Source organism: Perna viridis, chromosome 8 (assembly GCF_037379345.1).
Source record: "Perna viridis isolate PV_CMFRI_1.1 ecotype Kerala chromosome 8, ASM3737934v1, whole genome shotgun sequence".
Classification (NCBI taxonomy): Eukaryota; Metazoa; Mollusca; class Bivalvia; order Mytilida; family Mytilidae; genus Perna; species Perna viridis.
The window spans coordinates 27,152,432-27,396,224 of NC_142452.1; the positions used below are offsets into that span (position 1 = coordinate 27,152,432).

The window sequence follows — 243,793 nt, forward strand, 5'->3', positions numbered from 1 at the left end:
GACAAGGATGACGAATGTCAATTACACAGTTCCCTTTGAATTCTGTAAGCGCCTGAGCATATGGGGCGTTCATCTCAAAGCCCATTTCCTTTTCTTGGAACCATTTTATTACACAGATTTTCTGATAAAGCCTAATACAACGTGGGTTGAAATTACCCCCAAAAGTATCCCCTTACCAACAAAAAATGTAATGCTCAGCTACCCTTTTATCTCCCATTCATCAATCTATTTGTTGCTAAAATATAAACTGAAGTAATGTTGCTTTTTTGTTGTTGTTTTGTTGTTGATTTTTTTTGTTGGCAAAAGGGGGGGGGTCTCCTTTTTCACCCCATTTTTTTAATTTTGTTTTTTAATTCTTCGAACGTCTGTTTACTACTGTGATGCAAATAGATTTGTTTGTTTGTTGGTGTTTAGCGCACGAGCAGCAATATTTCAGCTATATTCAGGCGATGAACATGAAGTGGATGATAAAATGAACATGAAATGATGATGAAATAAAAAATGGGATGGGACACAAGGACAATGGGGTCGACAAATTTTGATTGCCACTGGAAATAGGGAGAGATGGGTAAAGTCGGGCAATTTTACCTCTTGTGGCCTATGGTTCCTACTCTGGGAGATTCCCACAATAGGGTTTATTGAGTATGGAGTGTTCATATCACAACTCATACGTTATGCCAGATCTTGTCGAAACTACGCAGACTTTTTGTATCGCGCTAGAAGTCTAACAAATAGGCTTCTGGAACAGGGTTATGTTGTTACAAGATTGAAGGCATTACTACAGAAGTTTTAACTCGTGGATCGTTATGATGTATCCATCAGCACCCAGAAAACTGATTTATTCAGCGGGTCATAGTTTACCTTTCCTCGTTTGTCTACCCCGGACTTGACTTTTTATGAGCAACTCGGCGGGTGTTTCTAGAAAAGCAGAAGACGCTTACCCTACCGGTGCACCTGGTCCATGCTCCCAGTTTTAAGTGGAGTCCGAGTTGCTCATTTCCTTTTGTTACTTTGTATGTATGATTTCAGTTACTTTATGTTCTTTGTTGTGTGTGTCTGTTTTCCATGTCTGGTCTTTGTCCCTGGATTACATTCGTTTGATTACCGCTATGACCTTGGTTCCCTTGATTACTCATTGACGTGCGAGGAACTTGGCATCTTTCCCAACACGGTGCCCGACTATGGTTTGCAGTCAAATTTTCCGTATTATAGCCTGGCAACCCATTATGCAACACGCCAAGGGTACCCCATTCCACCGCCTGGGGCACACATCCCAGTTGCTCTGTGGGCAGAGCGCCCTAGCCCCAGGCTAAGGTTCTGAGCACTATTTAGCCGCCTTTTACGACAAGCTTAGCGCTGCTGCAGGCCTATTCATTTGACACACGGACCTGCACGGGCAAATAGATTCCTGGGTCCATCAGTCAAAAGTTACAAAAAACCAACGTGTGAAAACAAACACTTTTACTATAATCGTCCATAAAACCATCCACAATACGTCAAACAGTTAGAAAACGTTACAAAACATCACAACACATGAGCTTAGAATTATTTCCATTGCCATGCGTTTTCTCCAACCCCTTTGACGACATCACATCATCAGGAATTCCAAAATACGGGAAACAACGCCAATGACGTGGGCATATATATATGGAGTATAATAGCATAAGGGAAAGATCCAGATTTACAACACTACTCCCCTTTTTAAAAACATTTCGTCCTCGAAATAAATATTTCTTCAAAAGTCATAATAAGATACCAATCACAACAACAGGATCACAGTTACATATAAGTATGCAATATTCTACTCGAAGGATGATATAAACAAATCGTTACAGGTTAAATTATTGCAAATATTTGATTATAAAGCTTTGACATATCATTTTTTCTTATCAAAAAATATTTGCACCAACACTCTCGTCTGCATTCACATCAGGATAGCGAGTATTGCTTATTAGTGTACTTGTATTTTTAGTTTTTGTAACCCTGGAATCCATGATCGTGGGTCCAACACAAAGTGAATTGTCCAAAGCAGTTTCCTTTGGAGTAATTTCTCACTTTCCGCTTTATTCTTTCAACCTATCAATTCATGATATGTTTGTTTTCTGTCTTCGCTGTCTTTCGGGACATTCTCTTCTTGTGTGTCATTTGATTTTACAAAATGAACATTTCATATCACGTCCGAGAGACTGCACTTTATCTCTTGTCAATTTACTTTTTTATCCAGATGACTTAGTATTTGAATCTGTTACGAACTCCTTTTTTTCGTATTGTTCACTTGTATATTGCAAAAAATGATTTTCAATTTCCCGTAAAAAGTCGCATAACTATGTCTCAAATTTGGTAAAAAAGAATTATCAAAAAATGTTAAAAGTATTACACCTACCCCTAGATAACTGGTCTGAGTATCAAACATCTTACCGACACTTAAAAAACTCATTTTTAGTCATTCATAATTAAGATAATGAATGGTGTATCAAACCTAACTGCTCAATTTAGGTTCTTTATGGGGTTATAATTACTTTGAAAAATCTTGAATTTGTAAATGTAGCAACAAAATAATCAAACAAAGAAAATTGATGACTTGTTTCAGCCATCTCTTTAATAGGTCTTATCTTTTTTCTAGTCTTGTCGACAACGGCATATGTATCATTGCTAAAGTTGACATTTTGCTTTTCGACGACGGCATATTATCATGCATCATCACCTTGTGCAAAGACAGGTCTTAAAGCAGACAACTCACTGTTTTGGTCATGGTGATACATTAATCCATTTGGTGTTTCTGAATACTCTTTTTTTTTAGTTTTGTCAATGTTGTTTTGGGCCAGGCTGCGAAACCTTTACTTCCTCTGTTATGTAACCACCTTCTACAGTGCTTGTGTTCAATGTTGATTGTGAATTCGTTCCTCCTTTACACAATGCCACTACGTTTAAGTATATATCGCTATTGTTTTCTTCTACTTGATAAGCTATTCGGTTCCCATTAACACCACATGATTCATGTCGATTGTTGCCTAATTGTTGCACACCGTCTCCGTCGTTCGATTCATTCAACGTATTACGTTGTAATGCATATTCCTCGGTGTCGGATGAAGGTTTATCTTGTGCACTGTTTGAATTTGATTTCTTCTGTCTCCTAAACATGCAATAAAAGGTAATTTAACTAAGCCTTCTTCAACTTCTCACTTTTTTTTTTCACAATTACTAAAAGCAAATCATGATTCTCCTATAGCATGCTAGTTCTCATTGGCTGTGAGAGTCTACATGGCCCTACTGATCAACGTGATAAGTAAATGCTTTTCAGGTATCTTTATACCTGCCATTTAGGAAAATAATTGTCACGAAAATACTCCGATTTCTTTTTTAGTATAAGCTTATCTTTGTACCCTACCGAATCGAAAAGTCATGATGTTTCTGATACTATTGTTTGACAGACTAAGCCATCTTCAGACATCAAATAGGAATATACTATACTCGGCGTCACATAAATAACATACTGTTAAAATTTGAATCAAAACATTTTCTACGACTTCTGACACCTACCGTCGTTTAAATTGTCTTAAATACATATAGGTATCATTACGTAGCCCAATGTCTCCGTTCTTATCATGAAAGTCACTATAGAACTTTCGGCTGTTAATATATGCAATATATGTACACCCTCACCAAATATATGGCTTAAATTGACATATTTTATGTATTAATGCTAAAGTAAAAAGTTGGTTCATTTAGTATTTACAGTTTCATGCTGTCATATTTGATACTTCTAGGGTTCTGTTGATTTATTTGTGTCAATGTTAGTATTTATCAAAAATTGCCATACAAAGATTTTTTATTTTTCCATTTAGACTCAAATAAATTCGAGTCTAAAAGTTTTTGCATGACAAAAAGATGTAAAATATCTTACCATTCAATAGATAATTTACTTTGTTTTGTTTACATCATGGAACTAAGAAAAGACATTTTTTGTAGAAAATTCCCCGACAAATAACAAATATTACTTTAATCCCTAGAAAACGTGTATAAGAGTAATCAAGGGAACCCAGATGCTAGCGGAAATCCAACGAATGTAATTCAGGGACAAAGACGACACCTGGAAAACAGATATGAACCAAAATGCCCATTCATGGAAAACCAACACTATAAATCTCATATTATTGGCATTACTAATATTAAGTAGCAGATTTTATAAAAATCAGACTGAAGATGATTCATGCATGTGAAAAAACCTAACAAATTCAGTTTTATTTTTTGTGCAGAGACCGTAATTTTGCAATTTGCAAAAGGTATCGTTCTTGATTTGGTTGGTTTTAGTGGGAAGTTAAAGTGTAGTTTTCTAATATACAGAAAGTATTATTGCCAAAGGAAAATATAGCATATGTAGATCAAAAAAGCATCATATGATATATGGATTTTTCTACACCATGAATCACCTTACCATAGACAGTGTCTGAATTTTATATTAACTGATACTTAAAACTGGTGTATCCAACTCATCTGCTCTATTCCGATGCTTATTTTTTATCGTTTTGGTATATCAGTTATTATGTTGTTGTAAAAAGGAGAATATTGCACAAATGGGTTAGATCAGTATTGTTGTTATAAATGCCAACATTGTGAGATTTACAATGTTGGTACGTTCTGAATGAGCGTTTTGCTGAATACTGAGATCTGTTTTCTAGAGACAAGGAGTAATATTTTTTTATTTTCAAGGAACATTTTTGTAAGAGAATTAGCTTTTCTGAGCTTCAAGATGTAAGCAAACTGAATTATCTATCGGATGGTACGTTCGCATGATCGTCTGTTTCTAGTTCCAAAATCTGCAACTCCTCTAAAATTGAGACGCTTTCATCGTGCATATAATGCAAAGAGTCGAATTTTATAGGACTATAAATGGGAAACTCTAAAATCCCATTTTGATCAATTCCCCATTGAAACTAGTGTTTTCATATGGTAAATATGTCAATTTCAGTCATTTTGCTATTTGGTAATGATACATATGTTGCATATGACTGTAAGTGTTACTGCAACTGCTGTGGTACTGCCTTAGAAATTAGGCTACGTGATGAATATTATATATTTGAATATACTTTAACTCGAAAAATTAAAAAAAACAAAACTAAAAGAAATTGCTTTTAGTCACAACGAGGTATTCAAAAAAAAAAAAATACAAAAATGCTTCAGTTTATTTTTTGCGAAAAACGTATTCGTAAATGGTAGGCCCAAGGGTACCTGAAAATCTTAATTGAGTTGATGAGTGAGAGGGTGTTCGGGAATGATCTCAGCCCACATACTTTGAATGTTTTGAATGTTGTGGAAACGCTTTCCTATATTCGATACTGCGATCATTTGCCGATATGCGATTTTTGAGTAAAAATGTATAATGTCATACATCTTTGAATTAAGAGAAAATATTTTTTCTCTTTTAGCAATTCAGTCTCAGTAATACATTTTTCATTTTGGTCACGCGTACTTTCCTTTTTATCAGTTCGGTCTTTTTGTTATGGTTTGGTTACAGGTAAGTTTTAACTGGTTAGCTTTGTCTTATTAGATTAAAAAAATAGAACTATAAATTGTGAATTCATAATCTTAAAAGATTGAATAGTAGACTATGTTTCTACAAATAGAATCTTAAATCATACAAATATTCAACAGATTTATCTATCACATTGATGGAAATCTTAGGTTTGTTTTTTCAAAACAGTAAATATAAGCTCGAATAAGATTTTTTATACAAAGAGTAGTTCGTATCTAAACTTAACATTGTCTAAACCGCTTATGTTATGTATTTGTTGGCTTGTCAACTAATAAACGGAAGAAACACAAACACAAATACAAGGTTATCTTACATTTGCGAAATAATAATTGGTATTCGTCTTTGGTCCGAATAAACAATAATAATTACATTTACGTATAATACTTGGTTGTTTGAGTGAGAGGAAGATAAAATTATGACAGTAGAAAATTTATAATAATGTACATCATAATTCACAAAAATTTGCAGTATCTCAAATTACAAGACTTTGGAATCGATTAACTGCTTGCCATAACCACTTAGACTTTTTTGTACCACAATAGACCTTTTACAATTAGGCTTCCGGAACAGGGTTAACTTACTACAAGATTGAAGTCATCACTACAGAAGCTTAACATGTCGTCAGCATGTAACACGTGATTCGTTACGGTGTATCCATCTGCTCCATGAGAATCGATTAGTTCACAGTGACATAAATTTCCATTCATCGTCTACACCGTATTTAAATTTGTAATTCACACCCGGAGGGAGCGGTATTCTTGGATTGTAAGATGTAAGATTTTAAAGGTAATTTTTTTCTGAATACCTTGTATATTAAATCATACGTACTATCATAATAGCTATAGATAGGAAGCACTTTGTTTTCCTTTTTTGCAGTTAAGTAAATTTAAAGATAAGCAAAATAATTTCACTATGAGATATAATTAAGCTTTTGAATATGTTCATTCCTTGAATCATGACAAAAGCATTCAATTGTATTTGACCAAACTTGTTATAAATTTTGCTCTAGTTTATGAAGATATCAGTCATATGATAATGTCAAATGTTCAATTCTGTTCTCAACTTGTCTACAATGTAGACTATACAATAAACACCACTTTGCCATGGTATTTTGTGTATGATAAAAACTACTTAGTCAATACAAACCTAAATATATTTTGAAGCAATATCGTGTATCAGCTGAACTATTTTCTTTGATAAGTTTCATTTCAATATCTTTTGTTACATCAATAGGCATAGAACCATTGTTTTGGCGCCTTTTGTTCTGTAGGATTTTGACTAAAGACTACTTTGCTTCCACAACTGCTTTTGGATAGGAGACGGATAAAGGATATCTGTAAAAGTCATTTTTGACGCATCAGGGAATAAAGCTTTTGCAACACAAGTGCAGCTTATTACATCATATTCTAATACTATAATCCATCTAACACAATAACAGTCATTCCAGTGATAAATTCTGGTTCTGAGCAGATATTGATGCCTGTTTGGTAATGAGTATTATTAGCCATTATTTAAAGATATCAATTTTATCAAGGTGAAATAAAAAGCTACATATCATCAAGTCAAATGTTTCCTTTCAATGATTGTTTATGCATATTAAACATCTGCAAGGCTGGGTTTGCAATTTTTAGAAAGGGGCACGGAACACCTAATATGTATAGAGCAATAAAGTAATTCTTCATAAATAAAGGTTAAATGTATGTAATGATAATGAAACAAAGTAACGGTGCTTAAATGCGAGTTAACTGCCCAGTGCAGCCCATTGAATGTTTAAGTACATGCACATAATAATTGCTGATTAATTTCTACATATACAATGTTTAGATGTTCAACATGAAGTGTAGGCAATTATATTATATTTACAACCACATTTAAGTTTGAATAGTAGTAATTATTAATTTAAAATGTTAACAAAACCGATAAAAAAACACTGCGGCACGAAATTATGTGTTGACTAATCAGAAACATTCGTTATTTTTAACATTGTACATGTACTATTTTACGATATACGATAAACGCTACATGATTTACATAATACGATGAACGATACACGATAAATAGGTAAGTTTTCATGATCCTAGTACTGTACTGTATTATGTTTGAAAGAATCTCATAATTAAAACTAAGCAGATGCTGTCGGTAATCGTGTCACTTTCTGATGGAGTTTTACATTTAACGGTAATACATGTGTACTTTTACTTCAATGAAATTAAAACAAATTAGCAAAAGTTGTGAATATACATTTTGTGTTGATATGATTCAATATGAACGACACTACTCGTGCTTACCTCTTCTTGACTTTTGCCTAATCGACACGCATTTGTGCAATCGGGAAGTTACATAAACTCTAGTGGTTTGCACGAACCATTTGTTTCAATAACTGTGTATCTAAGGTACACAAGAATGTACTACGTTTACTAAATTATACACTTAGTATTTTTTTTATGTTCGTGTGTGAATAGTTAACAAAATATTTTCCGAATTAAGATGATGCAACGCTTGAGTCTTTAAGCAATCATAATTTCGGGGATTTGATACATCGCATCTACCCAAAGAACTTGAGATAAAGGATACTACCGACACTGTGAAGTCAGCCTCATATCTTGACCTACACTTAGAAATCGATGGTAAAGGAACACTATTGACCAAACTTTACGACAAACGTCATGACTTTTTCAGAATTGTCAACTTTCCTTTCATCTGTAGCAATATCCCTTCGGCTCCTGCGTATGGGGTGTTCATATCACTCATACGTTATGCCAGAGCTTGCCGAAACTACGCAGACCTTTTGTATCGCACTAGAACTCTAACAAATAGGCTTCTGGATCAGCGTTATGTAGCTACAAGATTGAAGTCATCAATACAGAAGTTTTATGGTCGTTATCATGAACTCGTGGATCGTTATGGTGTATCCATCAGCACCATGAAAACTGATTTATTCAACGGGTCAAAGTTTTCCTTTCCTCGATTGTCTACCCCGGACTTAACTTTTATCAGCAACTCGGCGGTTGTTTCTAGAAAAGCAAAGGACGCTTACCCTACCGGTGCACCTGGTCCATGCTCCCAGTTTTTAGTGGAGTCCGAGTTGCTCATTTACTTTTGTTACTTTGTATGTATGATTGTAGTTACTTTATGTTCTTTGTTGTGTATGTCTGTTTTCCATGTCTGGTCTTTGTCCATGGATTACATTCTTTTGATTACCGCTATGACCTTGGTTCCCTTGATTACTCTCTGAGAATAATATTCCGGGCCAGTAGTATTTTCCAAGGTGCTTAAGAAACACTCCGGAAAGATATAATCTATTTTTAATCATTCTGCTCGTCTACCACGGAATTGACATTGTATGACCACTATTTCTACATCGAAATAAAGTAATTGCACTGAATTAGTGTAGGAATGTTATTGAATATGTTCAAAAAGCTCGTTGTATGAATTAGTGGGCAGTATAAACAACGCAGTATGTTCCACTGCTGTCATAATAATGGTAGTCTATATGTAGACAGGATAAACATATATTAGTATCTTATACTAGTTTACATAGTGGTAAAATATTATGTTACATATATACATCATAGAAATACAATAAAACAATGATATCATAGGTTTTTATATATAATATCAAGATTGACATCAATAACTTCATGTGGAAAAATATTCTTCTAAATAAGTTTTTTTTTTTTTCTAAATGACTTATTTTAATTGATATTACTGAAGCTGTATTACATTAAAGTTTAAAATTTGTTTAAGATTTAAGATTTGAAAGTAAATAATAACATTACTAATTCTTACTTATGTATAACCAACTTAATTGACTCGTTAGTAAATTTGAAGCGTGCATGCAATTACGTTATGCATTTCCTTGTTCTATATAAACTAGGCCCCATCAGTTTTTAAATGATGTTGCAATAAGCATTCATTCAGGTAAACTGCATTGCATTTTTGACTATCCTTATTATGAGCGTTTTCATTTGATTTACCACAGAATAGCATGAACTTAATAAAAGCTATAACTTTGTTCTCATGGTCAACTATCACTTCTTCAAGTATTTCAAAGACAAAGCAACACTGACTATTTCATATTCCTTTACTTCACCTATTGCATCAAAACTTTTCAATTATAAAAGACTATTGCAGAACCTCGAGATTGAGGACTTTAAGGCTAAACCTACTAAACCTGACTGTTCTCTCCATTCAAATATGATGTCACGGTCACGTTATTACGGGAAATTTAAGCATCATCATCGAAAACGAATCTCGCAATAAGCTCCTTCCTGAAGGTCCCAAGTACCGTAAACCACGCTCCATATATTGGAATTAAACTTTTAAGTTCTCATGGATGCCGTGGAGGAACTGCGCAAGAACATAGATAAAACGAGAGCAAGAATCATTGATTCTCTGTCAGAGTGGGTAAGGACTGTGAGGTGTTAAACTTTGAAAAGTTTGAAAGTTTTAAGTAGGTCAATTTGTATCAATGCTACGTCAGTTTTCAAAGACCCTGATGTAGCAAAAATAGTGTCCACTATACATAACAAATACGTTCTCGTACATGTACCAGCAGACAAAGCCCAGAACAACATTATTTTTGTCTGCAAAACTTTCACATCCAATGTTTTTTATCAAATGTAGACGTTAAAACAATAGCAGTAATACGACTTATACTGCGCTCCCTCTGTCGATCTTATCTTGTTTTTATTCTCAAAACTACTAACTCCCCCATAATATTCTCCCATCCTATAACCAAACCTAAATCTAGTAATAACATTCCATATGATGTAAACATGTAGTGTCAGCTTAACTAATTTGTGACGGCTATAAAAGTACTTAATGAATGTATTCAATTTCTGATTAGTTTATACGCTATAACCTAATTTGGGTCCGTTTACGCTGAATAAAGCGCGAAGCGGATTATGTTCTAGCGAAAACGGAACCAAATTAGGTTATAGCGTACAAACTAATCAGAAATTGAATACATTCATTATATTTTAATTAAAAATTTTAAAAAAATGATATATACACCCCCTTTATTAACACTGAGTAAACATCAACATTAATTTTCACGCCGTGTAGTAATTCTAGTAAACAAATTGGCCGCCATTTAAAAATCAGCGGCAAGACGCTGTTATTTCATCACTGGGAAATGTTCAGTTTTTTTCCAAAATCGAAGACACAGTTATTAAAGCCGGAATTTGACAAAAACCCGGCGGACATAACGTTTGTTAATAATTTATTATCACAAAAACGTTTCATGGTTACAATGTGACTGAAAACGTTGTTTTGGATGTTGACAAACAAAAAGTAGTTCCGTAAAAGGTGGACGTGGCATAAATAGCAAGTTAGTTTATACAATTGAAATAATGTTGATTTTTGTCAACAAACCAATCAAATGACAGGATTCTCATCAAATAAAATATGTATCTTTAATCTAATAGTTTGATAGTATAAAAACGAAAAACTACTGATGGTCAGTGCCATACATCTATGCACTTGTGTTTATAATTGCATTATACTGTTGGAAAGTTAATTTGGTTTGTGATATTTATTAGAACTAATGATACTGAAAACAGTACTTTCTAAAAATTTCAAAACTAATACATAACATTCTTTTCCCCATTCTCCGTTAAAATCACGACTCAAAAACTTTATACATCGTTGTTTTTCAAAAAAAAAAAAAAAAAGACGGTACACCTAGATACAAATATATAATTCTTGATAGAGATTCATTATACTTTGTAAAAATAATTCACAATTATCTTCAAAATATACGAACGAAAATGTGTTCAAAATGCTCGAATTTTGAATTGATATCATATTTGGCCAGTGTGGTGGACGCGTTTTTAAACAAACGGTTGGCATTCTAATGGGCACACATTGTGTTCTTCTACTTCTACGTGGATTTCATACACGCATATTTCCATCATCGTTATTCGATGAGTATGGTCCGTCTTTATTTACGTGTACTATGAACAAATTATGTTTACAAAAAAGAAAAAAAAATACAAAAAAAACAAAAAAAAAAAAAAACAAATTGAAACTCGACAGCATTAAAATACTTAGTTTGCTAGGTAAAATTCATTCATTTGAATTGTCAATTTGTTTGATACATACTTACCATTTACAAACTTTAATTTACGAGAAAAAGATGATTTTGATTTTCCAAATATTTTAATTTTATTTTTTAATTTTCCATTCCTAGACGGCAATATTCCTGAAGCATTTTCCTATGGTATTTACATTCAATAAATGGTCCATTTTTCTAAGGCACGTATCGAAATGATTGTTATGAACGCAACAGTCAACACATATACACAAACAAGCTTTTGTACCAGTGTATCGATATCACAAATTCCTACAATAACCATTTACGAAGTTTGTTCACCGTTACGAAACATTGACAAAAAATAAAAACACTTGAAGGTTCCTAATCAAACATGGTTTTGCTCACTCTGTTTTCTTTACGGAAATATAGTCTATGAAGCAAATTCTTTAAAACAAAATACAATGGATTGATCAGTTGCCATGAATAGATGCATCCATAAGGATGTCATTTTCAGATTATTGTCTATTCTTTGAACCTTGTTTCCATAAAGATATTCAACCACTAAATGCATCCTAACGTAAATACTTAGTCACTATTTTTTTAAGTACTGTACTACCATCAAAGTTCGCTTATTTAGTACTTGACGCAAATGCTAATGGTCTTACATTATGCATATATAAGGCGTCGCTAAAGCTCCGTCAATCATATAGTTATAATTACGACAATGTGAAAATGATTTTAATCTTAGAAATACGCATATGTACTTATAAATAATTTCTTCTATTTGATATACCATAACATGATGATTTACAGAAAACAAAGATTGAAGTATACTAATATATGTTTTACGATTACGATCCGAATATGGTACACTGCGTACACTTATATCACTGGTATGTGATGCTATTAAAACGAAAACAATAAAGCAATCCGTCATTCATTTCGATTGTTCAGAAATCATCTAGGATGCCGGAGTTTGTCATTCTGAATTTTGCTATCATGTTTTTGTTTTGTTTTGTTTTTGTTTTATTTTGTTTTGTTTTGTTTCTTTTTTTATGGCGCTGATACGCGATGGTGTGTAACCGTTATGCGCGGAAGTGCGTTGTTTTGTTGTGTAGTGCCCTGATTGATATAAGCAAAATGGCAGAAGTGCGTCGTGATCTCATTCGATGTTGCCACGACATTTTACGTGCAATAGCGCCCGTTAATGAAAAAAAATACTTGGATTGACTTTTTCCGCATAACGAGTCTTCGGTAACTGTTTAAGTATTTCTTAGTTTGAGCTAATTTAATAAAAGTTCCGGAGAAAACTAACATAGAAAATCATGAAAGTAGAATATAGAAAGTTCAACAAGAATGCTGATATGTATCTATACAAATGTCATGAATATTTTCGTGGTACTTTAGGCGTCATGAAGTTTGAAAATATGTTGAAAACAAAGTACAATTAGAATGAGTGTTTCGAAGCTATCTTTCAGTTAACCTGTGATCTTATTGGCTCATCAAGTGTTTTAAATGCTTGGACCTTAGTTTTATACACAGCATTGAAGCTAAATCAAATGTTACTAATAAAATATACTGTTTTTACTTTACAGCTTCAGTTCATTTAAAAAAAAAACCTTTAAAGTGGCTTGTGTATTCAGATTGTACATACAATTGATCTGATTGAGGAATGTTTTTAGTTTCTGAAATGGTTATACGAGAAACTCAAGTTTCTGATAGTTTAAAAAAACAAATTAGGAAAATTCTTTGCTTTTTTTAATGAATGATAGTCCAAATATTGATTATCAAGATTTTATTTTGATAGAGATTATATGTATAGCTGAGAATAGACCAATCACCGTTTATGACGTCATAGTAGCAAGCCAGTTTCTAAAACAATAATCTGGTATGCTTAAAGAGAAGAAAACAACCGGAAAGTTTGTCACGAATCAAATTAGCTTACATTACAATATAGTTTTTCAAAATAGTTTAAAGCTTAAATGATCATGTAATTATACATTGTGTTCATGTTAATCAAGAAACGTTACAAGTATTTTACTTATCATTTAGTATAGTGTTGCATCTATAAACAAACAAAAAGTACATCTATTTCAAGCTAATGCAGTATCAACATTCAAAAGATACGTTATGGTACTCGAGGTTATATTCGAACCTAGGTAACTAAACTAAAGAAAAGGAGACTACAGGTCGAGCTGCATTCTTCATTAATATTTGCTGTGTGTATTTCTTTGTAGTTGTCAGGCTTATATATAACATAACTTCTGAGATGTTTGTTTAAAAAGCCGTGCCATATGACAATATGCATTATTTATTTGAATGGTATGCCCGATACATATTTCAAGGTCACATAACCTACTATGCGAGTGACTATATTACGGTTATCCAGTGCATAATTCAGTTATGTAAGTTGAATGATGAAATAGAAATTAAACTCTCCTTACTGCGATGTACAAAGTTCATCGAGGGTATCAAAATGTCAAAGACAATTAGACTAGTACATTTGTCTCGATATTACTTATAGTCCGTATATAATCGTTCGTTCTTTGCTGACGAATAATCAAGGGAACTAAGGTTATAGCGGTAATCAAAAGGATGTAATCCAGGGATAAAGACCAGACATGGAAAACAGACATACACAACAAAGAACATGAAGTAACACAAATCATACATACAAAATAACAAAAGCAAATGAGAAACTCGAACTCCACTAAAAACTGGGAGCATGGACCAGGTGCTAATAAAGGGTGACACGCAGAAAAACATGCCGTCTCATACAACATTTTCATTAGTACAGTTTGCAAAGTCTACAGGTACTGAACATATGTGTAATATGCAGTACATGTAGTTTATACGCTAGTACCAGAGAGCTATCTACACCGTACTGTAGGTAAACTGTTTTCATATAAAAGGGTCAACTCGTCCTTTGAATAATGACTTAGTGTGATGTTCATAATTTAATGATAGTCAGTGATAGTTATAAAGATACTTTATTGTAAGTCGGTATAAAAGTCTAATGAGTGAATATGGCGATAAAATATTGTTAAGTAACAAATAATTTAATCAAACTGTTTTCAAAATTTAAAGTAAGGATTTATATATATACTCATTTTTTATAGTATTGATTCATACTTTCTTTCTCATTTTGACCTTTTGTTATCGATATTTTACCATGGTATTTTGATAGCAATATTAAGCACTGTATTTTAGATATGTTCTTATTTTTTAACATAAAGAGTATTCTATTACTATCACTTTCACTTTCGTTTTATATCGGTTTCCTGTGTTATGACTTTCCTGTTTCTGAATGGACCTTGGTTCCATTGTGCACCATGGTTTTAGTCGATCATAATTTAGTCATTGTTGTATGACACCTCACTATTAAAGTAATAATTTTGTTTTTTATGATTATGTTTAAATGAGGCATAATTTTCATTTGTGGAAGATATTTTTTGTGATATTAGACTATTTTTTTTTTCAGATAACTCTTTGAGTTTATTTTTTCCACTTCATTTTGATACTTTTTGGATGGTACTATAGTCCATAGGCTGGGAGGGTCCACCGTTCACCTCCTCATCAACTTTGTTGTAATTTTTAGATACCTCTACCCATTGAATCAATTTTACGCCAAAGAGTAATTTCCGATTCTTTTTCAGCATAAGCCCATATATGTACCCCACTAGGTCAAAAAGCCTAGATTTTTGTGACTCACTTGTTTGACCGTCTAAGCCTTCCTGGGATAGCATACGTAGACAAACTAAAATAATGTAGATATCATCATGTTGCTAAATGTCTCAGTTTTATAATGGTGGCAAGAAAAATGCAGTACCACTTAGGATTTGTGGGTAAAATGAAAACTATTTACCACTACTCCTCCGAAAAATTGTTTAAATTGAAATATTTTTTTAATGTCAAAACCCCAAGTGTATTTATGCTTAGGTACAAAAAATGGTTTATGTAGTATTTTCTGTTTACTTTTGTCACAATGTATACCTCTGGGGTTTTCTGATGATTTTTGGCGATTTTCGTGGTAAGAATTTATCCCCCCCCCCCAAAAAAAAAAATGCAAAACATGGGATTTTTCCAATTTTTCAAACAAAAGTCACATTAATTCGACTCTACAAGTTATTGTTCAGCTAAAACGTCTAAAATCTGGTATTATACGATAGATAATTTGTTATTGTACATAAATTAACCGCGAAAAAAAAACAATGTTTAATAAGTCTCATTCACAGCATACTGACAGTATAGAACTCATGTTTTGGGCATTCATAATTTAGATAATGATATACCAAACATCTCTGATCAATTCAGGCGATTAAATTTTCCTTTTGGGGTGAAAATTACTATAAAATTGTTTCATCAATAAGAACATTTAAGTGCTTGAATTGATCAGATATGTTGAGTACATAATTATCTTAATTCTGAATGCCTAAAATATTAGTTTAATGGTGTCGATATGCTGTGAATGAGAATTCTGTTTAATATTTAAACCAGTTTTTAGGGGTAGGGTGACTTCAATTTTGTTTAAAAATTCTTTCTTGAAAATTTGTTTTTCGTGGTTCATTTATGTAGAAAACTAAATTATCTATCGAATGATACCAAATTTGAAAAGTTTTAGTTGAGCAATAACTAGTAGAGTAAAATGTATGTGACTTTAATCGAACAGAAAATTCGAAAATCCCATATTTTCGCTATTTTGATAAAATACCAAATAAGTTATTTTTTACCAGAGCATAACTACGTCAGGGGTTTTGACATAGACAAATATGTCAATTAAAGCGATTTGTCGACGGGGTAGGGGTACAGTTTTTCAGTTTACCCAAAAATCCTAAGTGTATAATTGTATAGCTTACAATGGGCAATGTTATGATAGATACATATGTCAAAAGACTTAGAACATGTTTTTTGTATAAAAAGTAGCCAAAAATATAAACTTCTTCCGTTTAAATTTTGGCGACAAAAAGAATAGTAAATGGGAGGTGTAAGAGTCTCTGAAAATCATATTTTGGTTGATGAGTTGGGATGCACTGGGGTTATCTCAGCCCAAATTCTACTATTTTTCTTTTTCGTCTTTTGGATGTTAATAGTTTTGTTAATTTTAAAGTATATCGTGATTTTCCTATGTGAACGTATTATCTTTTCGTCATGTATATACCACGCAACTGTGTTGTGACCGTAAACCATGAATTTTGTTAAAATTAATAACTGACTTTTTAATGTTTTGAATTTGTTTTGTTCCAAAAAGATTTCTAAGTATAAATCAATTTACCACTGAGTTTAGGAAGAAATAAAATCAATTTTTAAGTTAGTTTTAAGTTATAGGAAGTATGACAGGAATGAAAGTAAAGTTCGTTCTGATTGTGTGTAGACTAGTACTATACCTGTAGAATCATTTTGTTCAATTCAAGAATTTCTATATTTTCTTATATTTGGGGAATTTACGGAAAAAATCGACATGTACACGGGAGTCAATACATTTTAGCAAAGTACAAAAAAACGAAGTGCCGCGTAGTGCACTGGTTATTCTATTTCCGCCTTGCTATTTTGTTAACAATCACAGCTTCAGCGTGAATAAAATTGCACTTCACCGTAGTACTACCGACTTCCCTATGCGGTTCCGAGTTCTACATATATATATGTAGTCGAGGGCTGATACCGTTGAGGGCTGGTGCCAAGGCGACATAAAAAATATCACGCAATAACATATTTATCATACATTAAATGCTTTGAATACAAGTTCACGATAATGAACCATTGAGTGAACGAAATATGTAAAAATTATTAAAAATCAAACAAACAAAATCTCAAACACAGGAATGGAACTTTCATTGATGGATTTAAGTATCTACTTCGATAATTGTGGTTTTTAGTACTTCTTATATACAAATAATGTATATATGGTTGGTATATTTGCATTTATCAACAACTGGGTCGATGCCGCGGCTAATGGATCAAAGGCGTACGAGTGTATTCACCAACCAAGTCATCAGACTTGTCTAACCCCGAGTTATATCAGATATCATTGGTCATGTTAATAAACAATTGCAGTATAACACATACACAAAACACTGTATGGCACATGGTAAAACTTATCGGTAATGGATTTGGCTTCTTTTAAAGGTAGTTTTGGATTCGACTACTTATTAATATTTCATATGTGATTGTATTTACAAGCATGGGTGACGAAATCAAAATACAGAATGTTTCAACTTTGAATACCAAAACAAAAAGCTGAAAGCAATGTTGCATTGAATTCGATAATCGCAGTGTTTATTTTTAATCCGTAGTACGTTTATATGTTGATGATCAACATCCAATACATACCTGGTAAACCTGATACGTTGGCATAATCTGTGCAAGCATTTGAATTTACAGAATGTGTCTCTAAACAAAAATTGCCATATTATACTGATTACTGCATCTATTTAATAATATTTCGAATGGATTTGAAGTCAATAAGCTAAAACGTGAGGGAAACATTTTATAAAATGTTTCAAAGAAAGGTTCACTACAGATACAAACACATCATTAAGGCCAAAAGTCTTTAAACAAGTCCCCTTAAACCAGGAAGCGATTTGGTTTGGTGATAATGTACAAAAAAGGACAATTTTCCTTTGTTTCATTATATGCATATACCAATGTTTCATTGTTAACTGGATTAAATATAATAAAAAGCTATATTTAAACATTTTACATTTGATCCTTTTCTCTTTGATTTTGTTAATCGATTGAAAATATTGTGATTGCTATATAAGCTAAATAACTCAAAAGCCCCATTACATTTGGAAACATTTTGCTTCCAGATTCTATATTTCAATGAAATTTGAAACCTTGATACTTATAAAATTGTTATTAAAATATTGCGCCGTCTAAATAACATGTAGTTTCAAAACAATAATTTCACCTTAAGTCCCTTATAATCATTTGATTGATACATTGTGAAGAACACTCGCACCCACCAGACTCTTCCTTAACTTCGTTTCTAGATGAACTAGTATAGTATACGCTTTTTGGCAATATCTACATACTTGATTAAAAAGGAATTCTTAATTTTTACTGGTTTTTCTGATCGGAATTTCGATTTAAAATCATACGTTTTGTACCTGATTTAAACCTGATTACAACATTTGACACATAAGATTATTAAACTCGAATGACTGTAAACATAAGTGGACAATTTTTACTGCAAAGTTAATCTATAAAATAGTTTTGGATACGGTGAAGAAATTTAGTGACATTAAAGTAAATAAAAATGTACACCGCTAGATCATCCTGTTGTTATATATTTCCATGATTTATCATACATGTGTTGGTATATAAAAATACTACCAGTTATCATAATATGAATCATTATAAAAAACGACCGACAATATGCATTTTATTTCTTTTTTAGAAACACTTACAGACCACATACATTCTTAATTAGTAGTACAGTAGATGCAATTTTCAATTATGTTTAAGATGGTACATGAAATCGACAGAAATGTTTGATATCTCAAAAAATAAAGATCTGTATTCGAAAGCGAAAATATAGAAATGCATGTAACAGTGAACTACCTTTACTTGAGGCTTGGAGCCAAGAGAAAAGGCAAAGCTGTGTCGAGCATTTTCACCCGATCGATTCGAAGTCTTATATCAATTTTATTTTTGTTTATCAAGCCAGTGTATTGCAACATAATTATGAACAAAATGACGTGACTTTTATCGAAGTAGATAGCATCCTGACAATTTAAAAACAAAATAATGTTTGTGATGCCACAAGAGAAAGTTACCATCAATCAGTGACCGTATACCTCTTGTAAATTTACGGTCAATGAATTTCGACTACTCAAATAGAGCGGTTGCAATATAAAGTAACTTATGCGAGAACATATTACCAATCAATATAGACAAATTATTAGCTCAATGCAATTTGAGTTATTTTTTATTTAGATCTCACCTGATGCCACGGTGAAGATGAAAGCTACCACTGTACACGTTGAAAAGGCGGCTTTAACTTTGGTGATAGACATCTCTCTTCAAATCAAAGCAGTACAGTCAAACCCTGTCATCAAAATTGTCATTCCAATTTCTGATTTACAAGCAAATTGGACATTTGTGTCGATTTTTGATTGATTATCTACTATGTCATTCATTCGAAGAAACGATACTGAAACTGAATTGCATTATATGATTGCCATTGTTCCTTATTGATCAAGGTGTGTCTTTCGATGGAAGTTGCGACGGCGCATATTATTAACGACGAGGGGAGATAAATCTCTAAACTTGTCCGTTATGATTGCAAAATATGACTAAAGATAACTGTTCAGACAGTCAATTCGTTATCAACATACTGTTCATAATGTTTAGTTTTGTCCATTCCTGTTTACTTTACAGACATGCGTGTTAATTAGTTTTTTTTTAATGATTTGACCATTTTACAAATTTGCTTAATTATTAGGAATTAAACAAACTAAGAAATACCCGAAATCATTTTGCTTTTCCTTACCAGTGCAATTCAGTATGCTGTATATACAATCTGTAACCCGGTTAGATGAAAAATATGTCAATGGTAACCATACCTTTCTGAAAACTTCTGTTAAATCATAAAATCCGAAGTCGGTCAATTGAAACTCCTTTGACGAAAGTCATGGGACGATTAAAGCTCTATCGCTGTGGCAAGCAATGTTTTATCAAATACGCACGTATAATAAGATATTACACAATTTGTAAGTGTCAGGCAAATATATGTTCTATGAATAGTTTTCCGATACCTATTGAATTCCGTTGTTCCTTCTTAATCATGACTACTTTACTCAAATGCAAATGTTCTCGTCAAGACACAATATAGTGAACAATGAAATACATGTATCTTGCTGTCTACTTGTAAAATCACTTCCTAGTCAAACATGCATTTTTTTAAGGGAAAAATTAAATCTTTCGATAACTTATAAAATTTACTATTGTAAGCACCTGAGGCCAATGTCAATCTTAATATTGTAACACGAGCGTGCTTTAGCGGTCCCGTTCGGTTGATAATCCTTTTGATTTACTCTCTCATTTGTCAGGATCATAATGATAAGCAAATACTCAATAACAAGGAAAACAACTTTTTTCCAGTCCAAAAGTGTCCATAGCACAATATGCGGGATTATCTGTAGGCATTTATTACAAGTACATGAAAACAAAGCATTTGATTATCAGTGTCTGTGGTTGAGGATAACTGCCTTGAATTATAACGTTCAACCCATATTTCTTATTATAACTTAATTTACATTATCTATATACCTGATATTAACCTTTTAAGGTACACTTTTAAGGTGCACTTGTTTGGTACGTTCAACATGCAACTCTGTCTATATCACGTTCTCAATATTTGGTAAACGCATTTGGTTTGGCAGCTTCTGAGAGTTATCCGCGATTTCAATGAGATTGTCTGTATTTATATTGATCGAATGGTTGTCGTTTCCAAGGTAATAAAGAGGTCTTTACAAATTCCTTTGGATTTTGTTCATGTACTTCCCGACTTCCTTTATAAAGACTGGTTCCAGCATGACCATTTACCTGATGGTGTGGTCCCAGGATACCTTAAATGTTGCCCTTACCGGCTGGGATAATAGACTGATGTGATGTAGTGTCAGAAAGGATGGTTCTAAAGGTATATCAAGGTATATTTAGGGCGGCTCTTGGAACTCAATCTGGTCATTATCCGATTCAATAGATGATTTTTCTTCTTGCTTGTTTCCTCTCCTCAATAGGAACTTCATGGTCTCTTTGGTGTTTTGCCCAATCTTTTAACCACTGATAATGTGATTTTTTTCATGTTTTGGGCTTTTGTTGCCTAGTCAGTAAGTTGTCTGGCTTTGACAGCTATTGGACTGCACTTTGGTGTCACTCTGGTGACTATTCGGCGGAAGTCCTCTGGGTAAATTGAAAACCAGTAAGCATTTGATGCAGTTGAAAATTTTGGATCTTGCTGCTTTTCTATGCTCACAGCTGTCAAAGAGGGTCTGCAGTTCTGCCACAACACTTGTTACTCCCGTAGTGGTAGTAATTCAATGTGGATCCTGAGAATCAGTTCAAGATTATTATCCGAATGTAATAGCATTAAAACCTATGATTTTTCAACACTGTATACCTCTATTCCCCATACTCAGTTAAAAACCTTATACATGTTTTTCTCATACTTTTTAAAAAACAATTCCAAATCATCTCCCAAATATACATAGGAAGATGTTTACAAAATGCTGGAATTTTTAATCGACAACATATTTGTCCAGTGTGGTGGACGTGTTTTTCAACAAACGGCCGGCATTCCAATGGGAATAAATTGTGCTCCTTTACTTGCTGACCTATTCCTTCACTCTTATGAGTCTTACTTTATAGCCGATCTGATCCGAAAGAAATAATATCGTAGTTGCTCATTTACTTTTGTTACTTTGTATGTATGATTTAGTTACTTTATGTTCTTTGTTGTGTATGTCTGTTTCCCATGTCTGGTCTTTGTCCCTAGAATACATTCCCTTGATTACAGCTATAACCTTGGTTCCCTTGACTACTCTTTTACTTACTTTATGTTATTTGTTGTGTATATCTGTTTTCCATGTCTGGTCTTTGTCCCTGGATTACATTCTTTTGATTACCGCTATAACCTTGGTTCCGTTGATTGCTCTTTCCTATTTGTAGCCTTCTAGGTGGAATTCGGATTGGCGCTGCATTTCTTTTATCAATTATGTGTATTACTTTATTCGTTCTTCCAATATCTTAAGGTGATTTGGGGAAAGTGTTCAGTTATTTCACAAGAATATGCTCCCAAAATTTGCTTTTCTTGAGGGTCAAGATAAATGCTACTTCCAGTGTATATATCATCTGAGTGTTCTGTAAGTCAGTGTCAGTCGTAGGAGTAAGCTGTAAAGTAGTGTGTACAGCAGCACATTACTCTACTGGTAGTTTCTGTTCTGTAACTGTAGGTTCACAGCTTCCAAGTACAGTAATTGGATGCAAGGTGATGTCAGCATTGCTATAGCTAAGCATTTATGTAAAGTATATGTATAGTTCCATGTGTTTTTAGATCTATGCCATTCACTCTCTGGAGCCTATCTTCTCCACTCCCATGTTTGTTTTAATGCAATTGAAATCGGGAAGCTACTTGTATATGTATTGACATTCTGGTCGGGACTGTTTGTGTGTTCTGCAATTTGATTTGGTTTGATACCCAAGTGTATCTCATACATACATACATACAGGAAGATAAAAGTCAGTAGAGCCTCTATCAATGATGAAATCAACTGATATGTCATTAATAAAGCCACTAGTATACTAACCGTTGTCCCATTTATTAAAGGGGTTGTCAATTTGACATATTCTCTCAACTATTTTCCTTAGGCATGTTTGATTCCGTCATGCCTAGCCCGATGAGCAGACAGACGGTTTCCCTTCTCCCAATAACCTTGGTTAAGAACGGTAACTTCCTTTGTTATTTCTTTGAGGCTTATAAACGTAGGCACTTCCTTGTGCTCTGATCGGCTCAAGTTGTCTTCCATTCATAGGACAGTTCCTGTAAATTTGGTTCGGGGAATTATATGTAAAGCAGTTTCCTTTGCTGGTCTGAGAACATATCTCAAGCTTCTCAATCTTGTTAAGCAGGTGCTGTATAAGAGAATCACTGAATGGGTTGTTAGGCAATCTTGTTATGTTACTGTTTGCGTCAATTAAAGTTTTGACTGCACATATAACTTGTCTCACATTCATTTTCATCCTATCACCTGACTCTTCTAAAGAGCCACATTCCGTTCGATGAGATCAACAGCTTCTGATGCGTTTCTACACTCTTTGTCAATGCATCTACACTTGATCTCAAGTAAAATGTTCTTGTATAGTTGATTAAGAGCCAAAACATCTTCTACTCTTGTGTCAAAGTTACTGTAGGCTATATGTTTCTTGTCTCAAATATGGGTAGCCTTTTATTCTAAAGCTGGGTATTACCGAATATCTGTTACATATTTCTGACTAGTAACGAACAGCATCTTTGTGCAGCAGCAGTTAGGCTTATAAAATAAGTCCTTGCAGGGCCTCTCAGACTAGCAGCGAGAAGTAAAACTTTCTCTGTTTCGGACAACCTACGTAGTTTTCTAGTTTAAAATTTTCTTGAATTTGTACATGATATGATACTAACTGTAGTACAACTTCTGTCGATTTTGAAGGAAAATTAACAGTGCAGCAGATTTTAAACAATAAAGACAAAAAATTGATATTTTCAGAACTCTAGAACATTGACTAATCTGAAGCATGTCTGGTATTTTAGGATAATGTTTACGAATTATTTAAATGAACAACAACTGAATATTCAGTCAACTTCACTTCAATATTATTGATATATTAAACTAAACATGACACTTTTCTCCTTCTATGAATGAAAGAAACTAGTAACAAACAATTTGCATCTATTTGCCTCTTTATAAACCTCTAATTTGCAAGACATTCATAATTAAATTCTCGCACAAAACTGATATCATATGAAATTTGTATGTAATTCTAAAAATAAGAGTTTCAGAAAAGTTCACATGCATTTTTTAAATGATTAAGTGATATTGAGGTAAGGCAATGAAATTATATCTTTCTCAATCAAATAAACGGCATAAATCATATAAATATTCAATAAGGTTTAGGCCACCAAATATCAAATTATGATTACCTATATTGAAGAAAGAGCAACTTATGTTGCAAAATAATGTCCCAAAAAAAATCATTTTCTGCATGAAGGGACATAATTGTGAAATGCTGGATTGAGTCGTTTACTCAATACAGCTACAAAATGAAAACAGAAATATTTAATAATATGATGAATAACAGGGAAAAAGTTTTATCAACTCAAACTTTAAGGAGTTAAAGAACTAGCAAGGTTATTGGTGTGCATTACTGTCTCGGATATGCAAAGACAAGACTAAAGTAAAAGGAAAAGGCAACCTTTTGTATAACCCTAAATTAATAGGTCATTTGTTTTCTTTTTGGTTAGTTTTTTGTATTTTTTCTTTCCCTAAACAATACAAAAACAATAATGAGAAAAAAATAAATAAAAACAATGTCTTGCTCTTTATCTTACTACAATATCATATCATATCATGTATATAGCGAGAATATATACGATGTCTATGTTAAACAGACAAAACCCCACAGGGATGGGAACGTCAGCCAAAGACCAATCATGGAGTAACAACTTTTGGCAGGAGCAAAATTGCGACGGGGTGAAAGTACTTAAGTGGATCACAAACCTGTCCCTTTAGAATCTGACCATTGTAGATACATATAACTTTAGTAAACACAAATTAATCCAGACCAGTGCAAACATTCAAACGTTATGTCCCCATTGTATATAAAATAAATTCAAGTTCTACCAAGACATGGTTCATGGTACATGATAATATCATGGACGGAGCGTCAATCATCCTATTTATATAGTGTGTAAGACCAGAACTATGAAAGGCAAAATATTCTGAAGGAAGTCGAAATCACTCGACGTTGCGCAAGTGCGGAAGCACTGTTTTGTATTTTAATACGTCGATAAATACGCTTTCATAATTAGTATTTATTTAGTGTGTGAAGAAATTTAGTAAGGCAGTCTCACACATGTTCACATTCTCCTCGGCGAATGAGATTTCGTTCGTAGCAACATGTGGTGGATGGAAGTAAAGACTAGAAAAGACCAGCGAGGTAGGGAAAATTGCACGTTTAAATGTCTTTTTTTTGTCTTTATTTCTTTCCACCCTATAGCTCGCAACATGGTGGTTCGCCGTAAACAAAGCATGAGATCCGTCCATCGTAGGCATATCCTTAAGTCATATTAGGGTTCACAAAGGAAAATGAAAATTCTTTTTCATATAACCTAGCTGGTGTCCGGCCAGTTTTGCTAAGAGAACTGTACCAACAGTGTGCATTCTAGAAGCCAAGTTGTTAAACATCCTACGCGAAACAAAAAGTCGATGTAGTTATGGCGAACTCTGGCGAAACGTACAAGTTGTGATATGAACATCCAATCGCAGGTACCGAAGTGATGTTGCCACAGATAAAAGGAAAGTTGACAATACGGAATGAAAAGTCATTGCGTTTGTCGTATAATTTGGTCAATAGTTTCCCTTAAAAATCGATCTCTAAGTGTATGTCAAGATATGAGATTGACCACAGTGTTTGTAGTATCCTACATCTTCAGTTCTTTAGGGTAGATGCGATATATCAAATCCTCGAAACTAGGATTGTTTAAAGATAACACTTCATCTACATATCGGAAACTGAGATTAAAGGATCTAGCTAAACGATGTACCAACCATAAAGTCACATTCAAAAGAGTGAAGGAATAGGTAAGCGAGTTGGAGAGCACAATTGGTTCCCATTGGAATGCCGACTGTTTGTTGGAAAACACATCCAACTCTCTGAAAGTTGTCAATACAAAATCCCACTATTTTAAAAATATTTTCTCCGGTATATATTAAAGTTACGAGTATCATCAACCTGTACATCTCAAAAATAAAAGTACAACATTAATTGTTCGCCTATTCTAATGATATCATCTTTTTTTTACGTATGCTTTGCAAACACTTGTCTTTTTAATGAATGAAACTCTGCTCATTGAAAATTGATTGATATTAAAGTAGTTTGAAATCAGAAAGATAAATAAATAGTTTTAATCTCGAATAGAACATTATTGTATGTTTATAGTAAAAAAAGAGCGTATTTGAACATGAACATGGTTGTAATATACATAATGTTGGGCGGATTATACAATTTAGAAATGCTAACTACTAGATATATGCACTAGCTTATTAATACTTAGCTCGAAGTGACACAATGCATTTGTGTATTTCTCTCGACCAATTTTGATTTGTTTTAAGTATGTTTTGAGGTTAGTTATAATTCAAATAACGGAACATAGCCACTACTGACATATTGGAAAGTAAATAAGTAATAAAAATCAGTTTTTTTTTCACAATATGAAGACAACAATTACATGTTCTTAACTACAGTGCGTTAATTGTATGGTCTGCCATAATTACTTAAAATTCAGATATTTTTATTCATGTACGATATTATATTATTGCCAAATGAAAATATAGCATATGTAGACCACAAAAGCATTATCTGATCCATGGGTTTTTTTTCTACACCATGAATCACCTTACCATAGACAGTGTCTGAATTTTATATTAACTGATACTTAAAACTGATGTATCCAACACATCAGTTCTATTCAGATGCTCAGTTTTATCGTTTTGGTGCAACAGTTATTATGTTGTTGTGAAATAGAAAATATAGCACAGATGGGTTAGATCAGTGTTGTTATTATAAATGCCAACATTATGCGATTTACAATGTTGATACGTTCTGAATGAGCATTTTTTCTTAATACTGAGATCTGTTTTCTAGGGGCAAGGGTAATATTTTTATTTTGAAGGAGAATTAGCTTTTCAAAGCTTCTTGATGTAACCGAATTGAATTATATTTCGGATGGTACGTTCGCCTGACCGTCTACTCCTAGTTCCAAAATCTGCAACTCCCCTAGAATAATAGAATTTGAGACACTTTCATCGTGCATATAACGTAAAGGGTCGAATTTTATAGGACTTTAAATGGGAAACTCTAAAATCCCATTTTAATCGATTCCCCATTAAATCTAGTGCTTTCACATGGGAAAATATGTCAATTTAAGCCATTTTGCCATTTGGTAAGGATACATATGTTGCATATGACCGTAAGTGTTACCGCAACTGCTGTGGTACTATCTAAAAGCTTAGACATTGGGCTACGTGATGAATTCTATATATTTAAATTTACTTTAACTCGGACAATCCCCCCCAAAAAATAATAATAGAAATTGCTTTTTGTCACACCGCTCCCCTAACAAACAAGAAACAAAAACAAACAAAAACAAAAAAAAAAAACAAAAAAACAAAAAAAGCAAAAATGCTTCAGTTTATTATGCGAAAAACGTATTCGTAAATGGTAGGCCCAATGGTACCTGAAAATGATAATTGAGTTGATGAGTGAGAGGGTGTTCGGGGATGATCTCAGCCCACATACTAATCATTTTGAATGTTGTGGAAACGTTTCCCTATATTCGAGATTGCGATTATTTGCCGATATTCGATTTTTGAGTAATAATGTATGTCATACATCTTTAAAGTGAGAGAAAATAATTGGTTTTTTTTCTCTTATAGCAATTCAGTCTCAGTAATACATATTTCATTTTTGTTACGCGTACTTTCCTTGTTATCAGTTCGGTCTTTTTGTTATGACTCTTCACTGTATCATCCTTTTTTAAAGTATTCATTTGGCTATAGTATTTGCGGTATTTTAGTAATTCTTAATTTTGATTAATTAAATGCTCCATGAAAAATAAATAATTCGTACCTTGATCTTATAATTAGATGAAGTTGAAACAATTACAAGAAGTATAAAGCCACCAATCCCACGACCAATAGCATATTTTATCGAATCTGAAGTTCAAAAAAATGTTATACAATATATAATGATGGAACATCGAAACATGGCTATGAAATGTAGTTGAGTTCCTTTAATTGAATTTAATCTGCCATTAGTAATCATTTTACTTTGATATATTTCTTGTCCATGCGAGTATACATAAAAAGCAAATTTCAGTACTTGCTATATAAGGAATATACTATTACATATTGCTTTTTCATACTGCACTGATAGTACATGTATCAAAACAAAATAATACCTTGTTTACCATTCCACATTCTGTTTATATTTTCTGATGTTGTCTCCCTACGTTCGGTTTGGTTACAGGTAAGTTGTAACTAGTTAGCGTTGTCTTATTAGATGAAAAAAATACAACTATATATTGTATGTGCTTGTGAATTAATAAATCTTGAAAGATAGAATAGTAGACTATTCTTCTACAAATAGAATCATAAATCATACAAATATTCAACAGAATTTATCTATCACATTCATGGATAGCCCCGTGCAAGTCCGAGTGTTAAAAGAACAGGCCTACAGCAGCGCTAAGCTTGTCGTATAAGGCGACTGAATAGTGCTCAGAAACCCAGCCGGGGGCTAGGCGCTCTGCCAACAGAGCAACTGGGATGTGTGTCCCAGGTGGTGGAATGGGGTACCCCTGGCGTGTTACATGCTGGGGTTGTCAGGCTATAATACGGAAAACCTGACCGCAAACCATAGTGGTGCACCGTGTTGGGAAAGACGCCACGTTCCTCGCACGTTTAAGAACCCTGCTGTGGTATTCGATAGGAGTAGGAACCTTTGCGCTCCGCCACAGGAGGCTAAATTGCCCGGTCTTACCCATCCCCCCTTTTTCCAGTGGCAATAAAAATTTGTCGACCCTATTATCCTTGTAACCCATCCTTTTTTTTTTCATTTCATTTTCATTTTATCATCCATTTCACGTTCATTATCTGAATATAGCTGAAATATTGCTGCTTGGACGTTAAACCCCAACAAACAAATACACAGAGTAGTACATTTCTTAACATTGTCTAAACCGCTTATATTATATATTTGTTGGCTTGTCAACTAATGAACGGAAGAAACGCAAACACAAATACAAAGTTATTTTACATATGCGAAATAAGAATTGGTATTCTTCGTTAGTCCGAATAAACAATAATAATTACATTTACAAATAATGTCAGCAGAAAATTTATCATAATGACTTGCATCATAATTCACAAAATTTTTCAGTATCTCAAATTGGAATCGATTAACTGCTTGTCGTAACCACTTAGACATGTTTGTACCACAAAAGACCTTTTACAATTAGGCGTCCGGAACAGGGTTAACTTACTACAAGATAGAAGTCAATACTACAGAAGCTTAACATGTCGTCAGCATGTAACTCGTGATTCCTTGCGGTGTATCCATCTGCTCTATGAGAATCGATTAGTTCACAGTGACATAAATTTCCATTCATCGTCTAGCCCGGATTTAAATGTGTAATTCTTACCCGGAGGAAGCGGTATCCTTGGATTGTAAGATGTAAGATTTTAAAAGTAAAATTTGTCTGAATACCTCGTATATTAAATCATACGTACCATCATAATAGCTATAGATAGGAAGCACTTTGTTTTCCTTTTTTTCAGTTAAGTAAATTTAAAGATAAGCAAAATAATTTCACTATGAGATATAATTAAGCTTTTGAATGTGTTCATTCCTTGAATCATGACAAAAGCATTCAATTGTATTTGACCAAACTTGTTTTATATTTTTGTCTAGTTTATGAAGATATCAGTCATCTGATAATGTCAAGTGATCAGTTTTGTTATCAACTTGTCTCAATGTAGACTATACAATGAACACCACTTTGCCATGGTATTTTTTTTCGTATGGTACAAACCTAAAAAGATTTTGAAGCAATATCGTGTATCAGCTGAACTATTTTCTTTGATAAGTTTAATTTCAATATCTTTTGTTACATCAATAGGCATGGAACCATTGTTTTGGCACCTTTTGGTTTGTTGTTCAGTAGAATTTTGACTAAAGACTACTTTGCTTCCACAAGTGCTTTTTATAGGAGACGGATAAAGGATATCTGTAAAAGTCATTCTTGACGCTTCAGGGAATAAAGCTTTTGCAACACAAGTACAAATCCATCTAACACAATAACAGTCAATCCAGTGATAAATCCTGGTTCTGAGCAGATATTGATGCCTGTTTGGTAATGAGTATTATTAGCCATTTCTTAAAGATATCAATTTTATCAAGGTGAAATAAACAGCTACAAATCATCAAGTCAAATGTTTCTTTTTAATGATTGTTTATGCATATTAAACATCTGCTGGGTTTGCAATTTTTAGAAGGGGCACGGAACACCTAATGTGTATAGAGCAATAAAATAATTCTTTATAATTTGCCCAACAATATGAAAGTCGATGTTGGTACATGTTTTACGAACGATTTTTGTTGGTTTGTTTTTGTTTGTTTTTGTTTTTGTTTTTGTTTTTTTTTTACCCATGCTTTTGTGTTAAGTAGGGTGCACGCCCCATGAGCTCCAACGTAATACATTCTGTTTAATCTGCAAATTTATGACTAAACTTTTGTCAAAATATTAATAAGTCCATTTCATAAGGTATATTCGAAATATGCATATAAAATCTGGAAGAAAACTTGTGTGTAAACATAACACTTACTTGGTAAATTCGTATTGTTAGCTTCATCTTCACACTCTGTATTGCCGACACCGGCTGATATATCAACTGAGAATGATGCCCCACTATACAGTCAGAAAATCATTATATCATTGTGTTATTGACTAATAAGATATTTGGGGTTGTTTTGAGCTAAAGAGGTGTTGACGATATTTTTAGCACCACTCGGTTGAAAGTAATTTCTTGTTTTCTGTTCTATAGTAGAATTATTTTCAATTGTCATCACAGACAATCAACAAAAAGACAGTTCAACAGTAGTATCATCTGCACCAAATGTAACTCATTAGTATAAATAAGAATTTTCATCAATGGTTCGAATTTTCATAAATGGTTTATATGCAACTTACCTGCAAACAAGTTAGTAAAAGAACTAAGACCGTGAGGGTTTTTACATCTGTACTGTTGAAAACCATACTCTCTTATATATTAGTTAATTATTATAAAGGACTATAAACGTCACCGAAAATATCTTAGCATTTAATTTTTGAATGGTTCAATCATTTTCGCACTCAGTACTAATAAGCATAAAATTATAAAATCTAACAATAGAAGTAATACAGAATTATGTATACCGTTGTTTATATATTATTGACTCCCGTTAAGCATGGCGGGAAAAAGCCATTTCTTTTTACGTTTAAAATATTTGGACAATTTTACCATAAAACAACTGTCAGTGTGTATGGTATTAGTGTCGCCTTAGACGATTACCTTGAGGACAAACTTCCGCTTCGCCAAATGTCACGATCGAAATGAACAAACATGAAATTTTAACTGAATTAAATCATATATTTTATGTGTTTTATTTGCATGTTTTATCTTCTAATTAATAAAATATTGTACTTCTTACAGTCAATACAGTTATACATCAATTATGATTTTGCGTTCAAACTTTAACAATATTTTTAGATGCGAACTATAAACTGAAAAAAAAACCAATTGCTTTGTTTATGATATGAAACAAGCAAATACCCTTTTCGATATTACAGGTTAACTTTCTGTCAGACTGAAATCTGGCTCTCGGTGTCAAAAATTAACTTCTAATTGATTACCGTTATACGGACTTCCTTCTCTCTGGGTACCTTTAAAAACAATCATAATATGCGTGTTCACAGTTGCGCACTTAAAACGAACAAAGTCAATTGAACCAAAATTGATCTTTGTTTTACCTATAAGAATTCCAATGATTTAAAGTGTGAAAAATTGGTGGTAATTTCTACCTAGCTTTTATCATTACCCTTTATTTGAAAAACATGATTTCTCTTTAGCCAATTGTGTAAAACTCAACCAAAATGATCATGTTTTTACCTATTAAGGTATTTTGAAACCAATTAAACCGGTACATAATTAATGGTAAATGAAAATGTTCTTTTCTATTGATATATTTTTGCATATATATAATGCTGAATTTTTCCTCAGTGGTTTTTTTTATGTACACAAATGTTGAAAATGTACAAATCTTTCATAATTCTGAAACAAGCCATTGTCAGTTTTATTCTTGTTTTCATTTAGTGATTTTACTTGAATTTAAAATAACAACAGTTTGCAAATAGGAATGTCTTTAATATGTTTGATTAAAAAGAAAACACAAACAAAAATAAAACAAACATATCTCTTACCTAGATGTAGCTAGGGCGTTATACTTCCATATTAGCGTATGTTCTATAAGGAAATTACAAAAATACTACAATTTCCTTTTAACTATTTTAACATTTGCATTTATGGTAAATTGGTCATTCATTAACGAGTAATCAAGGTAACCAAGGTTATAGCGATAATCAAAAGAATGTAATCCAGGGACAAAGACCAGACATGGAAAACAGACATACACAAGAAAGAACATGAAGTAACTAAAATCATACATACAAAGTAACAAAAGCAAATGAGCAACTCGGACTCCACTAAAAACTGGGAGCATGGACCAGGTGCACCGGTAGGTTAAGCGTCCTCTGTTCTTTTTTTTAAAAACCCGCCGAGTTGCTGATAAAAAGTCAAGTCCGAGGTAGACAAACGAGGAAAAGAAAACTAAGACCCGTTGAATAAATCAGTTTTCATGGTGCTGATGGATACACCATAACGATCCATGAGTTCATGATGACGACCATAAAACTTCTGTAGTGATGACTTCAATCTTGTAGCAACATAACCCTGTTCCAGAAGCCTATTTGTTAGAGTTCTAGCGCGATACAAAAAGTCTGCGTAGTTTCGGCAAAATCTGGCATAACGTATGAGTTGTGATATGAACACTCCATACGCAGGAGCCGAAGGGATGTCGCCACAGATGAAAGAAAAGTCGACAATTCTGAATGAAAAGTCATCATGTTTGTCGTAAAGTTTGGTCAATAGTTTTCCTTTACCATCGATTTATAAGTGTAGGTTGATAAAGGCTGTGAGGCTTTCAATTTTGAAACGCGTGAAATTTAATACACCCGATGTAGCAAATACATTGTCTACTATACATGACAAAAATGTTTGCCGAACCAGCAGAAAAAGCCCAAAATAAGATTGTTTTCGTCTGCAAAACAAAATGCAATGCTTATTTTCAGGGGTAGACGTAAAAAAAATAGCAATAATAAGACCTAAACTGCTACCACATTCTGCAAAGAAATTGTGGAAAACCATAAATCTATCTTGTGTTGTATCTAAAAAATTGCTACTTGTTTGACGATATGAATATTTTGAATTTCGATCAGACTTAGTCTTGAAATTATGACAAGAATTACATGGGTTACAAATCACTGAAACATTATAATTTTGTATTTTTCTAAAGATATGTTTTTATTTTTTGTTTGTTTGTTTTTGTTTGTTTGTTTGTTTTGTTTGTTTGTTTGTTTTTGTTTTGTTTTTGTTTTGTTTTGTTTTTGTTTTGTTTTGTTTGTTTTGTTTTGTTTTGTTGTTGTTGTTGTTGTTTTTTTGTTTTGTTTTGTTTTTTTTTTTGGGGGGGGGTATTTGATTTTTAGTCTATTGCATCTATTGCATCTTAATTCCGAATTCATATATAGTATCCTATAATGAATTTTGAATTTTACGGTCATCTTTTGTAGAAAGCCGTTAACCGAAAGAACTTTACCAGTTTTGTTACTTTCCTGAACTCCATTTTCCCAATACAGGTGAAACATGTGTTACATGGTCTGTTTGTAACAAGTAAAATTCTACTACTACATGTCTACCGACAAAATATATAAGAATTCTATAGAAAGTAAATGTGCATTTTTAGCTCCATAATTAAAAGGTATTACGTGTAAAGTATTCAGCGAACCGAGATTTCGGTTATGAATGCAATGAGGAGATTGCAAACTTTCATTTATAATTTATGTAAAACTAAGGGGAAAGATCGTCTAAATTTATTTACATGGCTATGAGAAAACCAAAAGTTTATACAATTTTAAGTATGATACTTCAATAAATCAGCAAATGTTGTGTTAATGTTCAAAACTATCCATTTAAGACTAACTTTAATGTTCACTGTAAAAAAAAAACTAGCTTATGACATTTCAGTTTGAAATCAACGTCCGATAATGTAGAATTTATTTATGCATGAGGAACAAAAGTTATTCTTACCATTTCTGATGCAATATTGTACGTGAACAAACAATTATTTGACTTATTATGTTGTGAATTATACAGTGAGATGAACGTTTCATGCAGACGACAATTTTAACGTGTTTGAACAGACTTCCTTATTCCTTCGGGAAACCTACTTGTTAGCTCAGATTGTCGATGCCAATACTTGTACCTGATCCAGAATATTTAGATCTACATTGTTTGTTCACAAATAAGTTAGAATGTATTCTATGTCGATCTCTGCATGTAAACTAAAATGAATCCGTCTTTTAAAGACTCTATGTACATGTAGCACTTTTTCTTACCAATTCTTAATACTAAAGTAGATTATTATGCTTAGCCAACTTTACGAGTTAATTTGTGCTAGCTATGACATTAAGCTGTAATATTTTATTTTAAAGGAACTACATTTAAATTGTTCCCATTTCATGTACTTAGAGTGCAATCTGCGTGTTGGTATTTGAAATTACAATTGCTTAGTCTTCTTGATGATAGCGTGAACATCATTTTTACTACCATCATGGCTGTGTTTGTCAACCACAGTATTTTCACTCCCGTCAGTTCCAGGAGCGATCATATGATCAATGGACACTGTATCACAACCATCGTTTAGGTGTTGTAATGATGAACCCGTGTTGTTGACTTGAGAATATGAAGATCTAGAGGACCGGTCTAAAGAGGCTAAAGATTGAACACTTTCATCCAAATTGATATCAACACAATTTGATCCTGTTACCGTCAATACTTTTGAGTTCTTATAAGCCTTTTATACTTCTTCTATGTTTGTATTACAACAGTTTTTCTCTGGCCGAGCAGCTACTTTACAAGTGGTTATATCTGGGTTGTTCGGGTCGGAAGTGCACTTCTCAAAACTTTCCGTTGAAATATATAAGGTGTTGTATTGTAGGTCATAATCATCATTGTCATTTTGGTTTTCAGCCGTGTTTTCTGGTAATGATGGTTTTTCCAGTAGTCTACTAAGTAAACAACATTTTTCAGTAAACTGGGTAACTGCATCCATACAATTAATTAACTTGATAATGCTTTCTCTACATTTTTACTTGTTTAAGGAATTAACCGTTCTTAATGGTATTGCTGCAATAGTTTTGATTCTACGAATTAAGCAAGATAAAGGGGAAACGTTTTTTGAACTCTTTGGTTTTTATTCTTAACCGAATAATGATAATGCATGTACCTGTAGTACTAAACGTAAGAATGCTTATCATTACGTTTTGGGTCGATGATTATACTTGCCTAATATATCTTACTATAGATATGCCAACCAATAATGCCATTAAAATCCCAACAGCAGCTCCTCCCACTGCTAAGTATAAAGTTTTGGATGATTCTGCAATTATAAATATGAAACTACAATGATAAATAATGCAATAGCAACCATTCCGTGTAATGCTTATGGTATAGCCTTTCGGTGACGGATGTCGCTTCCTATTTTGATTAATTTCACGACAATCGTGATGACTTAGTTAATTAATAATACTTAATTCATTCAGAATTGTCAACCCTTCTGTCATCTGTGACAACATCCTTTCAGCACCTGTGTATGGTTTTCATATCACAACTCAAACGATACGCAAGAGCTTGCCGTAACTACGCAGACTTTTTGTGTCGCACTTGCCTTCTTACAATTATGCTTCTGGATTCTAGAAGAGGAATATGTTGCTACAAGATTGAAGTCATCACTACAGAAGTTTCATATGTCATCATGATCATGAACTCGTGGATAGTAACGGTGTACTGCACCATGAAAACTTATTTGTTCAACGTAACATGGTTTTCCTTTTATCTTTCGTCTACCCCAGACATGACTTTTTAAGAGCAACTCGACGGGTGTTCCTAAAAAAACAGAGGACGCTTACCATACTGGTGCATCTGGTCCATGCACCCAGTTTTTAGTGGAGTTCGAGTTGCTCATTTGCTTTTGTTACTTTGTATGTGTTATTTCAGCTACTTTATGTTTGTTTGTTTTCCATGTGTGGTCTTTGCCCACTAGAATTTTGGTTCCCTTGATTACTCCTTCATTGATGAAGAGTGATAAGAGTGATATCTACACTTAATATTACATGATTGTTATCACAATATTTTATTTTTTTTCATCGTTATTTATCATTATTGAAACTGTTAGTATTATAATTACTATAATTTATATGATTGGTAGTAGTAATATAATCGAAGCAATTGTTTAGGTTTCGTTAAGTTTGTCACACTTTGCTCTAGCAATTCATATGTATGATTTCAATTTGATTGAGTTTTGTTACAACTCCTTGAAGAAATGTGATTATACATGTATTATACAGACGAAAGAGATGACCACAATAACACTTCTGTAGTGATGACTACAATCTTGTAGCGACATAACCCTGTCCCTGAAGCCTTATTGTAAGATGTCCAGCGCGATACAACACGTCTGCATTAGCAGTGGTAAACTGACAGCATAATGTGATATGAGAACTCCATATGCAGGTGTTGAATGAATGTTGCCACACATGAAAGGAAATTTGAGAGTAGGGAATGAAAAGTAATCGAGTTTGTCGTATAATTTGGTCAAAATTTCTATTTACAAAAATGTACCTTCGATCTCTAACTGCAGGTCAAGATATGAGGCTGACTGCACAGTGTCTATATTATCCTTTATCTCACGTTCGTTGGGTTAAATGCGATATATCGAATCTCAGAAACTAGAATTGTGTAACGACAATACGTCATCTATATAGCGGAAAATGAGATTGAAGGATCTAGCTAAACGATGTACCTTCCTTTTGATTAGCGTAAAATATCCGCCTGATAAGAGTTCGGGAATAGGTCAGCGTTTAATTTGTGCCCATTGGAACGCCGACCGTTTGTTGAGAAGTGCCACCATCACACTGAACAAATATGCCGTCGGTCAAAAATTCAAACATTTTGAAAACATCTTCTCCGGAATATTTGGAAGATGATTTGGACTGAGTATCTTAGTTTTGGAAGAGGTTTGGTTGAACATTTTGTAGATTTAGCTATGTAGCGTTGTTAATACGGATGTTGAGTTTAGGAATCCAGTACATAGACGGTAGATCACAACCATTGTCTTTGGTAGAGCGACTATAAAACAATAGCACAGATTTATAGTTTGACCGAGTTAACAGAACCACCAAGGCCTTTTTGAGTAATTGGTTAAAATGTTGCACCTGATTCAACATCATTTTCTGTTGAATGGTCTATTAAATAAGAGCGGGCCTATGCAATATGGTCAGGTACAGCAGGAATGTAATCATCGACACATATATTAGTTTTTCTAACAATAATCTGTTGAAAGGCTAATCAAGGGAACGAAGATTATTGTGGTAATCAAAAGAATGTAACCCAGGGAAAAAGACCCGACATGGAAAACAGATATACACAACAAAGTACATAAAGTAACTATAATCATATATATACAAAGTAACAAAAGCAAATAAGCAACTCGGACACCGGGGTAGACGAAAGGGGAAATCAAAACTATGACACGTTGAACAAGTCAGTTTTCATGGTGCAGATGGATACACCATAACGATCCACGAGTTAATGTGATGACGACCATAAAACTTCGGAAGTGAAGACTTCAATCTTGTAGCAACATAACCTGTTCCAGAAGCCTATTTGTTAGAATTATAACGCGATATAAAAAGTAGTTTCGGCAAGATCTGGCATAACGTATGAGTTGTGATATGAACACTCAAAACGCAGGTGCTGAAGGGATGTTGCCACAGATGAAAGATTAGTCATCACGTTTGTCGTAAAGTTTGGTCAATAGTTATTCTTTACCATCGATTTCTAAGTGTAGGTCAAGATATGAGGCTGACTTCACAGTGTCTGTAGTATCCTTTATCTCAAGTTCGTTGGGGTAGATGCGATGTATCAAATCCCCAAAATTAGGACTGTTTAAAGATAATACGTCATCTATATCGCGAAAATTGGAATTAAAGGATACAGCTAAACTATATTTTTCTTTCGGATCAGATCAGCTATAACGTCAGCCTTATAAGAGTGAAAGGAAAAGGTCATTCGAATGCCGACCGTTTGCTGAAAAACGAGTCCACCACACTAGACAAATATGTTGTTGATTAAAAATTCCAGCATTTTGTACACATTTTCTTCTGTATATTTGGAAGATGATTTGGAATTATTTCTTACAAATGAGGAACCTCTATCAAGAACTGTATACTGGTATCTAGGTGTACCATCTTTTTTTGGAAAAACAACGATGTATAATGTTTTAAGTGAGGGGAATAGAGGCATACAGTGTTGAAAATCATAGGTTTTAATGCTATTATATTATGATCATAGTCATGAACTGATTGATTCCAAAAGATCTTTCGATTTTTTTAGGATCCACATTGAATTATTTCCACTACGGTAGTAACAAGTGTTGTAGTAGGGCTGCAGACCCTCTTTGAAAGTTGTGAGTATGGAATTTGAACGTTTTGAAAGAGTTTTGGTGGCACATTTTGCAGATCCAGCTATGTAACGTTGTTTGTATGAGTTCTTGTGGAGTTAAGGAGTCCAGTACATAGATGGTCAATCACAATCATCGTCTGTGGTAGAGAGACCAAAAGAGACAATTTATGCTTTTCCACAATCTCTTCTTTAGAGAATGCGGTAGCAGTATAGGTCTTATCACTGCTATTATTTTCTACGTCTACCTCTGATAATAAACATTGGGTGTCAGAGAAGACTACATTGATGCAATGGAATATAACATACCTTTATTCGAATCTTGTGCTTTATCTGTAATATGAAGGCTGGTGTTTGTAGTAATAGTAGAAAATTGAAACATGCTTGTTGTATTGTATGTTGTCTGGTTTCGAAGGTCAGTGCTAGACATCGCTGACGCACTGTTAGTTGTCGAATTGGATATCGGTTGAAGATCAGTTGTAAGAAATGAGTTCCCGTCAATTTTATGACGAAAACATTTCAAATATAGCAAGTGTCCTCCACCTATCCATGGTCAATATAATCAACTTGTTTTAAATGCAAAAAAAAAAGGAAAAGGTAATACAGCTTTATAGTACTTGTTTGTAAAAGCTTTATAACACCAATTGTGAACAATATATTGATTGTTGAAAACGATTGCAGTATAAAACATAGGAAGATGTGGAGTATAAATTCACCTTAGAGTATTCTCTAGCGTTATATATATTTAAAGTTACGATTGCTTTATTGTTGGGTTGTTTAGCTCAACAAATGTTATCAAATTACTGAAGAGCAGTGTGTAGACAGATATTTGTTTTCAAATGCACGCCTAAAGTAGGTCATACCTAATATTTCTAGTAGGTAGATTTTTGTCAAAGTTTTCCCTGAATAAAATACTTCAGAATGCTAATGTAAAAAAAAAAATAGATCACACACTTAATTTTTAGATAATTGAGCATCATTTAAGGCAATATTTTACTACAATTTATATGAATTCTGTAGGATTTTTTTTTTCTCAATATTTTACAACCTTCTAAAAACACGTGTTCAGAATTTGTTTTAACTTCACATAAAGTACACTTAACAGACATTGTTTCATGTTTCAAACCCCCAAAATGAGGGCCCCTGAACTCTTTTCCTAAGAATATTAAAAAAAACTCAAATACCCAATACATTTCAAAAGAAATTTTCCCGCCAATCATCTCCTTTGAAAGAATTTTTCCGCCAATTCTTCCCCTGGAAAATTTTTTTAGAATAATAATTTGTCCATGCTATTGTTTTATGTCACAAAATCATTTAAAATAATCTGAACATATTATTTTTATCAATTTTAAAACTATAAGTTTAAATAAAATGTATACTTTGGTATGATCTTGCAAGGTAACCGAAATAAATGCTCCGTGTAAAAAGTGTTATCTACCTTAATCATCTAATATACAAACCTGAAAATAGTTTAAAGCAATATCTCGTATCTGCTTCTTTCACATTTTTTAGTAACATGATGTTAACATTTGTAGAAACACTGGTATTGATTGGAAGAAAACCACCTATTTGACATGACTGTTTTCTTGATTCGTATAAGGGTTGACTAAACATAATACTGCTTCCACAATTGTTTATGTTCTGTATCGGTGAGGTGATGAATCCACTATCTTGATAGGTAAGTTTTCTTTCTTTTTCATTGATAGAAAAGACTGTACACGTACAGTTTTGCACTTTAGACAATGTGTGTGCATAATATCCATCCAATACCAGTGGGTTTCCTTGGACTGTTATATCCTTACAAAAGGTCACAACTGTTTAGAAAACAATCACATGATGATTATATGACAAAAGATTAGGCGTTTTTAAAATGATGTCCATAATTTGAGTTTCAGACTCCACCAACGTCGATAGTTAAATAAAAGACATGCTACTGAGACGACAAACGATAACGCAAAACAAAAATCCTTATATGCGTCCTGATACTATACTATAGCCACCATTCAAAGTTTTTATTTGAGTATGAAATCAAAAGAAATCATTGGTAAAGCGATTTAAAGTAGAAATCTCTCAGTCTAAGGATAAAGAAACCCCTTTTTTTGGAAAGGAAAACACAAACGAATACCATCCATATTATATCACAAGCTAGAGACCTTCTCTTTGTGTCTTAAATGAATTATCTAAATAACTATTTGACATGCGCGAATCAGTTTTACTGTAAATTTCGAATGGTCAAAATCCTGTGTCATCGTATACTTACATCTACTTATTTCATTTTAATTCGGCCACGATTCTGTTACCAAACGACCAGTGTTTATAAACGATCTGACCATGAACCTTGTTAACTGCCAACATGCAGGTAAATGTTGCTACTAACTGTTTGTTTAATTTCGTTTTTAAAGGAAATTACACATTTCATTTGTCAAAAGATAATTAGGGGCAATTACCTTCGAGTAAAACGTTGAGACAGTAGTGCCCGCTATGTTGTTTTCCATAAAGTTCGATTTGTTTGATAGTTTTGTTTGTTTCTTTTTCCTTTTTTATTTTTCGTTTTTTGTTTTTCTTTAATTTGTGCATATGTAGTCAGATGTACTTTTGAAAGTGTTCTGAATTATCATAGATCGTTCTGTTGTTACCATGTGTTAGATAAATACATGTAGCGTAATCAGCAGATGAATATACTGAAACAAAGGTAATGAGTCTGTAAACAATTATTTGAATGAGAGAGTAGAATTCGTTATTATATCTTTTGTTTATAATCTACAAATAATTATAACATATACAATTATCTATAATATGTCTTGGTATAAATGGATTGTTTTCAAAATTAATTGAACAGATAGAAGCTTATATCAAAAATTGAAAATTATCATAAACAATTTACGAACCTGGAAGAGATTTGCTCGCTGCACCATCAGAACAAAGAGTACATTCAGCAACGAATAATCCTAAAAACCGAATACGTAAACATGAAAATGTCATTATCAAGTGATTCACGTGTATACAATGAAAATGTCATTATCAAGTGATTCACGTGTATACAATGAAAATGTCATTATCACGTGATTCACGTGTATACAATTTTGATTTTGATTACGTTTGAAAATTATCCGTACATGGTATGAACGCGAACAACAGAAAAGAAAGACGATCTACATAACAAATGTAATAAACCGAATACGATAAATTTCATATAGAACTAAAGGTAAGGAAAACAATACCAAATTACTCAAACTCAAACATATAAACTCCTTCAAAAATAACGGGATTGACATCGGAAGTTTAGGCATGTCCTGTCTCATCTTGCGAATAAGTATAATCCAGTAATAGTCTAACAAAGATAATACAGCTCCTTGACACGAGTTATAAAGGGAACTCATGGCTATCAGACACATGAAGGTATTTTTCTGAAACGTTATCTTCGATAATACATTTTTATTTGTTTGGATAGCGAAACTGATAAATCTTTTCGAAACGGACAAATCTATCTTTTTATTACTTCTGCGACATTTCTTTTTTCAGGGAATACTTTTAGGGATATCAAAATCAATGTTACCTCTTAGCCTGACACCGTTTGGCGTACTCGCTAATAAGAATATTAAGTTCCCTAATAGTATGTGACAAAAATGCGATCAGGTATCGATTTAAGCATACAAATAAATAATGTATGCAAAATTATGTTAAAATTAAAAAAAAATCATTTTTTTTCTTGTTTATAAAAAAGTAAGAGAAAATACTATAGTCATAGTTTCCTATGACATATAAACCAAATAAATACCTTACACACCAGGCAATATTATGTAAATGACTCATACTTTCAAAGACAATATGTAATAATAATGACAAACAACGGATGATCAAATTTTGAAGAGTGTTGTTGTTTCGAAACATTTTCTTTATTAACCAATTAAATACAATTTTAATAGAATGAATATGATGGCATAAAATAGGCTAGTGATTATATAGTGCCATAAAAATCGTGTCATTCAAATGCGCACCTATGGATATGTAAAAATGAAAACAAAACAAAAAAAACTCACTATGGATTTTCTGAAGTTTTATATCGTGCTTGCAATCAATTCCACTTTCGTTAAAAAGTCAAAGAACCAAATATTTTATTTCATCGATTTGAAGTCTTCATAACATGTTCCATTGAACACTTGTGAATCTGACCTTTAATTAATAGGAGGATTGTGTGGAGGCCATGTAAAATTGGCGATCATATTAAATAATCAAAACCATCCAATACAGCTGTCGTGGGTGGCTCTGTTCTAAGGTTTGTAAAGCTATTTTTAGTCGTTTTTCTTTATTTCAGGGTAAACATAAATAATTTACAAAGTTCAACCAACATTGCGGTTGCTGTCGTTACTATTCTAACACATAACATATCGATCCACTTTTGCAAAACATCATAGAACATATAAAACTGGACCTGTCGACCATTTTTTTTAAATTCCAGACCAGCTAGGTTTCTTAAATTTTGCAGTGCCCTGTATTCGAACTAAGTGTTCATACTTTCCCGTGTAAATCTTCAGAGTAATGCCAACTTTCGAAAACGTTTCATTAAAATCCTCCGTTCGTTTCCGAGAAAACATGTGAGCACCTTCACTGATAAGAGTATTACTTGCACAGATGAAACAATGAAGAACTATATGTCCCGACACTTTGTTTTCGGGGACTTGATTAAACGGACGGGGCCAATCACTGAATCTTACACTGGTCATATGTATTGGAAATAGATCGAAAAATTAAATTAGATTGGCTAATATGTTCAGCGCTTTATTTGAATACATATCCTTACAAACAAAAATAGAAAACCTCCCTTACCCCATGTTAATGTTTAGTCAATGGAATTGCACTTAAATATAGACATACAAATAACACTAAATCACACATAATAAATGTGAAGTTCCACAAGGACAATAAATGCAATGAACCATTCGATTCGCTGGAATTGGAAAGTCTTTTAATCATTTTTTTTTTCATTTTTTTTGTTTTGTTTCGTTTTGTTTTTGTTTTTGTTTTTGTTTTTTTTGAAAAAAATATCAAGTAATTTCTATAACTGAAATGTTGCAGGAATACAATGACCAATATCATAATTCAATATGTGAAGAAATCTGAATTCAAAAATAGCTATACTCGACGTCACATATAGCACATTTTCGAATTGAAGCTCTACTTTTTAAACCGTCGGGACTTACCGCTAGATATGTCACTCTTTTATTTAATCAGAAGATAGTTCGCATATATGCATGATGTGTTAGTACCAACGAGTCGCTTATTGGCTTAAATCGTGCGTAAAAAAATCCTTACGGGAAAATCCGCCATGTTGGTTTCTACGGGACGATTTGTTTACAAACGAAGTTCGTAAGTTCCCGTCGAACTCCGGTGACAATCGTCTGCTTGATCAATTTCTCAGTATTGTACGTTGTTCGCATAAAATAAATCGGAGATATCCGAACTAACCCCGAAAGGCATTCTGGGTTCTTCGTTTTTTGGACAAGCCATTTAAACGTAAACAACATCTCCTAGCAACCCGATCACTGTAAACATGGCCGACTTTTGACAATGTAAATATTGGGACCGAGAATTAAAATCGCACCAGAATTTAACGATTCAATGTATAGGGAGAATCCGTTTGGCTAAACGAATGAGCAAGTCAATTAAGACAATTTAGACGACGGTAGATGTAAAAAATGTCGTAGAAAATATTTTTATTCAAATTTTAACAGTATTTTATTATGTGACGCCGAGTATAATTATCATTATCTTGTATTTTTTGTAAATAACGGAAAAAGAAACAAGACATTATGCGGTAATGTGGTATCAGAGTAATATGTTATAATACCGACATTTTTTGTCGTATTAATCACCATCCGATGAAAGGTTGTAATCTATGACAGATTACATTAGTCAGTACATATACTATAGTCGAACATCATTTTACTAGAGTGAGATACACAATATCATAAACAATTACACTCACGTAATTCACATGCCTGAATCAACGTGAAGCATAACATACTTAAATAGTACTTGATTCGTCCATTAAAAACAAAAATCATAAATTTGGAATTCGAAATTGTCAGTATTGACATACTTATGATTCAAAAACGAACTGAAATGGGTAAACACCGTGCTAAAAGTTTAGGTACAAAGATATAACGTTCACAACATGTATATAAGGTTATAAAGAGTTAGAGAACTTTACCTACAGAAAACGGGCAATCTGGACAACGAAACCTTTGAGCATGAACTAAGGCACCTCACTCTATCGAACCGCTGAACGGTCCACATAAGAATCATGCCATGTGCAATACACTATTTGGAATGTAATCCATCTCGACTGATGTAAGCCAAGTAATGAGGTTTGTTCTATAATTGTGTTTAGATATTTCCTTGAACTTGATATAACATAGCAACAAATCATGAAAAAAAATAAAAATGTGTTTAAATTTTACTTGAAAATTTCAAAGGAAATGAAATGTATATCCGTAAAATTTCAACGTTTTCTCACAATGGTTGGATGATTTATAATTGTAATTGAAAAATTACCATAGTGCTCATTTGACATAGGTCCTTAAATTTGCTCCGATACAGTAATGTCAAAGGGGCTGCATCATTGCAGATACCAAGCGTAAAGGTCAGTAGGTAGTTAATCAAGGAAGACGACTTTTACTCACGACATCTTTCATAATCTGTGAGATAGAAACTTATATCGGTCAATCAAATTGTGATGTCTATGGTGATAATATCACCAAACGCTGAAAATGCTGAATATACTATATTAAAAATGTGTATCCGACAATATCCGCGCTATATAGAAAAAGTCTGTGTACAAATCACAGGTTCGGTAGTAACGTTTCAACTGTGAAATAAATAGTCTTAATCTTAAAAAATGTTGGTATTTTAAAACTAAGAAAGGGAAGTAAAACTAACAATTGGGAAGTCAAAATCAAGTCAATTTTAAACGTTCCGTATTATCTTTTTACAAATGAGGCAGACAAAGGTATATCAGTTGTCGCATCTTACCTTCAAGACGACATTTTCAAATATAACCATTTCGTAACAAGAACAGCTTTAATTTAATTGAATTTTGTCTTTTTGAACCGCTTCAGTTCTTTAATGTACACAATTTATGCTACTGTTTTCCGATTCCAAACCTTAAAGCTGCATTATCTGCCATTTTCGTAAATTATTGTTTCTGTAGAGATATATTTCAACTTGGAACTATTTCTACTAAATTGTACTTTTCCTGTATAATTGCATTTGAAAAGAAATGTAAACAAGACACGTGCTCACCTGTGTATCCGTTATTGTTATTTGTTTTACCAAGGTTAAAGTATTTTTAACCCAAGTGGTTGTCCTGTCGGCAATCTTCGGAAGTAATGGCGAAAAATAATTAGATCAGACCTATCGATATTCTCTGATTAAAAACAGGTTGTATTCACAATATTGTGTACGTATTTATTTGCTTCAATTGCATTACTACAAACTTATTTCATTGAATCAGCAAAATTCAGTAGAATCAAAACTGAACAAATTTGGCAGATAATGCAGCTTTAATTACTTTCTGACAAAATGATGCTTTTGATTGTGATTGAACTATTTTTTTCGTTGTTATTTTTTCTTGTTTTGTTTTGTATCGTTTTTTGTTTTTTGTGTTTTGTTTTGTTTTGTTTTTTTGTTTTGTTTTTGTTTGTTTGTTTGTTTGTTTGTTTTTGTTTGTTTGTTTGTTGTTGTTTTTGTTTGTTTGTTTGTTTGTTGTTGTTTTTTTGTTTTGTGTTTTTTGTTTTGTTTTGTTTTTTTTTTTTTTTTTTGGTGGGGGGGTTGTTAATATTTAAGCAAGCTTTTATTATCTATATATATTAATGTATACTGTATCTCTAGCATCTCTAGTTTGTATGACTTCGTCTTTGTTTTTGAATAGTATGATTTAATGGTTTTTGTGTATATCGATCATTGATATTGTTTTAAAATTTATGTTGATATATGATAATAAAGAGAAAGATTAAAATGTAGTATATGTGTCATAAAATGCTCTCTGTTTTCATTTTGGCTCTTGTTATCTGTTCTTGTTTTACAGGTGTTTAATACCAGTATCATTTATTTACCATCCAATTTTTAAATTTGAAATTTGAAACAAAAGCCCACAAGCATACAAGATACGGATATCTTTTAAGCGTGTCGAGTCTACAGAAATCTTAGAAAGTATCGTTATCGGACTTGTTCTGAATACGTTTTCAACAACTAAGTAACTGCCACCTTTGATTCACAATACATTCCGGTCGAAAATAAATGCAACAAATAACATTTTGGAATTAATGACGATTAATTGTTAATTAAAGCTATCACGTTGTAATGATTCTTTATTCATTAATGTAGAGTGCATATCACATTTATGCTAATTATAACTTTTATTTCTGCACATGGTGTCTGACTTACTAGTACGTGGGCTGGGACAACCCATTGCACCACCCCCTCCCAATCTATCAACCAAAATATTTTTTTGTACCCTTATACCTCCCATTTACGAATCATTTTGTCATTTTGTAGCCCCCAAAATTATGGAAGCATTTTTATATTAATGGCTACCCTTTATACCTCGTTGAAACAAAAATATTTTTATATTATTATTATTCTGCTTACTTCTACACTTTACAAAACGATTTACATTGACAAATATAGGAATTATCCAAAAATCTCTACAAAATTACTAATTCGGTATTTTGTGTTTAGTACTATCACAATTCACACTTTTGGGGTTCCTTTGAAGAACTGTGGTGATTTTCATCGTCAGATTAATAAAAAAATACAATATTGGATTTTCGATTTTCCCTATAACAATGGCATACAATTCGTCTCTACAAGAATTGCTCACGGCACTGATGATTTGAAATATCGATCCGCCACTAACATTCAGTCGTTCGTAACCTCTCTTGAAAGTTAAGCATCCTACAACTCACTGAAAATGTACTGATTGCTTATATCTGACATTGAATAACATACATGTAAAAGAAATCTAAATGTTTCATTTACCAACGTAAAACTATCTTGACTATAAATATAAAAAAGAAAAAAAATGTCATATAATTTTTAACATTACTTCTGTTGTAGTAATCAGCAGATAAGGAATCTATCCATCTCCATAATAAACTTACCTAACGTCATAGTTATGATAATTGAAATCCATGTATAAGTACTTCTAAAAACAATCACCATCTCCCTCTGGTAAAAAGAAAGATAATTCATTTTTTCTATTGTTTGTATATAAACAATAGATCTTTAATTTTATGTTTTTTCTGAGTGAATTCTCAAGAAAACTGAAAAGGGACTTTACCGATACAGACCATGAAACAAGAATGAAGTAAAATCTTTTTTGAAAAATCTATGTTATCTATTATCCTTTTGTCAATGAAAACATCTGCATAAATACAAAGAACTGAAACTATATTTTGACGAAATGTACATGAAATGAATGAGTGATATCAGGAGTTTGAGGGAGCGAAAGTGGACTCAATATCCTGACTTGGAATAACGATTCTGCCTTAAAAGGATATTTTAAAAGATAAATTTGTTCCTAAGTTTAAACAATAAAAATAGTAAATACATAAACACATTATTTTTCAGTCTAATTCCTAAATTTATACAGAAAAAACATATTTATACACATTTAAATACATGTCTTTTAAGCAATAATTAAATATTTTTATTGACAGGTATAATAATTTTCTACTATCACATTTCCGATGAACTAGAATTTAATAATCAATGGTGAGTATACATGTACATATATATACACTTATCCCAGACATCGTTAAACAGATATTTTCATGTAGTAGTGTATGAACATATGCTTAATTAAAGCTGAAAGATGATACTCCATATCAAATGAAAATTTGGTTTTCGTTGGTGTATTTAGTGTTTGGAGTATGTCAAAATCACTGCCAAATTCATTTTGAATTAACTTTTTCATTTCGTTTTGTTTGTTTGTTTGTTTGTTTGTTTGTTTGTTTGTTTTTGTTGAGAGTGACAAGTAATTATAAATGTGAGGCAATATTGCTAAGGAGTAATCAAGGGAACCAAGGTTATAGCGGTAATCAAAAGAATGTAATCCAGGGACAAAGACCAGACATGGAAAACAGACATACACAACAAAGAACATAAAGTAACTAAAATCATACATACAAAGTAACCAAAGTAAATGAGCAACTCGGACTCCACTAAAAACTTGGAGCATGGACCAGGTGCACCGGTAGGGTAAGCGTCCTCTGCTTTTCTAGAAACATCGCCTACCATTAGAATAGTCATCCTTGACATTTATGTGCATGGTCCGACCAGGGCTTGTTTAAGCGATCGCGTACTTTATTCTGATGCCATATTTTGACATTGTATTGTTCTGTTTTATGATTTAGGCGATTTAATTAATGAACTTGCATATTTAAAATATGAACTTAGACAACATATTACGTATTAACATGAGTTTATAAGTAGCTCTTTTTCGTCGATGAAAATATATCCGCGTGAAATTGTTTTATATTACCTATACAGATTCCCCTTATGTCAAACGTATATATCCGTTACAAAGAATCAGATATAAGTTACGTGCATACATGTAATTTCCAACAATACTTTATGATTGAACTTACCTTAATGTATGAACAGATTCAAATCAAGGGGTCAAATGTGTGTTAAACGGATTAAAACGTAGTGGTAAGTCAGACAACAGGAAGGATATCCACTTTATTGTAAACATTTGAATTGAATTAGCACACGCATCGTTTACTTCATACTATTACAACTTTACATTGTTACTCAACATGACTTGTGACTTGAAAAAGCTTAAAGAATATTAGATCATAAAAGTTATTATACTTTTATGAATGTGAAGTTTTATAAGGATGTTTTTGATTTATTTATATAGTTTTTTAAGAATGGATTAAGTACCGGCGCACTGGTTGTACAATGTACCTTCCTATTTAATTTAACTCAGTTATCTCTCTTTTACTGTACTACAGATTATGTATTTATAACAACTTTGATCGTTTTAGTGCGTGTTCATGATGCAAGATTTAAAACTGTGTCTGATATCACGGATATTGAGATTTCTCTTTTGATTATCAAGTTTAATATCAAACGCAATCTTGTCTTTTGTAATGAGCAATTAATACATAGTTTTTTTTTTTTTGTTTTGTTTTTTTGTTTTTTTTGTTTGTTTGTTTGTTTTTTTAATGTGCACATGTGAATTTTTCACCAACTTCACTTCAAGCTGGAGTTATGTTGCCGTCTTTTGTAAGAATTGGAAATAACGATGTTTTTTCAATGTCGACTCTTTGTGGAAATAAAGTATTTTTATATCTGTATTGCCAAAGCCAAATGTTAGCTGTAGTCAATACCAATGCAGTTATGACACAATACATCCGGTTATAGCGGTTATCAAAAAATGCAATCCAGGGACAAATACTAGACATGGAAAACAGACGATACACAACAATGAACATAAAGTAACTAAATTCATACATACAAAGTAACAAAAGCAAATGACTCCAATAAAAACTGAGAGCATGGACCAGGTGCACCGGTACGATAAGCGTCCTTTCCTTTTCTAGAAACACCCGCCGAGTTGCTCATAAAAGGTCAAGTCCGAGGTAGACAAACGAGGAAAGGAAAACTATGGCCCGTTGAATAAATCAGTGTCATGGGCCAGATGGATACACCATAGCGAACATGACGACCATAAAACTTCTGTAGTGATGACTTCAAACTTGTAGCAACATAACCCTGTTCCAGAAGCATATTTGTTAGAGTTCTAACGCGATACAAAAAGTCTGTGTAGTTTCGGCAAGCTCTGGCATAACGTATGAGTTGTGATATGAACACTCCATACGCAGGTGCTGAAGAGATGTTGACACAGATGAAAGGAAAGTTGACAATTTTGAATGAAAAGTCATCACGTTTGTCGCAAGTTTGGTCAATAGTTTTCCTTTACCGTCAATTTCTAAATGTAGGTCAAGATATGAGGCTGACTTCACAGTGTCTGTAGATCCTTTATCTCAAGTTCTTTTGGGTAGATGTGATGTATCAAATCCCCGAAATTAGGATTGTTTAAAGATAATACGTCATCTATATAGCGGAAACTGAGATTGAAGGATCTAGCCAAACGATATTCTTTCTTTCTGATCAGATCAGCTATAAAGTCAGCCTCATAAGAGTGAAGGAATAGGTCAGCAAGTAAAGGAACACAATTTGTTTCCATTGGAATGCCGACCGTTTATTGAAAAACACATCCACCACACTGGACAAATATGTTGTCGATTAAAAATTCCAGCATTTTGTAAACATCTTTCTCTGTATATTTGGAATTATTTCTTATAAAGTATGAGGAATCTCTACCAAGAACTATATATTTGTATCTAGGTGTACCATCTTTTTGGAAAAACAACGATGCATAATGATTTTAAGTCGGGATTTTAACTGAGTATGGGGCATAGAAGTATACAGTGTTGAAAAATCATAGATTTTAATGCAATTATATTCAGCTAATAGCCTTGAATTATTTGTCTCCAAAAGATCTTTCGAATTTTTCAGAATCCACATTGAATTAATACCACTACGAGAGTAACAAGTGTTGGGGTAGGACTGCAAACCCTCTTTGACAGTTGTGAGTATAGAAATTAAAAAAAGTTTTGAAAGAGGTTTGGTGGTACATTTTGCAGATCCAGCTATGAAACATTGTTTGTATGGATTCTTGTGGAGTTTAGGAAACCAGTACATAGACGGTAAATCACAATCATTGGTAGAGAGACCAAATGAGGATAGCACATATTTATGGTTTTCCACAATCTCTTCTTTGGAGAGTGTAGTAGCAGTATAGGTCTTATCACTGCTATTATTTTCTACGTCTACCTCTGATAATAAACATTGGATGTAAAACGTTTTGCAGACAAAAACAATATTGTTTTGGGCTTTGTCTGCTGGTACGACAACATATTTGTCATGTATAATAGACAATGTTTTTGCTACATCGGGGTCTTAGAAAACTGATGTAGCCTTGGCAGTCATTGACCTACTTAAATCTTTCATTCGTTTCAAAATTAAAGAACTCACGGCCTTTAACCACTCTGACAGAGATTCAATGTCTTCTTGTTCTCGTTTTGTCCATTCTCTTGCATAGTCCTCGACGGCATTCATAAGAACTTTAAAGTTATAATTCCAATTTATGGAGCGTGGTTCACGGTGGTGCCGCTGCTGAATAATTACAAAACCTTTTTGAAGCCGTTTATAAAGGTCTGATGTTGTTTTCCTTTTTCAAGACATTTACTTTGTCATTTAAATCATGTTTTATTAGCAGACAATATAATTATTATATTATTAACATGGGGCCTCAAAATTTTATGAAAGTGCGTTTCACTATATCTTCCTCTTGGTCTTAGTTTTTGGGGTTAACAGTAAACTATTTCCATTAATAAACGTTTTCTGTTTCATATAACGCTGTGTACTATTATGTAATTTTATGCGACAATACGCTTCCGCTTAAATTAAGCTGTTGATACCTGTTGATTGCTTGAATTCAGTTAATAATTACCAGTGTTTTTCATTATAAACATGTTATTGTACGGCTGTTCATTTTCATGGTTACTAACATGAAGGTCGTCATATTCTCTATTTGGAACTTTTTTACCCTGTAATTAAACAAATAAATAGCATAGTAGAAGCTTTTATACCGCTGTTTTGAAGGAGTAGCATATTTTTAACATTTGTCCATCAATCCGTTCGTCAACATTTTTGTTTTTGTAAGTTTTCTGTTCAACTACTTGTCACAGCCAAATAAATATTTTGGCATAAGCTTTGTGAATGTGTACAATATCATGGGAATTTATTTCGGGCTTAAGTAACAACCACTCATTGGATTACGACTCGGTTCATCTGTTGACCATGCATATTTGTATCTAAGACAAATATAGTGTATAAATAACATTCAGCTAACTACACTTTACAGTTTATTAATTTGATAACTAGGTATTCATATTGACTGAGATATAGGTCCATGGATGATCATATTTGGACGAGGCCCATTACTCAGTTGATATGAGAATATAAGGTTGAAGTCATCATTACAGAGGTTTGATTGTCGTCAACATAAACTCGTGGATCGTTAAAGTGTATCCACGAAAACTGATTTGTTCAACATGTCATAGTTTTCCTTTCCTCTTTCCTCTAACCCGGACTTGACTTCCTATGATCAACTCGGTTAGTGATTTTGGAAAAGCAGTATACGCTTACCCTACCGATGGTTCCAGTTTTTAGTGGAGTCCAAGTTGCTCATTTACTTTTGTTACGTGTATGTATTATTTTAGTCGCGTAAGTTCTTTGTCTTGTTTGTCTGTTTTCCATGTTTGGTCTTTGTCCCTGGATTACATTCCTTTGATTTCCGCTAGAATTCTGGTTTCCTTGAATCAAATAAAGATTTCAAATAATCCTTTATGGAGCTTTAACGGTTTTATGTTATTGTACTACACGTAAATACAAAAAAAAATACACTACCTGACGTACCGTTTGACAATTATTGGCATTTTAGAATTGCTAAGTTCAAGTGATGATTAATATTTCACAGTCACCGAAATCACCCTAAAGGTTGAAATATATCATTGCATGTGTCAAGCACATTATAACTGTTTTATGTTTCTTTTTAATTTAACAAGACTTTGCCGATTTTTCTAGCTCATATACTTAAATTTACAAACTTGATCCATTGTTCATGAGAACTGTTTTTTTTTTTTATGGATTCGACAATTTTTGTTCAATACTTCACACACGAGACTTCCAATTTTGCTCAAAATCAATGGCCAAGATGTCCGTATCCACCGTAGATCGACCTTTTCTTTTCACTTCTTAAAATAGTTGTTTCTTTACGTTTCGAAATTTGAACAGAGATGGACAATGAAATGCATGAGTATTTTTGTTATAACGTACAAAATGGCACCTGTACATGTCAGTTCATACATTCAATTGTTTAGAAAATTATTAAATGCTTTAAAAATCGATTTTCCCCCTCATAATTTTCCATTTATTTTTGTCTTGTTCAGAACGGGTACATGCTCCCAGTTTTTAGTGGAGTCCGAGTTGCTCATTTACTTTTGTTACTTTGTATGTATGATTTTTAGTTACTTTATGTTCCTTGTTGTGTATGTCTGTTTTCCATGACTGGTTTTTGTCCCTGGATTGCATTTGTTTGATTACCGCTATAAACTTGGTTCCCTTGATTACTCATATATCCTATAAAGCCCAAGAAGCTAAAATTTGGGTACCGTTTATATACAATCACCTGCCTGGAAATCAAATGAAATATATGTACATTTTGTACTTTATATCTTGGTATGGGTGATCTTTATTTTCAGAGATGTGCCTGGTTCTTTCCACGACCTATATCTGATTAAAAAGTATTATTTCTCCAACAGTATTAAAGTGACCTAGATTAATTTAGTATTAACTACAATTTGAGGGACACATTTGAGAGATTTACAGTACATATCAAAAGAGCGACACATTAATATATTGAATGCCAGAAAGGGAAACAAATGATGTCAGCTACATATGATATTCTCTGTCATCAAGTATGTCCCGTGCTTATTATTCAAATTTTGATTAAACTTAGATGTATCAGGATAACATATTTTGTTTAGCATAAAAAAGTACGAAGTCATATAAATAGCACATCAAATATTTTTATGATTCACGTATCATGACCTGCAGTGTCCATTATATTTAGCTTCACGTAAATGGAAAACCCATATATGAACTTCGGTTTTGTGCACCAGACTATTCAAGTGCCGTTACGTACGGTCAGTTTACAGTTTACACGCTAGGGATATAGCTGAAATATTGCCGCTTTCGGCGTCAAACACTAAATATTCAATCATTGATTTCCAATGACCAAATAACAATCAATCCATGACCCCGTAGATTGCTAACCTTTCCTTAAGAATGTGAACAAATATCATGACGCAAAAAAAATGTAACGTTTCCCTGCGGGCAAAAATTCATTAAAGAAACACATTACCTTGAGGTTTTGACCAGACATAAAATAGCAATTAATATCAAAAGTCCTACAGCAGCCCTACTGATAATGCCTATATCGATGAGCATTTTTCTTCCTGAAACGAAACGATTTTGTTTTCCTTTTAAACGACTTCGGGAAATTTGATACGTTTTTATTAAAACAATAGTATTAATACACATCAATCTAAACAAAAGTGTATTTTTTCAGTCTTAGAGTTGAGGGATCGAATATTAATCATCTTATGTTCCGTTCATAATCGATTGATAGACAAGTTTCTAAATATGTTTTTTTTTCTCAATTGAACAAGGTCCCCATTAAAGTATACATTAAGGATTCCGCTTGAAGGTGCCAGCCTGTGAAATTATCTGCAATTTACTCACTAAAACAACAATTGTTGTCGAAAAATATATTTTAGAACTGGTACCTAGTACAATGAGCATATCGCATTTTGCATAATTGAGAAGCAAATAACATTTTTTTCTCAATTCTAAATATCAGTTTTGTATCTCAAAGTTGTACTTTTATTGATTGCAGTAAAACCTTCCCTTTGTTGTTATACTTTGTAAATTCGCTTAGAACATCACATCAAGTATAAAATGGAAATGCTGCATTCATTCTGAAACTTACTGGTGACTTCATTTTGTGAGTTATTTGCTACTGTCTGGCTTTGTTGTGATGATGCTATTTTGTTTACATTATAAGTTGATTCGGAAAATGAAATATCGGCTATTGAAGTTTTCATTTCTTAGCCTTTAGCCATGACATATTTAATTCATAAGGGCTATCTGTCAATTTAAAAGCATAAAAAGAATTTCGAGACATCTCTTTCATCTGTAAATTCTATCTGAATGTCTATAAAATTGCTCTTATATTTCGTCACAACATTTAATATTCATGCTGATACGGCTGTCATATATTTTACCAAGTTTGTGTTCCCCCTTTTTGATTGGTGATGAATTGAAAAAAAATGTATCAATTTCAGAGTCCTGGTTAGTTTTTGCAAATAATAAGACAGCATGTACAGGTCCCATTTTATTTTTGGTCAAGAACCATGTTCTATGTTTTTATTGGAATTAAAGAATATGCACAAAATATGCCCTATTTGATTTAGCAAATAATAACATAGGAACTAACATATTTATTTGTTTTGTGTAACATGTTATAACCAATTTTAAATTAACTGCATTGCTATTGTGTCTTGTCAAATTATATAACTAATACAAAAGAACATACTGATTTCCAATTTAAAACAGTAGCTTGCGTTTCCATCAGGTCTTTCTTTTTGTAGAATAATCTCTATATTTGCAATGGGCAACTCGGACTCCACTAAAAACTGTGAGCATGGACCAGGTGCAGCGGTAGGGTTAGCATCGTCTGCTTTTTTAGAAACACCCACCGAGTTGCTCATAAAAAGTCAAGTCCAGGGTAGACAAACGAGGAAAGGAAAACTATGACTCGTTGAATAAATCAGTTTTCATGATATGCTGACAGTTTACAAAAATATATTATTCAAGGAGATAGTGTTAAAATATACTTTCCAATAATCATATTTAGAATTATAAAGAAGCTTTGTTTTACTACAACCTATACGTGATTTCATAATGAATGAGAGTTGAGATTTTCTTCATTTATAACTGATTAATTTTTCCGCAATTTCATATTCACGTACATTTTCACCATGTGAAATAATATGTTTTACTGCAGTCCAACGACAGTGTTTGTATGGGATGAATTTCCAATGTTATAGAGTATGGGGCAACGGGGCATGGTGAATGGAGCAAGGCTATTCTTTAGATTGATCAATCAGAAAATTGGTTCTGCCTTTTCTGCATACATCAGTCTATTTTTCCATTACGGCGATTGTAAGTTTTAATAAATGTCTTTGGAATTATATACATTTATCACAATACATAATTTGTTGACATTTTCAATATTTAGTACAATAATGTCTTATCATTACAAATTAAAAACGTTTGTGCTTTTTGTAAAATTTGTACCTAAATGACTATTTATCACAGACACTTACATGCTATTAATATTGACATATTTAACATTTTATACAATGACAGACCATAATTGAAATTTAAAGTAAAACATATTGTTTTATAGAATTTGGGCTGAAATCACATATATGATGATAATTGTGATATGTTTAACAATGTTATTTTGGAGAATTTGAACCCAAATATATACATGTATGTATCGTAGCCACTCACAAGATTCTTACATTGACTTATTCAAATTTTAACAATAAAATCAGACCATTTTCAAATTAGGAGTGTTTGCACTCATACAACTTGCAGAAATATGACATTTAGATACATTTGAGCTCAAATATATGTGTTGCATCCACACATATCATACAAATATTGACAATATAAATTTGTAAACTATGATATCTTACCATTAAGAATGTTAAAACTATTCGTCTGCATTATATTTGAATAAATATTTCATGTTGTATACTTTCATTTGAAACACATTTATATTTGACACAACCACACTCATGATGCATCTATTGTTAATTAAGACTTACATAATTTTAAACTGATCTGAATAAACTAAATTCATATAGGTATCATCATATAGCCCAAGATCATTATATATCCCAAGGTCTCAGATTTTAAATAGTACCAACCAATTTGCTGAAGCACTTTTGGATTTGTAAAAATGCAAACATATCTACTCCACCAAAAAATCGCTAAATTTGACATTTTTTTCAATGCCAAAACCCCTAGCGTATTTTTGCTTCAGTAAAAATGACTTATTTCTATTTTATAGTCATATCACTATTGATACTTCTATGGTCCTTTCGTTTCCCTATTAAAAGTCACGTAAATTAATTCGAACTGTTTATTTGTTTTTGGGGAAGGCACAATGTGTCTACTACCTTTAAGGTGAAATATAAAGCATTTGTTCGTCAATAAATACGTCGGCTTTTGGATACAGTTCCGTTTCTAAAGTGCCATTATTGAAGGACTTTCTGCATTTCTCCAGAAATACCTAGAGCCAAAGAAAAAGTAATATCGCTCTTTGTAAGTAACGATCCATGAGTTCATTGGTGACGACCATAAAACTTCTGTAGTGATGACTTCAATCTTGCAGCAATATGACCCTGTTCCAGAAGCCTATTTGTTAGAATTCTAGCGCGATACAGAAAGGCTTCGTAGTTTCGGCAAGCTCTGGCATAATGTATGAGTTGTGATATGAACACTCCATACACAGGTGCTGAAGGGGTGTTGCCATAGAAGAAAGAAATGCTGACAATTCTGAATGAAAAGTTATTTGTCCTAAAGTTTGGTCAATATTTTTTCTTTACCATCGATTTCTTAGTGTAGGTCAAGATATGGGGCTGACTTCACAGTGTCTGTAGTATCCTTTATCTCAAGTTCTTTGGCGTAGATGCGATGTATCAAATCCCCAAAATTAGGATTGTTCAAAGATAATATGTGATTAATATGGCGGAAACTGAGAAATCCCTAACAATTTAATTACAGACAACTCAAATTTCGCTATTAACTGAAAAAGCCTACATGTATTTTTTATTGACTGCATGAGAAAACAGTTATTATTTCCTTGAAAACCTATAGTTCTTGTGTGTCATCTTTGTATTTTTGAAACGGATGACTCATTAGGAAGGTAATATGATTCATTGTTGAACAAATTTACAAAAGCTTGTTTGACGCATTACATACGTTGAAAACAAAATGCCTTTAACAGGAGAAATGGTAGAAACATATGAAATTCCAAATATTCTACTTTTAATTATAAATTCATTATTGTCACCTTAAAATTACGCACCTCGAATAAATTCAATACATCAGTAAGTAAAACAGTAGTACGTAAAATGTCTTCTTTATATCGTTAATATAATATAGAAATAACATTTTGGTTTAGGTATTTTTCCGGAGTAGGTGTGGCATTCATTTTTTTCACCCAATGGAAAAGTTCAAATATATATTCATCAGGCTCGTTTGAAGCTTAGATACAATTTAAATGCACTGTATGATACAAAACCTTGTTTGAATTACTGTACTAAGAAAACATGGCAGTAACATGTGATATAGAATAAAATCGTAAATTCTGAAAGTGCTCCATTCTCCAATTCAAAAAGTCATTGCAACCCGTAAGGGAAAATCGTAGAGCCTGAATAGATAAGAAATGTTGGATACTTGATTACCGTAATAATGAATGCTTGAATATAAGTTTTACAGTTACGGTATGTTGTCAAAAAACAATTTGAGACAGTTTTCCAAATTAGAGACGTTTTTGTCGAGCAATAACTCACGGGATCAAACTATGCAAATTTTTATTTGAAAATCGAAAATTTCAATTTTTGCAATTTTCTATTAATTCGTAGTATGAAAATCGCAACAAGTCATCAAAACAACTATAGACGTTTTAATTGCAATAGTACTAACGAGTAAATGCCGATTTAAACATTTTTATTGAAGGATAAATTCTCTAGGGGTTTTGACAATGAAAAAATGTCAATGTTATGGTGGGGTAGGTGTATAAACTTTTCATTTTACTACACAACCTGTCTCAGAAGGAGGAAGTTAGAAGAATGAAAAAAGAAAGATTTTTGCCTAAACGAGGTATAAACAATGACAAAAAAAAAAAAACTGCATTAGTTAATTTTTGCGACAAAATGGTTCAGATATGGGAGGTGTAAAGGTACCTTAAATCATATGTTGGTTGGAAAGTTGGGGTGCACAGGGATCATCTTAGCCCACTTACACCTACTAACATTTTAAACGATAATAGCAGACCACAATTCAATCTTGAATAGTTTGCCATTTTCATCGGGTTCTGTCCAGAAATAATTTCAACAGATATCTTAGACTTCATCAAAAAAGTTCTTATCGAATTACTTCCCCTTCCCACAAAAACTAAATAAAGATAAATTATTGATTGATGGATTATATCTTTCTTAAATCAACAGTGACCTGTGCATTTTGTAGTTGAACATTTTATACTCGCATGGTGCTTGTTATATAATAAAAGTATTATGTTGATAAACAAAAAGGTAAAGGTAACCTATCATAATGTATATCCTCCGTAACAATGGGGCAGTAGATGATTCATGGTCGAAACATGCTTCAGATATACAAGTATGTTGCATTAGCTTGTATAGTGATTCGAAGGTTCATAGATGTATAGCATTTTACGGAGCTTCATATTGTAAACCTAAAAGCAAGGAAAATCTGGTAAGAACCATCTACGAAAATGACCAGAAACCAAATTCGAATGTACATGTAACTTTTGTTAATCTGTTGGGTATTGCTCTGTCCGCAAACGCACAACTAAACTTCTAACTCTTTTTTTCACGACAGTTGAGGATGGATTGAAAATTAACTGCAGTAAACATGCAAATGGCATGAATCAGTCAGATGTGAATTCTAAAAAAGCAAAAGCCTTACAAGATTGTCTTTCTACTAATAGCCTCAACATTTGAAACAGTATACCAACTTTTTTTTTAAATATGTACCTTGTATTCCTCACCTGCAGTTGACAAGCATAAGTTGGTTCTGTGTAATAATGCTTACCATTATTTAAAAAAGGGGAGACTTGCGAGTATGCCTTCCTTGTAGTAAGTAGATGAAAAGAGTATTTTGCATGAGAAACTACACTAAATTAAAAAAAGAAATTAATCGCACGAACATCGTGAAAGGGCTATATGCTTAAATAAAGATACGATCATTCCAATAAACGCTTGTAAAATAAGTCTTTGATATTACGTTTGTATGTTCTCTAATAATTTGTCAATGTATGGATATAAAGATCAAGTTCAATCGTCGAGCACTCAATAATTGGGTTGTACCTGTTGCATGGAGATTTTTAACATTTCGGATAATATTTCATCATTTTCATGTATATCTTGCATCATGCACGTGCATTCTTATGATTTTCGCTAGATTTTAGTTACCTCGATTACTCGTTTTCATAAATTAAACGCAATCGGCTAAATGTTGATCTCTTTTTTGAGCAGTGTGGGATTTACATTGTTGTAATTATAATCATATTGGATTTAACGAACTTGAACTGCCACTGGCGGGCTGAACATAATTACCCTTCCATAGCACACCATAACCTTCCAGATGTTTGGATGATTTAATTTTGCAAGTAGTCTAGTTTCTTATGTATCTTGTTTTCCTTATCTTTAGTATTATGTTTGTAAAATTTATTTCATCCTTTTTGCTATACATGGTGTATGTTGGATTCTAATTTTCACGATCAATAGTTAATAGCTTGTGGTAATCCGGTCCATTATGTAGCAGTATACTGTGGCGAAAGCTATGTTTTTTTTTTTCATCATAAATATGTAATCAATTAATTTATCTTTCCATTTAGCTAATGTTAAAACTTTGTCACAAACCAAATTAAGAATAATAATCTATGTGTACATATTTTAAGTAATTGTGTACGATTGATACGCTAAAGTAAGCATATTTTAAGCATTGTGTATCATGGTTATTTGTTGTTCGTATCATTAAGATTAAGATAACATTCGTAAATATTGATTGCACTTTTGCGGTATGTTCGTCAGATTCTTCTGCAATTTTTCAACTGGATATTAGGCAATGAAAACTGTTAGAGAATTTTTCCTGATGTTGGTCGCATTTTCAAATTACTTTGTCTTCTCAGCTGAATACATACAAATAATGCTTAAAGGATCGATAAATGTAAATATGCAGACAAAAAACTCTCTCATAATACTAGTCGTTCATTGTATTAGACAACGTCTTGAAAATAAATGTCAAAATGTGAAACATTGTAAATGTATAGGTAGGAATTTGACTTATTCATTTACACATATTAGGAACCTCTGAACCAATTGTTTCATAAAATTGCACTGTAATCAACTTCCAATTTATAAATCAGACTCTCTGTCTCAACTTTTTTTTGTTGCGTGATCAATTGAATATGTAATCAATTTTTCGAAATGATATGACAATTTCCACCCATTACGTGATTCTAGTGGGGCCGATATGGAAATGTACTGTAAAAGTACCAGTACTCAAAACGATTCAACCTGGTTATTGAGGAAGATATTTACGTAGGTATATTGGTATAACGTAGCTATAAATAATCATACAAACAAATTCATTAGTATTTCTTAGAAAGAAATAACGCTGTTGTACAATAGAAACTACCTCTTTTTTATTTCTAAAACATCAATTTTAATAAATGAATTGATATAAAATATATAACATAATATTGCATAATACTAGTTATCAAGTTAAGCAATTATCCAAATCTTTAAAATATCTGAGCCTCGCTATAAAAATTCAGCTTTTCAAGTCTTCAAGAATTCGTTTTTCTGTATTTGTTGACAACTGCATGAACATCGTTTTTATGTTCTTTAGCTTTGTTTATCAACAACTGCATATTCACATCCATCATCTCCCGGTGCAATTACATGTTTAACAGAGGACGAACTGTCATCCCTGTCCTCATATGGTTTTTCGCCCTCATTATCATAGGATTCTTTTTCATCTTTGATTTTGTCATTGTTACGAGTCGCATTTGACTTAATTTGATAATTCGGTAGTTCATTCAAGTCTATTTCGCTACAGTTTGTCTCTACTTCATAAGCGACATGATGTATACCCTCTTTCTTCAATTCTTTACGACTGTTTATAATATCATGTACTCCATCATCTTCATGCAAAGCGTATAAACTGTTGTACTGAAGTCCATATTCATCGTTGTCCTCTTGTTGTTCGTTATTTGTCTTTGCTTTCCTCCTATGTAAATTAAAACATTTTTACACTATGAAATACTGTCATAAACTTTTATTTTCAACGGAACTGTATAAATAATATAGTTCAACATTCTAAAATCATTTCGAAATTCCACTGTTATTTTCGAGATATATTGAATTGAACACTAGTACTAGTACTGGTAAGATCATTGCATATGCATTAAGATTTTAATTAAAGAATTCCTTATTTACTTCAACACATGATATATTGATAGTCATTACTAATAGTAAGACCAATCAATTAAGTTATATTTTTGGTAGGCCTTGCCATAAGGATTATTTTATGTTTCTCTTTATATGTTAAGGCTTTCAACATAAAGGTCTACACAGCCAAATTTTATTTGCACTTTCAATGACAAAACTTAATAAAAGGAATTGTAGAAACTTCATTCAATCGCGACGCATTGGAGTTTTAAAAGATGTCATATAAATATTTCTAACCAATAGTTCCCTTAGCAGTCGGATCATTTCATTTTTTCAACGTTTCCTATGATAAATTATTAATCGTAAGATGTAAAGTGCAGAATGCTATCCGTCCCCCCTTTCAAGGGAATATATCGTTTTAACAATATCCTATTAACATTCTTGTATGCTTATCATTAATATCATTTCATTAACTGAAAGTTTCTTTCTTTATTATATTATGGCTTCCAATATACTATGAGGAAGGTGAAATCTTAAACGCTCCCGAAAAAAACATATGCATTCAAACACCTAAGTCCTTTCATAATTTTTGTCAGCCCTGTGATCATCATCTTTTAAAGTTGTACAAGGTGTCATGATATGCGTTTTTTTTTATATTTTCATAATGCAAACTCCTATCGTCATGGTCTAATATTTGTATGGGCCGAAATGTCCAACTTCGGTAAGGAACTGAGGGTTGTCATGGTTCGAAATGTCTTTGAGTCGAATTGTCCGGTATTGATAAGCTGATTACGAACACAACATTCGGGTGTCATGTTTTGACCATCCGTATATAGGAATGATTTCAGAGGAGACTATAATTTTTACACTTTTAAGGACGAACGACGAACAACAGACAAAAGATTAACTTTGAACGATAGGGGATTGCAGCAGCACAAACAACCAAACAAAACAAAGCAATATTCTGCTGCACCGTGTGGATGAACTTGATGCTAATATATGTTTTTCTTTTATTGTGTAAGATTATATTCATACAATGGTTTTAGTGTAATAATCTGTTGAAAGTATGCAATCTGATTAAATTGGGAAGAAAATTATCATTACCTTGATTTTATTATGAAAAAAATTATTATCAGTACAATAAGTCCAACTCCACCAAACCCACTGCCAATGACTATGTACAGATTGTGGTAGCTTTCTGCAATATTCAACATACATACGAACAATTATCATACTAACAGGGTTGACAAAATTAAAAGATAAAACAAGTTCGTTGAAGTCAATGTTGAAGAACAATATTTTAAAAGCATAATATAAGAAATTAAAAAAAAGAAAATTAGATTAAATTCATGATCAAATTATACTCATGCCAAGATTACAAGTCTAACACAAATTTTCAAAACATAAACGGGTATCATATAAATTCACATCAGCGATAATATAAAACGTATATTTTAACTTCATGAAATGGCAATAAAAATAGGTAAAAAACATATAGTTAGTTCCCCATTTTAAGGATGTGTTTAGAAATAAAAACAAATTGTATTAATCCTTCCCATGTTCTGGCATTCTATTAAATCGTTACCGTCATCTTTATTCCTAAGTTTATCGTTTGTATTTCCTTTTGGACTCCCTTGCCATAAATCAGTCTGATTACAAGTAATATTTAGCCTATTACCTCGGTCTATAAAATTAGAGAGATAATGTTCAGTATTTTGAAGACACTAAAGTGCATAGATCCAGTAAAATAATGCAAGTTATAAATATTGTTTACATATGGTTGATTCAGATCAATTTAAATTAATTATAAGCATCACTTGTATCATTTGCATAACTAACAATTGCATTGATTATTGTAAAAACCTAAGAACCTTCGTTAAGCTTTTGTATACGCTATTCACTAAATTGATTATTTCATTGTTATTTATATGCTATTTTGTACTTACCTATTGAAATGCTGAAACAGTACCTTGATTCTGCAGCAAGGGTTTCTTTGATAAATGTAATATCAAGATTTTGTGACACATTAATGGGCATCGAACCGTTTATAGCACAGCTCTGTGTTATACTTTGAAACGCATGCTGATAAAAAATTACTTTGCTATTACAATTACTACTTTTCAATGGAGGCCAAAATTGGTATCCTTGAAAATGGATGTAATTGGCGGTGTCGAATACTGCTTTCGCTGTGCACGTACAGCTTTTGACTGATTCGTTGGTGCTAAGATTTCCGTCTATCACAAAAATACTCTTTTGAGAGACTGTTGAACCAGAGCAAAATCTGATCACTGAAAAACAACATGATCTGAGTTACTCTCCTTTGTCAAGCTTTTAAAATATGTATAAACATTGTACAAATACGAATTCATATTCAAAATTGGTTTAAAGGGATAATGCTTTTTGCGGATATTGATATGCTTTTGATAAAACATAAGAAATATGAAAGCAATATGGAATGAGTTTTGTTTGTGCGCTCTAAGTACATTTTTGTCACATTAACATGAATTAATTATCTGCAACACAACGGCATTTCAATATTGTCGAATGTAAACTAAATAAGCAATATGTTATCGCGTCTAAACGCAGTATTTTCCGAAGAGACCGTGAATTAAACAAGTGTTACCTGAAATTATTTTTTTTCTTTTCAAAATAAGTTAAAGTCAGAGGTCAATTCGCGTATGACGTGGACTTTTGTTTTTTCGATGATTTGAATATTTGTATTGTAATGGATATCAAATTAAAACGGCACTTACAAGGGAGGTTCCTGTTATTTGCTTCATCTGCACAATCGCTTCCGACCGATGAGGATGTTACTAAATCAATAACTATAAAAAGAAAGTACAAACTTCAGACTTACTTATTTGTATACGACAATTCAAATCATCAAGTGAAATATGATTTATTTTTTTCAGAGGATTCAAAATTGCTACTTAGCGTTTTATTTTCTGTTGCCGTCAGAGATTGATTCAAATGTAGTATCACTTCTATTATAATTGCAAGAGAATAAGAGTATCGATGAAAACTAAAATAACAGGTGCAATTAAAGAAATGCACAAAAAAGACGATCAACTGAATAACATGTAGGGCAAAATTAAAATATCTATAGGTCTTATTATGCATAAAAAAATCAAAGAAAACAAAACGCCCCATCATTGTGTGTTATTAAATGATTCTAATAATAATATTGTGTTGAAGGTTTCCAGAAGATCTTTCATTTTTTCAGGATCTAGATTGAATAAATACCACTACGGTAGTAACAAGTATTGAGGTAGAGCTGGATACCTTCTTTTACAGCTGTGTATATAGAAGTTAGAAGTTTTGTAAGTGGTTTGGAGGTACATTTTGTAGATCCAGCTATTTAGCGTTAAGTGTATGGATTCTTGTCGAGTTTAGGAATCAAGTACATAGACGGTAAATCACAATCGTCTCATCGGTAGATAAATCAAAATAGGACAGCACAAGTTTGTGGTTTTCCACTATTTCTTTTCGGAGAGTGTTGTAGCAGTATAGGTCTGGCTACAAAGGCAATAAATCGATTGTACAATAAGTGTAAATTGAGTACTACTTACAGTTACAATATTAGATATAAGGAGCTTACAGATATAGAGTTTCTACTATTCTTAGAAATTAAACATACCTACGTTGTTGGTAACACAAAGTATCAGCATTCGCATTTGTATTATTAATTTTCCGTATTTATGACCCATAACAACTACAAAATAATAAAATAGTCTATAAACCAATCCATTGTATAAAATCACGTTGAGATTAATTTCGTTATATGGCTTCTAAGATAGAAGTGCAATATGAATGAGTCTGTCTTTACATGTATATACTGAAAAGTAATGTTTTGGTGATACCCAATTATAAAGAATAGCAAGTTTCCCTTTGTACCCCAGGTCCATACTCCCTGTTTTGGTGGAGTGCAGGTTGCTCGTTTTGTTTATTTGTACGTTTTATTTTCAATATTTCATGTGCTGTGTTTTTTTCCATGTCTAGTGTTGTATTAGTCCTTGGAATATGTAATTTTCTCTCCCATGATTGCTCTTTGTGAATATAGGTTTTTGTTTCCTTTTTTTCGTTTTGATTTTATGTTTCTTTTTTAAACCTTATTGACAATCTGTTTCTAAAGCTGAACAATATTAAAAACTGGACTATTTTATTTGATAAATAACGTTCATACTCGTATATTTTAGGCTTAATTGTAGTAAAGAGTGAAGATCAGAGGCGGATGCAGAGATTTTGGAGAAAGAGGACCAGAGATAATCCAGTAAAGAGGGGATTCATGACTATCATTTTCCAAATTTTGTTATAAAATTGCATGAAATCACCAAAACCTGTTACAGAAAGGTTATCCATACTCCCGAACTCCCACACCTGACAGTAAAACTGATAGGACATGTTTATATTTATTAAAATTCAATAATACTAGTTCTATAAATGCTGCAAATGTCGGCATATTTTGATAAATAAGTTATGATATCTGATAAAATAAATCGGGTGCGTATATTCATACATGTTTGTTTAAAATATACATCAATATTTTATCCATGCACGAATGAGCATTATTTCGAAATATCGGAAAACCGGTTTTATGCATAGTAATAAATATTTATATACATGTTGTACATATTTATCATAATGCCTAAATAGTTGTCAAATAAAATATATTTTGTTATATTGTAAAATTATAACGATTATATTTATTTGACTTTGTCATATCGACCAAAATGTTAATATGCAGCGTTCTCAGATTAGCTGGGATTTGCATAATACGCTAATATTAAGTTTGTTTGCCATTTTCCCTGATATTACCTACAAACAATATGTCAATTTCGTAGGTACTGACAGGAAAACAGCTGGATATATTCCTCACCTTTTCGTTATCAGTAGTATCCTTTTTTTCATGTCATTGGTGTTAAACTACACAAAAAATTACACATTTACCATCAGGAAGTTAAACACACAACATCACAATGTACTATGGTTACGCACTATTAGGTTTTTTGCAAGTTTTATTACCGTGCACTTGAAAGTAGTTTATGACTTCTGAGTATTTTACATATAAAATATATTGGTGTTTAACGAAATTTTCCTCTTTCGTTTAATTTTAGTTTTGAATCAGTTGTAACTGTAAATAATAAATATAATTCATATTGTGTTACAAGAATTCGGTCAATGTAAGATTTTTACCGTATTTAACCCCAAGTAACTCACATTGTTAAAGTAAGTAAAACGCGCACGTTTTCCCTTCCAGGGCACCTGAATGTTACTCCCGTTCTTTTGTAAGATTTTATATACATGTGTATATTGCTAATGCTTACCCATTTCTAATTTGATTTTTGTATTGAGTGTAACTGCTTGTTTCCTTAACCTGTATTTGTAAAACTTGGCCCTGCATTTGTTCCTTGCTTTTTTTTCTTTTTTTTTGTGTGTGTGTATGTTTATGCATTAAACTGGTGTAACATGGTTTCTGATAGTGCATCATGAATGATAAGATTTGTTATGTTTCATCTTATTTTTTAGGTTTTATTCTTTTAATATCTCTATCAACTGTATTAATTGTGAAAAAAATAAACATTTCTTTCTCTAAAATAATTCAAATTAATCTGAAATAACATAACAAAAATGGACAGTGTATTTTTTAGCACATCTTTGTTTAAATGTTTAAATAACTATTAATAACAGGTAACATACATGTAAGTAAGAGTAGAACAGGTTACTTTTCACCTGTCATTGTTAAAACAACATTTCCTCATAACCATAGATCATAAAAAGTGGTTTGAATTGATGAGTTTAAAAATCATTTCATTTATCAGACAAAAACTTCTAAATACAAAAAATGGACAGCTTGCTAAGGATATTGCTTTAGGGCTTCTTCCATTTATGATTTTAGCTACCTGCTGATTTATAATTATGTATGGACCCCCATGTCAAAATCTCTGGATCAATACCTGAATGTTGATTTATCTATGAGCAATTGATACTACATTATTAAGTTTGTTTGTTTGTTTGTTTGTTTGTTGGGGTTTAACGTCCGAGCAGCAATATTTCAGCTATATTCAGACGATGAACATGAAATGATGATGAAATGAAAAAGGGATGGGACACAAGGACAATGGGGTCGACAAATTTTGATTGCCACTGGAAATAGGGAGAGGTGGGTAGGGTCGGGCAATTAAGCCTCCTGTGGCGGAGCCCTATGGTTCCTACTCCAAGAGAATACCACAGTAGGGTTCTTTAACGTGCGAGGAACGTGGCATCTTTCCCAACACGGTGCACCACTATGGTTTGCGGTCAGGTTTTCCGTATTATAGCCTGACAACCCCAGCATGTAACACACCAGGGGTACCCCATTCAACCACCTGGGGCACACATCCCAGTTGCTCTGTGGGCAAAGCGCCCTAGCCCCCGGCTAGGGTTCTGAGCACTATTTAGTCGCCTTTTACAAGCTAAGGGCTGCTGCAGGACTATTCTTTTAACACCCGGACTTGCACGGGACCACAATGTTAAGAACACAAATTAAGAAGAAAACAAATTAGATACATGTATTACTATACTACAAAAATCATAATTTTATGTATGAAATCTTTAATTGATACTGTACTGCATATGCCAGTAACGATTGTTAGAGTACATGAACATGTATTTTTGTAGTTTTCAGTGTAAATTTCTTGTTCACAGACATACAAATGTAAACTGCAAATTTTGTTAAGAAATATGACTACACTGTTCTACACTAGCAATAAAACCAATCAGTTTTGAAAATTTAAAAAAAAAAACTGTGTACATACAAAGTATAGGAATAAATAATGTATACCTTCGACACTTACCTAGTATATTGTACATGTAAGAAAGTCCATGAAAATCGATTCTTATAAAAGGTCTACCTTTGGTAGCCTTGATATTTTCAATGCATTTTTATGTCCACAGAATTCTAACATAATCGTGTCTTTCTTGTGTCATGAAAATCTTGTTTCTTACTTTATGATCTGCATTCTAAATAAACGTATCTGGTATATATTGACAATGTACTAAAAACGAACCATATTAATAATCAGTTATGACTTACATGGATATAATACACATGTACATTGTATTACTATTTCTTTAAATTCCGTACTGAATAGTATTCATGCCAAAATCTGTATCACATGCAGTATCAACAGGAGACTCCTATATCAACTCAAGGGCCACTGGCCCGCGGGGTGATATAGGTCGAGGGATGATACTGCATATCAAACAGATTTTTGCGTGTCATGTTCATTCCTTCTTACATTTTATCTATACAAAGTGTACTTCAATTGTGTTCTGTGCAAGGTATGATATATGATATGCAATATATGTCTATTTGTTTGAAATAGGGTACGCTCTATAGGTCTATGGGTGTGATATATAGTATGCGACATAAATCTAAGAGTATGATATAACGTATGCAATATATGTCTGTGGGTACTTGAAATGGGTTTAGGAGTGTGATAAAGGGTATGCCATATAGGTCGATGCGTGTGATTTAGAGAGTGCGATATAGGTCTAGGCATGTGATATAAGATATGCAATATATGTCTGTGGGTATGATATATATAGGGTACTTGAAATGGGTTTAGGGGTGTGATATAAACGGTATGCAATACTGGTCTAGGGGTGTGCCATATAAGTCTAGGGGTGTGATATAAGATATGCAATATGTGTCTGTGGGTATGATATATATAGGGTACTTGAAATGGGTTTAGGGGTGTGATTTATACGGTATGCGATATTGGTCTAGGGGTGTGCGATGTAAGTATAGGGGTGTGGTATGCAGAAGGCAATAACGGTCTAGGGGTGTGATATAAAATGCAATATAGCTCACGGGATGTGATATAGAATGCAATATAGGTCTAGGGGTGATATACGGTATGCAATATAGGTCTAGGGGTGTGATATTCAGTATGAGATGTGTCTAGGAGTGATATACGGTATGTGATACAGATCTAGGGTGTAATATAGGGTATGCGATATAGGTCTATGGGCGTGATATAGGGTATGCGATAAAGGTCTATGGTCGTTGTGGAAGTTTGGATTTAAGGAACATGCACATGTACAAGTGTATGTGTAATGAGTTGGCTCATGTGCCCACTCGCGTCCCAAGGACATTACATTATTTCACTGGATATCCCTTCTTTTTGATAGTTCAAGATTACCTACTGAATATGATGAATATGTCACATGACCTTTCATTCTTACCGTTGAACCAGACAATGTTTATGTCTCTGCTTTGAAATCATAATAATTTAACAATTCTGTTTATTTTCTATTTTCAATCCTTTTTTTTGTTTTTGCTGCATGAACGTGCATGTGTGTTTTCCATTTTATATTAATTATGTACATGTACATGTAGTAATTAACATATATGTACAGTGCTTGCATTTTATGTACAGAAGTTAAATTCCTGGAATCAAATTAATCACACATGACATTTTCCAATAAAATGGAGGGGTACCAACTCCATGCACCCTCCCCTGGTTCCGCTACTGTAATCTACACTTACTATACAAAAACTGTACATTGCTGCTCCGAAAATCCGCCATTAGAAGCTCCCGACATCTTCATTAAAAGGGCCGGATTGAGAGAAATAAATTGGCAAATTTCGAATGAACTTTCCTTCCTGCGAATGCTCGGGTCAATTTGACCAAATAATCCATCTCTGCATCAAAACTTTAATAGTTAATATCATATAATCATTGAAATCTTGCAGTTCTACACATATCATATAACCTTAATATCGTTACACACCCATGTCGTACGTAAAGTAAACATCACATATTTGACATGGAGTATGATCGGCGGCGGAGCGATGTCTTAATGCAAACTTTGCAAGGAGAATAACCCGCGGAGTGTTATTTTTGTAGTTATATGTTGAAATGTCTACCCTGGTTACTTGATTTGGGTGCCAACGATCCCTAAGTCAAGTTCAGTCTATAAATAGACTTCCTTGACAAAAATCAAAACAGAATGGAACGAAACTAAATGAAATAAAAGAAATTTGTTAAGACGTTCCGCAGTTAATAAGAACCATAATGTTTACCTACATGTATGTATGACATTTCGACCTAAAGACATTTCCGATTATGACACCCTTACGATATTTCGGCCCATAGATATTTTAGACTATGGCAATTAGGATACAATATAACACATTATGGCAATAAAAGCGTATATCATTACGAAATTTACCATATTGGAAGGTTGTTATAAGTATAAGAAACCAAATCAAAACTGACAAATATTGTCTAAGGTACACATATTTTCAATTAATGTTTTGTCGGGAGCGTTAAAAGGCTTCACTTCCTCATATTCGCATGATGCTAGTGTACACCTATCTCCTTATTCATCTGTAATACTTTTGATTTACTCAGGTAAAACATGGACTACGACTAATCCGCAGCTCCTCTATAAAAACTGAATTAAAATGCTGAATGCAAACACGGACTTTGTCATGCCCCGTACCGAACCAGTGCATGTTTTCTTTTTGTAGTTGAATGTTATGTTATGTTATAGTACAGGTACGGATACGGGTAACACATTTTGCTGTGTTCCTGTATTCAACTGGTACGAAAATAAAAATAGATATTCGACTGGAAACCAATGCATGATCTAAAAAGCACATCAATCTTGATCGGTGTGCAATGATAATGTAATCTTCTCGATGTACTAAAAAATATTGAAACAGTATATTTGACTGCTACTTGCAAAATCACAATCTAATAGGCCACTCGTTGAAGGTTGTCTAAAATGACTTTTATTACGTAAAATGATTGTTCTATAGATTCACAACACTGGCAACAACAGTAAGCTTGCAACGGAGCCCAATGGTTCCTGCTCCGATGGAATATCTCAGAAGGGTTCTTTAACATGCGAGGAACGTTTCGAACACGTTCCACCACTATGGTTTGCGGTCAGGTTTAAATTCCGTATAATGACCTGATCATGACAACCCTAGCATATTATATGCCAGGGGTACACCATTTCACCACCTGGGGCACAGAACCGAGTTACCTAGTTGCTCTGTGGTACAAGCGCTCTAGCCCCCGGTCGGGGTTCTGAGCACTAGCACTGTATATTCGCCTTTTACAACAATTAAGAATAGGGCTGCTAGGGCCTATTCTATTAAGCGGGAGTCAAATGAAATGGAAAATAATCGAGGGACAAAGACTAAACATGGTAAACATGCCTGGGTCATGGCTAGTAGGCAATATTTTACCAATTTTTGAAAAAAAAATAAAGGAAATAAAATGGACGCCATGATATAAAGACCCATTACACAGTTACATTGTGTATGCAGAGTCTGGGACATATCCGATAGTAATTAATATGATTAATATGGTGAATGGTCAATTACTGAACTTGCATCAGATATGGTAAAGACAAAAAAATCTTTGCTATCAGTTTTTCTTAATTCAATTTATCTATCCGAGTTACTGTGGATATTATCTTCCTAAAGAAAATTTTTGGTCACTGTAGGTTTTCAAAAAGAGTCTCCCTAAACTCTGTGCTATGAATATTTATTCAGATTTATTGTTTGAAAAATATTTATCATTGCTGCCATTTGATATGTTATTTGTTTGTAAATTTATATGCGGTAGTCATCAACTATCTGTTAAAACAAGAAGTTGGCATGGTATATTAAGAGTAATTATTTATTTTTCTTTCCATTCTGAAGAAGGCAAGATGAGAATAATCGAGGTATTTAATACATTATATTACGTTACAATATAACCATCTACTGAACTATTGTGTTGGCATTCAAGGAATAGGTAACATATATAATGTTGGCATTCGAGGAAGACACCATACATATATGTGGATGTTTTAATTGGCTATTAAATACCAAAACATTATTGAACAAATAAAACAAATCCTTAAAAACTGTCCAGCTGAAACCCCGTGTACACTGTGAGCCCTTCAAGGTCGGACTGGTTAATTGTCGAGAATAAAATGTTCAATATATTTCTATTTTGTTTGGAGACACTTTATTGGTACAGAACTGACCTAAGTATTCTTATTTCAATTTCCAATCTCATTCATGACTTGTAAAAATTATGTATTATGCACCCAGCTGCATAGTCTTAACACCTTGGCAATTGTAAATCACTTAAGGAGGTAGACCTAGGGTAAGGGACATAGCTCATGAAATCAATGATATGTTTGCTTCATACTCAATTTCACCAAAACCTCATAACCTTTCGTTTGAAGCAGAATAAAATGAATCCAAGTTAATTAGATGCTTGTATAAGATTGATGTAAAATGCTGAATGCAAACGATCCAATTATATTTAAGAATTGTGTCCCTTATTCTATGCCTACCTCCTTAATTAACATTCGTTTGCTTAATTGAGGCTTCAAATGGAAGTGACTAAACTTTGTCTGCAATTGAGTGTATCAAAAGACAGGCATATAAACAGCAAGAAATCTATCATCAGTAATCATACCAAAAGGCGTAGAACACTCAGTCTGATCCAGCCTCTTTATGAGGATCCCTTCCAAGGTACCTGTTGATTAATTCTCTGTCACATCTAGGTTGGCTAGGGTCACTTCATCTAAGATCTATGAATCATTTAGGAATATTAGGTGAAGAGAGTAAAAAAATTTGAGTTTTGCAGCCTTTTTTTAATCACTGAACCTGAACATTTCTCAAATGTAACAAACACAAAATAACATTGAAGTATAAGTAGTCATTATTATATTTCCTCACGACAGCTCAATATTAAACTTTTGTAGTTTATTATTCTGTGGTGTCGAAGTCAGGGTCCTTGTTCTTGGTAAACATACTTTTTTTATGAATTAAGATTCATCCACATTTCCCCCTACTTATCACGTATATCAAATGAAATCCAAGTGCTATGATATATAATAATTAACCAAAAACTATCAAATCATTCATTTACTTTGGAATAACTGCATGCATGGGGACTACAACCTGCACAAACTAATAAAAACAAACAATGTTACCCACCTTTTCCCATGAACTAAACAAGCAAAGATCACTACTTAAGGGTATGAAAATATACATTTTTTATCGAAAAAGTCAGAATACAGGTGCGGAGCAGCTGTAGCCCAAAGTTAAACAAAATCCCTTGTGGCTAATACGAAATATAGAAGATTTTACATGAGTTATTATATAAGGAGTTAAAACAGGGGCACCTGCCTTCATTAATTTTGCTGAAATGTTGTCAACCCCAGTTGTTTCATTAAAATCAATGTTTGAAATTATTTTAGGTATCTCTTCAGCATTTATTTGTTGATAATCAAGATTAGGGATGTCAGGTTTTCTTTTATGCTTGGACTCCATTTTCAGTACCTTAGGCCACACATACAAAACAGTATTTTAACGTTTCACATATCTTTTCAGTTTTATTTATCATACTTTTTTCACATTGCAGTATAATTTTGCTGAATTGATCTACATTTTTTAGACAAAAATTGTTTTATTGTTGGCCAGAAATCCTTGTCGTACTGAAGAATATCTTAGATGCATTGGCGCTTCCATTGATAGTACTTTTCAATGAGTCCCTACGGTGTGGTCGATTACCATATTTATGGAAAGGTTCTCACGTTACACCCATTTATAAGAATAAGGGGTCTATGTCAGATGTTTCCAACTTTCGTCACATTATTACAAACCATGAGTCTGGATTCATGCCTAATGACTCAACTGTGTCTCAGCTATTAAATATTTATAATACAATACTTGGCAATTTAGAAACACGGATAGATGTTAGATTTGTATTTTGTGATATATCTTAGGTTTTTGACAGAGTTTGACAATGGGAACTTTTATTTAATTTACAGAAAATTTGGGTTTGCGATAATTTGTTAAATTGGATTGCAGACTACTTAATCGAGAGAAGACAGAGCGTTGTCTTGGAGGGCTTTACCTCTGATTGGGGAGATATCAATGCAGGAGTCCCTCAAGGTTTTGTATTAGGGCCTTTTCTGTTTCTTATTTATATCAATGGCATTATTGAGGATATGAACTGTCAGATAAAACTTTTTTGCAGACGACACATCATTATTTGTTATCATTAATTACCAAAATTATAGAGATGCTGTAAACAAGATATCAACAGATTTATCACATATTCATAATTGGTCTAAAAATTAGGCTATTAAATGCAATCCATCCGAGTCTGAGTCTTTGTTATTCTCTCGACGATATGTGGAAAACCATCCCGTATACATTGGATGCCATGAAAACCAGGTAAATGATGTTGATATATATACACATCCGGGTCTTGACTTCCAGAGCTATGCAAAAAGGAATGTCCACATTAAGAATTTATAATAGGGCATGTGAAACACTAAAGTTACTTAGAATGTTGAAATATCAGGTCTCTAGGAACGTATTGATTAATATTTATTTTTTTCATTTATTCGACCAGTACTTGAGTATGCAGATTTAGTATGGGATAACTGTACATTGTATGAATCAAACCTACTTGAGAGTGTTCAAGCGGAAGCGGGAAGAATTGTTACATAACTACGGGTATATTCCTCAAAATCAAAGATGTATGAAGAACTTGGTTGGGAACCGCTATCGACGTGAGAAGCATCGACTTATTCTGATGTACATTTACATGTATAAGATGATCAATGGACTTGCTCCAAATTACCTATCTTATACAACCATATACTGTTAATATCCATGATTATAATCTCAGGCAGATTAATTTTGATAACTTGCGTTTGCCTGTTAACAATACTAAAGAGTAAATTCTGGAGCTCCCGAGTACTTTAACATTGGTAACAGAAAAGAGAATATTTGGATTTGTCAGGTAAGATGTGAAACTAGCCGCCTGTAATATCACCACTTGGCTGAGGATCCATTCTGTCCCCACTGTGGAGACTCCATAGAGCATAACTACCATTTTTTAATATCGTGTCCGCATTATCAACTTCAAATGTGATCATTACAGAGTGCCTGTATGGAATTGAAGGTCCATTATACAATGTACCTTGCAAAATCTGCTTTTTGGAAATGAACATTTTTATGTTTGAAAAAAACCTGGCGGTACAATATTTTATAAAAAGTACCAAACGATTTCGATCAGCAGCACATATTAATTCATTTACTTAAAGCTCATTGTAGTTTCTGATTTGTTGACAGACTTAAATCTGTATATTTTATTGCATTTATATTAATTTAAAACAACTCCAGCTGATACTGCTATTGGCAGTTGGAGGGACGGAACTCGGTTTTCTATGCACTTTTTCGGGGCTGATGAAATACACATAAAAATCTTTCAGATTTCTGAAAACCTGGCTCAGATTGGATTACTATCGATATTTTTTGTGTGTGAAGAAGTGTAATATTTGGTAAGATTTGGCCAACATACATTTTTTTTCTAAACTGAGATAAATATGACATTCTGAGTTCTCAATAATAAGTTATTTACTTATTTTTTTATATAAACGTTGCAGTAGAATTCAAAAGATCATATTTTTATTTGCTTTTATGTCATCTTTTAAAAAATATAACAGAGTTATCCTTCTCTACATGTATATGTAATCCGTAATACTTGTATATTGTATGTTGCCTTGTATGGAGAGGATATATATAGGCTTTAAGCATGCTATCCAATCAAATTCGTCTAGTTGATTATTAGATAAAATATGTTTAAAACAAGCACATCTTTCTAAAACGTATACAATTAAATTAACTTCCTTTTTAGGGACCGGTCAAAATTTATCGCCACATAGGACCGGTGCAAAAAATAAGAGCCTAAATAAAAGTTGCAACCCTATGGCTAACCGAATTGAAAAAATGATGTCCTATGTCAACTTGGTAAGAAAAAAGTTGGTTTCCTATCATGGTTTTCTTATTAAGTTTTTATTTGAAAATATTATATTAACACATACAGTGTATTAAAGATCTTACAAATGATGTATTGATATAAAGCTATTTCTATTTTAATACATATAGTTATTCCAACTACAATGTATAATGTTAAATAGTTGTATTTTCTACTGCATTTACATGTTGTAGACTATTTTTTTATAATAGTTTGTTTTTTTTTAAAGTTAATGAAATTTTAGTTCAAAGTATTTGTTCCTAAAAAAACGTGTCCTATGGATATTATCAGTGAAAAAAGTGGTGTCCAAACAAAAGCATTACATCAAAAAAGTATCTATCCTACTGCAATTTGCACTGTTCCTAAGTGGCGATAAATTTTGACAGGTCTCTTAATTTTGTCACAAAATTTCTTTGCTTTCTCCCTACTACACTTTGCTTTTTTTTCAAATTTGTTTTTCAGTATTTGCTTCTGATAAATTGCTTTTCTAAGCTAGCTCTGGATTCATAGTTGTTTCCTATGCAGCATAAATTCGAGAGCTGCGTGTTTATCTACTTAATACCCGAGATGCTACTTACATCGTAAGGGTATTCTCCTATTTCATAATGGTTATATGTGTATATTATAAATATTACCAATAACAAAATTGACTATTATTGCACATAGGCGTAGGAAGCAAAACTTTATTGGTACTGTTTTTGATACACGTACACGATGCGAAAATGTTAAAACTATTGATACGGTCGGAGCAGTACCAACCGTACCCGTTCCTACGTCCTTGTTGCACTTCCTGGGGGTCTTACCTCAAACTGCAGTATTGAGCGAATCAATAAACTACAAAAGCGCACTGCAAGATTGAGTTTGAATAAGTCTTTAGAATATCCATCGACCTCAATGTTTAAAGAAATAAATTGGATGACTATTTCCACAAGGATAAAATACTTTCAGCCATTTTCTAATGATTAAATGTACGAATTGTCTGGTACCAGATTATCTTGCTAGCTAACTTGCAACATGTCGGGATATTCATAGTAATATTCTATCAGGTCATCAACAGCAGGCCTTCTCCATACACCGACAACCAAATTCTGAATATTTCAATTTCAATTTGGAGTAGCTTGTAATGTGAAAGAAGGTAGAAAGCTTTACGGTGATGTGTGCTCGTCATTTTATCACTACATAAAATGAGCAGGCGAGTATTTAAACATTCTAACCAATAAGGTTTTTTTTGGGTTTTTTTTACGGTTACACAACATACCATTTTCATGCATGATTATAAATTTTGTGTATTTTATTTATTTTTGATTGTTTTCGTTTATAATTTGTAGTACATGTATTTGTTTTCCTTTGTATCAATTTAGATCGAAGATAAGAATTAAAATAGCAGTCGCCAGAGCCTTTAAATTTGTAAAGCCTGATAGCATCTTCATTTATCTTACACTACCGTAGGAAAGTAGTCCCATTGGCATTCTTAATTAAGGTTCAAATGCATACAGTTAGGTCACATTGGTACGTTTTTTGTAATAAATCAATTTCAACTCTATGTTATTAATGCCAATAAACAAATCCAATAAACAACTTTTACAGCCAACTACAATGCTTATTAGTTAGGTTTGCTTATGTAACGGGAGTCTTCTGCACGTGCAAGTTTCTCAGTGAAAATGGTCAGTTAACACTTTGAAATCTGACTAAGAAAACAGCAATACCAATCTACCCATATAAGTAGTGTTATTCTTTTAATAAATGATGGAAAATGTTCGAACATTCACTAATGTATTCGCTTTTCTAGATTGTACGTGTCTATATCAACTACTTATATTCAGACTAAATAACCTTATTAAGACACCCTGTGGTACGTTCGTGCAGTGGGCTCTGTAACTGTAACACTGTCTAAATGAAATCTCCATTAGAAACACATAGTTTATTTGACCAAATACAAAACCTTTACTATAAAACAATGGTGCATATCGCTTATAAATGCATAACGCTTAATAACTTCAAAATTAACCGGTATGACAATGCAACTGGAAGTAACTGACTAACACCATAAACGTTTGTTCACTGCGCAATAAATGTAGCCCGACAGAAGACCAGAAGTACAAATAATTTCATGATAAATTAGCGTATAAAGAGGCCGAAAGGTCCGAATAAATCTAAACCAAAGCATTCTCTCGAAATGTTACATTTCTATGAGAAAACGGCATAACCGTAGATAAGTCAGAAGCAAAGAACATACAGACTGTAAAAGTCTGTAAAAGCACCAATAAACTCGCTTAAATACTAAATGCCTACTGAATTGACCAGTCATTGCGACGATTGTTACTCATGTGTTATTAACTCAATCTCGTTTTCAAACACATTAAGCATATGTAAAATACAGAGACTTAACAGTTAACGGTAAAACACCGAGCTCTGCTCACTACTATTTATATCCATAACGAAATCATATGATAATCACGTGATAATAGCAAAAGCATGTGTACATGTAAAAAGATTAAAGTCTCTTCCATTTCATATATAACAATGATCCGATTAAAAATAGTTGACCTCTAACCTCTTATCCATACCTGTTCTTTTCTATGCATTTACATACCCGAATAATCCAGTCGTTCTGTGTCGATATATTTAAGTTGCCTACCAGTATTAAATTTTATACGCATATTGATTATAAACCATTTGATGTTTAGCTGGAAATGAAACCCTGCGATATCATAAGAAGTCATCAATCACAGAATTAAAATATAAATAGGAATGTTGAGTACCAATGGGAATATCTGTCCTCAGATAATTCATACAGGCCCTGACGGACAAAAGAAAAAGGTGGTTCCGATCAAGAACTCTGTATAAAGAAAAGGGGTTCAGGTCTCATGTCTTGGCCATTTTTATTACAAAGGGATAGCATAAACACCGAAACCATCCTGACTTATCACCCACTGTATCGTGTATTTTTATTACGTTTATTGCCTCGTGATATTGGAAGCTCGGAGATGACAATTAGAAATGAAACTTTGCAGAGACGATGGCATAGGAATTTCGATAATGCATTTCTCGGGAATTGTGTTTTTGGTTTGGTGTTATTGCTTTTTCTTAATCTATTTGACTATTGTGGCTATTCGTATGTTATTATAATAGAGCTGTAGGTGTATGGCTAATGTTCCTGCACTAAACACAATTGTTGAAACTATATTCTACGACTTTCTTGTGTAGGTGTATGTTAATGTACGTGACTTTGGAGCTATGTATATCCAGAAACTTAGCGCTTTTACATGACACATAGATGTCTATGGAATAACATGTAGCACTTGAGCTATAAAGCTTACCAACTGAGAAATGTAGCTACTTGAGAGGATTATGTATCTAAGGATATGATATATTTCAATGATTATGTCCTTTAGGTCGACAAATTGAATTTCGATCTGAAAATTTACTGAGAATGGCCAACTAGAAATTTTAGTTCAATTATGCACAATGTCCGAGAATATTGTTTATTACATTCATCTACATGATCCACGTAAACTGATATTGAACCTGAATATAACGCAAACGGGCGCACTATTACGATGAATCATGATTTTTTTTTTCGTGTGTTCTTTTTTAAATATATCCTTTGTAATCAGAAAGGTGAATTTAATAATAAAACAGAGTTCCACATTAACCATTGATAACAATAAGCTTGTGCTGAGATATGTATACGTTGGAATTCAATCCCCGCGTTTTCCTTGTCTTCCATATTTTTGTAATTTGACGTTTATTTGAGGTGTAAATATTCAAACGATCGATATAAATTGATTCAGCACATGAGCACGTTGATTTAATTTGTGAAGACCTCTAGCGTATGTGAAATGAAATACATTCGTTAAATCAAGGATCATATATGGCACAACTCCTTGGTAATTTGAAGAATTTATTATGTTATTATCAATATAGGCGAATATTATACCAGAGTTGGGGGGCAACCTCTTAACAATTTGCAAAAATAAAAGGCCCATTTATAAAAAGTGTTTGAAAATTAATGTTTTAAAAATAATGTTTATAAAGAATTTTCCCCTGGTGCCGAAGCGATTCTCTGGTTCCTTCAGTGTAAATGTTTAATGATAATTTTTGTGATAAAAATGCTGGTCCCATTTAAGGGTCTCTGATTTAAAGATATTGTCCGTGTAGATACATGTATCAGGCAGATCATGTATGATATGGATACTACAGGCAAAATGTTATCCCAATTTTTTGTTCCAATGCAATGTAATGTTTCTTTCATTTGTATGTGAAGTAGTACAAATAATTTTTTAAAATCGACAACTAAATTTTGCACAAAATGATAAGTTACTCTTTTTTTCGATGAATGTAAATGCTTTCTATCAAGGATTTATATTTAAATCCTTATTTCTATGTGTTGTGTTCCTCTTTAATCAGTGCAGTTCATCAAAAACCAACATTCAAATTTGAAAAAGGATGCATTAGCGATATGAATTAAATGAACGTGTTACATGTATATCAGTGAACTCACTCAAATTCTAGCCAGTCCTGAATACAACTTTTCAATATATTTACTATATGGCTATATAAATATTTGCTAAAAGTAGCCAGCCCTGCCAAAAAATAGCCAGTACTTAACAAAAAGGAAACAGTGATACTCAAGTCCCCATCAGCTCCCAACTCAATGTAATCAAACCTTCTTACCATTAAATATATATAAATCTCTTCTTTTGCAGCTAGGGACAATGAATACCTTTTGTCTTGCTATGACCTGCATGTGTATTAATGGTCGACGTACTACTACATTAGCAGTGTTCAGAATTTTGGCGCGAAAACGTGTTTCACACAAAATAAAAGAAATAGAAAATGAACGCAATTTATTCTGAAGATCAAGTATTTTTGATACTACGTTTGGTCTTTACGTGACTGCAATATTTTTGCCATAATTTTATGGGAGCAGCCATTTGATTTTTAGGGTTTTTATTTTTAGAAAATGAACCCGGCAGTGGGTGGCACGTGACAAATTTTGAACCAACGTTTACCTTTTATGTATGGATACACTTCAACATACTGTTTTGCAGACTAAGTAGTCACTCATTTTAAAAATCTTTTGTTAAAAATCTTGACAAAATTCCATGAAATTATATACATGTATGATTTATCATAATCTCTGTTACTGTGTTTTCCAGGATATAAATGTCATTGTTCTATACGCGTATCCCCAGCAAACTTAGTTTTGTATGCATTTAGGTCTCTGTCAGGCTATCTTAAAAGGTCATATAATACCCTTTTTTTTCTTTTTTGTTGTTGTTGTTGTTGTTTTTTTCAAAACCTCACCATTGCAAAAAAGGTTTTAATTTTTTTTAAATAATCATTAATAAATGTCTGCCGATTCAGGAAAAACTTAGAACATACATTATTGTACCTTACTATGATTTGATGTGCTGTAATGTGTATCAAGCATTCATTTTCTTTTTAAGTAATTTTATATCTGTTTACATTCATGACAATTTTAGGTGTTTTTATTATGTCTATGTTAGCCAGATTGGAATAGTTTATATGAACAGTGGTTCTTGCCCATGATATAAGGTTCAACATGAGTTAGACTTTGATTCAGACATTTAATTCCTGTCAAATTGCATGGGCATCTATTTTATATCCATGGAAATTATGAAAGAAGGTTTAGACGTTAATTTGCTCATTTTTGCACAAAATCAACCCAATTTTTACACCAAAGGGGGTGTATTAAATAAAGTTGATTTTGCATTTTAACACTTTTTGTTTAAGAATGGACATAAAATGCCAAAAAATACAGATACTTTTGTGTTGAATGTGGATATGGTTATGAATTGTGATGGAAGACTAACCTTTTTGTAGTTTATCAACAATATCAGTACTTTTGCAATGCAAAAAAATGAACTATATTTTGTTATAAAGCATGTTCAAGAAATAACACTTATCAAGATAATTTAGCTTCAATTCTTTTTTAAGTTGAATAATTAAATACATAAAAACATGCATATTCCTTATAAAATTTAATAAAGTAGTAAATATACTTACTAAATGTGAGAATGCATTGGTTATTACTTGCTTATAAATAATAGAGATGTAAAATTATTTTTAAATTCTTTTAAAAAAAGCTTTATTCAATCTACACACACATTTGTACTTTCTGGTATCTTATCATAATACCTCTTCATACACATGTACCCATTTTTATATGTTTCTAACTGTATTGGTTTACAAACAAAAAATCCTATGGGACAAAAATAATCCCATGGGACAAAAAAAATTCCATGGGACAAAAATAATCCCATGGGAGAAAAAAAAATCCCATGGGAGAAAAAAAATCCCATGGGACCCAAAAATCCCATGAAATCCCATGGGATAATGAAGAACCCCATGGGATAAAAAAATCCCATGATTTTTAAATTGAAACTATACGTTTATTTTATCAAAAATTGTAAAATAAAATGCATTTCATTAAATCCCATGCGAATCTGCATCCAATGGTTACTCACCTGACATGGTAGGTTGAAGAAAAAGCGGCGCAAGATTTGCAATTCAATGTTTTGCAAATTTAAATTATCTTGTGTTTGTTGTTGATTGATTTCATGTTGCTAGTACTTCAGTTTAAATGTGTGATGTCTTGTTTCCATTATCTTTAGTTTTTGTATGTAAATCTGTTTTATCTGGTTTGCTACCTTGTGTACATTTCTATTTCATGTTTATTTCATTTTGATGTATCCAAATGATGCTCTTCGGTAATTCAACCCCCTACAAAGTTATGGGGGGGATGAGGTATATATAAATCATCCCATTTGTCTGTCCTTCGGCCTGTCTGTCTGTCCACATGTCTTGTATGGGGAACTCCTCCTGAACCGCTTAAGGGATTTTGATGAAATTTTATAGGAGGGTTAGATATCATATGTACATACATGTATCCAACTTTTTTAATATTATTACTGTTACTCTAGTAGGAGATAGTTTAAATTAATGGTTTTACATGTAAAAACATTGTAAGCACAACTCCTCCTAAACTGGTGAAGGGATTTCGTTGTAATTTTATAGGAAGGTTTGGTATCATATATAGATGTGCATAAAGCACTATAATAACTGTTAAAGGTTTCTAAAGGGAAATAATCTAAATTAAATGGTTTTCATGTGCTCAGTGGATTATGATAAAAATTTATAGGAATGTTGGTTATCATACATGTAATGTGACCTTGCTCACAGTATTTCTTTTTCTTTTCTTGGCTGATATTTGAATAGAATTTACAGGTACATTTTCAATTGATCTCTCCGTAACAATTTCAATATTGTCTTTCTGACGTAGAATATTTAATATACAACGTAAATTTGTATGTCAATGATCCAGTTGGTTGTCTTGGTATTTTGTAGTAAACATTAGAAATAAGTGTGTTGACCTACATAGAAAATGCATAATTTTCAAGGTAATACTTGAAGGTAAAAGCCAATTTCCATATTTTGCTTTTGTGTGCATAGAATTGATAGAACATGAAATAAACCATGTATAATTCTGAATGTAGCGGAATCCGAACTACATTTTATAAAACAATACAAGCAAATGGCAAGGATTCTAAATAACGTGTAAATTTACACGTGGCCAACTGTCAGTGCAGTTCTTACGTAGCGGGAAGTGGCGACTAAATCCATTAGGCAATTAATGACATGAACAGAATACATTGTTTGGTGCTTTATTTGGTCACAAAGGCATGACACTCTTTTGCACATCAGAATTATAGTGCTCCTGACCTGTTAAACCTAACTCCTCCTCAACCAATGAAATGAAGTACAAAGAATTCAACTATTCATACATGTATATGTACTGGTATGTATGTCTACACGTAGACTACATATGTAGCTTCTGGGGTATTTGTAATTTTACTGAAATCATTTCTTACTTTTACGTGAAAAATAACAAGGTGGTAGAACTCTACACATCAAACTTTACTGAAAGTGTTTATAAGTTGAAACCAAATTTGCTATCAAGTATCTCATGTTACAGTATAAATGTTTAGATGAGGTTAATATTCATGTAGTTTAACTTTCATTTCAGAGTTTGAAGCTGGGACACTGTTATATGGTCATGTACATGTTTGTGTACCTCAATGCTGCAAGATGATTAATATCAACACATGTTGTTGGTGGAGTCCTTGTTGATGCTTCTTCACTGAACACATTCGGGAAAGGCTAATTGATCATCATATGGTAGAATTAATAAATTATTTTTGTTCTCAACTGAAAAGCTTATATGGTAAGAAAAATATTATACGTTTTAGTTCATCTGAGCCATGTGAGGGTCCCCGTCACAGTTGTCATCATCCATAAACTATTTCAAACAATTCTTCTTCTCCGAAACTGCTTGTAACCAAACTTTGCTTGAATGTTTCTAAGGGTATCCTTAACAATCCATATGTGGGGATTTTTGATATAGCAAGAAACATAACCACTCTTATTATAAATAAATCACAGGGATCAAATTGCTGAGTTTTGCAAATAACTTAAAATCCAAGAAAGTAAAATTGATCAGCATAGTCGGAAAGACCTATTTTTATAAAGACCTGTTGATCAGTGTTTGTCGTGAGTTACAGTATTGCCCCTTAAATGTAATTTTCTCAATTTTTGTTAATATTACGCCTGACTTGGTGAATGTATTTTCAAGTGTAATTATATGGTTGTATGGTTTTTTTGTTTTTGTTGTTTTTTTTTTTTTTTTTTTTTTTGGGGGGGGGGTATTTTTTTTTTTGTGTTACATGTATAACGTTAAACAATCTTCACCCGTGAAACAACTTGAAAGAAGAATTGAATGATAATTGAACTGATTGTTCCTTAGGTATGATTGCGGTTGCTTTTACAAAAAACGAATGTAGCTTATCAAGCAAATTGAGTGATTCAGGCTCTAAAGAGCCTCTAGTTAATATTTTTTGTTGTACTTTGGTAGATAGATCTGCCAGTACATATAACATTAAATGGACCTGTAAGATATTATATTGTCCAGCTGACTTACAAATTATGAATGTACATCATGATTTAAGAAGTTGTGTTTATTTTTCTCGTTTCAAGAATGACGCTGTCTGTTACTTTGGCCACTAATTCATTGTCCCAAACTAGAAGATAATATTTAAACTAGTAATTTTCCTTTGCCTTTGGTCTGATGGAACTAGTTGAAATAAATACCCCATCTTTTTTATGTTTATTTTAATAACCTCTTCCGCCACAGGAGGTTAAATTGTCCTCCCCTCCCCTTTTTCTAGTGACAATAAAAATTTATCAACCCTATTATCATTACCATCCCTTTTTAGCTCACCAGGCCGTAGGACAGATGAGCTATTGCCATCACTTGTCGTCTGTCGCCGTCATCGTTAACAGTTTCTTCAAACATCTTCTTCTCTGAAACTACTGATTGGATTTGCATGAAACTTATAATGACTGTTCTTTAGAGTATCCTGCACAAAATGATTTTGGATATTAGATCGGTTAAAAAACATGTCTGACGTTACTAAAAATAGAAGATGCATGTAGGGGTCAGACAGCAGATTTTTGTATATATCTCCAAAACGGTTAGGCTTACCCATATTCTGACTGGGTAAAAGTATTCAGCATGATTTCTTGCTGTTTTTGATGTTATTATTTTCTCCAAAACTACTATACAGAATTCATTGAAAGTTGGTATTATTGTTTTTTTTTTTTTTGGTTTCCTTAACAAAATGACTGTTTGGACTTTTGATCAGTTAAAAAACATGACAGACGTTACTAAAAATAGAAGATAAGGGTCATACAGCAGATTTTTGCATATATCACCAAAACTACTACGTTTAGCCAAATTCTGACTGGGTAAAAGTATTCAGCATGATGATATCTATCTGTGATCAAATTGTTGGGAAAATCTGTTGACCCACATTGGAGTTATTGTCCTTTTTGGACATTTTTTGCTGTTTTTGATGTTATTACTTTCAAAAATCTTCTTCTCCAAAACTACTATAACAGAATTCAATGGAAGTTGGTAATTTTGTTTTTTAGGGTTTCTTTAACAAAATTACTGTTTGGATTTTTGATCAGGTAAAAAACATGGCTGACTTTACTAAAAATAGAACATAGAGGTCGTACAGTAGTTTTTGCATATATCTCCAAAACCGTTAGGTTTGGCCAATATCTTTCAGTTGCTGAAATATCCTTATTATAAGGCCTACAAAAGTCTCTAGGGATAAAAGTTGTCAGACAACTCCTTATAAGGGTTATTGCCATTGATAGGTGAAAAATGACTTTTTTTTTACAGTTTTCAGCCTATATCATGAAACTTCTTGTTAGAGTTATTACCTTTGAAAGGCAAAAATTTAACTAGGTGAGCGATTCAGGCTTCTGGGAGCCTCTTGTTTCATTTCATCATCATCATCATCATCATTTCCTGTTCATTTTATAATCTATTTCATGCTCATCGCCTGAATATTTCTGCTTGGGCGCTAAACCCCAATACTCAATCAATCAATCAATAACCTCTTTCATTTTAGAGAACTGTGTGATAACAGTGCTTTTTTTTGTATTTCAACTCATTAATTGGTTCAACAAGTTAACTAATTCCAATAATTATGTGTGCATGTACATGTAGGAAAAAAATATTGCCAAAAACGCATGAAGATTTGATGTGTGTGCCGAACAAGGCATTTTTCAACACTCGTGATTACAATCGGCATTCTGAACAATTTGCTGATTATTGCGTAAAAGGCAGAGATCCGGAAAACAGGCGCTAGGGGACCAGAGTTCTATAATTCAATATTCCTTCTCACCCATAATAAGTCGAAAAAAATAAGCAAGGCAATAATAAGATAGATGTCTGTTTATTGTTACAAAAAAAATGGGCAGTAGTTAGGCATTTTTATTTCATTGATTTTTTTTACATGTTTCGCCTTTATTTCAGCCAAATCAAGAGGAGACAATCCAAAGTCGTTTCCACATCTAAACCCTTTAACCCAACTTCTCCTAAAACTCTCAAAGCTAGCATAAAGAATTTAATGAACTAAATTTAAGAGTTACCGGTATACATGTACTTATGTCTAGATGCACACCTTTTTTGTTGCAACTGGGGTATTGGTAATTTCACTGAAATCACTTCTATTAAGTTCTTTGACAGAATGGAAAAAGGGGCGCCCTTGGCTTAAGCTAACCGACAGTGGCATTGTTTGTCTTGAATGTCAGTCCCATGCTGATAAAACTGTAGTGAACCAGTCTGTTAGTGTTGTATATCTCATGAATTAGATTATAAGTATCTGAAACCATAAAAAAATCTGAAGGACATGACCAGGCTTCACATGAGTCACCAGGGCCCTTAACTTTTGGTCTGGGCTATCATTTTTTTTTAAATATAGGGGTCCAGTTGGCTAAGTACAACCAATAAATCTGTAAGTACCATTCTGTGTAAGAATCAGGCAATGAGTGGAACATCATTTTTTTCTCAATTTTGTCCATTTGCCTCAAACATATTTAAGTACATCTAGGAAACAACTGAAAACTTGTTTAAATTTATACTGAAGCATTGTTGACATCGATATTTTTTTACTGCTAATATAAAGAAACAATTCAGGAAAATCTTTCCGTAGTGAATTTCAATTATATTTAAACTATCAGTATCTTAAAACAGGGATACTTTACTGACACTTTGAAAGTAATTTGACACTAAACTATGCAGACGTTTTGTATCGCGCTAAAACTCTAACAAATAGGCTTCTGGAACAGGGTTATGTTGATACAAGATTGAAATCATCACTACAGAAGTTTTATGGTCGTCATCATGAACTCGCGGATCGTTATGGTATATCCATCTGCACCATGAAAACTTAAATATTCAACGGATCATAGTTTTCCTTTCCTTCTTTGTTTACCCCCGACTTGACAGATGTTTCTAGAAAAGCAGAGGACGCTTACCCTACCAGTGCACCTGGTCCATGCTCCCAGGTTTTAGGGACCGAGTTGCTCATATGCTTTTGTTATGTATGATTTTATTTACTCTATATTCTTTGTTGTGTATGTCCGTTTTCTATGTTTGGTCTTTGTCCCTGGATTACATTCTTTTGATTACCACTATAACCTCGGTTCCCTTGATTACTCTTTCTTGAGGTTATGAGGCATAAATACTTGAATAATGCAATAAAATCTCAGTTTAATTTTTTTTCATTTGCCACACCTTATACACATTTTGTCTGATTCTTAGATGGATAAGAACTTAATGTCTGTCCCTGTGGGGACCCAGGCCCAGTGCAAAAGATTTATCTTCTGGACAAAAGTCATCCACTGGATATAAGTCTTATAGAATCTATACAAGATATCCAGTGGATAGCTATTTATCCAACAGTTTTGAACAGCTGGGCCCAGATCTCTATAATTCCTGTTCCTTTCCTGACTCACCCATTACATTTGCGTAACAAGTTGAAAAAAAACAAGCTGAGAGCAAAGGGAAGTTACTTATATTGTCAGTCTTGACTTTATTTTTTTTAAAGTTAATTTTGATGCAAAATTTTCCTGTGGAATGGCGAACATTTGATAAAATGAAGAATGCTATTTGCCATGTGGCCATCAGCATCAACAGTTGTCTCTACCTTTAGATTTAAGCTTTAACTTCTCTGTAAGGATCAAAATCATGTGGAAACCTCTAACTTAAAATTTCTTCATAATTACTTAAAAATGTTTATATAACATATTACAGTAGTCACTGTCTAAAACAGCCTGCCTGACCAATGGCCACCGGTCTTATGAGACCACATATCAATTGCATTAATGATTTATAGTGCAAATTAACCCTTATAAATGGCAACCCCTATGACGCGACCAGCAGTCACAATTTTGAATAAAAAATGAAGACCTAGCTTCTTGTATTCCGCTATGCTCATTGTCAGTTATAATAAACTGTAGGTGTCAGCTGAGATCAAGTTGAACATTTTTAATTTATTCAGTTGTCAATAGGTCTGAAGCCCTTAGATAGGGCATTGCATGGACTGGAGCCATCTCTAATCCACTTTTCCTCCTTAACACCACTTAGTAAATCTGAACGAAACTTTCACTGAAACTTCATTACATGCCCCCAAATGTACTTCTATTTTAGATTTGATTGGAATCAATTTTCTGATTTTGCATATTTTATTGGGCCGTATCAATATTACAGTATTTTACTTAGTATTAGCCTGAGACTACTTAACATACCCCAAGCAAACAAAGTTTTGATGGGTATAATGGAATCTGCAAGTCTGTCATTTTTTTCTATCGTAATATCAGTGACAGGCATCAAAACAGATTTTGAAGCAGTTTTAAAATACCATGAGACTAGACATGTACATGGGTTTTGAGAAAAAAATAAAATTTTGCCAGATACCTACAAGAGGAGATAATCCAAAGTATTTTACATGTCGAAACCTTCTGAGCCCAACTCATTATATATCTAGATGCACACCACATATGTTGCCACTGATATACTGGTAATTTCACTGCAACCAATTATTACTATTTCTTGAAAATAACAAGGAATTGAAAATCTATTTCATCTGTCCTTACTGAAAGGGTTAGTTTAAGTGGAACCAAATTTGCGATCCTGTATTTCATGTATATAAATATTCAGATGACGTAAATGTTCAAGTAATTTTACTTCCATTTCAGAATTTGAAGCTGGGCTACCGTTTTATGTGTGTATTTACCTACATGTTGTATTGCTGAAAGAAAATAATTGTCTACACATGTTGTTGATGGAGCTATAGTCCTTGTTGATGGTTCTTCACAGTGAATGCATACATGTACAGGGAAATTGATCTTGCGGACAGAATTTTTGAGTAAATTCTGTTCTCAAGTGGCAAGCTTATATGGTAAGAATATTATTTTAAGACCATAAGGGAAGCAGACCCTGGGGATCAGATCTCTATAATTCCAATTCCTCACTCATATGAAGTTGAAAAAAAAGTTAGCAAGACCATAATTCTTTAAAGTGACAATCTTATATGGTAAGAATAAGTGTTGCTTAATGAAAGAGAAATCAAGGGAACCAAAGTTATAGTGGTAATCAAAAGAATGTAATCCAGAGACAAAGACCAGACATTGAAAACAGACATACACAACAAAGAACATAGAGTAACTAAAATCATACATACAAAGTAACATAAGCAAATTAGCAACTCGGACTCCACTAAAAACTGGGAGCATGAACCAGGTGCACTGGTAGGATAAGCGGCCTCTGCTTTTCTAGAAACACCCGCCGAGTTGCTCATAAAACGTCAAGTCTGGGGTAGTCGAAAGAGGAAAGGAAAACAATGACACGTTGAACAAATCAGTTTTCATAGTGCAGATGGATACACCGTAAATATCCATGAGTTCATGATGACGATCATAAAACTTTTATAGTGATGACTTCAATCTTGTAGTAACATAACCTTGTTCCAGAAGCCTATTTGTTAGAATTCCAGCGCGATACAAAAAATGTGCGTAGTTTCGGCAAGCTCTGGCATAACGTATGAGTTGTGATATGAACACTCCATACGCAGGTGCTGAAGGGATATTACCACAGATGAAATGAAAGTTGACAATTCTGAATGAAAATTCATCACATTTGTCGTAAAGTTTAGTCAATAGTTTTCCATTACCGTCGATTTCTAAGTGTAGGTCAAGATATATGAGGCTGACTTCACAGTGTCTGTAGTATCCTTTATCTCAAGTTCTTTGGGGGTAGATGCAATGTATCAAATCCCCAAAATTAGAATTGTTTAAAGATAATAAGTCAAATATAAAGCGGAAACTGAGATTATAGGATCTAGCTAAACGGTATTCTTTCTTTCGGTTCAGATCAGCTATAAAGTCAGCCTCATAAGAGTAAAGGAAAAGGTCAGCAAATAGAGGAGCACAATTTGTTCCCATTGGAATGCCGACCGTTTATTGAAAAATTCGTCCACCACACTGGACAAATATGTTGTCGATTAAAAATTCTAGCATTTTGTAAACATCTTCTTCTGTATATTTGGAAGATGATTTGGAATTATCTCTTACAAAGTATGAGGCATCTCTACCAAGAACTATATATATTTGTATCTAAGTGTACCATCTTTTTGAAAAAAAACAGCGATGTATGATGTTTAAGTCTGGATGCTAACTGAGTATGGGGAAGAAAAGTATATGGTGTTGAAAAATCATAGGTTTTAATGCTTTTATGTTCTGATAATAGTCTTGAACTGATTGACTCAAAAAGAGGAAATATTACTGCTCGGACATTAAACCCCAACAATCAATCAGTCAATCAACCAAAAGATCTTTCGATTTTTTCAGGAAGAAAAAAATACATTAAAAAGTGAGTAGTAGAAATATTGAGGCACATAGAACTAACAGAAAGAGGAACCACCCCAACTGAAAATAACGATAAAGGTATACCTTCAAAAACAAGACACATTAATAACACTCAATTAAAACCTTTTTTGCCATCAAAAGCAAGGTCCATGTAAGGCACTGTCAAAGTAAAAGTAAGAAACAGACTATTACTCATCTCGTATTAAAACTGAGACACGTGATCTACTTTCACTATAAACAAAAATGGCAGCCCCGATGGAATCGAAGCGGTACCGTTACAACTTTTGGTTGTACCTGCTGAAATATGGCAGTAAACATTATAATCCATGATAATTCAAAGAGAAAAATGTATATAGAATCGAGTCCCTACATTGTTTGAGTGTGTCCAATGAAGCATGTGATGTAAAACGTCCTATTCCGAGATGAGGTAAAATTGTCCAGAATGAAATCAGCGGCGTTGATGATTCAGTGGGCGGCCAAATCTGAAAACAGCCCTGGACACTGAATACCAAAAGAGATTATAGCCGCCCCAAAAAGAATCATTGAGAAACACACATTCAAATGCACGCATTGACATACCAACAATACGCTATTTTCTTCATTCGCTGTCAAAAGCTAATAATATGGGGTAACTATAGGCATTGCCTAAATCAGAGAGCACCGTGAGCTTTACCATACATGTGCCGTCTGTGCTAGACTCGTATAAATGATAAAGGACATTGTACAAAGAGGAGGGTCGACCCGGAAGAAAATTTTTCATCGTTTTATCCCTTAAGGGCATCTCGAGCAACATCTATTTCAGTTTCAATCTGTGCAGATACCGGAACTATTACAGTTCTCCACGGATGGTGGGAATATTTTACATGTGAAATTCAGACGACACTGCAAATTCCAAACAAGAAAATGATTGCCTTTCCTATCTAAGAAAAGCTATGCTTCTATTTTGCATAACACAATCGGAGTTTTGTTTTTTTCCAAGGCAGGTTAGGTTCTTGACAACAGCAACAGTGGAACAACAGAGTTACACATATGAACATCCTCATGTTTCCTGAAGTTTTTCAAAGCATCACATTCACTTCATTAAATAGGTAAAAAAAATATTTTACTGACACGTAATCATAATTTTTATTTTTTTTATTTGTTCGATTGAAGGAACAGTCACTTTTTGTTAAATCTGTGATGTGACTTTTTTTTGCATTAGTATATTGGGGAACCTTAAGGGAAATTAAGAAAGTACACGGAATAACCGTAGAGCTCACACCGCTTTGCAGTGCTCGCTATAATTGTGATTTGTCATCAATCATGGATCAGTATTCAATGTTAGATCTAGCTGGCAAATCTGTAAAACTGATGATCGCCTTCATTTTACACCAACCGACTGCAGCTGATTGGTTCATATAAATTTGTGTATATGTATATTTTAGCATAGACCTTGAATTATAGAACTATAACTTTTGGGAATGGTTTGTTTCTTATTAATTCCTTTTACAAAAATGTAACCGAATGATATAGATATTTCAATATATTATATTTTATTTGCTCGAATGCAAATTTAATGAATGTGTTAACAAAACTACATTTTTTAATGGCTGGATTGATGATCACTTCGTGAATTTCAGAATTTTCTTTGTAACAAAATTTTAAATGTATACGTTTTTGTAGTACCAGTAATAGTTTTCATACTTTTGTTATTCCTGATGTATACTTGTTTGTTTGTTTGTTTGTTGGTTTAACGCCTGAGCAGCAATATTTCAGCTATATTCAGGCGATGGACATGAACTTGAAATAATGATGAAATGAAAAATGGTATTGAACACAAGGATATTGGGGTCGAGAAATTTTGATTGCCACCGGAAATGGGGAGAGGTGGGTAGGGTCGGGCAATTAAGCCTCCTGTGGCGGAGCCCTATGGTTCCTACTCCGGGGAGAATACCACAGTAGGGTTCTTTAACGTGCGGGGAACGTGGCATCTTTTCCAACACGGTGCACTACTATGGTTTGCGATCAGGTTTTTCGTATTATAGCCTGACAACCCCAGCATGTAACACACCAGGGGTACCACATTCCACCATCTGGGGCACACAACCCAGGTGCTCTGTGGGCATAGCGCCCTATCCCCGGCTGGGGTTCTGAGCACTATACAGTCGCCTTTTATGACAAGCTTAGCGCTGCTGCAGGCCTATTCTTTTGACACCCGGACTTGCACGGGGTTCCTGATGTATAAAATTGTATTCCAAATCAAAGGTTTTACACATGCTGAATCTTTGTAAGCATAACTGCTAAAGGCTTTATGAGGAAATTTTATAAGAGAATTAGGTATGGATCTATGATATGAACATGTGCATGAAGGAACATAATTTCAATTGGAGGACACCAAAGGGAGATAATCCAAATTATGGATTATTACAAACCTAGTAGGCGCATAGAAACTAGGAAGTTTTGGATGTCATGTAAATGTGCATGAAAAATGTATTTTTGAGGAAAATATCTACACCTGAATGTTTACCTATTAAGTATTGTTATCTGAACTAAACACAAATGGACCACGAGAACTTGATTAAATCTTATTTTGTATGCCTATGATAACCATACAAGCCAGTTAAAGACTCCAATCAAACACAATGATGAACCTCTGAATTCTAGAGCGAGCCATGAAGAGTGTTCCCAGCTGTCTGTAGAGAGTTTCTTGATAATGTTTTACCATTCTTTTGTACTCCTGTCCTCTGACTGATATTTTATGGTTATTTGCTGTCTGTCTATACTGTAAGATATACCTCAATGATAGAACCAAAAATAATTAAAGAATGTTTATTTTAGACTAGGGGCTGTTTTTTTTTTTTTTTTTTTTTTTTTTTTTTTTTTTTTTTTTTTTTTTTTTTTTGCTTTTTTTCATAATGGTATTATAATTAATAACTTCAGAGTTATTAGACTGTTAACGTTAAAATTAATTAAGGGGAGGGTGCTGAACATAATGTTAGTTCGACTGTTCACTATCCTAAAAATTGTGTCATTCATTAATTCATTAAAATCTCTTTCAAACTGGGAAATTTTGTAAACTTTGTTCAGGGAATAATGACAGTACTTTTAAATTGAATGTAGTTTATCATTCCCACAATGTGAAGAAATATAGAAGAAATGAATGGTATAAACTTGCAGCAAAGAAAAGATGATCCAATATTTCAAAGGAAAACAATCAGCACTAAAATTGCAGTTTTAATTGTTTTCTGTAAATATCTTTGTTCTTGTTTATTTTTCAATCATTATACACTCAACAAACAAAACCTTGTGGGGGGGGGTGGGGGTATATATGAAACACCCAGTCTGTCTGTCCATCAGTTTATTATTCTGTTAAGCGTCTTGTTGATCATGAACTTCAAAGATATGAAGTGTGTACATGTGACATATTTTATGAAATGTTTTAAGAGATGTTCATGTCATATAGGTCATGTTCTGATTATTAAGTACTAAAACCATATTTAGCTCACCTGGCCAAAAGCCATATGAGCTATTGCCATCACTTGACATCTGTCGTCATCGTTAACAATTTTTCAAAATTCTTCTTCTCTGACACTACTTGACCAAGTGGTACCAAAATTGGTATGAATGTTCCTTGGGGTATCCTTCATATAGGATTTTATGATCTGTCGAAAAACATGGCAGCTGTTACTAAAACATAGGGGTCAAACAGTAGTTTTTTACATATTTCTTCAAAACTGTTAGGTTTAGCCAAATATTGACATGGGGAAAAATGTTTAGCATGATGAGATCTATCTGTGATCAAATCTTCATTTTGATCTTTTAAGACATTTTGGAGTTATTGCCTTTTTTATGATGCTTTTTGCTATTTTTGATGTTATTCTATCTAAAATCTTCTCCTGTGACACTTCTTGACCAATTTAAACCAAACTTGGTATGAATGTTCCTTGGTGTATCCTGCATATAATTATTGTGGGGATTTTTTATCTGTATGAAAACATTGTTGCCATTACTAAAATTAGAGCATAAGGTCAGTCAGTAGTTTTTCACATTTATATCCAAAACTGGTACGTTTAGCCAAGTTCTGGCAAAAGGGGAAAGTTTTTAGCATGGTGAGATTTGTCTGGGGTCAAAATTCAATTTTACTCTGTGAAGCCATTTTGGAGTAATTGCCCTTTTCATTGTTTTTTTTTTTTTTTTTTTTTTTTTTGCTATTTTTAATGTTGTTTTTTTCAAACATCTACTCCTGTGACACTACATGTACTGGACCAATTGAAACCAGACTCGGTATGAATGTTCCTTGGGGTATCTTGCATATAACTGATGTGGGGATTTTTGATCTGGCAAAAAGCATGCCCACCATTACTAAAAATAAAATAAAGGGGTCAATCAGACGTTTTTCACATATATCTCTAAAACCGTTAGGTTAAGTCAGATTCTTTCAATTGCTAAAATGATCCTTATCCCAGAAAAGTCTCTAGGGATCAGAATTGTCTCACTTCTTGTAAGAGTTATTGCCTAGAAAGGTGAACAATGAGGTTTGTTTAGTTTCCAGCTGTTATCTTGAAAACTATGATAGATGGAACGAAACTTTCAGTTGCTGAAATGATCCTTACCTTGAGGCCTACTAAAGTTTGTGGGGATCAACATTTCAGATGACTCCTTGTCAGAGTTACTGCCCTTGAAAGGCAAAAAAAATATGTTCTTAGCAGTTTGTTTGCTAATATCTTGAAAACTGTAATAGATACAATGAAACTTACAATTGATGAAATAATCCTTATTATAAGTCCTACCAAAGTCCTCCTTGAGTGGAAATTGTTGGACTTGTTAGAGTTATTGCCCTTGAAAGGCAAAAATTTAACCAGGTGGGCAATTGAGCTCTTGTTTTGTTATTCAAAAATAAATGCTAATGTATAGAGAAGTTTGGCTATAGCTAATTTTAAGCTGAGCTTGTACAATTACTGAAGTTATGTGTTGTGTGAAGGTGTATGTTGCATGCCGAGACTGAGTCCTGTGACTTCATCATTAGGGTGTAACTCACAGGGTAAAGTATGAAGCTGTGGCAACCAAATGGGTTACGTTACATAACTTGACTTCACTTGTTCAAGTTTTGCTTGAAGTTGGGATGTACCTAAAATTCTTCATACATTCCCTGGTTTTGTTCTAATCTTATAACAGCATTACCAAATTTTTAGAACTTTGGTATGTACCCGGATACAAAAATGTATTTTTTTTTTAAAAAAGTTCCTTTTCAGGATAGGACTCGCATGATATGAAATCTTCAATAAGTTTTTCATGAAATATGAAACCTGCACAACCACATGTACATGAAGTCACAAAGTGTTAGTCGGTTCAATAAATAATACCACCATTTCTATACTAAACCTTTATTTCCAAGCACTTATGCACAAGATTTTGTCTTGTTTTATTGTGATTTCAATTTCAGGTTTTAACAGTTTGCAATATTTTTATATGTGCCATACATCAGTGCTACACATATACCTTGTGCAAGTAGATGTGCATAAAGCGAGATACATGTTTCTACAGTTATAATATTGTAAGCTTCCAAAGGGAGATAATCCAAGCTTCATGTTCCCAATTTTACAGCCTACACTCCTCCAAAAGCTATAGTATGGAATTTCATTGAAACTTTACAGGAATAGATAAAGCTTCAAACATAAATTTACATCAAGCAGTATTATTAATACCAGAAAGATTTTAAAAAAGAACGGTAATCCAACCAATTAATAGATTTCGATGTACATGTATGTGGTTCTGCATTCATAGTTGGCCTGATTATGAACAGCATGCAAATGGAACTGTTAATAGCATACATTTACAGTACAATTTGGTAAACTCTGTACATAAGGTTAAGTAATTGTTACTTCATGTATGGAGAAGTCAGGCTTTTGTTGATTCCATCAAGCTTGTCTTTCAGGAGAGATGGAGATGTGCTCCAGTCCCTCACACTTGAGTATGAGGTGAAACTTGATCTTGTTACGTACTAAAATGAGTCGAATGAAGTCAAGTCTGGCAGTGTTTGGGTTCATTGCAGCAGCCATCGGCTGCCACGTCCCCAAATTCGTCCCTATAATAAATAAATTGGTAGTTATGTACTAATTTAATAATTTTAGGGTCGAATTGGGAGATGCGGCAGGCTGTTCAGCTACCATGATCAGCAGAATGTTCAGCTACCACGAACAGATTACTATTATTTTTGTCTACAAAATCGTGACGTTATTCAAAATGTACTTTGGTATTAATCGTGATTTTTATGCTGACCACGTAATTATTTGAAAATGTTCAAAAATGTCAATTTTTAAGAATTTCTTTGAAATTTAGCATATTCATATTTAATTATATGCTTCATGGAAATGGACTCTCAGGCAATTTTGTTCTTCAGTACTCTAATAGAAGATTGCATGTCGAGTCATCTTAGGTAGAATGACAATGTCTTATCCCCCTTTAAATCATTGGAAAGTATCGAAATGGTTAATTGTTTTCTCTTCTGAAAAGTAAGTTTTTTTAATGTAAACTTATATTTCATGGTCTGCAAAATCATGCAGCGCCTTTTGTATATGAGAACATTAATTGTTTTCTTTGAAATTTATTGGAATGATTCTTTTAATAATGTCATATTCTTTATCCAACCACTAATTCTGAAATGATATTGTGCTGATAGAGTAAAGTACCAACAGGGAGAAGTAGTTGCCATCTACCTATATGTTCCGCGATATCGGTGATTAAATGATGGCATGAATTTTGTTTCCTATTTATTATGCTTTCAATTTCAGGTTTTTAATGTGTATAGATGTGCGATATATCAGTGCCACACGCATAGCTGGTGCAAGTAGATGTGCTTAAAGCAAGAAATCTATCATTGAAAGCTTGCAAAGGGAGATAATCCAAGTTTTATGTTTCCTATTTTACAGCCTGCACTCTTCGGAAAACCATTATATGGAATTTCATTGAAACTTTACAGGAAAAGATAAAGCTATGGAATATTGTTGAAACTTTACAGTGATAGATAAAGCTTTAGGATTTTGTTGAAACTTTACAGGAATAGATTAAGCTTGGAATGTAAATTTACATAAAGCAGTACTATTTCTTGAAAAGGATGATAACCCAACTAATAGATTTCAAGTAAGGTGTGCATGAATTCAATTTGAACAAGATGAGTACCATTTAAGTGCTTACTCGAAGTAGTTTATGTGTACATGTATGTTGGTCTGCATTCATATTTGGTCTGATTATGAACAGCATGCAAATGACTTTATAGAACAGTTTAAAGCATATATTTTCAGTACAATTTGGTATGCTTTGTATATTAGGTTAAATAATGTTTATTTAGTGTATGGAGGAGTCATGTTTCAGCTTATTCCATCCAGAATACTCAGGATAATGGGAGATGTGCCTCCAATATCTCAAACTGTTACAAGTAGTTTAATCAAACGTGTTCCAGGCCATTTTGTACATATTTTGTTTAAAATATCACAGTTTCAATTTAATTTAATTTTGTTTGCTATCATTATTTTATTACATATAATAGGGTTTCAAAGAAGCAACTACGATGAATAATTGGCATACTTGTATCGAACACCATTTAAAAAATGCTGATCTACCACATACGAATTGTGGGTTTTTAGGGAAATTTTAGTGGGTGTGGGGTACCATTCTTTCGCCTACATGGCCACGAATACGTTAAATTATGCATTGCTTTGCCGCATTAGAAAGCTTAGATGCTACATAGATATGATTGAATATGCAAAAGCTTAATTGCCAATTACCGGTAAAATGGAAGAAAATATGAAATTCAGAAAATTCCCAATTTCATGAAAAACTCATTCTTGTCATATAAATAACCGAAAAAAATACGCACCTGAAATGAGCAGGTATGTTGAATAAATCGAAATATAAAACACGAGTACCAAACATGTATTTTTTACATCGATTTTATGCTAAAAATTAACATTTTTGCTCATGTGATGTATACTATCATGAGTGGGGGTAGCAATTTACATTTAATTGGACATAAAAAAGTTCAAATATTTATGACTTGGGGTCATTAGAAAGTCCACACAACATATATTTTTATTTGAATATACAAAAGCTTGTTTAAAGGAGGAAGGTTTTTTTTTTAAAAGAAATTGCCGATTATAGGAAAAAATAATGAAATTCCAACATGTCCCTTTTTTAAGAAAAAAACTCATTATTGTCACATTGAAATGAAAAATAAGAGCCTGAAATGAGATGATAAGTTGTAAACGTCGATAATTAAAATAACAATACTCAATATGTCTATTGTACACCGTTTATATGCCAAAAATTTTAGTTCCTGTTGAGGTACTTTTTTCATTGTTAGGGGTGGCATTTTTATACCTTGCTTGACTTGAAAAGTTCAAATATTTATTACTTGGGATCATTTGGAAGCTAAGACACTATGTTAATATCACACAGAAGATTGTTTAATCTCGGATTATCTAAAAAAGGAGAAAAACGGGTGATATAGAAAGAATTCTTAAATTCTAAAAATTCCCCCTTTTACGGCTTGAAAGCAATTGTAACCCAAAAAGGAAAATGTAAGCCTCTGAATTGATCAGATATACTGGGTACATCATTATCTTAATTATGAATGCCTAAAATATGAGTTTTACGGTGTTAGTATGCTGTGGATGAGAATTCTGTTTGATATTGAGTCTAGTCCTTTATGGGTAGAGGTAGTATTTTTAACATTTTCTTTCTTTTCGTGGTTTACCTATGTAGAATATTGAATTATCTATCGAATGATACTAAATTTGAGACGTTCAAGTCGCGCAATAACTTGTAATGTTAATCATTTCATGCCGAAGTTCTAAGTGTTACCGCACTTTTCTTGGTATTATTGTAAAGCTGAGACATTGGGCTACATGATACATTCATATATGTCAGTTAACATCGTTTAATACAAGGAGGAAAATCGAAGAATAAAAAAACGAAAAAAAAATGGACTTTTGCCTCAACGAGGTATAAAAAGTAGCTAATAAACACAAAAATGCTTCCTTTTTTGGCGACAAAACGATTCGTAAATGGGAGGTATAAAGGTACCTGAAAATCAGATGTTGGTGGTTGAGTAGGGTGCACGGGGGTTATCTCATCCCACGTATGTACTATAACACCGATCATATGACCATTCCAACCACTTCCAGCAACTGTTTTACCTCTCATATTTCTAAATTATTAACATCTACTTTTACTACCTTTAAACATTTTGCTATTGATACTTGCAATTCATTTTATGAATATAATGGTGTTAAATATTTTTGGAGTATCAACAATTCATTTACGGCATTAGATCGGCTTCATATCTCTCAAGATTCTTATGATTCGGTAGATAATTATGACTTGTGTACCCTTTATAAAATTATGAAAGAGAAATTGTAATATTTGACCAAATAGTCTTCCGTTAAATCTGGCTATCAATTCATTTCTTGTAATGACTGCACTGCTTTTTGCAGTGATTTTAGAACGGATAAATACTGTAACTGGACATATTTAAAAATGATCAATGTATTGATTTTTAATTGACGATATTTGAATTTGTTTTGTTAATACGTTATATAGTTGATAGTATTACAGTTGGGGGCTGCTTGTGCTCCACTCATAGCTGATGCGTGCATCTACTGTTACTAATCACAATTCCAGTCCACTAGAAATGAAGGGAATAAAGGTAACAATGAAATTACCAAACACTAATTCGACCAATATTCAAGTCAAGTCCAAAACACATCGCAAAAAAAGATATTACACCACCGACGCAGCTGACATTGTAATGGTCCTGACTTGGTACAGGCATTTCAAACGATATTGATTTCACATCAGCAGATAGAGCATTTTACAAAAACAAAAAATAAAACATTTATTACTCTGTATTTTAGAAGAAACTTGGTATTTTCCAACCAAGGACTGTTCATCTAAAAACGAATTTGGTAAAACACCTTTTGAGAAACATTTCCTCATACCCCTGATTCAGGAATCTGTTACGCAGATTTTCATGGTGTTCAAGGAAATCAGAGTGGTTAGTACTTGCTCTTGTGTAGGGACTCAATTGTGAAATTTAAACACCATATGCAGAATATGAAGATATATTGTTGCACATGTAAGAAAAACTATAATATTGAAATTAAAGTGGTTTCTTTTATCATAAATCTTAGTACTGAGATGGCCACTGTTGTCTTATTCGAGATATAGGTCCAAAAAGATATAGAGCTAGCTGTGTCTGTAGTCTCCTTTATCTTGAGCACTGGTGGATATATTGGAGGTAACCAATTACCAAAAGAAGGGTTAATAATGAACAATACATCATAAATATATCTGTATGTAAAGTTAAAGGATTTAACTTTTTTTATCATTTTTACGAGATTCTGAAAAAAAAACAGTCTCGTATGAATATGAAATCAAATCGACTAGGCGAGGAGAACATTTAGTTTGCATTGGAATACCAACTTGTTTTTGAAAAGTAGCTTCTCCACATTAAACGAATAGGTTATCAATGAGGAAATCAAGCACATCTCAAACCTGCATTTCTATGAAGCACACTTTACCCTTCTGCTATGTTGCAGAAAAAAAATATATATGAATTTGTAACCAAGAACAACATTATTTTTCGAATCAGCAAAAGATTTATGAATAAGTCCTTTCAAACGAGATATCAATTTTTCGTGTGATGACTTGGTGTAAAGAGTTGAGAAGTTAAAAAATTGGAGAAGTTTGAAGTAAATGTTTAGAATGTTAAAGTATGTACATATGCTTAATGCAACTACGAGAGTAGGTTGTATTGCAACTGGCGTGCTGTCCATTTTTCCCTACGGACAATATCTTTGTAAGGTGAATTGATATCTCCTTCGTGGAGTAAGATGAAGATCCAGCATATATCTTTGTATGAATTCTTATAAAGTTTAGGAATCCAATACAAGTTAGTTAAGTCCTCACAGTTTGTATCGATGTTGAGAGAAGACATGACAATATTTTACTTGTTAAGGATTTCATTTTTGTCAAAAGTTGGTTTTATATGTGGAATTGCCTGGGTTGTTATTATCAATGCCCAAATACTATGTTGTTTTAAGCTTTGTCTGTAGGGACAATAACATATTTTTCATGTGGTGAGAAAATGCATTCAAGTGTCTTTAGATAGTTGCACTTTGCTCTTTTATTGGCACATTTTTTGAAAATGTCAATACGATTCCCTACGAACCATCGAATGGTAGGTATCCAATCTGACAAAGAGTCCATTTCTGGTTATTGGTCCTTTTTCTCTTTATCCATGATCTGGGATAATTTTCAACACATCCATTATGGTTTGAAAATAAAGTTTCCAATTTAGGAGAATTGTGGTTCGTTCTCTGAATTTTGGACCGTGAGAAACTACCATAGGTTGGAGTTCATTCTCAATGAAATTCAAATCACAAGTGCTGACATGACCAGTAGGACTGAATTAAAGAGAGAAGAAGCACAGCCCCACGTCAGAGGGACTTTAAGTCGTCCTCCTTCATTAGATTATGCAATGCCTTTTATAGTTGAAAAGTTTACTACTTATTGTTTTAATGTAGCTGCAAGAGACAATAACACAGATTGATTTTTGAAATATGGTGGAATTTTGGAAAATAACACTTAGCGATGAAGAATATTTTTGATGTTAATGGCATCTATTCTCTTGTTGAAAAAATGAAATATAGATAAATTTCCGGTTCTCGTCGTAATGAGGCTCAGACTCAATATGTTTAAATAGAAATAGACACAATCTGGTCAGGTCAGATATAATGCTGGACAACCCGTGTTTCGTCGAAAAAGGGTAGAGTTATTACCGATTATTTCTAATGCTTTTAATTTAAGTGGTTTTGTTATTTTAAATTCTTTCTGAACAAGCTTTCAGTAACTCTGTGCGTTCTTGAATATCTTATTTATTTGTATGTTGAGGTATTCCATAAAATACTTATATTTCTAAGTAAATGTTGTGTTGTGAGTTTTGTTGTTTCAGTTTATTTTTGACCTTACATTAAAGAGTTATAGATAATGCCTTATAACACTAGATTAACACAACTGTCAACATTTAGAAGATCTTGGTTATTTATGTGTTATCTTGCCGTTATTTGAAATTTCAGTATATTTTCAAGAAGGTTCATTGTTTTGTTTTTGTGGATTTTTTCGTGGCCTTTCCAAGATTATTTAAAGATTTGTTTACATTTGTACCTTTACAATGTCGAAATCAGTTAGAATTAATGAAAATCAATTGGCTCTCCTTGTTAGTTTTAAGAGTCTGTAAATGGAAGACCTAGACCATGTTGTGCACCTGGTCCATGCTCCCAGTGTTTTTTGTGGAGTCCGTGTTGCTCATTTAATTTTGTTACTTTGTATGTATTATTATATTTTTTCATGTCGGTCTTTATCCCTTGATTACATTCTTTTGATTTCCGCTAGAATCTTGGTTCCCTTGATTACTCTAGACAACGGCTGGTACATGAATAATTTTGTACAGTCATGTTTTTCGCATTTCTTCTTAAAATAAATATTGGTTTGCAATTCATTGATATGGTTAGCTTAAATTAAATTACATAGACGTTACTAGAAACCTTAAGATGAAGGGAAACAACTGTTTGATCTTTTTTATAATTTAATTGATTTGTTAGAGTACTTTAAAATGTTCTGAGTGATTCACTTTCGACACAGACATACCTACCTGATTTTTTATATATCTGAAAACTGAGAAGGGTTTTTTACAGAAGAAAGGAAAGTGGCAAGACTTACTTAATATAAAATTGAAAAACTTGGACTGGTGTCGTTAAAAATCTTTTCCTTACAGAAAATGAGTTATAAGAAATATCTGGGAATATCTAGTACTATCAATAATCATTTTTGGAAAGATGTGTTTTACGCTGTATCCGTATCGAATCTAATACCGGAACTTTCAAATATCAATGAGTATTTAAGTAAAGATAATTGCAAAATGTGTGCCTTTTCATGTTTATTTTTAAAACGCACTAAGTGGGAAGACTTAAATGTCAAATATCTAAGTTATGTATTTGATAAAGTGAAGAACAAATCCTCTCTGAAATGCAAAGTGCATGAAATATTCCTCCTTGATATCAGATACATCTACTCCTAATGATGTGAGAGATCTTAATAATGAACAGAGTTCATTGTTGAAACTGCTTGATGATAATAAATGTATAATTTTTCTCCAATGTAATTAAGATAGACCAATCATATAATTGTTTAAATGATCGAAATGATGTCCGCATGTTTCAATGAGTACCCTTATCAGCAGCATAAGAATCAAATTTACATCTTTCGCCTCCCCCGACTTGACTCTTTATGAGCAACTCGGCGGGTGTTTCTAGAAAAGCAGAGGACGCTTATCCTACCAGTGCACCTGGCCCATACACCCATACAGTTTTTAGTGAAGTTGCGCATTTACTTTTGTTACTTTGTATGTATTATTTAAGTTACTCCATGTTTTTTTTTTTTTTTTGTTGGGTTTGTCTGTTTTCCATGCCTGGCCTTTGTCCCTGGATTACATTCTTTTGGTTTTCGCTAGAATCATGGTTCCTTTGGATTACTCTTACAAAACAGCATGACAAAAGATATGATTTGATATCTGCTTTAGGAGCACTAAAACAAGAAAAAAACCTTTTTCACAACAAAATCAGAATAGTTTTTTTTGTGACAAAAAATGAAGACATTCGAGGTAACTAGACAGACAAGAAGAATCAGTTGTTTTATAGTTTCTATGCCCTAGTTACAAGTTTGAATCATTTATACGAATGTTGTGTTGGATGAAGAATATTAACAAATTACCGAACTGATAAAATCGAGGCAGAAGTCTAAAGGTAAAGTATTAAAAGAAAGTCAGTATAATTCATTATAATGGAAATATAAGGGCAAAAACTAGAAAGCTTGAAAACCATCGCAATGGCCCTGACTTGGTACAGGCATTTTAAAATGAAAAGTGGGTTAAACCACTTTTGTTTGCGAGCTTACCTTCTCGCTTTCCATTATGGTTAATCATATCGGTATATTTCAACAAAGAAAGGAATCATCAAACTGTCACAGTCAAAATCTGCAAAACTAGTAGTTAAAACATTACAGAAGATATGAGCAATAAATAATTAAAAAGAAAAAAGAACTTAATACAATAAACATGAGAGAACATCGTCAATATTTCAATATATGAAATTAAAAGATCTAGCATCGTTAACCTTTTTCACAAAATATCGGAGGAACTCCGGTTAATAAGAATAAAGAAACAAATCAAAGAGAGACAGAATTAGTGTCCATTAGAATGACGATATTTTGTTGAAAATTTGGTTTTTTTTTTAAAAAAGACGAATCTCTGGTCGATAAGAACCCTTACCATACTGATCACTTGTTACCCGGTGAAACATTTTGTCTTTTTGTTTTAGTGGTAAAATAAAAAAGTAGTGGCGAAACGTCTTATTGGCCTAAATTTCAACTAGAAATCAATCATAAAATGTTGAATAAAATTAATGTAAATTTGGAGGCTTGGGTCCATCACAAATGACAAAACATAAAGAATTTTGATAATTCTTGCATTGAAAGGGCAAAAAAGTTGAAGTTCACTACTATTTAGATATTCTGTCATTTATTTCACTTTTCAGTCACTTTCTGGGTACATTTTTGGCAAGGACATGGTATCAACACCCACGAAACAACTTCATATTTAGTGAATACATTCATTATTACACGGTTTATCATATGTGAAAATATAAAGCAGTTTTTGCCAAATGACATAAAATTATGGCACTATTATGACGTCATTAAAATGAACCAATGCCACAAATTATTATTTTGCCGTATATTAGATATTTGACAATGTTATGAACAACTCGTTTTGTGTTATTACAACAAAGATTGTATTCTAAGGCAATATTCATAGATAAATGTCCCTAATCTTTGTGAGAATTACCATTCTTGCATTTGAATGCTTTGTGGATGATTTTTTAGATATGATTTCGATTTATCAAGGCTGTTTATTACGTTGAAAAGTCAGAGGTTTTAATAGAATTATCTTCAGCGAAGGAGCGAGATTTCAGATTATCTAAAAGATCTTTGAGGTTTTTTCTTAGAATCCACATATGATTAATACCACTGAGTAAACAGTATCACAGGATATTTTTGTCCTGTCGTTAGTGCGGACACACTTTTGGTGTACACACATATATTTTATTGAACAACTAGATGATCCTACAAGAAGAGTTATACCTACAAATAGAACATATTTGTAGGTACAGTGTACATCTTTATGTACAAACTATATCTTTGATTTTAAATTACACAATAATATCCTATTTTATTATATCAAACCTGTGTCATGGAATAATTGGTACAACAGTGCTGCTTGAGCATTTGGGCTCATGAAAAGTAAAGTTTTCTTTTTATTTATTGTGAGGGATACACATTTGTGTTTACAAACCCCTTTATACACTCTAGTCAGTTAGTAATGTAGGAGGATGGTGTAAAATTCCAACTATATTCAATAATTCAAAAATAAAAATGATAAATAGTCAAATAAACATCCGCGTATTACATGGCAGTTTAACTAAAATGGCTCAAAACATCTTTATACGAAATTCACCCTAAGTTTTAATGAAACTAAATTTTTTGTTGCACTATTAGGTATCCAACAATGGACACATATTCTATTTCCAAGAACCATTATTATTTGTTACCAAGTTTTCGAACTGCAGTGACCAGTGCGAACAATGCTTATCATTAAACTCAAATTTCTAATTATGTATCATCCTTATCAAATTAATATGTCCTTTTGTAAATCTCATTCTCGATTCATTTATATATATATATATATTTTTTTCGTAATCTTTACTGTTGACAGCATTTAAAATTGAAGACCAGTTCGTTTTTAGTGTGATACTTCCTGGGACATCCATATGATGAAAATATTTTCAATCATCTGTCAGCAAGGTGATTTGTAGCATGTTGCATCATTGTTAGGGTTGCTGGTATGGAGACCTGTAGCATACATAGTTAAAACGTTGAAATCGTAATTCTCTGGTTCAAATTAAGATTGTTTAGAGCATGAATGTTTCTTCACAACTGGAATTTAAATGTCGTGGGTAAAAGTGCATCTGTGTTCAGTTGGACAGCTATATGTAGAGATGATCTGTCTTCAATCAGGGATCGCCTGAATATGACTGAAATATTGCTGCTCGGGCGTTAAACATCAACAATCAATCAATCAGGGACCGCGTAACGATGGTTTTGACAAAAAATCTTCACAAAAGTTGCAATCCAGAATATTTTGATTGGGTCAAAACAAATAGATGTCATCAATTTTATACGATTCGCTTCAGGAAAGGGCAAATGTTGAAATGCAGCTACATCTAGTTACAAACACTTTTAAGAAGAGTACGAGTTGCCCCTCTGCTAGCTTTAAAAAACAAAACATCGAAAGTGATATCGCTGTTATACTTGGGAAATCGATGAGATCGTCGGGACAGATATATTTTTGTTTAACCTCTATGTCAGGAAATATCATTAACGCTGTGGTTTGCAAACGATGCAAATTATTCAAATGGACGATATATAATTATCGAAGATTGGGCAGTCATTTTGGAGAAAACAAAGTAAGCTTCGGCCATGGACAAAATTTTCCAGTCATTGAAAATTTGGAAGACCAACCAAAGCGTCTATGACATTCAAGTCTGCCCAACAATGATTGTTTTCAGGTCCTTTTGATTTTGGTGTGATAGTGCATTTTCATCCCAGCCAGTGCTACATGTGCCTATCGAAAGTCAACATTTTGGCCTCTCTTTCTTCATTTCATTTCATTTTATTCAGGCCATTTATCACTTATTTATTATTAATATATGAAACTTTACATTCTGGGAAATCTAGATAAGCTGGAATATAGTGGCTTAAAATTGCAACTATTGCGAATTTATTGTCTGGTGATATGTAAATGAATTTAGAAAGTATGCTACTTTTTTAAATTCTTCAACAGATAAGAAATATTTCCAATGGAATATAAAATGTGTTCCTTTTGATGGAATAAAATTGGAATAATGTGATTACCATTACCCCAAATGATGACAGAATTTCCGTTATACATAAAACATACAAGGGCCAACAATAAGAAATTCATTTGAAGGCCTTTTGTCAAGAAAGTGAAGGTTTGAAAAATGCTTCTTTGTTTTCCCATTTCATATACTATATCTCGCCCCATCACCGATGTCACGTACAAAATGCATGCAGTTGAGGGTGATATACAAGATAATGACTCGATGGAAGAATATAGCCCGAGACAAACTATTAACGTCTAATGCTTCTGTGTTTGGATGTAAGCATAAAAGACGGACAATGGAACAGAAAGGGTAAGACAAGTTTTCGGTTTGAGGGGGTGATATTCTTGACGGATAAATGGCATTCACGTAGAAAGTGTGGTATTATGCCAGATGATTCTTTGGTAATTAATTGTTTCTCGCAAATCGGAGCTTCTCGGCCTTTCTCGCTACTCATTGTCCGAATATACACGACGATCGCTGAGGCATTTTTTAATTGTAATTAATTGTTAAATAAATATGTCCTTGTGGTTATGAAAAATAATAATTTTCATCATGTCTTTTCTTACATCCAATTTCTACAGGACCAGTATGTTTTCTGTAGGACCTATTGGTTCTGCTGGGTAGTTGACGTTTTGGGCCAATTTCTTCCCCTAGCGGTATACCATAATAATTAATATATGCAAAACCAATAACAATAGTAGAATTTCATTATATGAAGTATGATAAATGAACACGAATTAGTTACTTTTGTAACTACATTTTCAAGCAAAATGTTAATGATTTGGGATTAAACACTTGAAGCATGTGCAAACAAATGATACAAATGTATTAAATACTTTGGATATAACTAGATATTATGGACACGAGTTACATTGCTCCTCAAGAGATGTGATGTTTTAGGTACCTAATAGCCAAGCTAATGAATTGCAAACAAATTTCCCTATACGTTGTATGTACATCATTTAATCGGACAAAGATTTGTACTTTGGTTTATTTTACTTTAAGATCTTAATATTGAATGAAGGCACCTCTGATTTTCTATTATTGTTACAGCTATGCAAGAAGAAAATGGTAACATAAAGTCTAGGCTTTATTTTAAAAGTCATGGTGGCAACGTCAGTTCTTTCAATCATCATTTCAACCCTAGATGCCCTACGAGTAGTTACAATCCATTCAGAATAATCCGGGGGACTTATTTCATGTAGGTGTATATATTAAATCAAGAAAAAAGATAAATAATTACTTTTTTATTCATAGTGATGATGTGTATCAACAGTTGTCATTAATGTGTAATTAGAAGCCATGATGTGGTTGGTAAAGTCGCTATAAAAAAATTCAAACTAATTCTTGTGTTTTGTTAAAATTCAAGTCAACACCTAAATCTTACTTTTACTTTTTTTAGCATTGAAATTTATTTCATTGATACATCTTTTTAGACTTTTTAATGTCAACTCTTTCTCGTATACATTCGAATGCTTATATTTTTTTCTCTATAACAACGTAATGCAAAACTACATGTCATTTTAGACAGGAGGAAAACATACCCGTTGTGTCAATATTATTCCCTCTTTTCATTCTGTCATTTTAACTTCTGATATCAAATTAAATAGATGTTCCATGCTTTTAGAATTAACATGATTCAAATTCAAATATGCACTACCTTAAAGAACGAATAGATATGGTAAACGCAACAAATGCATGTTTTTTTTTAATGAAAATTCAGATATGTCACATGGGTGACAAGGAGTATTATCAGCAGTATTAGAATAAAACATGTAGGAAGATCTTTGTCTATAAATTAATTATATACAAATAGTACTCATTTCCAGCATATTTTGTACACTACGTTTATTGGTTCAAAACAGGTTTTTCAATATATTTTATTGTACAATTTACGCATTCCTGGAAACTAAATGTAGTGCAGTTTTATCATTGCATGTACGTACGCAGGGTAAACTGCGAAACTTTGGGGCAGTTTTCTTTTACATTTGTCACTGCTGTAACACATGTAACGCGACAATCAAACAATCGCAAATTTAAAACTGTGCGAAAGAAGACCAAATACATATATAAATGGCGCATACATTTCTCAGTTGAACAATCGAGTGTGTCGATTTGCACAATTTGCTAACCAAACATGATAACATTTAGAAATTTAAGCACCACAAAGTATGTCACAACTGAACTGTACAAATTGTAGAATATTTAATTGTTTTACAAGAACATGAAGCTGAATACAGTATGAAACATGAATAAATAGACATGTACATACAACAATAACATGTACGATTTAGTTTTGTTTGATCTAAAATACAAGTGAACAATAAAACATTTCTTTGTTTGTGTTCGAATATCATATCTTTTTTGTATCATTGTATGAATTTTCACTCGGGTGTTTCTAGAAAAAAAACAAATAACTCTTACCCTACTCGTGCACCTGGTCCATGCTCCCAGTTTTTAATGGAGTCCGAGTTGCTCATTTAATTTTGTTACTTTGTATGTATTATTTAGTTATGTTGCACGCTTGGTGTTTTTTTTTGGGGGGGGGGAAATAACATTGATGACGTCATGTATATACATAATAAAATTGTGATCTGTGGAATCACTATTCCAATCAGAGTCAATATTTTGAATATGCGCCAAATATTCATGTGCCTAAACATTCATTCGCTCCCGGTTTTTAGTGGAGTCCGAGTTGCTCATTTACTTTTGTTACTTTGTATGTATGATTTTAGTTACTTTATGTTCTTTGTTGTGTACGTCTGTTTTCCATGTCTGGTCTTTGTTCCTGGATTACATTCTTTTGATTACCGCTATAACCTTGGTTCCCTTGATTACTCATTCTTAAAAGCATTAAAGAGCAAATAGATAAAACAAACAGGTTATACTTGACTTAATCAAAATAAATATATCAAAATATTTGTTTCAAAGATCAAGATGCTGAGTTACTCAGCGGAATAGTCTTATTGGAAAAAATGTTACCAAAGAACATTGTAGTTCAGTTTCTATAATAATAAAAAAAAATGTATATCGTTCAATATCTGTTTTCATTATCATGAATTCGCATGCTCGGAATTTTCAATAAGCAATTAAAATTTAGTTTAAAGTGAAAGAAAACTCTTTTATCTTTTTTTGCAAATTTTGTCATAAAACTTACAATTATACAATGGCCAACATTTATGCTAAATAAAATTTTCAGAAAAAAGATATTCTGGTAGAAAATGTCTCATAGAACAGTAAATCAAATGGGATTTTATTTTCTAAATGACAGCAAAAGTTTTTTATAAAACAAAATAACGTATACCATGTATTTTAAATTCATTTTCCAAGGAATTCTATACACCATTTTATCACTATTGGATAAATTGGGTATATGTTTTAAATTTTCTAAACTCTCGTTAAGTTTAACATTTAGGCTCAGATATTTTAAAATCAAGTCCATTGATCCATGTTGTGTTAAATCGAAATTTTAAAGTATGTGCATCTAGTATCATCTGTTAGAAAAGCAAGTGACAAATAATGATGCATAATTCACCCCAACCACCTCATTCAAATATTTTTAAAGTATTGTTAGGACAAAACAAAGTAAAATTATTTCCATGTTTTTGACAGCTGCACGAATACATAACCTACTTGGTACAATTAAGGTATGTCCAAATTAGAAAGATATGACATAATTTGCTGTACATTTCAATGTGTATTGTATCAACACATGCGGTCCTTGGCATAATTTACATGAAAATTTGGTGCACCTTATCCCACTGGTATCCCTTCCTACCTGTAAGTAATGCTTTTAATACATCTTTTTTTGTTTGAATTGATTTCAGAAATTTTCTACTCATATTAACTTAATTTGTTTTCATGAATCGCTTTTATACAGAAACATACCTAATTCCGTCTTAAAACAGTAACGAGTGACCCCATGAGAGGTCTCCTTCATCAAAAGTATATTTTTGTCATGCCAGTCGTTTTTTACGGATATGGTACCGAAAATACTACAGCTTTGAGCTCGGGGTTGTTTATAAGACTGGGTTATAACCACTATGCCACGACAGTCAAATCTGTTTTTAATTGGAGATATATTGTAAGCATCAATATAGCTTAATGACCCGTAATATGACGAAACTGGTGCAAATAAGCGTCCCATCGCACAGCGACAATTAGTTAAGCCATTTAAGCTGTTGGCGAAATATCCATCCAACTCAATAGTCCTTCCTGTTATAGTATCATCTGTACAGAACCTGACAGCTATCATAAAATATACTTAAAAAAGAAGATTGTTAGTAAAATTGTTAAAATTGTATCATCATGATGAATGCAGACGATTATCGTATGTTTTAGTTGCCAATTCTGTTCGTAGTTTTACGAAATAGTGTACGAATACATCGATACTCCAATATGTGTTAAATTATGCAAATGAAAGTAAGCATTCTTGATAACATTTAGCAAATAATTAAGTACATTGAGGTGCATATGACAGTCATCAGAAGAAATTACATGTATGTGGACAGAAGCGTAGTTCAGGTCAATATAATCTATGAGGGCAACATAACGGTCTATATACGTCCATTTGAGCCCAGAGTGAAACCAACTTATTGCTATATAATACACACAGTTAGCAGAAATAAATGTCGTATAACAATATTTTATTAAATAAACGAAAATAAATTTAGTAATAAAACACATTGACAAAATACTTGGTTTTTTACCGTGACATTATTGATTTGTTTATTTTGAAGGTAGACAAAACAATGAATATGAATTTTAACATGTTATTTTGACAAATAAATCGTAGCACATTTTGCATACAAAACAATATAACTGCATGGGAAGCTATAATAAGATGTTCCATGGATCTTAAACCACCATGTCTTAAGTTTGCACGATAATAGACTTAATTCGCTCTTCTACTTATGGAAGACAAAACCGACAAATACTGTTTTAATGTAATAGTGGAAGCATTTTAGTGTGGTCGTTAATAAGAAATATTGTAATTTAATTTATTTTGTTATTATTATTTAGTTTTGTGTATCAAAAACAAAACACTTATATTTCCATTTAGGCATCATGTTTACCCTAATGTCATCATTAAAATAATAATCATCGGAACAGCAATTAAAACAACACAAATTACGGAGCCAATACCAATGTAGCGGGTAGTAAATCCTTCCCTTTTCAGTTCAAAAATATCTTAAAGTAGTTGATGTTGTATTTTTAGACATTTCAATAAACAATGAATAGAAACATAGCATTGAAAGTTTTCGTCAGGGGCAACAGTATTTGTAAGTTAATACACTTATATATAATATACTTTACTTACACGTTTTTTTTTTTTGTGTTTTTTTTTTTTAATTTATTTTTGTTCAAATAATATGATGTATGCATATAACGACTGTAGAACAGAAAAATAAATTCGTGGTACACCCATCAACAGTATCTGTGAAATTACAATAGTATGTTGTGATGCAGGAATCCTGTATGGTTTATCAGATGTTTCTGTGCCAGCGTTGGTATATGGCGATGACGTACTTTCTTTTGTAGTTTTAGTACTCATCACATAAGTACTATAACATTCTACATGTAACTGATAAGATGCATCTGAAAATTTACGAAAAGTTGTCTTAAATCTACTACGATATTATTTAGTACTTATATCAAAATAGTTTTTCACATATACGATAGTACAAGTTGATATCATTTTTCTTTGTTTATGTGTACTTTTACATATGCATTATTTTTGTCACTCTGAAGACATCGGTACAGGGTTTAAAGAATTTTTTTTTCTGATGATGGTTGTCTGAAATACCAGACTAGATTCTTGGAAATTGCATTTCTTAGCCAGTGGTAGAAATCGTGAATACAAGAATTCTTTACGATGCCATTTTTATCAAAGTTCAAGACCAACCTTTGTCTTTGTGTGCAAAGTCTTGTATAACAACGTTCAATATTATTATTTCAATCAACTACTGACTTGCTTTATCACTGGATCCATTTCATGAATATTTATCTTATTTGTGATCTTGGTAACTTAGTTAAAAGAACTGACTATGAATTGCTTAAGAATTGACAGTGCAATATTAAATCAGTCGATAAACAGTAAGAATATCGAAGTGCTTAACACTGTGAACAATTCAAAAAAGGAAATACAAGAGAACAAGAGATCAAGTACAAGTGAACAATACAATTTCTAACTAAATATTAAACACATAAAAGAGCAAAATTTTCATATAAACGCTTGGTATTTATGCCATAATTGTTACCTACTTAACTCAAAATTGTACACTTCTTTATAAACAAAAATAGTAACTTCCAATCTAAAACAGTAACTTATGTCTCCATCAGGCCTCTCTCTCACAAGAATTATACTTAAGGTTTCCATTGGTATTACTTGGTTCATGGAACAGTCGATATAACAGCAGAATGATCTTTGTTCTAGTAAAGGTTTCATAAAGAAAACCCTGCTTCCACAATCACTTATGTTTAGTACTGGGCATATAACGTAATCATTTTTATTTCAAAATCACAGCTGAGGACACTTTTGGGTACATATTTACAATACAAGTGCAATCATTTATTTCATCCATGCTACTTCCATAAACATTATCGAACACAACAGGATGTCATGTTACAGAATCACTTGTACAGACGAACAACTATACATGGACAGACAATTAATTTGTTGTATAAAGTCTTAAATTCGATTTCTAATCTTGAAAGAACATTTTTGTGTAAATACTTTTTGCTGTTTATAGTGACCAGCTTCTCCTTTAACACCAAGAGTCAGTTTTTAATGTATAATTTGAACAAATGATCTGTAAGTATTTTTTTAGTTTTTTCTTATAGACTTGTTAAAGAATTCCTAGCCTCGGAGTTTTTGTTAGGGGTTTTCACTTTATGAAAATACCCTCAAACCATCCCGACTATTGATCAGCTGACAATATTGCTACATTGTTAGTAAACGCTGATAAATATGATATAATATCATGATGTTCCAAGTCTCAGTATTTCTTTTTTTTGAAATTTTACAAAGGGGACAAAGGGGGATAAAAATGTTCTTGTCTCTTTAGTAACAAACACAAATATGTAGAATCTACAAACGAACTGAAGCTAAATAATTGATATAATAATATTATAGGAAAAAATACAATATAATAATTTGAAATATATCTTAATAATACATTTTCAAAACAGATAAATTTGTGACAATTAGTATTATTTTCTCTTTTTGTCAACAACGGCATATTCGTCATTTCTATTATTAATATCGTTTTCGTCAACTACTGCGTCGCTGTAGTTTCCTTCTACTCGATATGCTACTTTTTTAAAACTTAAAGAAGTTTTTGATGAAGACTCGTCGTTTGTATTTTCTTGTACAATTTCGTCACCAGATGACACATATAATGTGTTGTATTGTAAACCATATTCATCGTCCTCTTTATGGACATCGACCTGTTCATCGGATTGTTTTGGTAGCCATTGTTTTCTTCTAAAATTGGAGACGACTAATATTGTAAAACATAGTTTGCTTTCATTAAAATATTACGTACAGACCGTCAAATTTACCAAAACAAAATATCCTGGCATGCGATAATAACCCGTTATGTTATTAATTATTCACAGAAAACAACATAAAATAAGATGAAAGCTGTTTTCGGTTAAGGCGTTGCGTCACTATTATAACTAAATTTTCTTTCAAAACATTGTTTTTAAACTGTAGTTTAAGATGTATTTTGACAAAATGAGTTATGTTCAGCCTTTCAACAAAAAAAAACTCTAAATAATTTTCTTTTTACCGTAAGATTGCTTATTACTTTGATATCAAAGTGGACCACTTTACACCTTGCAACTGATAGCAGTAACAAACCTTGCGATTTCGACTAAGCAAATTATAGTTATAACCAGAAAAAGTCCTCCACCTGACCCACAGCCAATAGCTATATAAATTACCAAAGGATTATCTGAAATTTTGATAAAAAAAAATTAACAATTTTGAACAAGCTAAAACTGTTAAACAGGAAATGTTCGCGTCGTTTTTTTTTAAATTTCGGTGATCAACCTACTTTCGCACAGCTTTAAATTCACAATTGTTCCCTTATTAGCATTATAATTTACATTGAGGTATATACTCACGACGGTTTGAGTTTTGTTTTAAATGTCTTACCACAAACATTACGAAAACAAAACTGCCGCAAAAATTCCACGACTAACAGTAATTACATAAAAATCAATATACACATTACAACAGGTAAAGGTAGGTAGCTTTTGATCTGGTTTTACAGAAGAGGCATTATTATTCATTATATTCGAATAGATGCCTGTAAGTACAGTGAAGATAAACATATCTTATTAACTGTTTTTGTCATACCTGTATCATAAACGCCTTAGATCGATATTTTAAACTGCAAACTGTTGTATTACGTACCTTCATCATCATTCCGGAAATTATTAGTGACTCCATTTGTTGGGTTGTTTGATACTATTTCGAGTTGGTGTGATGATGTTTCTATATTTGCAGTTGATTCTTGTGTTACTCCTTTTGTTGACATAACCATTTCCTTTGTAGATGATTTTGTGAGTGCGAGTGATGGCACTACTGTTGTTGCATCAACATCGACTGTTGACGTTTTTCTTTCGCCTTTTTCGCTGCATGATATGTCTAGTTCATAAGGGTTTTCTGTAAATATGATATCGATGGAAAATAAATGTCTACCCATTTTTGGGTCATTGGAACGAACACTAAGTAGTGTACAAAAGACAAGCATACGTTCAGTGACCATTGGTTTTTTTTTTTCTATTTTGAAAATAAAACCATGTAAATAGGAGTTCATTTCATATTCATGCGGTAATACAAATATAAAAATAACAAGCAAATTTGTTTATACCTAAACAATTCTGTAGAATAGCACAAAAACAAACATACCAACTTCTAATTTAAAACAGTAACTAGTGTCTTCGTCAGGTTTATCTTTCACTAGTATAATCTTTATACTTAGATTTGTATTAGTTATGAGCGAGTTACCCTCGACAATACAGCTATGGGGTTGCAGTGGGTGTATATGCTGTGTAATCAATACATGGCTTCCACAACTGCTGATGTTTCGTAATGGAAGTATATCGTTATATTTCAAAGTCACATTAAGTGGTGGTTTTGGGAATATATTTACAACACATGTACAATTTGTTATGCCATCTAAATTGTTTGCATGGAATCCATCAAAGACAACAGGATTTTTTCTCACACCATCATCTGTACAGAATCTTACAACTGAAAAATAAGTAAAAGTAGCATAAAATAAAAATCTTGAGACAAAACAAATCAAAATAATTTGCATGGTAATATAACTGTGGTTTTAAAATATGTTTACAAATTTGTTGTTATCGTGTAATTGGTGGTATAAATTAATTTGTAATTTGAACTTTTAATTTAGGGATAACATCATAGTAAAATATAACTTCGCAATGTTGCTAGTCATTACTACAGAAGTTTTATGGTCGTCATCATGAACTCGAGGATCGTTATGGTGTATCCATCAGCACCATGAAAACTTATTTATTCAACGGGTCATAGTTTTCCTTTCCTCGTATGTCTACCCCGGACTTGACTTTTTATGAGCAACTCGGCGGGTGTTTCTAGAAAAGCAGACGACGCTTACCCTACCGGTGCACCTGGTCCATGCTCCCAGGTTTTAGTGGAGTCCGAGTTGCTCATTTACTTTTGTTACTTTGTATGTATGATTTTAGTAACTTTATGTTCTTTGTTGTGTATGTCTGTTTTCCATGTCTGGTCTTTGTCCCTGCATTACATTCTTTTGATTACCGCTATAACCTTGGTTCCCTTGATTACTCTTTAAGTATTAGCCACTCAGAGAGCTACATTTTCTAACATAAATATGACCGTAACTAACCTGAGACATATTTAGATCCTGCTTCATCAGTACAAACGGTACATTCGAAATGTCTAGGGCCTATGTGAAAACAAAAACCATTTAAGATTAATAATAATTAAGATATCTGGTTATGTATAATTACAGAGTATAAAGTGATATAAGGACACCATAAATGTAAAACATTATTTGAATGTTGGTTTGTAAAATGACAGGTAACATTTGACTCGAAATGATTCTCTGCCAAGAGCGGGAGTTTTGAAAGGTGAATTGACGACTGTTTGGATACTGGAAACACAGAATAGGTACTGCAATATCTTAGGGTGCAAAGACAACATTAAAATTGTAGGAAATCTTTAAAGTCAATATAATAATAACATTAAGAGATGAATTTATTTGACAGAAAACCAATGATGATGTAGCTAAAACATTGTCTACTATACATGGCAAATATGTTGTCAGACAAAGCCCAAAATATTATTGTTTTTGTCTGCAAAACGTATTACACCCATGTGTATTATCAGAGTTAGACGTAGAAAACAATAGCAGTAATAAGACATATACTGCTACCACACACCCTAAAGAAGAGATAGTGAAAAACCATAAATCTGTGTTATTTTTTCAATTAAAATATCGACTCAAAAATATTATTCATCATTGTTACACAGAATAAGACGGTACACTTTGATACAATATGTAGTACTTGGTAGAGATTCCTCATACTTTGTAAAAAAATAACTCCGAACCGTCTTCAAAATATATCGAAAAAGATGGGGTTTTTTTAAATGCTCAACATATCTGTCCATTTTTTCAAGACACGGTCGACATTCCAATGAGATCAAATTGTGCTCCTCTAATTGCTGACCTATTACTAAAGGGATTTTGTACATCGCATCTACCCCCAAATGAACCTGAGGTAAAGGATACTTGAGACTATGCGAAGTCAGCCTCATACCTTTACCTACACTTAGAGATCGATGGTAAAGGATAACTATTAACCTATGCATACGACAAATCCGATGACTGTTCATTCCGTATTGTCAACATTACTTTAATCTGTAGCAACATCCTTTCAGCACCTTCGTATGGAGTTTTCATATCACAACTCAAACGTTTGTCAGAGCTAACCGTAACTACACAGATATTTTTCGTATCGCGATAAACGTCTTAAAAACTAGGCATCTGAAACAGGATAATGTTGCTACAAGATTGAAGTCAACAATGCAGAAGTTTTGTGGACGTGATTATGAACTCGTGGGTCGTTATGGTGTATCCATATACATCATGAAAACTAATTTGTTCAACGTGTCATAATTTTTCTTTCCTCTTACGTCTACCCAATTCTTGACTTTTTATGAGCAACTCGGTAGATGTTTCTAAAAACGCTTACCCTACCGGTGCACCTGATACATGCTCCCATTTCTTATTGGAGTCCGAGTTGCTCACTTGCTTTTGTTACTTTGTTTGTATTGTTTTGGTTGTCTTATGTTTTTGCTATATGTGTCTATTTTCTGTCCCTACTCTTTGCCCCTTGTATATTCTTTTGATTTCCGCTAGAATCTTAGTTCCCTTAATTACACTTTAGTATGCTATCTAGTGGACTAAAATGTTGGGTTTTTTTCCGCGCCGTGGGCTCCGTGAACGTTTAATATTATCAAGCCGGCCAATTATATCAGTCTTGTTAAAAGTAAAGTTTGTTTGTATATCAAAACTTTTTTACCCTTAAATGCATGCTATATATGTCGTCAAAGTGTGTGTGCCCAGTCAACGTTTACAACGTTATTGGTGTCATTGTTTTTTGTATGTCTCCCAAACTTGTCTAGCGCCAAAACGTAAACGTTTGCATATTTCAACGTTCGTATTTTTTAGCATATAATAAGACATTGAACCCTATTTTGGTTATTGTTGTAGACAAATTGTAATGAATATTGTTTTTAAAACGTATGAAAAGCTTGCTTTAGTATTTAGTATTTTAAAGCACCACTAACGAGAAATTGGCTGAACCATACTTTTTTAGGCTGTACAACATGCGGTTTTTATTCGCTATAATACACTACATTAACACGACGAAAGTAATCTTATAAACTTTTTTTTATCTTTCATGCCCTGAAAGAGGGCTAATAGGATAAATAACCAATCATCAATTCATTCATTTACATGTAATTACGGTTTCTCAAATCGTGGAAAACCTGTCCTTTATCGTTTATGAAGAAACTTGTACCGTATATCTGGTATCGCACACGTAGAATTGTGTAAAAAGCTTAATCATACAAGAGTAGAAAGTTTACACGATGAGAATACCTGTAGTTTAAATTCAACACTTGAGGCAGAACTTATGAGTATAACAAAATGAATGATGTAAACATTGAACAAAATTATAAAGTGATAATTCTGTAGATATTTCTTCAACGTACTGAAATTAACATGGAAATATTTTGTACTGAGGGGTTTTTACCTCTTGAGATTATGTTTGTAAATCGAATTGACTTAGAGTTACCTTATATACAGATGTACATTGGCAGAAACTACTATTGAATAGGATAACTTAGTGGAAACGTTTGAAAGACAGTTCCCTTTTTACAGCATGATTATAACTGAGATATGCAAGTACAGTTGCGATCACTTCTAACCTCTCTTCGATCCTGTCAGGATTCGCTTTCATAGAACAGTTCAGAAACTGTTCTGACCCGCGACACACCTTGTCAGGGTCTGTCAGGACTTCGGACAAGCTGTGTCATAATTTGTCATGGGTGCTGACACCCTCCTGTCAGGAATTGTTCTAAGTAGAACAGATATGTGGATAAGAAGAGTAACTGACAGATTCTGACAGTCATTAGCTCGAGAATGCTTCTCTGACTGAATTACATACAGTTCCTGTACGTGATGACTAAGGAAAAGGCGTAGCACCTGAATTTTGATTCGTGCGACAGGAAGGAAGCCTTGCTATGTTTAAACTTGATTTTTTCAATTGTTTACCCGACTTTTATGTATGGCATGCAGTACCAACAAAACGTATTGCCTGCCGTACTTGCTACCCCCTGACCTTAAAGAATATGGACTGAATTCTTTTTGGTTGCAGGTCTAGACACCGGTATGATACAGATTACCTATATATATTGACATTTTTATACAGTTAAAACAGACCAGACATTTTAAATCTTTATGGAACTTTAAAGTGTTCACACTCATACAAGTTGAAATAATGAGACATTTTTAAGAATTTTGACCGAAATGTGTTAGCTTCAGTCACCCACATGGTAGTTATATTCCAAAAAATCAGCATTTTAGTCAATAATTTTAGGCTCTCATGGAAATCAAAAGTGCTCGCACTCAAGCATTTTTCAAGAATAAGATTTATTAATGGAATTTTGACTCAAACAAGTGTGTCAAAGCCACCCACATGATAATTATATTGATAAATTTAGCATTTCAGTCATTATTTTTAGACCCTCAAGCAAATGAAAAGTGTTCATACTCATACATTTTGCAAGAATATGACATTTTTTAAAGAATTTTGACTCAAATTTATATGTCGCAGCCACCAAATGATATTTATATTGAAAAAAAAACATTTTAGTCATCCATTTTAGACCCTCATGGAAACAAAAAGTGCTGGCATTCATACATTTTGCAAAAATATGAAATTTGTTAAGAATTTTGACTCAAAATAATATGTAGCAGCCACCACATAATAGTTATATCGAACTTTTTAGCACTTAAGTCATTATTTTTAGACCCTCATGGAAATTAAAGGTGCTCGCACTCATACATTTTGCAAGAATATGATATTTTGTAAGACTTTTGACTCAAACTTATGTGTCGCAGCCAGCATATGATATTTATATTGAAAATTTTAGCATTTCAGTCATTATTTTTAGACATTCAAGCAAATGAAAAGTGTCGCACTCATACATTTTGCAAGAATATGACATTTTTAAAGAATTTTGACCCAAACAATATGTTACAGCCCCTATATTGAAATAATTAGCACTTTAGTCATCAATTTTAGAACCTCATGGAAATTAAAAGTGCTCGCATTCATACATTTTGCAAGAATATGACAGTTTTGAAGAATTTTGACTCAAACTAATGTGTCGCAGCCACCAAATGATATTTATATTGAAAAGAGTTACCATTTTATTCATCCATTTTAGACCCTCATGGAAACAAAAAGTGCTGGCATTCATACATTTTGCAAAAATATGAATTTTTTAAAGAATTTTGACTCAAAATAATATGTAGCAGCCACCACATAATAGTTATATCGAACTATTTAGTACTTAAGTCATTATTTTTAGACCCTCATGGAAATTAAAGGTGCTCGCACTCATACATTTTGCAAGAATATGATATTTTGTAAGACTTTTGACTCAAACTTATGTGTCGCAGCCAGCACATAATATTTATATTGAAAAATTTACCATCTTAGACATTACTTTTAGACCCTCATGGAAATAAAAAGTGCTCACACTCATACATTTTGCAAGAATTTTTAAAGAATTTTGATTCAAATTAATGTGACACAGCTCCTATATGATAGTTATATTGAAATAATTAGCATTTTATTCAATAATTTGATACCTTCAAGCAAATTAAAAGTGTACGCACTCATATATTTTTTCAAGAATGTGACATTTTCAAAGAACTTTGAATCAAAAAATGTGTCGAGCCACCACATGATAGTTATATAGAAAAAAATTAGCATTTTAGTCATTAATTTTAGACACTTATGGAAATTGAAAGTGCTCACACTCATACTTTCTTGCAAGAATATGACATTTTCGAAGAATTTTGATTCAAGTTAATGTGTCAGAGCCACTATATGATAGTTATTTTGAAAAATTTAGCATTTTAGTCATTAATTTTTTACCCTCGTAGAAATTAAAAGTGTGGGCACTCATACATATGCGAGAATATGACATTTTTGTAGAATTTTGACAGAAATATATGAAGCAGTCACCTACATGATAGTTGCATTGAAAAAATAAGCATTCTAGTCAATAGTTTTATACCTTCATGAAAATAAAACTGCCTGCAGTCATACATTTTGCAGAATTTTTACTGAAAAAAATGGTGTCACAGTCATTAATATAAAACTAACATTTTTAATTTCTACATATAAGACTATGTAGGGAAATTGTAATTGTTATCACTCATATGCGTTGCTAAAAGTTGCATTTTGAAGAATTTTGACCACAATATTTAGGTATTAGTCACCCATTTAATGCAAAATTATCAATTTTAACATTTTTTTTTTTTTTTATGACCCTTATGTCATTAAAAGTAGCTTTCACTCAAAAAAGTACTTTGTCAATCTTGAACTTCATAAGAATTTCCAAATATCAGAAAGTTATCTGTTACGACTTTTGCACTTAGAACAGAAACATGATAGACCTATAATTTTGTTATTTAATAATTTGATTTAATTAATATCACAGGTGTATGACATAATGTAAAAAAATATACATGTAAACAATGATAATTGTTGAACGATGAGTGACTGGACCGTGATCGACGAAAATTGGAACATGAACAACGATCGAGTGATTGTGGGATGATGATCACGACGAGCTCTCTATATATAATTGGAAATTCAATGTAAATTTTGAAATCAAGATTTGTTTCCTAATCGGGTTAGCTAATTTACATTAGTCACACAGTTTCATTTATTAATCGCGGACTTCCTGTTCTAAATTACGTCACACAGAATAGAAAGATTTAGTGTCAGGAACTGCCCAGTGATATGACAGTTTAGATCAGCTTTTTGTATGTTTTTTTTTTGTCATGATCCAGGACAGGATCTGTCAGGATTTCTGTTCTATCTGCTGTCGTAGAACAGAATTCCTGACAGATTCTGATAGAATTTAAGAGAGGTTAGAAGTGATCGGAACTGCACATCAAGTTGACTCTTAAACACATCTTGAATGGGTTCTTTTAAATTAGACCAGTAGCTGCAATAGCTACACCTCCTTTGGTTAGGATAGAGATGAAAATATAGTTCATCACTATATTCCTTAGTTCTGTTTCCATTTTGCTTCCCATCACACACATTCAGTAAAATATGTTAAGGCATCGAAACATATTCCTGGCTTAAATTGAAAGGCTCAGTTTCAGTGAAATGAATCTTTGTCCTGAAAATGTGAGGAGAAGTGTTTGCGTTGAATAGTATTTTCTTTACCACTAAGGCAGGTTCATTTCAAATTAGGATGCGATTATGTATAACAACCTCACCCTCCTGTTGTAAAACGTATCTTCACTGCTCTTACCTAAAGCTATTATAGTTATGATGTTACTTATCCATACATGAGGACTTCCAAAAAGATCCAACATCTTCCTGAGGAAAAAAATAATAGACTTTCAATTAGAATATCGATTCGTATATCCTCATTAAGCTTGAGATTTTTTTCTCGACTTGTCTTTTATCGTACATTGCTTGCGAAAAATATAGTTCAAGTGCTATTTTTTTCTCTCATTTATGCTATTATTTTAAGCGGGTGATAACAAAAAGAGGAAATAATGAAGGTTCGTTTATGTTCATAGCTGTTTATTCATGATGAAATAAAGACATATGTCGAAGAAAAGACATCAATCGGCGATATGAATATTTGTTTCGAATCTGATGCGTGGAAAGATATCAATGTTCTTTAATACAAAAAATGTATCAGAAACATATGTCATTTACATATATTTAAAATGTATGACAATGTGGCTTACCTTCAAATACATACACTTACAAATCAAAGCGTTAAAAAGGAATAGAACGGACGAAAACGGTGTGATTAGTCAAACATAAGGAAGTCTTTTCACATTACATCATGAACATTTAAACTGAATTTGTTAACGCATCGTTAACTTGCTATATAGTATAAAAATAAATAATTACTATGTAAACGTGAGGGTTTTAAATAAGTTGGGAGAATTTAAAACAAATAAAATGATGCAGAACAATATGACGCTGTCAGGACAAAATTACCAAAATTACATTGGCCTGTCATAAAAACTCCTTTTAATAAAAAATCATGAATTAAATGAAAATAAGGAAGAAGGAGCGATAAAGTCTCTTATTATCCTAACATACAACTGAACGTTAACCATAAAGTATTGAAAGATTTAATTGTGAATTTGGATACTTTAAACCAGAGCGTATGTGAAAATATAAACGACTTTATCTTTGCAATAATGAATAACCAAGGAAACCAAGATTCAAGCGAAAAGAAAGCAATAAATGGGTCAAAGACCAGACATGGTCACTCTTATGATGCTTACCTCAAAGCTGACCTGATCTAAAAGAAGAAACATTGTTTAGCTAGATCCGTTATCTTTATTTCCGCTACATGATGAAGTATCATTGTTAAACACTCTTAGTTTCGGGGCTTTTATATTTCGCATGTTCCCCTAAAGAACTTGGGATAACGGATACTACAGATATTGTGAAGTCAGCCTCATATCTTGACCTACATTTAGAGATCGATGGTAAAGGATAACTATTTAATAAACTATTCGACAAATACAATTACTTTTCATTCCGTATTGTCAACTTTCCTTTCATCTGTGGCAATATTCCTTCAGCATCATGGATTTTTCATATCAAATCTCACACGTTTTGCCAGAGATTGTCGTAAATTCGCAGACTTTTTGTATCGCGCTAGACTTCATACAATTGAGCTTCTGAAACAGAGTAATGTTGCTATAAGATTGAAGTTATCAATATAAATGTTAATGGTCATCATCCTGAACTCCTGGATCCTTACGCTGTATTTATTCGCACGACAAAATTTGATATGTTCAACGTGTCATAGTGATCCTTTCCTCGTTCGTCTACCCTGGACTTTTTATGAAAAGATCGATGGGTGTTTCTAGAGAAGTAGAGGACGATTACCCTACCGATGCACGTGGTTCATAATCCAAGCTTTTCGTTGAGTCCGAGTTGCTCATTTACTTTTGTTATTTTGTATTTTGTTTATTTTATGTTCTTTGTTGTGTTTATCTTTTTTCCATGCTTAGTTTTTGTCCCTATATTACATTTGTTTATTTCTTCTAGAATTTTTGCTCCCTTGATTACTTATTATGTATCAATATTCATATAATTACTCTCGATTTCATTCATTGTTCTGTTCTTTGTGCACTCATTTAGCTCTATTTCACAATAGCTTTCCTCTACTTGATTCAGAACACTGCTTGATGTTTGTTGACTAGATGGATTTTGTTGTAACTCGTTGTCGTAAGCCGACATAGACAAGTCATTATAGTGAAGTCTATCATCATTATTACCACGTTGAAGGTCATCATAGGCTTTGTTTGAAATTTTCTGTAATCTAGAAATATAAAGAAAGTTGACAATTCTAAGTAACATATGTGTCATATAACATTATTTTCGTAGATATTGTGCATATGTACCAATAAATTTATTAATGAAACAAATTGATAAAAAGGGGATTGGCCTACTTCTGCTCGTGGTCTTTTTTATAACAGTTGTTTTTAAATCAGAAACGATAGAAGAAAGAATGAATAGTTGATGTTTTGCCAGGTTAATCTTAGAACAAGTTCCACAGAGAACCACATAACTTATAGAAAGCTATGATAAAATGTTAAATGAACCTTTAACCAGAGACTGGCCCCATGTCCCAATTTTGCACGACAATATACTCAAATCACTCTTCTACTTCAGGACGACAAAACCGAAAAATAGTGCCCATACAATTTGGAGGCATCTCCTTTTTACGTGGCCGTTAATACGAAATACTTTTATGATTGTATAATTGATTTATTTTGTGTTTATAACTAAAACTATTTCAGTCTTTATTTCTCATTTTTCTAATAAAATAGAAACTTCGCTAAGTTTTACATTAAATCGTGTCAACAATCCTTACCTTAATTTTAGCATTAGAATAATAATCATCGGTGCAGCAATTGAAAAAACAATAACGGAGCCAATACCAATGTAAAGGGTAGTAGACCTCTCCTTTGTCAAATCAATGTTATGTATTGTAAAAAAATATTTAAAAAGTTTTAAAGAAAGTAATTTATTATGTACTTTTACAGATATTTTGTTAGACAGCGAACAGAAACATGGGAATGAGAGTTTTGTACAGTGCAAGAGTAAGTAAATTTACTTCTCTAAAATTTAGTTAAGACGTTTTGGTTTTTTTTTTGTTTTTTGTTTTTTTTTTGTTTCAATCTATTTATTTTTTTTATGTCTTTTTTTGTTTTGTTTTGTTTTTTGTTTTTTTTTTTGTTTTTTTTTGTTTTTTTTTTGTTTTTTTTTTTTGTTTTTTTTTTTTTGTTTTGTTTTGTTTTTTTTTTTTTTTTGTATAAACTAAAATTCAATGATGTGTGCAGATTGGAAACAAATCACTTTAACTTAAAAAAGATACATTACTGTTTAAAGGATTGTAGTAATATGATTCACGTTATCAAAAAATCAATAATATTTTTTTAAAATTATATGATATATGCAGAGAGCAAATGTAAAACAGAAATTCATAGTTCAGGTACCAAGAGTATATGTGTAATTTTCTATAGTATATTCTATTGTAGTTATCTGGTATAATTTTTCAGATGTTTTTGAGTCAGCGTTTGTTTATGGCACGGGCGTACCCCGTTGTAGTACTCACCAGATTAATCCTCTTACATTCTACTTGTAACTGATTAGATGCATCTGAAAATTGAGCGAAAAAAATTCTTAAATCTTCTGCCATACTGTTTAATTCTTCTAGTCTTATATAAAAATAAGTATTTAACATGGCATCAACACAAGGTTCACTCTAAATAATATCACATTCGGATGATCATTGTAGTAAAGAAGGTTGTATCAAATATACACTGCTACCACAATCACTTCTGTTTTGAATTGGTGATATAACGTAATCACTTTTATACTTCAAAGTCAAAGTTAAGAATGATTTTGGATAGATTTGTGCAACACATGTGCAAATATCTATTCCCTCTATGCTATTTGCATAAAATCCGTCAAAAACAACAGGATTTCCTCTTCAAGAATCACTTGTACAGAATCTAACAATTGTTTTAATATAAATAGTAAATTAACTCATTTCAAAAGGTCATTATAACCACAATAACTTTGAGATGACATTTTTTTTATAATTGTCTTTTCCTGTTCATAATGATAAGTTTCTATTACCATTAAGACTCTGAACTCTATTTTAAAATAATATGTTTACGCATTTATGTTGCATCACGTGTTTTATTGGGGATTTTTGTGGGGGGGATGAGGGGTGGGCGGGTTTAATGATGATTTTTAAATAATACTCACTGATCTTAGAATCAATCCGAACTTTGGCCAGCTGACGATATAATTATTACTTTTTACTTAGTTAAATCGTGAAAACATTTTTTTTTAATATTTTAAGTAAATTCATCAAGAATTACATGCAATTAATTGAATTTAGTTATGTAAATAAATATTACCTAATTTCGTGTATTTACTTTAATATACGCATTTCGCCTGTGTATTCATCAATTGAAACAATAATGAAGTATTGATTTCTTTTCGCTTCGAGAATCATAGTTTTACATAATGTATCTTAAACATTACTTGCAATTCAAGATACAAAGAAAACATAGAAGTATTCTGTCTTCATCTAATGTCACCCAGAAGTAGTATTTAAAAAGATATTCCAAGATGTAATTTTCTTGAAAATTGTCAATTTTTTTTTCTTGAAATGAACATAAGGCTTCAAGTAAAGGGTTATTTCATGCCAACCCATCCCACCCCTTCTAGGTTATAATATACCTGTAATGAATATTGCATATTTTGCAACGTTTCCAACATCTTTGCGTAGACAAAATATAAAGCTTCATAAATCATTGGTACAAAAAAAGACCTATCAAGGTCATATCATTGTGTTTTCTACAAATGAACACTAAAAAATAATAGACACGATTAAATTGTAATTGTATTTTCAATCAATAAAATGAGTTATAAGAGAATCGGAATGTTACCATTTGTAATTTTGTTTTGTACGAGGGGTTCAAGGTTGTAATTGTAAATAAATTTTGATAATCATGATTGGAAATGTGTTAAGTACAGTTTGTATTCATATATATATATAACATTAAGTTGATTTGTTGTCGACACCATTTTATGTCAGGACGTCAGACTCATGATAAAACAAATAGAATTTACAGATGTCGTTAAGGTTTATAATTTAATGATATTAGTCGGAACAATGCCCGATATTTGTTTTCACTATAACTAGTTGTATATCTATTCATTTCATTTCAACTTGTATAACACACCTGTACCTTCTAGTATGATTCTAAGGTAAACTTGGGACGCTATAAGATTTTATTGGTGTACGAATCTAGGTTCGCGCATTCGTCTAATCATGGTGCTCTTATCAATCTTTATCATATTTGTTTTTGTTTTTTTACACACTGTTCAAATAGTCATCCTTTCAAACAAAGTCGAAAGGCTTATTGACTGCACTTAATAGATTTATTGGTAAATGATACGACTTCCAAATTATTGTTCGCTCTCAGAACATTGTTTTTACAAATAGAGATATTTAGTGCCTGTCTACAGTAATGAAACGTTGGTAAATATTGCGTTTATATGTCGTTATATTACTAGTTATATTATTAGTTTGATTTTTGAAGAATTGTCATCGTTCAGTTACTGTGAATTGTATTGCATTGTTGTCCGGACCTTCCTAGAGCTAACTTATATGTGTGTTCACACATATTGAAGACCTTTTTAGTACCAAATAGGTGCAAATGGAAACAAATTAAAAATAGAAATAGCAGCTGAAATCGATTAACATGGAGTTAATTCATTTTTGTATACTGATTTTATTTATCATACAATTTATTTCATTTGATCATATATTCACTACAAGACATAAAATCGTATTTGCCAGAAAAACCTTTTTTTTCTATTTTCATACAATCCCTAGCCAAATGTGTGTGAAACGGGTGACATCAATGATGTTTTATCTTAAAACAAAAAAAATATTTCTAACAGGATAAAAGGCGTTTTCTGTTAAATTTCGTGCTGCGGTGGTACGGTGTAGATGCAAAGAGAGAAACCACTTGTATGGACAATAAACTTTTTTCTGGTACAACAAACAGTATAAAACCTTTTTTAGTTCGATAGTCACATAAGGTATTTAAAGCAAGATCTATAATGAGTAAGTGTGTATTTTTCCACAAAGAGGGTAGTTAATGAAGCGTTAAAGAATTAAGTTTAAATGTTTGTCGAACATTGTGGATAAACTTCCTGCTGTTTGACATACCACACAGTTTTCATCCGATTTATATACATACATTAATTTGTGATGGAACGCTTTGGTCATGTTTAGGTAAGTCATAAAGCAAACAGTTAAATCACCAACGTCTATTTGTTCTTGAGTATGATATTGTACTTTGCATAAATAACTTAGAATCAAGAAAGCGTCGCATAAAAATATTACTTATTACCTGTAACGTAAAATGAATCTTTAATTCATTAATTCATAATTTCTTTGCTAAGTTTCTGTCACAAACGAAAAACAATAATAAAAACAATAAATTGAAACACGTTATCGAAGCTAGAGAAATGTATTATCATTTGGTAGTCACTATGTATGTACGTTGAGAAGTAACAAAGGGCTACAAGAATTGCATTCACAAACCACAAAGACAAAATGTATGATGCATATCGCTTACAAAATAATTGTTGTATTGAAACTTGTTAATTTATACCATATCAAATTTGTTACATATAATTAGAATAAATAATTAATCGTATTATTAAACTTATATCAACAAAGGAAATGGCGAAACACAACACGTTTGGAAGACGTTATATACGCATGATACTTAGCATAACTGTTATTACAACAGGTAAGGTTAAATGTACTGTCTGTACAAAATCTAATTCTATATTAGATTTTTAAAACCTTGACACTTAATTTATAAGTCTGCATTTTGTCGATAAACCTTTTTTTATAGTTTTCGTATTTAAGGTCGAGATAAACATAGAAAACGTTGACCTACTCAATCGAAAAAACAATGTAATAGCTTCTAACGTTTCCAAATGTTTGCATCTATTTGCGGTTATAGAAATAATAAACAAAGGGGAAAATCGGATCAAATGTCAAAAATTAATTTTCACACTTAACACGAGTTCTTCTGCAATGATTTTTGAAGTGAAACATTGTACGACCATTATAGGGAAAGTATGTTTGTCTACTACAGTTTTACTTCTTACGCAATCTTGATTTGACTCAGTTTTATAGAGGATGTCCAATGTAACGATATGCAGAAACTGGGTTAGAAACTTTCAGTGATGCTACAAATTTTTATGATTACTCTAACATATTCACAATGATACATGTGTAGTAGCGATCAGTACGAACCTCCCTTCGATCCAGTCAGTAATTGCTGTCAACGAATAGTTCTAAACTACCAGAAACTGTTCTTGCCCGCGACATACTGAATAGAAACCACTTCAGTTCATGACATATTCTGACAATCATTAGCTAGGAAATACTTTTCTGCATTACATGTACATGATTCAGAATACTAGGTCACTTTTAAGAATTGTGACCTAAATTTATGTGATCTGATAATATAAATAGTTATATGTGTATTACATTGTAATACGTAATTTTTAGACCTTTATTAAAATTAAGTGCTCACACTCATTCATATTGCCAAAATAAATGCCAATTTTTATAGAATTTTGTACTGCAAATATACAAGTATGATACAGTGTACTAATAGTGACAATTTCAACATTTTATACAGTAACGTCACACCTTCATGAACATTAAATTTTGACAAAATATGTCAATGTCTAGAATTTTGATTGATAATATGTGTCGGAGTTACCAGCATGAAACCAAAAGTATATCCTAATGAAAATTAAAAGTGCATACAATTATACATTTTCTACATTGGTATGCATATCTCATATTTAAAGAGTCTTTACTGAAATATATATATATATATATATATATGTCGAAGTCACCAACATGATAGGTAGATTTAAAATAAAATATATTATAAATTCATCATATTTTGTAAGAAATAATTCCAAATCATCTTCCAAATATACAGAAGAAGATGTTACAAAATGCTGGAATTTTTAATCGACAACACACTTGTCCAGTATGGTTGACGCATTTTTCAACAAACAGTCGGCATTCCAATGGAAACAAATTGTGCTCATCTACTTGCTGACCTATTCCTTCACTCTTATCAGGCTGTTTTATAGCTGATCTGATCAGAAAGAATGAAAATCATTTAGCTAGATCCTTTAATATCAGTTTCGCTATATAGATGACGTATTATCTTTAAACAATTCTACTTTGGGGGATTTGATATATCGCATCTACCCCCAAAGAACTTGAGATAAGGGATACTACAGACAAATTGAAGTCAGCCTCACATCTTGACCTACACTTATAAATCGATGGTAAAGGAAAACAACTGACCAAACTGTACGACAAACTTGATGACTTTTCATTCAGAATTGTCAACGTTCCTTTCATCTGTGGCAACATCTCTTCATCACCTGCGTATGTAGGGTTCATATCACAATTCATACGTTATGGTAGAGCTTGCCGAAACCACGCATATTTTTTGTGTCGCGCTAGAACTCTAACAAATAAGCTTCTGGAATATTGTAATGTTGCTACAAGATTGAAGTCATCACTACAGAAGTTTTATGGTCGTAAACTTGAACTCGTTGATCCTTACGTATCCATTTGCGCTATGAAAACTGATTTGTTCAGCATGTCATAGTTTTCCTTTCCTTTTTCGTCTTGCCTGGACGACTTTTTATGAGCAACTCGGTGTTTGTTCTTAGAATGGTAGAGGACGTTAACCCTACCGGTGCAATTGGTCCATGCTCCCAGTTTTTGGTGTAGTACGAGTTGCTCATTTGCTTTTATTACTTTGTATGTATGATTTTTGTTACTTGATGTTCTTTGTTGTGTATTTCTGTTTTCCATATCTGGTCTCTGTTCCTGGATTACATTCTTTTGATTACCGCTATAACATTGATTCCCTTGATTACTCTTTCACAAAGTTTAGTGCACTCCTGTTATGTTGCTGTGGAAAAGGTGCACATCACATTGGCACACGTGAGCTTGCTTTTGGTAAAGAATCATATCTTCCTTACTTCTGCATAAGATGGTGGCTGTAACTTACTGAATTAAATATTTAATTGAGTTTTGCATGACAAACCCCTTTTTGTGAAATATAGTGGAAATCCCATTCTATTTTTGGCTCATTTAATTCTAGGAGCCAGTGTAGCACTGCCAGGCAGTAAGCCCCAGATGATATTTTCAGGGCTACTAGTGTTAACGTGCAGCTTTTGGGTAATATATATATATATAAAGTCCTTTTCAAGTTAAACTTAATGTAGGAGCCCAATAACACATTGAACTTAGTGAAATTAGAATTGGAGCCTGTGAGAAGTGACATTAGTGGCAACTTTATACACGTTTGATTGTGATAAATGTATCGCAGTCATCCACATGCCAGTCATATTAAGAAAATAAACATTTTATCCAATAATCACAAATAATAAAGGAAATTAGAATTGCTCGCAATTATACATGTTACAAAAATATGCCAATTTTTAGAATTTTGATTGAAATATATATGTTGCAGTCACCAGTATGATACTAATATTGACAAGTTTTACATTTTATACAATAATTCTAGACATAGATGTCACAATCACTAATATGATACCAGTATTTACAGTTTCATTATTTCTACTTTGATTTTATATCCTTAGATGATTTTGAACGATTAGTACGTGTTTGATCCTTCAGCGCCAAATGAACCACGAGTAATTTAGGGGTGACAATCATTGAAACTTAAGCAGTGAGAGCTATATCGTGCAGTTTTCATGATTCATTGCAAATTAAAAAAATTTAAAATAGTCTTGATTAAATCACGGAGAAATAATATACAATATACTACTTAGGACAGTTTCAATTATTAATCTGACTTGTTGTTTTAATTTACGTTACGCAGAATAGTAGTTTGAATTAGTGTCAGGAACTGCCTTCCGCTATTCTTTGTCTTCACCCAGGACCTATCAGGGAATAACGCAAAGTGTATTAACGCAATTTATTTTTTTTCTTTTACATTTTTAAGGATCATGGAATGTGAGGTGCACCAGTTCTGTGTGTATTGAGAAAGCGAGAAATAATTCTGTACCAGGTATAGAATTCACCCGTATGTGCAAGTTAATTGACAGACGTTAAGATATTTGTACATCAATACAACACATTACAAATTATCTATATTTATGTTTAAAGTTATATGCTTCCAGCAATCAATGCAGCAATAATGAATTTTATATCAGTTATCACATGAATCGAAGTAAAGTCACCCCCAGCTTCACACATAACTTTATATTTAAAAATATTATAATATTTTTATATTTAAAACTGCACTTGAAAAATTATAATTCAAGTTCTTTTTTCAACACATAAATTAATGAAGTTGCAGTTCCGAATGTACCAACTAGGCACATACCTGGCTAGAACAAGTCCACACACATAAACAGACAATATTTACACCTACTGAAATTCATGAAAAAAATGATTAAATTTTCGGCAGTGGATGTTTATTTTCGACCTGCTTTTGTTTATTTAAAACAACTTATTATCCTTTCGAAATATATATATATATATATATATATATATATATATATATATATATATATATATAGTTTTATGAGTTTTATGCTGAGGAAGGATACCACTTGGCCGGCTAGGCTATATATAAATATAGCTTTCGCTGGCCGGGTCATTCCTCCTCGTATGATTAATCTAGGGCTGTAAGTTAGTACACGATGTATGGTAGTACTGGACAGTTCATTTAGTTGTTATTATGTATTATAGAGGATCAAATTAATGATGCATATCACAACAAATCAATATTATACAAACGTCTCATATATACTATAAGCCAAATGTGTTATTCATAGCATAATTTATTAGCAGCATTTTCATTGGAATTTTGAATAATGCAGCCCGACATTTATGTACAAGATCTAAAATAGTGATGATAACCATTACAGTTGTTTGTTTCTGCACACAGATGTCTGCAACTGGAAATCCTGTAGTAATAGATGGATTTGTTGCTGACAGAACAGACGTAACAAAATGCGTGTGTGTTGCTGAGATTGAATCCAGTCAAATTTCTCATATCATCAAATATGAGAATGCTTACGATATATCTCCTATTCAAAACAAACGTAACTGTGGGAGCACTGTTTTCTTCAGTGAGGATGGAAGAAATCAAAACTCAAAAAGCTGTGAAATAAGCGGTAATATTAATATCAGGTCAAAAATCTTCCTAATAGGATTACAGAAATACAAGCAACCGTGGAACACGAAATATTGTTTTAAAATGAAATCAGGTATGTTTTTGTTTTGAATAATTTCGTTTTTTTTTTCTTGTATATGGCCAAATATTCCTAATGAACTTTGACCTCAGTCAAACGAAGATATCAGTTCATAAATTACTCAGAGTGTAATTTATAAGATATTTTAAAATACGAAACTATAGTACTGGAGAGACACCACACCAACGATTGGATGTTGAACAAGAATACCAGTTCAATTTAATACTAAGAGTGAAATGCATTAAAATGCATGATTAAATTATGAAAATAAATCAAATTTGTTCTCAAGAGAATATTTTTTGAAAGTGGACCAAGTGCGTTTGAGTGTTCCTTTTTGGTGTTACATTAAGTCGTTTTCACTTTTATATCCATTCAAACAATATGACTCGTTGCCACAGCAACAAAAGTCAGTGACAAAAAGCATTGACTTAGTTCAGGTTCAAATATCTACCTGTAAATTATACACATCCTTACAAATCTTAAAACGTTTTTGCGAATGTAAAACGCCGTTTATTGTACAACTTAAAGGTTCAGATAAATGTCATCTAATGAAAGGTAAAAACAAGAAATGTCAAAGTGATAAAATCTAGTCAGTAGTCAAAAAGAATATTCTTAATAGAAAGTCCATATAACAAATGGCAATATTGCGGTGAAAACCGGAAAGCTAGCAAACCACCGTAAATGTCCTTACTTGATACAGGCATTTCAAAATGCAATTTGTGTTACACTCGGTTCTATATCGCGGAAACTACAACCCCCAGCTACGGTTAACCTTTTTCTGGTATATTTCAACAAAGATCGGCAGCATCAAATTGCCACCAGTCTTAATCGACAAAAACAGTAGTCAAACAGTACAGAAAGTATGAACAATGAATAGGTGAGAATAATAGAATTGTCAAAACCCATAGAGTATTTATGCTTTAGTAAAAATGTGTATTCATGACTTAATTTGGTATTTTTTGTTTAGTGTTATCACAATCAATACTTCTAGGGTTCTTTTGATGACTTATGATGATTTTCGTACACTGATTGCGTAAACTGACCTATTTATCGTATATCGTGTATCGCACATCGTGTATCGCACAAGGTAAATCATGGTATCGTACATCGTTTATCGTAAATGGTACATGGGAAATGTTAAAAATATCGACGGTTTCTGATTGGTCAAAATATAATATCGTGCTTCATTTTTTTTAAAATGTATGTGTCTTTAACAGAAAAAGACGGGAAATTTGACCCCAACAGTCATCTGCCTAAAATACAAATAAAACAAGCCGGTTATGCTATGACTTTCGTTGCTCATATTTTAGTTGAATTTTCCAAACGTTTCACTATTGTCGCCCATGGGAAATAGCAAGTACAGTTCTGCGATTAGATGCATCCTAATGCAACATTATAGTTTATAGTTTAGACAAGTTGTTCTATTTTACTTAACTTATATATTGTCGTGCTGACCTATAACAGAGCAATACAGTTTGCAATGTCCTACATGCAGTGAAAATTACCAGCGTCATTTTACTAAAACATTATATCATCAATTTGTAGATATCTGGAGAGTTATGACATCCACCTGAAGTACTACATTTTTCAAAATATGATACATTTTCACTAAACTTTTCTAAAATTTTGCTGTTTCTATCACTTTCTTGTGAGAAAAGCAGTTATGTCCCTAGTGTAGTGAAAATTGACATTTTTGAAACTAAATACATATGTTTTGGATTTTTAGACATATTGAGAGTTATCGCATCCACCTGAACTTTTTTCACAAATATGAAATGTTTTTACATAGATTTTCTGAAATCTTGTTGTTTTGATATCTTTCAATTGAGTAACTGTTCATAATATCCTGTGTGCAGTAAAAATTGACATTTTTCAGACTAAAATGCATATTTTGGATTTGTAGACAAATCTAAAGATATCGCATCTACCTGAAGTATTACATTTTACCACACATGATATGATTTTACAAAAAAAATGTTGTTTGATAACTTTTAATCAGGAAAAAATGTTGGCGATATACAAAAATGAACAGTGTGCAGTGAAAATTGACATTTTTTTTGGCCTAAGTACACGAAGTTTGGATTTTTAGACACATACAGAGTTATTGCATCTACCTGATGTAATACATTTCCCCCAGGATAAAATGTTTTTCAAAAATGTTGAGAAATGTTATTGTTTTGAAAACCTCAATAACGAACACTTTTGCAATATTCTATGTTTAGTGAAAATTGACATTTTTCAGACTAAAAACGTATATTTTGAATTTTTAGATATATCGCTCCCCCCTCTGAAGTACTTCATTTCCCAAATAAGAAAAATTTGTTGTTTTGATAACTCCTTGTCACATTGAATCTGAAAAAGTCGCGCCTAGTATGAGCAGATATGTTGGATGCATAGATGATTAAAACAAAATATCCAACATGCATATTTTATACCGTTTATGTGCTTAAAATTATCATTTTTGTTCATGTTGAGGTACTTTTTATGGCTTGGGTGGCAAATTTTTACCTAATTTAACTTGGAAAAGTTCAAATATTTATTACCTGGGCTCATTTGGAAGCTAAGACACTATATAAATATACTGTATCACACAAATCTTGTTTAAACTACTGTATTTTGTATAAATTACAATAACGTCTGATATAGAAGAAACTCTGAAAGTCCCCTTTTTAGGATTTTATAGTAACTATAAACATCAAAAGAATATCTAAGCCCCTGAATTTATCACATATTTTGGGTACAATGCCTAAAATATCCGTTTTACAGTGTTAATATGCTGTGAAGGAGAATTCTGTGTGATACTGAAATCTTTTTCTAGAAATAGGAGTAAAATGTTATTTATTTAGAACGTTTTCTTTAAAATTAGTTCTCCGTGTTTTTATTTATTTATGCAGAAAATTAAATTATCTATCGATTAATACCTAATTAGAGACGTTTTAGTTTTAGTCGACTTTGTACGGGAAAAACCAAAATCCCATTTATTTTCATTTTTTAATAAATCATGACTGCTAAAATCACCACAAGTCCTCAAAAGAACTCCAGAAGTATACTTGTGATGATACTTAACAGAAAATACCTAATAGGTTATTGTTTATGGGACATACATACTCTAGGTGTTTTGATATTGAAGAATATGTCAATTTAAGCGATTTTTCGGTGGTTTTCGGATTTTCCTAAGTGTTACCGCAATTTTCTTCATACTATTAAAGTTTGGAAATAGGCTACATGATAATACCTATAAAAATTTAATTTCTTTATATCTGATGTCCTAGAGAGACTTAGACGCTCGAACAATTGGGTCACAAAAATATTGAATTGTTTAACCAGGGTACAAATATAGGCGTATACTGAAAAATAATCAAAGAATATTCTTTGGCGACCGATCGTTTTGGTAATGGAAGCTATTAATGTACCTGAAAATAAACATGGAGTTGATGAGTGAGGTGCATGGTGGGCCTTCTCAACCCATGAACTATATGGATATAGGTAATTAAACTCTTTTAAGCAGCTCGTAAGACGTATACTATTATAACCCTTATCCAGAAGCCTATCTCTAAGGCAACGGTGGTCTCTTGATGAATCAGACAAAATAGCTGTGACGTATATTTGAGTGACAATAACAAATACATAACCTTCGAAAAAAAAAAACTCGCATAAGAATACACCCGCTCTCTTCTACAGACCATATGGATAAGAACACCAAAAAGCTTAAATTACAAACAGAATGCTGATGTAGTTCGATTCTGTCAAAATATAAGTGGCTCTTATCAGTATTTGTAGAGAAAACAGTAACTACTGTTGTTTACTTTTGCGACACGCTCGAAATATAGACTTAAATAAACAGAAAGTTGATGTTTTTGTGAAGAGTCTGATATTAAGCCCCGCAAAATAACATACCTATGTAAAATTTCAAAATAAGAAGTGGCTTTTATAAATAGTTACATAAAAAAAACTGTTGCAAACATGTTTTATTCAAACCAAATTACCAAATAAATCTTTAAACATAATATTAATGTTGTTGAATTCTGAATAAGATAAATTTGTTTATCGTGCTTAAAGTTAGGATCAGCAATGTTATGTCTTTTTCTGCTCTAGCCTTGGAATGTTTATACTACTTGTATTCGAGGGTTAAATTGTAATATAACTATGTAACCTATTATTTAAATTATTTGTAAATAAAAAAATGACGTTAGGTCAATATCAAGGGTGCTATATTAATCGTTATAGCAATACCTGAAGATGTATGATAGTGTCTCTGTATAGCTCATGGTTCATAAATGTTTTTAAATATAACAATGCTACAAAATTTTTAAACGAAATCTGTGGTTATAAAGTCTGAATCTGGCAAAGAGCATAGCATTTGATTGCTTTTATTTATAAAAACCTTGGATGCCAGATATAAGAGAAATAAACGTATTATCTTTACAGATAATAATACCCTACTAAATATTTCATGCAACAAATCCGATGTGATGGAATCGACGACTGTCAAACATGTTAGAACGACAGCCACTCCAAATATGCAGTTAGAGTCAAGCACTTTGACAACAAATACTTTATTGGATGGTAACACAGATCTAATAGAAACTACTGAACAGACCCAGACAACACAACACGATGCAAAGGAAAGAGACAATACAAGTGATTTTAATGGGGGAATGCAAAGAATCGACAGTGGTAACTATTTTTGAGATATGCTATAACATTTGTCTGGCATGCTCACTTATGGGTTGTTTTATTACTTATACATGTAGTGATGACTGCGGAAATCGATTGCTTTGAAATTTGTTTAAAAAAAAAAAAGTTTTACTATGTTTATTTAATCATACATATATTTGTGTCCGACGGTTAGCACTTGAACAGATGTACGGGTAAAACAGTTGTCATAGACCATTATTTGAATGAAAGCCTCGAAACCCTTTTTTCTGTAACATCCATTTTAAAAATTTCCAAACTCCGCCATATTATTTTGATGCAAACAAGAACAAATCAAGTTTAAAGGTAGCTTATTGGGAAATTAAAAACAAATGTTCATGCAAGGTTACACATAATTAATGTTACAGACGAATCCCAACTTATGTATATCGCCATTGGCTGTGGGGCTTTTGGAGGAATCATGCTTCTCACTGTTGTTATATGTATCTTTAAAGCGTCTAGGTAAGTTGTTTTGTATAAAGATTTTAATGAAAAAAAGCGTTTCATGTTGTTCACATGAAGTGCTGTTACTTGGCTAACGTATGATTTTCGGTTACTACTTATTATGCGTATGCAATGAAAACTGCTTAATTTTCAAAAACGATCCATTTAAATATTTTTGTTTTATCAAAATACTTTTACTTTCCGACATAGAGGTATATCTAGTAACTGTGTACCTCCTTTAATTGTATTTCCTTTCAACTCAATGATTTAAACTTGCATTAGACATTCAAGCACATATTCGAGTATGATCAGTTACGGTTCAAAAGACTTACGTAAGGGGAACCCGCACATTTGCCTAGAAAATATAAAACCAACTATTAATGTTTACTCCCCTTAAGAAAATAATACTCAACAACGAAATTCTAAAATTATTTGTTTAGATATTACCAATTCTGAGTCCTTTTTTATTAACACTACACAGTTGTTTTAAAATATTTAATGTCATTAAGGAGCAACACCTCCGGTTTGAGCCGACTATGACATTAGTATGTTTGTATGTTTTAGTTTATGTGTGATTAAGCAGGGCGTAATGTTGTGTTTTCCACTTAAAGTGTGTTTTTAAGTAATTTTTTTTTATTCATATAATGATCATCGAATATTGTAATATATTTATTTTAATATTTACTATTCATCGATTTTAATTTCTTCTCACACTATTAGGAAAAAGAAAAGAACATCAAGAAATTCTAATGCACCTAACGCTTTTAATGAAGATGACAATGAACACGAATTGCAATACAATACGTTATATGTATCGAGTACTGACGATGCTGTACAACAAACAGAATATAGGAATCGGACAACAAATTCTTCATTAAATATAAACAACGTAGCTTACCAAGTGAAAGGAAACTCTAGCGAAATAGACGTTTATGAAATGTCACATACCGAAAGTCAAACAGACCATATATCAGCCACTGCGACAACTGGTGGACTTGATATCAGTTTTATAAAACTTGACTTGATTGAAAAACAGAAATCATTCGCCCAAAATAAGAATGACAAAGATACTCAAGGTTCGATGGCATCTTCTTAATTGAGGAATGAAAACAGTGTGGCTTGCGTGAAACATATTATTTCCCAAGGTGAAAATGGATGTGAATATGCAGTTGTTGAAAAAGAAAACGGCGGTAAGAATGATGTTTACGCCGTTGTTAACAAGAAAAAGAAAGGGAGTTTTTAATAAAATAATCAAATTATCACTGAAAAAAATAAATTATTCAGACATTTCTTAGTGAAAAGATCTTATAGTAGCGAAGTTTTAATTGAAACATAAATCGATTCTGTTACAATTCTTATCATTCTACAAAAGTAAAATTAATTAGGTAGCAGTCCTTTTAAAAGACAGACAGGAGGTGATCCATGTATGTCAAAAACCCACCAAATTCAGTTTTCTTTCTTTTTCAGAAACAGTTACTGATCACATATCAATGTTTTTGTTTTTCATTTGGTTGTTGCGCTTTCGAGATAAAAATCATACAGATTGTACATGTAATGTGCACTTTGCAAGATTTATCGTTCTTGATATGGGTTCATTTAGTTTATTTTAGTGGGCAATGGATATATGAATTTCTTAAGGTGCAGATCTGAATGCACCAATAATCAATGCAACAATAACAATGATTATCGTTATGTGAAGGTATCGCATATGTAGACTGAAAAAGCATCGTTAATTTGGTGTTTCTGTTTACACCATGAATCACTTTACCGTTGGCGGTGTCTGACTTTTATAAGGACTGGTACTTAATACAGACAAAATAAAGGGTAATAAAAATGTTACCAAATTGATACGGAAACTCCGTGCAATAGTCAAAAGGAAAAGTAAAAATATGGAAATTAAATATGAAAAATGGCTGAATGAGGAAAAAAAGGAAACATTCTAGAAAAACAACAGTAATAACAAATTACCATATTAATACACTTGTATTGATTTACTCACTGAATTCAACTAAGCCATATAATGTATTTATTGATAAAATTATTATCCGTTTCAACGAATTCAAGAGCACACTTGTTGAGTTTCTTGAACAGTAATATCTTGTCACCTGTACCACTAATTTCAGGGTGCAGGGACCCTAAACATCTAATAGATCCATTGATGGTACTAAAATATATTTTATTACGTAATGATTCCGAGTGTTTGTGTAATGGTTGTACTGATTCAAAAATTTGCACTGACTGCCTGTACACAATATCTGATCTTTATACATTGTACCGTTTCGGTTATTATTGATACAAACTTGTTATGCGAAACATTAAACACAAAGCCAATCAGTGCTGATGAGGTCCTTATCAAACGAATAAAAAAAGCACTGTTACAGAAGTGAACTGACGAAAATTTGAATACAGAGCAATTAACAAACCCGAACACAGTCGATCGCAAATGTACACGATTAAAACTCTTCCGTATTTTCTCAAATAAAGGACTGTATAGCGAGAGTATCTGTAGCATAAACATAGACCTCAACGCAACTGAAGAAAGAAAAAAAATGCGGATTTATCCGAGGTAGCGACACTAGATAATGGCGAGTTTTATCGTGTAGTTTGCAAACATAGACAGACTAAGCAAGTGTATTTGGAACAAACTGCTCCTATTGATTCCCCAAATAGGTAACTTGGGACTTTATTCAATTGAATCTGTTATTAAAAAAAATAGTTTTATTCTTTGGACGTTTGTACTATACTATACAAACATACGTAATAAGCCAAATCGTCATCGGGAAGAAATTGTCGAAGTAAGATAACCTATGACTTAGATATGAAAGTTTTCTTGGCATTCAGGGATTTGCTGTACACTTATTACTGAGCATATACTGATTTACACGAAGCTCGTCTATTCCAATATTAAATGTGAACAACTTATACTCGTTAAACTAAGCTCTTTGACGATAAAAACCAACATGTTCTTTGTGTCGCGTTAACGTACAGACAAATCAAAATAAAAACTTCTATAACTGAAAAAATCTTCAACTATGAACTTGAGTTGATATTTACACCTTGATGACAGTGTTTGGTTTCTTGTTATGTTGGGTTGCGTGAATCACAACGTTAAATTCATTAAAGATTTTACATCGGATTATTGGTCTATGATGATGTCTTGCATAGCATCAAAAAGTATCCAATGTTTAAACAATGAAAGTCAGTTCTGTTAGGAAACAAATACGGCTTTAGATTGATCATGTAAATCATTACTACTCTTTTATATGATTTGTAAATATGTTTTGTTTTTGTTTTTGTTTTTTTGTAATGTTAGTCTTTAGTGTTGAGTGATGAAATAAAATTTCAGTTGCACAGGTAGGGTAAGCGTCCTCTGCTTTTCTAGAAAACACCAGTCGTCTCATCAAAAGTCAGTTCCGAGGTAGAAGAAAGAGGCAAGGAAAGAAAGGAAAAGAATACTATGACACGTTGAACAAATCAGTTTTCATGGTGCAGATGGATATATTGTATCGTGTTCATGGTGACGACCATAAAATTTCCTTAGTAATGAACTCAATCTTGTAGCAACATAACCCTGTTCCAGAATTGTAAGAAGTCTAGCATGATACAAAAAGTCTGCGTAGTTGCGGCAAGCTCTGGCATAACGTATGAGTTGCGATATGAAAACTAAAACTGAAAATTGACAAGATTAGTTTAGACGTTTGGTGTATAGAGCATCTTCCAGGCATTTACTTGACAGTTTTTGTATTATTTTCAATCAAGTCTTAAGAATGTCCTACTGTCACGTTGAAATGAAGTCCAATATGTTCAGTGAGTATCATGTTTGGTGTGTTATTCTTTACAAAGATATATCGTATATAACATCATTATAAACTATGATGATATTGTGTTTACCTACAATGATAACTTTTTGTGTTATTTGTTTCAAATCCATAACTTACTAATAACGGTGACATATGACAAAGCATAAAAGACAACAAAGAAATATCAATACAAAACATTCTGCATACCCTATAATACAATGTGAAAACAAAACCGGATTCTGGATATCTTAGTTTTGGTATCTAAAATACATCTTGCTCTACATACACATCTAGTTATTTCATTTTTGTTTTAAACCCTGTTTACATCGAATAAACACGTTTGTGTATGTTAATATGAACATGTGTTTTATGTAACAAACTTGTGTCCGGGCTGTTACATTTTTGTCTTTTGATGTAGTCTTTTGATATTTTGCATGGGGGTAGATCACCTCAAGACGATGTGTTGCGCACCGTGCATATGGATAGTGGCCTGGGATTTTGAGATTTGACCTCAAGGTCAAATCCCTGTGTACTCGGTGACTAACTCGTGTACGGGCCGTTACTTTTTTTTTCTTTCGATGTGGGATTTTGATATTTGACATCAGGGAAGATCACCTGAGAACAATGTGTCTCGTACCATGGATAATAACCTATGACCTTGAACTTAGACATCAAGGTCAACTTTCTTTTTTTCTCAGTGACAATGTTGTTACTTTGATACAAAGAGTAATCAAGGGAACCAAAGTTATAGCGGTAATCAAAAGAATTTAATCCAGGGACAAAGACCAGACATGGAAAACAGACATACACAACAAAGAACATAAAGTAACTAAAATCATACATACAAAGTAACAAAAGCAAATGAGCAACTCGGACTCCACTAAAAACTGGGAGCATGGACCAGGTGCACCGGTAGGGTTAGCGTCCTCTGCTTTTGTAGAAACACCCGCCGAGTGGCTCATAAAAAGTCAAGTCCGGGGTAGTCAAAAGAGGAAAGGAAAACTATGACCCGTTGAATAAATCAGTTTTCATGGTGCAGATGGATACACCATAACGATCCACGAGTTCATGATGACGACAATAGAACTTCTGTAATGATGACTTCAATCTTGTAGCAATATAGCCCTGTTCCAGAAGCCTATTTGTTAGAGTTCTAGCGCGATACAAAAAGTCTGCGTAGTTTCGGCAAGCTCTGGCATAACGTATAAGTTGTGATATGAACACTCCATACGCATGCGCTGAAGGGATGTTGTCACGGATGAAAGGAACGTTGACAATTCTGAATGAAAAGTCATCAAGTTTGTCGTAAAGTTTGGATCAATAGTTTTCCTTAACCATCGATTTCTAAGTGTAGGTCAAGATATGAGGCTGGCCTTACAGGGTCTGTAGTATCCTTTATCTCCCGAAAAGCCCCGAAATTAGGTTTGTTTAAAGATAATACGTCATCTTTATAGCGGAAACTGAGATTAAAGGATCTAGCCAAACGATATTCTTTCTTTCGGATCAAATCAGCTATAGTCAGCCACTTAGGAGTGATTCGCTGATTAAAGGAAATATAGCCAAGTTTTTAGATAATATATTTAGATTACAAACCAATATACATGACAAATGATATAATATATTGCTTGATCATTTTAAGTAGCACGTTTACTCTTGGTTTGATTTAAGAAGAACATAGAAATTCGCTAAAATCAGCATGAATACAAAAGGAAAATTCAAATCAGTATCGCCAGAGCTTTGTAAATTGTTTTTTTAATCGTTGTCCGAATACGCTAGCATACATACTCTTCATGATTTGTATTTACAATATGATATAATGATAACTAAATGCATTAAAGACTTGAAGCACTTGTCTAGATATAAAATGCCGATTTGCACCACTAACATGACACTAAGTAACCATTTTCTAAGGACCTGGCACAAAAGAACAAATATAGTACTTGTCATTACATGCAAAAACATGGACAGTAATGCAGAACTTTCATTTACATGTAATTGCACATTATTCGTAAGTATTTCAAAATTATAATTAATAAAACTTATTACAATGACATTTTTAATTACCCCAAGTCTGTCTGTCATAACTTGAGGGATTTATTATCCCAAGAATGTCATTTTTTTCAAAACATTCATTAATGAATAGAACTAAATAAAATTCAGTGTTCTCCAGATAGATAGGCATGTCTAAATTATTTTGTTCTTTTACATTTTTAATTTTCTGTCTAAAATATACAAGATATACATTGGTAAACGAAAATAAAGGACAGTGTGTCGGTATTTAGGCAATCTTTAAAGTACAGGATCTACATACATGTAAAGCCTAAACTTTCCGTTTAGAATTAAAGGTATAATACCTTTAGTTAAAGATACACATAAGTATTCACGAGTAACAATATATGTGTCCACATAAAACGAGGTTTACGCACTAAGCTTAAATGTGTATTGTACAATATGGATAGACCTCTAGTTGTTTGAATAGCCCATCGTTTTTATCTGTTTTATTTACATTTAACTCCTGTTATATGCATTTCTGCACAGGTCTAATTAAGTCCAATAATAAATATTGTTGTCAACAATATTAATTGACATGCATACAACTTGTTTCTTATATTTTTGTTAATCATATGATATATATTTATACAATATAAATCGTATGTAGTCTTAGTTATAAGTCGAACACCCTTTAAGGTATAGTTATGGATTAACTAAATGTCTGATGTAATATGACAGGACGTTAAGCCTTCCAGAACGCTTCGGGATTTCCTGTTTGAGTTTAAAATAAGGATAATTACTGTAGTACACAATTAAAATAGTTTCATATCTATTTCGCCAAACATAACAAAAACAAAAAAAAGCCCCAAAAAATAAGAATTTTATTGTCCGTAAGTCTTATTTAATCATTGACTTAAGTGAAAACATCACGGTTCCGTAAGTTACTTTCCACTTGTCCAATATGTTGTGTATAGCGTGTTAACATATGAACAACTCGCCCCATAGACAACTTGTCCCTATTCTATAAAGACCAGGAAGTCATCAAACTTACTACAAGATGCATTATTTTCGATAAGGACTTTCCAGCTTATGATTGCGTCATCTTACAGATAATACATGCCTTATATTGTAATGAATGCTTTAAGTACGAGCGAAGAATAACGTACAAATTTCCTCTTTATCGAGGATCGAGGGTATAAATTTGAAATTACAGGTTTTTCTCAAATATTGGACTTTAAAATCTTTTAATATACGGATTAGAAAAATTCAAAAATGACGGGGTTACCGACCATCTAAGCTGGATATCCGCTCCGAAAATACAGGTCAATTTCCACATAATTCATCCAAATTTAACAAAGAATGCTAGGGCAATTCTTTCCTTCACTACCACATATGGCAAAAAAAGATAACAACAAAATTACAGAATTCCATTAAACTCTGGAATTTTAATGTATTAGTAGTGAATATCAGAAAAATGCAATCAAATGTAAATGTCACCGTACTTTAAAAAAACTAAACGACAAATATTGTGTTCCCATGGCAACAAAAAGTGATATTCTCTAGTCAAAATCATTTTCTACACCGTAGTCTAGCTAAATGACCACGCAAGGTAATATATCGATACATTTTATAAATCTCTTTTTGCATGTTGCTTCTCACTTTCCTTATCCTGAATGAGTTCTTTCTTAGGCATTTTTGTTGGAAAATCATAGGTATTTTGTAGAAAAACAGATTTTAAGAATTGAGTCATGTGTACTTGATATCTTGAGTATTAGATTTATTTCAATAAAAGTTTGCATCTGGTTTGTGATAATAATTATCTTGGAGTCTTATTTGAATAAAAAGAAATTTGGAAAAAAACATTGGTTTTCATTGAAAAATCGCAGATTTTGATAATTGAGTCCCATTGACCTGATAACTTGAATATATATATATTTCAAAAATAGTTTGCTTCTCGCTTGTAATTAAAATCATCGTTTTTTTTAATTTTTCAGCCTTTTGTTGAAAAATCACAGCCTTGTAAAATTGAGTCATGTTTCAATATATATGAGTATTTATAAAAGTGCAGGTATATGTCAAACATTTAAGTATTAGGCAGTCCTTTATTTAACCTTTAAGTGAAACTTTTGACGATTGTCATCAAAGGGGAGCTTACAAAAAAGTAATGTGATTTAATGATTACCATGTTCTTACCTTGGCTTTGACCACATGATCCGAAAATATGTTTTACGTTTTGTGTATTGTATTCATGTACAGTATTTCGCCTTTAATTACGGGACTTGCATACATGAACATTTTATTTGGTTAACTCTAGACTGTCACAAAACAAATGAAAACAATAACTTGTATTGCATGCTCAATAATCATATGCTTTATTACATTGAGTCCAATATAACTCAAGGTGTAGGTCAATTGCAAAAGTCAGCAAAATATGATGTAGATCATAATAGGTGCCCTTGGTTTACTTTTTTGTATTCTATTCAAATATTGAATATGTTTGTTGAACTCTCTACCTGTAGTCAGCAGAAGAATTTTCTATAGTAATTCTTTTATAGGATTACCTAATAAAATTGCATGTAGCATGAGTATGGAGTTTTTTTATAGAATAAAGATTACATGCTAAAATTGCCATTAAAGTGTGTTTTTAGTGACTTCATATAAGGGCTACTTGATAAAATTGCATGTATAATGTGTATTGAGTGATTTTATACAAGGATAAAATTATAAAATTGCATTTACAATGTGTATTGAGTGTTTTTATATCAGGATTATCTAATAAAATTGCATATAGAATATGTATTGAGTGCTTTCATAAGGGTTTCATGATCAAATTGAATCTAGAATGTGTATCGAGTGATTTTATATAAGGCTAATATGATAACATTGAATGTTGAATGTGTATGGAGTAATTTGCTATCAGGATTACATTATGATATGGCATGAAGATGAGTCTGGAGTGATTTTATACAAAGATTACATGATAAAATTGCATGTAGAATATGTATTGGGTGATTTTATATCAGGATAATATAGTAAAATTGGATGTAGAATGTGTATTGAGTGGTTTTATATAAGGATAAAATAATAAAATTGCATATAAAATGTGTATGGACTGAATTTAGATTGTGTATGAAGTGTTTTTTTTTATAAAGGATAACTTAATGAAAATTAATGTAGAATGTGGTGAGTTGAAGAAAAACGATCATTTCTTCCACTACCGTTTGTCAACATTATTTTTGTCTGCAAAACGTTTTACATCCAATGTTTATTATCAGAGGTAGACGTAGAAAATAGTAGCAGTGATAAGACCTATACTGCTGCCACAATCTCCAAAGAAGAGATCGTGCAAAACCGTAAATCTGTGCTATCCTTTTTTGGTCTCTCTATCAAGGACGATGATTATGATTTACCGTCTATGTACTGGATTCCTAAACTCCACAAGAATCCATACACACAACGTTTTATAGCTTGATCTGCAAAGTGTACCACCAAACCTCTTTCAAAACTTTTAATTTCTATACTCACAACTGTCAAAGAGGGTCTGCATTCCTAACACAGCACTTGTTACTCCCGTAGTGGTATTAATTCAATGTGGATCCTGAAAAATTCGAAAGATCTTTTGGAGACAATCAGTTCAAGACTATTATCTAAATTTAATAGCATTAAAACCTATGATTTTTCAACACTGTACACTTCTATTCCTCATACTCAGTTAAAATCCCGACTTAAAAACATTATACATCGTTGTTTTTCCAAAAAAAGATGGTACACCTAGATACAAATATATAGTTCTTGGTAGAGATTCCTCATACTTTGTAAGAAATAATTCCAAATCATCTTCCAAATATATAGTGGAAGATGTTTACAAAATGCTGGAATTTTTAATCGACAACATATTTGTCCAGTGTGGTGGACTCGTTTTTTTTTTCAACAAACCGTTGGCATTCCAATGAGAACAAATTGTGCTCCTTTACTTGCTGACCTATTACTTCATTCTTATGAGGCTGATTTTATAGCTGATCTGATCAGAAAGAAAGAATGTAGTTTGGCTAGATCCTTTGATCTCAGTTTCCGCGATATAGATGACGTATTATCTTTAAACAATCCTAATTTCGGGGATTTAATACATCGCTTCTACCCAAAAGAACTTGAGATAAAGGATACTACAGACGCTGTGAAGCCAGCCTCATATCGTTACCTACACTTATAAATCGATAGTAAAGGAAAGCTATTGACCAAACTTTATGACAAACATGATGACTTTTCATTCAGAATTGTCAACTTTCCTTCCATCGGTGGCAACATCCCTTCGGCGCCTGCGTATGGAGTGTTCTTATCACAACTCATACGTTATGCCAGAGCTTGCCGACACTACGCAGATTTTTTTGTATCGCGCTAGAACTCTAACAAATAGGCTTCTAGAACAGGGTTATGTTGCTACAAGATTGAAGTCATCACTACAGAAGTTTTATGGTCGTGATCATGAACTCGTGGATCGTTATGGTGTATCCATCTGCACCATGAAAACTGATTTATTCGACGGGTCATAGTTTTCCTTTCCTCGTTTGTCTACCCCGGACTTGACTTTTTATGAGAAACTCGGCGGGTGTTTCTAGAAAAGTAGAGGACGCTTACCCTACCGGTGCAACTGGTCGATGTTCCCAGTTTTTAGTGGAGTCCGAGTTGCTCATTTACTTTTGTTACATTGTATGTATGGTTTTAGTTGCTTTGTGTTCTTTGTTGTGTATGTCTGTTTTCCATGTCTGGTCTTTGTCCCTGGATTAAATTCTTTTGATTACCGCTATAACCTTGGTTCTCTTGATTACTCTTATCTACATTTTTTTCTATAGTGAGCGAAAAAGTGCAAATTCCCTACAGAATCCATATATGATGTTGTAAAAATGCCTTTTTAAGGCTAAATTATCTGGAAATTAAGTTGTATGACATGTTGTTTTACATTTAAATGTTCAAATATGTTCATTTAAAGTCATCTTTAGTAAAAACTGCGAAAATCTATCTACTATAAATATTTGGTATGATCTACTTTATATAATGAATGAATTTTTGCTTTACGGAAATGGTTAATACGTCAAAGAGACAACAAACCCATGGATAAAATGTATATGCTATTTTTTTAAATTGCGTATTTTTTTCAGTTATTACCGTATTATATTATAGAAACTACAAATTTAGAAACATTAATTTCCTTTAAAAGAAGAAAAGAAGCGAAACTATTTGTGTATTACAGTGTATTACATACGGGAGGTTACATCCTTTCAAGCCTAAATCAGTCATTCAAGGCATCAAAAATATTCTTGAATATGTATTGAATACAGTTATGAGGAATTCGTCTTCTGTTATGGCCTTATCTATTTCACGTAAGTTCAAAAGTTTCTTTGCTTGACAAAATGTTATATATAATTTATATACATGTATGAAATTCAGTGGAGAATAACATTTAATATTGGCTTACCTTCAGGTGTAATATCACCGGATTATGAAAGAGTCGAACACGATGGTACTAGTCAGACAACAAGAAGTATATGCACATTGTACAATACACATTTAACTCTAATTTATACACTTTACACTCGCATTGTTCTCAACGGATAGGTATAGTGTTTCTCAGTAAACACACAACTTTAAATAACTTTTACACAATATTGTACTGATATTTTTATTGAAATGTTTCCGTTTTATGTAGATCCTTTACTACCGAGTATAAAGACAGATTAAAGACTAACGCGCTGTATATTCTTCCGATTGGTAACAGCTCTTGTATACTTTTACATGGAACGCCTAAACTGTCTGATGAGATACACATTTGTTTACGTGTTGTCAATTTTATATTACTTGCTGTGGTTTTATAATTACATGTGGTCATTTTGTATTTACGTTATGTAGGAACATCTTTACATTATGTCGTTTTGTCTTTACGTTCTGCCATTTCGTCTTTACGTTCTGTCATTTCGTCTTTACGTTCTGTAATTTTGTCTTTACGTTCTGTCGTTTTATGATTACGTTATGTCAACATATATTTACGTTATGTGGATTTATCTTTATGTGCAGTGGGTTTCTTATAACGTGAGGTCGTTTCATCTTTACGTTATGTCGATCTCTAAATATTTTATGTGCATTTTCTTTTCTATACGTGCAGTGATTTCTTTTTTACGTGATGTGAACAAAAATTTTATGATGACGTGTGACCCCGGAACTTTTCGATCCGGTGTAAACTTCAAATCAGTCCGTAAAAGGCAAAATAGACGTCACAATGCTGATTAGAAAAATGCTAAACGAAATATACTTGGGTAGTACGTCTATCCAGTCACCATAAAAAAATAACTTATTTGTTATTTACGTTCAATATTATCATAACTGATATACCTGGAACTCTTGATGACTTGTGGCGATTTTCGTGGTCAGAATATATTTTTTTTTAATTCCAAAAACATGGGAATTTCGACTCCCGCGAAAATTTGCATAAATTCGACTCTGTATCCAAATATACAGAGGAAGATGTTTACAAAATGCTGGTATTTTTAATTGACAACAAATTTGTCCAGTGTGGTGGACGTGTTTTTCAACAAACGGTCGGCAGTCCAATGGGAACAAATTGTGCTCCTTTACTTGCTGACCTATTCCTTCACTCTTATGAGGCTGACTTTATAGCTGATCTGATCAGAAAGAAAGAATGTCGTTTGGCTAGATCCTTCAATCTCAGTTTCCGCTATACAGATGACGTATTATCTTTAAACAATCCTAATTTCGGGGATTTGATACATGGCATCTACCCAAAAGAACATGAGATAAAGGATACTACAGACACTGTGAAGTCAGCCTCATATCTTTACCTACACTTAGAAATCGACGGTAAAGGAAAACTATTTACGACAAACGTGATGACTTTTCATTCAGAATTGTCAACTTTCCTTTCATCGGTGGCAACATCCCTTCGGCTCCCGCGTATTGAGTGTTCATTTCACAATTCATACGTTATGCCAGAGCTTGCCGAAACTACGCAGACTTTTTATATCGCGCTAGAACTCTAACAAATAGGCTTCTGGAACAGAGTTATGTTGCTACAAGATTGAAGTCTTCATTACAGAAGTTTTATGGCCGTTATCATGAACTCGTGGATCGTTATGGTGTATCCATCAGCACCATGAAAACTGATTTATCCAACGGGTCATAGTTTTCCTTCCCTCGTTTGTCTACCCCGGACTTGGCTTTTTATGAGCAACTCGGCGGGTGAGTCTAGAAATGCAGAGGACGCTTACCCTACCGGTGCACCTTGTCCATGCTCCCAGTTTTTAGTGGAGTCCGAGTTGCTCATTTACTTTTGTTACTTTGTATGATTTTAGTTACTTTATGTTCTTTGTTGTGTATGTCTGTTTTCCATGTCTGGTCTTTGTCCCTGGATTAAATTCTTTTGATTACCGCTATAACCTTCGTGGTTCCCTTCATAATCAGAGGTAATTTCAGCCTGTGTTGATATCTTTACTACAAAAGTTAACGATCGACATCACAATTAACATGAACAATATGAAGTTTCTGTCTCACAGATGAGACAAGATGTCTTCAATTAGATTTCACTTCTTACCTGTTTGACTAGCTACCGAATTTGGCCCGTACTGTCTGAATGCACAATAGTTCCTTTGAGATAATTATATCTGAATAAGTTAGGAGAGCTAAGTCATATGTTCACATCGATATTTTGTCAATTAAAATTGTACTACCATCTTGTGAGGGCGCTGAAATTTGACAGAGACATCTTTCATTTGCTTTGATTTTTTTTACTTTGTTATTAATCATGGCGTTTTAAAATACCACAGTTTATAGTGATTTTTTATAGTCATAAACAAAACGTTTTTTTTTATGTCTGTTTTGTTTTGTTTGTTTGTTTTGTTTTGTTTTTTGTTTTTTATTTTGTTTTGTTTGTTTGTTTGTTTGGTTTTTTTTTTGGTTTTTTTGTTTGTTTGTTTGTTGTTTGTTTTTTGGATATCTGTTACCATATCCGCATTATTTACTTCATTTAAATTATGATACTTTGTTGAAGTGAAAGATGTTGCCCAAATGTAAATTGTATTTGACGGGACCCCTCTATGACTCGTGTCAAGGAGTTACATTATTGATGCTATACTATTACCCAATTATGCTGGTGGAGCAGAACAAGCTAAGCCTTCCTGAGCACTTGATTTAGCATCCAGTTTCATGTTGGAATACATGTTGCTAGTGTTTTTAGTTTTCGTGTGATGCCTTGTTTTCCTAATCTTCAGTTTTTTTTTATATCTGAACTGTTTTATTCAGTTCGCTGCATTGTGTATTTAGATCGTCGTTGTTTCCTGTTTTTATGTTCATGTAATGTTGATTTTTTTTTTTTGGAATTTGACATTTTTAATTGTCCCAATGCTGACGCCTTGATACTTTTATTGGCCAATATTCAAGCTTTTAACAAATTTCCATTGATTTCTTGAATTATCAAATCATGAGTACAAGTGCTACATAAAATGTTCACGATATTGTCGTGCGTATTGGATTTGTATTGATTTTTTAATAGTTTTTTATTCGTGCTACTGGAATGGACATTTCACACGCATGTCCCTCTAATAAGACTACAACAAGAAGTACACTTTTTTTTATCATTGTAATAAGTGATTTTGTTTTTCGATTTAACTTTTGGGCTAGTATTAAGTCGAATTTATAATAATTTAGCTGGACAAAAAAAGAAACCTCGAACAAAAATGGCGCAAAATTTTAGGGTTTTAGGGGCTGATTCAGGCGAGGTGTGGCGGGCGTTTAAATTTACAAAGCATTGGTTGTCAGGTGTAGATTTAGGCGGTTTTAGACTGACGCTTCAATTTCTCGCTAATATTACCATAAAATATATCTTCATTGCACCCACTCCAGAAGACTATTTCAAAAATTTAACCTGAAAAAAAAAATTTAACCTCGCTCCACTCGGTGAAATTTTAACTGTGCGCCACCTAATCCAAAACTCCTGGATCCGCCCTGGGTTAACAGTACATTCATCTTGATAGCGTAAATGCATTTGTGAGAGAAAGGGTAATTCAAACAGGTCGTTCAAGGGCATACTTGTATATGCGCCTAGCTATTTTTTTAATTGGTTTAAAAGTAGTAGGTTTCTTAAAAATTCTTTGCTCTTAAAATCATAAACGTACACTCATCTATGGATTTCATAATATATATAATTTTGGCACTCTTAATCTTAGTTCACATTAGATGACATGTGCTTCCATGGTCTTTGATAGAGTATCTCGATGAACACTGTTAAAATCTTTCTGAAAGTCGACAAAGCAATCACATGCGTATTTGAAAGATTTTTGATAATGTAGACTTTTGTCGACGTTAGCCATACATTATCAGGAGTAACGTATTTCAGTCAAAATCAGAATCATTACTTGGATTGTCATGATATTGGTTCTTATATTTTTTCAATAAAACTTATTGAAATCGGTTTTGTACAATTATATTTACTTTTAGGACCCAACAATAATTTACAGATTAGTTGGGTAGCGTCTAAGGCTCACGGCGTCTTTTGATTTTTGGACTCGTGCATATACCTTTCTACAATTAGTCGTCTTGCGGATTCATCCGTCACACATTTACTTCACCTTTTGAATCCCAAATATTAAAAAAAAACTTTTAGAATTCTTTAAATGTCAGTATGCGCCCGTCGACTAAAACTGTAATAGTTCCAAAGATAATATTATACTCGATGGACTCTACCACAACCTTACAAGAAATGAGCATCAAAAAATGTATGTTTTGTAAAGACAGAAACAGTACTTGATATTTTTGCTTTTGGTATCTTGACAATCAATTTTTTCCTCCTTTTACTTATAACCTAATTACAAAAAAACGAGCAGTAAAGCGACTGAACTTCTTAACAATGATATGATAACTTTTGGTGATTAGATATTAAGTCAATACATGACAGGTTGATATTCTAAACTTTGTAGATGTATTTGATGACTTAATGAAATACAGTCACCATTTAATTCGATTTTTGAAATTACTCAAGAAAGAAAAATAAATAACAGAAACAAAATAAACAAACACTATAATTGTTTATAGCTTAAGCATTTCGTACACGCATAAAATATAATTAGATATAATGGTGTTCCAAATCTTAATATTATTGTCTCATTCATTTGAAATCTTACACGGTTGTAAATTGGAATATTCTTGTTTCTTGAGTGAGAAACATATATCTCTACTAGAATCAATAAAACAAATTAAGACAAATATTTGACATTGGAATATTCTAAGAAAGTTAAAACAATCATTAAGTTGAAATATATCTAAACAATGCATTTTGTGACTAAGAATTTGTTGTCCTCTCTTTGTCAACAACAATATATTCGTCATTACCCTTATTGAAATTGTTTTGTTTTTCAACTACTGCATATTCACATCCATTTACACCTGGAGAAATAACATGTTTCACAGTTGACGAATAATCCTTATTCCTCAAATTAGCAGATGTCACAAATCCTTTGTGATCTATTTCCTCCTTAAGATAGGGTTCACACTCGGATTCCCGTTTTTCAACCATACCAAATTCTGAATAGCTTACATCAATGTTTTTGTCACTAGATATTTCAGTCTCTGATACATGATATGTGTGGTTTTCGGTGTATGGAATTTCATTCAAATCTATTTCACTATAGTTTTCTTCCACCTGATAAGCTACTTTGTGCATACTTTTAGATATCTTTGATGAAGATTCATCATTTTTATATTGTTGAACACCATTATCGTCACTTGATACATATAGTATATTGTTTTGTAGTCCATTTTCGTCGACATAATCGTTCACTTCGTTCACTTTATCAGATTCTCTTAATGGCAGCTTTTTTGCTCTACAACAAAGTTAATGTTTTAGTAATCGTAAGTTAAGCGATAAAAGATTTCATTAAAAAAAACTTACTGTTAGATTCTGATATTAATGACAAGTTTTATGTGCAAAGCTACCGACAGAAAGATGCGATATTAAGCATAAAGTAATAACGACACGATGTCGACCAAGAAGGAAATACATTTATCGGTTCCGACAAAACAAGTCGTTCTTAAATGAACAAAAGAAAAAGTAATTTTGAACTTGCAAACGTAAGTATTTGATAGAACGTCTTTTTAAATTGCATAATTGTGAACGATAAAAAAATGGATATATATGTATATTTTTAAAATATGTAACAGAAGTACAATACAGTAAAGACCTTAATAGTTTCATTTATTTTTTTGACTATAAAAATAGCAATCAACTAAATTTGAAAACAGGAACGTAAACATACCTTGATATTTTTACCAGACAGATTACGGCAATAAGTATTAAAATTCCTCCAAAACAACCACTTCCAATGGCTATAAACTTTAGCATAGATTCCTCTAAAGCGTTAAAAAAGGAAATGTGAATACTTATTTGCACAATTAAATCCATTCTTGTTAGTACAATACCGAACCTTGTAACAAGAACATATTTTGATCGAGTGTTACAGTAAATGCAGCATTTTTTTTTAAATTGTCAGTGTGAGAAACATTGTCTTTTAAGTTAAAGCTGATCAATTAGTTTTAGAAACAATTCGTTTAACACGGTATATATTTCCGGCCATTGTCGGTATTTAAATCTTCCATACATGGCCATAGAGACCGAAACACAAAGCACATGTTCGTTGTGTCTTTTATTGTATGTTGCTGCAATGCAATCTGCAGAAACATTGCAGTTACGTTTAGTTGCATTCTTTTGTGGTTGATTATTTGACATTGACAAGGATTATTTGTTGACAAAAAAATGTTTTGCTAAGTTTGTATTATAACGGTCATTGTCATACATTTTTTTTGTTTTCATTGTTATTATGCATTGTACTATAAAAACTTGACATTTTATATTCAACTCTAGAATTGATGTTTAACATACCTTTTTCGTCATTTTGAAACTTACCTCTGTCTCCATATTGTGTGCCATTTGCTGTTGGTTCGCTTTGTTGTGGTGATGTTGCTATATCGTTTAAATTTACTGTTTGTTCGGACGCCACCTCTGCAGTTGACAGAGTAGATTGTTTCGAACTTCCAAGAGATGTCACATCTGATGTTGTTACAAAATCGTCTGTTGATGTTTTTATTTCGACAGTTTGTCTACATGATACTTCTAGTTGAGAATTGGGATCTAGGTGTTCAAAGGCAAGAAGTACTATTACGGAACAACCAATTTTCTAATTTTAGCACAAATATTGATAAAAGTATATGAAAGTTCTACTCTTTCTTTCGTGCATATGACATCAAAGATGCGTGTTTAAATTCAAACATTTTGCCGGTTCTTATATCATTTTAACAAAGCATGTTGATTTTTTTTCGTTACCTTACCAAAGTAATCATTTAAAACATTCAAAAAAAAATACTGGCTGCTGTAGTTTTAAAGTGGGAACGAATTTACTTTTTTTTTTCAAATAATGAATTCAGTGCAATTTGTAGACTCATTTTAGAACAACAAATGTAAACTGCATGCAATCAAACATACCAACTTCCAATTTAAAACAGTAACTTGTGTTTCCATCAGGTTTCTCCCTTACTAGAATTATATTAATGTGAATACTTGTTCCGCTGATAGGCATTGAACCGTTTATGTTACAGCTTTGTGATCGCTGTTGTGTTAGAGGCTGTTCAAAATATACACTACTACCACAATCACTTGCGGCGTTTTGGCTTGAAAATACATTGAAAGCATTGTAATATTTTAAAGTCCTATTTTGTGGCGCTTGTGATTTTATTTGTGCAACGCAAGTGCACTTCGTTATGCTTTCAAAATTATTTAATAAAAATCCATCGACTACAATAGGATTGGTTGCTGCGGAATCACTAGTACAAAATCTGACAACTGTAAAAAAGGAGTTAATTAAATATTAAAGAAATGACACGAAAACCATAAATAATCGTGAGAACAAAAATACAATTGCTTGTCTTTTTGTTGTTTATTTAACCAAAAATGTTCTATCTGATGCATAAAATTTTTCATATTCCATATTAAAGTATAATCAATGAAACCAAGGTTATAGCGGTAATCAAAAGAATGTAATCCAGGGACAAAGAACAGACATGGAAAACAGACATACAAAACAAAGAACATCAAGTAACTAAAATCATACTTACAAAGTAACAAAAGTAAATGAGCAACTCGGACTCCACCAAACCTGGGAGAATGGACCAGTTGCACCGGTAGGGTAAGCGTCCACTGCTTTTCAAGAAACACCCGCCGAGTTGCTCATAAAAAGTCAAGACCGGGGTAGACAAAAGAGAAAGGAAACCTATGACACTTTGAATAAATCATGGTGCAGATGGATACACCATAACGATCCGCGAGTTCATGGTGACATCCATAAAACTTCTGTAGTGATGACTTCAATCTTGTTGCAACATAACCCTGTTCCAGAAGTCTGTTTTCTAGAATTCTAGCGCGATGCAAAAAGTCTGCGTAGTTTGGGCAAGCTCTGGCATATTGTGTGAATTGTGATATAAACATTCTATACACAGGTGCTGAAGGGATAATGCCTCAGATGAAAGGAAAGTTGACAATTATGAATACAAATAATCACATTTGTCATAAAGTTTTGTCAATAGTTTTCCCATACCATCAATTTCTAAGTGTAGGTCAAGATATGAGCCTGACTTCACAGTGTGTCTAGTGTCCTTTATTTCAAGTTCTTTGGGGCAGATGCGATGTATCAAATTCCTGAAATTAGGATTGTTTAAAGATAATACGTCATACGGAAACTGAGATTAAAAGATCTAGCTAAACGATATTCTTTCTTTCAGAACAAATCAGCTATAAAGTCAGCCTCGTAAGACTGAAGGAATAGGTCAGCAAATAAAAAATTCGTTTTAGTAAATGCATCATGAATTGCACGTGTTTCCTGAATTTATTGTAGCTAAATGTAATTTTGATTTGTTTAATATACTGTAATAGATAAATTAATTAATATGAACAGTAATATCTGAACATAAATATCTCTTGACAAGTACAAAGTAATCCTGCTTTTAAATATTTTAATTAAGAATACTACATACCTGAAACATGTTTGTTTTTAGCTTCATCAGTGCATATAGTGCAATCAACGTTTCCAACACCTTTATAAAGACAAAAGCAATTGGGTAAAAGCTGTTAATGGATATATTGGTCATTATTTTGCTGCAAACAAAAAGCGACATGAACAACAAAACATTATGTACAGAAACAGAAAGATTCTCACCAAATTCTGGAATGATAACGGGTGCGCTGGAATTGTTAGTAGTTTCTGTTCCTGCAAGATTGTGATGCTCAGTAAAGGTCCAGTTCAGTAGAAAAATAATCTGTATATGCGGAGTCTAAATCATTGTAATACCTGCATTAATTTTTTATTCATGGGTATAGACACTACACAAACTACACAACTTTAATTATTACTGATGTTGGAATAATCATCTTTTCATCTTAAATACACTTACCTGACGCAATGACTGTTATGATAAGTGTAATCCATGTACAAGGGCATCTTAATCAGAATATTCAACATCTTTCTGTGGTAAAAAGACAAATTATCATTTATTTATTTTACTATTCTTCCATTTTAAGAGTAGATGTTAAATTGTAAATGACGAAATAACAGTTGTTAAAGTTATTTGAATTGTATTCGATCTGATGAAATGGTTCAAAATTATCTATGCTTTACAAAATATCCAATAAGAATTAATATAACGACAATAGGTATGGTGTATATGTTAAAGAGACAATAACCCCTCCGGATCGGAAATATCAGCCAAAGTGCACAATTTGGTCTTCAATGAACGACAAGGAAGTCCTGATACCAAAAGGCAGGCTGCAGGGTTTGAGAATGACGGTACATCATATGTCATTAAATAAGGACACAACCTGTATCATGCTAAATACTGCTTTAAAACATACAAAGCACATACATTTCAATAACATCAATGTTCATTTGTTTTGCTTACCTTAACCTATACACAGATTCGTATTACAGTGTTAAATGTGTATTCTTAGTCAAACAACACGAAGTCTATCCACCATGTACAATACACAGTTTAATTAAATTCTTACACGCACCGCCTACTTGTAAACAGTGAACATTTGACTATTACTCAGCAAACATGTTGATTTAAATGGCTTTTAACAAAAGTGAATCATAATAGCCAGTACATACTTTTATTAGATTTTAACAAATAAAGATTATATTTTACTATTGTCGTGTACTATACAGACGGATTGAACACCTGTACAGTGGGCGTATTTTCCTCTGTTTACCAATATATATATATATATATATATATATATAGAAAGGTCTAAAAAATTCCCAACGATGTTAGAACTGTCAAATTTGCAACTTTTTGGTCGTTCCCTCCGCGGGACTCGAACTCGTACATCTGTGACATCTATATCTATCTAGACCACTCGGCCAGCTAGAATATATAAAAATATAGCTTTCGCTGGCCGGGTCATTCCTCCTCGTAGGATTAATCTAGGGCTGTAACTTAGAACACGATGTATGGTAGTACGGGACAGTTCATTTAGATGTTATTATGTAGGATAGAGGATCAAATTAATGATGCATGTCACAACAAATCAATATTATACAAACGTCTTAGAATGTTACGACTCTATTCACTACACTGCTCCAGTGAGGTGATCAAATGCACACCAAACTGAAGCAACTGTTTTGCATAACTTTGTAAAAATGATTGCCTTTCCTCAATTCAAAAAGCTATGCTTCGGTTTGAATAATAGAATCGGAGGTATATATTTTCCAAAGCAGGTTATGTTCTTAAACAGCAGAGAAGCTTGCAAAAATACATGTACAAGCAACTATTTTCGAACGTGTTCATGATAAAATTTCACACAAAAAAATATCTTTGTTAAATGATATGTGTCAATTCTATTTTTTTTTTACTTTTATTATTATTTTTGTTGTTGTTGTATAAGAACTTCCTTAATTTTTTTGTCTACTGTCTGCCGAACCCTAACTATTACCGGAGACCATCTCAAGAATAAAGTATTTACGTAAACACACGTATACACACGTTGCCTTGAGGCTCACATTGTACTCGTTATGCCTTACATGTATAGATAAATAATTCAACCTGATTTTTTCTACAAGTATTTTCATGACCTCTTGAATGATCAAGAATAAAATGTACTCAAAATGATTATTACTTTAGTGTAGCAAACGATTATATGTCATTTCTCATTTAAGTTGCCTTGTACTTAAAGTAAATAACGCATTGTTTAATCTACTTAGGTGACAAAATGTATTTGAAAAAAGAATAGATTTTCATTTTCCCCCAAATAAATGTCCTCCATTGCAAGATTATTTCGTTTTAGGAAAAAATATTGGGTAGTGTTTTACACAAGAAGAAATGTTACAAAAATTAACGCAAAGACAATGTCTAATGTAAAAACTCAGTTATCTTTCTTTTACTTTAGTACTACAGAATCCCTTAAAGTGGTTAATATTCCTAATGACAAATGTGTGAGGTTTTAATATACGAGTTCGTTTTGCAAGCTTTGAAAACAATGATATTAAGTATTTCAAGTTTTATATCGATTTTCATTCGATCTTTGTACATGTAGTAAACATTCAATAAACGAATTGTTGTTTTGTATTGTGTAGGTGTGTTTTTGTGTTGTTTTCTTTTTAGCAACTGTAAACTTTTTTCCTCAATTACTTTCAGTAACGAGGTCTTTAGTTTTATTAACGAGGCGGTTGCAATGAAACTATTTTAATTTAACAGTTACTACAAGAATCACTGTCACTTGTATTACACCTTCATTGTCAGAACGATAGCTGATGATTGTTCTTTCTCTTTTTTAGGTCCAATATTTTCAATTACTGTAGCCTTTCACCAACGAATTTGTTTTTAACGATTGCCTATTCCCATCCCGTATTCTTTCGTGCATATTCATCGAGGAAATCGCTTTTATTGGCTGGATTGTCATAGTGTCTCGGTGTTCGTTTGTTTCTCCTGAAAGGGTTAAACAGGAATGAAAAAGCTATTAATTTGTTGTCTTTAATCATGTTCATGTATAACCTGTGAACCAAGGACGAGCATGTCACAAAACTTAACATGGTTTAAATCAAGACATTAATGAAATAACATTTAATTTTACAGTTTTGCAATTTCATCTAAAATTAACAAGATTAGAAGCAGCATTTTAGCTCCATGTGTATGTTTCTAGTTCTTATTTCTACGATCAAACATTCCAAATTCCTGCAACTGGAAATTAGGAGACATTTATTTATAAGTTCATAGTTTTAATTTATGTCTTAATCTAGTACCCTCAAGATTACCGTTTTAAACATCCTGCACACAAATGGCGCAGACTTCCCTTCACATCATTAGAGTTTCAGTAATGATTTAAATGAGGAATGACTGGTATCATATTTAGTTTAACTTTATATCAAAGTTCGTACAGTACCTGAATGGAAAAAATTCGCATTTAATGGGGAAGGAGCTATGGGTCATGAGTCATTAGAGAAGTGGAATGGGTATTAATAAGACACACCTTAATGATGAACACATTTTTTCTTTATTAATCAATGCAAATATTGTATTTCATAAGTATACGCCATGAATTAATCTAGTAATATGCACAAATTATCTATACTACGTGTGGGGCAATGGTGAATATAAATGAGGAATAAGACATGGGCAATGGGGGATGGGAATTTGGGAAAGAGGGAAGTTCACCTATTTTTACGCTGTCGTAAGTGACAAAGGGTCAAATAAGGTTTAGAGTATGATGAAATAACTTCTTTTACAGAAACACTCAGATCAGATCAGATACACTCTAAGAATTAGCGTCACCATGATCTGATTGACACTTATTTAGTGTCCATTTCAAATTATACATACTACCTTCAAATGTCATATTTGTGTTTCTTCCTGGGTCTCGACAAATAGAAAGAATCAAAAGCGTACCATAATTCCACAACATCAGTGTTCACTCACAACATCTTGGGTTTATTTTCGGATTTCCAAAGTTATCATTCCGGTTTTACTAGTTTTGATTTCATGAATATTTTAATTCATTCATGATTTCTTCAAATATTGGAATAACAGTATTATCACGCAAAGCGTAATGAAATTGTTAACATAACATTCAGACGAGTTGACCTTTTGATAATCACAATATTCTGATCATGTTTTCCTATGGTGGATTAAAAGGCCTACCTTGCGATTTTGACCACACATATTACCGAAAAGATTAGTACCACGCCTGCTCCGAATCCAATAGCAACGTATATGAGAATAGCGTTATCAAAAACGTCTGAAACGATAACAATTTTTAATCTATATTTCACCTATACATTTCCTAATATTTGATACTTTATGGTACAGTACAATTATATGAATGAAAAAGAAAACGTCTTTTTTTCAGTAAATTTTGGACTGATCGTGCATTCACATGATCGATTTTGCTAACCTTGTACCAACTTCCTATTTTATATTTCATGTTAAAATTCTGTTAAAAAAAGGCTTTACTAACGATGCAAATACTTGGGTAAAATACTACAAAAGACAAAACAAAACATCAGTTAAATGTTTGACTCAGTGACAAGTCAATCTAACTTCAAAAACCCCACATAAATAAGTATGTGTATACTAAAGTAGACACCATTAAGTGTTATGAATTACCTTCAAACAAGGAATTTTATTCAATTGAAATTTGTGTTGTTGCGCTCCCTTGTTAATGCATTTATTCAAATAAAACGAATCAGATATGTCGCATTGTTAGACTAGCAAGAAACCGATAGACCTAACCCTCCGGTAGACTACTCTCCGCTTCTAAACTGGGTAACATATAAGACAAACATAGAGCACTTGTATACAGTCCTCCATGACTTAAGCATCACCTGTTTTTCTGGATCTAATATTTTTTTCTATAACATAAAATATGATACGTTGAAAAAATTTGTACGAAAATGCATAGGTCATTAGGAAATTTGTAGAGCAAAAATCAACAACACAAAAGGCGATTTTAAGTTTCAGTTCAACATTATATTTTTAGTGTTCACAAAATCATAGTCATACAATAAGTTTTGACGTCAAAGATTCACACATTTACTGTCGTTTGGCGTATTTTCTATCAATATCTACTATAACCTCCACGTTTCCGGTGCAAATGTTCAACACACCGCCTCATTCCAGCAACTAAACGCCTTAGATTGTACTGTGGGAATTTCTGCCACTCTTCACCGAGAACGGCTCCATTTCTTTTGCATTTTGGTATTTTGGGTCCCGTTTATTCATCCTCCAGCTCCTTAAACTCCAGTGACGATAATGTCTTGCCCACTACAGACGTGCACGGCGGCTCCTCCTTGTCACTTCTGTTCGTTACAAAGGTCTTCGAGCATATAAACGTAAACTGTGGACCCCCGAATTACTGTCCTGTCACTAATGCGACCAGCGGTAAGCCACATCCTACGTTACTCTCTGGCTGTAGAAAATGGATGTAATCTGGCTTGACTGGCAAGGAAACGATTCTCTCTAGGGGTCGTTTTACGGGGTCTTCCGGATCCTGGAAGATCTTCGGCGGGTGTTTCTAGAAAAGCAGAAGACGCTTATCCTACCGGTGCATCTGGTCTATACTCCCAGTTTTGAGTGGAGTCCGAGTTGCTCTTTTACTTTTGTTACTGTGTTTGTATTATTTTTAATTTATTTTATGTTCTTTGTTCTGTTTGTCTGTTTTCCATGTTTGGTCTTTGTCCCTGGATTATATTCTTTTTATTTTCACAAGGATGTTGGTTCCCTTGATTACTCTTTCGACTGATACTGTCTGTCTATACCTGCTAATCACACACCCCAAAATTATTATTTTTTTTATAAAAATTGATTTTAGAAAATGTATAGGTGATGCTTAACTTTTGGCAGACTGTATAATTCAATACTAAAAATGTATATACAAAGAAAGAGTGTAATGATAACAAGAGTTGTAGTCCAGAAAAATACATAGAGATACATTGATCTCAAAATTTCTCTAAGTCGCTTGACAAATAAATGACGCAAGGAAAACTCGCTTAAAACCTTGCTATTTGACGAAATTCATTTAATTTCATTTGAGGTTGTACACTTGTTCCAATTATATTATGACTGAATTTCTTAATTATGGTTTTAGTTTTGTAATTTAATGTGAGTGGGCTTCGGTGTTTGCGTATGCAACTCGAAAAGTTTTGTATTTATTTATTTCTTAATCGTATTTACCTTTATATCTATTTACTCTCTCACCAGACTCACCAGCTTGTGAGTTCTTCGCTTTTGTCTCGAATTGCTGTGTAGACGTTACAAAATGTTTCGTTATTCCAACTGAGTCCGATGCCATGTCCTTAAAATACCTTACGTTTGACACAGTGTTAATGTTTGTACTTTGAAGTGATGCCATTTTGGTCTTATCAACATTGACTTTTGACGCCATCTTGCTGTTGCCAGTAGCAATACATAAAATGTGCAATAGATAACTGCTATCTGAAATTAAATAATATATATATATATATATATATATATATATATATATATGCACAAATCTTCATTTGCTTATACGTCTGATGTGTTTTCATAATCTTTTTAAACAAAAATACATTTTTACTAATTCGTGGGGGTGCCGGATTATTAAAAACAAATAAGGCCAAATTAACAGTGTTGCGCTTTCGAATACAAAAATAAATGTTCAACGTGCTTCAATATAACTGTTGAGCTTAATGTAACTCACGGAAGCAATAGCTAGCGGGTTAGAATGTCAAATCTCTCAAACATGTTATAATTGCTTGTTCCGACAACCAGTTAGCATACAATCTCTTAAATGTAAATGTCCCTTGTTAAGTTAAGGAATAGTGACGAGTCACTCCAAATACATTAAAGTTAACAAACTTTAATGTATTTGGAGTGAATTGTCTTAGGCGAGACAAGACCATAGAAGCAGTAAAATTTGCTTTAAATTTCATAAAAAATAGATAAGCATTTGAAACATCTAAACTCTCGACAACATTGACTGATTTTAATCAACAAAAAACATTGATGAGGGTGATTCAAAATTATGGTCTGTAATATAGGTAATTGTTTACACTCTGTAGTGTTGAATATGATTGTATTACTTCTTACCTTAATGAAATTATTTAAGAATAACTGCTTCAAATTACATTCTCTTTCATACAAATAGAAATGACCATGTCTCAGAAATACAGTGTATTATTCGGTTACGAAAGGCCAAAACAATAGTAATAATGCAAAACTGAAATATGAAAACACTTACCCACTCTTAGTTTAAAACAGTAACTGTCGTTTCCATATAGTGGCTCCTTCACCAAAGAAAAGTCTATATTGATGTGTTCACTAATAATGGAAATATATCCTTCTACATGAAAACTTTTTAATTGGCCTTGATTTGACGTTAGTATAATGGCTACTCTGCCACCACAATCACTTACGTTTCTAGATACTTCGTAAGGATTCTGAAATGTAGGCATCGTGGTTGAAGAAAGTGGAGGTACTGTATTTTGCACACATATACAATGTTTAATATTTACATTGTTATCATAAAACCTATCTACCACAACGGGATTTTCACTGGTACAGAATCTAACCACTGTTAAAAGAAAAAAAAATAACAGTGAATGCTATCACCTTGTGTTAATGTTCTTTATTTCGTTGATAAAACAACAATGACGGGGTTATAATAATTTCTATTTTTTAATCATGTTTTCATTTTTTAAGACTGTATGAAGGTAGAAATAAATATTGACTATTTTAGTTTACAAATAAGGAAAACAAAACATTTAAATTATTTGTTTAATTCCGTCTGTGCGTGCATAATCAAAGACACAGCTTTGATTATTACCTCAACAAACCAGTAGGTGAATGATCAACCGTGTTATGTTTCTTTTGATAGATACTAGTAAGTGATGTTTATACCAAAGATAAAACTACATGTCATTGTTATTGACTGAAAGTATATTCTGTTCATTTCTTTACATTGTGAAGGAGTACCTTTGTCCACTTTAGTGCTAACAGTGTAGTCTACGCTCCAAACACCTATATAAAAATAGAGGACAATCGTAGTTGATACTTTTAAATAATAATTTATGCGTTGAGTTTGCTGAACTGCGTGAATGACGTTTTCACTTAGTATAGCATTATTTGATTATGCAATTTAAATACCTCCTTAAGTGATAGTGACAATTTATATGACCTTCGGACGCTTGGTCGGAGTTTGGTAAGAAGCAGAAACTGTTCACTATGAGTAACCAGTATGATCACCGATTTTAGTTGGTCCTTTGCTTCGCGAACTGTTTGCTGTTTTGTGTTGTGTGGCTTCTTATTCTGTTGTTCTGTTTAAATATTCCTGGTATTGTCTTCTTACTGAGGTTGGTCACTTTTGTAAATGTCTCTCTACTATGGGACGAGATGTATATGCTCTTCTCATAGATATAAATTTGTTCATTCAAAAGCAATATGTTTCTATTTTTATACATTTTTATCACGAAAATAAACAGTGGTTAAATTCAATGCATTTAGAGTTAATTGTGCTAGGAAGCAAAACTTATAAAAATATAATTATTAAAATGAAAAAGAATGATTTAGATTTTTTTCAAATATTGTCTCCGCTATAACATAGATAATAACTTTTTTGTATAGTATAATTTTACCATAGTCACAATTGTTTTTGTCAATAACACATCACGACCCTGTTATTTTTAGAACTTTTAATTTGGAATTTACTTGTTTCTTTTACTTTTTATTGTTATTAGGTTCGATCTGCGTTGTTTTTACTTTTTATGATTCTTGTTTATCTATTTCATGTTACATTTAAACTTTAACCTCAATATGTAATTGTATTTGATATTATTTTTTTTACAAATTTTCTTCAAATACATGCCAGTGGTAGTAGCCCAATATTTATCATAAGACATGGCCTGTATTTATCACACAGGCTAACATATTGTTAAGTATCTCTCCAGATAAGAATCTGGCACAATGTGGTTTATGGTTGGAAACCCCACATATTTTTACTTTTGATATTGTGTTTAAAATGTTTAAATAAACAGACAGTTATATGTGGGTTTTCATATTATCCTTGTTCATAAAGATATAAATTATATAGCATGTACTGTGGCATTCAAAATTAAGGCAGATAACTCTGTAATTGACACTAAAACACAATAGTAACTGTTGGATTTTCAATGTGAATTATCTCCTAAGAACAGACAGATTTGAATGAACAATTACACATATCCTTATATAGACATATAAACTTATTAACTAAATAAAGTTATGTACTCTTCTTGAGGGTGTATCACATATTACAGAATTCGCATGATCATTACTAAGACTGCTACTTAATAAGACAGAAATGGGAAAAAATTTGTTTTTAAATTGAACCTACCCAAGGTAATGACAGTTATTGTAATTATCATCGATAGCCTGGAAATGCCAACGTCATTTGTCATTCTCTTTATTATGTATAGCGATAGACTTTCAACATCTATTGATCCTAAAAAGATCCTTAGAAATGGCACCTAACATGATAAGCAATACATTATGAAGGTGAAAATTACAAAATCATTTTATGGTAATATTATGCTTAATAAATTTTTTTTTCTACAAACGCAATTGGAGTGTCTTAAGTATTTTGATGCTTGACAACTCTTTAAATTTAACAATCAAATTCTTGATATTTATATGAAATAGGAAAATAATTAATATGAATATATTCTACGTTTTTCAATGCAATAAAATAAAAAAAAAGTCAATACAAAGGCTACTTTTAAGATTAATAACTACTAATTTGGTATATGAATTTCGGATTATACCATTTTTCACATACTTTCGAATATTTTGTATATTTAATCAATGCTTTTATCGGGCAAGATAGTTTTATTAAAAGACTTACCTACAATGTATATAGAAACTTGTCACATTCATAAAATGTATTATACGTAATAATACTATGGGTTACGTCAAACAACAGGTAATCTATCTAACAATGTTATATGATAGGAATTCTGGAGTGTTAAAATAAGTTAATCTGAGCCAAAAACCGGACATTCTTAAAGAAAAGACAATAGATGTTAAAGTTCAAACATTACAAATAAAGGTTCACATTAACGCCGTTCCTTAATCGTCGTTTCGCGTCAATAAAAAGAACAAATGTGACCACTTTTGGAGTTTAAATGCTAATTTCGGTTTATGATATCGTAAACAATGCTAGACTATTTCAATTTCATAAGTGCCATCTGAGCGTACGTGAATCTTGAATTTTGAAGACAGCAAAAGGTTAAAAATCAAAGGAACCAAGATTCTAGGGCAATCAAAAGAATGTAATCCAGAGAAAAGGACCAGACATGGAAAACAGACAAACACAAAAAGAACATAAAATACAAAAAATAATACACACGAAGTAACAAAAGCAAAATGAGCAACTCGGACCCCACTAAAATCTGGGAGCATGGACCAGGTCCATCGGTTTGGGTAAGCGTCCTCTGCTTTTCTAGAAACACCCGCCAAATTTATGTTTTTGGTCAATTGGATTATTCTTTCATTTGACCACTGAAAAAAAACAACTTGCATATGTAAATGAATTTAATGAAATGTGTTGCGTTGAAAGTCATTTTAGACATTTATTGTATTATTTAATTGTTCATCTACCAATAATAATGATTGTTTAATACTTGCACGCATCATACAAAACAAAGTGTTTCGAAATCCATCATACAGTTTTTAATATTTCAATACATTAATTGATAATACTATTCTACTGCAATACTGTAATTACGTGAATTTTTCCCTCAGTGTTCTATTTGAGTAAGTTCTGTAGTAAAAAAAGATCGAATATTTTTTTTATTTTTCAATATTCCACACAAATTACGTATACAACACAAACAGCAGATATAAAAGGTTCTCAGGTCTATTTATAAATTTTTTCAAAGGCAAACAAATAACTTATTCATTTATACAGCATAATTATAGCATAAAATATAAACAACTACAGTTTTGTACTTTCTGTTTCAATATTAGGTCCAATGTTACACGTCGTCAAAAAGCCTTCAGGGTCTATTCCTTGTCCACTACTTTGTCCTCGTGTTCTAGATTTATCAACAACAGCATATACTGACATATCATCCTCTGTCTTCTCTATTATATCTATCCTTGTATCGTTGCTGTTGAGACTACTTTCTGGAGGACTAATAGGTGAGGAGTCTTTGACATTTGTCTCAGGGAATCTTCGATGGGGAATTACACGGAGTTGGGACTCCGAGTCTTTCCTTGTAAGGTGCCTAAGGTGCCTTAATTAAACCAAAATAGGTATCAGTGAGCACGTTTTTCTTCAATATCATGTTTCATTTTTTGAACTATTATTGATCAAATGGAGCAATTATTTGTAGTTATTTGTAGTTATTTATAGTTATTGTTGCTGTTTTCATTAGTAGATTTTTTAGTTTTGTTTTTTTGTTTGTTTGTTTTTTGTTTTTTTTTTTTTTTTTTTGTGTGTGTTTTTTTTTTAATTAGTGAATAAATCTATCAATAATGACATTATTAAATTCAGATATTTTATGCGCGTTATGATAATCAAACTACTGCATTTTAATTACCTTTATAATTTTACATTATTTGTTGTTTCTTAATAGTGGATGTCTTTGACGGTCTCCTTTTTACGAAACATTACTGAAAAACATTGTATTCCCTGATTTTCATGTTTCCGTTAAAAGTATATGCCTTATAAGTGGAGTCGTAGGTTTTTAACTTTGTCAATCCGACAAAAACAAAAGTAAGACACTCCCGACGATACACACAGTCATCAAGACACATGAAATAAATATACACGTCCTGACTTGTTGCAGCACTCAATCATCACAACATTTAGAAATACAATATGAAAATAACATTTTTTAATGTAAGTCAACGTTGAGCATTAGAATCATTTTAAAGTATATCCAATTTATCTACGTTATTTTAAGTTAACTTACTTTTTTTGTATTTCGCCAATAACAATAACTGCTACAGCAAATAGTAATAATCCACCTACGACTCCAATTGTAATGTATACAGTTCTGGTATCTGTAAAATTGAAGACATATAAAAAAAAAACCTCGTGAGATTTCATTTAAATTAATGTATTACCTTGAAATCACAATTATAGTTGTATGCTTAATTGTAAAGTATGGTAATATTCAAATAGTGTTTGTATAAAATATATGCGTTCCATGTTGTGGTAACTAATAACTTTTCTTTCTTTTTAACCAATTATTAATCATTATGACAATTGTAATCTTTTCCTTGATACAAATCTATCATTAAATGAAGGGAAATACACTAAAATACAAACATGTATGATAAAAATGATACAATAGGTTTGATAATTTATGGCATTAAAATGCACCTTCAAGTCGCCGACCCCAAACTCATTTGACTTAAATTCTTACCTAAAGTACTATGTGAAGTATTTTCGTTAAAATTGATGGTTTGGATAGTTAGTTCGACAGTCGTAGGTACTTTGTAAATTGTGTTCGTTGTTGGATCTGTCGTTTCTCTAGTGTCCAATGTTGTACGTAACAAATTAATGAAATAGCTAGACCTGCTTTCATCTGCAGACACGGATTCCGTTCTGAGAGTTTGGGTCATATTTTCTGTATGTTTTTCTTCCTTCGTTAATGAAGTGGAACCAGTTGATGCTTGGATACTTATACTTAACCAAGTAGTTGTTTCTCCTCTAGCTGTCTTTTTTGTAAAAGTATGACTTCTTCGTTCATTTTCTGTTTGAGTGGACAATTTGGGACTTTCGGTGCTAATTTTTGAAGTATCGTCGCTTTCTATCCCGAATCCAACGCTCGTCGATTGTTCATATTGACTGGTGGATTTGGGGTTTCTCGTCGAGACAGTGCTTATATATTTCAATTCACGGTTTGTTATTTGAAGGTCAGTTCGTGTCGGTCTATCTGCATCAGCAGTGATATGTCTACTTGATGATATTGTTGTCTTTTGTGTTGATTTTGTAATGTCTGAGTTTGTCACAAGTTCCGTTTCTTTCTGTGTAGAGATATCAAAATATTGCATAGGACTGCTCAAGACTGAACCCTTTATTGTGGAACCATGCATGTTTTCTATTTCGGATGTCAAAAAAGAAGTATTCATTTGGATTTGTTGTGGATTAGTACTGGCTTCATTTTTCTCTAATGTGCTTTTCGATCGACTCGATGTTTCTAAACTATGGAAAGGTAGACTGCTCGTTTTAATCGAAGTTCGTGCAGCTTCACCGTCTGTCGAATATTTAGAAGATATATTTGATATTAAAGTTGTCTCTGCATAGGTAGCATATTGATTTGTTTTCTGTGTTAAGCCAATTGTAGTTTCTTTGTTGTTTGAGAAACATCTAATTGTGATCGGTATATTATTATCTGCAAAATATATATTTTTAGACTTCCTTTAATTCATTACTGAAACATGTTGATATGTATTACAGTGTAAGAAACTTACTAGTGTGATTGGAATGATATACAGTGTTAAAGTTCCAATCACCCACTATCAAATATGCAGTTCGACTACTTTACAACACGAAAGGGGTGATCCTAGATTTGGGGGTATCTCCCAAAATAATTCGAACATATTATTTTTTACTGCTCTGTAACCACTTAACAAAAAATGAATCTAATAAATAAACACAGGTATCACCACAAAATGCTTCTTATTATATCTAAATACGGATTTGTTTATTGATCATCTCCTTATTTCTACAATTGATTGGACTGAAAGTGAAACTACTGCGACCTTGACATCACAAGACAAATTTTCCCACGTTTTCTAGCGTCATATTTTTCCGAAAAAGCGGAAAAGGATAACGGAAAGGAAACAGAATACGGAAATCGGAAATACTGCAAGAAGAATGGTTATGATTGAATGTCAAAATGTTTATCTTAGTCAAGTCTCAAATCTGTGTATGTTAAAGAACATAAGCGAATACTCATGTCAAATAACTTGTGATGTGCAGAATTGCTTTTTTTTTCGCAATATTTATTTTCGTTTGTTTTGGTTAGTGTATTCTCGTCTATTCGCTGTTGTTCTATTCGAAATTTCCTAGTTTTTGTTAACTGTCGATTTGTGTTACGGGGCATAGAAAGCTACATCCTAACGAACTCTTGCGGTATGCATAGAAATAAAGGTATGGTAAGCCAAAGCGTGACAAACATACTTTGTAATATTAAAAACTAAAGATAATACTAAATATTCAACTTTAATATCAAGAATTTCTAATTAAAAAAAATGATTGTTCATGTATATGAAAATCCATCCTCTATTTTTTTATATCAACAATGGAATTCCATGTATCAAATTATTTTGAATTCAAGAAAGTATGTTTTTTTAACGCATGGTTGTTTATCCACTTTTGCTTGCCATATCTATACGGTAGGTCTTTGTTTTTGTTTTTGTTTTTGTTTTGTTTTATTTTGTTTTGTTTTGTTTTGTTTTTTGCCACAAGTTATTTTCAATCAGACATGAATATTCATTAATTATTCTTTAAATACATGTATACACCAATCTAACCGTTACATGTAACGACCTGTTTAAGGTAAGAAACAATCATTCTTCTTACATTCTTTCCGTTTCCGTTCCTTTTTTTGTTTCCGCCTTTAGTAACATCCGATCGTATGATTGTCAAGCGATGTCAAGGTCGTAGTATTTTCATTTTGTATAAATATTAAGATTGAATGAACCTTAGACATTTCTGTAGGTATATCAAATGTAATCAGACATATCTTCCCACCGTTTACACAAAATACCAAAACATTGTTGAAAATACAAAATTCATATTACCGAAATTAACCATGGCGCAGTAACGAGTATCTTTGGGTGGCTGATTCTTTAGTAAAATAATTTCAATATTGTCTTTTGGAGATATATCAAAAGATCCAGATATTGAACACGCCATACGGGTTATGTTGTTTCCCTGGCTTATTCGTATTGAACTTCCACATCCTGAAATTCCGTGGATAGGGGAATTCAGATAATTGACATTGGTAAAAAACATCTTGCTCGAGACGTTGTAGTCAGCAAGACATGTACACATTTTGTCGGGTAGTGAGTGTGCAAAATATCCATCCAGAATAACTTGCTTACCGTGCGCCTCGCTGTCAGAGCAAAATGTCGCAACTGAAAGAAATCATGCAAATGTCTAAATGAAAGGCTAAGTAGCAAAAGCTCACGAGCAATCATATTAACCCACTTGGTCCTATTTCAAGACTCCTCGCAAAACAGCTGCTATGTTAAACCTACTCTTATTTACTGCATCCTTAATCAGAGAATCAGTGGCTACCAGTGTTATAGTATGGCTCGATCGGGAATTAAACCCACGACCTCCCGACCTTTGGACGATCATGCTAGCTCGAGATAATCGACGCTGATGCAGTCAAAAAGAAATCTGCATAATTAATCAAAGATGAGACAGAGCGATAGGGACTTGAATGGCGAATTATATACTGAGAAAGAAAACCAAAAAAATGGTTTTTAACCAAATATATTGACATTACACTGAATTTGGTGTGACCCTGAAATCATATGTTTCATTTACATGTATCTGATGTGTCTCAATTAAATGGTATTGCTCCGAATGCAATATGTGATACCTTGCTAAAATTAATTTGCCTTAGTTATCAGCCCTCAGACTGAAGTTCTTTGGAACAATAGAATTACAAGAGCAGTATAAAAGATCGTTAAATAATATACTACCCGTATAAAAGATGCACGCTCAAAATTACCCAATTCACGAAAATGTTGGATGCGGATAGGTTGCTTTAGTATAGAGTTTGTCACCGTGCGTGCATCTTTGGATTTAACATTTGGTTTATCAAGTTTTGATAATAATTGTCTTGTTAAAACTATGAATTAAACAAACAGTCCTTGTAATTAAGAAGGACAACATCACAGTATTAAGACTTCATAAATTATCTTTCCGTTTTAAATTAAATCCTATGTATACAGAATCTGTGTCTCTGGACCTCAGGTGTAAGAATAGTTTTAAAGATAAGAATTCATGATTACTAGTCTTACATTGTAAAACTAATGATATTAGTTAAAATTGTCAATTACTTGTTTTATTGTTTATTGTTTATAATGTATGATATAAGGTTCATTTAGTCATTTCCAATTTTAGCACAAATTACCTGGAAGATTTACTGTTTTACTGGCATTATAACAAGATGAGAATGGTTGAGAAGCAGCAATTTGAACAAGACCTGGAAGACGAAAGTAAAACGTCAATTAAATATAATACACTCTGCATTTCGCAATGCAAAATATGTATACCGTACAAATAGTAACAAACTTCTCGAAAGTTATGTTTTTATCGCAGTACTACGCATCAAACTCACGGAAATAAACATTGTTTTATTTCAAAATGTCTAAATTCACTTCTACACACAACAAGTCGAATCTAGAACAAAACAAAAGATGAACACCACTTAAAATTTGTGTGTTATCATTTCAGTATATATTGGTGACTGATTATATTCTGACTGATTCAAAATGATTAGTAATATTTTATTTTTGGATTGCTTCGAATCGAAATAAGGTCCTATTCATATTTCAGGCAAGCGAAACAATAAATAATGCATCTGCAGCTTATTTAGATGAAGGGCATTAGTATGTGTAGAAGTCAACACAAATAGAATTTTAAACTCAATAGAAACGTTATAAAAGACGTATCGCGGAAATAAATGTACAGATGCACAATCTGCATAATAGCCCTGCCTACATGCCAGGTATGGATCCAAGGAAAGGCGCGCGGTGCGTACGTCACTAGTTTCTTCATCCTTACCGCCAAAATTGATTATAACATTTTGAATAAGTGCAAATACTACTCGAAAGATTTCCGTGTTCGATTAGCTCGGTCTTAAGTCTTATTCACGTCATACTTAACATGTAAGCGAGGAACCACCCGTGCATGTACATGTATCATAAGATGCATTTTGTCAAAAATGTTTCCTTGTGTTATTAAACATTGTAATATGCGGAAAGAACAAATTTAATTAGCTTACCATAAACAAATAACACCAGACCTAATGCGCGACGCCCAAATTGAAACATTTTCCATATTTCACAGTCTTCGTTTCTTATAAGGAAGTATTTTATTTTCATGTTCTTTTCAAATTATTAACAATGCGGAGATGAAACACTATCTGAATAGTGTTATAAATAAGATAGGTATATTTTAAAGGGTTTTGTTAAACTATTTTGCTATAGATGGTTCACTGTGACCTGTTAAAGTTTAAAGTTGTGAAATATGAATGTAGAGTTTGTTTTGTGGTGAAATTATAGAAGACAGTAAAGTGTTTGTTAATATGTATCTGTAGTTTAGTGTCAATAGACGATTTAACACATTTTTTCCCTGTAACTGTTTGAATTTCAAGGGGTTCACTTGTAAAGTACATAGGGGGCTCTACTTGATCGCGATGTGCATTACCTCTAGTGATTATGCATATCATTAGCGAACTACAGTCATATATCAAATACCGACTTTACCCCCTATTGCTTCTAATGAATATTTCTATTGAACCTGTACTTTTGGACAAGTTCAGCCTCATTAGTACTTATTTTTTTCGAAAAATGTTTCGCGCTTCCATGTAGATTTCAACGAAATGAACATCTTAGCCAATGGTATTCTATGTGCCCTATGGGCTATAAGGAACCATCGTGATCCAGAAAGAGGTTCTATCATGAAATTTTTGATCAGCAGAGGGAGCAGACTATAATTTCTTCATGTACAATGTCATAACTTTAATTTGCTTGCAGCAAATCACAGCAATCATGTGACGTCTGTCTGCCTACGAAAAGATCAAATTCTTAATGAATAAGTGAGTTACTTTCAAAATACCGAACTCTGACTAGGCGAAACACTAGACTGTAATGGTATTTCGGTTAGTAATGTGGTCACAGCTGAAGATATAATGCGTTATTTGACCTTTCATTGTATTTTAAGCATGGTTCTGTCTGAAAACCGGGAAGGGGTTGATTCCACATATCTGAAGGTTTTCAATGAGACTGTTCAAATACACTTGTTACGTCCTAAAATAACTCTTCTTATGTTCATTTAATTCCTTGGATCTGCTCTATATAGTGAAATTTTTTTTGACTGGTTATAGCTGTACAAATTCTGGCGGGAAATTTTCCCGTACTTTTCTGTAGTAGAACGTTACCAGATTCTAAGTGCTATTAGTATCCATGAGATAAGATAAGAAAACTTTATTTTGATCCGGCATGTCATAAATACAAACACAAGCTCTAAGGAGCTTTTGACCGAATATAAAACAAAATCATAACATAAAACAAGACAAGAACACATACATACAAAACAATACATATAATCAAGCACAAAATAAGCATAGCATGCACTTATTAAAACATAATAATATAGCAGAGAAATAAACATACAAGTATGTAAACATGCAGAAACTTAATCTAATGCAGAAGCACTATTATTCAAGCAGAGGCCAAATGTATTGTTAAAATTAAGCATGATATCTAAAAGAAAGTTACCTGCGTGCAGAACAGCGACATTCCGAACCATTGCAGAACTGAATTAGGCTCTTGAAATGAGAAAAACTGTTTTCTGTCCTGAAATAGTTAGGAAGGCTGTTCCAGAGTGTTGCCGCAGCAAATTTCAAGATTTTTTGGCAGATTTAGACTTAATGAGACCAGCTTGCGTTTTTCTAAATAATGCGATTGTTTACATTGTATGATATCAGATAATGATTCTAGTCAGTATGCACGACATGTATAACTTCCGTGACCTTTTTGTTCCATGATTGTGATATTGCCTAACTTATATGACGGTGAACATTAATTGACAAGTTATTTTTTTACGACTAACCTATTTGTGGCTTGTCTGTGGAATTGCGCATGCAGTTACAATGTTCTAATGAACATTTGACACTTTGATTCTGTTGCATTGTTTTAAGCATCGGAAATACTGACTATGCTATCGAAAAACGAATTCTCGACACTTGATTTCACTCTCTTTGTCATTACTCTTGTAGTTTCTCTTTTCATTGGAATATACAATGCTCTAAAAAAACCGTGACAGACAAAGTACAAATGAAGTACTCCTTGCTGGAGGGAATATGGGTGTGGTGCCGGTGGCCTTGTCTTTATTTGCCAGCTTTACGTCATCGATATCAGTGATCGGTATACCAGCAGAGATATACTTGTTTAATACAACATTCTTTTGGATTCTTCCGGCGCTGCCGATCGCCACTTTGTTATCAGCTCACGTGCATGTACCAGTGGTGTATAATCTACATCTCACAAGCATATACGAGGTAACTATAATTTATAACTTGTTTTTCTTATTCTTTGTACCAAGTGTCTTCAGCTTCCTCATGTACAGTCTTTTTTTAGGATTTTCGACTCCTCTGGTTTTTATCCATTCCATAGCATTAAATATTTGCTCAATGCCCACACTTTTTATCATTTCATTAAACTGACCTTAAAATATTATTTTATGAGTTATTTTTTTATACAATCCGTGTTGTTTCTTAAAAAATAGATCACAACATCACTATTGAGTAAGACAAAATGTATAACTCTCTGTAGTACATAAATTGGTGTTTAAATTCTCTTAACTCAGTCATCCTACGGATTGTCTTATACATGTAGAAAGCATTACACATCATAGAGCAATGGTTGAAAAATAAAAAATATATTGAAATACTTCGAAATGAGGTAAAACTTATCAGTTTCTACCTTTTAGTATTAAATAGAAGATTTCAAAAAGTAGCTACTATTTCAATTTGGTCAATGTTTCCATTTTGGAAACCCAAATTAGTTATTGTATTTTTTATGTTCACCCGATAGTATAGCAAGTACCAAGCATATATAACAAATCACATATCGGTAACGTGCTATATATTATTGAATTACAAAATGTTCAGCGGGTCGAGAATTATACCACGTAAGGACATTGAATACCTGTACAGATACCTGAATATGTCATTATTGCATGTTTACTGTAAGTTGTTATATCTTGCACTTTAATGTACGTTTTAAGTACATTCATCTCAGTCTAACATCATTCATCAGTCTTTTTACATAGAATATTAAAGGTACTGTATAAAGTAGTATTTCCATGAACCGATTGACCGCAAGTGCATTAATAAGCCTTGAAAGTAATCGTGCGCATGCGTAGAAAATGTTTTACCAAGTAATAATGACTTAAAAGTAAACTCCTTATGGCGAGATCAAATCTCCATATTGATCTCATGTGAGCATGGAATCTATAGAATATCATGTAAAACCAATATGATTTTAAAAAAAAAAGAGTAGAGTCGGAACCAAACATGACGGAAAAACTTAAGTAGCTGTCTTTGTAAGAATCATGCAAAATCTGAAAAATGTGATACACCCCAGAAAAGGCTACATATTTTTATTTTTGTAATTAACTTGTTTTATGGGTCTATACTATGAAATGTGTAATTATTCATTCAAATCTGCCTTCTCTTAGGATATAATTGATATTGAAAATACAGTAGATTCTATTGTATTTGAGCCCCATTTACAGAGTTATATCCCTTAATTTTGAAATCTACAGTGCATTCTATATAATTTTTATCTCCTAAGAGCACGGGTTATATAAAAAAAAACACATGTTTATTTCTGTTTACTATGACATTTCAAACAAAATATCAAAAATAAAAATATGTAGGCTTTTTACCCATGAATCACATTTTGCATGATCGTTAGCTGGAGTGCTTAGCCTACTTAAAAGAATTTGATAATACGCATCCTTCGGTAAATGGTTGTGTTATTATCTGGGTTCAGAGTACTTATGGCCAGAAAAACCTTCAATATCAGGTTTGTGCATGTAAAATCGGGAGGTTAAAACAGCACCATGGCAGCTTCATTCTCTTAATATACTTGGCAAATGCAGTTGAGGACAACACCGGTCTTGGAAACATAAGCCCGCTTCGATGATTCAATAATCATATTAACTACGCTTTTTAATATGAGGAAGGTAAAAGCTTAAACTATCCCGAAGGAACACCTAAGTTCTTTAATATTTTTGTTAGCCCTGTTATTGTTTACTTAAAAAATGGTAACATTTGTCATGATATACAGTTTTTATTGTCCATTGGCATTCTCCTATTGCAATGGTACATTGGATACCTGTACACGTATAGAGATGATCTGGAATAACCATTACAATCAAATCAATGAGATACCTGAATTCGTCATTATTGCATGTTTACTATGAGTTGTTCTCGCGTGTTTTAATATACATGTTAAGTACACTTTCAATTGATATCTCCCTCGAACGTCATTCATCAGTGTCTTCTTTTTTTCATAGAATATTAAAATTACTGCCCAAGAACCGATTGACCACCTGTGAACAATCGGAACTCATCAGCCTTTCTCGTTGCACAAAAGAAAATTCTCGGGGGTACTAGGCGAAAGAATCTGTCCGGAATTTGACCGATCCGATTCTAAAATTAGAATTTTATTGGTGGACATTTTTTTTAAATTACATTTTATCCTAGTTCCTCGCTTCGCGCCAAAACTCATGACAGAGTTATTGTTCTTTCTTTCTAGAAATTTCTTTTTTAGCGCCACATGGTGAATAAAGCTACTTTGAGTCACGTATGACTATAATTCCGGCAGTTTTTTTTTCAAAAATAAATTCTCCTTTCTGGGCCCGAGGTTATTTTTGGTGAAGCGGAAATGACCCAGTAGTTCTGATTGCACCAATGCATTAATCAGTTAATAAAAAGCCTTGAAAGTAAGCGTGCAAACTACCGAAGAATAAGTTTTCAAAACGCTCGAATTTTTTTATCGACAACATTGTGAGCAATTATCAATATAGTTGACTATAGTAATTAAAGCGGTTTGTCATTTGATAGCACTTGAACGGAGTTGTTTTGTTCCTTGTATAGTGTAAGAGGTGTGACATTCTTGGGTACGTCGGAATTCTAGTGGTTTTTTAATACGTCACACGTACAGTATTCACTGGTTTACATCGCGAGTTGTGTTCATACTGTAATGGGAGAACACTCGGTAACAAGTATAATTTTGTGGGTCAAGTCATGCTCTCCCGTTACATTAGGCGCCCAACTAAAAAAATCCCACGAGGTTTGGTTAGCTGAGGAGCTAGTGTTAGTGTCGTTCGTGTTATGAAGAGTCTTAAGGTACGGCAATGTGACAGGACGGCTTACCTGCGCTGTAGTAGCTAATGAGATATAAGTAGCCAATGACTTGACTTGGATTAATTCTTTAGCTGAATTGGTTTGTCGCTGGCTTGTCACTGAGTGGTCTAGGGTTCGATCCTCGATGGCGGAGTATAATTTTGTTGGTCAAATCATGCTCTCCCGTTACAATACCATTTACTATCCTACACACTGAACTGTTTGTTTAAGAACCGAAGAAGGTCATAAGTTGACAAAAATTATGCTTAGTTATATTTTCTTATATCGATACATCTCTATCGTTGTACAATTCTCTAGATTTATATGTATTAAACGAAATAACTGTTTTGCAGGTCACTTCCGGGCTGCCGTATGATATAGTTTGATTGTACGATCCTAACCCGAAAATATTTTTTTTCAAAGTTATCCTTAAAGTTTATTATTAACATATCGCGATTTTAGTTACACGTAATTAATCAAGCAATGTTTAACAAGCATCAAGTACGCAAAGACCAAACATTTCAATGAAAATAGGATAAACTGGGTTTGCCGGGATTGAGGAATATTGACAGCCGAGCCTGAGATACCCCGTGAGAAAGCCAGTATCAAAAACCATTTGCCTTATATTCTGTTTATCGGTAATTTATAGCAGATATTTTCTTTTCTTTTTATATGATAAAAAAGTAACGAAAATGTCAATTTCACATATAAAAATATTTTCAAATGGCCTATTTTGTCGGATTGATCCAATAGAGTCGTTATACGGTTCACATGACGTCCATTTAGTTAAGCATTCGAAATTATAAATGAGTAATTTGTTTAATCACCAGTAAAGGTAAGACAAAGAAATCACTGAATCATCTAAATGGTCTTTCAAATGTTAATACGGCACTGAGTTATCCATTTCCTTCAAGCAGACACAATTTTTTTAAGTGCCGGCAGGGCGAGAAGGTTTAGAAATTTGTTATAATTCATGTCATTTTATTTCATATTTGCTTTTGTTTTGAATTTATTTTTTACAATTAATTTATCATCGATTTGCGTTGTTTTCATTAGAAATACAGACCTGCTGACATACATGTAGATTAGTACTTTACTCTGACGTACACAATTCCTCCGCGATTGGTTAGAAACTGACCTGCATATTTTGTTATCAAAGGAAAATGCGATAAATTATTAACACATTTTGATAGCTGTAGCCATATGACAGTGACATACAGTGTCTAGTCTTATTTTAAAATATTGTGTGTTCTTAGCTATGTTTTGTTTTTATCTTCTAAGCCTGAGTTTAGTATCGGTCTTTTCGAGTTTTACCAAGAATAGTTGACATGTGCCTAAGTTGTAACGACAAAAAGTGTGTTTTGATACAGGTCTAGTTTTCCATCCTTTGTCATTATCATTATTGTAAATGTCCTCCAAATTTGTCGCGCTCCCATAAACAATGAATAAACTGAATTTAAATCAGCCGTGCTTCATCATATTATGTCTCTTTTTGATAAATATCATTTATGTATTTAGGTCAAGGAGCACTTGTTTAATCGTGTGTTTGAATCATTAGATTTTTATTTCCTGATTTAACGTTAAACTGACGCATATTTAAACTAGATTTCAGCTAGACGTGAGTGTTATGTGCTTAGGTATAAAAACAATAGTGCCATATCATTGTTCATAGATGGATGTAGGTAATACAAGTATGGAAAACACTGCACACTGACATATAAACTACAATTATTGGTAAACAATATGTTTGAAATTGTCTATACTATTATACCATATAGACCGGACAAAAAGAGTGTTACATAAAATGGGACTTAAATGTAAAAGTAGGACATATTGAAAAAAAATCCCAGCAATAAAAGCCAGCCAAACATAAAAATGGAGCCAATATTCGACATAAGGCTTATTACTCCACGTTTCAAGTCTTGCATTGGTGTGAGACCGCATATTTTAAAAATATTTATAAATGATCTACCTGACAAGTACCTATCTTGTCCTGACCCCGTTGATGTTAATAATCGAAGAAGTGATTGTCTTCTCTATGCTGATGATGTAATATTTTCAGAAACACGTGATGGTTTGTAAAAGAGATTGTTGTCGTATACTTTTTTGTGAAGAATGGTGTTTTGATACTAATTTTGATAAGATAAGAATTTACTTTTTAATAGATCAGGTAAATTTTTGAAATGACCAATTTATTTTGAAGGGGAATAGCTCGAATGTGTAAATTTCTTAACTATCTTGGAATTATACTTACATCTAGTTATAAGCAATGTAAAGATGACTGTACGATCATACCTTTTTTTTTTTTTTTTTTTTGTATAGTTTGAAATTTGGGGAATGTTTGATACCGATTCTGCTTCACCTAAGAATATAAATGAATTTAACGTTGAAAACGAACGACTTGGACTAAAACCAGGATACTGAGTACATGTATAACACGACAGCAAAATGTTAAGATAACTTACAGCACCAACAACGTTTACGATGACGATAACATATGCACCCTATTTCCTACAGCTTTCTCTAGAAAAAGAGACATCAATAAAATTGGCGTTCATTAACTTGTTTATATTTTGGTAGTTTTGTCAGGACTGTGTTTGCATTTTCAACAAATTTCGTTAATTTCGTTCATTTTTTATAAATTAGCAAAGGCACATAAGTTGGCAAAAGCAAATAAGTTGGAAAAGGCACACAAGCAAAGTTCATAAAACTGCACATAAGAAATTATTGGACTTCAATATTACGCAAAAATAAATGGCCGTAATTCAATTATTCAAAATTGGCACAGAAGTATCTTCTCAATGTTTATTACGCACAGAAGGATTGTTTTATATCAATTAATTTAAGTAATATTCATTTAGCTTTGTACAAAACTATTTTTCTTGATCCTTGGTAACAGAGTTCAAAGTGCGCCAAAGGTTAGAACTTCCTTGACAGGTGATGACCTCCACCGCAAATGGAAAATGCGGCACATATGGTATAGCCGGACCAAACTAAGTTACGAAAATAAGAATGTTAATTTGAATCCAAATATTGCTTTAATCAAAAGTTGAATGTCGTTCAAGAATACGTCGTTCCCTACATTTGATAGATGCACCCCATCTAAAAACCATTGCATTTGCTCGTCGAGTTTTAAATCGGAGTGTTTAACGGAGGCACCCCTAATCTTAACTCCCTATTGCGGCACACTATTTACCCTAACTCTTGCCGTATCCATGGCAGTATTATCTTTGAATACCGCCAATTATGCCTAGGTAATATACATTAAAGGCAACCGAATGATCTTTGTATTATGTATGGCTTTACTAAAGAAGCCGAGCTAATTGTTTTGCTAAGCAGCGGATTTCATATAAGGAAAGTTATGTCATTTCCTCCACAATGTAATACTAGAGACTGCGGAGCACTTATAAATTTGATAATGTGACGACTTATTTTCTTCACCATGGACAAGTTTAATGCGCTATAACGCTGCAAAAGAACTTTAATTCCTTTCCCCTGTAGCCCTTAATTCGGTCCTGCCTGTCGTAATATGGCCTACATGTGGACCTGTTTGATTTTTGAGGATCCATTAATTCAAACAGTTTCATGACCTGAAAAATATTAATTTGGCCGAATGTACGACTTTCGATCGACCAATTTTATTTAATTCTTCAGCAGATCTGCCCTGCGCAGACAAGACTGCGGCACCCACTATGCAAATTTCAACACGTTATCGCAATTAAACGACTTTTTTCTTTGCTGTTCGTGACTGTTATCTCCCCTACTCTGAAAAAAAAACCCAAAAGGTTTAAGAAAATGCTGTTTTGATACAAATTTAAACCACCGGGCGACTTCCGGTCACGCTAGTGGTACTTAAAAAACACAATCATTTTAGCATAAATCGACGGTGGGCTCAGAAAACATACCTGAAATCAATAAATATCGGCTAAAATGTAGGTTTCATAACAAAATATAGACATACGATAAATGAAGAATTACATTAAACTTATGTAAAGAATTAGGAGGAAAATTGAATTTACTGGAGTGCAATATTGTTTTTAAAATTAAAGCACTATTACACAAATGTGGTGCTTAAATATTTGTCCACATAACGTATACATGGAAACTAATTCCAGAATATATGCATTGTTTGAAATTTATAAAATCAGAATAAAAAAACTTTCATCATGCAAAATAAATAAATAAAAGTACATTTAAAATCGGATCATATCCTCTACTTTAAGACCCTAAACATTATCATAATGATATAAAAATGATAAAATCATATCAGTTCGTATAAACTGTTATAGAAAAAAAGGAACAGATCGTCACAGTGACTATTCTATAATTAAAATGATATGTGTTCCTACAACTCTTCAGCTAAAGTGATTTCATTATCTGCAATTGCTACATCAAATGCATTCTTTCGCTACGAACTTGTTGAATGGAAAGGAAGTTTGTTACAGCGCAATGACATTGGTAAGACTAATACAATAGAACTGCTGCTGCACATGTTTGAGCAGAACAATCAAAAGTGCAATCTCCAGTTTTGCACTGACAAACCCATCCAGTTATTGAATCCATTTTGCTGTTGTCATAGGAGATTAAAGTTCTTTCAGAAAATCTATACAATCTCGAAAACCTCTATCCATCTGTTCCACCTATCATCATCGGCTTGGCTAGAGGTCGGTGCTTATGTCTTAATTCTATACTATATTCTTAATTTTAGATAAAATATAAGGAGTGAAGATTTTTATTTAAATGGTCTGCCAATATATCTCTCTCTGTCTTGAACCTTTTTAAGTTTTAACATACACAGCAATAAAACGTTTAGTTTTATGTGGAATCCATGAGTGTTTTGTGGTTGTACCCCCCCCCCCATTCAGGTATGGGTTGCGATCTCAGCACGGCTGAGGCAATACAACCAGGAAGTTATCTCTCTCATTGCCCATAGGAACTTACATTGCTTTCAACAGCTAACTTCAACAACATTTAAATTGAGTTTTCAGTATATCTTCAAAGATTTTAAATCTGCTCCCTCCCAGGGCTAACCATACAGAAGCCCCCCCCCCCCCACCCCATACTTCTTGTTCGCTACACAAGAGCCGGAGTTCTCAAGAGGTGTGTTGCCACCAAAGATGTATTATCTCCTATAACCCTCAGAATGTACTCAACTCAACATCCAGATGACAAACATCTACTTGGTAACGTTTTACCCACATGGAGGTGGTATGGGTGTCTCTCGGACAGGTTGGGACGAGAATCTTCCTCATAAATAATACCTTGACAGTCTTACCTTAGTCAGTAACTATATATACATGTATCAAATGATAAAAATGCACATCATACATTAAAATGATTATGTAAAGTTAAGTTCCACACAAAATATGAATTACAATGACTGATTTTTCATGCAACACTTGTGCCGGGAGTACATACCAGAAATTGGAAATTTTACAAAAATGCATGTAAATGATAAAAATGCATATTGGTAAAAAGTTTTTATTTTAACTGCAATCAACATACACAAATGAGTCGAAGCTACCAGATAAGGTTAGTACTTTCACGCTCTCATTGAAAAGCAATGGAATTCATCATATTCAAACATATTTGAACATATTATGATGTATGATGTACATAGATAATGCACACTAGGAAATAAATAAAACTTGACATAACTATGATAACTTAGTGAAGTTACTTTTTACTATGTCAAGCTTTAAAGTAATTGACATTAAGAATGAAATGTTTAAATATCGAATAAACCAAAAACAAGTGACATTAAACAGTTTTAAAAAGATCCCCTTTGTAAAATACATCTTAAACTTTATATCAAATATGATGTTCATTAATAATGTATATACTAAATTCGTTGATACGAAAGATCTACAGAAAAAAATGCAGGTCCGGGTGTCAAAAGAATAGGCCTGCAGCTGCGCTAAGCTTGTCGTACAAGGAGACTAATAGTGCTCAGAACCCTAACCGGGGGCTAGGGCACTCTGCCCACAGTGCAACTGGGTTATGTGCCCCAGGTGGTGGAATGGGGTACTCCTGGCGTGTTACATGCTGGAGTTGTCAGGCTATAATACGGAAAACCTGACCGCAAACCATAGTGGTGCGCCGTGTTGGGAAAGATGACACGTTCCTCGCACGTTAAAAAACCCTACTCCGCCACAGGAGGCTAAATTGCCCGACCATACCCACCTCTTCCTATTTCCAGTGGCAATCAAAATTTCTCGACCCCATTATCCTTGTGTCTCATCCCATTTTTCATTTCATCATCATTTCATGTTCATTTTGTCATCCACTTAATGTTCATTGCCTGAATATAGCTGAAATATTGCTGCTCGGGCGTTAAACCCCATCCAACAAACAAACAGGAGAAAGTGGAAGACGTCTGTGACGTAAGGCGACCTACTATCATGCGCTCTTCATTGAAAGCGTCTAATTTAACAACATAAACAAATAAAAAAAGAGGAATAAAGTTCTTTGAGTTTTAAGCAGTTTTATGCATTGGTAATAATGGGAAATAATGCTTTCTATTATTTCATTGGAATAATTGATTTCTTTTTTTTTATTTTTGAATACCGCGCCCAGCCATGACCTATAAGATGTTTATAGGGATTAGCCATTGATATAAGCTGGCACTACTGCTGAAAAATATTTTTTTGTTGTTGCAAATTTGCGCCACTATATTTTTTTGCTTCAACCCTAATTTCCTATTGACCTAATGTTAATGATATCGTATAGGGATATATATATATATATCCCAGTATATTTTTAAACATGAAACTTTTTCTTTTGAAAAATATATACTGTATATATATATATATGGAAAGGTCTGAAAAATTCCCAACGATGTTAGAACTGTCAAATTTGCGATGCAAATGTTTGGTCGTTCCCTCCGCGGGACTCGAACTCGTACTGCTGTGACATCTAAGGCAACACCGCCTGCACAAAGTCCAGCGCCCTAGACCACTCGGCCATCTGGGCTATATAAAAATACAGCTTTCACTAGCCGGGTCATTCCTCCTCGTAGGATTAATCTAGGGCTGTAACTTAGTACACGATGTATGGTGGTACGGGACAGTTCATTTTTCATATTTTTATATAGCCTAGCTGGCCGAGTGGTCTAGAGCGCTGGACTTTGTGCAGGCGGTGTTGCCATAGATGTCAAAGCAGTACGAGTTCGAGTCCCGCGGAGGGAACGACCAAAAATTTGCATCGCAAATTTGACAGTTCTAACATCGTTGGGAATTTTTCAGACCTTTCTGTACGTTTATATATCTCCCCTTTATCAATTTGATCCGATGGAGCAGTGTAGCAAATAGAGTCGTCACATTCTGAGACGTTGTATATATATATATATATATATATATATAATAAAGGGATAATGGTTCACCGTAGATCTATCATTTATTAATATTACATGCAGTATATTTTGTGATTTTTTTTAAGTTTAAGTATTAAAGTAAGCCGTATTCATAGGTAATCTCAACCCGTCCTTTATTTAACATTGAACTAGTTCAAACACGGATCAAAACGCCCATATTTGAACATGTTTTATACAAAATATACTCTCTTCCGAATTCTTTTAATTCATGATTACTGTCAATTACTATTAATCTCATCATCATAGAATCGATCTGGTAGTTTCAACAATCAAAATTTGTGCCTTTCGATTGCTATTATTCTATTAATGCAACAAGGTATAGTGTCGAATATAGTAATTTTAACTTGTGATGAGCTCTACTTTCTGATCTATTTCAACATATTATTTCTTTGATCACTTTCTTTCTGTCTTTCTTTGTTGGAGTTTAACGTCCGAGCAGCAATATTTCAGGTATATTTAAACGATGAACATGAAATGATGATAAAATGAACATGAAATGATGATAAAATGAAAAAGGGATGGGACACAAAGACAATGGGGTCAACAAACTTTGATTGCCACTGGAAATAGGGAGAGATGGGTAGGGTCGGGCAATTTAGCCTCCTGTGGCGGAGCCTTATGGGTGCTACTCCGGGAGAATACCACAGTAGGGTTCTTTAACGTGCGAGGAACGTGTCATCTTTTCCAACACGGTGCACCACTATGGTTTGCGGTCAGGTTTTCCGTATTATAGCCTGACAACCCCAGCATGTAATACACCAGGAGTACCCCATTCCACCACCTGGGGCACATAACCCAGTTGCTCTGTGGGCAGAGCGCCCTAGCCCCCGGTTAGGGTTCTGAGCACTATTAGTCGCCTTTTACGACAAGCTTAGCGCAGCTGCAGGCCTATTCTTTTAACACCCGGACCTGCACGGGGCTTCTTTGATCACAGGGAAACGGTTAGTAGTTGGTGGGGATCGAGGTGAATATCAATCATTAAAGGTCATCGTTAAACCGGTTGTGTACAAATTAAGTTGGTTTGGTTAGGGCAAAATTTGGCCTCAAAAACAGTCTACATGAAGAAAAGTTTATGTTTCTTCTCCAGCTCTTTAATGTGTTTTATAGTTAATTTGATTGGTTTATGGTAATAATATGAACATTTAGAGTCATATTTGCTTTTCAAATATGGATTAAAATGGAAAATCTTTAAAAGGCTGGAAAACATCACATTTCGTGCAGTTTTTCACTCTTTTAGCAATGACCACATGCGTGTTCATTCTCATGCTTCATATATTTTGTGTATAATTGTCAGTTACAACTCATGTTAAATTATCTTGAGTGAAATGTGTGGCCACTTTTGTTCCATACAAAAACAATCTTAAAAATTGCAATGTTAAAAGTTAAAGGTTTTTGTAAGTTACATAAATGCATCCTATTATTTCTGGAAAAACGTCATAAATATCTTCAAAAACATCTAGTATTCAGTGTTTGCGACCATTTTATTATACTACTGCATAGAAAACAGCTTTAACCGTTTTTTCTTCAAAAATGACCAAATTATTAAGCCAAAAGGGGTCCCTACTGAACTTTCTCCTTTGGGTGAACAAACTACACTTAACCTTTATAATATTGAAAGATTCATTGATAATCAATTAAATTTATATCTTACAATGGAACGAGAAATAATCTGAAATTGTTAACCAGTCCAAATGCACGATCACGTCAATCTGAAAGCAGGTTACCATAAACTTATAATTAGACTATTATCGTGTTACTGAATAAATGAATGATATTTTTCTTTAAATTTTACTGTCTCCATTTTATCTTATCGATTTTTTTTTTAAATTCTAGTCGTGGTATAGTTAAAGCACATTCTAAAGAGTGTTTTATGGTGTTGTCCATTGACTATGCTCTCGAAAAATGAATTTTCGACTCTTGACTTTATTATTTTCGCGATCACTCTAGTAATTTCTCTTTTTATTGGCATCTACAATGCCATTAAGAATCGTTACAATCAGACTACGAAGGAAGTTTTCCTTGCTGGAGGGAATATGGGTGTAGTGCCGGTGGCTCTGTCTTTATTTGCCAGTTTCATGTCATCCATAGCGGTTATTGGTGTACCTGCAGAATCATACGTCTTCAATACAATGTACATGTGGGCTTTACCGGCGTTCCCGATTGCAATTTTTTTGTCGGCGCATGTGCATATACCTGTGATTTATAACCTTAATCTTACAAGTACATATGAGGTAAATTTAGTTTTCTATAGAATGTTTATGACCTGTAGATTGATGACCTCTGGCAGGTCTACAGTATACATTGATACCATTAATTGCGCATGCATGGCCATTGATTTTGTTAAGTACATGTTTACAATTAGAAATTGAGACTACTTTTTTTTTTGTCTTTGTACGGTGTAGTCAACTTGGAACAATGATTCTGTTGAATAATTAACAATATGTGACTGATGCATTTGTACAAAATATGCTAATTAAGACCACTGCTTTTGTAAATTATTTGATATTACTACTTTTGTACGAACTACTCAATTTAAGGGCACCACTTTTGGAGAGTTCAGACACATTTTTATCTCAAATTTTGTACACACATTAAGACAACTCGGATCAACTGATTTTGTCTGTATAAACAGGTGTTGACACATCCTCGTATTCAGTAAAGACAATTTTTTACCCCCATCTTTGAACAGTATAGAAAATTTTCGACCAAATATTTTTGTGATATAGACAATTTATGACGAAAGAAGCTTTGTGAACTTGTGAATAATCAATGAGAAAAAATGTAGTCACATTTAAGTTTAAAAGGAACTAAAAACAAATAAAACATGATAAAAAAAAAGAAATGAGGCTGTTGTCGGGGCAAAAATAATGGGTGAGAGGATACACACAAACAGTTAATTTGATAGATAAAAGTACAAAATATCATATCTAGTAAAAGTAATATGAAACGTTTTGGACTACAAAAAAGAATTCACATTTTAAAATGATTAATATTTATATACTGTTATTTACCCTTCCGTGTTTTTTTGAAGGCAGTAACATTGTTTCACAGCATTTTGATCTTTGGAAAATAATGGCTAATTTAGTAAAGAACGACAGAGGCATAATTATTGAATAAAAATATTCATGTAAGGAAAACTTCATTAACAAAAATGTGGAGACGTAAGGTATGAAAAGGGAAGCGTAATGCAAAAATGCGGAAACATTATTCGCCGCAATTTCAACTTGAACAATCTAAAAAGGATAAAAATTAAGCGATTTACTTGCTTTATTTAAAAGATTGCTGAAAAGTTGCTTTGGTATTTAATTTTTAAGAATGACTCTTACACTATTTTGTTTTGCCTCAATAAAAAAACTGATTCATTTGAAAAAGAAAAAAAATCGATCATCGGTATACCATACACCTTTACTGTTTGGTTAGTATTGTGCATGCCCAATATATATTTCGGCAAAGAAAATTTGTTTGTTCTATTCCAAGTCCTACCTCGCGTATACTTATCGATAGTCTTGCATTCAAATGGTATTGTAATATAAGAGATTCCAGACATTTTTCTCGATCAGCTTTTCACAAGTAATTGCACATTTTTTTACCTAGACACACAAATAGTATTGTTACACCTGAACAAAAGCAGCCAGCGTATATTTCGCAAGATATATATATTTTTTTTGCTTTAACTAAAATATTTAGAGCTGTCTTTAATGAGATGTAAATATATGCAACATTGAATGATACTATAATAAACTTGTGGCATACAATGGTGTACAAGATCATGAATTATGGGATGTCTGATGAAAGTGGTCGTGTCTTCCATTTGAAATTACAAAATACTGGACTTATCTAAATTCAGTGTCATCAAACGGATAAAATTAAAATACTGTATGGGCAACGAAACACTTGGACTAGTAGCACTGGTTGTATAAGTTTATGAATCTCAGTGGCTCTTTAGACACTTTATTTAAGAAGTTACTTGATAATTAAGTATTATATCCTAGACTTTATAGCCCTGTCACACTACAACGTTTTACTAAACATTTGTCGACGTTCGAAAAAAATACGTTGGCTCAAATCTCCTTAATAGTAAACTTTCCCTTTCTAAGTGGTAATATACCAACATCACCAGCCTATGGAGTATACATATTACAATTGATGTATTACTGTGAAGCCTGTGATCTGTAATCGGACTTTCTCTGCAGAGCACGGATCTTGTCAAGTGAACTTCTCAGTCAGGGGTATATTCAGCCTTTGTTAATATCATTACTAAAGAGGTATTACGGTCGACTACATCACAATCTGATCGACCGATATCAAGTTTTGATTTCCCAGATGAGACAAGATTACATTCGACGTCTTACCGGATTGACTACCAACCGAACTTAACACCTTCTAGCCCAATGAATAGCTCCTTTGACACAAGTCAAAGTGGGTAGGTCAGTACAAATCTCTTCTCTTTTACAATTATTATTACATAGCTATCCTAAGAATGCCAAAATTACAAAAGTTTTTATTTAAGTTTACATGTCCATATCTGGAGATATAAATTTTATTTCATCCTGTACCGGAAGTAAATGTTTTTGATATTGATTTTTGTAATCATAGCACACTTCAATGACTTTGTTTTTCTAACAATGATATGGTTTAACATTTTCAAAACGCTTTATATGGTGAAATTTTGGTCTATAGTTAAATAAAAAAATGTTCTTTGAATAAGTCCTATGTACGAAAATCGCAGATCCGGTTAAAGTTAATAGTGATATTTTCGATAACTTGATACTGGCATATGTTTTATAGTGATTTTTTCGTTATCTTAATCTAATTTTGTCAATTTCGGATATTTGTCAAATATTTCCAAGTTGTCTACTACGCTTACAACAAGATACAAATGGATGATTATGCTCTAATGCTTGTAATGTTTGACACATGTCGCGGAGCTACATAAGTTTTGCTAGATTATTACCGTATTAGTTCTCCTTTGCAATATGGTGCCACTGTTGGAGCAGGACATGCCACCCTTCTGGAACACCTGTTGTCTCTTTGGGCATTTTTTTTTTTTTTTTTTTTTTTTTTTGTGGGAGTTCTTGTGCTTTAGTTTCTCGGGTGACATCTTGATTCCCTTATCTAGTTCATACAAGATTATTTAAGTAGATATCAACTCATGGCTGATTTAAAAAGTCCTCGGAGTTCATAACGGCAGACCATACTTCCAGTCAAATCCTTGTAACAATAAATGTGGTTGAAGCATTGAAGATATTTAAGCACTTCTTTAATTGTATAAAAATCAGTGTAAAGTGTGTATAAGGTGTGGCACATGAAGAAAAAAACTCAGAGATTTTATGGCATTATCCAAATATTTATACCTCACGACCTCTTGAAAAAAAACCATCTAAGTGTTTGTCAAATATATTTGAAGTATCCTATGGTAAAATGGCGGAACAATTTTCCAGCATTTTTTTTCCTGTATAAACAGTCAAAAACTATCTGTCATAGATTCTTTAGAATAAATTTAAATATCTTTTTTTTTCTAGAGGTAAGGAATGCATTTTAGGCATAAAAGACCAAATTGAGGAAAATGATGTGCAACCCAATGTCTGATTATTGAACAGAATGGTACTTAAATGAAGCATAATAAGAAAATTACCGAACTGACAGACTATACGCAATTGTCAGAATGAATATTTAGAATGGAAAGTCCGTATAACAAATAGCAATATCCAGGTAAAACCGTACATTTCAAAACCATTGCAATGGTCCTACCTTAGTACCAGTATTTTCAACGGAAAGGATTATTTATACAAGGTTTCATAACGTGCTGAACTCCCCAGTTATTTCCTGTATATTACATTTAAATACATGTATGCCAGTACAAAATTGCCGCCGGTTGTAAATGGTAAACAGTTATCAACAAAGGTTCGAGCGGAATTCCAAGGACAAAAACCAGACAGAGAATACAGACACGCACAACAAGAAAAAAACATGAAACGACTAAAATAACACGCTCAAAGAAAATAAAGATAATGTGCAACCCAGACTCCACTAAAACTGGAGGCATGGAACAGTTGCACTTGTGAGGTAAGTGTCCACTGCTTTCCTAGAAACACCTACATGGTTGCTCATTAAAAGCCACGTCCAGTGAAACTGTTATGTGGTGCAGATTGAAATCCCATAACGATCCACAAATTCTGTACTGATAACTTTAAATTTGTAACAATATTACCCTGTTTAAGAAGCTTAATTGTGAGAAGCTGTGAATTTTATGAAAAGTCCGCGTAGTTTCAGCAAACTCTATCATAACGTATGAGTTGTTTGAATTATAATAACACACAATACACAGGTGCTGAAGGGATGATGTCAATTGACGAGTGTCATCGCATTTGTCGTATAGTTATGGTCATGAGTTTTCCTCGGTCGATCTCTAAGTGTAGGTCAATATATGAGGCTGACTTTGTAGTGTCTGATCTCAAGTTCGATGAAAAAAAAACACAAGTAGGATAATCAAAAACAAAACATTTTCTTTAAAGCGAACACTGAGATCAAATGATCTAGTGAACGATGTCTCTTTGTGGATCGTTATGGTGTATCCATCAGCACCATGAAAACTGATGTATTCAACGGGTCATAGTTTTCCTTTCCTCGTTTGTCTACACCGGACTCGACTTTTTATGAGTAACTCGGCGGGTGTTTCTAGAAAAGCAGAGGACGCTTACCCTACCGGTGCACTTCGTCCATGCTCCCAGTTTTTAGTGGAGTCCGAGTTGCTCATTTACTTTTGTTGCTTTGTATGTATGATTTTAGTTACTTTATGTTCTTTGTTGTGAATGTCTGTTTTCCATGTCTGGTCTTTGTCCCTGGATTACATTCTTTTGATTACCGCTACAACCTTGGTTCCCTTGATTACTCTTTATATTAAATCCACTATAAAAACTGTATAGGTTTGTTTATTTGTTTGTTGGGGTTTAACGTCCCAGCAGCAATATTTCAGCTGTATTCAGACGATGAACATGAAATTGATGATAAAATGAACATGAAATGATGATGAAATGAAAAAGGGATTGGACACAAGGACAATGGGGTCGACAAATTTTGATTGCCACTGGAAATAGGGAGAGGTGGGTAGGGTCGGGCAATTTAGCCTCCTGTGGCGGAGCCCTATGGTTCCTACTCACGGAGAATACCACAGTATGGTTCTTTAACGTGCGAGGAACGTGGCATCTTTCCCAACACGGTGCACCGCTATGGTTTGCGGTCAGGTTTTCCGTATTATAGCCTGACAACCCCAGCATGTAACACGCCAGGGGTACCCCATTCCACCACCTGGGGCACACATCCCAGTTGCTTTGTGGGCAGAGCGCCCTAGCCCCCGGCTAGGTTCTGAGCACTATTTAGTCGCCTTTTACGACAAGCTTAGCGCAACTGCAGGCCTATTCTTTTGACACCCGGACCTGCACGGGGCAAAAAACAGGATAGGAGTGAAGGAATAGTTTACCGAGTACCGGGGTACAATTCGTTACCATCCGTCTGCCGAAAGAATAATAAAGGAAACCAACATTCTACCGGAAATGAAAAAAAAATGTAATCCAGAAACAAAGACCAGGCAGGGAAAATACGTCTGAATATACATAACGATTTTGCTGTCGAGTAATGTCGTGACTTTCCTATTTCGGAGTACCACCACACTGGACAAATTTGTTGTCAATAAAAATGTTGACATTTTGACTTCTTGTGTATATTCTCAGAAGGTATTTTGGAATTGTTTTTTTACAAAATATGGAGACTCTTTATCAAGTAAATAAGTATTCAAAAGAGTACAAAAATATATATTCAATAAATAGGTAAAATAAATGTAAAATACAAGTAGAACAAAGAAAAGACCTACTTCCAACGCAGCAAAAGAGAAAAGATATATTAAAATTATTTTTCGAACTTTGTAGGGAAGAAGCACCAAGCTTAAGATGAAAACAATCAAATAAAAGTAAAAGGTACAGAAAATAAATTTGTTGACACTATGAAAAATCAATCATTTATAACATGTTTGTTAGAAACATAATATTAATCAGTAAGATCTTGTGATATTGGAAATAAATCTTTTTAGGCGGCTTATGAGACGTATTTATTTCTAATCCTGGTCCAAAAACTTGTCTTTCATGCAACGATGCCGCACTAAGAAGACGGAAAAGTGGCACATCTTTACAATTTAGAAATATAAACACCATATGCAGGGCATCTGGTATGTAATTGTTTATTATTCTAAAATCAAAATTATCTCGTTTGTCACATATATGTTTACAGTAAGATGACTACTTTCGTCAAGGTTCGAGGTAAAGACATAAACTATGACGCAGTGGAAGCTGTGTCAGTAGTCGCGTTGATTTCTTGTTCTGGTAAATGATTTCTTCTATATTGATTTTCAATTTATCATGGGGTAACGTAGAATATAATATTGAGATTTAAGATTAACTAAAAGATCTTTAGAGTTTGTGAGAATCCACATATGATTCATACCACGAGTTTTTGTCTTTGATTTGTTTTCCTTTCCTATTATATAAATGTTCTTAGTCTTGGCTTTGGAAAGATGGGTCTATAATCAGTAAGAGACAACATCATACTCTTCATTAACACAAAGATATAATTGCATTCTATAAATTATAAATCTGAAGGTAATTTATGAAGAAATACGATAATTTAAATTTAATACGTTAAACAGGTATTGTTTACCGTTAGACAGACCTTGAAGGTTCGTTTTAATATCTATTAGCATCCTTCCATCCAGTGCACATGAGCGTATGGATATCGTACATCTTGAGTTAGTCGAACGTGTGTTTTATTCATAAACAACATGTTTGCACCCATTGAACATTTTCGTACCTTTCATTTTTTTCCACGCACTCCAGGTTCAACAACGTATGCCGACGTGTGAGAACACGTTTAGAATATGTCCTTAGTTATCAAGTGACTTGTATATAAATAAAAACGGATTTAAAAGGCAACATTAAAATCACGTTTTATGTTCAAATAATCAGTTATACTTTAATATTTTTCAGAGCTCATTTAACTTTGATCATGCTATATGTCATAGGGGTTTCAGATCTCGTTTGTCAATAAATGAAAAGCTGGGTTATTATACTGTATATTAGTATAGAAAAAAGTCTAAAACTAATCCATTAGATATGAGTATTAGATCGTCAGAGAAATATTAATATAATTGATACAAATATTCAAAATTGACACAAACAAGTTTCAAACCAAAACAGTATGGAGAATAATTAGCAATCAACATATAATGCCCACAATGGCGGATGTTTAATAATAAGCAGAGGACGCTTACCCCAACGGTGTACCTGGTTCATGCTCCCAGTTTTGTAGTGGAGTTCGAGTTGCTCATTTACTTTTGTTGCATTGTACGTATTGTAATGGTTATTTAACGTTCTGTGCTGTGTGTGTATCAGTTTACATGCCTGGTCTTTGACCTTGGATTACATTCGTTTGATTTCCGCAAGAATCCTGGCTCCTTTGATTACTATGTCTTTACTAACAAAAACGTAGAGTCATACCTCAGGTTATTGTATTTATATTGTTGAATATTGTTCTGAATGGATATAACCTTCACGAGGTCGGGAGTGGAATATTATACTCGTAAATGTAAGCAATAACAATTTAATTATATAGTAAGGAATAAATTTGTGTGTCACATTGAGTTCCTTTAACAGATGTATTTGATAGTGAGCTACTCGATCTCTGTTCTTAATTCTTTTCTAACTCTCCTACTTATTTCTAAAATTAAACCGTTATTTAAATACAACTGTCAAGCCTTGTTAATCTCATCTACATAAAATCCATCTGGTTGTATCAACAACCAAAATCCTATGTGGCAAACGATCTGATTAAATCTCTTCAAACGCTTAGTTCTCTAAAACAAATTACGTATGCACATTTATGTATTTAACCATTTTACAGTCATTTACATTTACAGATTTTTATATATTAATGTAAAGAAATATTAAACCATAAATTGTACAAAAATCAAATGTATGATCATTTCAGTATGAGAGTATGTGGAGTATGTTACTGTAAATTGACAATAGACTCTTCTCGTGTGGCAACATTTTCTATCTCCATTACATCTAAGCGTATTCTCCCAAATCTGGGCGCTGGGATAGTTACATGATATTCACTTGAAAGTCTTGTATTGTTGCGTTTGACTATGATCCCGAAAAACGAATTTTCTATTCTTGATTACATCATTTTCGCAATCACCCTAGGAATTTCTTTTTTTATTGGAATCTACACTGCCATTAAGAATCGTCACAGACAGAGTACAAAGGAAGTTCTCCTTGCTGGAGGAAATATGGATGTGGTGCCGGTGGCTCTGTCTATATTTGCCAGTTTTCTGTCGTCAACAACGGTTATTGGTGTACCTGCTGAGTTATATATTTTCAATACAATGTATATGTGGGCTTTACCGGCGTTTCCGTTTTCAATTTTCTTATCAGCGCATGTGCATATACCTGTAATTTATAACCTTAACCTTACGAGTACATATGAGGTAGGTTTATTTTTTTCCTACACAATGTCAAATGTAAAGTGAGGCACTGTCGAATATGTTTAGTGTACATTATTTGAGACCACAGATTTGTACCCAATAGACAACATAAAACCTATGGTTCTGTTTAGTATATAGAAACTGTGACAACTGTTTTTGAAAAGTTTAACCCTCTGAGGCAGATGATTACGTTTATAGCTTACATTCTGAAATCGCTGCATTTGTACCAAAGCACATTCTTATACAACTGGCTTTGTATAGTATTGACAGCTGGATTGATTGATAATGGTTTGATGTGTTATGGCAGATATTCTATGTATTTGGGACGAGATTGACAAATCGAACATAACCTATTTTGTATTAACCTGACACACTGAGCCGGAGGTATATTTTGCTAGCTTGTAGGTAAGCATACCAACTTACTGGGACATGTCAGTCTTTCTCCGAATCAAAGAAGCAAATTTTAAAGTCTTTGGTATGAAAAAGTCGAGGATCGAACCCACTGCCTTCAGCCATCGAGACAGCTCGCTTACTCTAAAAACCAACCAGACGGTATTTGAATTTTTTAAACAGTTGCACAAAAAAAGAGTGACAGGTAATAACATCGAATTTTATACAATATACACAAATTTGTTCACTACTTCTGAACAGTAAACACATAACGAGGCCATTTTTTATAAAGTTTCGTCAAATCGAGACTACCGCATTTGTACAGTGTAGACAAAAACCTCTGTTTTCTACAGTTTCGAGAACCGAGACCACTGCTTTTTTACAGGTTACATTAATCGAGAGCAACGTTTCTATACAGTTTAGTCAACTCGAGACCACAACTTTTATTTAGTTTAGAAAATTTATCCCACTGCTCATGTGCGTTGAAGACAAATCAAGCCTACTGTTTTCAGACACTTTATAGAAACCGTTCCTGCTGATTTTAGACACGTTTAGACAAATTATTACTTTTCTTTTTGTTCTTGACACACACAGCAAAGTACATAGTAATCAAAATAACAAAAGAAAGTACATGATTAACTCGGACCCCAATTCCCAAAACCTGTATAAACCAGATTTTTAAAAGGCCTTTTATGTCATTTAAAGTATTCTGAAACTTGTTTATCCGAACACCTGTCTTAACTTAACCAATTTAAAAGTCCAAAAGATTTGGGCGGCAGTTTCAGTGTATTGCTTTTTTGCTTGTATTTGTAGAAATAAAAGAAGCATCTTCATCTGCACATTTTCCCTGCTTTAATCTACTGTCGATAACTGTAGGGACAGTGGTTAAAAAATACCTGAATAAAATTCCCATATTGACGGTTTAGTTTATAATACATTGTTTTAGAATAACCTAATTCTAAAACCTAAATTTTATGCAAGGTTGTTACGACAGCAATTTTGACCATTTGGAGGAAAGAATTCTCATCACATGGGTTTTTTTCTGTCTATGCATTATATGCATATTTTTTGTTATTCATTGTGTACTATTCATTGTAACTAGTGTAATATGATTTTGCATATTTCCGTTACGATATGAGTAGTTTTATCATTCCGTGAATACATTTTATGTCATGTACGACATAACATAAAATCGTACATGAGCATATGGATAACCAGGTTGTGCGTCGTGTCTTAAAAAATGTTTACCCGTGGCATTATAAAGATATTTCTTATAACAATATTGTAATAAGAAGTTCTTTTTGTCACTTTCATATTTGTTTATCGAACTTTGTATGTTTTTTGTGTATGTTTTAGGCGTTTGTGTTGAAGTGTATAAATACATTGTTAAATCTAAATACCCGAACAGACCCTTTTGTGCTAACGTTGGGGTAGTCGATGAGCATGCGTAAAGCATGCTTAATATACATTTTCGCGAGAAAAATTCTTTTGTTCTACCCAAGCTCTACCTCACGGAAGTGTATATTGAGCATGCTCACCAACTTACCACAGAAAGGGTCTATAGTGAGATTTAAAGTGCTGGTATGCTGTTAGTGAGCGCGTTGCTTCATACTGAGATCGGTTTCATAGGGGTAGGGGCAATATTTTCAATTTTGTGACTATCTAGATGGAAATTTTATTTTCTTAGCTTCATAATGTTGGTAGTTAAAACATCCGTCAGAGGTTTTGGCTGAATAACTTGTATGGTCGAAATTATCTGACTTTTTATGGAGAATTCGAAAATCCCAATTTTGAAAAAAATGGTATAATATGATTATGAAAATCGAAAAGTCCTAAAAGGTACCAATTGTAATATTGCTACACAGGAAATACCAAAAAATACACGTTTAACTGAGGCGTAAATACTCTCCAGGTTTTGGCATTGAAAACTATCACTGTTAGCAATATTTGGTTGGTGAAGTGGTACATATTTTGCCTTTTCCTCAAAAACCGATATCGTGACGACAATTCCCATGACACCATTAAAAACGTTGAGACACTGGGCTATACGGTAATATCTTCAAATGTTGATTAACTTCGTTCAGTAGAACATACAAATTTGAACAATCAAACAACGAAAAAGTTGGATGTAGCCTCAAGAAGGACTTAAAAGTGGTCGAATACTACAAAAACGTTTATTTTTAGCGACATGTTAATTCGTAAATGGAAGGTAAAAAGGTGCTTGAGAACTATATCAGATTGGCAAGTGAGAATTGTACAAAGGTGATATCTCAGCTCACGTACTATTATCATAGGTATCAAAGTTACTTTAAAAGGACAATAGGTAATTTACCCAAAAAAAATGGGTGTGGTCAATTTCAGATTCATTGACATAGGAACATTCCATCACAAATTGTTCAGCATACCTTATCTAGTTATTATTTACTGGTAAAGTTTTATAAGTTATAACATAATCTGTTTTCCTATTGCTATTTCCAAGTTTTGTTTGTTTTTTCTTCTTTTTTTCACCTTTGCCCCTACCAGTAGTGAACTTCTCCACTTAATGCAAATTATCATGGTCCACCATATACAGAAATGATTGATTCATTATGGTTAAACGTCATATGGCAGATATTTGATTCATGTCAGAACACGAATGACTGACCAATCAAACAAAACCGATCCTGCTAAACCGGACTTTTATTGTGCTAACTCACATAAGCAATAACCCGCGGGTAGAACTAGCGGAGAATTTGCTAATATAAGAAAGACAAGTGTAATTAACATCCAATTATTTTAAAGACCTATATTAATTTGATCATTGAAAAGACAAATTAAAACAGTAACGTGTTTTTAAAAAAAGATATGTTGGATTTTCCGTTTTTAAAACCGGATACACAAAGCTTCCCTATCGTAATTTTTTGTTTGTAACTTTGAATTTTGGTAATTTTCTTGTATTCCTGTCGTTTCGTGGAAAAGAAAGATATAAAAAAGACCATAAATAACTGAGTGCTGACATGTAATTTGTTTGCTTATAAAATATAAATTTAGTGAAACAAGGATGTTTACATCATTTCAAAGGTGTAAAGTTCAGTAAAAGGTACATTTTTCCGTTCGGTGAAGAAATAAGTATAATTGGAGTGTTATTTTATAAAATTCATCGGTAAACCGAAAAACATGTCACCTGTATGCAGGCAAAATGTTAAACAATAGGAACTGTCAAGTTTTTGTATAATCGGTATTGACTTTAAATCCTGGTGTTTTGAAATTCAAGTTCATAAAACTGACTACGACATAATGAGAACTAAAACATTTTCAGTGGTTGACAATGTCATCTTTGCTTTAACCCTTTCGATTTCACTTTTGATCGGAGTGTACCATGCATTCAAAAACCGAAATCGCCAATCGACGAAGGAAGTGATTTTTGCCGGTGGAAATATGGGACCCGTCCCCGTTGCGCTTTCCTTAGTGGCCAGTTTTATATCTTCGGTTTCCATGATTGGATTACCAACAGAAATGTATCTTTTTGATTCAATGACAATGTGGGTGGTACCGTCTGTACCCTTAGCCACCGTACTTGTGGCAGGCATATATATTCCAATATTCTTCAATTTAAAACTGACAAGCGTTTATGAGGTAAAGCACGAGAGCGTTCAAATAAGAAAGCTCTGTTTTATAATAATCTAGTATGTGTGTGTACAACCTGTTAAAAGCATTTTACCTGAAGATTTTTACTCACGTTTTTTTTTCGTTTTTTTATTTAACATAGAAAAGACAATGAAAAGTGTGTTTTAGAAATACTTTGGCTTACCACTACAACAAACTAACTGTTAAACCCAGTATCAATTTGTAACAAACTCCTTGGAAACATTTATTTACATACGTGTTCAATGGCGGAGAAATAGCTTGTCACATAGTTAGTGTTAAACAAGTATTATTTGTGTAAAGCAGGTTTTCACCTTTGTTTTTATAAATTATAGTCTCGTGTTTCATTCATAGACAAAAAGATGTTATGTGCCAGTCTCTGTAAGAATCAAGCAGTGAGCAAAACACAGTAATGTAGCCATTTATACAATACCGGCGGATTTTTCATGTCAAATTGGTCAATTGAATTGAAATGAACACTTTAAGGACAGATAATTCTTCCAAATAATCTTATTAACTAGTTAAATGAAAACCTCAAACATAGTAGTGGTGCGGAGTATGAATAGAAGTAATTTCAAATACAGAAGATTTCCTTGAGTAAACATATATTAGCCAATTGATGAGAATTCGCATTGCATTTTTATTTTTATTTTTCACAATTTGGCCTGTCTCTTACAAAGACTTGCACTTAAATGGATTGTCAAATGTCTAAATTCACACTTTAAGATACATGGGAAAATTTGAAGAGAATAATAAATCATTTTAAGTTTTAAGCGCTTTTGTAAGCACTTTTGATTATCACGTATTCGCAAAAAATGAACTATCAATGGAAAGATTACCCTTGCCTAATATTTTTTAACAGAGTATTACCATTTTGTGCTTAGGCTATTAACATAAACATAAATTTGTTACGTCAGGAATGTCTCACCTTTATTTCATAAATCAATGTTATAGGTTATATTCGTTGGTGAATCCAATACTTAATTCCCTAATACTTATTACAAAATTTTACTTCCAGATTCAAATTTTTGATATTTTTATTAATCAAGGATTATCTTTTTTTTTACATCTGTTTAGCCATGTTTTTTTCACCTGAAATTTTATAACAATATCCACCAAGGGTTATATTTCAATTGATAGTTTAATGTTTTGAACATAAAAATAGAAATATCAAAGTGAGTTTTGTTTTTCGATGTTACCACTGTTAAGTTAAGATGACAGCAATCGTGAAATGGAATTTAAATGGACACTATTCTTTAATAAGGTGATACAGTGAAAGTACTTTAATTCGTAGACACCAATTTCCGTGGTTAAGGGACGAAACACTAGTTCATGGATTGTTGAATTCGTGGTTTTGATGTTTCACATCAATGGGATTCCCCATTTTGTTGGGAACCAAACTTCGTGGTTCGGCCTACACACAAAAACCACGAAAACTGGCACCCTAGGAACAATAGTACTGTCACAGTAAGAGCAATCGTAAAATGGAATGTGTATGGACACCAATCTTTAATAGAGAGTTATTACGGCAACTAATTGCATTTTGCCTAAGATGCAATCACGCTACAATATAACCGAAGATAATATATATTGACCATTCTTTGCACACTGCTTTTTTCAAAAGATTTATTCAAAAGTGTTCTCTACATATTGCCATTTTTACTTGTTTCCAACCATTAATTTTACAAACGTTCCAATTTGTCCATTTCAGTACCTAGAGCTCAGATTTAGTAGAAGTGTACGTCTGTTAGTTACATTATGTTTTTGTATTTATATGGTAAGTCTAAATATAATTGATACTAAATTGAAAGTACGTCCAATTACTTGATGGATCAATTTGTATTCAAATGACCAGAATTACATTCTTCAATGATTGAACATTTGTTATATCAGATGACCGAAACAACACTCTTTTATATTTGCCAATTTGATCAGTTGTTGTTTGTTGTTTTGTCGTAGAATGTTTCTAACTCTTCAATATTAGACATTAAAATACATGTTAAATAGTATATGAACTGTTAAAAATATGTATTCGTATGTCTTAAAAAGGATTCCTTATTTTCAAATACGAATGTCGTTCACTTGATTTTCAGATCATGTACATGTCTATTGTTTTGTATGCCCCTGCTCTAGCCTTTAATGCAGGTATGTATACATGCACTTAGTCGGACATAGATTTTGACTTCTTATTTACATAAGCTATAAATTTAGCTAGTATTGTGGTCTTGTCATTATGTACAAATTAATGCAATGATTAACTTACGTACCTTTAAAATTGTGCCTTAATTTTGAAACTTCCACGAAGCTCCTATAAACAAGTTTGCGACTCCGAGGAATTTCAAAAGGCACTTTTTTAATAAGTAATAAAAATTGAAGTTTCTTTTCCAAAACTTACCGTAAATTTGGATATCATAACAATAACTTGACAATTTTATCTTTATTATTTTCTATTATGTTGTCGTTGTTATTAATGTTTATGTTTCAAAAGCTCTGTCAAGCTTCTGTTTTACTGTTGTTTTAATATGAACCGACTTAAGATAAATTTACATTACTTGACGAATGTATAGAGTATACATCGGTGAAACAGTTCTTGCCAACAAGAATTGGCTCTTAATAAAATAAACAAAATAAACAAAACAAAGTCAAATCCACCTTTTTGTACTTAGACAAATGCAACCATGTGCATGTAAAATAAATCAACGAATTCATGTAATAAGCGTACAAGGCTAATATTTAGTAACGTTGAACATCGTAAAGTCATTCTGTGTTGTCATTATAATGTTGGTTTTTTTTTTCAATTAACAAGGATATGTATCCACACACATTCTCACTTAAACGCTACCATTACTGTTTATATACATTTATATATTACTCGGGTTTTTCTTAAAAATGTTATGTTGATTTTTGTTGTTTAAAACTCAAAACAAATGCTGGGAAGAAAATTAGAGACGCATTTCATACCATGAAATAGTTGCACCAATATATACTTTTCAAAGGTCTAATTTATAGAAATTTTGTGGATTAAATACAATTGATACCATTGCATTGCTTAGATGCCACTGACTTATGGATTACGGAAACAAAACATATGGGTTTCTCCACTAATTAGTATCTTAAAATTATTTTCAAATTACCTTGAAACATGTAATAAAAAATAAAAGACTCTCGCACAAAGTAAAGCATGCTATAAGTTTACAAGGTTGAAGTCATCACTACAGAAGTTTTATGGTCGTCAGTATGAACTCGTGGATCGTTACGGTGTATCCATATGCACCATGAAAACTGATTTGTTTAACGTGTCATTTCATTTCCTCTATCGTCTACCCTGGTCTTGACTTTTTATGTGCATCTTGGCGGAAGTTTCTAGACCGCACAGGACGCTTACCCTACCGATGCATCTGGTCCATGGTTCTAGTTTTTACTGGAGTCGGAGTTGCTCATTTAATTTCTGTGTATTATTTTGGTTATTTTATGATCTTTGTTGTGTGGGTTTGTTTTCTGTCTGAACTGTGTCCCTGGATAAAATTCTTTTAATTTTCTCTAGAATCTTAGTTCCCTTGATTACTCTTTAAAAAAAGTTCAAAAATTTTGGGATGTTGTTGCCATAAAGTCAAGGATGTAATGTATGGCCATATGATGCAATAAACATAGTCAATATTTTTAACTGCAATTGTTCTATTTGGCTATTTTATATTTGTCAGTATTATTTTTACCACGCAAACATCATTTTATAAATATTAAAACACATTAAAAACAAATGGTCATTACTTGCTGTACACATAAGTCTTGTTGTTAACTCGACAGTAGGATATTAATATTAAAACAACTTGGTTAGTTTGGGAGGAGGTCAGGAGAAGAGTACCATGCTTTTAAATTGACTGCAAAGTTCATCTCTACCTGGGTAGACATATAGTGATATACATTGTCTTTTCCAGCTCTTATTAAACGAGAAACTTCTCAGAAAGTCTATTTATATCAATTTTAATGTGTTTTGGTGAAACGAGCTTCCGTCTCAACCGTAGAAATTTTAAAGTCCCTTTTTTTGGAATTTAAAAGTTCATCGGTTGAGCTGGTTACATGATTCAATGTATATTTCAAATTATTAGCATGAAGAATTACTGTTGCATGCAGTATCGAAGCTTGAGCTTTCTTCTTCTATTTTTGCTTTGTTTCAGTAACTGGTTTCTCGTTATGGGGTGCAATTTTGTCTGTTGGCATAGTTTGTACAGTCTATACGGCTATTGTAAGTATTACTGCAAAATTTATGGCGGTAGGATTCAACGGATGTATTTTGCGTGTATGCTCTATATATAACCGTTGCTTATATGAGCTAGCAACAAAAATGTAGCTTACTGTGTCAAACAAGCACAAAGCAGGATTTTTATAATGATAGTGTTCCGGTACTGTAATGTATAAAACACCTGTCAGGAGACTTTAAACTTAAGTTTATTAACCAATCAATCACTTTTCAATAAATGTTAATCACAATAAGCAGAGTCGCTTGCCTACGCTGACGTTTGAAACTCTATTTTTTTAAATGTAACTGATACTACACCTAAATGTACTTTGTATCATACCTTTAATTGCCAGCTTAGCAGATTATATTCATGGGCAAAACAAACATGAAGGTCATTAACCAATGAGAAATTTCTTTTATTAGAGTCATAACATAAACTTGTCTGAAATATTTAGCACGATTTTTCTATTTTATGATTACGATAAAACAAGAAAGTACATGTGAAGGTTACCTTAGATAATCTAAACAAAGATAGTAGTTCAGACGAGGTGACGTGTCCTCATTACTTTATTCTTCGTGGAAAATACTAGAGAAGAAGTCATGCTTAAAAATTGCCTTTCACTCTATATGTATATGCATATACTTTTACATAATTATTTCTAGTTTATGCATATTTGCTACGATAATTCCACAAGGAATCCCCGACAACTGTCACGTTTCTGCATTAAAAGTTTTCCGTTTACATAAGCATTCTCACATGTGCCAAGATACATGACTGTAAACTCAGATATGTGTAATTAACCTGTGCTATCAAGAATATACTTTGATAAAAAGACACATTAAATCTATCCTTATATTTTTTTATCATATGGCCCAATGTGACCCACTTCGACATTTTAATACTTAACAATAACGTACAGATTCATTAAAGAATAATGCAGGTCATATATTTAAATTGCTGCTTGGAAAAATGCAAAACTTACGTATTGGTATGAAACATTCTATATACATCAGAAAGCTCAGACAGTTTATAGTGCAGGTAAATAGATATACAATGTAGAATGGATAAAATACACTGTACAAATTCATTACCATTTTCTTTCCCTGTATAATCGGAATAGCTATGTAAGAATGTTTATTCGTGTCAGGTGTGTTTCGTTGAGTATTGAAATGAAAATGCAATGAAAAGTCCAGGAAAAAACGTATTTCAACTCCTGCCTGATTCGTAGACTGCCTTGTATTTAATAAATCATCTTGCGGTTAACTGACAACATTTATTATAATATTATGACAATGTTTAAACTGTATGATAACATATATAGATACAACATGTAAATCAATGTCAAATCTGTTCATCTGCACTTGAAGTGTTATGTAAAGGAATAAAAAGTACACTTTCCATGCACCAAAAATGTGCATACCTAAATGTGCATATATTGAAAAATACACTTTACACAGCTTAAAACTAAGATGAAGTTGTATTGTGTTACATTTATCAATCGTAAAGATACATATTGAATCTCGTTAAGCATTATACGTCGATGGCGACTTGATTTTTAACTAACAAGCATATCATAATATTTTAATAGAGAATAGAGAAAAGGTTTCAATTAAGAATAGGCTGAAGTAGAATCGGTTTTTCGGGGGTTTTTTTTCATCTGGTATGGAAAGTGCCCCGACCAATTCAACTGTGTGGTATTAAAAATTGCAAAACATGCAAAATTCTTATAACCGACCCTTACTACTCCAGTTCCCTTACAAACAAACCCTTCCATACAAGAAGTCACGATGACTTAAGTTGCAAATCAACAAACTTAATATATGGATGAGAATGCAGCTTATGTGGTTTAATATATGTCGGAGAAACGCAAGAACGATTAAATAAAAGAATGTGCGGTCATCGTTCGGGAATTAACACCACCAAATTCCCGACAATTTATCAACACTTTAATCAACAAGATCATTCAATCCTCTCCATGAAAGTTCGTATTTTAGAAAAAAATTACCATCCTACGAACAGTCCCGTTCAAAGTAAAAACTATCGTAGGGAAAGAGAGGAGTACTGGATACGCAGACTAGGTACTGCAATACCTTACGGATGCAATGACAACATCAAAAGTATAGGAAACCTTTCAAGCCAATATAATAATGGCGTAAATATGATGAATTTATTTGACAAAAATCCAAGACGGGAAAGGAGTCATGGCCATCGCCACTATACGTCACCTAAGTTACACGATGACTTCATAGATGGTCTCCTTCCTTTCATACAAAAACTTCTTGGACTTCATCACATTAGAACCAAACTTTATTCTATACCTCTCACTCTACTACACTCCCTTTGCAAAACATGTCTTGACACTCCTGTTTCTGACCCCACCTCATCATTATACAGACTTGTTGCCATCATTTTGTATATTGGTTTCCACAGACTCTTTAAACCAGTTTGTGTGAAAAGTCAAGATGAAGAAAAACGATCATTTCTTCCACTACCGTTTGTCAACAAAGGTATAGATGCAATCAATTTGGCTAACATCCTCCATCACAAAAACAATTCCCCCACATTTCAAAGACAAATCCATACCAATTATTTCATATTCCTATACTGCACCCATTGCATCCAAATTTTCAATTATAAAAGGCTTTTGCAGAACCTTGAGATTGCGGACTTCAAGCTAAACCACCTGACTGTTCTTGCAAAACCTCTCCATTCAAATATGGTCCTTCTGGTCACGTCGTTGAGGGAGATTTAACCATTATCGAAAACGAATCTCTGTGTAATATCCTCTCTAAAGGTCCCAAGTACCGTGAACCACGCTCCATAATTTGGAATTATAACTTTAAAGTTCTTATGGATGCCATCGAGGAATATGCAAGAAAATGGATAAAACGAGAAGAAGACATCGACTCTCTGTCAGAGTGGTTAAAGGTCGTGAGGTCTTTAATTTTGAAACGAATAAAAGTTTTAAGTACGTCAATGAGTGCCAAGGCTACATCAGTTTTCAAAGACCCCGATGTTGCAAAAACATTGTCTACTATACATGACAACATGTTGTCGTACCAGCAGACAAAGCCCAAAACAACATTGTTTTTGTCTGCAAAACGTTTTATATCCAATGTTTATTATCAGAGGTAGACGTAGAAAATAATAGCAGTGATAAGACCTACACTGCTACGCTACCACTCTCTCCAAAGAAGAGATTGTGGAAAACCATAACTCTGTGCTATCCTCTTTTGGTCTCTCTACCAAGGACGATGATTGTGATTTACCGTCTATGTACTGGATTCCTAAACTTCACAAGAATCCATACAAACAACGTTTCATAGCTGGATGTACCACCAAACCTCTTTCAAAACCTTTAACTTCTATACTCACAACTGTCAAAGAGGATCTGCAGTCCTACCACACCACTTGTTACTCCCGTAGTGGTATAAATTCAATGTGGATCCTGAAAAATTCGAAAGATCTTTTGGAGACAATAAGTTCAAGACTATTATCTGAATATAATAGCATTAAAACCTATCATTGTTCAACACTGTATACTTCTATTCCCCATACTCTGTTAAAATCCCGATTTAAAAACATTATACATCATTGTTTTTCCAAAAAAGATGGTATACCTAGATACAAATATATAGTTCTTGGTAGAGATTCCTCATACTTTGTAAGAAATAATTCCAAATCATCTTCCAAATATACAGAGGAAGATGTTTACAAAATGCTGGAATTTTTAATCGACAACATATTTGTCCAGTGTGGTGGACGTGTTTTTCAACAAACGGTCGGCATTCCAATGGGAACAAATTGTGCTCCTTTACTTGCTGACCTATTCCTTCACTCTTATGAGGCTGACTTTATAGCTGATCTGATCAGAAAGAAAGAATATCGTTTGGCTAGATCCTTCAATCTCAGTTTCCGCTATACAGATGACGTATTATCTTTAAACAATCCTAATTTCGGGGATTTGATACATCGCATCTACCCAAAAGAACTTGAGATAAAGGATACTACAGACCTTGTGAAGTCAGCCTCATATCTTGACCTACACTTAGAAATCGATGGTAAAGGAAAACTATTGACCAAACTTTACGACAAACCTGATGACTTTTCATTCAGAATTGTCAACTTTCCTTTCATCTGTGGCAACATCCCTTCGGCTTCTGCGTATGGAGTGTTCATATCAAAACTCATACGTTATGCCAGACTTGCCGAAACTACGCAGACTTTTTGTATCACGTTAGAACTCTAACAAATAGGCTTCTGGAACAGGGTTATGTTGCTACAAGATTGAAGTCATCACTACAGAAGTTTTATGATCGTCATCATGAACTCGTGGATCGTTATGGTGTATTCATCAGCACTATGAAAACTGATTTATTCAACGGGTCATAGTTTTGCTTTCCTCGTTTTTCTAACCCGGACTTGACTTTTTATGAGCAACTCGGGTTTATCGCTCGATAACTGTAGTAAGCGGCCGCTAAACCTAGTTTATTGCACGCAAACTATAGTTTACGATCGATAATCTTGGTTTATCAATGTAAAATATAGTGCTAATTATAGTTTGTCTACGATGAATTGCATTTCTGGTGCACTTACTTCAATTTACGGTCGGAAACTAGAGTTAGAATAAATATTTTATTTTCCAAATTACAGGGCGCATAAAGATCATATAAATCAAGTACAATGATTGATGTAATTAAGTTACTCTTGGTTATACTTTAAAACTATCATTATCGGAATTAACGTTCTTAAAAATCTAAGTTGTTGCATAAAACTTTAATTTCTAATTAGCATTTTTCAAACTAAAGTTAACGAACGCTAATGAAACTACCTAAAATGCAAAATGTAATTAACCAGGAATGTTCAGTACATTTGCCAATCAACGCATTGAAAGTTGAAAACTTTATCTGGAAACATTTAACATCACAGACGTCGTGTTTTTCTTCAATTAGGGAGGTATGAAAGCTGTCTTATGGACAGATTGTTTTCAAGCTGTTCTGATGTTCATTGGAGTAACAACAACTTTAATATGGGGGTCCATTAAGGTTGGAGGAATATCAGAAATATGGCGAATTGCGCAAGAAAATGGTAGAATAAAATTAGATGAGTATGTAGAATTAATCTCTTTAAACAACATATTATTTCATTAATGTACAGAGAAACCTGTCTAAATCGAACCCTTTTGAACTTTAGCGTTTGTAATCTTTAGACAGGTATTTGTTATATCCGGGTTCAAAATACATTGACTCAATTTTATGAGACTTTAATTGGTGTCATCTTATGTTAGGCATAAAAATAGAAACAATATTTCCTACTAAGAGTCTGCTGAGAAATTCTCGGTATAGTTTGCCAGTTGTTTTGTTTAGAAAAAAAGTCAATTCAACATAATTATCCACACATTCTCTGTATCTAAATGTTTAAACTAATTTCACATTGCATACTGGTCATTGAGAAACAAAATACTTGAGCTTATATTTTTAGGACTAGTTGGGATCCGTCGATTCGTTATTCAGTATGGAACACACTGTTTGGTCAAGCTATGATGTGGACAACTTTATTCGGAACAAACCAAGCACAAGTTCAACGGACTCTCGCATGTGGATCTCTGAAGAAAGCCAAAATGTAAGTCTTTGTTGTCATGTAGCTGATTTAAACCCAAGTATGGGATTTTTCCAAGATTGTTAGGACGCTTACCCTACCGGTGCACATGGTTCATGCTCCCAGTTTTTAGTGGAGTCCGAGTTGCTCATTTGCTTTTGTTACTTTGTATGTATGATTTTAGTTACTTTATGTTCTTTGTTGTGTATGTTTGTTTTCCATGACTGGTCTTTGTCCCTGGATTACATTCTTTTGATTACCGTTATGACCTCGGTTCCCTTGATTACTCTTCCAAGTAGTTTCCAATTAGTTAGATATATAAACAGGAAATATTGCAACATATGTGTTTCATGTGTTTTTAAAATCATAAGAAAATCAAATTTCTGGTATGTTTTTTTTTCAATATTTTTGACCATCATGACAAACAATTAATTAGTGAAAAACTGGAAAATCACATGGTAAATGTATGCCTTCTTTAGGATTAAAAATATGGTTAGTGAATTGCTTTCTTATAATTTTGAAAAAAATTGTTTCAGAGTAATTTTATAGACACAAAACATACATTTCTTTAGTGATCTTAAGCATATGTGTCTATATATTTTAAAACGTATGGAAAGCATATGTTTAGGTTTTCCTGTTGTATATCATGATTAGAGAACAAACAGATCTTTTTAAAGCTTTTTACGAACAGAAAAAACTGTTCTCAAAAAGTTCTTAATATAGGTTTCATATTATGTTTTTAAATATCGAATAGCATAATTCATTTTCCAGTGGCCATGGGTTAAACAAATTAACTTTAAAAATTACTTTAAATTTGGCGTGAGAAAATGTTGCACATTGGGGATTTTTTTTCTATGCTTTCTATCCATTAAACGATATATTTATGGTGAAACTAGAAGCGCATCCAATATTTGAAAGTGTACAAACATATTGTCTTGCATTTTAAATAAATGGTATATCGCAATGGTTTCTTTATTTTAGAGCGTTATGGTTGAGCTGTCCTGGAATGATGCTAATGATTTTGTTAGGATGTCTTAATGGGCTTGTGATGTTTGCATATTACCATAAATGCGACCCTTTAACTTCTGGAATTGTCCAGGCGGGCGATCAGGTAAGTGAAAAAAAGAACTTTTTTTGTTTAACGAGTATGTATAATCAAACAAATAACTATTCTGACACATTGCAAAGAAACCGCTCAACATACCGTACTGCGGTCCTTTTCACAAAAAATCGTAAGTGTAAAATTAGTCGTATGTTATGATGTCATTCTAGAGTTAAGTATTGTGACGTCACAATTTACTACTAATTTTACTCTTACGACTTTTTGTGGAAGTGACTGCTGTTTCGAGTCACAAGGTACCCCGATAATGATCCTATCATCTGTTTTCCACAAAGAATGCAATCATTTTAGCTTGATAAGTTCACGGGATTCACGCTAATACATTTTACTCGGTATAAAATATACTTTTCGCACATATTGGAAACAAAACACGTAAGATACCATAAAAATAGTTTTCAAGCTTTAAATGAGTTTATGGTTCGTGTCCTTTAGAAAGTATGAATATTTGAAAAAATACACAACACTGAAAAATATAATTATGTTCTCGTCGTAGTGTCAGGGATTTGATATTTCACGTCTACCCAATCCCCCCCAAAAAAAAACAAAATAAAAATTGAGATATAGGACACTACAGACACTGGGAAGTCAGCTTCATATCTTGACCTACACTCAGAGATCGATGGTAAGGAAAAACTATTGACCAATCTATAGGACAAACGCGATGACTTTTCATTCTGTATTGTCAACTTTTCATCTGTGACAACATCATTTCAGCACCTGCGTATGGAGTTTTCGTATCACTCATACGCTATGCCAGAGCTTTGTACAACGCTAGACTTCTTATAATTAGGCTTCTGGAACAGGGTTATGATGCTACAAAATTAAAATCATCACTACAGAAGTTTAAGTTTTATGATCATCATCATAAACTTGTAGATCGTTACGATGTTTTCATCTGTACCATGAAAACTTATTTGTTCAACGTGTCATAGTTTTCCTTTCCTCTGTCGTCCACCCTGGACTTGTCTTAACCAGGTAATACATGCTTCCAAATCCCTTATGTTAACACATATCTGTCATCATGTACATTGTTATTAAAGTGTCCACACATTAACTGAATACTGTTCTTTTTTAATATAGATTCTGCCGCTGTTTGTGATGGAACTTATGGGAAAGGTTCCAGGATTACCCGGATTATTTATTGCCGCAGTCTTTAGTGGATCTTTAAGGTTTTCTAAATAATTCAAATTGCATGGTTTTTTTTTTATTAACAGACAACATAGTGAATTTTGCAATATGTAATATGATCCAATTAAATTCATACACTTAATCAGTCATTTGTTTTCAAAAGTGTTTTCTGTTTTTGTGTGCTAGGGGTTATTTACTTTTGTTTTGTTTGTTTGTTCGTTTGTTCGGTTTTTTTTTTTTCGTTTTTTTTTTCGTTTTTGTTTTGTTTGCTGTGTCTTTGTTATTTTTTTACTTTTGTTACATTCCACTTTTTTATATAACTCTATATCAACCCTTTTCATTACAGCACCGTATCTTCTGGTTTGAATTCCATGGCTGCAGTAATACTGCAAGATTTTGTCAGGCCATTCGTAGCGCCTGGTATCACTGACAGATGTGCAGCCCATGTCACTAAAGTTGTCGGTAAATATATTATTACAATGTTACCTTTATATTTAATGGATTGGCGTGTTCTCATTTCTTAACCATTAATCCTACTCCCGTATTAGAGCTCTTACTTTTATTTGTTTAATTGGTTGTTTGCATGTCATAATTGAACGATTGTTGTTGTTTAACACCCGCGCAGCAATACTTCAGGTTTATCCAGGCGATGAACATGAAATGGATGATGAAATGAACATGAAATGATGTTGAAATGAAAAAGGGATGGGACACAAGGATAATAAGTTCGACAAATTATGTTTGCCGCAGCAAATAGAGAGAGGTGGGTAGCGGAGCCCAATGGTACCTACTCCGATAGAAAACTACTGAAAGGTTCATTAACGTACGATGAACTTGTCATTTTTCCCAAGATGGTGCACCACTATGGCTTGCGGTCAAGTTTTCCGTATTATAACTTGACGACTCCAACATGTAGCATGCCAGGGGTACCCCATTCCACCATCTGGGCCACACACCCGGCCAGGGTTCTGAGCACTATTTAGTCGCTAAATGTTAGATACGCTTGTTGAACGAAAGAAATTTATTGCAGAAATAATGCGGTGACGTCAACCGGCATACACAATAACGTAACATAACATGTACCAAAACCAAACAGTAAGAATTCGAGATTCTACCCAAACCTATGACACGTACAAAGTGTACCGGTAGGGTAACACCTGTGCAGTAATATAGTTTCATCTCTAGCATATGGTATTTACGCTAGAGGGAGTACTCTGATATCCTTGAACTCCATAAGTATCTGTGACTCCTATAATCAGGGAAATGAGGAAATGTGTCTTAAAAGGTCTCTTACCAAATTCTTTTTAGATATCTATCCATGGTTGAAAAAATTGCATGAGTAATGATGGTATTTTTTGTGACCGCTGATTAACCGATTATGACGCAATATCATGTAAATGCTATTGAATCACCACCGGAATATTCACGCCACAATGGAGGAGGTTTGGCGCGCTGTAGAATCTAGATAGAAATGGTGTATTATCTATTTCGTCAGATTTATTTTGGATCGGATTATTGTTCGGTGATTTTGTTTTTACCCTTATTCGTAATCCTTAATTAGTGGACGATGGTTATATAACCTTATTGTTACGCTTGATATCTTATTATCCTATATTCATCATCGTGTTTTATATCAATGACTATTACTATTTTGAATTCTCCTGAAATTTACTTTTGTTTCAGCTTTATCACTTGGATGTGTGTGCCTGTTGTTTGCATACGTAGCATCAGCGTTCGGTGGTGTTGTGAAGGTAAAATAGATTATTACGGTAACCACTTTTACAAAAAGGTGTTATTCTTACTATCCTAGTATGTGATTAACTTCCACATTCATCGTGAATAAGGAATTTTAAAAGAGGATATCATTTTGGGGTGTGAATTTCCAAGGAGGAAATTGGAAAATCAGAAAAAACTGCATTTTTCTGTTTCCAGTTTTTTTCTATATATTCAACCAATTTTTTTAGCATAAAGGACCCCTTGTTCCCACAAAGTTTTAAAAGTCAAACTTTTGTGAAGCATAGTGTAACGTATCATTACGTATGTTTATGTTTTTGTATGGTTTTTGTATGTGTATGTTGGTGTAAACAATAACATCTTTGCTATATTTATAGGCAGCTTTGTCAATGTTCGGAATTTTAGGTTCCCCTGTACATGGAGTAATTGCATTGGGGATTATCTTTCCTTGGGCGAATGCAAAGGTATAGTTGGAGCTTAGAAAATATACACACTTTATTGAAACTCTTAAGTCATTAAGGTTGTTTTACTTTTTTAAACATTGCAATCAACAATATTGTTGCTCTCTGGTTTATATTCAGCGTTAATCATGAAAGGAATATATAAGAAAAGATACAAAACGAATTTTGTTATTCATTCTTCTGCATTCTGTACTATTTCTGATCTTGAATAGAAAAATAAAGCCATCGATGGCATTTTATTTTTCTTTCGTTTTATGTTTGCAAATATGTGTACAATTATTTTAAAGGACATATAATTTTGGGGATATATGATTTAATAACCACATGACAGGAATATTGATTTAATTAGTTTTACATACATTTAGGTTTTATCTGTAACAAAACACTTACAAATTCTAACACTAACAATAATCATAAACCGACCCGAAAATTCCGAAAGTATGCTCAACCATCAACTGATCTTTGTTCTCCGAATTAGCTTTGAGCAGTGATGAGTCATTAAAGTGAATTTCGAATCTGCTTTGATTCACGAAAATCCAACTGATTTGTAGATGTCATGTGCTGTCCTGGAGTTTTTACATTTTGTTTTGGGGTATATTTTGTCTTAATTTAAAGGGGACGCTTACAAGTTGATATTAATTACAACATAACAACAACAACAATTACAACAAACATAAATATAAAGGCATTTCAAATAAAAATGGCGACATTTTTTTCAAAAAGATTGCACAATGTACTAGATAAATTCCTTTTAGAAGATTTCGTTCTTTCAGGGTGCAATGACCGGACTTGTTACAAGTATGATGTTTATGTTATGGATGGGTACAGGATCATTTATATATAAAAAGTTTCCAATATCCCCGTTGTCCACAGAAGGATGTGATGCTAACTTTTCTTTAAACAGTTCTTCTTTGTTTGATCAGTATTCATACAACATTACAACAGTATCAACAATGAAAATAGACAAAGGGTAAAAACCGTGAATTTTCACACTAAGGGTTGATACAGCAAACACACTCATTAACATGAATTGGCATGAAAAATACAAATTTAAGTACCATTCTCTGTTAGAATCAGGCAATATGTTTGACACATCATATTTTTTTTTGCCTCAAATACATTCAATACATCTAGAAAACAACAGAAAATTTGTAAATTTACACTGAGGCATCTGTGACATAGATATCTTTTGATTACTTATATAGGAAAATATTGAGGGGGAAAAATCAATAGTGCATTTAATTAAATTGGACATGTCAATATCTTACATAGGCAAACTTAATTAACACTTTTATTATTATATCTGGATGTTATGAGGTACAAATAATTGGATAATGCAATAATATCTTTTCGTTTTTTTTCCTTCAAGTGCCACATCTTAAACACATTTTTGCCTGATTCTTAGACAGAGAAGTACTAAACAGCTTGAACACTCTTAAACCTTTAACCTCTTAAAGAAATGACAACACTTGTTTTGGATGCCGTCTGCTTCCAACAAAAGATGCACGAACACAAACGGTAGAAAATGCTTGTTTCACTTAAAAGCGACTTGGTAACTCTTAAATGGAGAAAGCTGATTTTCAACAGCTTAAAGAAATTTCTGTTTGCATGCATCATGGCGTGAAGAAGTGTAAAATAAAAACAATGAACTTTCCATTTTTATACAAAATATACCAATGCGTATTCAGTGCTGAAATGGTTCATGTATTAATAATTTATTTGCTTTGTAGTGAACCAGAGATTTTCCCTCTTTACGACGTTTCCTTTGCTTGGTATATGATTATAGCGCCAGCAACAACGATTTTCATTGGGCTTTTAGTCAGTTTTATGACGGGCACGTATTATTTCCTTACCTTATACATTTTGCCACTTTTGTACGGAAATCAAGGGAACCAGGAATCGAACCAAATTATAGTAAATGGATACCGACTACACAAACAAAAGACAGACACAACACAGAACATCAAATAACCTAAATACACGTATATATACTCAAAAAATAATGACATCCAAGACTCCACCACAAGCATGGAGGTGGTGAATCTGGGGGTAGACGTACTCTACTTTTCTAGTAACACCTACTTAGTTGCTTTTTAAATAAAGGACAAGGAAGGAAAACTGTAAAATATTGAACTAATTGGTTATAATTGCGGAGTTGAATAGAACACTACGAATTCATGATGCACTTTTGTAGTGGCAAGTTTGATCTTGCACAAAATAACCCCGTTCAAGAAGCCTAACTGATTGCGAAATGTCTTCGTAATTCCGGCACGCTCTGGTATAACATGATATGTAATAATAAACTCAGTATGCATGTACTAAAGAGATGTTGTCATATGTGAAAATTAGCATTAATCTGTACGGAATTCTTGAAATTCCGACCGACAAAATCATTAGTCCATACCCAATATAAAGAATTTTTACGACTGGTAATGAATCTTTTATTGATTTTATCTAGGTTACACCGACCCTAAGTCGTTAGATGCCAGACTAATCTCCCCTGTGTTCGATATCCTCTGTCCGTACCTACCAGAGTCTATACGTAAACCACTCAGATTCGGTATTGTACACACAGATGTTAGTATATCCTTATTGTTATTTGGCGTCAGCTATAGTTCATTTATCCAAATGTAATAATCTGAACGTGGTTGATGTTCTGTGTGTAATAATTTCGTAGTTAACCTAACATTTAAATTTTCATTGAAATACTTAGTACAATTCATCGTTGTAATTAGGCAACATGTATAAAATTTGAATAATTAATATGATAAATCCAATGGTCCAACTGAATATCTTTACTGATAACCTAGTACTTATTCATACATTTGGGTGTCGCCCATCGGCTATTTCAAATGAAAAATTAATGTTTAGAACAGTTCGACGTAAGAATTAAGCAAGTTATAGGTTTGCAAAAATAAATAATGCACATGCGTCGATTTCACAAAAAGTCGTAAGTGTAAATTTGATCGTAAGTAATGACGTCACAACCTAAAAAAGCATTCTGACGACATAATTTACGATCAATTTCGCACTTACGACTTTTTGAGAAATCGACGCCAGAGTTATTCCTTTCTGAAATACATTCATCATGCCTCAAAAGAAGACAGTACACGTTTTGCGTTCAAATCCGGACAGATGTAGAGTTGAAAACAGTAATTGAAAAATGGATTCTCTACCAATATACAATGTTATAGGGACGAGTCACTGGAATAGCTCACCTTTTCTTGCTTCTAATTATATGAAATTGAAAGGTAAATCAGGTAGTTAATTGATTGAAAAGCGCATTAAAACTTTCTCTGCATAAGCAATTGCATTAATTGAACGTATATAAATACACAAAGCTATTAATCAAATTTATAATCAATATACATTCGGTCCAAGCCACCTGGTAAGATATATTTTTTCGTGGTCCAAGCCATATCTTTAAATATATTGTATTATGATTTGACAGAAATACAAAGCGCAACGTAAGCTATCAGAACTGATAAAAGAAGGAATTGACATGGAAATCGATCCGGATAAGATGCTAGAGTTTCCTGAAAATGAAGTCCTCATTGAAGTTAAGGAGAGTCAAGTTACTAATGGAAGTATTGAACAAAGACCAACAAACAAACATTCCTGAATAGGGAATTTACATGACAGATTCTTAACAACATGTTGTTTTAGATGTATATTCGTTTATACTGTTATACTTTTGTCATAATGCGTGGACTATATTTACGGGTGGATGGCATTGTATACTTACGACAGACATGCATATGTTGTTTTTGTTTATCATACTGCTTAAATTGTTATGCTGACTTATACAAGTAAAATACACATTTGTACGTTTAATCTCTTTTGCTTATTCTTTAACTAGATTATTTTTTTTTTCTAATGGTGTTGTCTACATATTATTGTGTTTTATATGCTTGCTTTGTACTCAGAATTCGTTGAGAGTTAACTCCAGTTAGAAATTTCTCATTGCATAATGAAAACATTCCTTTTAATGGTTCTTGTCCTCCTTTGTCGGGACTATTAATCTCATTTGAGGCGCGGCTGTTTGGTGTGTGCAATCGTCATGCTCAACCTAAAAGCTTTAGTTAATGTTATGGAATTAAATGTAAAAAACTGGGCGTAGATCTCAAGATATTTTCAAAATGGGGTTTAGGATATAAGACAAAGTTTCCACTTCATTATTGGTCATTATTTCCATTAACTGCATGAAATCGACAAAAAAATGTAAGTGGGAACTCCAAACGCCGTAACATTCCAATGCCTCTACCCCTCTTCCCATGCTACTTTTAAAGTGGTTACGAATATCATGGGAAAAAAAGAGCAAAATAGAATTAAGACCAATACACGGGAACACAACACAAAAACCGAACTACACACGCATATTGATTTTTTTTTAAGAAAGGTAAAGAACAAAAACCTGGCATTAACCTTACAAAATAACCAGTACACCAGTAGAGCAGAGTTAACGAACTCAGATATTTAGAAAGACCATCAGATGTACCTTTGTCATGTAAATACTGCGAAGAATGAATGTGCATAATGGCACACCATCGCTGGAAAACGACTGATAAGAACATTTGGTATTGAACAACGCGAAATGTTGAGAGGATGCATTTCTGTGTGTCTTGGTATATCACTGATACTTTTAAGACGTCAACTAAAGTTACTTTTGAGTCAATTCGAATTGTGATGTATGAATTTATTTTATAAATATCATTTCTTCATTTTATGGAAAATGTCGTCCATCCAGCAACCATAATTCAGTTCTGGGAAGGCTTCCATTCCGTATCGTCTTGGGCTAGATAATTTTAAAAAGCCGAAACAAAACAATAATTAAAGTATATACTAAATTGTGTTCAAAACAGTTATACTTTACCCTGATTTTAAAATATCCAATAACAGTAAATATTGGCAATATGTTATGTCGTATCTCCCTCAAGCTATATCGTCTTCGTATCCACAAGGTCCTCCCAAAGTGTACAGGGAAAGGAAATAAATCAGAAGTCAGAAGTGTTTTATTTGTACTACTGTGGCTCACAAGATTCTTTGTCGTCTTTGTGACCTTTTTGTAGCAATACTTAAAATTCGTGTCAGCATCTAAAGCTCTACATTTGTAAAATATCTATGTTCAATTAATTTTTACATTGGATAAATATGTACTATAACGAATAGACTGTCAGTTACCTGAATCATGATAATTATCGAACACGAGCTTTAGCAAGCAATTAAAGATATTGTCTATTAACTATCGGAACTGGTTTAGATCTCATAACCTTTGCTCCAAACCCCTGTGTCAATGAAACCTCTTTCCTTGTATCAAACATATGGATACAATATTGTAGCCATACTCTGTTGAGGTGTTTGTATTCTATATCGTTCTCAAGATTAAAAATTTGATAGATTTTTTATAGTTCTATTGTTTTGTTATTGTATTTTTTTAACAACACTCTCTTTGGTTAAGGGTAGGCTAGAGCGATTTAAACATGTTAAATCCCGCCAAGTACTTTATGTGCTCGTCCAAAGCCAGGAACATGTCGTCCAGACGTCGGTTTCACAAAAAGTCGTAAGTGTAAAATTGATCGTAAATCATGACGTCACAATGCTACTTTAGTTTACGATCAACTTTACACTTACAACTTTTTGTGAAATCGAGACCAGGAGTTGGCGTTGTTTATTATGTTCATTGTTATTTTTTTTCATAATTTTGGTCAATTTTCTTCTTTATGAATAGTTTCAATCCATTTGTTTTGGGGCTTTTGCAGCTCGCTTTTGTGATGGGTTTTACAAATCATTTAAGATCGTATGCTGACCTGTACAAATGTAAGTGTCCGTTACTTGGCATTTGATGGATGACTAATATGTTTCATCATGCGCCTTTAACTGAATCGACAAACATCTTGGAAAATGTGACTATTTCACTTACCCTGACAGCGGTGATACAAATGCATTAGGCTGCATGTTAGACATTGCCATGTTTCTCATAAAGATGGATGATAGTGTCTGTTCCTTGATTGTTTCCATTTGACCTGTAGGTAAGTATATGCAATAAAATCTTGATTCCCTTGATCATTATTTTAATTAAAGCTAGTGTGTATACATTTTCGGTTTCAATGTTTTATACAAAATGTATATCGCGTTTGATATCGTCTAAGTGTGTTTAACTTCAAATGAATTGTGAGTTTATCATATAGTTATTAAAAGTACATTATGGAAAGCTCCAAGCAATACCAATGATATTAAACAGTTATGTGTGTATATTCTTCCTAATATTGACAATGTTCATTTGGACATTATTTCCAGGAGTTGTTTTTCTTATGATAAAGTAGGTTTTTTTTCTCACTGCCAGTTTAATGGTGGCTGACAGATTAGAAATATCCTTTAACAGGTAGAAAAAGGCTTCCTAACTGAATGATAATAACGAATCAATCAAAAAGGAAAGTGAAATATACATCGGTGTAATGTTAACAACAATCAAATACACCAACCATATTTGGTGTCTTTAAACTCGACTGGTGCTATTTAATTATGATCAATATGTGGTCAGCAACTTATATGTGTCATCTTTATTTTGTCTAGCTTTTCTCATATTCGATTTTTAATGTTTTTTGTACTTGTAACTCTGCATTAATTTGTAAAAATAGTTTACACGGTTGCACCTTAATCCAAATAGATCAACCGTAAGCCATTAGGGCTTTACGTACACTTTTTTTTACATAAATGGAATTTTTAAACTATGTGCGATTAGTGTGAAATATAAATTATCAAACCAAAAACGAATCATTGAATTCAATGGTGTGAAAAACAGGACAATAATAACACAAATTTCGATACTGAAAAAACAAAAGAATATTTCCACTCAAATGCGCCCCCCCCCCCCCACCCCCAAATCACTCTCTAGAAATTGTGCTTCCCAATGACCATGACTTACATGGTGTGAATCCGGTTCCTTTGAAATCATTCTCATAATAAAATCTGTCACCAACTTTATAGTTCAAAAATTGTAAGCTAAACAAGCACTGGAAGGTCGGTCCTACTAATGCACCTGGCATAGGTCTTTCTGATAGTGCACCTGGGAATATATCTATATCGTCGGGATGACTGTAAATAAAATTTAGAAAAAGTCTCTTCATAAAGTATGCTCTATCAATGAAATAACGTTTTTAAATTTCGATTTGCATGAGCTCAGCATCCGCTCGACTTTTGCTAACAACTTATGAAAAATCCTGTTTTACTAATTCAATGTACAGATAAAAAATATATGAAACAAAATCAGAGAAACATTTGTAATTTAGGTTATGTACACGATTTGATAAGCCTGAAAGGACTCACGACCCTCGTGCAGATTCCGATTTTGTTTATTTACAAAATCTGAGGAAAACGTCGACATGCGTTTTGTACTGACGTTAATAAATACATTCAATGTTGGTTATTTATTTTAAATGCACTTTTAATCAATCTTTGCATGGAATTTTATAGAAAATAAACAAATATGGTCACATGCAAGAATAACGACACGAAGGCACATTAAGGTTCCCTTGATGACCAACATCTCGTGACTGTGGACAGGCGGATAACTGTGGTGGGGTTAAACAAGCTTTGTAACGCCTAAAACATCCCATGGATGTAAGATAAAAAGGTAATATATACGGACTGAAACACCAAATAAACACACCATAAAATTCACTCAGTAATATATCCAATTCTCCTTCATGGAATATCTCAGCATACAACATACAGACAAAATGAGATATCCGATTAAAGAACGCTTGCAGTTACAGAAAACAAGCTCAGGATATATTTAAGAATGACAAAACCATCAAGATTACCAGCATTAGAAATAATCATTACAATGCTGGTAAATTGGAATTGAAGTTGTAACGTCAAGTACTAAGGGCTGAATATCAGTCTTTGAGAAAACAAGTTTCAAAGAATTGACAATGATTTAGAAAATATACCCTTTACAAGTAAACCGAAGGCAGTTGATAAATTAAATCCATCAGTGCTTTATAGGCAATATTTCAATACAAAACTAGGTGAGAAACACAATTTTCAATTAAGAACCTACAAGCGCTATTATATTAGTGTATCAACTTTTGTATCGGTGAAAAAGCTTAATTTCTAAAAGAGTTTGTAAAATCGGTACGCCTGGCGCAATTTTTTTATTTTTATTTTTTTTCTGAGAAATGTATAACGTTCAGAAAAGTCTGACAATTTATTGCAAAGTTGTTACATGTAAAATTACGGAAGATGCTTCATGGACACTGCCATCTAGGAATGAAAAATTAACAATAAGGAAATCAAAATCGTCTCTTTGTTATATTTTTTGTATGTAGGATGTCATTTTCTAATGTTACATCTAAATCAATAAAAAGACGTACGAGTATTGTTTGTTTTAGACTTGATCAACTTAAATTACTTCGGTTAAATATCTTGATCATAGTTTTCAAAGTTAGGATTATTACGGTCAAAATATCATCAAGACACATGAAAGTATTATCAAATTCAACAGATCATGTTAGTAAGGATTGTAGTAAGTTTTGCAATGAACTGTCACAGTAGAGAAACAAATCGACTATGAGAGCAGCACAAATATTCCCGACTGGAATGTAAACTACCAGTCTGTATAGGATTACCAAAATGAATATAAATACATTATTTGCATTGCCAATTAAAAATTAAATGCATTGAACTAATCTTAATAAATACGGTTAGTGTATTTATACCGACAAAATTAAAGAAAAAGAGAATGATAGTCAGATTTATCGACAAACCATTTAAGTGAATATGACAACTTTTCCTTTATAAGTTTTTGTGGCATATTGACGAAATGCACATATTATTTGAAGTCTAAACATTGGTTTTCGGACCGTGAAAATTACTTGGCAAAGAGAGCATGATTAAAATCAGTAATATGATGTTAATGACCAACTTGCAAGAATACAGAAAATTGATGAAAGATGACAAGGACTATTTTACCCGTCGTTCACTTAAACCTGTAAGTATGGACCATGTGCACCGCTATGCTTTTCTAGAAACACCTGCCATATTTTTCCATGTCATTCTGAAACCGGGTTTAATTGAAAAACGAAAACCATGACATAGTGGTGTCCACACCGTAATGATCATCAGTTGTGATATAATACCTTTTGACGCAGGGTTTGAACTTACCTGTACGACATTTTTAATGCCTTGGCTGATCCGGGATCATGATCAATTAAACCCATAGGCCCAACACCAAAATGGAGAGCTGGTTTCAAACCACAAAATTCTCTCCATTTATTGTATGAAGGAATTCCATGATCACGAGCTCTCTGAATGTTCAAAGCAGGTAGATCAAAACCGTTGCCGGGTTCTGTTTGAAAAAGGTGATTACGGACGGCATGAGTGACGAAAGCATCCGGTGCACCTTGATTCATGGTACACATCCACCTGGCAATACCGTCTACGCCATACATATGTTTGCTGCGTATCAATCGAGTGTTAAAATACTCATTTTCAACTGGCGTTTGTCCTCCTTGTGAATAGTCTTCGGTTAAAAAACCGACAAATGATTCTATTTGTGTATGTCCGATTCTAAACACGGCTGCAGCAAATACATTTCTTGTCGAGCCGTCGACGGACTCATCATAGACGGTATTATATCCATGTGCTTTACTTCTTATTCCGAATTTAGAAGCAAATGACTCTCCTACTATCGACGGAACATACTCATTGAATACTATGTGTTGGTATATTGCAGTCAGTATTTTCTTTGCTTCTTGAAATAATTTTTCGTCCGACCAATGAGGATTAATTTTGTGAAGATTTTTTGCGATCCTATTATGCTCTCTCAAGAAAAGGACATGGATAACATTAAGAGTAGGTGCGTCTGAATGTCTGTGGTCACCTTCAAAGAAATGAGTTATATTGCTTTAATTTCTATAATAGTGGATGTAAAACAAAGAATATCATTTGATGGAAATATAACAATGTACAGAGTCATCAGATAATTCAAACAGCGTCTGCTTTGTTTTGCTCTCCGTTATTCTGGCGCTACAAACAGAACATTTACAACAACAGTAGGAACTTAAATCATGTTTCCACCTCAAGTGTGTCATTCAACATTTACTTGCAATTTTTGAAAGGCTTATGCACGATAATTTATAAAAGAAATGAAATGAAACTTGATCGTTGTGAGAAAGTAGATTATCCTGATATTTTACCTGCTCTGAAACACGCTTGTCCTTCTATACAGTCGAGGCTTGCGCCAGGTGGACTGTCTGGCAAGAGACCACCTGGTCCCTCCTGCAGCTCACCTAGAAAAATATTTATTTATTTTACATTTTTTATATGTACTGAGATATTGTGTAAAAGCCTTCTGAAACTTTAATGCTATAAATTGTTTCCCCACAGCTGTTTTAAGTACTAAGAGGAATTTTGCTACAATGTTAAAGAAATGAGTTAATGTGCATTCATCCCTGCAAACGGCAAAAAAATAAAATTGTTTTATTGTATCAGAATGCTTTCGTCTTTTTAGAATAAATGCATTACCTCCATGTCTTGTTCGTAGACTTAACATTATGTTTACATTATTTCCATAGACCTGGGATAGATCTAAGTATGATGTTCTTTGGTTCATCTGGTGTCGTGGACCTGAAATAAAATATATATGATTAACTTAAAATGAAACTTTGACTTTTTACATCCTTAAAGTTGGTGTTCTTATGATCACGAACTACATCCAGTGGTACATGTATTCAAACATGTAAATAAACATCTCATTTGACCACTGTCTGTTGTTGTAGCAGGTTAAATAACACATTAACATTGGCTACAGCCAAATGTTTTCTGTCAGATTTAAGTCATACTTGGGTATCATCTTGTTGTTGATACATATCTCCCATGTACATTTCGGTGCTAATCGGACAGGTTGTGATAATGCATTGGCATAATCTGGTGGTTCAAGCAGGTACAGCTTATTGCATCCTATTCTTGGAGTAGATTCAGGCCACATCCTGTTTTTAGTACAATTAAAAATCCTGCTTGCTCTAAATTCTCTTTTTCGTACATATCCTGGTCTTACCTTGATAACATCATTAGTTATGCCCTTCATAATCTTGTCTTTTCTTAACTGTGCTGCATTACGTTTATGATACAGCTAAATATCTAACTGAATTCACATATTAAATTTGTTGAGGTTTGGTCTGAACTGGACTGCATTATATTGTCTTTCATAAAAGAGAATAATATCTATCCAAAATTGGAACATTCAGTTTGTTTTAATTCTATTCTGGTTTGAATCGCATACTACTGTCGATGAAGCAAGATAATTTACCGAGATTACATCTTGTTTTTACAGCTTTAGAACATAATTTATCAACATCCTTTTCTGGAATATAGTTTGATATTACCTGGGCCACATCCTGGTGTTGGAGCAGCCTCCGATCTGACAAACTCCATACATGTGTGTTTGAACTCTCCAGGTGGTGTAAAGAAAGGAAAACATTCTGGTCTGAAGCGAAAATAAATATTTATATTCTTATGAAAAAAATAACTTTACAAGATTTTACATTTGCAAATGACGGTTTCACTTTTTAACCTCTATGTATAATTTTTTCAGTGTAACTGTATTTGGTTATTTGCACGTACGTTACACAGACAAAATATTTTCTGATGATTTTCACATGAATTGACATATATTTTGTATCGGAGTCCGGTGGAAATTGTTAATCGAGATATTATACAATTCACAAGTTTTCTTTCCTTATATTATTGTGATTTTCCCGTGACATAGCTCGATTTAGATGATATCAACTGAATTATTTTAGCCAGCAATGTAATTCAGGAATATTTATGTATTTACATTATTCCAAACAACTCCCCATGCCTATAAATATAAAGATTATTTGTTTTAAAGTCAGAGACCAGGGATAAAGGATGATGAGTGATTGGTATGGTAACTTAGTAATACAGCGGTATTTTTACGGTATAATAACCTCTAGTAATTTGGCTTGAACATGGAAAGTTTATTTTTGTTGTCTGGTCAATTGACCTTACAATAGATACTGAAAAAAGTGAATTTGAACACATTGCATAGAAATACTGAAAATCTCAAAATTCATTCAATCATTTGGTAGTACTTAGCAGATGAAAGGTATACAAAACCGTGCATTGAAAAACACTACAAATTCATAATGTCAAAGGTATCACTAAAGCAATATAAACAAAATGGTTGGACTTGCAAATGCAATAAAATACTTATTAATTTGCTACTATTATTTTCACTTGGATAACAGTAAAACTGTATAAATGATATTGATTGTAAAATCAGGTCAATTCAGGGGAACTGGTCCAACTTTGATATTGGTCTGTTTCAGTTCAGGATTGAGCTTGATCCTATTACATGATGCAAAAAGGATGTAACTGAGGACAATATTTCACAGTATTAATGCAGTTATAAAAAAGAAACTCAATCTTCGATCTTTTTTTATAGAATATACCTGTTGACTGGCTTATCACCATCACAGCACACCATCTGGTCGAGACCTTCATCTGACAAAATACACAGTAGTTACCGTTTCCATTTTGTGGCTAGTGTTCACTTTTTTTTTATTTACACTTCACTGAGCTACACTTCATATTACTAGTATTCAAAGACAAATCTCTTTGTATAAAGGTTATCCTTAAAATTAAACGTCGTTGACATAATCCTGCATTTTTCTATACAATAATAAATCAGTGAAATGGTTGTATCATATTTAATTATACCAAAGCCTCTGAAGCTAATGTGTGAAGCAGAATAAAATCAATCCAAGTTAATTGGATGCTTACACAAGATTGATTTAAATGCTGAACACAATCGTTTTTAAGAATTATGTTCCTTACCCTAGGTGTACCTCCTTAAATGTTAATGACTGGCATTTAATACGTACCTATCAAAATTGGTGTAGATATGACGTCATGATCAATAAATTGACCGAAGTGAGTAAGTGCAACTGTGTATGTCCTACTTCTCGGGTGATTTAACCCTGCGTTATGGACGTTGTTGCTTATTACTCGAGGGGTTGGTAGAGGTTTTCCTGTTACACTTTGAACTCTTGGTACAATACCTAGTTTGTGAGCTGTAAAAAAATATCTATAATGGTCTAATAGTCAAAATTTTAACATTTTGTGTGATTCAACTAGTCATGTGATATAAGAAATACTGCTGCTCATATACGCTAAGTTTGCAGTTTGGACCATGAAACAAAAAGTGATTTCTGTTTATTGTATAGCAAAACAAATATTAAGACTATTATGGTTTTAGGTTCGGACAAACACCAGTAATAATATCTTAACATCGTTATTTTATATGAATATCTCACACAGAATGAAATGAAAATAACAGAAACTTACGATCGCCATACACAGGAGGCATAAAACGTGGTTGAGGTGTAATTGCAGCACCCCATACTGGATTCCGAAGGTTATTACAAGTGCCATCTGCCGTTCTATATATGTCATTCAGATCACACATAATACGCCGTTTTGGACAATACGGTTCAATGAATTTATGAAACAAAGGTAAAATTTCTTTCGATGTAGCAGGTCTTTTTAATCTGAAATATATCATACAACACTACATAAAAGAAAGAAAAGCAGTATATTGATAAGTGATCCAAATTATTTTTAGAAAGTTTTTTCGATTGTTTTTCTTGATTTCTAACATCATCAATATTTAAATGAAATCATGAATTGGAACTTGCTACGTCTCTAGTGTAATTGATGGGCATGTCCCAGGCTAAAACTGATTTCATATGATTGTTTGTTTAAAGTGACTCATTGTTTTAGTCAGGATTTGTATATAAATAATCATTGTAAATCGTCTGTCAAGGTACATGCAATTCAGTTTAGAGGGGGGTTTCCGTTTGTCTCTATATATTTTTCTTTCGATTTGTATTTGTCTCTACTCTGTCGCCACTTGACATTCTAATGGTTAAACTTTAATGCATTGCAATACAATAATAATCTGATATTGCAATCCATTGTTCATGTGTTCTGTACTGTTTTGACAGCTAATTTAACCGATTTTGACCAGTGGTTATTTTATGTTTCCCCTTTGTATTGATATATACCGGAAATAATGAACCGTAATGGAATGGGGTGTCAGCGCCATGAAACCTGGTTAAATTCCAAGTCAGGATTGTTGCTTCGGTTTCGAACTTTCCGAGCTTTACACTGATATTGTCATTTATTATATGAAATACTTTACCTTTCTGTTGAATTTTCACTATTGTCTAGATTTTAACAGTTCAGAACTTCATTAACTTTACTGAATGCTATCTTATCGATTATGGGTGTGTACCTATTTTGTATTTTTGAGGTCGCAATGATAGCTATTTCTGCTGCTTTTCCGAACGCACCCTCTACAATGGTATCTTCACTTCTCCTTAAAAATGTGTACATCATATCATTGGAATTATACGTATGCGGATTTTGAAGCATGGTCCCTTCCTGCTCTTTCATTTGATCTAGAAAAAAACAAACTAAGATATTGTACAATCATATACACTAATAATAATAATCTAATATCTCGTGTTATTCATGTGACTGTGCTTCACGTGACATTAATTTAAGTTCAAAAATTTCATTTTAAGTCTGGATCCACATAATGTTATATGTACGAAAACGTAAAATGTATAATAGAATCAAAATCGTTGGATTCCATGTTAAGGGGGTAGACCTAGAGTAAGGGACATAACTCTTTTTCAAATCATTGGAACGTTTGCATTCAGCATTTTTACATTAATCTCATGCAAGCATCAAAGTAACTTGGACTGATTTCATTCTGTTTCAATAGAATGCGTGATAGGCTCTGGTGAAATTGAATATGATGCAAACATATCACTGATTTCAAGAGTTGTGTCCCTTACCCTAGGTCTACCTCCTTTATACGATTTTTGATTAAAACTAATATTTTTTATTGTGTCCATCATTTGTATCATAGCAAAAACAAGGACTCCACGATTAGACCGAGAAACAGTTTATCAATAAATGCAATAAATATACAAGTTAACTTATAAATACAGAAAACAATTCTAAAAAATGAGTAATCTAGACTCCACCTCAAATGGAAGTATAGATCTGTACACTTTTTACACAAAAAATGTACGTGTAAAATTGGTGGTTGGTGATCACAGCATAATAGATCAAAGTATTGTGAAGTCATAACTTACGACTTAATTCACTCTTACGATTTTTTTATGAGAAGGGCTTTAAATACGTAAAATATTAGTAATGTAGTCATGGTTTTGTTGAAACAAAAAGTAGTCTGAAATATAAGGAAAATTGATAGTTAAATTATATTTAATTAAATTAAATATTTCGTCTTACTTACTTTCCATCATAATTCTGTCTTTACGTCTAGATACCTCTGTAGCAGCTTCGATGATCATGTGTCTGACCGTATCGGCCAAGCTTTCAACTGTAAAGACTTGTGGGACTATATTCAGGCCAAATGTTTGAAGACAGTAACACAAGAGAATGAATATTATCGTGTGTTTCTGTTGGGCCATCCTGAAATAGTTCTTACATATAAGTAGAATGAAATGTCACTTTCTATTTCAAAAGTATCATTTGGAATCAATCAGTGATGGAAAGTTTAATAAATTTAAAGTGAGGGAACAAATTTCTGTGCGTTTAATTTTGATTTGGAATATAGAATATTTAGAAAGTTCGTCTGACAGATTATCTCCTACTCGAATTGCATGCTCTCCGATTTCATCTTTTTGGCCAATTTTATGAATATGAGGAACTTTAAAATTAAAGTTAAGTCTACTATATTGGTTTAACATTATCGTTGGAATACAGTTACCTCATCCTAAAGATTGCCTATGAATTAACAAACTACCTAAATAAATAGGCATGGTTAAAATTGGGTTATTTCTCAACAAATATTTGATTTTTATCAGGTAAAGTGTTGTATTGCTTTATTGGCGATGTTATTTTTTTTTCTCAAATGCTCAAGAAGACTGCCATTAGGCAACCAAACTATGTATTTCAATACCTTTAATCAGGTGCTGAACAACTTGACCTATTAAATGATGTATTGTCATTTTGGAATAAATAAAACACATAATTTGTTAGGTCCGTTTCTTTTTTATTCATACACAAATTGAGATAAGACATATGGCTTTATATATATAACATTATGTCATTTAAATGACAAATGACAATAACTCATTTTAGTTTACAACTGCTTATTGATAAAAAAATCAATGACCATTTGTGATTCAAACTGGGTTTATAATAAATCTGGAACATTATGAAATAATTATCAGCGTATATCATACAAAACGTGCATACCGAGGTATCATAAAATTCAGTTCTAGAATTTATTTTTTTCTAGGCTTGATACAACCGTATTCAAAATAACATTACTTTCGGAGAGGTAATGTAAGGTATTTTACCATACTGTTATGGTATTTTTTCATGTATGTGTCATACTCAAGGCAACCCATTTTGGCAGGTGTTTAGTTTACTCAAATTAGATATGTACATGAACACGTATACCAAAATTGTCCTTCATGACAGTAAAAAGTCTTAATACTATTCATCAATATAAATCAAAATACATTAAAATCTTGTTAAATTTCTTTTATGTGGTTCTTCAATGAGATCAGTGAAAAACACCTTAAATAATAACAGGGGAAAATTTATTTTAACTATCATAACGAAGCCTCAGTACATTTTCCAATTAAGTCTCATTAGTTCAAATGACAGTAACTGTCATTTAAGGACTGTTTCCAATTAATGACAAAGTCATGATAGCATAACTAACTTTGGGCAGTCTATGCATTATGAACCATGAATCGGTCGCTCAAAAATAAAAAAAAAAACAATTTTTATAATCTAATTTCTAATCGATTCCAGTCAACTTTTTTTTCGCTTCATAAAAGCGCTATTTAACTTGGAATCATCTTTATTGCAGACTATGAATTGAATTGATGATCATGTTAATGGTAATTTACATCACAGTTACAAGTTAGTTTATGGAAAATAACCTATCTTCTCCAGACGAGAAATAAAAAACAACCAAATTGAATTATTTAAAATGTATTAAATTAAGATGATATTTCGCAGTAAAATGGGTATAAAAGAATATGTTGCGGTAAATTGTGTAATAGTACTTGTATTGTACTTCGCATGGTTGAGTATTTTTGTATTTTTTTATTATTTTGTTAATTTTGAAAAGTATGATGAATAAATTAGGCTCAGCTAATAAATAAGGTATAATATTATATGGATCTTAATATTACTTTCCTTGTACAACTGGTATTCAAGCGTCTTATATAGCTTTCAATTCACTTAATGGAGTGTTTTATTCTTTTTGTGGCTCATTACGTTTGCCTGTACTTAATTTCTCTAGGCATCTCTTGATTAGTTTGACAATAAAGGACATAAAAATAGAAGTTGTTCTTTATTTTTTTGGAATATAGTATATATAGTAATAGAAAATTGCTTGTGTCTTTTTTAATACAAATTGAATATTATTCCTCAAAGGGAATTAATGCACTCACAAGCTCCTACAACAGTTTATGATAGAGAAAATAGTCGCCGATATAATTCTATGATATTAATGTTTGTGAAGCAATAATTTATTATTGGAAAATAAAGTGCTAACCCACCACTCCCTTTATTTTATTTAGTTGCAGTTTGATTATGTATTTTTTGTAACAATCCGATACAAAAAAAGAATGTTCACGTTTTGCTAAATCACATTTTTGTTACAAATTGATAAAAAAAAGTGCTTACATTACGCTACATTTATTTGTTAAGGAGTAATCAAGGGAACCAAGGATATAGCGGTAATCTGAAGACTGAAGACCAGACATGGAAAAACAGACATAAACACAAAGAACATAAGGTAACCAAAATCACAAATACAAAACAACAAAAGACACCCGTTCAGGGTACAGCCAAAGTCTCAAGCCTAATTGGAAAATAATCAACAAAACAACGGTTATTTGTTCAGAACACACATTAATAAAACAAACGTGATATCAGGGATATGAAACTCAGCATAGAAAATCGAAAGGTAAAGTTAATGTCCAGTGAGAGGAGGTTGTATCACAACGCACCAATTTATATGTATAAAAACATATTATGTCGTTATAAAATATAAACATCGACTACCTAATTAATACAATTGCTTTACATTCAAATTTAATCTTTCGCTTGTATGGAATTGGAATCAAAGCAGCTGACAATTTTGACATCAACATTAAATATAAGTTTCAAACCTGGACAGGGCACGAAATGGAAAAACAATCGCGGTATATTTCTTTCCAAATTTGTTTCTGAATCCGTATTGGAAAGTATACTTATTAGTAACGATCATGTTATAAAAAAAATAATACCACCCTATATTGAAATTTAACATTTTATCATGAAGCTTTTACCATTTATTTGGTGTCAAAGTTAATGCTAATGCACACTATCTCTACAGTCAAAGTCAATCTTCTTAATTGAAATTAAGTCAAATTTGATACATAATTTATTCACCTTATTATGTAACCTTAATCTTGTTCTTTTAAACTTGATCCACAATTGTTGTACAGTAAAATCTAATTTTTATGAGCTTCAGATGGTTGTAAAGTCTGAAACAGTTACGTCTTTGACATCACAAAAAGTCCTAAGCACATATTCTAGACTAAATATTTCCATCAGACATGTTTTATTTGGTAAACCTAATATATATTTGGTGCAATATGTGAAACTCCTCAATGAAAGGTGTTAACAAAATCACCGAACTCTAGGCATAGTCAACATGAATAATCAAAAAGGTAAGTCAGTATAACAAATGGCAATATCTAGGAAAACAAATATTTTGGAAACTATCGCAATGGTCCAGGCTTTTCAAATGGAAGTCGTAGGTTTTACCAGGTTTAATAACACTTCCATTACGGTTAATTATTCCCGAGTTAATGCAATTCAAACGGGCAGCATAAAGTTGCCACCGGTCAAAGTTCGTAAAACCTGTACTCATAATAGTATAAATTAGTGAAAATAATAGAATAAACCCAATTAAAATACAAGTTCAACATAGAAAACACCAACTTTGAAAGAAGTCTTTCACTTTGTTTGGAAGGCGCGTCAAGTTCAAGATAAAAATAATATGATACAAGTTCAAATTCAGAAATAACAGAGGACAATTCATAATCAAATCATACTTATTACATTGCACATACAATCTGCACTGCTTAATTGTTTATAAGGAGAGATAATATTCCATAATTATTGTGCAATCGCTCTTCAATGCTTACGACAAACCAACACTGTTGTTTTAAATTACTTTTAAATGTGGATTACCCAACACATTTGCAGCACAAGTGCTAAATGACAATTTACAGACGCTGATATTTACTTGCTTATTTTGGTAAATATTTTGATAAATTACAATAATCTGGAAATGTGCTTACTGTCTGTGTTTAACTGCAAAAATAGCAACTTAGTACATAAAAAAATAAATTGTTCTATGTTCGGCATACAATAAAAACAATAATTATTTCTGGGGTCTGTAATTAACGCCATCTCTCTATTAAACCTGGTAGCAACTACAAATTATTATCCAAAAATTAAATCGGAAAAATTCATGTTGTCAGAAAAAGGGAAAATAGAAATATAGTTATAAAGTAAATGCGAAGCAATCATTACTGGATTGAGAACCCATCGAACTTTACTCTTACCGGATTTTACTCATTTGCAATGTAACGGATGCCCATCGTGGATCTGAACATGCTTATCTTTCGTGAGCTCTCCCCTTTTTGTGTGGTGTTTTGTTTACGTTATCTCCGGTTCATCAATACAAATGTATTGTTTTCTGTTAGCATCATTGTATACATAGATCGTTTTTATGTCCTGTTGCTTTTATGTTTTCAATATCTACTAATATTTTCATCTATCTGAATTATCATTATATATTAATGCCTCGGTGTATTCTTTATGTATAAATTACAAAGTTCTAACCTTAAAGTATGCATAAATACACAACATTTCACAGTTAAGTTGATGTGTCATTCAACTAATTTAAGTCAAGAACTTTATTTGTATGATGTCTTTTTAACATTGAGAGTAAACTTTGTGTTACCAATTTACTTGATTATTCCAAGGGTAAAGATCAGTTCGTGAATTTTCAATACAATCAAAGGACATATTTATACGTAGATGCACCTAGTGATGATAATGATTACCATCTGTAGAGAAAGTTTCACTACAAAAACACAAAAGTACTTCAAGTCTTTTTTTTTTAATTTGTTCTGTTGCTTTGTACAAGATAATTCTTTGAGAGGCAGTTAACACTGGTAATCCTACGCTTAAAAGTCTATATTATTTCACTGGCACACCTGGTCATATCAAAATTTCTCGCTCTTGTCTTTTGTTTATCCTGCTTAAAAGGGTAATCAAGGGAACCAAGATTCTCCACTAAGAATTGAGAGCATGGACCAGGTGCATCGGAAGAGTAAGAGTCCTATGCTTTCCAAGAACCACCCGCCAAGTTGCTCATAAAGTCATGTCTGGAGTACGTAGACGAAAGAAGAAACTTTGAACACTATTGGTAAAACAAATATCGGAAATTTACAATCATATATCTGCATGTACTTATCGAATAAAAATGACGAAGCGTCAAGATAGAAGACAATATACATAGAGTTTGAAATCCAAATCCATGACAAAAGCGTTGTAACAAGAAACCGAGACAAACTAACTGCGCAATGTAGACAACAAAACAAAAAACAAATAATTACAATATTAAAACTGAAACTAATTTAAAAAGAAAAAAACACACAAAAAGTTAAAGCAATTGCAAATGAATTAAAAAAACGAATGGTCACCTGGTGCTCCGAAAGGATAAGCATAACTTCCATTTTCCAAAATTCTTACTAATCGAGTTGTGACAAATTGATAAAATATAAAGAGTTCATTGTCGTCCCTTTCATAGGTAAATCATGTAGTGTAACATTATCGGCACCTTTGAAGTCATTGTTATAGGATGAATAAGTCCTAGTGTCTTATAATCGATTAAAGCTACGTTTGTACATACGGTAATTCTAATGCTCGTTTTTGTTTTACTTCTAACAGGGCACCTTCAACTTGTTTCAATTGTCGCTGTGTTTACTTGATTCTTAAGTTATTGTGTTTAAATACAAAGATTTGCTATAGAAAGAGTTTGAATGTCTTAGTTTTCTATTCACTGAAATTAATTATTTAATCATCTAGTGTATCATGGAATTATGATTGTGCGTGCATTTTTTTTTTTACAAAACTATTTGGAAATTTGAATCAAAGGAAATACTTTTGTCTCGGGATAAAACTCAAAACTGAAACACATGAATATTTCACCGAAAATACATGTAGCTGCTTTTATAGAATTCGCTAAACTACAGTTTTTCTAAATCCTATAAATAGAAAGAGAATATGTATGATGTGTGCGTCAAAGAGCGATCAAGGGGACCAAGGTTATAGACCCCAACGGTTTAAAAATGTCTGCCCAAAACCACCCATTAGTTTCCAATGAATGACGAGGAAATCCCCATACTGCAGAGCATGCTGCAGCTGGCCCCAAAAAATCATTACACACAGTTACAAGTTGCCCGTATATACTCAAGCCACATAAAAAAATAAACTAAATGAGGAACAGGGGTAATTTCTGCGTAGGACTATTTTTGCGTACGTTCCAAATGCTCATTGGTTGAATTGGTGGTCTGTAACCTGAAAAGGCACGGAAACTCTTAAAACTACTGAAATGTGAAAACGATACAATACATACAGAGGCCAGATGTTTTTATTAAATCATGAAATGTTACACTATGATATAGCAAACATAAAAAAAAAGCTCTGCAACTCATATTATGGAGGTAGACCTAGTGTAAGGGACACAACTCTTAAAAATCATTGGAACGTTTGTATTCAGCATTTTACACCAATATCGTGTAAGCATCAACGTAATTTAGATTAATTTCATTCTGTGTCAAATGAAAGCTTGATAGCCTTTGGTCAAATTGATTATGATACAAACATATCACTGACTTCATAAGTTATGTCACATACCCTAGGTCTACCTCCTTAAATAGGTGGTGTAATGCCTTAACTGTAATACAATATAACCACATTGTGTTGGAATGCACACGACACTATTAATTTTATACAAACATTAGTGCAAATATATATTTTATGGTAAGTGGTAAATATCGCTTACAAATGATCAGTCATATTTCACATAATGTAATTACATGCATTCACACTTCTATACTTATACAATTATCATAACCTCAACTGTGTATTTGTGTATTTCATCAATGTAATGTTGATGCAAAAAGTTATTTTAGTTCTCTTTGTTTTGTAATTATTTATTTATTTATTTAATTTTGAATTAGTATTAATGGTAGAATTGTAAATTTTAAATGTGGTACTGTGTACATATGCATTGTTAATCCGGATATTATTTCTGATCATAATTGTGTTACTTGCGTTTTCTTCTCCCGTTAAATAAAATTCGTTTTCTTTTTTTTTTTTTTTTTTTTTTTTTTTTTTTTTTTTAAAACATTTCAGTTAGTAGAATTATTAAGTATCCTTTAAGGTATGATTTGGTGTATTAACTTATTTTATTTTTTGTCACTGGTATTTTCCATTTCATCTATAAGATATGTGTGCTGCCACATATTAAATGTGCGAGCATTGTAACCGCCGATTACTCAAAGAATGTAAATAGCTTCTTACATAGTGATTAGCTTAGTTTTCGAAACAAAAATTATTTACTGAGACACAGGTTTATTTCTTGAATATTTCAAGGCAAGGGTATTTTATACAGCTAATGTAATATATAATGTGTTTATTCTTATTCGCAGTATTCAGTATTGGACACCTGTTAATAATGAACTGAATATAAATCACAGTTCTATGTAGTTATTGTATGTTGTTGATGTCACCGATTATCAACTTTATTCTTAAGTCAAAGGTCAACAAACTATAGTAACTTAACGTGGGTAACCTTTTGAATGAATTATAACTGAAACTGCTACAGCATTATGTTTATGAAACCAAATGTTTGAAAATAATATCTATTTGTTTGTAAATGCGTTTGATGATTTTTATTTAAAAAAAAAATAAAATTAAATGTAACGATTTTTTAAAACAGACTTATGCTTATGTTTTACATAATATATGATTCCAAAACTTTTTTTTTATTCATTTATTCATTTTAATTTTATTTATTTATTTATTTATTTATTTATTTTTTTTTTTTTTTTGCTTTTTTTACATATTTTGATTATAAACGCTTGAACATTATTAC

The 243,793-nt window shown here is 32.8% G+C and overlaps 8 protein-coding genes and 2 long non-coding RNA genes across 25 annotated transcripts; 3 read left to right on the forward strand and 7 right to left on the reverse strand.

Annotated features, from left to right (window-relative positions):
• Positions 1-34,235: 34,235 nt before the first annotated feature.
• Positions 34,236-49,468, reverse strand: LOC148610044 (uncharacterized). 2 transcript variants are annotated; one of them, XM_088541990.1, is made up of 6 exons: positions 49,366-49,468; positions 47,878-47,944; positions 41,605-41,664; positions 40,177-40,530; positions 39,026-39,259; positions 34,236-35,636 (listed from the first exon to the last, which is right to left on the reverse strand). In XM_088541990.1, exons 2-6 carry the CDS (start codon positions 47,936-47,938, stop codon positions 35,533-35,535), a joined length of 813 nt encoding a protein of 270 aa, XP_088398116.1. In that variant the 5' UTR covers positions 47,939-47,944; positions 49,366-49,468; the 3' UTR covers positions 34,236-35,532. The 2 variants fall into 2 exon arrangements, with proteins under 2 accessions (XP_088398116.1, XP_088398117.1); XM_088541991.1 differs by lacking the exon at positions 41,605-41,664.
• LOC148610045 (uncharacterized) lies at positions 44,618-67,013 on the forward strand. The gene is made up of 3 exons (XR_015914696.1): positions 44,618-45,084; positions 48,436-48,490; positions 66,885-67,013. It is a non-coding gene; the product is annotated as an uncharacterized LOC148610045 (long non-coding RNA).
• LOC148610046 (uncharacterized) lies at positions 61,922-71,461 on the reverse strand. Of its 4 annotated transcripts, none has more exons than XM_088541986.1 (7): positions 71,219-71,461; positions 66,326-66,400; positions 65,442-65,513; positions 64,635-64,976; positions 64,274-64,372; positions 63,793-63,886; positions 61,922-62,527 (listed from the first exon to the last, which is right to left on the reverse strand). In XM_088541986.1, exons 1-7 carry the CDS (start codon positions 71,256-71,258, stop codon positions 62,143-62,145), a joined length of 1,107 nt encoding a protein of 368 aa, XP_088398112.1. In that variant the 5' UTR covers positions 71,259-71,461; the 3' UTR covers positions 61,922-62,142. The 4 variants fall into 4 exon arrangements, with proteins under 4 accessions (XP_088398112.1, XP_088398113.1, XP_088398115.1 ...); XM_088541987.1 differs by lacking the exon at positions 71,219-71,461 and adding an exon at positions 67,565-67,714; XM_088541989.1 differs by lacking the exon at positions 71,219-71,461 and adding an exon at positions 67,508-67,675.
• Positions 71,462-115,199: 43,738 nt separating this feature from the next.
• On the reverse strand, positions 115,200-126,605 carry LOC148610047 (uncharacterized). 3 transcript variants are annotated; one of them, XM_088541998.1, is made up of 7 exons: positions 126,475-126,605; positions 126,027-126,094; positions 119,782-119,841; positions 118,896-119,141; positions 118,299-118,550; positions 117,741-117,834; positions 115,200-117,362 (listed from the first exon to the last, which is right to left on the reverse strand). In XM_088541998.1, the coding sequence occupies exons 2-7, from the start codon at positions 126,088-126,090 to the stop codon at positions 117,089-117,091; spliced, it is 990 nt and encodes a 329-aa protein (XP_088398124.1). In that variant the 5' UTR covers positions 126,091-126,094; positions 126,475-126,605; the 3' UTR covers positions 115,200-117,088. The 3 variants fall into 3 exon arrangements, with proteins under 3 accessions (XP_088398124.1, XP_088398122.1, XP_088398123.1); XM_088541996.1 differs by having other exon boundaries at positions 118,797-119,141; XM_088541997.1 differs by having other exon boundaries at positions 118,797-119,141; positions 126,495-126,574.
• Positions 126,606-127,093: 488 nt separating this feature from the next.
• LOC148610048 (uncharacterized) lies at positions 127,094-153,663 on the reverse strand. 2 transcript variants are annotated; one of them, XR_015914698.1, is made up of 4 exons: positions 153,539-153,663; positions 129,375-129,418; positions 127,852-128,075; positions 127,094-127,428 (listed from the first exon to the last, which is right to left on the reverse strand). It is a non-coding gene; the product is annotated as an uncharacterized LOC148610048 (long non-coding RNA). The 2 variants fall into 2 exon arrangements; XR_015914697.1 differs by lacking the exons at positions 129,375-129,418; positions 153,539-153,663 and having other exon boundaries at positions 127,852-128,656.
• LOC148610049 (uncharacterized) lies at positions 131,944-143,866 on the forward strand. 3 transcript variants are annotated; one of them, XM_088541995.1, is made up of 8 exons: positions 131,989-132,080; positions 132,531-132,603; positions 135,010-135,086; positions 135,877-135,942; positions 136,808-137,149; positions 141,563-141,811; positions 142,198-142,291; positions 142,994-143,865. In XM_088541995.1, exons 5-8 carry the CDS (start codon positions 136,828-136,830, stop codon positions 143,367-143,369), a joined length of 1,041 nt encoding a protein of 346 aa, XP_088398121.1. In that variant the 5' UTR covers positions 131,989-132,080; positions 132,531-132,603; positions 135,010-135,086; positions 135,877-135,942; positions 136,808-136,827; the 3' UTR covers positions 143,370-143,865. The 3 variants fall into 3 exon arrangements, with proteins under 3 accessions (XP_088398118.1, XP_088398121.1, XP_088398119.1); XM_088541993.1 differs by having other exon boundaries at positions 131,990-132,080; positions 136,828-137,149; positions 142,994-143,864; XM_088541992.1 differs by lacking the exon at positions 135,010-135,086 and having other exon boundaries at positions 131,944-132,080; positions 142,994-143,866.
• Positions 153,664-158,155: 4,492 nt separating the features above from the next.
• Positions 158,156-162,598, reverse strand: LOC148610050 (uncharacterized). Its single transcript, XM_088541999.1, has 5 exons — positions 162,565-162,598; positions 162,148-162,207; positions 160,028-160,252; positions 159,381-159,474; positions 158,156-158,948 (listed from the first exon to the last, which is right to left on the reverse strand). The coding sequence occupies exons 4-5, from the start codon at positions 159,464-159,466 to the stop codon at positions 158,408-158,410; spliced, it is 627 nt and encodes a 208-aa protein (XP_088398125.1). The 5' UTR covers positions 159,467-159,474; positions 160,028-160,252; positions 162,148-162,207; positions 162,565-162,598; the 3' UTR covers positions 158,156-158,407.
• A 10,348-nt stretch (positions 162,599-172,946) lies between these two features.
• Positions 172,947-179,304, reverse strand: LOC148610051 (uncharacterized). 5 transcript variants are annotated; one of them, XM_088542003.1, is made up of 6 exons: positions 179,151-179,304; positions 178,278-178,349; positions 177,235-177,267; positions 174,546-175,517; positions 174,090-174,180; positions 172,947-173,408 (listed from the first exon to the last, which is right to left on the reverse strand). In XM_088542003.1, exons 1-6 carry the CDS (start codon positions 179,248-179,250, stop codon positions 173,108-173,110), a joined length of 1,569 nt encoding a protein of 522 aa, XP_088398129.1. In that variant the 5' UTR covers positions 179,251-179,304; the 3' UTR covers positions 172,947-173,107. The 5 variants fall into 5 exon arrangements, with proteins under 5 accessions (XP_088398129.1, XP_088398128.1, XP_088398127.1 ...); XM_088542002.1 differs by having other exon boundaries at positions 174,546-175,379; positions 176,932-177,267; XM_088542001.1 differs by having other exon boundaries at positions 172,947-173,399; positions 176,932-177,267.
• Positions 179,305-180,950: 1,646 nt separating this feature from the next.
• On the forward strand, positions 180,951-224,319 carry LOC148610052 (sodium-dependent multivitamin transporter-like). 2 transcript variants are annotated; one of them, XM_088542009.1, is made up of 15 exons: positions 180,951-181,430; positions 207,918-207,983; positions 208,300-208,351; positions 210,382-210,449; positions 215,397-215,551; positions 215,926-216,066; positions 217,024-217,153; positions 218,243-218,331; positions 218,637-218,752; positions 219,974-220,041; positions 220,402-220,488; positions 221,259-221,455; positions 222,216-222,319; positions 222,944-223,062; positions 223,937-224,319. In XM_088542009.1, the coding sequence occupies exons 1-15, from the start codon at positions 181,233-181,235 to the stop codon at positions 224,105-224,107; spliced, it is 1,761 nt and encodes a 586-aa protein (XP_088398135.1). In that variant the 5' UTR covers positions 180,951-181,232; the 3' UTR covers positions 224,108-224,319. The 2 variants fall into 2 exon arrangements, with proteins under 2 accessions (XP_088398135.1, XP_088398134.1); XM_088542008.1 differs by lacking the exon at positions 180,951-181,430 and adding an exon at positions 205,651-206,197.
• Positions 224,320-225,164: 845 nt separating this feature from the next.
• Positions 225,165-236,000, reverse strand: LOC148610053 (peroxidase-like protein). Of its 2 annotated transcripts, XM_088540771.1 has the most exons (12): positions 235,838-236,000; positions 234,806-234,971; positions 233,857-234,059; positions 233,394-233,582; positions 232,962-233,013; positions 231,873-231,973; positions 231,013-231,114; positions 230,685-230,777; positions 229,651-230,368; positions 227,411-227,580; positions 226,406-226,508; positions 225,165-225,280 (listed from the first exon to the last, which is right to left on the reverse strand). In XM_088540771.1, exons 1-12 carry the CDS (start codon positions 235,893-235,895, stop codon positions 225,196-225,198), a joined length of 2,040 nt encoding a protein of 679 aa, XP_088396897.1. In that variant the 5' UTR covers positions 235,896-236,000; the 3' UTR covers positions 225,165-225,195. The 2 variants fall into 2 exon arrangements, with proteins under 2 accessions (XP_088396897.1, XP_088396898.1); XM_088540772.1 differs by lacking the exon at positions 225,165-225,280 and having other exon boundaries at positions 226,402-226,508.
• Between the last annotated feature and the right edge of the window lie 7,793 nt (positions 236,001-243,793).

Excerpts from the sequence above, each read along its gene's own strand:
- LOC148610052 (XM_088542008.1), top strand. The coding sequence starts at position 205,859 with ATGAGAACTAAAACATTTTCAGTGGTTGACAATGTCATCTTTGCTTTA. Across the intron at positions 218,332-218,636 it reads GTCTTTAGTGGATCTTTAAG|CACCGTATCTTCTGGTTTGA; the intron begins GTTTTCTAAATA and ends TTTTCATTACAG. Across the intron at positions 220,489-221,258 it reads TTCCTTGGGCGAATGCAAAG|GGTGCAATGACCGGACTTGT; the intron begins GTATAGTTGGAG and ends TCGTTCTTTCAG.
- LOC148610046 (XM_088541986.1), bottom strand. The coding sequence starts at position 71,258 with ATGGCGGATTTTCGGAGCAGCAATGTACAGTTTTTGTATA. Across the intron at positions 65,514-66,325 it reads TTGTGTTACCAACAACGTAG|TTATTGATTTAGTAACATCC; the intron begins GTATGTTTAATT and ends TTCTTTTTATAG. Across the intron at positions 64,977-65,441 it reads AAATAACAGGAACCTCCCTT|TGATCAGATTTTGCTCTGGT; the intron begins GTAAGTGCCGTT and ends GTTGTTTTTCAG.
- LOC148610044 (XM_088541990.1), bottom strand. The coding sequence starts at position 47,938 with ATGGTGATTGTTTTTAGAAGTACTTATACATGGATTTCAATTATCATA. Across the intron at positions 39,260-40,176 it reads TTGCTTTAAACTATTTTCAG|GTGGAGGACACTTGCTATAT; the intron begins GTTTGTATATTA and ends GACCATGGATAG. Across the intron at positions 35,637-39,025 it reads AGCACAAGATTCGAATAAAG|AATCATCCAAAACTTTATAC; the intron begins GTATGTTATATT and ends TTATAATTGCAG.
- LOC148610049 (XM_088541992.1), top strand. The coding sequence starts at position 132,534 with ATGGCGAAACACAACACGTTTGGAAGACGTTATATACGCATGATACTT. Across the intron at positions 132,604-135,876 it reads CATAACTGTTATTACAACAG|GATCATGGAATGTGAGGTGC; the intron begins GTAAGGTTAAAT and ends TACATTTTTAAG. Across the intron at positions 141,812-142,197 it reads AATGCAAAGAATCGACAGTG|ACGAATCCCAACTTATGTAT; the intron begins GTAACTATTTTT and ends TTAATGTTACAG.
- LOC148610051 (XM_088542000.1), bottom strand. The coding sequence starts at position 179,250 with ATGAAAATAAAATACTTCCTTATAAGAAACGAAGACTGTGAAATATGG. Across the intron at positions 177,268-178,277 it reads TAAAACAGTAAATCTTCCAG|TTGCGACATTTTGCTCTGAC; the intron begins GTAATTTGTGCT and ends GATTTCTTTCAG. Across the intron at positions 174,181-174,545 it reads TACTTCACATAGTACTTTAG|ATACCAGAACTGTATACATT; the intron begins GTAAGAATTTAA and ends TCAATTTTACAG.
- LOC148610053 (XM_088540771.1), bottom strand. The coding sequence starts at position 235,895 with ATGATCATCGAAGCTGCTACAGAGGTATCTAGACGTAAAGACAGAATT. Across the intron at positions 231,974-232,961 it reads GGTGATAAGCCAGTCAACAG|ACCAGAATGTTTTCCTTTCT; the intron begins GTATATTCTATA and ends TTTTCGCTTCAG. Across the intron at positions 226,509-227,410 it reads AGGAACCGGATTCACACCAT|GTCAAATGGAAACAATCAAG; the intron begins GTAAGTCATGGT and ends ACTTACCTACAG.
- LOC148610050 (XM_088541999.1), bottom strand. The coding sequence starts at position 159,466 with ATGCTAAAGTTTATAGCCATTGGAAGTGGTTGTTTTGGAGGAATTTTA. Across the intron at positions 158,949-159,380 it reads TGTCTGGTAAAAATATCAAG|AGCAAAAAAGCTGCCATTAA; the intron begins GTATGTTTACGT and ends ACTTTGTTGTAG.
- LOC148610047 (XM_088541996.1), bottom strand. The coding sequence starts at position 126,090 with ATGTTGGATCTTTTTGGAAGTCCTCATGTATGGATAAGTAACATCATA. Across the intron at positions 119,842-126,026 it reads CATAACTATAATAGCTTTAG|GCCCTAGACATTTCGAATGT; the intron begins GTAAGAGCAGTG and ends GTTTTCACATAG. Across the intron at positions 117,363-117,740 it reads TGCTTAGTCGAAATCGCAAG|AAGAAAACAATGGCTACCAA; the intron begins GTTTGTTACTGC and ends CTCCAATTTTAG.